The sequence below is a fragment of the Trichomycterus rosablanca genome, chromosome 1 (assembly GCF_030014385.1).
Source record: "Trichomycterus rosablanca isolate fTriRos1 chromosome 1, fTriRos1.hap1, whole genome shotgun sequence".
Taxonomy (NCBI): domain Eukaryota; kingdom Metazoa; phylum Chordata; class Actinopteri; order Siluriformes; family Trichomycteridae; genus Trichomycterus; species Trichomycterus rosablanca.
In genome coordinates, this window is record NC_085988.1 from 69,265,048 (window position 1) to 69,553,405 (window position 288,358).

At 39.0% G+C, this 288,358-nt stretch overlaps 7 protein-coding genes across 7 annotated transcripts in view; 3 read left to right on the forward strand and 4 right to left on the reverse strand.

Annotated features, from left to right (window-relative positions):
• The first annotated feature begins 324 nt into the window (after positions 1-324).
• tmem178bb (transmembrane protein 178Bb) lies at positions 325-128,326 on the forward strand. Its single transcript, XM_062995849.1, has 5 exons — positions 325-511; positions 1,206-1,816; positions 52,076-52,189; positions 120,568-120,705; positions 128,023-128,326. Exons 2-5 carry the CDS (start codon positions 1,435-1,437, stop codon positions 128,271-128,273), a joined length of 885 nt encoding a protein of 294 aa, XP_062851919.1. The 5' UTR covers positions 325-511; positions 1,206-1,434; the 3' UTR covers positions 128,274-128,326.
• A 16,345-nt stretch (positions 128,327-144,671) lies between these two features.
• Positions 144,672-192,156, reverse strand: cnot4b (CCR4-NOT transcription complex, subunit 4b). The gene is made up of 13 exons (XM_062995861.1): positions 192,009-192,156; positions 177,365-177,601; positions 175,067-175,264; positions 173,929-174,015; positions 173,658-173,759; positions 172,102-172,227; positions 171,892-172,016; positions 169,888-170,082; positions 168,040-168,097; positions 167,659-167,920; positions 164,813-165,361; positions 152,896-153,126; positions 144,672-147,158 (listed from the first exon to the last, which is right to left on the reverse strand). The coding sequence occupies exons 2-13, from the start codon at positions 177,536-177,538 to the stop codon at positions 146,833-146,835; spliced, it is 2,433 nt and encodes an 810-aa protein (XP_062851931.1). The 5' UTR covers positions 177,539-177,601; positions 192,009-192,156; the 3' UTR covers positions 144,672-146,832.
• Positions 192,157-198,373: 6,217 nt separating this feature from the next.
• LOC134324267 (toll-like receptor 1) lies at positions 198,374-200,842 on the reverse strand. The gene has a single exon (XM_063005994.1). It carries the CDS (start codon positions 200,840-200,842, stop codon positions 198,374-198,376), a length of 2,469 nt encoding a protein of 822 aa, XP_062862064.1.
• An 11,352-nt stretch (positions 200,843-212,194) lies between these two features.
• Positions 212,195-230,662, forward strand: mkrn1 (makorin, ring finger protein, 1). Its single transcript, XM_063006007.1, has 8 exons — positions 212,195-212,277; positions 217,652-217,780; positions 224,003-224,220; positions 224,935-225,155; positions 225,381-225,595; positions 227,374-227,484; positions 228,205-228,361; positions 230,324-230,662. The coding sequence occupies exons 1-8, from the start codon at positions 212,195-212,197 to the stop codon at positions 230,534-230,536; spliced, it is 1,347 nt and encodes a 448-aa protein (XP_062862077.1). The 3' UTR covers positions 230,537-230,662.
• A 3,499-nt stretch (positions 230,663-234,161) lies between these two features.
• On the forward strand, positions 234,162-235,337 carry tmem121b (transmembrane protein 121B). The gene has a single exon (XM_063008908.1). It carries the CDS (start codon positions 234,162-234,164, stop codon positions 235,335-235,337), a length of 1,176 nt encoding a protein of 391 aa, XP_062864978.1.
• Positions 235,338-244,659: 9,322 nt separating this feature from the next.
• Positions 244,660-254,008, reverse strand: il17ra1a (interleukin 17 receptor A1a). The gene is made up of 11 exons (XM_063008974.1): positions 253,907-254,008; positions 250,830-250,854; positions 250,577-250,723; positions 250,128-250,252; positions 249,906-250,032; positions 248,899-248,946; positions 248,615-248,763; positions 247,887-247,961; positions 247,715-247,787; positions 247,498-247,614; positions 244,660-246,748 (listed from the first exon to the last, which is right to left on the reverse strand). Exons 1-11 carry the CDS (start codon positions 254,006-254,008, stop codon positions 245,307-245,309), a joined length of 2,430 nt encoding a protein of 809 aa, XP_062865044.1. The 3' UTR covers positions 244,660-245,306.
• Positions 254,009-283,869: 29,861 nt separating this feature from the next.
• rergla (RERG/RAS-like a) overlaps positions 283,870-288,358 on the reverse strand; it is a 10,107-nt gene continuing 5,618 nt past the window's right edge. Inside the window, exons 4-5 of the mRNA XM_063006022.1 lie at positions 287,252-287,400; positions 283,870-284,268 (exon numbers count right to left, since the gene is read on the reverse strand). Of these exons, the coding sequence (XP_062862092.1) occupies positions 283,983-284,268; positions 287,252-287,400 (435 nt within the window). The 3' untranslated portion in view covers positions 283,870-283,982. The remainder of the gene's footprint in view (positions 284,269-287,251; positions 287,401-288,358) is intronic.

Below are 288,358 nucleotides of genomic sequence, written 5' to 3' on the forward strand. Positions count from 1 at the left end.
TAAGTAAAAAATAATTAAAGTAATAGTACTTTTACTTGAGTACAATATTTTAGTACTCTTTCCACCTCTGGATAATCCTACAGGGGGTTCAAAAAGTTCCCCCATATGACGTCACAAAGCTGTAGCCGGGGGCTGTTAGAGCTGCACTGCTCCTTTAAGAAGGTGCTTTAATAATCAATGAGCGGCTCCTGTTAGCAGCATGACATCACCGCTGTATGAGCAGCCTGGAGTCTGGAGACACAAACGCGAATAGACAGCGCTGATCCCATCTATATTCACTCAATCTGCAACATCAACACCATTCTTCTAATCAGTGTATCGGTCTTTCTTCAGGGTGAGAGGAGCAAATGAACTGGTGCCTATAGTGGAAGTACATTTCAGCTTTAACTGAACTGACATGTTCTGCCTTTATGTTTGGTGATGGTTGCATCGGCGTCAGCAGCAAAGCGAGCAGGATTTACCTCCATGGCCTGGATTTAGGACCGCTGCTGAGCATCATCACCACCCCACGGTGAGTAGATCAGTAAAAACAAACGATCCACAAGAATGAATGCTTTGTGTGGACAGCAGATTTCTCTTGGACTAAAGGTTCCTTTACAGAGGATATTCAGACTCGAAAGATGCCGGATGTTTTGTGAATACAGATGTTAGATGGATTTCAGTCATTACAATGTTTTATTAAAAATCATGATGTCTGGCATTAATGGGACTTAATTATTGATCAGGTCTGTCCTTGCAGACAGCACGAAAACAAATCATTGATGTCTGCTGATTATGTTTACAATTAGAGTCCATATTGACACAGTGATTTGTAATGTAAAACCTGACATAAAATGTCCAGAAGGATACAATAATATGTAATAGGTGATTGTACGACTATGATGCTATAAATTACAGTTGGGGCTATATTATATATACATAAAATTATTATACAAAAACATTATACATATACATAACTCTGTTATACTAAAAATAAGGATATAGTATGGAACATGTATTCTCATTTTGAGCAGAATATATAGATCTATTATACAAAAATGTATATTTATTTCAGTCAAGCTTTATAATTATTATTATAAGCATTTATTATGAAACTTCTCATTTACGTTTATTTGCTTTATTTTCCTATTTTGCTTATAGGTTGTATAGTGTAGCCTAGATAATTCGTATACCAGGCTTACAATGGTGATGTTTTTTCCTGAAAGGTACTGGACCCCCGCCCCCACCAGCCCGTAAACGGATGGCAGTTTCAGCTGGGCGACTGTAGGCATCTTTCCATCTTAAACAGATTCCAGGGCACGCAGGAATATTTTTCAGATCTCCAGGAATCAGGTGATGTGTGGAGCTTTCTGAATCGCGGTGTCTCAGGCGGTGATGCGAGTGTGTATCCGGAGCTGTCTGTGGTGCTGAGCACAAGCCGCGATCGGAGAGAGCATGGCGGCCGGGAAGCTGCTGCTCTATGCCGGTCTCTCTCTGTCCCTGTGCGCGCTCGGCATGCTTGCCGTGGCTGTCTGCTCCGATCACTGGTACGAGACGGACGCCCGACGCTACCGGGAGCGCTGCCGAAACTTCTCCAGCCGTCGTAAGGACCCGGGATTCATCTACATCCCCAATAACAGCCTACCCCTGCGCGCCAGCCGCTCCCGACTCGATCGCTGGGAAGGAAAACTGCTGGTAACACGCAATCGGAGGCAGCTTTTCGCCATGAGCGCCACGGACGAGTGCAGCCGCCAGTACAACTCCACCAACATGGGCCTGTGGAGCAAATGCCACAGGCTCGGCTTTGACAAGGACATCGAGGACCTCATCCGAAAAGGTAAGAGCTTGAAAATGTAGTCAGTGATACAATACTGATTGACCAAACACACACAAATACCCTGCACAGTGGCATATGGATATTCTGGGCTGGTAGACTGGGTGTGCACAGGCTTCTCATTCTCATATCTGAATGGGTTTCCTCCAGGTACCCTGTTTTTTTCTTACCTTCGGATGAACACCTCAGGAGGTGGATTGTATTGACAATTGTATTGTATTGATTGTATTGGGCAGTTGTAGCCTAGTGGTTAAGGCGCTGGACTAGTAAGCAGAAGGTTGCTGGTTCAAACCCCACCACTGCCAGGTTGGCACTGTTGGGCCCTTGAGCAAGGCCCTTAACCCTCAACTGCTTAAACTGTATACTGTAAGTCGCTTTGGATAAAAGCGTCTGCTAAACGCCGTAAATGTAAATGTATTGACTGCTGAAATGCCCCTAGGTGTAGTAAATAATGTAATGGATGAGTGAATGATGTCTTGTGATAGATTGGCCCTGTCCTGGTTTATTCCTGCCCTTTGCTCAGTGTTTTTTCAGGTGACACAAGACCCAATGGGATCCTGATCATGAGCAGTTTGTAAAAATAAATAAACGGAATAAATAAAGGATTAAACAATTAAATGAATAAATAAATAATCCTCCAAAATTGCTTTCAATATATGTAAAGAATTTTCTTCTTGTTCCTCAGCCTTTGTCCCATTTTTACGCCGGATGCCCTTCCTGACACAACCCTCCCTATTCATCCGGGCTTGGGACTGGCACTACAATGCACTGGTTTGTGCATCTAGCGGCTAGGTATCTATAGGACAATTCAGTGTTTCCAGTTAGCCTGGTGGCATGTTTTTGGACTGTGGGATGAAACCGGATCACCCGGAGGAAACCCACACGGACACGGGGAGAACATGTAAACTCCGCACAGAAAGGACCCGGACCCCCACCTGGGGATCAAACCCAGGACCTTCTTGCTGTGAGGTGACAGTGCTACCCACTAAGCCACCGTGCCGCCCAATATATGTAAAGAATAATTTTTAATAATACTTTATCCCGATTAGGGTAGTAGTAGGTCTGGTAGCATCCGGAAGAGCTGGTCATAAGGCAGAAATACACTTTGGACAGGGCAGCAGACACGACCACTGTAACGGTTATGTGGGCTAGACGGACTGGAGGGGCGGACACAAACGCGGAGATGTGGAATAGAAACTATATTTAATAATAATAAAGACAAGACAGGGTAAACTGACAGAACAGGACTGAACAGGACTAACGGACAGGCGAAACAAAGACTAAACCGGCTAAACAGACTAAACAGGCTAACGGACAGGCTAAACAGGCTAACGGGGCTAAACAGGCTAACGGACAGGCTAAACAGGCTAAACAGGCTAACGGGGCAAACAAACAGGCTAAACAGGCTAACGGGGCTAAACAGGCTAACGGGGCAAACAAACAGGCTAAACAGACTAAACAGGTTAACGGACAGGCTAAACAGGCTAACGGGGCTAAACAGGCTAACGGACAGGCTAAACAGGCTAACGGGGCTAAACAGGCTAACGGGGCAAACAAACAGGCTAAACAGGCTAACGGGGCTAAACAGGCTAACGGACAGGCTAAACCGACGAAACAGGTCAAACAGAGCAGACAGATCAAACAGAGCAGACAGAGCAGACAGAGCAGACAGAGCAGACAGAGCAAACAGAGCAAACAGAGCAAACAGAGCAAACGGACAGAGTACCAGGAGCAGAGAAAACAGACGCAAACAGAGTTACCATGAAAATAGTCTCCAACCAGCCTTTCCCTGAGCCTCTCCTAAATAGTAGCAGCTGGGGCTAATTAGCCCCAGCTAACCAATCAGGAGAGGGAGGCTGGCTGGAGACTGGGGAGAGAAGGGCGTGGCACACTGGAGCACAGGATCACCCTGAGGCTCCAAGCGTGACAGTAGGCCCCTCCCCGAAGGCACGACTCCTGGCGTGCCCAAATACAAAAACAAAAAAGGAGGTCCTGGACCTTGAGGGGCAAATTCGAAGTCATTCAATATGCCTTGCGGTAGGCATGATAGGAGACCAGAAGCGCTGTCGGGGAGCGCCGACGAGAGTTCAAAAGCACCGTCGGGGGGCGCCAACGTGGGAACAGAAGCACCATCGGGGGGCGCCAACACGGAAACAGAAGCGCCATCTGGGGGCGTCATCTCGGAAACAGGAGCGCCATCTGGGAGTGCCGACGAGGAAACAGGAACGCCGTCGGTGGGTGCCGATGAGGAAACAGAAGCACCTTCGAAGGACACCAACTCTGGAACAGGAGCGCCATCAGGGGGCACCAACTCAGGAACAGAAGTGCCGTCGGAGGACACCAACTCGGGAACAGAAGTGCCGTCGGAGGACACCAACTCGGGAACAGAAGTGCCGTCGGAGGACACCAACTCGGGAACAGAAGTGCCGTCGGAGGACACCAACTCGGGAACAGAAGTGCCGTCGGAGGACACCAACTCGGGAACAGAAGTGCCGTCGGAGGACACCAACTCAGGAACAGAAGTGCCGTCGGAGGACACCAACTCAGGAACAGAAGTGCCGTCGGAGGACACCAACTCAGGAACAGGAGCGCCATCAGGGGGCACCAACTCAGGAACAGAAGTGCCGTCGGAGGACACCAACTCAGGAACAGAAGTGCGGTCGGAGGACACCAACTCAGGAACAGAAGTGCCGTCGGAGGACACCAACTCAGGAACAGAAGTGCCGTCGGAGGACACCAACTCAGGAACAGAAGTGCCGTCGGAGGACACCAACTCAGGAACAGGAGCGCCATCGGGATGCGCCAACTCAGGAACAGAAGCGCCATCGGGATGCGCCAACTCAGGAACAGGAGCGCCATCGGGATGCGCCAACTCGGGAACAGGAGCGTCGCCGAGGGACGCCAATTCGGGAACAGAAATCAACTGCGGTGAGCCTGGCGAAGAGGCTTCGGGAGTCAGCTGCGGTGAGCCTGGCGAAGAGGCTTCGGGAGTCAGCTGCGGTGAGCCTGGCGAAGAGGCTTCGGGAGTCAGCTGCGGTGAGCCTGGCGAAGAGGCTTCGGGAGTCAGCTGCGGTGAGCCTGGCAAAGAGGCTTCGGGAGTCAGCTGCGGTGAGCCTGGCGAAGAGGCTTCGGGAGTCAGCTGCGGTGAGCCTGGCGAAGAGGCTTCGGGAGTCAGCTGCGGTGAGCCTGGCGAAGAGGCTTCGGGAGCCAGCTGCGAGGACCCTTGAGAAGAAGCATCCGGAGTCAGCTGCGTGGACCCTTGAGAAGAGGCGTCCGAAGTCAGCTGCGTGGACCCTTGAGAAGAGGCGTCCGGAGTCAGCTGCGTGGACCCTTGAGAAGAGGCGTCCGGAGTCAGCTGCGTGGACCCTTGAGAAGAGGCGTCCGGAGTCAGCTGCGTGGACCCTTGAGAAGAGGCGTCCGGAGTCAGCTGCATGGACCCTTGAGAAGAGGCGTCCGGAGTCAGCTGCAAAAACACTGGAGAAACGTCATTAATCAGCTGCACAAATCCTTGAGAATCTACTTGATTCAGCTGTGAGGACCCTGGAGAGGCGTCCGGAATCAGCTGCAAAAACCCTTGAGAAACTTCTTGAAACAGCTGTGAGAACCCTGGAGAGGTGTCCAAAGTCACTTGCGAAAACACTGGAGAAACGTCATTAATCAGCTGCACAAATCCTTGAGAATCTCCTTGATTCAGCTGTGAGAACCCTGGGGAGGTATCCAAAGTCACTTGCGAAAACACTGGAGAAACATCATTCAGCTGCGAGGACCCTGGAGAGGCGTCCGAAGTCACTTGGGAAAACACTGGAGAAACATTCAGCTGCGTGGACCCTGGAGAGGCGTCCGAAGTTAGCTGCGAAAACACTGGAGAAACGTCATTCAGCTGCGAGGACCCTGGAGAAGAGGCGTCCGGAGTCAGCTGCGAGGACCCTGGCGAAGAGGCGTCCGGAGTCAGCTGCGAGGACCCTGGTGAAGAGGCGTCCGGAGTCAGCTGCGAGGACCCTGGCGAAGAGGCGTCCGGAGTCAGCTGCGAGGACCCTTGAGAAGCGTCCGAAGTCACTTGAGAAAACACTGGAGAAACGTCATTCAGCTGCGAGGACCCTGGAGAGGCGTCCGAAATCAGCTGCGAAAACACTGGAGAAACGTCATACAGCTGCGAGGACCCTGGAGAGGCGTCCAAAGTCAGCTGCGAAAACACTAGAGAGGCGTCCAAAGTCAGCTGCTTGGACCCTGGATATGCGTCAGAAGCCAGCTGTTTGGACCCTGGAGAAACTGGACTCCGCTGCGAAAACACTGGAGAGGCGTCCGAAATCAGCTGCTTGGACCCTGGATATGCGTCAGAAGCCAGCTGTTTGGACCCTGGAGAAACTGGACTCAACTGCGAAAACACTGGAGAGGCGTCCGAAATCAGCTGCTTGGACCCTGGATATGCGTCAGAAGCCAGTTGTTTGGACCCTGGAGAAACTGGACTCAGCTGCGAAAACACTGGAGAGGCGTCCGAAATCAGCTGCTTGGACCCTGGATATGCGTCAGAAGTCAGCTGTTTGGACCCTGGAGAAACTGGACTCAGCTGCGAAAACACTGGAGAGGCGTCCGAAATCAGCTGCTTGGACCCTGGATATGCGTCAGAAGTCAGCTGTTTGGACCCTGGAGACACTGGAGTCAGCTGCGAAAACACTGGAGAGGCGTCCGGAATCAGCTGCTTGGACCCTGGATATGCGTCAGAAGTCAGCTGTTTGGACCCTGGAGACACTGGAACCCGGACCACATTAGCAGTGGGCGCTTTGCTGCATGAACATTTGGTTCTTATGAGGCCCTCGAAATCCTTCACCGAGTTCAGCTCAACTCCCCTGTCAGACCAAAGCTGCTTAGCCCACTCACGAGCAGCACCCCTCAGCCGAGACATCATAAATCGAACCTTGTCGATTTCAGTTGGCTGGGGGTCCAGAAGGTTCTGCAGGTAGAGCTGGCTCTGTAGAAGGAAGCCTTCAACCCTATGGTTGCTTCCATCATAAGGAGCCGGCCTACTAAGCGGGAAGACTTGAGGAAACCTCATAGAGCCAAAGTCTGGGAAAGTATAAACCAGTAACATCTCGCTGTGTCCTATAAGGGAGACTATTCTGTAACGGTTATGTGGGCTAGACGGACTGGAGGGGCGGACACAAACGCGGAGATGTGGAATAGAAACTATATTTAATAATAATAAAGACAAGACAGGGTAAACTGACAGAACAGGACTGAACAGGACTAACGGACAGGCGAAACAAAGACTAAACCGGCTAAACAGACTAAACAGGCTAACGGACAGGCTAAACAGGCTAACGGGGCTAAACAGGCTAACGGACAGGCTAAACAGGCTAACGGGGCTAAACAGGCTAACGGGGCAAACAAACAGGCTAAACAGGCTAACGGGGCTAAACAGGCTAACGGGGCAAACAAACAGGCTAAACAGACTAAACAGGTTAACGGACAGGCTAAACAGGCTAACGGGGCTAAACAGGCTAACGGACAGGCTAAACAGGCTAACGGGGCTAAACAGGCTAACGGGGCAAACAAACAGGCTAAACAGGCTAACGGGGCTAAACAGGCTAACGGACAGGCTAAACCGACGAAACAGGTCAAACAGAGCAGACAGATCAGACAGATCAAACAGAGCAGACAGAGCAGACAGAGCAAACAGAGCAAACAGAGCAAACAGAGCAAACAGAGCAAACGGACAGAGTACCAGGAGCAGAGAAAACAGACGCAAACAGAGTTACCATGAAAATAGTCTCCAACCAGCCTTTCCCTGAGCCTCTCCTAAATAGTAGCAGCTGGGGCTAATTAGCCCCAGCTAACCAATCAGGAGAGGGAGGCTGGCTGGAGACTGGGGAGAGAAGGGCGTGGCACACTGGAGCACAGGATCACCCTGAGGCTCCAAGCGTGACAACCACACTTACTTAAGCACTCACTAAGTCACTTCATCACACATAGAGGTCTACCTTCTGCATGTTTTAGGGTGAGGGAAGTAACTAAGGTAAAGCGCTCACAATCAGGTGAGAAACTAACCCATGTCCTCAGTACTCATGTTACTGTGCAGCACTCAGTCTACCAGCTGTGCCATCGTGCCACTCTTTCAAAAAACAAAGCAATTTATTTGCATGAACATTAAGGCTTTTCAAGAAGCATGGTAGATGGTGTTAAATTACTGAATAATGTGCCACTGGATACATGCCTGATACTGCACATCAATATTCATTGCACATTAGTAAATATTGGTATTTACAGTATATATTAAGTATTAACAATTAAAACCATACAATTTCCCATAATTGTCTGGGTCAACATTTAAAAGTAACAGAAGCTTGGGTAGATTGTTTCATGCATTGTCTTCAGATACATCATTAATGATATTTATTGTAGTATAAGGAGTAATGTAAGTACATGATTAATTCACATATTTTTTGTGCTGTTTATCTGATTAATGCATAATCTCAAATATGTGAACTACATATTTAAATAAGTTCTTTTCTAGTGACCATTGGTAACGACACATTTGTTGATATATGGGCATTCATCCACTAAAACACAGTGTACAGCAAAACATGAACTGCCAAGTCATCGTTTAGTGTTAGATGTTCATATGATTTTTATGGTCAAATCTTTAAAAAAACAAAGCAAACTTCAAACATCAAAGAAAGATTAATGTATGTAATACAGAGAAACTGGAAGTGCAGCATGAATCCTTGACAATCCAATCTAACATACAGTATACTACCTAAATAACTAAAAGACAATTTTGTAACTAGCCCTACTTTATATACTTTATATAAGTATACTTTACTTTGATACTTTGAGACAGGATACATTTCAAGCAACTTAGGGTTTAGGGCTTTGTTTATCCCAACAGTGGCAGCTTGGGGCGGTAGGGCTTAAACCCTTGACCTTCTGAACATTAGTACAGTACCTTAAATGCTAAACCACCATTCCCTATATTTTATGAACAAACAGAAGCCCAGCTGAAACCCAGCCCATGCCACAAATTAAAATAACATTATGAAACGTTCTATATTACCCACAAAAGTTTTATATGTATGTTTTTATCCAGCCAACACTTCTGTTAATAAAACTTTATGAGACATTATGCTTTATACATATTTATTTATTACAATTTATTTAAAAAATGTATTAAAATCCTTCATTGATGTCCCACACAAGTTCATGTAAACCTCTCTACATCATCAGTTAATTAGTATGCTGAGCCAGCATGGGCAGTTGTCATACAACAGAAAACACTGGCAAGGTCAGGCCTTCCAGCTCTTTCTGCGGAGGTGAATGTTTGGATCTGCAGGTGGCAGCATGAATAGCCTTTGTACAACATACACTTACAAGCAAATATGTACGTATGTGGACCATTATGTAACTGTAATGAGGAGATGTCTTTGTTAGTTGTGAATATTACAAGCCTGTGTGTAGCACAAGCTGTCTATGTTTTGTCTGATCAGCAAATGCTCATCTTCCCACATTGAGCCACTGCCAGTTACACACTTTCTTTGGCAGTCTGATTCACAAAAAACACTTCCAAACCACAAACTGTCTCTTGTAGTCATCTGTGGTCATTGTGCTTTTAAAGACGTATCGACTGCAAAGTGCATAATAAGGTATAATAAGACATGTAATATTCAGAGTATTGTAAAATGATCTGATGTCACGTTTGTCACAGCCTGCTTAAAAGCGCCTGAAAATTTGATATCAGTGGGTGAGTGAGTACATTTACAGCTGAATTCTATTCCCTATTGTTATCTGGACAAAACAGCATATCTTTGCATGAAATCTGCTGACTTTACTCAACCTGTCATCCCCCACTCCCAGAGGAAATTCATTTTGTTTCTACAAAACATTTTATATACCCATGAGAGAGAGAGAGAGAGAGAAAGAGCAAGGGGGTTGGGCGGACGGTAGTGTAATAGATGAACCAGAGCTATAGAAGAGCAGAGAGAGAGAGAGCTGATGAAGGTCAAAGGCTTGGTGTTAAAGAATGGTGGTTTAAAATAGGGTACTTGAGTGTAAAATGTAAAACCTATTTAGTCACTACACGTTATATACATGTATTCAGTTTAAATCTAAAAACCATTTGAAAAAGTTGGTACTTGTATTTAAAAGCATAAACAAATACTGTTAAAATTATATATATCTAATACTAATTTGTTACTACAATGTAAATGTTACTAAAAGCAACAGTAGACAGTATGTTAATTCTCAGTTTGCACAAATTTCCTTACAACTGCCATGTTTTATTGCACAAACAGATATTATAGTGGCAAAATAGAACTGAAGTGCATGGATAAGATGGGTAATATCAACAATATTTTATATTATTATCAAGAAATATTTTGGATAATGTTTTGCTTCATAATTATTAATTCATAATGCAGTTTGATTAGTACTTACTGTTCCTCGCTCCCTGAATGACTCATCAGTGCCAATTGAAACACTAAGTTAAAATACAATGCATGAATTAAGTAAATATACCTAAAAGTAATAACATTGCCAGAATCAATGTTGGGTCAGACAAAAAAAATTGGTGTCGTGTTTATAATTTATTAAGTGTAAGTGTACGTTTACAATGGATGCCTTTTATGAGCAAAAAAAAATGCTATCCAGGGTACAATTTGGGAATGGAAACAGAAAAGAAAGAATGAATGAAAGTGACTCATGCAATACAGACAGTGTGAACATATAAACCCTGTGTAGTATGTCCATTGTGAACATACCTTAGAAATAAATTATTGTACATGTACATATAATACATAAAACTAGTGAGTTGTTACTTTAGGTGTACAAGCTGAAGATGAATTTATTGACAAGGATGTGTGGGAGCATTACAGAAGTGTGGAAGTAGAAGATGTTGACAGACAAATAATGGAGGAATGATGAATGAACAGGTCCTGAAAAAATTTAAAAAATCAGGAACAGATCTGGAGGGAAATCCAGCCTCTTACACTGTCCACCATCTGTTCCCCAGTTCTCTGCAGGAAGCCCATCACAAAATGATAAAGACGTTCAGACTTTAGAGCTCAATCAATTAGAGTAGAGCTAAAGTAGAGGTAGGCAACCCCCTACCTAAACCACACAGCCTGTCCTCTAAACTAATGAGAGACTGAAAGACAAGGAAGGAGAGGTAGCTAGATGAGATGAGGATGGGATTACCCTCCAGCTCCATAGGGATCTCCCTATCTAATGGCTGTCTAAATTGGACACTGAGGGAGGTGGATGCTCTGTCCTCTTGGCTCATGAAGGAAACTCTAATGGGAGCTAGATGATGACACTAATCAAATTGTAATGTCATGGGAAGCTACCTGCATCTCTAGTGCAATAATTCTGTAATGAAATACAAACATTATATATTTTTAGTAGCTTACATACATCCAGTTGATTTTTGTCCACTAAATATATTCGATTACAGCTTGTTACTTAAAAAATAGATCTTATCATCCGTGTTTCACCTTACTGTAAAATTTAATAGTGACTAAAAATTGCCATCAAATAGAGCAAAACATTGGACAATAATAATTTGCCAATGTAAAGAGCTGCTCAATGTTCTATTGTTCTTACTTTTGCTACTGTGGTCAAAATATCTGGTAAACATGATAACAATGAATTATCAAACCATGTGTGTTAAGACCTAGAAAACAGCGACAACAAAGGGCTGGTTTGTTTACATTGCTCTTGTTTATCCTGTTATAGACATGCCATCTCGATGCCTTCACTCAACCTTAATGCTTACTGCTTATTAATAAAAACATGGCAAGTGTCTTTTGATACTATGGCTGTAGACGAGGAATGACCTGCAACTGTATTTTACTCTGTAACCACTAGAGACATGATTCAACCCCAGGCGCCTGTATAAATAATGCTTTTATACTGATATGTTAAACAGAGCAAAATAAATCAAAGCAATGTAGTCATTCACATGCAAAGATTTCGAAAAAGAGTTGTAGACCAGCTAGTTGAGGTAAAAAGCATCAGATAGGATCAAGGACAAACTATGGCCAGGGAAGAAGCAACTGGTCCCACTGGAGCATCAGTTTATTATGCTAACCCACCCCTCTTTAGATCCAAATTTTAGTGTCACCGATGACACCGGCCTGGTTAAGCTCTTAAGAGACTTAATTAAACAAATCTGATGAAGGAAACACTGAATACATAAGCAATGTCTCGCTTTTTCTGTTTGTTTTTTTTGTTTATAAATGTATAGTTTTGGCACTCATACGTATGTGAGACATGTGCCAAAGCATAAAAGTGACACTTTTAAAACAGTACACTGTGTAACCTGACATGGCAGAGACAGAATGAATAATGCAGTGCAAAGCTGTATTGATCCATGTTCCAGAGATCTGTGGGGCATTGGATGTCCTTTTTTACTGTTAGGAGAGTGGCGACAGTGTTTTTTAATATCACATCTTGTGTTTGCTTATTCAAATTACATGTTTTTGACACCTTTTGGCCAGCCAAAAGTCTGCATTTACATATATGAAATCAGAGGGTTCTATTTTTAATGACAATATGCTTTAAAATCAACAAACTTCCATGAAAATACAACTGATCATTTTGACTGAGACTACAGAATAATGACACTTGTCACTTACACTTGTAACATGGCAGCTGCTGAATGAGTTTGGCAGTGAGCCACGTTAAGGTTGTGTTCTTCTGCATTGCCATTTTTGGCCCAGGGCACAGAGGTGCAGATGAATGATTTTTTTTGGTTCCTTTGAATAGATAGTCATCTGTGCCTTGATAGCGTTAATTCACTTCTGGTCGGAGTTTTTCTATATATCACAGTTTCTTTCTTACAGATTTCTCAGTTCTTCTGTCTGGTGAACCTGCAATTTCTCTAAAGTTGTGATGCTGAACTTGTTCCGGTCCAGTCTTCCAGCACACTTATTATTTTTATTTTCTTTGTTTATGCATTTTCCCCCTTTTTTCTCCCGACTTTCAGCATGTCCAAATGCCCGATTGCGTCATGCCTCTTCTCCACTAATGCCAGCTTTAGCTCGGATTAAGGAGAACGAAGCAAACCCATGCCCCCTCTGACATGTGGGCAGCAGCCGTATGCATTTTTGTCCCTTACACTAGACGAGATTAGCTGCGGATCAGCTCTGTGTACGGACAGACACACCCTGATCAACGCACTCTTTCCTCGCCCCTGTGCAGGCGCCATCAACCAGCCAGCAGAGGTCATAGTTGCATCAGTTATGAGAGAGTCCCTATCCAGCTTAATGCCCCACACCTATATGAACAACAGGTCAATCGTTGTTCATGTGGCTGCTCAGCCCAGCCGGCAGGCAGAGCTGAGACTCGATACAATGTATTCGAGATCCCAGCTCTGGTGTGCTAGCATGTGTTTTTACCGCTGCTGAGTGGCTCAGCACACTTATTTTTATTTGAGAATTCACATGGTGTCTCAGCATTTTTGGGACTCATGATGGGACCCAGAAAAAGATGTCCCTTTTTTAAAGCAGACTCCACTTCTAATCCACGTTGGTGGGGTTGGGGTGCATTACCAGTCCAGTCTGGTTCAAAAGAACACAAAAATAAGCAGAGCTGTCCCCAACCAATAATGTGCTCTGGTGCAACTCCTCCATCAGCTTTGGCTTCTAGCACCCCATTAAAAAGCTACTGTATCTCTCCATGTCATATTTATAATTCTACACAAACTCTGCCAGCCCCTGATATTATTTTATGTGTTAATTAAAACAGGATCATTAAAGTCTCTAAAAACACACAGAGAGGAAATGTAATGACTCTTAAAATGATTTTAATCACCCCCTTTTGTATACTTTGAGTATATGTAGGACCTGATATTATTTCTTAAATAACTATGGCGAGTTTAACTGCATTTACAGAGCTGGTAAAACCAGCATGAGTTTACATAGATGTGCATAGATGTTATTGATTAGCCAATTGTAACTGTAACTCTATTCTAGTCTGTTCCTACCTCATACTCAAACTTTTGATCAGGGCATGCCCATCTCCCTCTTCTATAGCTAAATATATACAAACCAAACTCCCAGACTCTTAAATATGATAATAATTGATTCCTTGTGCCAGCCAGAGAAGGATGGACTTCCCCTACTGAGTGGCAAGGTTTTTTTCTTTTTTTTTCTCTTCTTACTGTTGTCTTTGGCTTAGTGATGGATATATTGTTAAAAGTACTATTCCATTCTATTTTTCTATTCTGTTTTATTTAAGATTAACTAATCTAAATAGCTAATTTTAGAGTAATGGATGAAGATTTTACACTACTTGGTGTATATGTAAAAATGCCACTGTTTTGTGAAGAGCCTGCTGAGCCATAAAAGTGAAACACTGTGCACACTGTGTTACCTGACATTGCAGAGACACAATGATGTAAAACTCACCAATTATTCGAGGAGGACTGAGTGGAGGCACTGACTGCAGTAAATGCTTAAACATGCATGACACATGTGCACTCATGGAACATTGGGATTTACACAGCTTATTTTCACAATTAGAAGAACAAGTGACGGGAAACGTAACTGATCCCCAGAGATAAATAATATTTTAGTTATTTTTTACTAACATTTTTGCTTTTCTAATCAGGCTGCTTTTTTCTTGTTACTTCAATTTTAGCAAAACTAATATATTCAAAATCCCATCAGTGGACAGTGCACCATAGTCTATTTGTGACCTGATACCAAAAGCATCAAAAGCATGTTAGTTTTATTTAGGGCATGACCATCATACCAGATTAGCAAGCATTTTAAATTAGCTATGAGAAGGTACACTACTGACTACCACATACACCAAAGATACACAATCAACTGACAATGAAACTAATTTGCAGTAATTTAAAGTTATGAAGGCCAAGTGTCTATAGTTTACTAAGCTATTGTATGACAGTCTAGACCACTTAGCTATAAAAATACAGTGTAAACATCCAATAAGCTATTGGAAAACAGTCTATGGTCCTCTAAGCTATTGTAAGGAGGTCTATACGTCCACTAAGCTATTGTAGGACAGTCTATATATTCACAAAGCCATTGTTAAAGTCTATAGTCCATTGTAAGACTATAAGTTTATATGTGCACAAGGCTGAAAGGCAGTCCATGCATCTGATAAGCTGCTGTATGACAGTCCATAAATCCACTAGGCTATTATAAGACAGTCTATACATCCACTAGGCTATTGTAAGACAGTCCATATGTCCTCCATAAGTTATTATGAGAAAGTAATACTGTAAAGAATATAAAGGAAAAAAGCATGCCTTAGGTTATGAAACTATTGATATTTAATGTTATTTTTTGCATTATAGTAAACTCTGCCAATATGTGGAAATTATAAACTAAAACTACATTTAGAAAATTAACAAAATGTGGTATTTGATCTGTGAGGTTAAAGCTTTTGTATTGGACTCTACAATAAAGTACTGATATTAACATGATATACATTCTAAAACATTGTGAAAATGTTTTTTTATTTTTTCTTAAACTTCATATAGTGGTTTCAAATAATTCAATCATCATAACAACTGACAGCAGGCACCCGATCTGGCATGGACTTTACTAAATCAGTGGAAAATATGATAATACATTTTGTCCCAGCCTGATATCACAATATTCCAGAGAGCATTCTATAATGTACTAAGTGCTTGGCTTTGAGGTTTGACATTTGTAATGAAAAAAAAATGCAAACTGTAATATTCTACCATAGCACATAATTTCAAATAATAATAACAACAACCATTCCTGGGTAAATATAAGTACTGCTACATTTAAAATGATATGGATAATAAACTTCTAGACAGGTCAGCATTTCTTAGAGTGTCTGGCGAATATATCTATCATGTTACTCACTTTTAGGTGTAGAACAATGAGACTGAAATAAAGGCAATGTTTAGCATCTCTAAAACAATTATTATCTTATCTTGTCATCTGGTAATCATCTGGTGTCCCAAAGATTAATAGTTTTTATGTTCATGTCCTAAAATAATATGACACAGTTCAGTATCTTTTTCAAGATTAAAAATAAAATTCCATTTAAATTAAAAAGTTTACAAATCTTAGAGACTACTGACAAACCAACAAACAATACAGCAGATGCCCACTAGTGCCACATAACCAGATAGAAACTTTGATACTTTACCCTCTCCCTTGTGCACTTCCTGCAGTTTTGAACAGGCCTCAATGAACCTAATTGAACTCTTGGCTGGGATTTCAAACCAGCACTGATCACTAATGTATGACCTCCAGGTGGATTTTTCTCTCCCTGCCCTCTTCCTGCAGTCCTCTCTCTGCTCTCATTTAATCAATGGTTCATCAGAAGGGCTGGCCTTCACCAGGGCTAAGCATACTGGGAGATACCACCAATCAGCATCCTATTCAGAACAGGGAAAAGATGAGACACTTGTTCATGGCTGTGTAGAAGGAAAGCCAGGCCAGTTTAATGAGACTCACGTCCTCTCCAGCTGCCCAGCTGAATGGGGGCCTTTCAGTCAGCCTACAAAGCAAGAATTATACCCGACCGAGGAGTCATACAGCTGCTAGAGCTTTTTAGTCCAAAGAGTTTATGGTGGAGTAAAGGATAACCTAGTCTTTTCCAGTTAACTTTATTGCTTTGACAGATAGAGGTAGGCTTTGAGTCATTGAATCAGAGCTTAATGCTGGGGAAAGGAAGATGGTCAAATGCAAGTTCAGTTTTAGTAAATACAATCTACATTTTCAGAAAAGTTCAAAAAAAGTTCTGGGACAATCTAAAAATCATCCTTATAAACCAAAAAAAAAAATTATACAAAATAATACAAATAAAATAAAAAAAAATGTAATCAATAAAAAACGAATAAAAATACAAATAAATTCAATGATGACTGTTGCACCATTTGCTAATGACAGTCTGCATGGTTCTTTTGTTTTTGGCATGGAGAACTTGATGTCCTTTTTTCCCAAAAACAAGCTGAATCGTGGACTCATCTGACCACATGTTTTTAATGTCTTCTGTATTAGATGAGCTTGTGACCTCAGCATTTCTGCATATAATTTGTGTATGCAAAGAATTTTAGATAGAATTTTTTGACTGTCTAAGGTGACAATGATTTTCCAACATACTGTCAAGCCCATGTGACTATATTTAGGCCAGGTATTTTTCAGGATTCTCTGAATTATATACATTTTGTGGCCTGTCTGTCTGCTAGTCTACCACCCATCCACCCATTCATCCATCCATCCATCCATCCATCCCAGGGCTCTAGCTAGAGCAGCATCAATGAAGCTCCCTGCTGCTCCCAAATTTACTAAGGCTCTTTGCTGAGCTCCTTTAACAAGATTTGCCTATTTAAAACATCCCTGAGATCTGGGGGGCAGGTTTCTGGTCCATCATATGTCTGCCTTTCTCGGATGGACCCACTCTTTTACCCAAAACCACACCTTATGTGCTACACTATTGGAACTACTCTATTGGTAATGCACTAATGCTCTATTGGTAATGCACATTCAGTATGTTAGAGTGCAGTTTGACACCCTTTCCTCTCACTGCCATTTCTTTGAGTTTGGTTCTGCTCTAGTAAGAATCCATTCCCACTCCAGGAAGCCAAAACCTCTAACATATTTTTGGTAACTGATCTTCTTAGACTCTCTGTATAGTTTAATGCCAGGTATTGCATGCTCATTCATTCAAAGTGATTCACATCTAGGGCCAACTTACATTAGCCAGTTCACAGATTTTTGGACAGGGGGAGAAAACTGGACTAATTGGAGAAAACCTATGGAACACAGAGAGCACTCCCAGATCTTAGAGCTTTGGAGCACTAACAGCATTTGCTGCGCTAACATGCCATATGACTAATGCAGTTCTAACTGATCAAGCCTGACCACTAATAGTAAAGCATACGTGTTTAAAAATAACAAATGGATGTTGATGTTTGTTTCTTCTCTTTAGTGGAGTAATCAGAGCAAGGCTTTAGTAGGAAGTTGAACAACATCATCTGGAATGGAAAGAGAATGTGGATTATTTCCACCTGCCTCTGTTGGCATGGCAACATGGGGACACTGTTTGACAGATGTTATTTCCGCTCTCAGAAGCAGACATTTATTTTCCACCTTAAGCCTTTTAATTGCTCTGGTATGTACAAAGCTTGAGAGAGCCAGAAATTGAATGTATTGTGCTTTTCTGTGAGTACCTAATGCTACCTATCAGCGTTACATGATGTATTGCAGTCATGCTTTTTAGGGCTAAATAAGCAAGCAGAAGTGATACAGTCATACAGGTGTCAGATAAAGTGTTAACATGACCAAATAAGTTTTTACTGACACTAATATACCACTTATAAAGAGTAGTGCGGGAAGATAAGACAGTGTGAGAGTGAGATAGAGAGAGGTTAAAAGACATAGAGGCAGACTGGCGCTTTATCCTGATGGGAATCTAAAATGACATAGTGTTAACTGAGCTGAGAAAAGACCTTTATAAGTGCTAAGTGGTATGGCTTTGTTTCTTACTGGACTCGCATTATGTGGGCATAAGCACACACCAACATAAAGCCTTATTTCACTAGGCTAAAATGAAAATTGCTGCAAGTCATTGTCTGTAAACACTGGATATTCTTTGTGTTAGACTTTTGGTGCAAACTTGGTGCTGGATTTTCACTTTTAGACAACCAGTGTTATGCATTCCTACGCATATGAATGCCTATTGGGCCATTGAAAAATATTTTTATCACAGTGGAATAATCATGCAGCAGTTGATATGCAAATTCATTCCAAAAGGTGTTCAGTGGGGTTGGAATCAGGGCTGTGCAGGCTACTGGAGGCTATCAAACTCTCTGTACCTCACCCAGGGTCTTCCCCAGACTACTGCCACAAAGTTGGAAGCATATCATTTATTTATTTAAGTAGATCTGCTAAAACAACTTAATCATTTTTACAGGGGTGTCAAAATATTTATGTGCATATAGTGTATTTTTTTTACTTTAGTCCCTGACAGTGATGATAATAAAAGAGATAATGGACCGGCAGACTGTGCATTATTCTGTCACTTTATACTAAAGAACAACTGGAAACAAAGTACCCCATATTATATCTTGGTTACAGTATATTATTGAGAAAACATAAACAGGAAATGCTGTGCTAGCTCTTTCCGTTGTTAAATTTATCATTATGTCCCATTTGCTCTTGTTTCAAAGACGGCAATTTGTCATTCACTGTCACTTATTGCGCAATGGCTATTTTTTGGCGTCAGTATGTAATTTAATCGGTGACCCAAAATATAAGAGTCCTCTTTTGTGGGGAAAGATTCAGTTGAGAAAGAACACCACCATTAGCCTCTATGTCTGACAGAACATGGCTGTGCTTGAAGGCTGAATATTCATGTGCCATCAAATTATGGATGATGAAATGCTCCATAACTCCAGCATTGCTTTAGGCAGAGGTATCCAAACTTTACTTAAAGAAGCTGCACAAGCTGTGTTAAATGTATGTTATTATTACACACTGGATCATTGAAAAGTGGAAAAAATGTTATGTCTGCACAAAGTTTGGACAGAGGCATGTTTACAACAATGATTTCTGTTAATTACATGTTTAAATCATTTGGTAACCGAGGATACTAATTGTTGCAATTAGTTTTGGGGAAAAATGGGAAATTTTGCCCAGTTTTACTTGAAATATTGCCTTGGTATTTCACCATAGTTAAAATCAGCTATGCACAGACCAAGCAGGGGGTTTAATGTTTTCATGTCAAAAATTACATAGAACAAACCGGGTGAAAAAAAAAACGTTTTCATATTGACTCTGTCCTGAATATTATATGATTCATTAGCTCTTAGGAGCATGGTTTATGATAAAAACTATATTTAAAAAGCAACCAGAGTGGCATTATTGTAAATTCAAACTATCAGGTGATGGAGGCCTTGATTTCCCTCATGCAGAGAAAAGAGATGAAATTCATTTTTACTCAAATGAATTGCCACAGGCACTCACTGATGGGCAGGAGAACAGAATGATTAGATCTGACAAAGAGCTCTATCTTTTTTTACTTTTTAAATTTACTTCAATCAAATCAAAATCTTGTGCAAGTTATTCTTTACAGTATTGCACAAATATTCTAAATCAGGTAAAGTCACGACTCTTACATAGTAAAATGTAAACACATTTAAAACATTATGTATAACATTATGCAGTTTAAAAGAGGGCAATTACTTTTTAGCAACAATATGTTGTATGTAGATGATGATGTGTATGTACACTCAGAGAGCTATTTATTAGGTACACCCATCTGGTCTGTACATTTACTGGTTATTTTGTAAGCCACACCTACCATACAGATGAACTCTGGTGGTTATACAGTTACCGAATAGCCCATTGTAGCCCATCTGTTGCTCTGTACACTTCATATATTGTGTCCAGAAAATAATCCCCATTAACTAATAGCCATCTTCCCAAATCCAACCATTCTTAATATCTAATTCCTGAGCAGCAATTACAAGATCAAATGATTACTAACTTTCTATTTTTATACAATGTCATTTTAAACTCTGCTTTGCAAGCACCAAATTAAAATCATTTAGGAATCTCTCAAGTGAGAAAATAAAACAATAAACACATTGGGTTAAGGACAAAGGAGGGAGGAAAATCTAAGAGAGATGAAATAAATCAAAACAAGGGAGATTGGTAAGGCAGTTCAGTGGAGAACAAATTAGATGTTTTGTGATGGAGAAGCATTCTATTTCTGTCTTCTCTCACTGTATGATAATGAGGGTATGGCAGATACAATCTGTCTAGATGTATCTTCTCTCCATCAGCAGGAAGCCCTCTAAATAATTGTCTTTTCCAGGCTATCTAAACCTCGGCTATTGCTCTCTGTCCTCAAACTGCTTCACTTCTCCTTTTCCAATTATTTACCCATGTGATATACCACCTGATATATTCCATCAGGTCTAGCTTAATGCTACCGTTTCTTTTTTTTTTTTTTTGGTTTCCTTCCTCCCGTCTACACAGCACCATACAACAAAGACGTGCAAAAAGACATTAAATGACCAAGCATTAATCAAAAAGCAGAGCGTGTACAAGTAAAACGTAATCAATAAAATAGACCCTTTGTCTGTGCCATAAACACAGCATACTACTGTGTGTTTTTACAGCATAAAAAAAAAAAAAAAAAAAAAAACATTGGCAGCATACTAAATAGACATACTGTTTAGTAGAATATTATACAATTTGGGACACAGCCAGAATGATTGTGAGCACTGTATGTTTGGTGCCACAACCACAGAAAGTGTATGAGCAATAATTAGTCATGTTTACACTAATTTCTTTAACTATTTCACTTTAGCAGGAAAAAACAAATATAATTCATTTACACTGTTGACATTTGTTTATTTATTTAGCAACCTAATGTGTGAAAGGACATGGATTAGTAATGAATAAGTACATAAAATGTAAAAATCTAATTTTAAAGAGAAAAGAACAAATAGTCCGTCATATTAAAGACAAACATGCCTACAGAATATAGTAATATTCATTTATTTACTTCAGATCCTACCAGGAAACCTTTGGTAGAAGGCAGACATTTATTTTAAACAGGGTGCTGGTCAATAGCAGGGTATCCCTTACACTCCCTTTTTACTCAATCACCCATATCTAGGGGCAATTTAGAGAAGCCAATCCACTTTTGGAAACTGAAAAAAAACCCTGTAGTACCTGAAGGAAATCTATCTAAACACCAAAATAACCTGTGGAAGTCCTTACAGATACATTTACATTTACATTTTTAACATTTAGCAGACGCCGTTATCCAAAGCGACTTACAGTACAGTCACAGTATACAGTCTGAGCAATTGAGGGTTAAGGGCCTTGCTCAAGGGCCCAACAGCAGCAACCTGGCAGTGGTGGGGCTTGAACCAGCGATCTTCTGATTACTAGTCCAGTACCCTAACCACTAGGCTAATAAGAGTTATGCAAATCGTGTACTTGTCAGGTTTTGGCATTCCATGTCTTATGTGACATAAATATAGTGTTATAAGAATTGCATGTTCCCCAAGTGGCCAAAGTATGTGAGCTTGTTGGACAACCCAATTCAAAACTATGGACATTAATATGGATTTTCCAGTGTTTCAGTTTATCCCAAAGGTGTTCATAAGGTTGAGGTCAGGGCTCTGTGCAGGCTACTGGAATACCTCCACACCAAACCCTTCAAGCCATGGCTTGGTAAAAGGACACAAGTATGCTTTAAAAGGAGAGAAAGGGAGCTTTCAGAAACTATTACCACTAAATTAGATTTTTTACACTTAGCAATAGGTGTGGCTGAAACACCTGGAGAGCCATATACCCTTTGCTATAGTACTTCTGTTTTAAAACGTCTTATAGGCTAGCCTGTTACTCTCAAGTTTAAGTCTCGGCTGTGCCACCTACCTGGCCGAGTGCTCAACAGACATGATTGGTTGTGTATGAGAAGAGACAGTGGTGGATGGGGATTCACCTCCGTGCTGCTCTACAGCAATTCCTGCTGTCTGGTTGTGATGAATGAGCAGCAGAAGAATGAGTAGGAAGAAGTGTAGTCCTTCATGCATGTTAAGACTGTTTGAATTCACAGCTGGCAGGTCTAAAGATGCAGTCGACGGCTTCAGTCAGTGAGTGCTGAGAGCCACACTACAGGGGGTTTTTCCATTTTGATCCTAGATTCTGTAAAGTTGCTTTGAGAAAATGTCTATTGTAAAATGCACTATACAAATGTATTTTTTACATTTTAACACTGAGATCCTGAAGTTTGATCTGGGTCGATCCTTGTCAGTCACTGTAAGGAGTCTGGCAGTGTTTTGTCTGGACTTGAATCTGGTGTGCGGGTGAGTGACTGGGTGAGTTTGTGGTGCCCTGTGATGAATTAGCCCACTGTGACCCTAAACAGAATGATGTGGTTATTAAAGATGAATGCATGAACCTTAAAGCAAAGTGTTCTCATTACGCTTCTTTTGCATTAAACTACTTGAGTTTGCATCCAATCTACAATATTTGATTGACACAGGCCAACATTGTCCAAGCTAAAGCACTCTAATATGACCAGCCAGTGTTTAGCTAATTCAGTCTGATTGCTTGTTATGATTCAATCAAGTGTGCTTTCTAAAAGCCATCCAAAAACCCCAGAGGCTAAAACAACAACTTTTTGCTTTCCCAGAGAAATACTTTTTGTTTTTTAAATGAAACTAAATGCTACTGCCAAGACCATAATTATTACCAATCAGAAACTGTCTATCCAATCTAGCCGACATTAACAACAGCTCATTCGGAGTCCTGCAACGTTTTATAATTTGCAGAGGGAAAATCAAAGCTATAAAATTTCGGTCAGCATTGCAGTGCTATAATTTCGCTCAACAAGGATACCCATAATACACCTGCTAATGGCACATTACAAAAGCAAATACGTGACAGTTATATACCATATGGAAGCACATCGGAGACACAATTATCTGCAAGTTTGTGACAAAAGGACCAAGCTGGGTTCCCGATCAAGCCAGGTCATTGATTTCCTCTCAGCTTCTTTCCCCAAGGCTAGTAAGGGTTCTGTGTAATTGGTATTGGTATCCAATGTTCACATTCATCAGTCTGCGTGTCTTAAACCTGCACTCTGAATTAATACACATGCCCTGTGAATAGTAATAAAAAATGACCTAACAGCGAAACTGAAGAGTTTATTTGATCAAGATCTATGGCAAACTTAGTACTGTGCCTTAAGTGTTTTATTGTAAGATCACTTTGACAGAATCCTATTGCACTTACAACTAATAATGTCCTAATGGAATTTTTATTACATTTTTGATCAGATTCTAATATCAGAGCTCTCTGTATTTTCAGCCTATACTGATACTAACATCTTCACCATGTATGGTCAATATGTGAGTTTGAAACAGAAAATGGCCTTTCCCAAACTGTTGCCATATAACAAGTCTAAAAAACAAGATCAATAAATTAGGCTAAACAACATCTAGGCTGTACCAAGGACCATAAAAGCCACAGCTCTCAACATAAGCATTAAAAACAGGGGTTACTTATACACAAGACAATCATTGAAGCACAAGGAACAGCTGGGGCTCATAGACATGAGGGCAAATAAGGAGACAGGGGCGGAGACGGAAGAGGCATGGAGCATAAACAGAAGAGTTAGTCCATGTGCTCCCGGGGATCGACCCAATTTGGGTCATGGGTCATTGAAGACCACACACTGCTGGAAAATACGGTGTGTTAGATGTGTTGTACTTGTATAACTGTATCAGGTGAAGAACATTTTGGTGCCAGACAAGACAATTTGTTAGAAACTGATCTCACATGGGTGCTCTGGGGCAGCAAACATCCTATCTAAACAAAAATCATAGTGGATACCTAACCATCAATTTGTTGAGCTTCCTAATTCAAAACAAAGCATTAATAATAAGTTGACCTAAACCTGTAACTGCAAGTGATTAATAGGATTGAGGTCAGAGATTCTGGGCAGGAGTTTCTCCAGACCAAAATTATTAAATAGAATAGAATATAATTATTGTCATTGCACAGTGCACAACGAAATTTTTGAGCATCTCCCTGACGGTACATGTATGTACACACACACACACACACACACATATATATATATATATATATATATATATATATATATATATATATATATAGATATATATATATATATATATAGATATATATATATATATATACACATGTATTTACAAATAAACATATACACATATAGATACAAAAATACACATGTGGGTTTTAAAGAACTTTAAAGAAAGGAAGAAGAGAGTTATTGCACAGTCCCTATAAACTGCACATTATTTACTAGGATGCAAAGTTTTGAGAGTTTAGTGTTTTTATGGCGGAGGGGTAAAAGCTTTTCAGGTGTCTGGAAGTGCGTGCCCTGATACTCCTATAGCGCCTACCAGAGGGCAACAAGGAGAACAGGTTGTGACAAGGGTGAAGTGAGTCCTTAATGATGTTTGTGGTCCGGCGCAGGCATCGGGTTCTGTAAATGTTCTCTAGTGAAGGCAGCTGAGTGTTGATGGTTCTCTGTGCTGATTTGACGATTCTTAATGGACCCTGTTTTGTACACAAGGGCAAAGTCATTCTGAAACAGAAAGGGACCTTCCCCAAACTGTTGCCACAAACATAAAAGCACCATTTTATATAATTGTTTTATATCCATGTTAGCAATTGGTGTGGCTAAAACATTTAAACTCAATAATTAGGAGAGGTGTCTTCATACTTTAGGCCATACAGGATAGTTTTAGTTATGCAAATACTTTTAGTCGTCATGTTGGCATGCTTCATATGAGTTCTTTGTTCAAATGGTTAATCTGCAGAATAAAACAGTAATAAATATGAGTAATCAGAACACAGTTTTAGAGTCCACAACTACTACTGTAAGGAGTTTGGCATGTTATTTTAGTGTTTGTGTGGGTTTCCTCTAAGTACTCTAGTTTCCCTCCACCTGCCAAAAATGTAGTGATGGAATTGGCTGCACTAATTATCATGAAATCTGTTCATGTATTTTACCCAACAGCTCAGATTTCTTTATGATTTAAAATGTCATCAAAATAATGAAATAAATCCAGGGATTAAGTATTTAGGTCAGTATCAGCTGATACAAATAATCAGTATTAGATTGAAAAAAGGTTTTTTTTATGTCAACAAACGACATAAATCACTTTAAAAAAGAACATTCAGCAAATTTAGAAGAATACAAACATATTATCATTTTTATGAACATTTCAAAATATCTATTATTATTATTATTATTATTATATAATGTGAATAATTATATTAAAATTATATTATGTGAAGGACCTAATCGGCCAGGCTTTTTAACTACTTATTTACTCACAACAAGTAGGTCCTGGAATTTATCCCCCCAGCTGGGAGTCCAGGGCCCTTTCTATGCGGAGTTTGTTCTTACTCTCTCTGCGTGGGTTTCCTCTGGGTGCTCTGGTTTCATTCCACAAGTCCAAAGACATGCAGTCAGGCCAAGTGGAGCTACTAAAAATTGCCCTTGAGTTTGTGTGTGTGTGTGTGTGTGTGTGTGTGTGTATGTCGACCTGTTTGGGGCGTTCCCTGCCTTTGACCAATACAGTGGCTGCATCTGAAATCACATACTTCCATACTGAACAGTATGCGAAAGCAGTATGCGAGAGCGGTTAGTATGTCAGAATCCGTAGTATTCATTGAACAGTAGCCGGATGACCTACTGCCTGGGCAGCAGTTTTTGAGTATGCAAACGATGCACACTTACAGTCCGATAATCTATCCCATAATTTAACTGGAGCTGCAAAGGTGTTCGTAGCGAAGAAGAAAGATGGCAGAAAGCCGAATAAGACGAACATCAAAAATATTATGATTAAGTACAATCCTGAATAACCCCATTATGAGTAGCTTTGTGGAGAATGACAAAATAAATTTTGTCCGATTTTAAAATTGTTATAACTGTGGCGATGTGACGTCATGCATCACGTGACATTGGTAAGATGGTGGACGTAGTATGTACGAGGTTGCATGCATACTGCACACTTGCGTACTGAAAGAGCGTACTGCTTTACCGGCCGAGCAGTGCGCACCGCCTCGAATCTAGTACGTACTGTTTAAGTATGCGATTTCGGACGCAGCCAGTTAGAACATGTTTTTGCTAATAGTTTGCTGGATGCTGTCTATAGATGCTGTAAATTATCACACCTGCTAGTTGTCTTAATTGATCTAGATCCAATCACTATATCTTTTTAACACAGAAATTTTAAGGATCTGCACACTTACTGCTGGGCTTTTCGTCTTGTATGTTCATTAAAGGTAGATTATTTAAAGCCTTCTCTTATCTTTAACGGTTGTGTGTCCAGGTCCAGAATTCATTAAGTTAAGCCTTGTGGGATAAAACTGGCCTGATATATCACCACAAACACTGTGGAATAAAAGTCTGGAGACAGCAGCAAGTTCTGGCTTGTACTCATTTGTTATTTGGGCCGGCTGTAGAATAAAAGTGTTAGCTGAGCTACAGAGGAGGTAGTTTTTTTTAAATTTTTTTGGCAAAAGTATTTATACAGATACAATTACTAGATTATACTACAACACATAATGTTATACCAGTTCCAAGTTACTTAGTTTAAATATGTAAAATTTAATTTGGTGGTGGAGAGTTTTTATGTAAGGAAAATGTAAGCACAAAAACCAGAAGTTTGTAATCCACTAGAATTTTCTGCATTAACTACTAATAAACTGTCCTCTGACAAATATATTTATTCATTTGTTGGCAGAACTACAGAACTTAAAATTTTTATAATGATTTGGAAAATCAGTCAAGCCAGTATAGCCAGTTTGTCTCGGGCATGTCTACGGATAGGCTGAGTTGGGCATAGCCCACCCAGAGTTAAAAACTGTTCATCCAAAGGAATCGTCTTCTCGGCCAATAAAAACTCAAAATAATCTCTATTATAGATATATTTTAAGCATCCATCATTTTTAGTCATTTTGTCATTGATCATCAGAAATGCACTGCACGTAGGCGCTCAGGTGGCACAGCGGTAAAATACGCTATCACTCCAAAGCTGGGATTTCGAATACGTTGCATCGAATCTCAGCTCTGCCATTCAGCTGGGCTGGGCGCCTACACAAACAACGATTGGCTGTTGTTCACAGTGTGGGAAAAGCCGGACTGGGTTCATCATCTGGTGCAATTACGACATCTGCTGGCTGATTGATGGCGACCGCACAGGGTTGAGGAATAATGCTGATCAGGGTGTGTCTCTTTGTGCACAAAGTTGGTCCACACATGAACTCGCCTCGTGCAGGTGAAAAGATGCAGTTGGTACTGCACACATGTCGGAGGGGGCGTGTGTCAGTTGCGAAGCTCCTCAGTCAGCAGTGGAGGGTTGTATCAGTAGAGGTGAAGTGTAACGCAATCCGGGTAATTGGATACGACTAGATTAGGGGAGAAAATTGGGGAGAAAAATGCACTGCATTCCTATTCGCTGTTTTGAATTTGTGGGTGTGCTTTATTAGTGCTCCTGCATTACATTATCATCAAACCACGACACTTCTTAAGACGTGGCACTAACTTGGTTAAAAGTGAACTACTAAACCTGTTTGTAGCTAGCTGCTCTCAGCTATCCAAATAAAACTGTTCATACCTTTAATTTTTGCTTATTTTTTTCTATGGTTATTATAAAGTTAATAGTCTTGTATAGTTTTACAGTTGAGGTTGCACGGTTGCACGTTTGCAGGCTGTGAGTTTTTTTAGTTACCAGCTCACTTAGAAACTGGTTTAGTGATTGGACAAAGAACTAGCCAGCTCTAGGCTAGCTGGGGCTGATTTGTTGCTAGTCACTGGAGTTGGCTTGTTGGAAAGGTATAAAATAAGTTTACAGAAGGCTCACAGGATTAGTTGTTTTTAGTTAGCTAGGTAAATCTTCCAGCGTGGATAGATAGCTCATTAAAAAGACACCCTCAATCCCAGGACATGATGTCTCCACTGTCAAGCCTAGCACATCTGCTAACAAAGAGCAGAGTGTTACTGCCTCTGTGTCTGGGACAGCAAATGTCTGTTCTCAACAAAAATCATCACAAAAAATCTGGATCAGGCTAACCGCAGACTAGTCCTGTAATTAATTTATGTATGCTGGAAACTGCCATCCTAGCTCTCAACAGACATTACTGCATTTGTACTGTTGTAGCATCCCCATTGCCATCATATGTTTTATGTGGTGATCAAATCTTTTAATTACCATCATCTTAGAGCTTAATGCAGCACCCAGGAAGTAACCTGTGTGATTTAATTGCACTCAGTAGGACAACAGAACGTTTTCCTCTGTCTCTATTCTAGCTTACTCACCTTTGTCTTTGTTTATCTTCACTGATGTTTACCCTTGTTGGCTACCAGTTGCATTCTAGGCGTTCTACAGTATATTCCAACACACACACAAAAATTACAAATTAATACAAAGAAAAAGAGGCGCAGGTGGTGTAGCAGTAAAACACGCTAGGACACCAGAGCTGACATCTCAAACTTGTCGGCTTGAATCTCAGCTCTGCCATTCAGCAGACTGGGTGCCTACACTTTTGAACAATTGGCTTGTTGTTCAAAGGGGGGTGCCAGATAACTAATGCAATAACGAACTCTGCTGGGTGATTGATGGCGCTTGCACAGAGACGAGGAATAATGAGGAACAGAGTGTGTCTCTCCGTACACTAAGCTGATCCACATATGAACTCGCCTCGTGCAGGTGAAAAAATGCAGTCGGCTACTGCACACGTGTTGGAGGGGGCGTGTGTTAGTCACAGCTCTCCTCAGTCAAAGTGGAGGTCAGCATCATTAGAGTGTAAGTGTAATGCAATTGGGTACCTGGATATGACTAGATTGGGAGGAAAATGAATAAAAAGAAAAATACTTTAAAATTTGTATTGCATCTGATTAATCATATAAGATATAGACATTGTTCTATTCTAGGCAGCACTATCCAGATTCATTATACAGGCACTGCTGCCTAACCCTGAGCTTTCTCTTCTACTGTAGCCTACTTAAGATCCAAACCATTTCCTTTCTACTTCTTCTTCTTCATAAATTCTAAAACTAAATTTTACAGAATTTATTATTTATGTTTTCTGTTTATGGTAAAGGACATGGTAAAACTGGATGGTGTAATTGTATTCCCTTTGCCCCCATCCTAAAACTGAACTATGCACTTATTTACATTGCCTATTTAGAAAAAGCAACATTTTTATTGTTGCCCACACAAATCATTTAAATGCCCACCCAAAGATGACATTCTAGTAAGGCATCTGGTTTGCCTACTATCATGGTTTATTTAATCAGATTACATTAATTAAATAAGGTCTTTAATTAAATAATCTTGGTAATTCACAAACTGGGGGGCACAAACTTACCTGCAACTGTACATATAAAGCACACAACACATGTAATATTTTGTACTATGAGCATAAGGTGCCTTACAACTACAATGACATCTAGAGGACCCGTGACTCTCTATAATTAGATGCTAATTCTGGTTCTGGTTTACAAATAGGCTGACAGTCCTGTAGTAACCTCACCCATCTGTGAGGTGATGCAAAGTAAAGAAGCCATCTTGCCAGACTGCAGTCAAAAGATGGCACTCACTACGGCGTCCGCCTACTTAGTGTCTGTATTTACGGCTGTTTGCTATTCTGGCCCACGAGTCCTTCTTTTTAGGGAGCGAGAACAAAAACGGAGCACAGGTAATTTACCAGAGACTTTTGGTCACCGTCAGAATAACAACACTCTGAGCCAGGTGCTGAGTGAAAAAAACAGCACAGCACAAGGGAGAAAATAACCTTACACATCACATCAGCCACCAAAAGAATTCATTTATAAAAATGGAGCATCTGAAATGATAGCTTTTGATTTTTTTCTAAGCTGCTCTATTTTCCAGCACTTTTTTTGCAGGATCCCATTACTCTTATCGCAACCTTTTTTACTCTGAGTTAAGTGGCCCTCCATTCTTATGCTTGCTTGCATTATGAACCATGTAATAAAACAAGAAAAAAAATCTACAAAATGGACACTAAATATAAGGAAAGCCTGTAGAGTACATTACATTCCCTAAAAAATATGCTTGTTTGTCTGCAAAAATGCAAATACTACCAAGTATTTTATAAAATCTTAGAAACTTTTACTTCAGTTCAGTCATGGTGGAGAAGATCAGAGCCTTTCCCAAATGTTTTTTTAAATGATGCTTTTATTACTTGTAATCAATAAGTGTAGCTGAAAACACATTTATTAGGACGTGTCCACACCATCAAGCTATGTGATTGTCTTACTATCGTTTTATACTACAACTACTACAGTGGTTGTATTATGCTGCAAGTGAACATGCTTTATTAAAGAGTATAAATAAATTATTGAAGAAGGTTGGATACTTCAATATTTTGGACAGAATTTTAGCAGAATAATGACAATATTCAGTGTTTCTGGCCTGGTCGGATAACCAACATACATAATTGGCCATGGCCAGGCCATGCAGGAAAGGTCGGATAGGGTCTCTTCTCAGGGTCTTGTTAAAAAGCCAGCAGAAGTAGTGGAGTAACACAGAGGTGTGACTCTAAATATAAATTATAACTCTTTGTAAGAATCAACCCCTGGCCAGCTACTTTACACGTATCAGATGGAGCAGGTGCTTGTGGTTCTATTCTGCCAGCATGGAGGTGGTGCGAGTGGCAAAAAAATTGCGATAGGGAATTTAAAATGACTTAATAGACAGAAAAGGGGGAAATTTAACAAATAAAAATCTTTTTGGACTTTTAAATTTAAATTTTGGTTCAATCAACACCATACATTTTCTTCTACAAGTAGTTTCTTGTAGCTACAAGTAAACTTTTTGCTTTCACCATTTGTTAGGCTGAAGCCTGAAACTAACTCAGAAAACAGAGTTCAGCCAGGGAAATAAGAGGGATGCCCTGGTGTAACACAGTTTTAATAATGCATGTGTCTGCTGCTTGCTTCGACCCCTTGGCTATGTAGTATCCAAAGCAAGCATGTTTCCTTTTTCAGTGGCTTAAAGATATTGATTTCATTGACTGAAGCAATAATAAATACTAGACTCATGAACAATAAATATGCTTTTGCTGTAGTATGTTTCCAAATCCAGTGTACTGTAAACAATACCATTTATTTCACTAAGCCCTTTATACTTGTCATGGTTGTGATGGGATGGGTGCCACCTTGATGCGAGACAAAAAAAAAAACACCTTGAAAAGGGTGCCAATCCTTTGCAGGGCCTCACACCCTTATTTATTTACTTACTCTTTAGAAACAATTTAGAACAAATGTAGAGCAGCAAATCATTGGTTTGTGTGATTTAAGGAGGTAAAAGAAAACCGAATTACCTGTAGGAAGCCCACAAAGACATGTAGAAAGACCAGAGGCTAGGATCAAATAAGGTCCCCAGGACTTGTTGCTGTGTGGCTCCCACTTTACCAGCTGCACCATTTACATTACATTTACATTTTCGTCATTTAGCAGACGCTCTTATCCAGAGCGACTTACAGAAGTGCTTCCATAGCAAACATTTCATTACTCTAGTTTAAGTAAACAACAGTCCAAGAACACACATCTGCTAAAACCCTGATAGAATCAATAGTTTTTTTTTTTGTTTTTTTTTTAAAGAAATGAAAGAGTGTTAGTAAGTAAGTACAAGTCAGCTTAAGCGCTTAGTGAAAAGGTGGGTTTTTAATCGTTTTTTTGAAGACAACGAGAGACTCAGATGTTCGGACAGACAAGGGAAGCTCGTTCCACCACTTGGTTGCCAGTACAGAGAAGAGTCTTGATGCTTGTCTTCCTCTAGTCCTGGGTGGAGGATCAAGTCGAGCGAGACTAGTGGCTCAGAAGTAGCGCGGTACAGAGCGGGGTTTGATTAGACCACGCAGGTAGCTTGGGGCTGGTCCATTTTTGGCTTTGTAGGCGAGCATCAGTATTTTAAACTGAATGCGTGCAGCTACAGGAAGCCAGTGAAGAGAACGCAGCAGTGGGGTGATGTGGCGGTGTTTAGGCTGGTTAAAAAACAGGCAAGCAGCTGCATTTTGAATGAGCTGCAAGGGTTTGCTAGTGGACGTGAGAGCACCTGCCAGGAGGGAGTTGCAGTAGTCCAGCCGTGAGATTACAAGTGACTGGACCAGAATCTGGGTAGCTTCCATGGAGAGAAATGGCCGAATCTTCCTGATGTTGTAGAGGAGGAACCGGCACAATCTTGTCATGTTGGCTACACATGGAGAGAAGGTCAACTGGTTATCCAGAATGACACCAAGGCTTCTTACATTGTCAGATGGTCTGATCTGGGAGTCATCAAGAGAGATGACTAGGTCCTGGGTTGAAGATTGATCTCCAGGAACGAGTAGTAGCTCTGTCTTGCTGGGATTGAGTTTTAGATGATGAGCTTTAGATGATGAGCACCACAATTGTACTAGAGTATATAGAAACATTGATTACATTTTTAACTGTTTCAAGCATTTTTGGCTCTTAATCTCTTTAAGTTGAGAAGGTCATTAATGTTCTGTCTGTGTGCATCATTCATTTATTTATGTATTCATTTATTCATCAGTTCATTAATCCTGGTAGGTCTGGAGCATATACAGTAAACACTGGGTGCAAGGCAGTGATGCTCTCTGAGTAAGATGTTCCTCTATTATCTAATTTGACCTAATTTAGCCCTTTAAAACAGCCTAAATGTGTCTTTGTCCTGCTGTAACACCCAATTGCATCCAGGATTTAACCTCCTGGCTGAAAGTTTAATGTGGTGCTAAAGGATTTGAAGGTAATTTTCCTCCATTATTAAATCTACTTTCTTCAATGCACCAGATCCATTTGCAGCAAACATCCCTGGAGCATAATAACATTACCACCATCACCATATCTGACAGTAGGCACAGTCATACTTGGTTTATATCTTTCACATGTTCTTTTTCGATACATACTTTGGGTCATTGTGGTGAGATAATTAAATTTTAATTTCATTAAACAATAAAACTTTCTTTTTTAATGATCTTCTATGTTCATGTGATTAGCAGAAATGTCCATAACAATCTTGGAAACTAAGGTTGATTTAAAATGGCATCAAGTAATGCTCCTGATTTGTAGAACATTATAATCTACATACTGGAATCTTTATTTAGTGGATAATTAAGAGACCATGACACAAAACTAAATTACATTAAGTTTTTAACCATAGAATGCATTATCTTAGGTAATGTACATCTTTTGTTCACAACAAGTTTTGGAACATTTATTCAGAAATCCCATAATAAGTTATATTTTAATGAAGTAGGTTCTAGTCATTTACCAACAGAAAACAAGACATTTGCAAAAATTGCAAACGTTGATCTCCCTGAATTAGCTGTATATTTGGTGTTATATATCTCTTTCTTTTCTATTTGCACCCCAAATCAGAAAAAGTTAGGACAGTATGGAAAATGCAAATAAAAAATATTGCAGACAGCATAAACCCAAAATATTTTATGTTCTGTCTGGTCAACTTTATTTCATTTGTTAATATACAGTACATCCATTCGTGCACTGCACTGACAGGACAAAATGTTAGCCACAAAGTCCAAGGAACTGTCTGTGGGTCTATGTGATTAAATATTGGCAAGGCATAGATCCGGGCAAGGATATACAACAATAACTGAGATGCTCCCAGGAGAAAGCTTGGCACAGACTTTGAGCTTCTTAAGTATTTTGTCAGGGAGGTACGAAAGAAGACAAGTCATTCTAAAGAGCTCCAAAAGTCCTGTGCAGAGATAGAAGAACCTGTTGGATGGAACCTGTTTTGGCAGAGTGGGAGTTCAGAAGCCACTTTTGAATAAACATTTTTATGACAGCCTGCATGGAGTTTGTAAAACAGCCAGCAGAAGTCTGGCAACATAGGGAAACATTTTCTAGTCTGATGAGATGACTTGGGTTAGAATAAGAATTACAAACAGATTTTTAATAATCATGTACATTAAAGACAAAAAAAAAACATGGTGCTTATTGTTAATCAACATACTATGCTGCCATTTAAATCTGCAGCAGTGTACACCGACTAGGCATAACATTATGACCACTGACAGGTGAAGTGAATAACACTGATTATCTCTTCATTATGGCACCTGTTAGTGGGTGGGATATATTAGGCAGCAAGTGAACATTTTATCCTTAAAGATGATGTGTTAGAAGCAGGAAAAATGGACAAGCGTAAGGATTGAGCGAGTTTGACAAGGGCCAAATTGTGATGGCTAGACAACCGGGTCAGAGCATCTCCAAAACTGCAGCTCTTGTGGGGTGTTCCCGGTCTGCAGTGGTCAGTATCTAGCAAAAGTGGTCCAAGGAAGGATACAGCGGTAAACTGTAGCTGTAGCTCAAATTGCTAAAGAAGTTGATGCTGGTTCTGATAGAAAGGTGTCAGAATACACAGTGCGTCGCAGTTTATTGCGTAAGGGGCAGCAAAAGGAGGACCAACACAATATTAGGAAGGTGGTCATAATGTTATGCCTGATCGGTGTATGTAATTGTGATATAGGCGCTTTAATGTCAGTTTGGCCACCCTCTGTACAAGCAACTGAATTAAATTTAGTAGGCTGTTGCTTAATCTTACTTAAACACATTCTCAGTAAATCAGTGTATGTAGATATTATATGTATAACCAAAATTCTGGGACCACCTTTCTACAGCAAGAACTTTCTTATTTTTAATTTAATTTAGGTTCACTCTGGGTTGACATGTCTTAGAGTTAGTGTAAAAGTGCCAGTATGTGTGAATGTTGTGAGTTGTCTCTTTGTGGCTGTAAAAATGATTATTTGAGGGTCTCCTCTTCCCAGTGACTTTACTTTATTAGAAGACCGAATTCATAAAACGACATCCTTTAGTGGTTTACAGTAGGTTTATAGTAGTAAAAACATTTGTCTCATTTGTCTTGTAACAACATTTATTATATGGTTAGAAATATTTGGACATTGAGATATAATCTTGTTGCCAGAACAGCTTTCTACAGTATTTGGAGTGTGTGTGGAAATTCATGTTTATTTAGATAAAGATAATTTGTGAGAATGGCTCTGTGCAGACCACTGTCATTACTTCACACCAAACACATCAAACCATATGTTTATGGACTTGTTTATGGACGAGTGGGATGTCCAACAAGCTTATGGTCAGGTGTCCCATACATACTTTTGGCCATAAAGTGTATAATTATTCTAAACCTATACAGAGAAGAACATCTGCATGCCTTTCAAATCTTTCTCTGTCTGTGAGGGAATTTCTGCATGAGGAAGCACTGATGTCGGAGTGGATGTGTGGTCTGCTGTGGGAGATGGCCCATATTGTTTGGAATACATTAGTGCACTGGAAAGAAAACATAGCTGTAACTGCAGAGCTATGGGGCAAACACACCATGTCATGACAACTCGGTCTGACAGAGCCTGAGCTCAGTGCCACTTTTGCTTCCAGCCTCTCAATCCACTCATGCGTGAGACATACAAACAGTATGACCTACATCTCAATAGGCCATCAGAGAATAATGTTCTGTTCAGCACGGTGACCACCGCACAGTATTCTAAATCCAGATTATCAAGCTGTCATTATGAGCGTTACATTGATTTTGGCTTTTGTGGGGACGGTTGGCAAAATGATGCCAGACATTTATTGTGAAGTGCAGTCCAAATCAATGGTATCAGTATTGGTTGTGGTAGTTTGATTACACAATATAATCTCAGTTTTAAGAGACACAGTTTCTACAGACGCAGTCATTCAACAAAATTATGTGGACACCTTATTTTTTTGACATGTTTATCTTAACCACACATACTGCTATTTTTTTCTGTTTTATTTATGCATTTTCTCCCAATTTAGCGTAGTCAATTTGTCTTCCGCTGCTGTGGATCCCTGATTGCAGTCGAGGTGGGTATATTGCTGCTCACGCCTCCTGCGACTCGCGCGCAGCCCTTAGCAGAACCCTTTTCATCTATGCACTCTGCACAGATGCCTCTCTATCTGCCAATCAGGGTCCTTACACAGTGTTTGAAGACCCCACCCACATAGTCCAGACATCCCGCCCTAGCAGAACCGTGCCTGTTGCAGGCACTGCCAGTTATGTTCGCTAGATGGCACCAAGCCCACCGGTGGCAACGCTGAGTTTCGAACCCAGGAGTTCAGAATCTCGACACTGGTGTGCTAAAGGAATATCCTGCTGCACCACCTGTGTGCCACATATTGCTATTTTGTGTGTAAAATAACTAGACTATAGACTAATCAGAAACTTCAGTGATTGAATTCCCATGTTCTTACTTACTCTTGGCATTGTGGTGTATATTGTTTCAACTCTACTTAATAATAACTTTTAACAAATTGCCTTCTGGGATAAGTCTGAATTTGGCTTCAAATAAAACAATACTTTCTCATTTTGTATGCAGAGCATTATCTGAAGGTGGGAGATAATTTATAAGGGTTATATCAAAAATGTATTTCAGGACTGTCGCATTGCCCCCACATTGCCTATAGCCCTTCCTTTTTTAAATATATTTGATGGCGGGTAATCTGCTGAATTCATGCATCTCTCATGCTTTGACTCTAAGTCCCATAATTTTTACCAACTACATCCTCAAAAACAGCCATAGCCTGAGGCTGAGAGCTTTAGTGCAGCAGCAAATTCTCCAAATAAGTGCTAAAATGGAAAAGAGATTTGAAGTCTTTTTCTCCATCCTTTTAACAGGCAGCATGAGTAGATATTATAATGAATAAAAGCCTCTGGCTCATAAGAAACCAATCTTCCCTGGCATGCATTTTTATTTATCTGTATAAGACACATATGACTTGCTATGTGTTGAAAAAACTTTTACCATCTTTTTTAAAACCTACTGCAATTAGTCAAAGGATAACTGTTAACCAACAACCTTATAATAATCCATTAAAATATTAAACACACCTTAGTTAACCAAGAAAAAACAGTAAAGGAAATAATATAAACAAAATAACTTGCAAACACATGGTGGCGCAGCGGGATATTTCACTAGCACATCAGTGTCGAGATTCTGAACAGATCTCGGCTCTGCTACCGGTTGGCTGGGCGCCATCTGGCAGGCACAATTGGTGTGCCTGCAGCAGACACAAATTGGCCACTGTGTCTGCTAGGTGAGGAAATGACCGGACCAAGTGGGTGGGGTCTTCAAACGCTGTGCAAGGACGCTGGTTAGCAGAAGCACGGGCTTAAAAGAAGGGGTCCACTAGGACTGCGCACACGTCAGAGGGCATGTGAGCAGCAAATATACCCTCCTCAAACTGACTATGCTAAATTGGGAGAAAAAGGGAGAAAATGCATAAATAAATAGAAAAAAAACCCTAACAAATAAACAGTTTTAAGAAACACAGTTTCTACAGACACAGTAATTGAATTATGTGGACACCTTATTTTTTAGCATGTTTATCTTAACCACACATACTGCAATTTTTTTCTGTTTTATTAATGCATTTCCTCCCAATTTAGTGTAGTCAATTTGTCGTCCGCTGCTGTGGTTAACCAACAAGCTTATAATGATCTATTAACATATTAAACACACCTCAGTTAAGCAAATAATATAAACAAAATAACCTGAAATCACACGGTGGTGCAGCGAAATATTCCACTAGCACATCAGCGCCGAGATTCTGAACACCCTGGTTCGAATCTCGGCTCCGCTACCGGTCGGCTGGGCACCATCTAGCGTGCCAGCCACCGTGTCTGCTAGGTGGGGAAATGACCAGACCAAGTGGGTGGGGTCTTCAAACGCCGTGCAAGGACCAAGGCAGGCCAAGGCACTAGTGAAGAAGCACGGATTTAAAAGAAAGGGTCCACTAGGACTGTGCACGCATCGGAGGGCATGTGAGCAGCAAATATACCCTCCTCAAACGCAATCAGGGATCCACAGCAGCGGAAGACAAATTGACTATGCTAAATTGGGAGAAAAAGGGAGAAAATGCATAAATAAATAGAAAAAAAAAACCCTAACAAATAAACAGTCAAACATGGTGCTTGAGAAGAACCGTGATAGAGCACTAAAGAGAAGTGCCATAAATGTTGGTGTTTGGCATAGAAAAACGCCAAAGCCGGTTTTCAGTAAACACAAGGTATCCTCAGAAATTTGAAAGGCAAAGAGACAGACTTAAGAATCACCAATAAAGCACTTGGGCCTCAAAAGATAAGTGGTCCACCAGCACATGTTTCAACCCAGACACTCACCAGAAGAAAAAAACAGACTGGAACAGTGTTTAATACTATTCTGTTTTAGACCATTTGCTTCATTTGCATGCTGGGACAAGATTTTTACAATGTGTTTTTCTGTCTGTAATGTGACATCTAATTTTGTATTGTATCATATTATATGTTTTTATTAATGGCCCTGGAACTATCCAGACACATACTATTTTAATTAAGACCGTACATTTCAGACTTTTGGCTTTACACTAAAGAAAAAGGTTCCAAGGTTCCAGAGCACAGCAGAAGAAAGATGAATCATAATGGCCACCAACTGATTCTGATGAGTGAATGAAATGTCTTTTTAATTGATATCTTTTTTCAAAAATTGGCTCCCTGCCTAAATCTGAAAAATGCAGCAGGAGGATAAAGACCACATGCCAGCAGTTACATTCATCATCGTTCTCATGACGGGCAGAAAAGCAATTTAGAACGCACAGCATATCAAACCTTAATTTCTCCACCACCAGCCTGAACTGTTGGTATAAGGCAGAGTCCATGAGTCCATGGATTTCTGCTGTTTACACAAAAAGTGAACCCTGAGACCTGCATGCCACAGCAGAAATAAAAATTGACCAGACCTGCATGCATTTTCTTTAGTTTTCCACTGTTGAATTTCAGTAAGCCTGTATCCACTGTATTTTTGAGCTATTGTGATCTTTTGCATTTGCATCTTTTGATTTCTCAGTGTGGTTAATACAGTTATGAAAAGTTTTATGTTATTTAAATTTTGAATGACAATTTACATTTTACCTCTTTTATCAAGACATGTCCATCCAGTGATAGCCTAGTGGGTAGGGCTTTGAGTTAATAGCCCAAGCTCTGCCTTGCAGCCACTGTTGGGCCCTTGAGCAAGGCCTTTAACCCTCTCTGCTCCAGGGGCGCCGTACAATGCTGAGCCTGTGCTCTGACCCCAACTTCCAAACAAGCTGGGATATGCAAAGAAAGAATTTCATTGTACTATACACCTGTATATGTATATGACAAATAAAGGCATTTATTCCATCCACATAACTGCCTGTTACTTTTTTGCATCATTCTGTGTAGACTAGAGGCTTAAACCAGGCCTATCAAGTTCACTGAAAGTATTTTTTCCCAATTTTAAAGTTTAATGAGAAAATTAACTGAAGTCCTTGCCCTGTGTTATTTTATGCACTGCACTGCACTGCTGCCACATGACTGGCCGACTGGTAGTTTCTTTGGCACAGATTTAGTACAATCTACACTACATGGCCAAAAGTATATGGACACCATTCCTAGGTCTTATATTTTGGGTTTTTGAGCCATAATTATTGCTATTAAATGTACATAAAATAAATTATATGCTTGCACATTTGTGGCAACCCATAAAAGGCTTTACCTGAGGAAGGACCATTCTTATTTCAGCAAGACTGTGTCTCTTTGCCAGAAAGCCAAGTCCATTAATTCACGGTTTGGTTGGTGACAAAGAAATTCATCTGACATACAAGACAATTTTAGATATTAACACAGAATCTAAGATTCTTTTTTAGTCTTTTTTTGTTAGTCTTTTAATTTCTCTATCTGTATGATGTATAATAAGCATGGCAAAGTATTTTTAAGCGATTTACCTGTGTGTCAGATATTTGGGTTGCACAAAGCTGTGATAATGTAGATAGACAGACACACCAGCTTAGCTGAGCGTCCATGTTATGGCTGTTGTGGCGTGTCTCCTCACCCAATGAACTAGCGCACCTCAGTACATTAATCTTGAGCTGGGGCCACAGACAAACTAGGTCACAAAATAATGAGGGCACAGTGAGAACTGCATTACAGCATACATCTGCCAGCTATGTGAGCCAAATTTTCCCCATGGCTTGAAAATAAACAAGGCAAGAGGGTCTTTTGTTTTAAAAGAATGATGATGTTAGGTAGAACTACAGCAAATAGAGAGTAATTTCATTTTTAAAATAGAATCAGCAAGTTAAAGAGTATTTGTACTAAATCAGTGTGTACAATGGGTCGTACAAGGCACTATGTAACAAAATGAGTTCAGTTGCAAGATTCTTTTGAATTTGCATCAGTTATTTATAAAATTTGGTCTGATCTTCATCCAAGTCATAAAAATAGAAAAACAAATTCTGCCTACACTTATAACACAAAAACTCTTTTACAAACCAGCCCTGTTATTTAAATGTTACCACCTTCCTCAGCAACATAATAATTTTCTGTAGCTGCTGATTAGACCTGCACACCAGTGAGGATGAAATTGTTGTAAGTCTAGTGTTTCTTTTAGTAACAGCCTTTTCCAACATGTCACAGCATCTCAATAAAGATAGGGTCTGGACAGTAATCTAGTTATTTAGAAGAAACTATTCTATCTATTTATTTGTGTGTTTTGTCTTGTTGCATCCACCTTCATTAAAGTTTATATTCATTACAAAGCTTTTATTCATTAATGGTCAAAAACAAGGATGCAGATTAATCAAGCACTTTAGCCTAAAGGCTTTAGCAGAAGCAGCTTGTGCTCTAGTACAGGCAGTGACAGTGATCTATGACACACATATGGGTACTGATGACAAAATAAAGTGGCTCCAAGCGCACTCTCAACTCCTGCACTTGAAATGACTTTCATCATCTTTATCACAAGTACTCCTATCATGGCGCCTAAGTGGCACAGTGGACTAATGTGCTTGACAGCTGAAAATTGACTGTGCCTGTGGAGGGGTTGTTCAAATGGGCTGCCAGTGTACTATTGTGGTCTCTTCTGTCTGCCACTTGCTCTAGCAGTGGGATATTTGTGGAGTTGATAGCTTGGTTCTTCATGCGGCCAGCGTCTGTGCATGTCAGAACAGGTGTCTGATAGTTTTAGTTTTTTTCTTGACCAGCGCGGGGGTGGTACAAGCACTAAGAGAACTGCAACATTAATAGTCTGATTGGCTGAAATCAAACTAACAATAGTTTAAATTGGTGAACTGTAAAAAGAAGTACTACCATTATAAAAATAAAAAACTTTTAAAAGATTGTCAATTGAAGAAAATCTATTATACTGAAACAATAGAGGCTTACCAGAGACCAACCTTCACAAATAATTGTTTCATAATAATAATTTGGCCATTGACCCAGTGTTTTTTTAATATTTTTATTGTAATGTTCCATTCATAGTTGTTCAGGCTAAAATGCTTTTATTTTGCTTAACTTCCTAACTTTTATTTTAATCATTTATGTGAACCATTTTTGTATGATTCATACAATACTACAGTAGTACATCACTAACATAAAACAATTCTGATTCTTTCTTATTGGTTGTCAGACAGGGCAGCTGCATTTCTGTCGCTGACCACATGATCTCAATGTGAAATTCACATTCAGTTTAATTACATGATTCTATTATATCCAAAGACTAAAATAAACTTGTAATTTTACTAATTTGACAGATTCGAAAGTAATCTACAATGAAAAAAAAATATGATGACTTACTTAAATGGTGTATGTTTTTAGTATATGTAAGCTTTAGCTTATGTAAATATATCTACTTAACTCTAGCCGCTGGCTGGTTTATACTCCTTTCCCTCTTTAAAAGTTTAATTTCTCTACATTTGGTTGGTATAGACACTTGATTGACTTATTGTCGGAAAGGTCCTGCAGAGTTTGTTGATTCTCTGCTCAAACACTGACTGAACAAATCAGATATTTAGTTAAAAGGTTCCCAGGTGTGACAGAGCAAACAGTGCTGGACTTCAGCTCATGTTGTGCACTCCTGGCTGGACACCAACAACCATATAAAACACATACAGATGATGAAGGAAGAAATAAAAACACATATTATGCTTTGAATGTTTTTTCTTTTTTTTTTCAATTTTACAAATATCTCTGTAAAATTTACTTTCCAGAAGTTGTAATAATGAAGCTTAAACAGCTGTGCAATGTATGTATTCACAGTGATTTATAAAAAAACACATACTCAAACACAAAAAAGGTAAATCCACTACTCTATACAATGTGCAGTGATCAATGTGAATGCTGCAGGCAAAAAACCTAAACACTAAAGCTAGTGACCAGTGACAATAACATGAACTTTGCTAAAGATAAGGTGTGCTAATGCTAACATATGCTTAAGGCTAAATTAATTGCTACTAAAAGACTAACTGCTGAAGATAAAAAAGGCACATTCCAACTGCTACACTAACCATTACATTAAGAAACAAAGAAAACAACTATACTGCTGTTTTTGATATAACAACCTATAAAACTTTGAAAATTACTAGGGTCTCAGTACAAGGAAATAGCAAAGTCACACACTATAGGCTGCAAATAATTACTATTTTTATAGTTAGTATTTATAGTTTTACTGTTCAATAATGTTAGTCTAAGAGTAAAATGTAGGAATATGACTTTAAAAAATCTAGGATAATGATACCTTCTCCATTTTTTCAAGAAAATTGTGTTTTTGCATTTAAAAAAATAGGTTTTGCGACTTGTTGATTCTATTAAATATTATTTAACACACAAAAGAACAAATAAATTACTTAATATTTTCACTGAACAACTTGCTTGAATTTTGGAAATAAATAATAAATAAGATTTATATTTGATGCCTGTAACACACTTAAAAGGTTGTTATGGGGCAAAATAATATTAAGAAATGTATAGAAAAAATTTATATTTAAGTTACAAACATTCCTACCTCATGGACACTTAGTGTCAAAGTTTATGAGAACATTGTTAATTAATTAAAAAAGAATTTTTTTTTTTTTAGTGCGAGATTGCAAATAATTTGTCTTTCACCATCCACCATATATAATATTGTGGAAAGATTCAGCACATCTAGAGAAATCTCAATCTGTGTAGGGCTAGAATAGAAACCACTGTTAAGTGTGCATGAAGCGCTAAAACGCATCACACTACTGCGATAAAAAGCCTTCTGATGTTTCTAGCAAAAGGTGATGTTACATAGTCAGCTTTTTTTAAATGATGCAGGCTTTAGATTCCACATTTGTATTTATGAAATACAGTTAAGCAGTTGAGCAATTAAGCATTGGAAATCTTTGTACTTTTGTCAGTTAAATAAATATTGAAGAGAATGACTAAATTCCAAATTCTTCTTTGTACTGTCCAAACATCTGAGTCTCTTGCTGTCTTTAAAAAACGACTAAAAACCCACCTTTTTACTAAGCACTTAAGCTGACTTGTACTTGTTTACTAACATTCTTCTCACTTTGGTTCTAACAGGTTTCAGCAGATTTGTGTTCTTCGACTGTTGTTTACTAAAACTTGAGAAATGAAATGTTTACTATGGAAGCACTTCTGTAAGTCGCTCTGGATAAGAGCGTCTGCTAAATGCAGAAAATGTAATGTAAATGTATTGCATTTTCAACTTTTCCAGTAAATGAAGTTTGTACTTTATATAGATCCTCAATTTAGCTTTAAATGCACCGGCATTTATCTAGCATCTACCTGAATACAGAATACATACTGACTCCTGTTGTAAGCCTAGCATGAGCTTTCTGATTGATTGTAATATTAATGGGAAGTATCATACAAACGACTACATCTGATTAGTCCTGTTTCCTCCTTTGTATCTCTGCTTTGTGAATAAGCAGGAATACTGAAACCAGTGCAGCATTCACATTTGTGCATGCAGTCAACTTGGTAGAAACAACAACAGTTGTACAACAACAAGCAGTCATTACAAAGAAGTAGGACAACAGTAAAAAGACAGAGATTTATTAATTTTATTACCACATATTAATGTTTGTCTACCACATATTCATCTTTGTAGACATCTTTGTCCAATCCTCCCCCTTCCAACACCTTATGTGTAAGTTAAAAAGTTCAACCATCAATTTTATATGAACATGAGTTAAATCTAGTCAGATTTGTAATGAACAATATCTTGTGCCCTTGTATTTAAGTCCATAGTTTTCATTCATCCTCATTTTAAGAAACATGAGGCATATGTAAAAATTTATGAGGCATATATAAAAATTCATCATTTAATTTATCATTTAATGATTTTGTCAATCTTCTAACGATTTTGAGAAAGAACCTCTGACATAGAATGTGTAACTGGCTGAGCTTGTATAAATATTTGAAGAGAACACTGAGCTGCTGAGAACTGTTTTCATTGGGGTTGTTTCCAAATGAAAAGGTGAATCAAGGTTCTTTTATAAATATTTAAACAAGAATAATGGTGCTTTCTACATTTATCTACCTAAACAGAATTTAGAGCAGAGAGAGAGCTGTGGTTTCTGTTTAAACTGGTGTTGTGTGCATTTATGTTTATTATATAATAATAGTTAGTTATTTAAACACCACATTCAAATAGAAAGTTTAGTTGTATCAGTCTTACTCAGATGTATAAAATCAAGCATACCATACATAAAATCTATATACAGTGGAACCTTGAAATTCAACTTCAATTGGTTCTGGGAGTAGCGTTGAGTTTTAAGGTATTTTTTCCCATAAGGATGTATGGGAAACCTGTTAATGCGTTCCATGGCCCTGTAGAACTGCATTTATTTTAGGCTAATGTAAAATAATAACAAAGGGTTGTTTTTGACATGTATACACTAAAAATAACACAAATATAATATAAAAACACTGAAATACAATTGAAAATAAATAACTGTTGCAAAAAACTTAACGTGACTTATTGTACTAAAACAACGAGCGAGGAATTGCATTAGTGGAAAAAACTTATGAGCAGTAATAATTAGTGTTTCTATGTCATTCAAGTTAAGCATTTTAGACTCTCTCAAAAAAAGCTGATTCTTACAATTTCTCAGAATCCTGAGCTATAACACAAGTTTATAAAGTGAAACAGAAGAAAAATCCAGATAAACACAGATACATGTGAAGCTTTCAGAGTGGATATGCGCACTTTGATGCTGTCTTAGTGCACCGCTCAAGCAAAGTGCTGAACAAAGCGACTGTTCATTGTTCATTTAAATTTAAATAAATCTTTATTTATTTTTTTTTTTTTTTAAAGGTAAACACGTTGAGTTTAAGGGGGATGTTGAGTTTAAGGGTACAAATTTCTTGACGAAGGGTGTTGAGTTTTAATGATTTTGAGTGTAGTGGACATTGAGTTACAAGGTAGCACTGTACACACATAACATAAATGACTATAAGATGAATGAATCAAGCTCAATAGATCAGGTATCTTTCCAATGAGTACATTTTTGCCATGATAGAAGCTTCAAACTGTCCAATTTATCAGAAGCTTCATATAATGGATTTCCCTGGCCAAGGACCCACATACAGGCCTAAAATCACAATGTTTAATTGCAAGGGATGACTGAAACTGTCAAGACCCATGAACTAAATGGAGTGTCCACATCTTGGCCATGTAACCTTGTAACAAAATACTTTAATAGTGTTGCCTTTTTTATTTGTTAGAGGATTATGATTAGCTTAGTCCTAGATCTACGATCATTTCAATGTGCGAGATGTGTGTAACAGAAAATAGACACTTATTTAAACTGGAGAAAAGCAAATAAGTAACCGTGGATGATCCAAAGAAAATGTAAACTGATATTTCAAGGTTAATTGATTTTCAGATTGTGTCTTTGAGATATGTCATAGAATCCAGTATTAATAAGGAAAGCGTGGTTAATTATTTTTGTATTTGGTTGAGCAGTCCCATTAGCTGTGATGAATGCTTGTGTGAAAAATTATGAGTGTAGATAAAAAGATTCTTGATAAGAGATAAGCATAGATTTAACGCAATCTTTAGAATCAAGGTTAAAAGAATCTCAGAAGTACATTTTTTACAACTGTACTTTTCTTCCCGCCCCAAGTACATTTGAAAAATCATTAAAGGCTTGTTATAAGGTTTATCTAAATAGTTTAAGAAATAAATCCAACATGGAGGATGTGTAATCCAAGTAATCCAACAATATAAATTCTTATAAAAAATGAGATGGAGCCCAGTAAAAAGTAACTATAAAAGTAGCATGGCAGCCACTCCACCAGCTGACACAACCCGCATCCAGCATGTATCCATCTGTAGGGCCTGGTCATAAGAGTTAAAGGAACCAAAACTATGAGCCATCCGGGCCTCTGTGCACACCTACTAGATATTAATGGCATAATTGACATGGTACTGTAATCCATTCCATCCAGCAGAGCTATGTAGCAGGTGGTCCTGTTATGGTACTGTAAAGCCAAATTCTTCAAAGTATTTTAGAGTATAAAGAGTAACAGTTCCAGAGGCTTTTTAACCTGAGGTCAGGGTTTTTAATATAAACAAACCTCACAATATGATTATCACATTTCCTCCAGCTGTATAACTCAGAAGAGGGTGCGGATTACAGTATCATGCCCACCTACCAGGTCACCTCCCAGGTCATTATGAACCGGCAGGGAGCATGGAGGAGCAGATGCCTGACAGTAACAGTTGATAATAATTCTTTGTATAGATAAAACAGCAATAACATAAAGATAACTGTAATTTCTGTTTAAAACTCAGCTCTGCCATCTGGCTTGGCTGGGTGGCTACATAAACAATGATTGGCTTGTTGTTCATAAGGTGGGAAAAGCCGAATAGGGACTCCTCATTACTGAGCAAATTACGACCTCTGCTGGCTGATTGATGGAGTCAAGGAATAATGTGATCAAGGTGTGGCTCTCCATACACAAAGCTGATCCGCATATGAACTCGCCTCGTGCAGGTGAAAAGATGCAGTTGGCTACTGCAAATGTGTCGGAGGGGTTATTGTATTTGTCAGTCTCGCTCTCCTCAATCAGGGCGGGGGTCAGCTCCAGTGGAGAGGAAGCATAATGCAATTATGCAATTCAAAAAAAGAGATAACTGTGATTTTGGGGTGCCATGACTGTACAATGTTTGGAATAGAACCACTGAAGTAAACACTGCCAATCATAATATAAATTAAGATAATTGTACTGCAATTTAATGACAAACACTGCTTTCTAAATTGGTGTGATCATTATTTCTGGTAAATTGCAGTTCTCATAAGCTCTCACTGGCACTGAACAGCACAAAATGGTAACGATAACCACTCAGCACTACAGTGAGAAAACTCACTAATGGACTCATAGCAGCACGACAAATTGCAGATGAGTGAGGAGTGCTAGGTGCAAATTATTATAGCATGATGGAAAAAATAAAGTACTACATTCTGAGAGCAGCTATGCTGCACACATTCTAAACCACTGCTTATTAAAAAAATAAATAATAAAACAACATTTTCTCTCATGTGGTTCCATAATGACCTAATAGCCTCTTAATGAGCCTTGTTAAAGATTCCATTTGGAAGAAAGTCGACCAACACTTATAAGAGCCTGAAATAAACCCAGTCAGCAATTCAGACTCATGTGCGCTGTTCTGACTTCAACCGGGGGTTTTCAACCTTCACTGTCCGATACAAAATCTATTTGGCTATTCTCCAGCTCAGGCAGCCATTAGAAAATCCATACCATGGTGAAGAAGTGGTCTTGGTTTATGCTACTTATTTACAATTGTAGGGCACAAAAAGAAAGTAAGTGTAGTTTTTTTGAACTACATTTCACAGCATTCCCAGAGTCTCATTAGATTTACTTGCTACACTTGGGGCAATGCTTTGGGCTAAGTCCTCTGACTCCCTGATGCATTTCCCATCTCTCATGGTAATACCTTTGCTCCATCATAAGCTTTTTTTTACTGTCACTTTCCCCAAACTATAAACATTTTTCATCTTATGTCAGTTCGTCAGGTGTCTAGGTGAAGGCAATACTGTTTGTCATACTTTTATTTCTGTGAGTTGTATTGTGATTACTTTTTTAGAAGCTTTTGTTGTGAAATAACAGTTTGTGTGATGTATAATGGATTACATCTTTTCAAACTATCACATCAGTATTCAGATCCACAATTTGATCTAGGACTTCAAACTGCAATAATACAAGAAGGCGCTAATATACACAATTATCTGTGATTATCTAGATAAATCTGACCGAAATGTTATTAAATGTTATTAAAATAAAAACAATCCTGCGCTCAGGTGGTGCAGTGGTAAAACACACTAGCACACCAGAGCTGACATTTCGAACTTGTCAATTCAAAACTCAGCTCTGCCATCCGGCTGTAGTGATGGGAATTCTGGCTCTTTTTAGAGAGCCGGTTCTTTTGGCTCGGCTCACTGAAAAGAGCCGGCTCTTTCGGCTCCCAAGTGGCTCCTTAGATTTTTTTTTTTCTTAAATTAATTTATTACCAAATTACATGTAAAATGTATTACTAATGTAAAAACATTGTATCAAATGTTTATTATTTAAATTGTTTTATTTATGTACTCAACATGGAAGAGCGCTACAACAATAAATTATAAAATACAAAAACAAAGACCCATCTCAATTAAACAAAAAGGTCTGATTGTGTATATTATTTGTACATTTGCATCTAGAGTAAAAGAACACATCAACAAAGCATCACTCAACAAAGTATAAATGAAAATGTGCAAAAAAAAAAAAAAAAAAAAAGCAGCATCCAGGTATTTGTAAGTCTTTAGCGAAGATCCTGTTTCTCCTTCTGTTTTCATCTGCCCTGTTTTTTTGAAAAGATTCTCTTTGAGGGGACAGATGTTGCTACATTACACAGTCTATGTGCCATCACATGTATAAGATGTGGGTAGACTGAATACACCAGTTCAGTGGGTCTGTAAAAGGGGCTTCTCGTGTCCAAACTTTACTGTTTCCTCTCACTCATGTTCCTCACCTTTCCAGCGTGTAATGTCTGCGTATGTAAAGCGCAATGTCAAACTTCATCAAGTTTTCTCTCTCTCTCTCTCTCTCTCTCTCTCTCCTGTTCGTGTGCACACCGCTACGCATCTTGACCAATCATGTGCGGCTTTAACAGAAAAAAAACCCGGAAAAAAAAAACGAATCGGCTCCCGATCAGGAGCCGTATCCCGTCGTTCACTTTAAAGAGCCGACTCTTAGAGCCGGATCGTTCGCGACCGACCCATCACTATCCGGCTGGGCTAAGCGCCTACATGAATAATGATTGGCTGTTGTTCATACAGGGTGGGAGCTGGATAGGGACTCCTTATAACTGAGGCAATTATGACCTTTGCTAGATGATTGATGGTGCCTGCACAGAGGGATAATGCGTTGATCAGGGTGTGGCTCTCTGTACACAAAGCGGATCCGCATATGTACTCGTCTCGTGCTGGTGAAAAACTGCACACGTGTTGGAGGGGGTGTGTGGCAGTCTTGCTCTCCTCAATCAGGGTGGGGATCGCCATCAGCAGAGAGGAAGCGTAATGCAATTGGGTAACTGGATACGCTAAAAGTCAGGAGAAAAAGGGGAGAAAACACACGTTCATTATTTGCTGCTTCTATAGTCAAATCAGAAGTGTGTTGGTTTTTAGGAGTGATAACCACTGGAAAAACATGTAATGGAAACTATTAGGCAAATCATTTGCCATGAAAGAAAGAAATTGTATATCAGCTGGGTTACATGAGAAGTTTGCTAAGCTTCCAACAGCAGAATCCATATCCCAAAGATCAAACAGCAAAGCATATGCCTGATGTTATGAACATATTAATTGATATAATTTGTAAAATCATCGTATGCTGCAGCCAAACACACAATGTACAGAACATGGTCTATATGCTTGTTGAATATCTCATTCCATAATAATGGTCATTAATACAAACTTGTCAGTCTCTACTTTTTTTCTGAAAGCTTTTCAGTAGATTTTTTTATATATATATAAATATATATATAGGCACATGAGTATTAGTCAGCTCTGGCACTAATGTTGGGTGATAAAGTATGTTCCACAGCCAGCATTAATCCCAAAGGCTGTTGGTCGGTTAAGGTCGGACGGAACTCCAGCTTTCTTTGTATACACTCCTTTATCCAAAGCCTATTTTATGCATTAGGGCATTGTCATGTTAAAACCAGTAAAAATGTTCTCAGCCAAATTGTTTTCACAAAACTGGAAGCACAATTTTTTAGAACTTTATTTTATCCTGTAGCAAAAAGAACTCTTTCCGGAGCTACACCATAACGTCAAAAATACCATTAATCCGCAACCAAATGTCATTTCAATATACGTAGTGTATCCAGGAGTGGCTGTAAAATACACATAATGCCATGTTTCTATATTTTTAAAAAAATGTTATTAAAGGTCGCTCAGGTGGCGCAGCAGTAAAATACGCTAGCACACCAGAGCTGGGATTTCGAATACATCGTATCGAATCTCAGCTCTGCCATCCGGCTGGGCTTGGCGGCTACATAAACAACGATTGGCTGTTGTTTACTGGGTGGGACAAGCCAGATCAGGGTTCCTCATAACTGGTGCAATTACGACCTCTGCTGGCTGATTGATGGCTCCTGCTCAGAGGGAATAATGCTGATCAGGGTGTGGCTCTCCGTGTACACCTTGTGCAGGTGAAAAGATGCAGTCGGTACTGCAGATGTGTCGGAGGGGGCATGTGTCAGTAGCGAAGCTCCTCAGTCAGCAAAGGATGGTTGTATCAGTAGAGGTGAAACGTAATGCAATCAGGATAATTGATTAGGGGAGAAAATTGGGGGAAAATTGGAGAAAAAGAGAGAAAAAAATGTTATTAAAAATAAAAATACATTATTTGAGGGTAATTAAATAGAAATATAAAGAACTTCATTTAAATAACTTTTGTATATCTTTACTAAATCATGACTTATTGAGCCAATAGGTTTAGGAAACACATGTGAAAATACAAACGACAACTGGAATTTGAAAATGTAAATGTTTTTATTAAACATCTTATCATAGCAAAAGTACATACAGAGTAAATTAGTTTTGGCAGTCCTAGTCAGATATCTCAGGTGGTATGCTGTTCCTTCGAGCACACAGATTAGTGTAGGAGTGTGAGCTGTTGTTTGATATAAGATTTTACATAATGAATGAACAAGAATGAACAAAACATGTTACTTTACAGTGTTTATGTAGCCATAAATCATGGTCTAAAGTAAAATCACCTCAGCATAAAACAGCACTGGGATTATCTGTCTTTTTTATTCAAATGCATTTACATGATTCACAATACAATAGTTGCTTATGTTTAGAATTCCAAGGCTAAAATTTTGTTTGACGTAAGATACAGGCAGTTAAAACCAGCCTAAGGATGATAATTATAATAATCAGACATGCAATCTACTTACTTTGTTCCACGGAGAGGAGAAAAATGAAAGAGACACACTGCCTTTTGATTCTGTCTCCTGGGACGTTATAGTAAAGTGCAGATATTCAGGTTAAGGGAGCAGAAAGAAATGTGATGTTAGAAAGAGTTACTTTCTTATTTAGATCTTTTCAAAACACGCTATGACACTGGCAAAAGAGTGTGTCAAAACAGATGTTTAAAAAATGGCTTCATGTCATATTCACAGTGAAAGTCAGTTTCAGTGATATACTACTGAGTTTTGACAGATGGAGCTGAATCTATTAATTTTGCATAGCTCTAAATATTTGTACAGTATGTGCTGACATTATAATATCCCAGGCAAAATAACTTACACTAAAGTAACCTTGATATTATGTGAGTTTAATCTGTAAAACTATGGCTGTCGTGTTTTCTAGGTGTCATCGCAAGATGCTCCTACATCAAGTACCACTACTCCTCAGGCACAATACCCAAGAACCTGTCCTACAACATCACCAAGACCATCCGGCAAGATGAGTGGCACTCTTTGCGTAAGTAATATGTCTTCTCTTTATACCTAGCTTCACTGGCTACTGGCAGCTATGTGTTAATGTTTAAGATATGAGAGTATAAGAGTGGTTATATTAGCAATAACATTTAAACCAGTGGGCCAGTGATAGCTTAGTGGTTAAGGTACTGGACTAGTAAGCAGAAGGTTGCCGGTTCAAGCCCCGCCACCACAAGTTGCCACTGTTGGGTCCCTGAGCAAGGCCCTTAACCCATAATTGCTCATCGTGTTCCGCTCATTGTGTAAGTCGCTTTGGATAAAAGCGTCTGCTAAATGCTGAAAATGTAAATGTAAACCTGGCATGCTAATTCATGATTATGTGATTATAATTATATGATTAGCATGTTAGTCTGGTTTTTGCAGTTAGAGAAAAAGATCAGAAAAGTCACGATAACCAGACTACATCTCTGTTTTTAACTGCATGTTTAATTTGCGCTTGTAATGATCTGCTTGCTACCTACCTTGGTTAAAACCTACATTATAAATGCTGTACTGCATTCTAAACTAGTTCTGTTCAAACTGTTTACGTGCACCTTACTGTTCTGCATTACTGGCACATTCACAATGCTTTTTTTCTTTTTGTTTATTAAAAAAACGCATAAAGACTTGTTGATTTAAAAGTCAGTGAAGTGTTTTATATTTTCATTGGTCTCTCTACGCTTACTTGATTAGTGGTTAATTGCCAACTAATAATAGTAGGATATCAGTTACAAGAAATTGGCAAAATTTGTATCACAGTCTAAAAGGTTATGAAATCTTTTATGGTTTCATGAACTTTTCACTCTTATAAAACCAGTTGTACAAGGCTTTGTTAAGGTGCTCTGGCTTTGAAACTCACCCTGTTCTTCAATGGTCAGGACCACCACAGAGCAGGTATTATTTAGGTGGTGGATGATTCTCAGCACTGCAGTGACAATGACATGGTGGTGGTGTGTTAGTGTGTGTTGTGCTGGTATGAGTGGATCAGACACAGCAGTGCTGCTGGAGTTTTTAAATACCGTGTCCACTCACTGTCCACTCTATTAGACACTCCTACCTAGTTGGCCCACCTTGTAGATGTAAAGTCAGAGATGATCGCTCATCTATTGCTGCTGTTTGAGTTGGTCATCTTCTAGACCTTCATCAGTGGGAACAGGACGCTGCCCACGGGGCGCTGTTGGTTGGATATTTTTGGTTGGTGGACTATTCTCAGTCCAGCAGTGACAGTGAGGTGTTTAAAAACTCCATCAGTGCTGCTGTGTCTTATACCAGCACAACACACACTAACACACCACCATCATGTCAGTGTCACTGCAGTGCTGAGAATGATCCACCACCCAAATAATACCTACTCTGTGGTGGTCCTGTGAGAGTCCTGACCATTGAAGAACAGCATGAAAGGGAGCTAACAAAGCATGCAGAGAAACAGATGGACTACAGGCAGTAATTGTAGAACTACTGAGTGCTTCTATATGGTAAGTTGAGCTGATAAAATGGACAATGAGTGTAAAAACAAGGAGGTGGTTATAAATAATTATAAATAATCTCAGGCTAAGTCCCAATACACATACTACTGTACTTGATCCATTATAATGTGTAGTTTGACCGTAATTTTTACAAACATGACTGTTCCCATATAGACTGTTTATTTCTCAAAGACTCAAATGATACTGGACAATAAAGCTTAACCTGTATGTTTAGTGTTAAGTAATACCAACCTTATACTATAATACTAACATTCTCCAACTATACAATAGTTTATTTTATCTTTAGTCTACTTAGTTAGTTCATAAAATCCACCCAAAATATAAATGACAAGCTACAAAAACAAGTCAAACATGCCTGATAGTGAGCTCCCAGTGGAGGAGCCAACAGAACCAAAACACAGTCATGGCAATTTGTGTGTTTTTTTTTTTAATAGGACACAAGTCCCAAATACGCCGTAGTAACCTTATTTATGCTAAGCACTTTGGTTGGATCAAAAATGATGTGAAGAAGCCTCTTACATATTTCATTAATTAAACATAGCCTAGAGTGCATATCCACTGGAGCATACTAGAAATGGATAAAACAGAAATGAGCTATTTCTAAAAGAAATAAGTTTAAGTTTATACGCTTGGACCATGACTCGTGTAAAAAACACTTGTAAACTTACAGCCATAAGCAAAAAAATTTGCAAGCTGCAAGATTATATGTCACATAAAAACAAATTACCTGAAAAGAAAAAAAAATCATACTGTTATGATCTTTAATACAAAATATTAACCAAAAACCCTTTAACTATTCAGTCTGAAGAGGACAGGCTTTGTGTAATGTGAATGATCCAAAGATATTCTGTATGGACGAATGGTCTCAAATCCCTTGGCATGTGTTCTCCAGTCTCATTAAGCATAATTAAGGAGGAACACAAACCGACATCTGCACAAAGTGCTAAATGAAAGGGTGCCAGCGTTTATAAGATTTATATATATATTTTAATCACAGTATGTCTAATAAAGCTAATCTTTTTGTTTTGAAACAAGATCAGAAGGATAAGTAAAACACAATGTAAGTTCTCCAGGGGTGCCCATGGTTTTAAACGGGATTGTAATATCTTGTATGGTTTTGTCATTATGTAAAATTTTTTATCACAAGGGCTACACCAAGGAGATAAAATCATCCAGCACCCAAAAATATCTGTTTTGTGGTATTCTTGTTTTGGTCCTTTTACATTCAAGGGTGGGTGGCTGCCAAGTGTGTGATTTAAGACGATAAGAGTTTGCTTTACTGTCTCCACTATGAATGTGGTTACTGTATTTGCACTCACTAATTGTACACACACGAATGATGCACTGAATACATGAAAACTTTACCTATTTGAGTGCTTTTATAATTTTTGTGGGTTTTCTGAAAACCTGACAATATCTGATAGGTCAAAAATATACCTACAGCAGGTTAGATTATTGTTTATAGATGTAAAACGTTTAATAATGACATTTACCTTTGTGGCGTGGTCTCATAATTTCTTGTTAGTAATTATATTTGCCTATATGACTTTTCTTTGTTCATAAAAATAGGGCTAGTTTGACTGGATTCATTAAAACATGTCTTGGAACAATGATGTCCTAGTCAGGGTCTGAACATTAAACATGAAAAAATATGTGAATTCAAATGTATATAGTAGGTGTACCTTGAAAACTGTGTAGGTACAAATTGGAACTACATCATAATGAACAGTATACAAAAAAATCCACTTCAAGCTTTTCTTCAGGCTATTAGTCACGGTAAACCAAGAACCATCATTTGCAACAGAAATAGCCAGCATGGGACGTCATTTAAAAGATTTGCATGTAAAACTAGAAGCACATGTAAATAGTCCAGTCCATAAACCTACTGAAGACTGCAGGGCAGCATGCATCATGGCCTCAAACTGTCAGACCGTCACACTTCAGTGAGCCACGAAGATCAACTCCTGTCAGGTGACGGGATGAGCCTTTTTTAACCCACGAACCTTTAGATGCTCTCTTTTGGATGAAGAGTCACTGATTTTGGTAAACCAAAAAACAGAGGCAAAATGACAAAATGAATCAGAAAAAGAAGAAAGAAAAAATTATGGGATTGAGGAAAAAATAAAGAAAAGATAGTGAGACAAATATACAGAAAGAAAAATGCTTCCAATGATAAATGTGTGTGTTCTGTGGTGGGAAACAATTCTTATAGCCTTCATTTTTCACTCGACATAGTCTGATTTAATGAGGCTTTCATGTGTATGCCAGTTCCATGAGGAACAGGGTTTGGTGATCTCAGCACATACACTTTTATTTATTCCAATTAGAAGTAACCCATGAGAAATACAGTGCAGTCAAGTACAAGGTATACTGAGGTAAAACTTGAAACACTGGGGGTGATTATAAGCAGCCACTTTTTGCATGTTCTAGGGAGGTGAACACAGTAAAAGCATGCAAAACATCCAAAAGCAAGGATACAATTCTGGACCTCAGAAACATGTTGTAAAAGCTTTTCCCAAAATGTTGCCACAAAGCTGGAAACCTATTTCTTATTTTTATATAATAATAAAGTGACTTGTTTATCTAAGGGGACAGCAAAATACCCCCACGGTCCTCCCACATCCTTCCAAATAGCCAGCAGACCTCCACTTTTAGTGGTCAAGCATTCAAATCTGGACTATTTTCTTGGTGTATGCCATACTTGCATTGACCAACTTGAGAAATATTCAGAAGGATGACTCTGACCATCATTTTTTTTTACTTCTTTTTAGACCAGTAATGTTGTTTGCACTGCTGAATGTTCATACAACGACAACAAACTGTACTTATTGGCAAAAACTTAAAAATAGATGCTGTTTTTTTCTTTAAAAGCATACAGAAGTTTGGATACTCCCAGTAAAACATCATTTTTTATTGATTTTTGTCCTCTAGAGGGAACAAAAGTCTGCACATGTATTGTCATTATCTAAATGAATGATTTATTTCAATTGCTTCCATTAGGGGACACTAAAGCGGATCAGAACTTATGTCAGCTTCCCTTCTTGACCCAACCATCCTATTCATCTAGTCTTGGCACTGGCACTAAAAGTACACTGATATGTGCCCCCAATAACTGGGTTCATGTTAGGGCATTCACTTTACTTGTATTTGTGAGCACAACCCAGGATTTACATCCATGTCCAGACTTCTTTATTAGACTGGTATTGCAGATCATTTACATTTCATTTACTTTTTCGGCATTTGGCAGATGCTTTTATCCAAAGCGGCTTACAGTTGTGACAGTATACAGTCTAAGAAATTGAGGGTTTAGGGCCTTGCTCAATGGCCCAACAGTGACAACCTGGCAGTGGTGAGACTTGAACCAGCAACCTTCTGATTACTGGTCCAGTACCTTAACCGCTAGGCTACAGCTGTCCCTGAAGCTGTCATAATGCACACTGTGAAGAAATATGAATGAAAGAAAACTAATACACAACAACCACGTTTTACTTCTGGAATGCTGCTATGCTGTTTGCAATATACTGCCCCCGAGAGCATTCACTTGATTAGATCAAATGAAATTGGGTGTCTGATTAAAGGTTCTCGATCTAGATAATAAAAACATTCACTGCCATCCTCAAAGTGAAGGTCACTTTCAAAGTAAGGCTAGCAGTAAGCTGAGAAGTTTAATGTCTTTATTACCAGTCATTTTGCCAAGCCATTTCTCATCCACGCAGACAGTACTGCGGTGATAGACGAGCTGCCATATGACAGCAGAACCAAAAAGGGAAGAAATAAAAATAGAGAGGCTAAATAATGAAAACAAAAAAATTTATGTTTTCTGAAAATGCCAAATCAATGACCCAGACGGTGAAAAGTTCAGAAAGGCCTGGTAAAACGAAATCAAGCTGAAAATCACTTCATGTTAGGAATAAGACAAAATGATGTGGGAAGTAAACAGAGAAATCCTTACAAAGACTGAAAAAGTTTTGCTGAGACTATTTTTCCTGACCCACATGTGTGGGAGACTGTGGTTCAGTATCCCCTAAGAACACTGAACTATACGGAAAGAAGCATTTTGTGCAAGATTCAGGAAATAGATACATCACCATCAATGTTACAGTGAGGCATATCAGGCAGTCTGATTGAAGTTGGAGTATTAGTGCGTGCTTGTTTTTTGTATGGTCGGATAGACGGGCAGTCAGAAGTGTCAGTTACGTCTTTACAGTTAAGCCAGATATAGCCTAGATATACACCGACCAGGCATAACATTATGACCTCTGACAGGTGAAGTGAATAACACTGATTATCTCTTCATCACGGCACCTGTTAGTGGGTGGGATATATTAGGCAGCAAGTGAACATTTTACCCTCAAAGTTGATGTGTTAGAAGCAGGAAAAATGGAAGAGCCAAACTGTGATGGCTAGACAACTTTGTCAGAGCATCTCCAAAACTGCAGCTCTTGTGGGGTGTTCCTGGTCTGCAGTGGTCAGTATCTATCAAAAGTGGTCCAAGGAAGGAACAGTGGTAAACCGGCGACAGCGTCATGGGCAGCCAAGGTCCATTGATGCACGTGGGGAGCATAGGCTGGCCCGTGTGGTCCGATCCAACAGCTATGAGCTACTGTAGCTTAAATTGCTGAAGAAGTTAATGCTGGTTCTGATAGAAAGGTGTTAGAATACACAATGCATCACAGTTTGTTGTGTATGGGGTTGCATAGCAGCAGACAAGTCAAGGTGCCCCGCCAAAAGCGTCAACAATGGGCACGTGAGCATTGGAACTGGAACACAGAGCAATGGAAGAAGGTGGCCTGGTATGATGAATCATGTTTTCTTTTACATCACGTGGATGGCCGGGTGCGTGTGCGTCACTTACCTGGGGAACACATGGACCCAGGATGCACTATGGGAAGAAGCAGTGTGATGCTTTGGGCAATGTTCTGCTGGGAAACCTTGGCCCTGCCATCCATGTGGATGTTACTTTGACACGTACCCCCTACCTAAGCACTGTTGCAGACCATGTACACCCTTTCATGGAAACGGTATTCCCTGATGGCTGTGGCCTCTTTCAGCAGGATAATGCAAAAATTGATCAGGAATGGTTTAAGGAGCTCAACAATGAGTTTAAGGTGCTGACTTGGCCTTCAAATTCCCCAGATTTCAATCCAATCAACCATCTGTGGGATGTGCTGGACAAACAAGTCCGATCCATGGAGGCCCCACCTCACAACTTAAAGGAGTTAAAGGATCTGCTGCTAACATCTTGGTGCCAGATACCACAGCACACCTTCAGGGGTCTAGTGGAGTCCATGCCTCGATGGGTCAGGGCTGTTTTGGCAGCAAAAGGGGGACCAACACAATATTGGGAAGGTGGTCATAATGTTATGCCTCATTGGTGTATATACAAGTTGAGTGTATCAATAAGTTAGATGAATCATGCCTCTTTATTAAATAGCCATGAATCTGAAGGTTGATGCCTAGAATTAGTTATTAATAATGCAGATAATGACATAAGTTAATCGATCAGCAGACCGACAGACAGACAGACAGACAGACAGACAGACAAACAAACAGATGGACATTTTTACTGGGAACATTGGTGTGGCCTATACATAGACATATACTTTCAAATACTTACTAAGCCCCAGCAGGCTGCCACTTCCTGTTCTGATTGATTGTCTGGCCAGATGCCAGATTGTCTGGCTGAAAGCTCATAAGGACATACTAATGCAGTACCCAGCCACAAAACAAATCACACCTCTGAGTGAATATTGCTGACTTGACAACATTATTTTTGAACCAATTTAGACCTGCTGATGTCATTTTCTGGTTGACAGGTGTTCCTTTAAAAGACCAGCTTAGCTCTTCAAAAAGTGTGTACATTTAAATGAAAGCATAATACATTTAAATGGCTTCTTGATTGGCAGTAGCCAAGCTTTAAAGCATGTTACTTGTACATAGAACTTAATTGTACCAGTCAATCAAGCCCTTGAATGTAAGTTTGGCAGAAATTAAGTTACAAATAATGCTACTTTTAATGAGTTAAAACAAAAGTAGAAGGTTAGACGGTTCTCTATCTTCATACGTACACATGGCTACATCTTTTGTTTCCACAAAGCGAGTGAATATTTATTTGAACATATGTAATGCTATGGATTTTCTCTTTTTTGTTTCTGAGGAAGAAGGACTTGCTCTGTAAATACGGCTGCTAAGCATTTCACGACGTAAAAAAAAAATCAGGCACGATGTTTAAATGTGTCAAACTACACTAATTGTTTCTCTGGAAGCTGACATCCCCACATCTAAGCATTTTAACCTCATAGGGCGGATTGCTCAAGAAACCCTTAAACCAATTATAATTAAACCAGTATTTACTTACAGTTTTGGCAATCATATTTTCTAGCTAGAAGGCACAGAGGCACAGTAAAAAAATGCCAGTGGGGGAAATTGTACCCTTGAAATGACCCTTAGGTGGTTTTGCTGTTATGAAGACTTGAAGGCTCTCTGAGTACATTCTGAGACTTACTTGAGCAGATTAAACTCTTAAAAATGCTGTTTTAGTACCCAGGTAGACAGTATGGCTGTGCTTAGCAGTGCAGAGCAATAAATACCCACCAGCATCTTTAAAAAGCAATTCACCACCTATTCAGCCAGTTAGTTAAAGATGCTGAGGGCATGCTAACTCTGTCTCCAGCCTTGCAAAAAAATAATTCTGTTGTCACATGCACATATCGACCAATCTCAGTCCGAAAGATTTGTAAGTCCTTTAAAGTTACCATTGGCCTCTTGATAACTTCCCTGAACAACATCCTTAGAAGGACAATCTGATCTAGTCAATTTATTACTGGTGCATACAATTTCCACTTAATAATCCCCTAAACTGAACTGTGCTCAAGAGGGATAACTGGAAACTTTCTTTTTAATGTGTCTTATGCTTGTCCACATTTAGCATTTCAAATGTACCTTAGCATGTTTATTATGGTTACTGTAAGGCGCTGATTACTTATCCAAACCAGCTATTTTAGAAATAAAATGTAAATAATTATTCATAATATTTCTAGTGTTTTTACTTTGATGTTTTATGTAAAATCCAGTTGGATTTAGTCAGATTTACAAGTGTGAATTGGAAGAAGTTTAAATCTCTTAATTAGAAAATTATTTAAATAATTTCAGATGATTGTTCAGATCCTGCCTCCATCATTTATTTATTTATTTATTTGCTCCCTCTTTTCCAAGATACATTATATGGCCAAAACTTATGTACACCAAACCTTGGCATTTGTAACTTTTTGGCTAAGTGGGTAGCACTGTCGCCTCACAGCAAAAATGGCCTGGGTTTGATCCCCAGGTGGGCCGATCAGGGTCCTTTCTGTGTGGAGTTTGCATGTTCTCCCCGTGTCTGTGTGGGTTTCCTCCGGCTGCTCTGGTTTCCTCCCACAGTCCAAAGACATGCAAGTGAGGTGAATTGGAGACACTAAATTGCCCATGACTGTGTTTGATATAAACTTGTGAACTGATGAACTTTGTGTAATGAGTAAATGTAAATGAGTAACTGACATTTCTGTCATGAATGTAACCAAAGAGTGTAAAACATGACGTGAAAATCATAATAAAACAAACAAAAAACAAACATTGTTGGCATGAAGAACTAGATGTCCATTTATTTTTTGCAAAAACAAGCTGAAACATTGTACATTGCATTTCTGATGCGGTGGTAAACTGTGTTAAGTGACAATGATTTTTAGAAGTACTCCTAATACTGTAGTATTCTAATAGCTCATGTGACTACATCTATTACAGTAGCTACACATTTTCTAATGCAAACTGGGGGCTCAGATGTCAACAATGATAAGGCACAACCTATTTTGCTTGCAAAGACTGAGTCTTTAGTAGATCCTCCTTTTTTACCAATAATGATACCCTAACCTGTTTCAAATTCACATTCTCATTGTGGAATGCTGCAAGACTTATTATTTGCCTGTCCCAACTTTGTTGCAAGCATTCTTTTTTTTCACCTTCATCAGCCAAAACATTAAACATAATGTATTTGTGCTTTTGTTAGTTAAATCTCAGATTTTATTTTTGTTTTTACTGCATTTAAACATCCCAGCTTTACAAAATATCACATTATAAAGAGGAAATGAAAATTGTAAGCACCATAATAAAATAATGTTGAGCACCTGGTTTTGTAAAACTGTTCTAAATTTGTTGGCTGTTATGAGACAATGAAAAGCAATCGTTGGTCTGCTCATACCATTATAAATCCCTTACTGTCCTTAACAGCTGGCAGCAGTACATGTACTGTTCCTGTTGTTTTGTCCACTCGCTGTAGATTTATTTAAATTATGTCTACTGTTCTACATCTTTTGCACAATTTTTTAATGAAGCCTCTGATCTCATTCGCAGTATATGCCAGCTTGAAATAACCGATCGAGGTTATTACTGCGGAGCTTATGGTACTTATGGCTAGCTCACATAACATTTCAAAACACAGTGAGAATATATGCTTCAGTGCACAGTGTTTTAAAATGTATTTTCCACATTATAAAGTTTTCAAACTGTTGGCAGGACTTTACTGCTACCGCATGCCCCAGTGGGTTGGGTTATAAACAATCCACTTGCAATTTGTGTCTTGGCCTTGAGCTTGCTTTTCATTTTTAGCTGCACAGTTTCATCGCAGCTCATAGAGTGTATTAGGTGCCAAGATTTGGGAGTACATTCAGGAGGAGTGGGCAGTGCTAGTGGTTATATTTAGACCAACAAATGTAATGTAATGAGTTATGTAACATTTGGTCTTCTAAATTTTGAATTATTTATAGATATAAGCACAAACCAAATCTTATTTACTACAGCTATGATCAACTTGGAAATTAAATGAATAGGTAAACAATAATAAACAGAAATGAAAAAGAGGAGTAAAAATTGGTTGTCTAAAACGTGAAACAAGGCTAATGAACCAGGTTTAAATAAGATGCAATTGTTTTTTGACCCTACACAATGTAACAATAATTGTTTAAGAGAGAAGGTTGGACATTTGAAAAAGCATTAAAGGATTACCAATTTATAAAATGTACAATACAATGCTGCATGCAATACAATCACCTGAATTTAGCTAGATGCTAATTTAGCATGACAATTGTTTTCTGTGGTCAGATAACACAAAAAGCCTGTCGACAGCAGTTACTTGGACTCACTTGGGTGTGTTTCTTTTGAAAAAGTTATACAGGAAAGAACCTAAAACCTACCACTAATTATGCAGAAAAACCTTTTGTTAGAGGCTTTGTTTTCTTCAAAGTCATTTACACTTGTTAGGATACATGGCATCATGGACATAGTAAAATACCACGAGATTTGAAATGAAAATATATATTTCTTTTAAATCTTAATAGTGTTTTTAAAGCGTTCCATTCATGACAGGACAGTTAGTTACTGGTTACACAAGATTCATCAGTATAAGTTTAACATCAAACACAGTCATGGACAATTTTGTATCTCCAATTCACCTCACTTACATGTTCTTTTTTTATTATTGTGGGAGGAAACTGGAGCTCCCGGAGAAATCCCACACAGACACAGGGAGAACACGCAAACTTCACACAGAAAGCACAAGCTGGTAATCGAACTCAGCACCTTCTTGCTGTGAGGCGCTTGCATGCTACTCTATATAAATTGTGTATTTTGTTCAGAATAAAATGGCATAATGATGGTCAGTGGAAACCAAAATTAACGCATTAGGGCCTGGATTTAAAATCACATCAAAGCAGTTAAAATTGATTCAATTTTTTTGCTTCCTAGACAGATTAAATCCCTGCAGTTGTTTTTACTTGGTTTTATACTGTGATGATTAGAATAGAATAGGATAGAACAGAATAGAATAGGATAGAATAGAATAGAACACCTTTATTTGTCATATATACACGTGTATAGTACAATGAAATTATTTTTTCACATATGCCAGCTTGTTTGGAATCTGGGGTCAGAGCACAGGGTCAGCCATTGTACAGAGCAGAAAGGGTTAAGGGCCTTGCTCAAGGGCCTTGCTAAAGATGTATGTAAAATATATTCTACCACAAAAGTAAATCAATCCAGCACAAACAAGTAAACACTATTACTAAATTCCTACAGGGGAGAAGTTTTAACTTGTGGTTAATGACCATGACCTTGCTAAAGCTTGTGTTATACAGTGAACAGGACTGTAGTCTAGAAAACCCACAGATAAATTCCACCATTATTATTTAACACCCGAGTAGTTTAATCCACAACCCAAACAAACCCAAATCTCCAAGTTTAATAAACAACCTAACTCTTTAAATTGTACGTTTTAGAAATTGACTTACTTTCTGATTCAGTTCTCTTGCTTGTGTTTTGAAGCACTAATGAAGTGATTTGCATCCAATGCAAATCCTAGTGTTCAAGACTCAGTAGCACTTGAGAGACACAATCAGAAAAAGTTGGGACAGTATGGAAAATGCAAATAAAATACAAATGCAGTGTTCCTTACATTTACATTTTTAATTGCAGTTTGAACCCAAGATATTTCATGTTTTGTCTGCTCAACTTCATTTCATTTGTTAATATTCCTCCATTCCTGCATTTCAGGCATGCAACACATTCCAAAAAAAAGTTGGGACATAGGCATTTTAGGGCTAGTAATGAGGTGAAAAACAGGTGATGTCAACAGGTGATTGTAATCATGGTTTGGTACAAAAACAGCATCCAGGAAAGGCTGAGTCTTTGATGAGCAAAGATGATCAGAGGATCTCCAGTTTGTCAACAAATATATGAGAAAATGATTGAAATGTTTAAAAACAATGTACCTCAAAGAAAGATTGGAATGGATTTGCATATTTCTCCCTCTACAGTGCATAATATCATTAAATGATTCAAGGAATTGGGAGGAATTTTAGTGCGTAAAGGCCAAGGGTGCAAGCTTAAGCTGAACACTCGTGATCTTCGATCCCTTAGACACCACTGCATCAAGAACCGCCACTCAACAATAGCTGATATAACCACAAGGGCAAGAGATTACTTTGGCAAACCTTTGTCAAGCACTACAATACAGAGTTACATGCACAAATGCCACTTAAAACTTTACTGTGCAAAAATGAAGCCTTATGTTAACCATGTCCAGAAGCGGCGTCGACTTCTCTGGGCTCAGAGGCATCTAGGATGGACCATCACACAGTGGAAACGTGTATTGTGTATTGTCAGATGAATCAGCATTCCAGGTCTTTTTCTGAAAAAATGGACACCGTGTGCTCCGGACCAAAGATGAAAAGGACCATCCAGACTGTTATCAGCAACAAGTCCAAAAGCCAGGGTCTGTCATGGTATGGGGCTGTGTCAGTGCCCTTGGCAAAGGTCATTTATACTTCTGTGATGGTAGCATTAATGTAGAAAAGTACATTGAGATCTTAGAGCAACATATGCTGCCTTCAAGACGTCATCTTTTCCAGGGACGTCCATGCATTTTTCCACAAGACAATGCAAAACCACATGCTGCACACATTACAAAGGCGTGGCTGCGGAAAAAGAGGGCACGGGTACTGGACTGGCCTGCCTGCAGTCCTGACCTGTCCCCAATATAGAATGTGTGGAGAATTTTGAAACAGAATTTTGGAATGTGTTGCAGGCCTGAAATGCAGGAATAGATGTTTATTAATAAATGTGTTTAATAAAAGTGTTTTTTATTATTTGCATTTTCCATGCTGGTTGTATTATTAAACAAACTACATATAAGGGTAATGTAACAGTAAGGTACATATATCAAGACCAGTGTTACAATAAACAAACATAATATTTACACAACTTCTTTTTTTATCAACAAATAACCATAATTGCACAAATAAATAAAGTTAATAATAGTTCCCTAACCTTAAGAGTCTGCACTGCACTGCATTTTTAATAAAGCTTGTAACTGTTTCATTGCTGTTGTTTTGTGGCCCTAATACTATCCCATTACTCAGCATTGTAATTGAGTACAGCCATCTGTAATGACAACAGTGCAGGCTGTAATTTAGTCTCCTTACCCCAGATCGTGATACTCGGAGGAAATAGCATGTTGTGATTAATTAACTGTCAGCAGTATAATCAGCTGCTCTTAAGGTGTGATAAAGCAATTTATTCAACACTGAAGCAGATCCCATTATTAACATATTCTGCTCCTAAATACCAGTTCAGAGGTGCAAAAGCCCTCTTCATATTTGCAGCCCTCCTTAAAATCATTCTTTTTTGCCACATTCCAGCTATCGCGCTGTCCTTCTGGCTGATTTAATTTTCCTTAACAAGACTTTTTCACAAGCCCTTTGCATTAGATGTTAATGAAAATAGAAAGTGGGTTCAGAGCACATCTGGGAGCAGCTGTGGCTGACAGTTTAACTGTTGAAAAAGGAATGAGAAAAGGGGGAGTAAAGGGAAATCTTTCAGCAATGCTCTGGCATTTTGACATTTCTGACTGTGATATTTTCCAGTGTTTTTTGTGTTATGTATTCTGTATGATACCGCTGACCTTTTCGAAGACTGACTCATGCCTATCATTGGGGAATCTTCTTCATATTTTAACAGGCTAACAAGGCTTTCAGACGTGTGGATATGTACAGAAGTCACTGTCCCAAAAAGAAAGATTTTCAGTGTGATAAATGTCCCAAACCTTATACTACCATACTTAAAAGTATGCCATATTTGTACATCATCAGTGATGTCATAACTAAATTGACATGCTACTTACTTAGTATGTAGTATGCAGTATGGGATGGTACATATGGTTTAAGAAGTATTACCAGTGTTTACCTGTACACCACTAATTTAAACCTGTGTCTGTACAAAGTAATCTTAAACAGGTGCCTGTAATATTATGCCAATATAAACAAATATATGTACATTATCAGAGCAAACATGTGCACTAAATTGCCAGCATAAACAAATGTTCGACAATGCCACCAGCATAAACTGATGTGTGTACCACATTACTAAAATATGTAGTTGTCTGTACTATATTGTCAGCATAAACACATTTTCTTTCTATTCCAACAATCTAAACAGGTAAGCCTCCGGTCATTAACATGTTTTACTGTGATATATGTAAACACACTTTTGTGCTACACTACCTGCACCAAAAACAGATATGGAACCTAAGAAACAGCAGGAATAAGTGTCTGTAATACACTAGCAGCATAACAAGTAACTCTAATATGCCATCCAAAATGTATTAGCTTAATACTGCCAATACTAATTCATTTGAATTCCTCATCCTATTTCAATCATTTACATCACTTTTTGGAGAAAACCACTGTGGATTAACTAAGGGCACGAGATTTAAAAGATTTGTATTGGATGGCTCTTCAGGGCACTGCTGCAAAGCATAGACATTAGTACTAAGCTGTCTAAATCCAACTTCCAACATTTTTATCATTTCAAGTCAATTTATTTATATAGCACTTTTTACAATGGACATTTTCAGCAAATTTACAGACTCCAGGACCAACAAACCAAAACCCCCTGTTGAGCAAGCCGAGGGCGACAGTGGCAGGGAAAAACTTCTTCTCACTTCTTCTCACTTAAACCCTGTAAAAGTGCCTGCAATGCTGTGTCCCAGACCACATACTACAGTACTACAGAGTATACTCAGTCATTACTATTTTGTTGAAATGTTCGTCTGCTTGTTGCATGCAATACACACATGTACCAGAGGGATCACTGACCACAAATGATGCATCCAGTCACATTTAACTGGATGCGTTCAGCTAAGGCACCAACCAAGAAAAATTAGAAATATTTATTTTCCTATTGTATAAATATTGTGTATATTTTTATATAAATTAACTGTTCTTACTGAAAGTACTGAAACTAAACTGTGTGAACAAAATGTTTTTCACAATTTGTCCTCTTATCTAAGATGGTACATAGTAATGACAGTATATATAATAATATAATAATATATAATATATATATATATATATATATATATATATATATTTTTTTTTTTTTTTTTTTTTTTTTTTTTTTTCTTTCATATATTTCCAAAAGCTAAAGGAGAGATTATTATAACATCAATGCATAAAAGAGGGTGAGAATTAAGTAGCAGATTTTATCACCTCCATCCTCATAAATAAGGGACAGAGGGTTTGTTACTATTGGCTGCCACATCCTGAGAGACTACTGTGGATTAGCCAAATTGCTTGACTTTGGCCCTTGGCTTTATGAGTTTATTAAGCACTTGAGTGTGGCATCCTAATGACAAATGTTTTAATGACTCATCCACTTATTTTTTCTCAGTAAGGAATAAGTGAAGCGTCTGGCACTTCTCAAGCTACATGGCTTAGCCTTAAATTAACGTGTTTAAAGGTCAACAGGCAATTACAAAAATCTATTAATTGGACTTAGATATGCTTTTAAATCCAGAATAATTAGTTATCTGATGGTAGGCTTTCCAAGAAAATCTTTAAATGTAGCTTTCCTTTTGTGAAAAATCTTTAACTGGGCTTTAGGAAGAGTCGTGGTTGATGGTACAGAAAGTCTCTAAAATGCTTTAGTATCATTTTCATTTATATTTCAGCAGGTAGAAGCAAAATCAATGGACTTGAACTGTGTGTGAGTTGATGTGTATTGCCAAGGGTAAGAATTTTCAGTCTTTATGACTTATTAATGAAAATCAGTAAGTCATTTTTCATTCAGATTCATTGTTCAAGAGGCAGTGCTATATAGATGCAATCAATGCACGGCCCAATGTGGAGATGGCTTTGCTGTCTTTGTTTTGTTTAAACCATATTGCTCTAAATTTTTTTATTGTTAAATTATTGTTGTTTACTGTTGTTACAAGGGTGCACAGAAGTATTCCTGAACACATGGTAGTATTTATTAAGGACCCATGTCAGTTTTAAATGTTTTCTGCAGAATCAAAGGTAATGTGCATTCAGTATTGGTTTTCAGCCCTGCACATTATGCACACAGATTTCTTCAGATTCATTGAATATTCTAATGATGCTATGAACTGTAGATGGTAAAATCCCTAAATTCCTTACATTTGTACATAGAGAAATGTTCCTAGTGTACTCTTTGCTCACACAGTTTGCTGCAAAGTGGCGAGCTTCGATCCATCCTTGCTTGTAAACAACTAAGTCTTTCATTATTGCTTTTTATATGCAATCATCATCTGTTTTAGATGTTGTGGTTTTTTAGATCACAGTATTTATGGTCTTGATTTGCCTCTGGCTAATCTTTTTTGGAATGTGCTGCAGGCATCAAATGAATAAGTAGCATATATTTACAAAAATATGTGGATGCAGTAAAGCAGTAAATATATTTTTGTGCTGGTTTTAACTAAATACCTGTAAAGAAGTTACACATTCATTCATTCATTGTTTGTTTTACCACCACTTTATTCTATTCAGGGTCGTGGTGGGTACAATTCACTGGGCGGAGATAGGAAACACCCTGGACAAGTTGCCAGTCCACCATTGGGCAAAATTTACACATTTATGCTCTTTTCCCATACTGTCCCAAAAGATTTGGGTTTGTACTAGTGTATACTTAAAAGCAACCACTGTAGATTTAAAATTTATATATAGATTATACTTTTGTTAATCCTCTGGATTTATTTACATGGATAATTGCTTTTCTCATCAACTTTGGCTTTTACTTTGTCCCAGTACTCTCTTTTCTCCAAGATTGTGTAGGGTGTATAATCGAAAATCCTAGAACAATCTCTTCACAGAGTACATCTAATACAGTGACTCACTTACAAAGCTCCAGACTATAGAAAGGACTAAGAGCCAGGCTCTAAAAAGCTCAGCACAGCTTTCTCTACATGTGTGTCATATTTTTATCCAGCTGTGTATTAAACTATTTATAGTAGCAAAATCCTACACCAGAGCAACATTAGCTAAACATTGTATTTATTCCATTGTGAAAGCATTAGACACACAAATTTTATACACTCACTATATCTGCCATTTTATTAAGAACGCCACATTAAAACCCATTTTAAACAGAATACATTTTTGTAGCTTTATTTTTTCAGTGTTGGAAACAGTCTGTTAATAATTGGGTTAAATGACATGATTGCATCAAGCTACATTTCATAATGCAGAACACCAGTTTTACCGCCTCCTGATAAAGATGCTCTTTTAGATTTCGATCTGGTGACTGGAAAGCCTGTTAAAATTCACTGAACGTATTGTCATGTTCATAGAACCAGTTTGGAATGGGTTGTGCTTTGTGACATGGCACATTATCATGCTGAAAGTATTTTCAGATGGTTAATTGTGGCCATAAAGCAATTAGCAACAATATTTAGATGGACAAGTTGCATGTTAACAATGCTTTACTGCTATTATGGGGCCTGATGTGTGACCACCAGCAGCAGCTTGAACTATGGACACAATGTTGCTCATGAACTGTTGTTTACTCCAAATTCTGACCATACCATTAACAAGTTGCTGCAGAAATCAACTGTAGCTTCAGATTTCATGTTCTTGGTTGGTAGTAGTGAAATGTGATGTGATCGTTTGCTGTTACTGCCGACAACATGCACTTTGGAATTATGCCTTGTGCATTCTGAGATGCTTTTGATATTATTAAACTACCTTGTCTGATACCAACAGTCAAAATAAACAATGACTGAAGCTTTAATGATTTTATGCATTGTGGTCCTGCCACATGACTGCCTGACTAGATACAGATAATGAACATATGTACAGGTGTTCCTCATAAAGTGGTTGGTGAGTGTAGGTGCACTGCATCCTATTTGTTGCTAAGCATACCTGTGGAAAGGCACCATCATAACAATACCACAAGCCAGATATTTTCAGAATTAAAGACCATATTCAGCACAGCAGTAACAATGGCATGGTAGTATATGCTGTGCTGGTATGAGGTGTAAATATTTTACCAATTTAAAAAAGCTAATGGTGGTTTTACTTTTTAGAAGAAATGCAACCGCTGCCCTGCTTCATCTCTTTATGACTTTTTGTCTTCACTTTCGGAAAAAAGCAGCATGAAAAGACCCATTTTTACAGCAGATCATTTTTTACCCTGCACCGGTAGTATGTGTAGATACTGCAGGGTTTCTAAAGCGCTCCTCTCAGACACATGACCTGCTTTAATCACATTGCTTTGTGGTCCATGGTCTAAATTTGAAATGGTTATCAAGAAGAATTCACACTCAGAAATTTCATTTACAAATCATCTGTGTGTGTGTGGGTGTCATTTGAATAATTACCCGTAACATGGCCACTATTGACATGCCTACTTAAATTAGTACTGTTTCTGTTCATCCCAGTATATGAGCGCTTTAGTATACTTTTGGCCATACAGTGTATGTCTGGATTTATATACCACTTCTGTTTTCCTACTGCTGTATTTGGTGCTCTTATTATGTCTCATGTTTTGCACCATGATACCGGAGGCGTGAGAGCTTATCATCTTATCATATAACAAAAATGGGATGAAATTTAGTGAGAAACTATTACACATGGGATGACAGTTGTGATGTTTTGAACAGATTGGAAGTAATTAGAATTTTAATAAGATCTAAAAGATCTAATGTTAAGGTTGTCAATATATTAAAACCTGCCATAAATTAAAAACTGCTGGAACATCGGTGGGACTGTCCACAGTCAAGCTTTCATTGCCATGACCTTACAGACTGCCATGCAAGACGTTTCTGCTCCAAAGGCAGCACCATAAGTTTGACTAAATGGGAAAGAACAAGGAACAGCAGCTTCATCTTGCACTGAATCACACATATCTGTACACAACACTAGCTTCTAACTGATAGCAAATAACTAATATCCAACCCTCCAGAGAGATTTCCCTTCATCATATGGTAAAATGTTAAATTTTCATCTACTTTTTTAATAAGCACAGTCACACTAGCCATATGTCTATGGGTGCAGAGATATACCAGCTAATCATCAATATCAACATGTTAGAAAACCATGCTCTATGTATATGTATTTGAACGAGCAGATTTTGTCATGTTTTTTAAAAGCCCATAATAAAACTATGACAGAACCTAAACAAAATTTCTGTGCTACAATTATAATCTCCCTAGCTAAAATATGCTAACACACCAGTAGGTTGTCGATGTTGAGTAGAGCACTAAAAAAGCACAGCTCTATTTACAGTAATACTATTTATGTTAATAAAAGTTCACAACATGTTAATGTAGCACATTAAGAGCATCCAGAGCCCAAACATTATTGCTAATGAAGCCCTCAGTACTGTAAGAAATTAGAAAAGCACTGATGTAAAAAAAAAAAAAAACACTGCTAAACTAACAAACTACTAAACTAATACAACATATTATTGGTTTTATTAACACTCAATGAACTAAACATTTCTGTTAGCTGCACTGCTGCCTTTTCCAGGGCAGATTTCTTTTTTTCTAATGTGTAGCAGTAATCTGGTTAGGCACGTTGCAAAGCCTGTCCAGTGATGGTCAAATCCCAACCTAATTTAAACTTTAAATAAGAGAAGGAGGTTTTACACCGAGCTGCTGCCACATAGAATTTCACAGCACAGATTCATGAGTTGGTAATTCTCTTCTATTTACTGTCATTAGATCAAACCTTTTCTTGCAGATCCGTCCCATGACTGAAAGGTTTAATGCTTGTGATAGACACCTACCAGAGCTACACTTAATCTGACATGCTTATTAAAATTAAAAAATGATTAGAACTGAAGCTGCATAATGCTATGCACTCTGTGTATGCAATCTGTGCACGCATATGCTTTATGAATTAAAAAATGCCTAAATTATTTTGTTTAAAATAATTACCCCATACACAGAAAAGCATTCAATAATGTAGCTGTCTGTTTAAAGCGAGTTTTCTAAGTGTATTAAGATAATATACACAAATACACATTAAGCCCGTCACATTAGAAACTTGTTACCTTCACAACTCATTTTTATTTTTAAGCTTATCAGTTGTTTATTTACAACATAACATGGTAACTGTCCAGTGGTAGTTATGGCCCCCGTGGTGGCTGCAGTTGCTTGTGGCAAATGACTGATTAATTACAAACTAATCAGAGCAATTTTGCTGTGTCCCAATTTTATGACGGTCTTATATGATTATCCTTTCAAATAATCCTGTGGTATGTGTAATCCAAGCTTAAACCTTTTAATCTATTATTTAGGTCCAGTTAAGGCAACTCCAATTCCAGTGATAACTATACACACAATGTTTAGCCTATAGTTGTGGTGATTTAGTTGGCTTGCATGTAGCCCTATATAAAATATTTAATCTTTAAATTCTGACACACATTAACCTGTTTAATATACTTTTTAATATACAAACCATGGTGATCCATGACTTTACCATCTCTGTACTTGTTTGCAGCAAAATGTAACACTGTAACTAACAAGAGTAAACTGTAACCAGAGCATAAGCAGCGTCTATCTGATATCTACTATAAATAAGTTACATGTATTTATAAAACAATTTCTGGTCTTGAGAATTGGTTGGGCTTTGATTTATGAACATAATCAAAAAGGTTGGGCTGTTTAGTTATAGGTAAATGTTCAAGGTCAGTGATCCTAGACAAAACTTTGTCTTAAATGTGTAGCCCATACCAGCCACTATGGTCACAGAGTACATTGCAATTATTCTTATAACAGCATAACACAAAATAGATTTGGTTAAACAATTAATTATGGTTCTAAATCGTTGAAATGTAAGAATGACAACAAACATAATTAATGGCGATATTCAACCCACATATTGCCATCATACCACCTAACTGACAAAAAGGATACAAATAACATTGATATTTAATTAGTTTTATTCTATGTGAAAATGGTTTTCTAGGATGTGCAGCGGTTATTGTAAACAGATGAATATCTTTTATTACGTAAAACCAAGTGGCAAAACAGCGGTAAAACACGCGAGCACACCAGAGCTGGGATTTCGAATACATCGTATCGAATCTCATCTCTGCCATCCGACTGGGCTGGGCGGCTGCATGAACAACAATTGGCTGTTGTTCATAGGGTAAGATAAGCCAAATAGGGACTCCTCATAACTGAGCAAATTACAACCTCTGCTAGCTGGTTGATGCCGTCTGCACAGAGTCAAGGAATAATGCGTTGATCAGGGTGTGGCTCTCCGTGCACAAAGCTAATCGGCATATGAATTCGCCTCGTGCAGGTGAAAAGATGCAGTCGGAGGGGGCGTGTGACAGTCTCGCTCTTCTCAATCGGGGTGGGGGTTAGCTCTAGTGGAGAGGAAGCATAACGCAGTTAGGTAAAAATTGGACGCACTAAAATCGGGAGAAAATGCATTAAAAAAACAAGTGGCAATGCAAGGTCAGCGTGCATTCTGAATTAATTAGTTACTTAAAAAAAACCCACAAGTGTTAGGTTTGTGTATTTGTGTTCCTAGCTCAGTTTACTTTGCCCTACAATGCAGAACTGTTAATCACTGTGAAGTTTACAGAATTTTATGCAAATAAAAGCTCTGTTCAACCAAATGCATTGCAAACCTAATAGAAAAGCACAGTAATGTTTACCTTAACATAAAGACATTTCGAGACTATCATACCATTTCCCCAGTGCAGAAAAGAAAAGACAGTGCTGCAAGCTCCACATTTGTGGAATCTGTGCAGTTAGAAGCTGGAGAGCAGTATAAAGGACACTGAAGCCAAAAAGACCATTGATTTAAAAAACCTCTTTGAGCCCTTACCATGTTCAGCCTGTATTAGATTTGATCAGATTACTGCATGTGATTTGGGGGGATGGTAAGGGGAAAATGTATTTTTGTTCTCAAAACCTTAGCATCTGCTCATATTTTCCACTAAAGACAAGTAGGTCACCGAGTTCTCCTCAAAACCTTATTTAGATAGTGGAGATAAGCATTTACTCTGCTGTGATATAATATCAAGAGGTTCATATGCAAATGACTTCAGGGGGCTAAACATACTTTCAAGGCTATGAGACCTAGATTACATTTTCAAACATTAAAAATATTCACTGTGTACCTAAGGAAGGCCTGTACATCTCATTAATGTAATTATCTAATCGGCCAATTATGTGGCAGCAAAGAAATGCATAAAATTGTAACATCAAACATTAAAGTACACTTTGACCTTATTGTGGTTGTTGGTGCCACACAGGATTGTTTGAGTTTATCTGAAACTCCAGATCTCTTAGAATTTTCATGCACAAAAAGTATTTAGAGACATATATTACACAGAATACAGCAGAAAAATCCAGTAAGCGGCAATTCTGTGGCCAGACTCAAGGGTATTCAGAGACTTGTTCTAAAGCCACTCCAGTTTGGTTTGGTTTACTTGTATGTTAAAAGGTGAATTGTCAAGCCAGTCTGGGTTAATGCACATTTTGGGGGATGTTTTCTGCAAAAATGTTCCTGTATTTGTCCTACCAGTCTTTATGTCCCTGCTGTTGAGAAGCACCCCATAGCATGAGGCTGCCACCACCATACTTTCCCATAGGAATGCTATTATCCAAGTTAAGTGCAGTAATAATATGCAATAATTTCTATTCAAAATCAAATCCATAACACAATGAAATGTGAAAAAAAGTCTAGTTAAAAATACATCTAGTTAATTACCAACAGCTTGCAATACTGGATATAAAGACATCTTGTGCTGAAGCTCTGATGCTTTTGTGTTTACTGAATACTGTGGTAGAAGGACATGTTTCAAATCTGTGTTAAATGGCGGTAAACTCTAACAGGTCAAGTGTCTGTTAAACTGGTTTTCTTCCACATGGCTTACATGCGGATGCACTTTAGCACTGACCACTCATATTAAAACAGCCTGAGTCACCAAAATATTTTATTTTTTCCTCTAGATTTTACACACAATCACTAAAAGCTGAAAGAAATAGTCAATTGATTAGAGCTGGGGTCTGTTTAATTAAGGCCTCTGAAGATGTAAGATTCTGTCAAATAGTCTAAATGTTCTAAATGAGTCTAAAAAAAGTCTAAATGACTACATGAGTCAAATAGTGTAAATGACTGATGACAGGTCTTGTGGGATTATAGTATGATTAATTTGGGTACATGATAGATAGAACAGTCTAACACTAGCATGTGTTTTGAAATGAAACACATCTGTGTGGTACAGATCGGGTACCTCTGGGGAGTTACATCAACATTTACATCTGTGCGTCAGGATTAGCGAGACATACCAACAAAAAACAAAAGACAAATAGGATGGATGTAATATTTATTTATTTATTAGGATTTTAACGTCATGTTTTACACTCTTCGGTTACATTCATGACAGGACAGGTAGTTACTGGTTACACAAGTCATGTGTCCATTACACAGTCATGGACAATTTAGTGTCTCCAATTCACCTCACTTGCATGTCTTTGGACTGTGGAAGGAAACCGGAGCTCCCTGAGGAAGCCCACGCAGAAACAGGGAGAACATGCAAACTTCACACAGAAAGGACCAGGACCACCCCACCTGGGGATCGAACCCAGCCCCAATGGATGTAATAGTGTGCTTAATATTAATAACAATAATAATAGATAGATAGATAGATAGATAGATAGATAGATAGATAGATAGATAGATAGATAGATAGATAGATAGATACTTTATTTATCCTGAAGAAAATTATTGATAATAATAATAATAATAATAGATAGATAGATAGATAGATAGATAGATAGATAGATAGATAGATAGATAGATAGATAGATAGATACTTTATTTATCCTGAAGAAAATTATTGATAATAATAATAATAGATAGATAGATAGATAGATAGATAGATAGATAGATAGATAGATAGATAGATAGATAGATAGATAGACAGACAGACAGACAGACAGACAGACAGACAGACAGACAGACAGATACCTTATTTATCCTGAAGAAAATTATTGTTAATAATAGTAATAATAATAGTTTAGCTGGACAATATATTGGTCCAAATTGGACCAATATCCTAAACTCTTTTTTAGTCCTAAACTCTTTTTAACACCTTTTTAATTTTAAAAGCACTGTAAAACTCATGTTATTCCATTTAAAATATATTTTTACTGAGCACTTTTGGGGGGTGGGGGGTGTTAACCCTTTGATGCACAAGCTAAGCAAACCCCTTCTAATGCACAACATGGGTGGAAAATGACCCATATTCATCCATTCAAGAATATTTTCATATGCACATTATTCAGTTATTCATGTATTTGCTGTCTTAGCTAATAAAAGCTATCTATACTAGAATATGTAAACAGCTAGCAAGCAAATAGTATTGGACATATTCAAGATACAAGAGCCTAATCTTTGGTTGTCTTTCAAAAGATCAGTAAATATGTTTTTGACTACAAACACTTACAAATGTCAGTAGTTTCTGTCAAATTCCATAGTAAATACATAAGGGTCATTTTTGACCCATGTTGTGCATTAGAAGGGTAGTGATACAAAAATGATTTTTATTAAAAAAGTAAAAAATATAAAACTACAATAAGGATTTGTGATGATCAAAAACAAGTTCATGGAAGCTTGAATGACAAAATTAATTTATTGCAAAGATATAGAAAATAAAAACTCAGTTGGGTCACTTTTGACCCAGGTTGTGCATCAAAGAGTTAAGGAAGGTTTTATTATTTTATTAATCATAGCATTTTAAGCCTGTTAGAATTAAAATTAAAATTGCGAGTCTCCACATACAATTAAATCTACACTCAATCACTTATAACGTGAGAGTGAAAACAAAGGAAAAACATGTTTTTAGACTTTTCAAAATTTATTACAGCAATTACATCTGCAATTTGCAGCAATTACATCTGCAAGCCTTTGCACAACTGGATTTGGGCGATTTATCTGATTCTTTCTGACAAATTCTCTAAAGCTCCATCAGATTGATGGGTCAGAATCTGTGAACTGCCATCTTCAGGTCTAAGATGTTTGATTTAAGTTAAATTTAAGGTTCAAGTCTGTGCTGTGGCTAAGCCACTCAAGGTCATTTAAAGACTTGCCATTACAGATTGTTTTAGCTTTATGCTTTGGGGGATTGTTGTGTTGAAAGGTGGACTGTCACCCTAGTCTGAGTTTGCATTAGCTCTAAAGGTTAATTACTTTCAGGATGTTCCTGTATTTTGCTACATTAATTTGTCTATCAGTTCTTATCAGTCTGTCCATCCCTGCCAGCAGAAATTAAGCTTATGTCAGAGTAGTAACAACACCACTGGCAGTATACTATACCCTACTAATTATTACATTGTGTTCAGTCTAATGTGTTTAGGTGGCAGATTAATATTCTGTGACATTTGTAAGCATTTGTGCACAAGGTGTTTGTTATGATGTTAATGTAAAATTTTTAGGGCTGTCGAAGTTAACGCGATAATAACGCATTAACGCAATCTCAATTTAACGCGATTAAAAAAAAATAGTGCCGTTAACGCAAATTCTAGTTCATGTTGAGACTTGACTGGTAGAACCAACGTTTTAATGTCGGACTTGCCACCGTTGTTCATTTGCGGTTTGTTAAAATAATATAACTGAGCGTCGTAGGGATGCACTTGCATAATAAAGAAATAAATACACGGTATATTCACAAGTTGTCGGGAGCAAAACACTTTATTAACTTAATCTGTTACGGCACTGAATACCGGAGTCAAGCACGCTAGTCCATGAACTATGGAAGCCCCAAAAGGGTCAAAACACACTCACTTCGTGTAGAAACGTCCACTTTTCACATTTCACTTAAAAAACCTTGTTTTCTATAACATTTACACAGATTTTATTTAATGCGATTAATCGCGATTAACTATATGAAATTCTGAGATTAATCGCGATTAAAATTTTTAATCGTTTGACAGCCCTAAAAATTTTACATTTCTGATCTGATCTGAGGTCCCTAGCTAGCGTATGGGTGGGGGCGGTCCCGTAACCAATACGCTGCTGTGGGTCCCGTAGGATTTTGAGTCTGCTCGATGATGTTTCTCCAAGCTTTACGGTCCATGGCAAGTGTTTAGCTTGGCTGAGAGTGAGCCAAAGGTTTGTTAAATCTAATTTAATTTGTTTGGACCATGTTTTCTTGGATTCTTCACTGGAAGGGTCGTTTCCTCCATAGGAGTTGGTATGAAAGTCGGTTCACATCCATACTGCACACATGTCCAAACCATCTCAGCCGCTGCTTCTGTATCTCATCCTCAACGGTTGGTTGTTGAGAAAATCTGGCTCGGATGGTGCCATTTTTAATAAGGTCACAACTGTGTTTCCGAGGATGTGTCTCAGGCATAGCATTTAAAAAGCCTCGAGTTTGTGCAAGTCTGTTTTGAGCAGGGTCCACGTTTCTGATCCATAAAGAAGAGCTTGGTCTTTGTAGATATACTTTTCCTCTTCCATAAGCACCAGTTGAGTGAGGCAAACACTGTGGCAGTCTGTCCAATTCGGGCATGGGTCTCCTTTAAGGATGCCACCTTCTTTTCCTGAACCAGTGACCCGAAATATTTGAACTCCTGGACTTGTTTAATTTGAGTGCCATTTAGGTAAATGGAGGCAAATTAGGTAAATTGTCAGTTCAAAAAGAAAAGAAGAATATTTCTTAATGTAAGATTGCAAATAATGCAGGTATTTTACCATCTACAATGCATGATATTCTGAAAAGCATTAAAAAAAATCTGAAAGATTCTTAACTCAGTCTGTGTAGGTAAAGACTGTTGAATAATTGTGACCTTCAAGCACTTTAAGAAGGCACCGCATGAGAAGCTGTCATGCTGATGTGATAAATGTAGCCACATGGGTACTTTGAAAAAGGATTGTTACTTAACTGCCTCAACAAATGCAATCTGAAACTCTATTACACAAAGAAAAAGCTATTCATCAACTCTGTGCTGAAATACGGCAGTTCTCTGTGCCCAAGCTTATCTTAAATGGTCCAAATGAGAGTGGAAACATGCTGTCCAGCAGAGGGGAACTGTCATGGCCCTTTACATCCACAGAGAGCCTAAGAAATTTGAAACATAATATTTTAAAAGTGAGCAATTTAGTATTGTTTACTTATAATTTAAGCATTTAAACTAATGCAATTCTAAGCAAATCAATCTCTCATACCTGACTATTTAATTTGTGTTGAAATGTGAAGGGTTAAATTAAAGAAGCCCCCCATCTTCCTATCAGTATTTTGTGGTCAGGCAATAGTTAATTTATATGAGTAAAATTGACCAATCATATCTTTCCTCTAAATGTATGGGCTTTGTTATTGCTAACTTTATGACAAGTTCCTCCTGCTGTGCCAGCTAATGTTATTCTGGCGGCTGCCGACTGTCTTTGTGTAATGTGAAGGTTTATTTGTGAAAAGGCTATTACTGCAGAATTACTGGTCATTTTTCTGTGTCATTTTTCTGTGTCTGTCGCTAATAGCTGCCTGGCTGTGTGCACACTATTATGATGTGAAGGCTTATTATAACATTTTGTTGGTTTTGTGTGGTAGGAGGACGTGACTGTAATTGTCTCCATATTCCTCTGAAGTGCACACAGAGCTTGTTTGGTGATGCAATTATTTGTTAGGAGGTTTGGATTTTGCTTAAGAATTAGCTATTTTAATTAGGTGATAATCCTCTCTGTGCTGTTTCTAAGGCTAGATTATTTTTAGGGGAGGGGAGTATTTTGAAGAGAACACAGTAAACTAGGCTATTTCTTTTACAGACGAGGGAAGAGGGGGTCAGCAGCATAAAAGATTCAAGAGTCACGGTTCAATACTGCATTCTAGCTTCTTGTGAAAAACAGATATCTAGTTCTTCTTGCAAAAAGGATCATCCAGACTGTTATCAGCAAAAGGTACAAAAGACGGCATCTGTCATGGTGACATGCATATGTGTGAAAGTGCCATTGCCTCTGAGGAACATATAGTTTTGAGAGATTTTTAGAGAGATTTAAAAGAGGCATATGCTGACATCAAGGCGACGCCTGCTACAACAGCGTGGCTTCACAGGCACATGCATGTGCGTGACTGTCCTCTCCTACTGAAAATGGTGCATCCATAAATAGAATAATTAAATAAAATTGTTGAGCTACTGTAGTTTTATCAAGTAAGAATAGACAAAACAAAATCTTCATATTCTACAGTTTTACATTTGTATTGTAAACACTCTTTAATACAGAGATATTGTATTGATTTAAGACTAGACAAGACAAGAGGGGTGGACACACATGCAGAGATGTTTGCAAGGAGTTTAATAATAACCAAAAGACACGACAGGGATTACACAAGATAGGTTGGAACAAGACAAGACACACACAAACACACAACCTATGCTAACTGCTAAGCTAACTACTAAACTAAACACACATAAAAAAGCTAAATGCTAAACTAAATGCTAATCTAAACAGGAACAATGCTAAGTGCTAAGCTAAATGATAATCTAAACATACAATGAACCTAACTAAAGCTAAACATGAATCCTAAACTAAACAAGAACTAGACTAAGACAAACAGAACATGGAGAGCAGAGCTAACAGGAACAAACAGGGCAAGGGCAAGGGCAAGGGCAAACTGACAAACAAACCAAACCAACAGCCCAGATTCAATTCAAAATAGTCTCCCAAGACCAAATGGAAACTGCCTCCTTAAATGCCCCAAGCTAATTAGCTCAGACGAGGTGCAGCTGGGCACAATCAGCTGGGGACCAATCACGATGAGGGACCGTTGGCTTGCCACTGAAAACAAACTTTCCTCTAAGATGTGCTCCTGGAGAGGTGGGCGTGGTAGGTGCACATAGAGGCTGAAATTGTGACAGATAAAGAAGACAAATATTTTTTCTAAAGACTAGTGGTCACGAATATTTAATATTCACGTGTCTTTGTGAGTTATCATATTTCTTTTAATTTTGTTATACTGAAATACTGAACACCAGCGCCGAGATCCTGAACTCCTTGGTTCGAACCTCGGCGTTGCCAACGGTCGGCTGGGCCTCATCTAGCGGGTATAATTGGCAGTGCCTGCAGCAGACACATTTCTGCTAGGGCAGGATGACCGGACTATGTGGGTGGGGTCTTCAAACACTGTGTAAGGACCCTGATTAGCAGATAGAGAGGCACCTGTGCATAGTGCATAGGTGAAAAAGGGTTCGGAGGAGGGATGATCAGCAATATACCCACCTCGACTGCAATCAGCAGCGGAAGACAAATTGACTACGATAAAATGGGAGAAAATGCATAAATAATTTTTTTTTTTTATGTTGACAAACTGCAAATATGATTGTTCTTGCCACATAAAGACTCATTTACTAAATTATGACCAATTATGACTCTAACCAAAATAAAATAATCAGTAAAAATGAATAAAAGAATTGCTAGTTGAACTTCTATTATAGCAAGGAAGAGATAAGGACAGCTACAACTTGCATATTAACGTTTGCAAATTGGAGAATTCACTGCTTAAGCTCTGACCTGTTGTGCATCTGTAAAATATACACAATTACAACCAGAACTGTTTATGATATAACTTAACTTCTCAAATAAAGAAAAACAAACACACACACACACACACACACAAAAGCTAAGGACAACATTGGAAAGTTAGATTCTCTTAACTATTTGCACTATGTTTATATAGTATATGTTTATATAGGGCCTTGCTCAAGAGCCCAACAGTGACATCAACTGCCCCACAACTGCCCTAGTAGATTGTAGATAGTAAATAAGTGTAGAGCAGATTATAACAGAAATACATAAACTAAACACACAAGCAATACAACTTTTAAAGTTTGCCCTACTGAGTTTCTTATCACAAAAGACTTCCCGCACTACAAAAAACTGAAAATCTCTCCCGCACAAAATGCAAACCAAAAATGAAAACATTAGTGCGTGTTCTGATAGAAGCTGTTGAAGGATAAGAAGCACAGCAGGAAGTCTCAGATAAGAGCCGCTTCCCTGGTGCGAGACTGAACAAAGTTGTTCGGCGTGAACCTTAAGTGGCCAGTACCAGAGGAAGCTCTGTGAACAGCCTTACAGATTCATCATTCTCCTCTCCCTGATATAAACAGCCTTTGCATACGTCCTCGCTCTGTCAAAGCTTGTGGCCGTTGTTTGGAGAAGAGGCGAGCGTCAGCAGCTTCATCCTTATCTGTTTGGCACATGCGGCTGAAGGACATTTTTTTACTGCTCAAGGTTGTCTCGATCTCACTCTTGCTTTAGAGAACTCACAGTGAAATACAACCTGGTTTGTTCAGTACACTGATGCATTTTTAAAGTGAACTCCTAATTGAATTAATGATGACTAGTTTAGCATGTTTTTGATTTCTACGAAGATAACAATTAAAAATACCAAAACATCAAAAATACCATAATGTTTTGGAAACACTACATGTCATTCTGCTACCCAATACCAGCAGGAAGCCAGTTCCAGATTTCTCAATCCACATACTAGTGCATTACATTGTACTAAATAGTATGTCAAATTACATTCTGTAATTTGACAGACTGCGATCAGGGGTGGGGGGCTGCAGCAGCAGGAGTAATGCTGCAATCAGAGGAAATTGGATATGACTGAATTTGGGAAAAAAGGGAAAAATCCTTTCATTGTCTGTTTTAGAACTGCTTTGTCATATTCAGAGTCACCATGGATACTATTCACCAGGCAAAAGGCTGGAAACACCCCAGACTTGACCACCAGTCCATTACAAGGTAAACACACACACATTTACACCTAGGGCAATTTTTGTAGCTCCAGTTAACCTGACTGCATGTCTTTGGACTTGTGGGAGGAAACCCATGCAGACACTGGGAGAACATGCAAACACCACACTGAGAGGACCCAGACCAATCCACCTAGGAATCAAACTTAGGAACTTCTTGCTGTGAGGTGACAGTGCTACCCACTGTGCTACCATGCCACCCTATTGCTTCATGTACTCTTTAATGGTGCAGTCAAACTAGCCCTTTTTTTATAAAGCACAGATGTTATCAACTATAGTTATCAACTATAGTTATACTATAGTTATCAACTACAGTATAACTATAGTTATACTGTACTCTTTAATGGTGCAGTCAAACTAGCCCTTTTTTTTATAAAGCACAGATGTTATCAACTATAGTTAATAATCACTGTAAAGGATCTAGGAGGTTATGACTTTATGTAACTTTTTTACACAACCAAACCAATCATCTTAATTGTTGTATGTATTAATTTGGTCCTGCATACTTCCAGAAAACCCACTATATATACTTTCCAGAAAAAAAAAACACTATATAGCCAAAAGTATGTGGACATTCAACCATGAACATCCCATCCCAAAACCATGGGCATTAATTTGGGCAGTTGTAGCCAAGCAGTTAATGTATTGGACTAGTAATCAGAAGTTTGGTGGTTCAACCCCCACCACTGCCAGGCTGCCACCGTTGGGCCCTTGAGCAAGGCCCTTATCCTTCAATTGACACACGCGAGACAGATTTATCAGCTCCACTTACCATATAGAAGCACTTTGTAGTTCTACAATTACTGACTGTAGTCCATCTGTTTCTCTGCATGCTTTGTTAGCCCCCTTTCGTACTGTTCTTCAGTGGTCTGGACCCCCACAGGACTACCACAGAGAAGGTATTATTTGAGTGGTGGGTCATTCTCAGCACTGCAGTGACACTGACATGGTGGTGGTGTGTTAGTGTGTGTTGTGCTGGTATGAGTGGATCAGACACAGCAGTGCTGATGGAGTTTTTAAACACCTCACTGTCACTGCTGGACTGACAATAGTCCACCAACCAGTGGGCAGCGTCCTGTGACCACTGATGAAGGTCTAGAAGATGACCAACACAGACGGCAACAAAAGATAAGCGATCGTCTCTGACTTTACATCCACAAGGTGGACCAACTAGGTAGGAGTGTCTAATAGAGTGGACAGTGAGTGGACACAGTATTTAAAAACTCCATCAGCGCTGCTGTGTCTGATCCACTCATACCAGCACAACACACACTAACACACCACCACCACCATGTCATTGTCACTGCAGTGCCTAGAATAATCAACCACCTAAATAATATCCTGCTCTGTAGTAATCCAGTGGGTTGGTTGAAACATTTGAACTTAATAACTACAAGAATTGTCCATATACTTTTAGCCCTACAGTGTACGTCTGTTAAAGGTGAATGTAAACATTAACTGAATGCTAAATTATGAACATCTTAAATAATGACTCTTATTAAAAAAAAGAAACCATGAAAATGATCTTAGTAAAGAAGAGAATAAAGCAACAGAGGTAATCACATACAGAGACAGAAGTGCAGAATGGCTGTAAGCAGTGAGCTTTCACACCAGCTCGGCTAGTGATAAATTGCTTGCGCTAATGTCTGTTGTGACATGTGCCAAGTAGATTGCCTCTACCCTCTGCATGTACCCCACAGTGCCTTCCTGAATTAAAAATGAACTGCACTGTCATTCTGTGAATGTACTGTTCTTCTGAACTGAGAGCCGTTAAATGTAGATTAGCCTTTACACAAAACCAGTACTGACCTCAAATGATGTGGCCATTTAAAGTACATTTTATGCCCTGTCTCAGGCCGATTTGAAATATGTATAGTGACTCACCAAGAAAACTTTTTAGTTTAGGAACAGAACTAATATTTAAAACATTTCTACCCTTTAATGATCGGGCCAATGCTAAGAAAACATGCTGGACAGGGCACCAATTCATTGCCCCTTCATTTGTCCTTTTTTAGAGTTGGCCTTAAGTCTGAATTGGGCATCGGGACATGAAGGGCCTTAATAGGGACACAAGAAAGAACCAAAGAGTCATTCTTCAATAGTCCTGTTAAGTAATAAAGGATATAACAGAATTTGACTTCAGAAGAAGAATTCTCTGGTTTGGAAGCTAATAGAGACATATCCAAACAGACTCGCAGAAATAATTGTTGCCAGAGGGGCATCTACAAAGTTTTGAAGAGTCTTAATATTGTATGAAAATTGGATTTTTAATTCATTTTTTGAAAATCACTTCATTACAAAGGTGCCCAAGTGGTGCGGCGGGATATTCCATTAGTACACCATCGCTGAGATTCTGAACACCCCGGTTCGAGTCTCGGCTTTGCTACCGGTTGACTGGGTGCCATCTAGCGGACACAATTGGCAGTGGCGGCAGTGTCTGCTGGGTTTGGGGAAATAACCAGAATAAGTGGGTGGGGTCTTCAAACACTGTGCAGGGACCCTGGTTAGCAGATAGAGGCGTGTGTGCAGAAGCACGGGCTTTGCACAGGGGTAAAGAAGGGCACGTGAGCATCAAATATACCCTCCTTGAACACAATCAGGGATCCACAGCAGCGGAAGACAAACTGACTACACCAAAATCGGGAGAAAAAGGGAGAAAATGAATTTAAACGAGAATGAACTAAAAAGAAAAAAATTCACTTCATTACTATGACTGATTAAGTAGAGATTGATGACTAGAAATGGCCATTACATCTATTCACAGTCAAATCTATGACACAATATAGTCAAGGGAACTTAATACTCTTTATATCCACTGTTTATCTGCCATGTTTAGCACTCATGATTCCTTAATTGCCCACTAGGAGGGTGGAAAAGGCAATTAGAGACCATCTCAGCCACAGATGAGGAACATCATGATTATGTCCTGCAGAAATTAGAACACATTTACTGTCGTGTTCTTTAACCAGATACTTAAAGCATACACAAATGTTATCACCTTTGCGGTTACAGAACATTTATAACAGCGTTCATACCCAGAGGGTTTTTGTTGTTGTTGTTTCTCTAAGGGCTCTGTAAGTGCTGTTGTTATTTTGCTCTTGTGTTGTTGCTTGGAGCAATTCTGTTATCTTTATAGAGCAAGTGCTTAAATTCAAGCAGATTAAAGATCGAAATGAGAGAGAGAGAAAATTCTGTTGTAGTTTTCCTTAAGCACAAACCTCAAAGGTTGGAAAGTGCCATGATAGAGTTGTTGATATGTTAAAATAATTATAATTGGGCAAATATATTCAGATCATCACATATAAATAATAAATATCAGTAGTTGCAAAGCTGTTTAGCTTTGAGACATCGACTTTAGGAAATAATGACAATGTAGCATTGTGGTTTATTTTGACCTATTTCTTATGGCCAATTTTCACCTATACGTCTCTTCTAATATGTCTCTATATATTGCGATGTACACCGACCAGGCATACCATTATGACCACTGACAGGTAAAGTGAATAACACTGATTATCTCTTCATCACAGCACCTGTTAGTGGGTGGGATATATTAGGCAGCAAGTGAACATTTTATCCTCAAAGTTGATGTGTTAGAAGCAGGAAAAATGTAAGGATTTGAGCGAATTTTACAAGGGCCAAATTGCGATGGCTAGACGACTGGGTCAGAGCATCTCCAAAACTGCTGCTCTTGTGGGTTGTTCCCGGTCTGCAGTGGTCAGTATCTATTAATAGTGGTCCAAGGAAGGAACAGCGGTAAACCGGCGAAGTGGGGAGCGAAGGCTGGCCCGTGTGGCTACTGTAGCTCTAATTGCTAAAGAAGTTAATGCTGGTTCTGATAGAAAGGTGTCAGAATACACATATTAGTTGCAAGGCTGTTTTGTTATGCCTGATCATTTTATATATTTTTTTTAATGATGTGTAATGCGCTAGTACCATAGCAGCCCCATATCATGATGCTCTCACTACCATACTAAGGTTCTTTCTCATTTCAAGCCTGCTTCTGTCTTAAATTGTTAGAGAATCATTTCAATTTAGAAAGAATAAAATGTAAACAACTGAGGGTTAAGGATTTTGCTCAAGAACTAAACTTGCTTTCTTTAATTTTAACCCAATCTTCTGACCAATAGCTAAGAGGTTTGACCACTGACCCTCCATGGTCCCTACATTACATCTGATATGAGCATTTACTCCTCCTAGTTCCTCTCAGGCATTTGTCTCTCCTTTAGCTAGTGATGACATTATTTTATGTTCCATTGTGTATATATAGACTGTCCGAAATACATCCTGGTCAGTGATGGCAGCAGGACACACTCGACGAAAACAATAGGACAAAAACAGCTCCAAAAGTTAGGGCATAATAACTGTCTCACTCTATACTCCATCCTCCCAGTCTAGTCCAATTAGTCTAGGGTTGTTGGCAAAGAATGTAATATAAGGTAGGATTTCTACAGCCATGGTTAAATGGTCGTTTTAAGTCTAGGGACAGTTGAATAATTTTAGAGGCAGGTTGAGCCAGATTAGTAGTAGAGAAAGAGAACAATAATTAAATTTAGTGAGGAATAGCTCCTGGGAATGGGTCACCCTTTTAATCAAAAGTCTTGACTGTGACAGAGCCTTAGCAGAGCCTAGAAAGTCCCTTTAGTTTGAAAGAAGTGCTTAGTAACATGCTGTGACCTATTTACGTTGGCAGTATCCTCATTTATCATTATCTGTCACAATTAAAGCAAGAATATATCCATTTCATCAGGTGTCAGTAAACCAAGGAAGCCTTGTTGAAGCAAGCAGTGGTTTACTGAGCTTTTCTCTAGCAAAGGAGAACCATGCCACCCTGTAGATGGGTGGAAAAACACAAACACTCGCTACCTTGTACACATGTAAGCTATGATCCAGGATGTTGTAAAGTTTTCTCCGTGTTTCTCCTTCATTGTCCTGCTTTGTAGAGTCTGTTGAGCCTGTTTGTAGCACCACAGCTGCTACCAAGCATCACAGGAGGTAATGATTTGACACACTGGCATAGCTGTTCAAATACACGACTGAAACAAGCTTCCAGTGTTCCATCACTTCATTACACAGTGTGTGTTCGCTTTATGCCATAACCCCTAATGGCAGAATCCACTGTTCTGGGAATGCCATTTTTATTTCTTGCACTTTATTGATTTTCCTGTATTCAACTATGATTCAAAGGCTTGCACATGCTGTCAGATGGTTCTTAAGGGCTAATGTGTTAACGTCTGTTGCTTTCTACTCAGGGCTTTTTGAATGTCCCTTGTATTGTATTGCAGCTCGTATAATGTAGGGGAGCAGAGATGATAGGAATTTTAGTTTCTTAATCCATCCAAACAGATGATTTGATTTTTAGGTTCATACCTATTTTTCCTTGTCTGGGTCTAGACTACACTGCCAGCCACTGTTGCTGAAAAGCATTCCGGTTTGTTTGTTTATTAGGATTTTAATGTCATGTTTTACACTTTGGTTACATTCATGACAGGAACGGCAGTTACTCATTACACAAGATTAATCAGTTCACACAAGGTTATATCGAACACAGTCATGGACAATTTAGTGTCTCCAATTCACCTCACTTGCATGTCTTTGGACTGTGGGTGGAAACCAGAGCACCCGGAGGAAACCCACGCGGACACGGGGAGAACATGCAAACTCCACACAGAAAGGACCCGGACCGCCCTACCTGGGGATCGAACCCAGGACCTTCTTGCTGTGAGGCGACAGTGCTACCCACTTAGCCACCGTGCCACCCCAAGCATTCCTGTAATGCCACTATACTTAACATTGGACATGGTTTTAACTGGTGGATGGACATGGTTTTACCTAGTTTTACCAGGACATTGTTCACTTGGCATATGCTTAAATCTTGGACATCACCTCCAGTCACAGCCACTGGCTTTTATAACTCTGAGTGACATTTAGGGTCTGTCTAAAAACCTAGTGAGCTCACTACATAGGCAGCATTTTACGTCATCCTATGCACTCTCCCGAAGAAGGCTGCCTGAATTCTTAGATACCTTAAAATGCTGCCTACTAAGATGCCTTATTTCAAAGCTATAAACTGACTGAATGACGAGGGAGCATCTGATGCTTCCTTAGCGGTGAAAGCAATCCCAGCATTCAGTGCGGCACAACTGTTCTCACAAAAAATAGAAATATGGCGGCCAAATGCGGAGCAACGATGGAGCTCTTTTCAAATGTAAATTAATTGTCATTGATTTGTAATTTGTATGAAGGTGTACAAGTGTAATTTATTGCAAATCCGGGTGTGTCAGTGACAATTTAAACGTACTGGTTGGTTTAGCTTGTCTCATGCTGGTTAGTCCTTGTCTAGTTTTGGTGTGGCTGTTCTTATGCTTGCTGATTGGTCTGCTGCTGAATAGAACTTGTCTGGTGTTGGTAAGTTTGGTTTGGTTGTTGTACATTGCTGGTCTGGTGCTGGTAAAACATGTCTGGTGCCTGTTAGACTAGTTAATCAGTTTAGTTCTTGCTTAGTGCTAAGATGTTTAAGATTCATTTGGTGCCGGCTTGTATTGGTCTGGTGCTGACCACTGCTGGTCTGAAGCTGGTAAAGGACTGGGGCTGTTATTAGTCTTGCAGTGACATTGACAAGCGTAAACAAGCTTTGTTTGTCTTCATTCAAAAGCAAGCACAGAGGCAGAAAATCAAACAAATTAACATTTAAAATCAGACACCTTTTACCATGGTTACTATGACTCTTGGCACATTGCTGCACATTTCTCCTTTCTTAAGCCTATACTCCCTTAATGTGAGGGCAGTAATTAGCACATTCTCTTCCCATCTCATCTTGTTCATGTTTTTCTTCGTATTTTCTCTCGCCCTTAGCTTAGTCCACCTCTCAGTATGCAAATCCTTTGCTATGCATGAGCACTCCAGCACCAAGCCAGCTCACAGTAACACGTAAACTCGAAGTTCCCGCAATCCCACGCCTGTCGTGATGCCACAGCATCATCCACCACTGCCAAATGCCACTGGAGAATGACAACAATCATTGGCATTAAGGTGGACGGGCACTGACTTGGCATGGCCTTGCCTTGAGGCACTGTGAAAAAAAAATTCCACAGTGCAGGAGATTTACTGTGTGTGTCCCCTACCTCGCAGTTTGAGCCAGCTTGGAGGATTAGAATAAACAATGTCAAGCGGCTGTCACTGCTATTCGTGACCATCTTGACTGATTTGTCCCTTGCTGTCTCGCTTATATGACAGCAGATAAAGGGCAAATGAAGTGATTGACATCTAGCAGTGTTTAGGAATTTTCATAGATGCTGCTTCATAGGAAAGCTCAACCAAATGACATGGAAATTGAGCAGCAGGTCTATATTTATCACTGTGTTCTTTGCCAGATTTCATGCCTAACAAAATGTAGTTGTTGTTTTCATCACCAATAAGAAAAGGAAATGGGAAAGCATTTCACACAGAAGCACTGAACCATGTATCATTCACTGTCTTTGCTAAAAAGCTATGGTCCTTGTCCCAAAATACTTTTTCTGACAATCTGGTTGTCAGCTAATGCAAATAAACCCATCAATGATGTAATGTGTATCGGCTGCTGCATATTTCGATTGACAGACTTTTAGCACCAACACTCGCCCATTATATCACTCCTACCATTATCAGCACTGATTCAGCCATTCATGGCTCAATAAACCTCTTAACCCTGACATTTGATTTGAATTGTTATTAATTCCTTCATGCACTTTGCCCCATTATAAAGCAGTTGATATACAGAGACTCTGATTAGCACTAAATATTTCTTCAGTGTATACATTTTGTACATTTTTGTATCTGCGTAATATTTTGATGAGTCATTAAGGCAGATGCTGTGCAAGTTGTTGATGCATAATGAGTTTTTAATGTTTGTGGGAGTTAATCCATGGGGCAGGGTTTGGATGGTTGGGTGTACCCAGTTAGCTCTTGCAGTCAAACAGGGAAAAATCAATTATGTTTGATAAAAACATTTCTTACTGTCAAAATTAGCAGCAGTTTCTGACAAAACGTTTTCACTAAGATTTCAGTCTCCACATTCTTCCTTGTTTATAGTCAAACTGGTGTCAATTTTGACCAGACTACCAGTCACTGTTGCTAAGAAGCATTTACATAACATTATGCTAAAGCCAATAAACGTAACACTGAACGTAACATTGAGTTTTACCTGCCTGAACTGTCATGTTAGAGTCTCTTTGTTAATCATGAGTTCTGAGTGGCCTAAAAGCTGCTTTTAAATAGACAATATTATAAGAAAATACTGGAAAGCGTGCTTATCCATCATAGGGACTCACACATACAAATGTGGGCAATTTAAAGTAACTAATATTTTGCATTTTTGGGGGGTGGAAGAAAAACGAAGAACTTGGAGAAAAGCAGTCATGTGACCAGAGGCAAAGATTAAATCAGTGTTCATAACACTCATGTTTCTGTGCATCATCCACTCTACCAGCTGCACCACTGTACCATCTGTGATTAAAAAAACCCTCTTTTAAATTTTGAAATCGGAAACCATTAGCATTTCTGTTTGCTTGGTCTGTATTTGTGTTGATCAAGCATTCAAACAAAACTGATCTCTGGACAAACACAGTTAAACCAGTTACATTTGAATTTATTCCTAATATAGGGTGTGAGTGTCAGAGATTATTTTTGAATTTTATGTGTCCGACTCATAATTATTGACTGTCCTCCAGACATCCTCCAGTAACTGGTTGGCTGGTTTTACTGCCAAGTCATCCAACATAATGGTTTTGAATAATAATGTTCCTCAGCACATACATTGTCACCTTTATTCCTCAGTATTTTAATTAATCCAGTCCAACTGGTCAAAGGAAATACCTACTAATTCACTTTGTTGGGTCAGGATGCAAGTAAGCTCATCCTATACTTACTTATGTACAGATTTTTGCGATGGGTCTGATTAATTGGGCAAAAGGTAGGAAATGCTCCAAACAGTTCGCCAGTCCATCACAGGGTAGACACACACACACACACACAAACACACTCACGGCAATATAAGAAGCTCCAATTTGCCCTACTGCATGTCTTTGGGGTGAAAACCGGCTCACCCAGAGGAACCTACACTGACACAGGGAGAACATGCAAACTGCACACAGAAAGAACCCTAATGGCCCGGCCAGGAAATCGTGCCAAGGCACTTCTTGCTGTGAGGTGACAGCGCTACCCACTGTCACACATAATAATAATAATAATAAAAGAAAAACATGCTGATTTTACAGCAGTGGATGCTTAAAAGTACTGATATGGTAGGGATCTGTAACTGAAAAGATATGGATTACAGTGTATTGTCCTACAGACCTTCTGTGGTCATTCAATATGACCTTTGCATTTGTAAGATTAGACATTAAATGAATCAAAGCCTGGCACACACAGCAGTTAATCGACCTGTACTTCTTGTACATTCATTCGACCTGGGTGTGTGGTAAAATGTCTGTCTTTTTCTTAAAACAGATATTGACATGCGCACTATATGGCCTAAAGTATGAGGACACCTAACAACAAACATTTTATTTCAAAATTATGTTTAATAAGGAGTGCACCCCCTTTCTGTGAATATTACAGCTCTAACTAATCTGGAAAGGCCTTTTACAAGATTTTGGAAGGTGTCAGTAGGAATTTGTGCTTATTTAGTCAAAAAGAAATTTGTGAAGTCAGGCAGAAGATGTTAGATATGTAGGCCTGGCTCACAAGAAACCTTACAATACATCCTGAAAAATTCAGTGGGGTTGAAGGTGATTCCTCTATACCAATCAAGCCATGTCTTTAAAACAAAACCAGATCAACTTAATAGATCTGATCTAAAGGATCTCACTTTGTGTTATATACAGATTTTTTGTAATAATCGAATCTTTAAGTGTTTACTGGAACTAAAGTTAGGAAGCAGAGTTTATTCTGTCTTTGTCTTTACATAAAGTCCCCATCAAGTTGGCAATTACCTAAAGGGTGCATGTCAATTAATAATTCATCATTAAGTCCTTTTGTTAGAACATCAATTTCTTTCAAATAAATTTTGCTGCTCAGATCTTCTACTCCAGTGTCATTTGCTGAATATGAGAAGGAGTCGGCTCTTCATCTTAGGTATGCATACGGGAAGAGACTCTTTAAACACAGACAGTCAGAGTGAATCTTCCAGTTTATTATGTGCAAGAAGCAAGCTTATATAGTGGATTTCATGCATGAGAAATGTGAGCCTATGCCTAAACCTAGTTAAATTTTTATGATTAAATAGCCCAAAGCTAAGTTAATGGTCATTGAGCTGTTATTGGAAAAAAAAACTTAAAACTTGTTTATACAGGTGCTGTGGTTAACTATTACTGGGATGTGATGTGGGATTCGGTTGAGCATAGCGGTCAATTCGTTTTTGTATATATTTCACTATAAAATGAAACAAAATCTAAAATATGAAACTTACCAGACTTTAGCTAAGCAAGCCTTGAATGACAGTTATTAACCTTGTTTCTAAGGTAGATTCTGAATTCACACTAACCCTGACTAAAATACAGTGCTTACTAAAAAGAAATAACTAAATGGATACAGATTTCCTTACTTTATTATTATTTATTTATTTGCTCATTGTTTGTTTCATCTCCACTTTATCCTGGTTTGGATTGCGTTCGGTTAATTCATTGGGCAAAAGGTAGGAAACACTTCGGACAGGTCGCCAGTCCTTTAATCATTAGAAAATAATTAGTTTCTGTATATAATTTACAGGACTAAATAAGTGGATAAATTAAATAGATGAATAAATAAATATAATTTTTTCCTAAATTAACGACAACGTTTTTTACTTACTGTAACATTTATAGGTGGGATGGTGGCTCGGTGGGCAGCACTGTCACCTCGCAGCAAGAAGGTCCTGGGTTCGATCCCCAGGAGGGGCGGTCCGGGTCCTTTCAGTGTGACGTTTGCATGTTCTCCGTGAGCTCCGGTTTTCTCCCACAGTCCAAAAACATGCAGTCAGGGTGTTACTGTGTGCCTGCGCCCATTGAAAAGCTGGGATAGGCTCCAGCAACCCCCCCCCCCCCCCCTCCCCCTGCGACCCTGATTGGATAAGCGGTTAAGAAAGTGAGTGAGTGAGCATCACATTTATTCATGTTTTCCTGGATCTTAGATGCTGCTTCAATGGCCGTACACATTATGAGTGGCAGTTCTGTAGGATAAAAATGCCTTGTTTATAAGAAAAACCTGGAAAGGATGTCTGGATTGGTTTGAGCTGATAGGAAAACTATGTATCCCCTTTTTTGACAACCCTGTTAAGCTCCACTCCTATTATAAACCCAATATAAAGAAAGCAGCTTGTTGTGGCTTTATGCACAACACAGTTTTATTAGTAATTAATAAACAGTAATTAAAAATAGCGATTATTATAAAGTTCACAAGACATTCTGTTGGACGACATTCTCGTATGGGATTTGGTGCATTGAGCCACGTCAAGCTTTTGTCATAAAGCCTCTAGAATTTGTAACTTGTTTACTCAATACCACTGCTTGTTTACAACCTGTTCCCTTGTTTGATGGACACACTTTCTAGGGGGCATATCACAGCTTTAAGGACTGTTTTTAGCTTTTTTCTCCATCCAAAGTTTAGACTGTTCATAGAGGAAAGCGTGTTTTATTCACTATTGTAATAGGTTTGCTAATAAAGTGGCCAGTCTGTGAATAATGGTTGAGGAATTTGCAGTATATCTTTTGTGGAACAATTTCCTAGCAGGATTTTATCACTTGCTGTATCCTGATTACATGAGGCAGCAATATCTCAATGCAAGACAGTGAACGATGGATGCAATCAGTGCGCTCCATGCCTGCAATCATTACAATTTAGACTAATTAAATGGGTGGCAGAAATATTTGTGCCGCTGCCTAATTGTCTTTCCTACAATCTGACTACGAGACAAGAACATGACAAGATGCTGCACTGCTAAACTCGGTATCTGATAAAACATACACACAGGAGTAAGCCCATCACTTCCTCTCACCATCCCGATGCTGGTGATTGACAGCATGTCACCATAGCGACTGTCCAAAATGCCAGCTGTGCTGTCACTCGCACTACTCTCAGTGGTTTTGTCACCAAGCTTTTGATTGACAGCCTCTTTCCACACCCTAACCTTCATCACCCTTTAGACACAATGTTTTCTCTGTACCACCAAGATGTGGACAGTGCCACACTGTACTCTCTGATTGGCATATCCCTTAGGACAGAAAATCATATCAGCATCATCAACATCAAAGCTGTCAACCATGCATCACAGCTGCTTCAGTGCTTTGAACAAGTGTTTAGCGCCCAACTGTTTATACATATTTGGACACTATGACATCCCAAAAACATGCCAGAAGGTTGATTGGCTAATGTAAATTGCCCCCCTATGGGGAAAATAAATGAATGATTGTGGGAGTGTGTTTTGTTCTGCATGGATTGGCCAGAGGGTATTCCTGCCTTTTGCACAATATTTCCAAGAGCCAGTGGGTTTCCTTGTTGCTTTGAGACAATGTTCATTGTAAAAAGCGCTATATAAATAAATTTGACTTGACTTTCCTGTCCAGGGTGAAGCAGTTGGGGATAATAAATGATAAAGCCTAAAATATGTATTTAACTAGGAAGTAGTAAAAAAAAATTATTTATTGAAAAACCATGAATGTAAAATGACCCACACACACACAAGGTCAGGCGCTGATGTTGAATGAAAAAGTCTTTGGAGTTCCTCTACATCAAACTCATCAAACCATGTCTTTATAGATCTCACTTTGTGTGACCACAACCATGGACATTTATTCCTCTCAACCCTTTTGCAGCTATTAAAGCCTTTCTGTGCAATGCCCAGGTCTGGAGCCAACCCCAACCGGCCCGCATGAGGTCAGTGGCAATTACAAATCAGACGTAAATAAATGTACATCACACATACCATATAACAGGATTGTTTTTATTTTGACGGGAGCGCTATGTCTTTACATTTCCGCAAGTTTGGATTTACATGTGTGTGAGACGAGTGTATCCAGCTTCACTGTAGAGTGTCGGCGAACAGAACTGAGCGTGACTGACAGAGATGATAGAGTTTTAAACAAGACATGAACTTCAAAAGTCAGTTCTAAAGCTGTTCAAGAATCACAATTTAAATCTAGGGTTTATATCGCCGTTAGGGGAGTAAACACAGAGAAATACAAGAACTTGAACGACGCAGAGCATCACATCTGCAGCTTCACTACTTTTTATAAAGTTTTACACCTCCAGGACTAGAGTAGTTAAGATCAGCTTTGTGATCTCTAAATAGCAATAGCACTTTGTTTATGCACATTTTGTTCACATTTGTTTTCAATAAAGTTGATAAAATAGTGTAATAATGTTGATGCTTTTAATTTTCTGATTTTAACATCTACCCTTAACAGTAACAGCTTATCAGAACTGTAAAATTTAGGCAATAAAAAGAAATCTTATTAATATTGAGCAGAATGAAGTTCACCCTATTGGTCCGGCCCTCCACAACAGTAACATTTTCTTATGTGGCCCCTTGGAAAATTTAATTGCCCACCCCTGCTATAGTCAAAAGAGAATTCATAAGGTCAGGCATTGGTGTTAGACAGGAAGGTATAATGAGGTAGAGTTCAGGGCCCAGTGCAGGCCAGACAGCAAACTTCTCAAATCAATTCTTTATAGACATATGTACAGGGGCACAGTCATGCCAGGACAGGAATGGTTCAAATTGTTGCCACAAAGTTGGAAGCGTATAATTTGTTTTACATACAGTGGTACCTCAATTTGGAGTGGCGTCGACTTTTAAAGGCATTGAGTCTCAAGGTATTTTTCCCATAAGGATGTATGGGAAACCTGTTAAGGCTCCCATGGAATCTGCATATGTTTAAGGCTAATGCAAAATAATGGGGTTGTTTTTGACACTTTTACACTGAAAATAAAACAAATAATAATAAAAAACACTGAAATAAAATTGAAAACAGTTAAAAATCAATATAAAAATACAATAAAACCTACTCTTTAGCTTTACTTCTTTATTGTTTCCTTACTCTTCTTAATCATGGAGACGCTTGATCTTGGAATAGCTTTTGCGCTGACTGCTGTCGTTATTTCCTATGGAGTGTGGCAGAGCACAAAATTTTATGTGACTTATTGTGTTAAAACAGCTATACCACAAGTTTTAAAGTGAAATAGTGAGGAAAATCCAGTTAAACACAGATACATGCGGGTGCTTTCAAAGTAAATTTGACAGTTATTCCATACAAATGCAGATTTGTCCCATGTACGCACTTTGATGACATCTTACTGCATCGCTAAGCCAAGTGCTGAACGAAGTGGCTGTTTATTGTTTATTTGAAATTAAATAAATAAACATGTCAAGTTTAAGGGAAATGTGAAGTTTAAGGGTACAGATTTCACACGAATTGCGTCAAGTTTCAAAGAATTAGATTTTAGGGGATGTCGAATTACAAGGTACCACTGTTATTGATTGTATACACCTGTAAGCAATGAGTTTAACTGAAACACCTGAACTATAAATACTTTGGAGGGGTATTTACTTACTTCTGACTCACCAACTCAGTAATTATCTATAAATAGGTCCCAAAGTTGATTTAGATGCAGCTTGACTGTAATTGAAAACAGCTGATCCACAAATTTCTTGCACAGGTGCAGTCTATTAAAAGTGCACAGCATAATGTGATAAAGCTAAGTTAACTATTATGAGAATACTATTAAAATCTCAACTTTTACCTTTTCAAGTTGCTAAAAGGCACAAAATACAGTGTTTTATGGATTAATTGGGGAAAAACCTTACTATATTTGACACCTGCTATCTAAAACTATTACGTTTTTTAATGTACTATACAATCTAAGGTGTTAAATTAATGGTTGTTCTTTGCAACAGCTGTTACACCCTCTGATTTTCTTTGGAGGCAGAGCTCGATTTGTAAGCAGGGATAACTCTAAGCAATGTCATGGCCCTTCACTTGTAAACTGTCACATAAATGCTCCGTCGGGAAATGCAGCATGTGGGACAGTGCTCTCTTTGCTACCTTCTCCCCTGCTGAGTGTAATTTGATTTGGGCCTGTGACTGTTCTCTTACTGGCGGCGCTTGACATGGGGTAATGAAATTAATCTGTCTGTGACAAGCGAAGCAGATAGAAACTAACATACCAGTACAGAAAGTCAGCATTTTTTTTTGCGCAAAGAGCAAAGCTACACGAAGCACAACCACTGAATTTGCCGAGTCATTATAAATCAACGTACAGCCAATTTTTAGGTACATATACTTCGTATCTAATCGTAATGGACCTTTAATCTTTTGCACCGACCACATACACTTGGTGCAGGTTGTTGGTATGTAATTACTTTCTGTTAATATTCACAATGTAAGCTGACCTTTACTGCATTTGGGTGGCACGGTGGCTCGGTGGGTAGCACTGTCGCCTCACAGCAAGAAGGTCCTGGGTTTGATTCCCAGGTGAAGTGGTCCGGGTCCTTTCTGTGTGGAGTTTGTATGTTCTTCCCGTTCCCACGTGGGTTTCCTCCAGGAGCTTCGGTTTCCTCCCACAGTCCTGTAAGTGAGGTGAATTGGAGACAAAATTGTTAATGACAATTTTTGTATTATTTAAGTTGTGGTCCATTCTCAGCATAGCAGTGTCACTGATATGGTAGTAACATTGTAGTGTATGCTGGTATTAGCAAGTATTAGCATTGCTAGAACTCCAAATTATCTCTATATCACTTTTCAGTTGAGAGCAGTGTTAAGCACTGGTCCTTAACCTATCCTTAACTAGTTTTCTAGGTGAATAAACAAGACTAATGCTGGACGTTTATTTCTGAATTTGAGGCTAGGCTACCTGACACAGTGCACCCACCCCTTGCATAAGTGTTTACAAAATACACATTAGAAGTAGATTAATAACTGTACAACACAACATTACAACATATGGAACTTACATTTAAGAATGCTCCTCCATCTGGCCCTTGAAAACTGGCTTTTAAACGGGTCCCTTGCAGTGCCTGAGTGTTACAAATCCAACTCCAGCACAATCTGTTCTTCTGTTTCTTTGTGCAGTTAGTACTTCCCGACAGTTTGCTCTTTGTTTTTATGGACAATTGTTTGTACAGATGTTCTTCGTGCTTAAAGTTGATTAAAATGGCCTTCCACTGAAGCAGAAAGTGTTTACTGGCTGTGCCCTCTGGAAACCAGAACAAAGGAGCGTCAGCAAAACGCCAGAAGCCGACAGGTTGTTAAGTCCGACCTTGAGCGAGACATATCAGCCAGATATATGGGACTAACAAACAGAAGTAACAGATAGTCAGAGGACCACAAGTTTAGTCTTAAATACACATATAAAAGTCAACCTCATGTGATTAAGCGCAGACTGCACTTTTCATGAGTATGCGCCTGCAGCAGGCTATGGGCACAGCAGGTTGGCACGTTTGACTGCTAAACATACAGCAACTTTAATGTCATATTCTGAGCCAGTAGTTAACAAATATTTATAAAATAACCCACAATAAACACAGGACAAATAAGTCTTGAAGAAATCAATACAATCCAAGCACTGTCATGCCATTAACAGGATGGCCAAAAGTAGGCAGACATTCTACACATTATTAATTTCAGCTGTTTAAGCCACAACCATTGCTAACAGCTGTATAACTATTTATTATATAAAGTAAATTATATGTTTTGAGTTCATGGCAACAAATTTGGAGAAGGCCCTGTCTTCTCCCAACATGCCTGTGCCCCTGTGCATAAGGCATGTACATAAAAGGTTTATAAAGGACAAGTTTGTGGAGAGTAAATTGGGTGGCATGCACAGAACCCTGACCTCAATCTTATACACCTTTTCATCCAACATCCTGACCTCACCAATGTGTCTAAATGGGGATGCTGGTGTAATTGAATAAGAAGAGGTGAGGGACTAAATGTGTCCACATTCTTTTTGCTTTACACTGACTAGGCATAACATTATGACCACTGAAATGTGAAGTGAATAACACTGATTATCTCTTCATCACGGCACCTGTTAGTGGGTGGGATACATTAGGCAGCAAGTGAACGTTTTATCCTCAAAGTTGACGTGTTAGAAGCAGAAAAAAATGTGCGTGAGGATTTGAGCGAGTTTGACAAGAGCCAAATTGTGATTGCTAGACGACTGGGTCAGAGCATCTCCAAAACTACAGCTCTTGTGGGGTGTTCCAGGTCTGCAGTGGTCAGTATCTAGTGTGGTCCAAGGAAGGATACAGCGGTAAACTGCCGACAGGGTCGTGGGCGGCAAAGGCTCATTGATGCACGTGGGAAGCGAAGGCTGGCCCAACAGACGAGCTACTGTGGCTCAGACTGCTGAAGAAGTTAATGCTGGTTCTGATAGAAAGGTGCCAGAATACACAGTACATCGCTGTTGCAGGGCTGTTTTGGCAGAAAAAGGGGGACGAACACAATATTAGGAAGGTGGTCATAATGTTATGCCTGATCGGTGTATAGTGTACATGTACAGTACAGACATTTAGTTTTAACTTTAAGTTTAGAATCAGTTTACTCATTATGGATTGCTGTTATGCATTATGCATTATGGAAGTCTTCTTTGTGCTGTGAGGCATACATATATAGAAGCAAAGACGTCACATATGAGTATTTGAAGTTTCTTTATTATATATCGGTGTGCAGCAGCACAAAAAAAATCAAGTCATTTTATGTAAACGCACAATTTTCTCTGTAAGAGCCTTTTATTTACAAAGACAACTTTGAGAGCATATCATTAAAAGAAGACGCTGGTGCGGGCTTAAACAATGCAGACTAACAAGGACCCTGAAACTGCATTTGGCCTCCCAGCAGCCGATATGTAAATAAATGAATGTGACTTTTATCCACATGAAGCTGCAACTTACTGATTTAATTGTGTAGAATTGAACAGAACTGTCAACTTTAATGAAACCGTTTGAAATAATATAACAAAAGCTCTCAAAATATAACTGTGCAGAGCATTTTCTCTCTATAAAGCATCTCATCTCGTCTTATCATCATCTTAATGCCAGTACTCTACACTGTATCATGTGGGAAATGTCAAACATAAAGGAGGCTTGTATTTTCCTTTTCTGCTTCTGTTGATTGTAAACAATGATACCACACAGTCAGACAGACACACAATAATGTTGTTGAATGGGCATTTGGCAGGTGGACCAGCCCTTGTGGCTGCACAAAACCTGCTGGTGTCTTACCTGTCTTGGGAAATGAAAAAGAAAGAAAAGATCAGGTTTTATCAAATACATTTTCACATCAGACAACAGCACAGCTCTGAAATGTCTGACCTGTATGAGATGACTGTGGGTGGATGACTAGAAGGCTAGCCACAGTTGCTATCTCTCACTTTTTTTATGTTTTTCTTTATAAAGGTGGTATACTGGTATGCGTTTTGCATTTTATGTTGCTATTTTTTTAACAACATGCTCTGTTTTTTCATGTAAATAGTGGTCACTTCATTCTGCTTTACTGTTAGTCCCTGTCCACTAAAAATATGCAGGTGATTAAGTGTGGGTTAATGTCTAGTCCAGAACAATTTTAGTATTTTGTCATTGCATAATAGCTGGTTATCATGATGCAGCACCAAAAAAAGAAACATCTAACCATACTTTAACAAAACCGTAGACATTAATATGGAGCTGCATCCCCATCCCCACTTTGGAAGTAATAATATTGTCTCCTCTCTTCTAGGAAAGCTTTCCACAAAATTCATGGATGTTGGTTGATAAGGTCTGACTCACAATTAATGTTTCGATTTATCCCAAAAAATTTTCAGTAATGTTTAGGTCAGAGATCAATGCAAGCCACTGGAGTTAATCCACACCAAACCTATTAAACCGTGTCTTTAGGGACCTGGTTTGTGCGACAGTAATGCTGAAATAAAAATGGGCTTTTTTCTGTAGTCACAGCTGTTACAAGTTGAAAGCACATCATTTATTTTATATAATTCATTTTATTAATCTGTTAGCAATGTGTGTAGTGGAAACAATTGAACTCAATTAATAGGAGGTGTGTCCACATACTTTTGGCCCTATAGAGTAAATTAAGCTTCATGTGACCAAATGGAGGGCGGCACGGTGGCTCGCCTCACAGCAAGAAGGTCCTGGGTTCGATCCCCAGGCGGGGCAATCTGCGTCCTTTCTGTGCAGAGTTTGCATGTTCTCCCTGTGTCTGTGTGGGCTTCCTCCGGGAGCTCCGGTTTCCTCCCACAGGAGACACTGAATTGCCCTATAGGTGAATGGGTGTGTGTATGTGTGTGTGTATGTGTGTCTGCTTTGCGATGGACTGGCGCCCCGTCCAGGGTGTTACTGTGTGCCTTGTGCCCACTGAAAAGCTGGGATAGGCTCCAGCACCCCCGTGACCCTAATATGGATAAGCGGTTAAGAAAGTGAGTGAGTGACCAAATGGAGCTCCTCAAAGGAGGGAAGGGGGTGTTAAATGGTACACTGTACCCAGATAGATGTTTAGATGAACTTAAAACTGTAAACTAGAGAAAGGAACCTTCATGTTGGCATAGTAAGTCCCTAACCGTAAGTAAGTAAGAGAGTGTACATTGTAGTGCAGTGGCCTGGCAACCTTCCTGCTTAAGGTGCCTTGCAATCAATGTTTTTGGGTGGTGCCAGACCCACCACAACCCTGATCATGATAAAATGGTTATTATAGATGAAAACATGAATGAAGTTAAAACAACTGTTTGTTTACTAGGATTTATGGTCATGTTACATTTTGGTTACATTCATGACAGGACATTTACCTGTCATGAACATTTACCCATGATTCATCAGTATCAGTTCAAGTCCAATGTCAAACAATGTCACAACTGTCGTTCTCCAGTTCACCTCACTTGCATGTCTTTGGACTGTGGGAGAAAACCAGAGCTCCCTGAGGAAACCCACACAGACACCGGAAGATACTTCAGACAAAAATAACCTTTACTACTCCACTTGGAAATTAAATCTAGTACCATCTCACTATGAGAAAATAGTGCTACCCATTGAGCCATGTATTTAAAAACAAGGCAAGGAACTAAATAAAAGCTAAACCATTGCTTAATAAAAAGCTTTATGCTAACAGCTCTGTAATAACCAATGAGTGGTTTGTGACGTTATAGTAACTGATCAGTCTAAAGAAAGCAGTCAGATCCAGAGTAGATTAACATACAAGTAAAGGAACACGATTTTGGAAATAGTTGTTGTTCTTGCATGACATGTTTCAGGTTGACTGTGCGTGATCCAAACAGGAAACAGTAGGGTGGACAGATTCAGGTGTAGCTACTGAAAATATCCAGCCTCGGGGATCAGGTAATGACAGGAAGAACAGAATCTCACTCTTTCATGCTGTCACTCACTCCGTATTCAGACAGAATCTAATTGCCGGATCCTTCTGCACATGTAATTACACACCTACCCTTCGAGCACAGAAGAGCTGCAACTGTCAACACTTTAATTCAGCCTTTTTAGAAAAGCCAATATAATAGACAGACACACTGATGGATAGCTGGAGCTTTCAGCAGCACAAAAATAGCAGTTATGACACATGTAAACATGTTATACACCTGTATGTCAGGTTGGTCATAAGACTTGATGTCATGTATTAGGTCTTATGCACACGTCTGGACACTATGGGGAGTGCTATGTATTTATTTTTTGCTTTGTTTGTTTTATAAGTGAAAATAAGTTTTACATTCCTTACATTTATGGCATTTAGCTGTCACTTTTTATCCAAAGCAACTTACCATTGTGACTGATGCAATGCAAGCAATTGAGGGTTAAGGGCCTTGCTCAAATGCTCAGCATTGGACACTGCCATGTTTACCTCTTTTACAGGAACCAAAATGTTTTCCAAATAAGAAAACAATAAATAAATAAGAAACACAAATTTGCAGCCGCTCAGATGGCACAGCGGTAAAACACGCTAGCTCACCAGAGCTGACATTTCAAACTCGTCGGTTCAAAACTCAGCTCTGCCATCCCAGACGGCTACATTAACAACTATTGGCTTGTTGTTCTTACAGTGTGGGAGCCAGAGCAGGGACCTCATAACTGATGCAATTACGACCTCCGCTGGCTGATTGATGCCTGCACAGAGTCAAGGAATAATGCGTCGATCAGGGTGTGGCTCGCCGTACACAAAACTGATCCGCATATGAACTCGCCTCGTGCAGGTGAAAAGATGCAGTCAGCTACTGCACACGTGTCGGAGGGGCCATGTTTCAGTCTTTCTCTCCTCAATCAGCAGTGGAGATCAACATCAGTAGAGAGGAAGCATAATGTAATCTGGTAATTGGATACGACTAGATTGGGAGGAAATTAGGAAAAATTTCAGGCAGGCAGGCAGGCAAAGCCCGTGGCGGCCCCCTAGCGGTGACGCTACATTGCCCCCTCCCCAATGGTCAACCGACCCGGTGACCAACTCACCAGCGTTCACTGGGTGGCTCCTCGGCCGGACTCGATCAGTGGGCAGAGCACAAGAAGACGAACACGTCCTCTCAGCTGCCAGCAACACATACCCCAGCAGCAGTACCTGGGCTAGCGCAATCGGACAGACCGAGGAGCTTGTCAATGATCTGAAGGGAGCTGGGAGCAGAGAAATGCTGGATATGACCCCCACCGGGCATTTCTTTGCCTCCAAACACGGCGAGTGGAGTTGATGCCAAAGAGCTCAATTTTGGTCTCATCTGACCATATCACATTCTCCCAAGCTTTCTCTGAATCATTCAGGTGTTCCTTGGCAAACTTCAGACAGGCCTGTACATGAGCCTTCTTGAGCAAAGGGACTTTGCGGGCACTGCAGGATCTCAATCCATTACGGCAAAGTGTGTTACTAATGGTTTTCTTGGTGACTGTGCTCTCAGCTCCCTTGAGATCATTGATAAGCTCCTCCCGTGTAATTCTGGACTGACCTCACCTTTCTCAGAATCATTCTGACCCCACCAGGTGAGATCTTGCATGGAGCTCCAGAGTGAGGGTGATTGACTGTGATCTTGTATTTCTTCCATTTTCGAATTATCGCACCAACAGTGGTCTCTTTCTCACCAAGCTTCTTGCTGATGGTCTTGTAGCCCATTCCAGCCTTGTGCAGGTCTACAATCTTGTCCCTGACGTCCTTTGATAGCTCTTTGGTCTTGCCCATGGTGGTCGAGAGATTTGAACGGAAGAAACGGATTCTGTGACAGGAGTCTTTTATACAAGGACAGAACTAATTTGTGTGCCTCATGGGCACATAACTGGTCTGTGGGGGTCAGAATTCTTGCTGGTTGGTAGGGGATCAAATACTTATTTCCCTTAATTAAATACAAATTAATTTATAACTTTTATTTAATGTTTTTTTTCTGGATTTTTTGTTGATATTCTGTCTCTCTCTGTTAAAATAAACTTTCCATAAAAATTATAGACTGTTCAAGTCTTTGTAAGGGGGTAAACTTACAAAATCAGCAGGGGATCAAATACTTATTTCCCCCACTGTATATGTATATAAAATAGAATATGAATAGAGATTGTGTATCAGATATAAAATATGTTGGACATAGGTATGGATGAGAATAGTGGTGGTAACATACAGATAATAATAGTAGCAATGTATGTAGATAAAATTATAAAATTATAACCGATATATATACATACAGGTATGAAAACAAGAATGTAAGTACGGATAAAGTGGCAATACAAATGTATGTTTGAGTTGTTGATTCAGTTTAACGACCCCGTCGTTGTGTGGTGTTAAACAGTCTGACTGCTTGGGGTACAAAAGACTTTCTCAGCCTGTCTGTAGAGCAGGACAGAGACAGCAGTCTATCACTGAATACACTCCTCTGTCTGGTGATGGTGCTGTTCAGAGGGTGCTGTGTATTGTCCATGATTGATAAGAGTTTTTTTAGAGTTCTTTCCTTAGCCACCTGCATGAAAGTGTCAAGCTCTGTGCCAATCACAGAGCCAGCTTTCCCTACCAGCCTGTCCAGTTGTGTGGCATCGCTCTTCTTCATGCTGCCTCCCCAACACACCACAGCATAGAAAAGAACACTGGAGACGACAGACTGATAGAACATCAGCAGGAGTTTTTTACATATTTTGAAGGACCCAAGCCTTCTCAAAAAGTAGAGACGGCTCTGTCCTTTCTTGTAAATAGTGGCTGTGTTATCTGTCCAGTCCAGTTTATCATTGAGTTGTAGTCCCAGGTATTTGTAGGTCCTGACCACCTCAACGTCAGCCCCCTCAATTGTGATAGGTCGAATATGGGGCTTGTGCCTCCGGAAGTCCACCACTATCTCTTTAGTTTTGGAGGTGTTCAGCTGTAGATGGTTTGACGTGCACCATGACACAAAGTTATCCACCAGGCACCTGTACTCTTCCTCCTGCCCCCGCGCCACAATAGACCCCACAATTGCAGTGTCGTCTGAGAACTTCTGCATGTGGCATGACTCAGAGTTGTATTTAAAGTCGGAGGTGTACAGGGTAAACAAGACAGGGGAAAGTACAGTCCCTTGTGGTGCCCCAGTGCTACTGACTACTATATCTGAAAAGCAGTCCTTTAGCCTGACACACTGTGGTCTCTCTGTGAGGTAGTCCACGATCCAGGTCACCAGGAAGCGCTTCAGTAACACACTAAGTTGTGATGTTAAGCATTTATCTATATGCAAGTGCTTCAGTAACACACTCTAAGTTGTGATGTTAAGCATTTATCTTTATGCAAACACTTCAGCAAAACACTCAAGCACTTCAGTAAAACATTAACAGAAAACTGTCAAAACATCCCACATTATGATGTCTGAATTATGCTGTACAGCATAATTATTTTGATCTGTTGAGCTTATGACATCTGACATGACAAGTTTATATCAGTGTCATTACAGAGGGTTTAAGTAAGTTGAAATATCAAAAGCAAAAAAAAATGCTATTTGGAAGAGGAAAAAAAAGTGCAAATGCTTTTGAACAGTCTGTGGCATTTATAAAATGCTGAACTGGCTCAGTTTACCTCAAATTTGGATTAAGATCTAAGTGAGTTTGAAGGATTATTAAGACACAGATGGCGGAAGCTTTAGTAACAATAGTCTCACAGGCCCAGCCATTTTTCAAAAAGATTTGATGTTGAAGGAAACATGCAATGGCTTAAAAGTTCTGTAGGTGGGAACAAACTTTTAATTGGACTGCACCAAATTTTCTGAGGCAATTTGTGGTTCCTGAAGGTGATGCTCGAAGTAATCACACACTACTATACAAAATAGTATGCCTAACAAGTGCACTATAAATAGTATAGTTACACACCATAGAAAACAGTATACAGTTTAGTTTTTTGCTAACACTCGAAGTGCCGCACCAGTTTCACTTGCTTATCCCTAAAAGCGCTGATCATCTGCCATTTGACCGTTGTGACTACCTACTACAAGAGCTGTGTTGAATTTGCCTACTTATAGTGCACAGCCGAATCTCTAGACAAGGATGCTGGTCATACCCATGAATATAAGCCTGGATAAAAAAAATCATCATATAGCATTTTCATTTTAAGCATTTAGCAGACATGACTTCAATCCAAGCAGTGGAGGGTTAAGGGACTTGCTTAAGTACCCACCTGGCAGTGGTGGAGCATGAATCATCGACCTTTTGATTACTAATCCAGTACCTTAACAACTGAGCTACCACATGGCAGTTAAGTGTCAAGTCGTGTGTACCAAGTGCAGGGAACAATACAGTAAAAAATAAAAATGAGTTTTTTGTAAAGCATTAAATAAAGCAGGCTTGACAGTAAAATCTTTCCATCATATATTTATAAATGTTTGTTTGTTTATTAGGATCGTCATGTTTTACACTCTTTGGTCACATTCATGACAGGAACGGCAGTTACTCATTACACAAGATTAATCAGTTCACACAAGGTTATATCGAACACAGCCATGGACAATTTAGTGTCTTCAATTCACCTCACTTACATGTCTTTGAACTGTGGGAGGAAACCGGAGCACCTGGAGGAAACTCACGCAGACATGGGGAGAACATGCAAACTCCACACAGAAAGGACCCAGATCGCCCCACCTGGGGATCGAACCCAGGACCTTCTTGCTGTGAGGCGACAGTGCTACCCACACCGTGCTGTATAGTATAGTATCCAATGCATTTTAGGATGTGATGCAACTTTTTAATGAGAACAGTGGGATTGTAACGGTATGTGGGCTAGACGGACAGGAGGGGCAGACACACATGCAGAGATGTAAACAAAACCAAGGATTTATTAATAATTAAAGACAAGACAGAGAAACACAAGACCTAAACAAAGCTAAACAAATTTCAAAGACCAAAAAGGCTAACAGGCTAAACTAAACACAAAGGAACTAAACTAAATGCTAACTAATCTAAACATACAAAGACTAAGCTAAACAGTAACTAAACAGGACAGAACAGAGACTAACAGAACTAAAGCTAATTAACAAAAGGCTAACACAGAGAGCTAACAAACAAAGGGCTAAGGCTAATACAGGGAGCTAATGAACAAAGGGCTAAATAAACTAAACAGACAGGAACATGAACTAACTAGACAGGAACATTTGACAAATAAGACATGAACAGAACAAACAAACCAGATGGGACAGAACAGAGCAAGGCAGAATAGTTCAGACAGAACTTCAGGTATCAGAGGCACAAACCAAACCGAGGCACAATTAGAAGCTAATTAGCCCCAGCTAACCAATCAAGAGAGGGGAGCTGGCTGGAGACTGAGTGTGCTCATGGAGAGGAGGGCGTGGCACACAGGAGCTTCAGAGCACACTGACGGCCTTTCCCAAACCGTTCCCTCCTCACTAACACTCCACTACAGAGTGACACTCCATATGAAGTCACACTCTGTGCTGTGAAGGGAACTTCTAATTAAGGGGAGGGTCTAAATTCAGGAGTCAACTCTGGGACGCCCTCTTTGCTTTTGAGCGGAAGAAGGAAGCTGCCGTCACCATGGCTAGAGATAGACGCTTTGCTCGCCTTGCTGTCATGTCTTGCGCTCCGTTATCATTTCAGCATCTCCAAGCGGGAATACAAGCTCAGGAGACGCAAGCACCTGCTATTTTATAACTAGTATAAATGTATAGTTATGTTTTAATTCTCCAAAAAATGGTGTTAAATATGATAATAATGTTAGTGATAGTATTGTTGGGGTAAAATAATTTTGCCATTTATAAAGTTTAAGTTCACCGATCACAGATTTTATTACTTTCTTTAAAAAGACTGAAGAAGACTGTGCCTAAATTTGCCCTAACACTTATGAGGAAACCTAATATCATATTTTACTGAAAATGATGTTGGAACCTATATTTGTAAGGTGTTTCCTCTATTCACCTTTTCTAGCTGCACTTCTGTGGAGTGTGGTGGTTGAGTGTGCTCTGGTGTACACTCGCTGCTGGAGGGTTGTATAGTGCACTCCCCCTCTGTCGTAATTACTTTGGGACAGCCCTTAATGTGGCGAGCACTCCACGTGAACGCGCAAACGGAGGCGGAGTGGAGAGGCGGAGTGGGTAGGAAGCGGATTGGGATTGGGGGTGAGGCTCCAAGCGTGACAGGGATAATGGTCTAAGGATGCTTCATTGAATATCAGAAAAGATTTAAGCAGGTTTCAACATTTGAACATACAGGACATGCTGTGACATAATATCAGTAGTCTTAGTAGTCAAGTTAATCTAGTTTGCATTGAAAACTGCCTAAATTAGTTCTTAAAATTAGATTTTTCTTTTGACTTTTGATTTTCTTTTATTTTTTGGTATATTTATGCATGTTTTACCAAGTAGTTTTTAGTTTGCATTTGCCTAAAACTGGAAAAAGGAGCCAACATGCATCTCTGGGTATGGTCAGTTCAAAACGTCCTACAGGAAATACATGAATTAATATCTGTGATGTACCGGTGCTGGCATGGGGATTTTATTCAGGTAAACAGTGGCACAATTCCAGTGTTGTAGCTGTTACAGAAACCCATTTTGGACATGTGTTTTGTCCACAGGTTGTGTGGTAGCTTTCTAGTGGTTTTTGTCAGCATTCTTGTAACTATCACAGAAACCGATCCTGGACTTGAACTTTCCATGACAGTATCATTACTATTTCAATACTTTTCTGCAATACTACAAGGGATCTTTCTGCACTTGTATATTTTGGTTGGAAACAGTGAGGGTGGGAGGAGTAGTAACTGCTCGTGTCTGAGAGAGAGCTTATAGTCTGGATTTAGCGCCATCTGATTTTCACCTTTTTGGACCACTCAAAGAAGCTTTAAGGGAAAGATGATTTTCATGTGATGATGATGTGAAAGCAGCGGTGTATCAGTGGCTATACACTCAACCAAAAATATTCTTTGGTGATGGCATTAAAAAGTTGGAGTTTTAAAAAATGCAAATACTTTTTGAAGAATACTTATATACTGCATATAATATGCATAAAAATAAATGCCTTTTTCTGACAAATGTCCACATCAAAATCTCTTTATACCATCTTCATTAAAATATTGCAGCACAGAATGCTCTTTTAAAGAATCAGACAATGCAGTAAGCTCTTTTGTGGCTCTTTTTATTAAGGAAGCTCTTTAAGAGAAATTGGAATTACTACTGGAACCAGGAAAACCAACTTTAAGTGCAAGAATCAAGCAAACATTACCAATCATGCAAAAAGTACTCAACACAAGTAACCCAACTATTTACACCTGGTAGATTATCCCTCGTAGCATCAACTATTTACATATGAGAAGGCCAATGTCCAATCAGTGCCTGGTGGACATGACCCCAGTACCCACCTGTGTTACATTATTTTGGAAGAATGGTGTTTATTCCTCCAGTAGTGAGCTTGTGTGCCATAATGGAAAGATTACGCTGCAAGTAACAGCAGTTCTTGAGTTCCAGGGGTCAAATCCCAGACTGAGCACACAAATACAAAAGGTGCATGACATTACATGAACCTAGCCATTGGGGAACACAAATCAGTACCCTTAGTGTTAGTCCCAAGACTGTATAAATACAAGGGTTGCTTCAGGAAGGGCTTCCGGCGTAAAACACTGTGCCAAATCGTTTGTACAGACAAATAATCCACTATGGTAACCCCTAATGGAAGCAGCTGAAAGGAATCATTCATTCACTGGTTGTTCATTCATCCAGTGCATTTTCAGAAAATCTATACAAAGTCACATTAAAGCTTTTCTGGTACCTTATGGAACTCGGTTCTTGATTTTTCCTTTAATTTGTCACCGGGTTGCAAATTAAGTGGAGAAGAAGACTATGGAAAGTCAATTTGGCTCATGTCCAAAGTCATTACTGACTGAGGCATTTTCTCTTTCTGCTTCATTCACTATCCTTCTACGCTGTTCATCAGAAAAGATGCTGACGCCGCTCTGGTTTGGTTACAGAATGTACCTTCCATTAACAGCTTTATGTGATGTAATGTTCCCATAACCTCTGTGCAGACTTCCCTCCTCCATGTGTTCTCAGCTGATATGTAATTCTTCAGGATTATGTGCCCAGTCGCTGAAAGTACCATTAAATCTCACCTAGCAGGTGAGCCAGCAGTCACTTACGAAATTGGCAGGCCATAATCCTGCACTTCTGCTAGAGCAAACCTATCACAACCCCCCAGTGCTGCAGCCAAGTCTCTACTAATGGTGTGTGAAATACTACTTCAACCTGGATAAGTGCTCCAAACAGCAGCGCCTGTCAATGAACTAGCAGCTACAGAACTGCTGCAGTGGGCTTTGTTTTTAATCACTGCCAATCTTAAAGTGAATTCACAGCATTTATATTTAAATTGTGTCGTGTGCGCTCTTAAAGGAACAAATAAGCAGGTATTTAAACTACAGGTCTGTAAATAAACTATATGGTCTGAAGTATGTGGAAACTTGAGCAGTAGCTTGTCTTGATCCATGTCTTCGTCCATTTTTTTCAATTCTGTCTTTTCAGTTTTGATTAAATGTAGGTCTTGACTTGTGTCTGTATGTTTTTATTGTGCTGCTGCCACATGACTGGCCAATTAGATAATAATACAACCACAATATAGTATTATTATTATTATTAGGGTGGCACAGTGACTCACAGCAAGAAGATCCTGGGTTCAATTCCCAGGTAGAGTGGTCCAGGTCCTTTCTGTATAGAGTTTGCATGTTCTTCCCGTGTCCAAAGACATGCAGTCAGGTTAATTGAAGATACTAAGGTCCTTCTAGGTATGAATGTGTGTGTGTGTGTGTGTGTGAATGTGTGTGTGTGTGTCCTGTGATGGACTGGTGACCTGTCCAGGGAGTTTCCTGCCTTTTTCCCATTGAATCGTACCCACCTTGACCCTGAATAGAATTAAGTGGTGGGTGGTAAAACACTCACTTACTTACTCACTCACTCACTCACTTTCTTAACCGCTTATCCATTTAGGGTCCGTTGGGGTGCTGGAGCCTATCCCAGCTTTTCAATAGGCGCAAGGCACACAGTAACAACCTGGACGGGGCACCAGTCCAATGCAGGGCAGACACACATATACACACACATACACACACCTATTCCCCTATAGGGCAATTCAGTGTCTCCAATTAACCTGACTGCATGTTTGTGGACTGTGGGGGGAAACCAGAGCTCCCGGAAAAAACCCACGCAGACACAGGGAGAACATGCAAACTCCGCACAGAAAGGACCCGGACCGCCCCGCCTGGGGATCGAAACCAGGACCTTCTTGCTATAGGTGACAGTGCTACCCACCGAGCCACCATGCCGCCCTTGGGTGGTAAAACAGAAAATTGATTTTTATTATTATTTTTTTGGAATGGGATGTCCAACAATCTCACTGTCAAGGTCCCTATACATACAGTATATAGCTATATAACGTCTCATATATCTTAGGGTATATTACAAGGCTTAGAAGGTAAATTGTATATGTTAAGTGTTATACATTTACATTTTCGGCATTTAGCAGACGCTCTTATCCAGAGCGACTAACAGAAGTGCTTCCATAGTAAACATTTCATTACTCTAGTTCAAGTAAACAACAGTCCAAGAACACAAATCTGCTGAAACCCTGTTAGAACCTGTTTTTTTTTTTTTTTTTTTTTTTAAGAATTGAAAAAGAGTGTTAGTAAGTAAGTACATGTCAGCTTAAGTGCTTAGTAAAGAGGTGGGTTTTTAATCGTTTTTTAAAGACAGCGAGAGACTCAGATGTTCGGACAGACAAGGGAAGTTCGTTCCACCACTTGGGTGCCAGAAAAGCCTTGATGCTTGTCTTCCTCTAGTCCTGGGTGGAGGATCAAGTCGAGCGAGACTAGTGGCTCGGAGGTTGTGCGGTACAGCGTGGGGTTTGATTAGACCACGAAGGTAGCTTGGGGCTGGTTTATTTTTGGCTTTGTAGGCGAGCATCAGTGTTTTAAACTGAATGCGTGCAGCTACAGGAAGCCAGTGAAGAGAACGCAGCAGTGGGGTGATGTGGCAGTGTTTAGGCTGGTTAAAAACCAGGCGAGCAGCTGCATTTTGAATGAGCTGCAAGGGTTTAGTAGTGGACGTGGGAGCACCTGCCAGGAGGGAGTTGCAGTAGTCTAGCTGTGAGATTACAATTGACTGGACCAGAATCTGGGTAGCTTCCATGGAGAGAAATGGTCGAATCTTCCTGATGTTGATCTTGTTATGTTGGCTATATGAGAAGAGAAGGTCAGCTGGTTATCCAGGACGACACCAAGGCCTCTTACCTTATCAGATGGTCTGATCTGGGAGTCATCAAGAGAGATGACTAGGTCCTGGGTTGGAGATTGATCTCTTTACTCTTCAGGAATGAGTAACAGCTCTGTCTTGCTGGGATTGAGTTTTAGATGATGAGCTGACATCCATTGTGAGATATCTCGCAGACATGCTGAGATACGAGCTGAGACTTGTGTGTCTGAAGGAGGATATGAAAAATTAACCTTGCATACTCTGCCAATCAAGTAATCTGCCAATCAAGTAATGTAGACTTCTATTCATTATCCTTGAAGCTCTAATGCAAAACTAAAGAAGCAAATGTCAGACTTGAAACATGACTGGTCTAATTGACTAAGAAGCTGTTAAACTCTGTGGGAACAGCAGAGGAATTCATTTAACATTTTGCATTGATTATAGTCAATGATCTTAGATTTAACACAAACGCTTAAAAATATTATTCTCTTTGAGCATTTACATTTATGACATTTAGCAGATGCTTGTAACCAAAATGACTTTCAATTGCAGTTGAGACAACCAACCAATTGAGGGTTGAGGGCCTTGCTTAGAGGTAACTTGGTGATGGTAGGGCTTGAACCAGGGACCTGAATCTGAACTACTGAGCTACCACTGCCCATGCACTGAGCCACTGAGTAGTACAATTCATAAGCATGTTTGAATTATGTCCCCCCCCCCCCAGCTTTAGAATATAGAATATTTTACTTTTCTCATTACACTCATTAACTCATATTACTCATTAAATCATACTTTTAAACCAAAATTCTTAATTCAGAGGTCTAATTAAATCTCAAACCCCAAGCACCAGACCTGGTCAGAATTAATGCCATTTTCCTCCTTCCAGCTATCTGGTCCTATCCCTCAGCTTTCATCCACTAACATCAGATCTTCTCCCCCTTTAGAACTTTGTGACCTTTTCACAGTCAGCTGCTGGCTCAGGCCTTACAGGCCACCCATACTGAGAGAAGTGAAGTGTGAGATTAAAAAGAGTACATAAACACTGAAATTCTATGACCTGGCCTCGAGCTAAGAGAGTTGATCCTAATAAATACACAGCATGTGTCTTCATTTCTCTCTACACCCTCACACCCACACTTACAGAAAAACACTATGCAAGAGATGTAAGGGAATTTCCTCCTGCTGAGAGCTGAAGAGCTGTTTCTCCTCCAGCAAAACAAGACTAATGCTGTTTTCTATTTGCTTTTATTTTTAATCACGTTTAACCATATCTGTAATGCAGGATATCACAAAAATAATGCTAGATTTTCTTCGTAATGTATATGGCAAAACCACACACATACACCGATCAGCCATAACATTAAAACCACCTCCTTGTTTCTACACTCACTGTTCATTTTATCAGCTCCACTTACCATATAGAAGCACTTAGTAGTTCTACAATTACTGACTGTAGTCCATCTATTTCTTTACATACTTTTTTTAGCCTGTTCTTCAATGGTCAGGACCCCCACAGGACCACCATAGAGCAGGTATTATTTGGGTGGTGGATCATTCTCAGCACTGCAGTGACAATGACATGGTGGTGGTGTGTCAGTGTGTGTTGTGCTGGTATGAGTGGATCAGACACAGCAACGCTGCTGGAGTTTTTAAACACCGTGTCCAATCACTGTCCACTCTATTAGACACTCCTACCTAGTTGGTCCACCTTGTAGATGTAAAGTCAGAGACGATCGCTCATCTATTGCTGCTGTTTGAGTTGGTCATCTTCTAGACCTTCATCAGTGGTCACAGGACGCTGCCCACGGGGCGCTGTTGGCTGGATATATTTTTGGTTGGTGGACTACTCTCAGTCCAGCAGGGACAGTGAGGTGTTTAAAAACTCCAGCAGCGCTGCTGTGTCTGAGCCACTCATACCAGCACAACACACACTAACACACCACCACCATGTCAGTGTCACTGCAGTGCTGAGAATGATCCACCACCCAAATAATACCTACTCTGTAGTGGTCCTGTGGGGGTCCTGACCATTGAAGAACAGCATGAAAGGGGGCTAACTAAGCATGCAGAGAAATAGATGGACTACAGTCAGTAATTGTAGAACTACAAAGTGCTTCTATATGGTAAGTGGAGCTGATAAAATGGACAGTGCATGTAGAAATAAGGAGGTGGTTTTAATGTTATGACTGATCGGTGTATATTACATGGCTGAAAGTATATAAATACCAATTACATGGACCCCCATTTTTAAAATATATTGTTTTATATACCTGTTAGTTTGAACTCAATAATTAAGAGAGGTGTCCACATACTACATGAATGCCACATTCGTAACATATCCTATGCTGAGAGGAGATTTATATGGATAGCCAGATGTTAAACAATGAACCACCATGAAACAGGTCTGCCATGCATTAGAAGCTGCTGGAACATAATTACAGTGCAAGCTTCACATCACTATGGCCACAGAGGCTTAAGTGCACGAAAAAGACTATAAGTGGAAAATAAGTATTTGGTCACCCACAAACAAGCAAGATTTCTGGCTTTCACAGACCTGTAACTTCTTCTTTAAGAAGCTCTTCTGTCCTCCACTCGTTACCTGTATTAATGGCACCTGTTTGACCTTGTTATCTGTATAAAAGACACCTGTCCACAGCCTCAAACAGTCAGACTCCAAACTCAACCATGGCCAAGACAAAAGAGCTGTCGAAGGACACCAGTAAGAAAATTGTAGACCTGCACCAGGCTGGGAAGAGTGAATCTACAATAGGCAAGCAGGTTGGTGTGAATAAATCAACTGTGGGAGCAATTGTAAGAAAATGGAAGACATACAAGACCATTGATAATCTCCCTCTATCTGGGGCCCCACGCAAGATCTCATCCCGTGGGGTCAAAATGATCATGAGAACGGTGAGCAAAAATCCCAGAACTACACGGAGGGACCTGATGAATGATCTGCAGAGAGCTGGGACCAAAGTAAAAAGGCTACCATCAGTAACACACTATGCCGAGAGGGACTCAAATCCTGCAGTGCCAGGCGTATCCCCCTGCTTAGGCCAGTACATGTCCAGGCCCGTCTGAAGTTTGCCAGAGAGCATATGGATGATCCAGAAGAGGATTGGGAGAATATCATGTGGTCAGATGAAACCAAAATGGAACTTTTTGGTAAAAACTCAACTCGTCGTGTTTGGAGGAAGAAGAATGCTGAGTTGCATCCCAAGAACACCATACCTACTGTGAAGCATGGGGGTGGAAACATCATGCTTTGGGGCTGTTTTTCTGCAAAGGGGACAGGACGACTGATCCGTGTTAAGGGAAGAATGAACGGGGCCATGTATCGTGAGATTTTAAGCCAAAACCTCCTTCCATCAGTGAGAGCATTGAAGATGGAACGTGGCTGGGTCTTTCAGCATGACAATGATCCCAAACACACCGCTCGGGCAACGAAGGAGTGGCTCCGTAAAAAGCATTTCAAGGTTCTGGAGTGGCCTAGCCAGTCTCCAGACCTCAACCCCATAGAAAATTTGTGGAGGGAGTTGAAAGTCCGTGTTGCCCAGCGACAGCCCCAAAACATCACTGCTCTAGAGGAGATCTGCATGGAGGAATGGGCCAAAATACCAGCTACAGTGTCTGCAAACCTGGTGAAGTCTTACAGGAAACGTTTGACCTCTGTCATTGCCAACAAAGGTTATGTTACAAAGTATTGAGTTGAACTTTTGTTATTGACCAAATACTTATTTTCCACCATAATTTACAAATAAATTCTTAAAAAATCCTACAATGTGATTTCCTGGATTTTTTTTCTCATTTTGTCTCTCATAGTTGAAGTGTACCTATGATGAAAATTACAGACCTCTCTCATCTTTCTAAGTAGGAGAACTTGCACAATCAGTGGCTGACTAAATACTTTTTGGCCCCACTGTATTTTTGTTAGTTCATTGGTTTTATTTGATAATTACATTTCTCTCAGCATAAGGAGACAGTTTGGGTTTTCTTCCTGACCACAGAGAAGACAGTTTCATGGACTTTGTACTCAAGGACAATAGTGGTATAACATTGCTCAGATCCTGAATGAGTTTGGCAGTGAGCCATGTTTGGAGTCGTGTCCTTCCGCATTGCAATTTTGGCTAGCAGAGGGGGCACAGAGGCGCACATGATTGATGTGTCAGTTTCTTTTACCTCACAGTCAAATATGACAGTTTCTCTTTCACACATTTTCCAGTTTCTCTGTCTGGAAAACTTGCTTTTCAGGAACTAACAAAGCTTGTGATTGGTTAACGCAAAGTATCTGGGCAGAATAAACATGTCTGATATCAGCACTTTTCCACATGATGAAGAAGAGTCAGTCTTAAAAATTAATGAATCTAAAACCTGCTTTTCAGTCTGGTCTGGTTGTCCGCTGGCATGTGAGGCCAGCACACTCTGTGTCACAGCATTTTCAGGCCAACAGCGTGACGTCCCTGTTTCCATAACAGACCTTGTTCATAAATGTATGTGCAGGCTGTGCCATTTGGTGGGGTTGGAGTGCCTCTCATTCATTGTTAGTGGCTTTTTAGCCACAGTGTTGTTCTACCTTGGTCAAGCTTTTTGCACTTGGTTTCATTTTTATTCTTGCTAATGCAGGGCTTCATCTCACACTACACCTGCTAGGCATGACCTACCCTGTTACAAGTGGGATTTAAATTTGCTTCAAAATGGCTTCATGTAAGATTTTTGGGTTAAAATGTTAAATTCTATTATCCAATTTCTGAGATCTGTACAAAGCTTTGTGTTTTTTCCAATTGTTATGCTCACAGAACAGTCTAATTGGTGCCTTTAACCCAGGTTTTTTTATATGGGCACAGGGAAGGCATAAGCAGAAGTAAATTACAGTTTTTCTCAGTCGCTTTGGTGCATTTCTCACATCACTATTAACATTTGCACAACAGTACGTGCATTTCTCAAAACAATTAGTACAAACTGCAAAACCTAGTTGATAACCTGCAAAAGCGTGTCACTTGCTCAAAATGGAAAGTTCATTCCTCAAAAGCAAGTATTCATGTCAATGAAAGTGTCAGTGTCATCAAAATAAAAAGTCCTGACACCATTGTTTATGAACAAGATAGTCAAATGGCTTTGTCATGTTTTCATTATGACAGTTCACTCTGTAAGTGTTTTCCAATGCAAAAAAGTCAGATCATGGTGACACTACCTGAAAATGCTCAAGACAGCACTGTACACTATTAGCACACCCATTTGAAATCTACAGTTAAGTTACACATTACTGTATTTAGTGAGGTAAATGAGTACAAGACACTCAATACGTATATTTCACATTTTTACTGTATATGCTCTTTGCAATTCTAATTTGTTCACAGCATTGTGCTATAGCAAAGTACAAACTTATTTACAACAAACATAAGAAACACCCTTTGGGTAGAGCTGTGCACAACTGTAAACAATATTGCAGTACATATTGGAACTGAATTGGAACATACAACATACACAGTACTGTAAATCATTCTTGCACATCCAGACGTTCCTGTCTGTCTGGCCACATATTTTCATCGACATCACAGCGAATATCATCCCTGGCAATGCAGCAAGGAAAGTATCTCCTCAAATAGTGAATCCACCCTCTGCAGGACTCTGCTGTGATGTCATCACATGCTGCATCCATGGCCACTAGCAGGGCCATTTGGGTATGTGGATGCCATATACCTTCCACCTCCAGGCAGAGAAAAACTCCTCTATTGGATTAAGGAATGGGGAGTAGGGAGGGAGATATTCCACCAGCATCCTTTCATGTGCTGCAAACCACTGTCTGACCAAATCTGAGTGGTGAAAACGCACATTATCCCATATTACAACATACTTGTTCAGATGGTCTCCATTTAGACCCCTCTCATTGTCAGGGATTATGTCCCTGTAAAGAGTGTCTAAAAAAGTCAGCAAATGTTTTGGTAAGATTTGCTTGACTGATTTTGACAACTAGTTCAACATTTTTGTATGTAATGATTTAAGCAATGAAATGAGGACTATTAGTTTCATAGGGAATGACTATTCAGCATTCATAAGTATAGTTCATTTTGACTGACATGACATAAGCAAATGATAATGTTATAAAACAGCAGAGAATTGTATGGAAGCAATTGATGCATGTCCAAAAGCATTTGTAATTTGTTGGAAGGAATGATAAACTGCTACTATGATGTGCACAAATGACTAAATCTTGTGGAGGCTGAACTAACAGTTATGAGAATTTTAATTCTGATCAGAGAAATGCACCAAAGCAATTGAGAAAAACTGTAATTCAGAAATTAGGAGATCAAACTTAAATCGTGAAAAATAATTATAGATAGATAGATAGATAGATAGATAGATAGATAGATAGATAGATAGACAGACAGACAGACAGACAGACAGACAGACAGACAGACAGATATGCACTAATTATTCAGTGGAATATATATACTTTTGACATATGCAAAATCCAGTTCTTACCAAAATAATATAGCACTGACTTCTTGCAGCAAACTGGAAGGAAACTGAAGGCTGAAATAGACGCTGGTCTGTAGTGCACTGCTAAATATTAATAAATTCTGATTCACAGTGGATCTGACCTGCTGTTTGTATTTTTGCGTGTTCATACAGACCTACGCAGGATGACAGCAGGATTCATGGGCATGGCTGTGGCCATCATACTGTTCGGCTGGATCATCGGCATGCTTGGCTGCTGCTGGGACCGCGGCCTCATGCAGTATGTGGCAGGTCTGCTCTTCCTAATGGGCGGTAAGTTAAGTAGAACTCACACACACACAGATAAAGACATTGTGTTTGTCTTATCCTGTACCACAATATTACATTTCATGAATCAAGTCTCAATGTGTGTTTCTCTTTAAAGCTGCATTGGGTGGAATTTTATTTAATATTTTATTTTTAATATTACAAATTAGGTAAATTAGGTAATTCTGCAAAGATATGGCAGATGAGCCACTAAAACACTACAATCTTCACATACTGTTCTTGCAGAGACAATATGTGAACTCTAACGTTCCAAATTAAATAAAACAAAAGTAAATCATATAGCTGCTTTCCAAGCAAACAGAGAAACATGTCATAAATAAAGATAATTAAATGGGAGACCAGCCAAATTGGCTGCATTTCCCTAAAAAAAGTAATGCCACAGTCATTTTAAAATCCAGGGAATGATCATTTAAGAAAATGGACTTTGAAAACAAACCTTTATTTAAAAGGTACCTTTATCATTTTTATTTTAAATCAAATTTTATGTCAGTAAGGATATGTAGATTAGATTCCGTATACCAAGTCCACACTACATGACTTTCCAAGTTGTTCAGATGGCTGTACAGCTCACACTTGATGATCTCTTGCAATCGGGAGTCTAGCGGTGATGGGGGTTTCACACTACATGATTTACCATCAGGAGGAATCGCAGGCAAGTCTATCCGGTCTCCCAAACTACAGTTTTGTCACAAAAACACACAAAGTTTTTTATGCACTGATGTGCAGCGTAAAAGCAAGTAGGAAAAATAAATGAATCCGAGTGGATTGGGCAATGCGACCAGCATGGATTGTTTGTTCTATAGTGAGTTGGAGGTTAAGAAATATTTTTTGCAATGCAGCGTGGGTATGATGGTTTGGCGTGGACAGTAAGATCACAAATACTGTGATGTATTCTGATAGAAACTATATTATGCCCCTGTCCCACATTTTTACACTCCTCCCCCCGGGGTTAACCCTCACCCTGTATCTGCCGTTCTCATTGGTTGTAGTTCGACATAGCACTCGCTGTCACTCGCAACACCTTTCACACTACACGATTTTGAGTCTGCGACTGGTCCAGATATTTAACATGATAGATATTTTTCTCGAGTCACTCGGATCAAGTTGTTGAACAGTTCACACATAGCGACTGAGAGCCAAGTTTCGATCACCAAGCGAATGCCGAGTTGCTACCGAGCCGGCAAATCAGTCAGGCGACCAGTCAGCGAGCGAAAATCAGGTCAAAAATTGTGTAGTGTGAACTAGGCATTACACTTATTTTAAGTCATTTATGTTAACAAAACATGACACACACTACATTACTACTCGTAATCCTCTAATTTTTTATGTTTATTATTATTAATAATTAATAATACTACTACTACTACTACTACTACTACTAATAATAATAATAATAGGCACTCTGGTGGTGGTGCAGACTATTACCCTAGCCCACCACTGCTGACCAAAATAAATCGGTGGATAAAATTGAAATAATAATAATTTATTAAATGAGGCACCATTCCTATGGACAAAACCTTGATTGTAGTTACATCAAGTACATTTTATATAGTAATAATTAAGCCTAATACCTGAAGGAAATTGTGAATTTTCTTACAGAAATTGATATTGATATTGATATTGATTAATATTACATAAAAAAAAAAAAGAGCTTTATGCCTGCAATGATGAAGGTTCTGTCCAAATACAGTTCTTTGGGAATTTAATCATTTTCCCGTTACCTATTTAAGCATTTTAGTTACATGTATGTAGGGCAGTGGTAGCTTTCTGGTTAAGATCATGGACTAGCAATTAGAGGATCACTGGTTCAAGCACCACCTCTGCCAAGTTGCTTTAGTCAAATTCAAATGCATTGTATTCGGTTACAATTGTAAATCACTTTGAAAATAAACATCTGCTAAATGCTGTAAATGTAAATTACAGATTAGACAGACATGACTAGGGTACGCAAGAACAATCGCATAAACATTTCAGTCATTTTCTTTGAAGTTCATTGTGTTCAAGAAAGCACTTATGTTCAGACGTACGTATAAAGGGCCCACCCTAGTGTTTTACTTTTTTTTTTCATGTTTTCTTTTTCTTCACTAAACCCATTATTTCAGCAGCAGGATGCAGTCTGTTAGGTATATTTTATATGTTTAAATTAAAAGTCAGAAAACAGAACACCTTAGGTTACACAAGCACCTTTTATAGTGACGGAATATAAAGCTTAGCTTAAATACGCTGTCCTATAGATGATTATATGACTTCAATGATGGGTAATGAGACCTGGTTTATAGCTGCTGCCCCTTCAATCCATCCCAAATGTGTTGAATAGAGCTAAGATTAGACTTTAGTTCAGGTAGCAGGTATTCTGTTACGTATGGCTGTGTAGTCTGCCTATAAATAGTTTTTTAATAATAGTTTAACCTGCATCTTGGGATTAATTTACTCTTACTACACATCTTAGGTTTTAAGACTAACTCTTCTTCACCCTGTGGAAAAGTCCTATTTATACACTCTGACAGTACATTTACATTTTCAGCATTGGCTTTTATCCAAAGCGACTGAATACAGTTTGAGCAAATGAGGGCTACAGTGACAACCTGGCAGTAGTGAGGCTTGAACCTGCAACCCTCTGATTACTAGACCAGTACCTTAACCACTGAGCTACCACTGACAGTATTGCATAATTGCATGTGAGTCAGTGATAAATGAAATAATCACATAATTCTAGGTTGGAATCCAGGTTTATTCTGCCCAGATACTTTGCACTGACCAATCACAAGCTTTGTTAGTGTAGTTGTTCTGCAACTGGTAGTTTTACTGCAATTACAATATGTGTTGTTTGGCACAGCTAACCAGATGTTGTCCCCGTAAGATGTCTGCCGATGGCTTCTATTATAGAAGTTAATTTTGGTGAACATGCCAGTTTGCCTCTCGTCACATCACACTGCCTCTACTGCATGATACATACAGCTCCAGCACTGTGGGAAACAGAGCGAAGGTGCAATTTAAATTGCTGCCATTAATGCGGAGCCTGCTCCTGAATAATAAGAAGGCAATTAAAAAGCCAATTAAGATGCCAAGTCATAAAAGCAGAAGGTTGCGCTAAGGGTCAGATTACGGAGGGCTGAGTCCCAGCTGAGTGCCTGCTTGGTCACACCAAACGAGCACAAAATGAGTCCACAATTAAAGCTGAGACAATGGCATCATTTGTGAAGCTGATAATAGAGCCACAAAGCTGGAGTGTATCCTTGTGTCAACCAACAAAGCCTGTTTGGTCTCAAGAAACCTTACTTAATTATACCCCAAATCAGAAAAAGTTGGGACAGTATAGAAAATGTAAATAAAATAAAAATGCAGTGTTCCTTACATTTACTTTGACTTTTATTTGATTGCAGACAGTTTAAACCCAAGATATTTCATGTTTTGTCTGCTCAACTTCATTTCATTTGTCTGCAACACATTCCAAACAAAGTTGGGATGGGGGCTATTTAGGGCTAGTAATGAGGTGAAAAACTAAATAATGATGTGATTCCAAACAGGTGATGTCTTTGATGAGCAAAGATGATCAGAGGATCTCCAGTTTATCAACAAATGTGTGAGAAAAATATTGAAATGTTTAAAAACAATGTACCTCAAAGAAAGATTGGAAGGGATTTGCATATTTCTCCCTCTACAGTGCATAATGTCATTTAACGATTCAAGGAATCAAGAGGAATTTCAGTGAGTAAAGGCTTAAGCTGAATGCCTGTGATCTTTGATCCCTCAGACACCACTCAGCAATAGCTGATATAACCACATGGGTGAGGGATTACTTTGGCAAACCTTTGTCAAGCACTACAATACAGAGTTACATGCACAAATGCCACTTAAAATTTTACTGTGCACAAAAAGAAACCTTATGTCCAGAAGCGGCGTCGACTTCTCTGGGCTCGGAGGCATCTAGGATGGACCATCACAAAGTGGAAACGTGTATTGTAGTCAGATGAATCAGCATTCCAGGTCTTTTTTGAAAAAATGGACGCCATGTGCTCTGGACCAAAGACGAAAAGGACCACCCAGACTGTTATCAGCAACAAGTCCAAAAGTCAGGGTCTGTCATGGTATGGGGCTGTGTCAGTGCCCTTGGCAAATGTAATTTACACTTCTGTGATGGCAGCATTAATGCAGAAAAGTACATTGAGATCTTAGAGCAACATAAGCTGCCTTCAAGACGTCGTCTTTTCCAGGGACGTCCATGCATTTTTCAACATGACAATGCAAAACCACATGCTGCACACATTACAAAAGCATTGCACATCTTAATATTTTTTTCTTTCCAACATATGAGCTGGTTGCTAAAGCTTTTAAAGGTATTTTAAGTGTACTGCTAAACCATAAAGTAATGCAGAATATAAGTGTGTACTACACATCCAAGGGTCATCTTGTTTATAATTAGATATACTGGATATTCAAGGGTCATATTACCGGAAGACAACGAACAACAAATATATACTCAAACACAGTAAGAGGCAACAGGCCACACACAGGAAATATGTAGAGGATTAGAAAACTTGGAAAGCTAGGAAAACACCAAACAAGAGAGAAAACAACAGGAAACATCTGCACAAAACAACATGAAGCAAATTAATGACTGTGACAAAAACGGTGAACGATCATGGCAAAACTCTAAACTCATGTACAAACTAGACAGTACAGAAACAACCACTAAACTAAACCAAAAAAGAGTAACACTAAACCAAACGTAGCACACACACACACACACACACACGTACATGTAGCACATGGCTATGGGAATGTACATATAGCATGTGAATAAAGTCTTAAAAACTGGAGCAGAATGTTACTGGTGGGCAAGAAAATTGAAGGCACTTATATAGTCTTTGAAGATTAAGTGGACTGGAAAGTAGAGCTTGTTTGCATGGGCGACTGAACAGGACTTGTGGTCCGGCAGCGAGTTTAGGAAATAACTGAGCATCCGAAGAGCCAGTATGCAGGAGGGATGCCCTCTGTGGTGCCAAGAGGTGCCACACTGCCCTTGTGCAAGCAAGGAGGTGCTGTAATGGTCTCACGAAAGCAAGGGAGGCACAGTTGGGCTATATCAAAAGCCAGATGGTGAAGATGATACCTTTGTTATCATCTTGAGACAAAGGTTATACTTGGCAGGAAATTTGTTGGGGCATTTCCAGTCACAGTCCAGTGCAAGGGTCATTTCACAGGTGGAAAATAGTAGCATAAAAAGCAACCAAGAAGGAAAATCTTGAAAAAATAGGAAACACCAAATAATGAAAAATAAAAAAATACAACTTTAAAATGATAGGAAAATATCATTCAAATGGCAAGAAAATAGATACTTAAACACAATCTACTTCAACAAGGACACTGACATACTGTAGGTACAGATAAACACAACTCTAACAAAACTTTGTACATGTGTAAAAGCAGGTCAAGATCAAGGTCAAGAACCAAGGGCAGAAACTAAAACCATGATACAGAAGTAAAGCAAAGAAAAAATTACATTTATTTATTTTTCTTACTGGTCAGGGTCACAGTCTATCTGGCACTTATTGGTAGTGCCCTACTAAATTCACTGGAAAATGTGCCTTTCATTAAATTACACTCATAAACTGAATGATAGAATAATGGAAGCTACAATACACAACACAGCCTACCTTAATGGTTGAATGTAAACCTAAAACATCCAGCAATGGTGCAAGGCTCCATCTAAAATACGAAAATACTCATTCGTGCCCAGGTGGCACAGCTGTATATTCCGCTAGCACACCACTCCGAGATTCTGAACTCATCGGTTCGGACATAATTGGCAGTGCCTGCAGGGAGGGATGACCAGACTATGTGGGTGGGGACTTCAAATGCTGTGTAAGGATGTGTAAGGATGATGCTGTGTGACCCTGATTAGCAGATAGAGAGGCGCCTGTGCAGAATGCATGGGTAAAAAAGGGTTCCGTTAAGGGCTGCACGCGGGTCATCTGAGGAGTGAGCAGCAATGTACCCACCTCGACTGCAATCAAGAATCCCCTAGCAGTGGAAGACAAATTGACTATGCTAAATTGGGAGAAAATGCATAAAAAGAAATAGGGGAAAAAACTAAACCTAAATACAAACCTTACACTTTAAATTACACAGCAGATTGCATATTACATGGAAAACACCTCATTTTATGGTCCGTGACACAATTTCCCCAGCTGTGAATCAGGTAGGGCCTTACTTATTGATAATCATTTTATGGTAATTTAGAGTGTAGTGTTTAATACTCAATCCAATCCAAGGTGACAAACACCCACACATTCATTCACTAACACAGTGAGGGGCAATTTAGAGTGACCAATTCACCTTCTGCCTGTTTTAAGCGGGGGGAGGAAAGGTGATGGATTACCAGATTAAAACCCACACAGACATCTTCGAAATCAGTGACCAGTAGAAAGCATCTCAAACCCAGGTCCTCAGGAACCATGTTGCTATGTGGTACCCACACTAATACAGTAAACTGTATAGCTTTGTCATCCAGTAATCCACAACAAGAGTGAAGAGTGAAGTGCAGGTTTATTACACAGAACTCGGAGTTCAAAACAGGCAAGATCAACACCAAACAGTATTCCCAAAAACCATCACTCTCATTACAAAAACACTGTTCAAAACTCAGAAACCATAAACCATTGCAAGGAATTTTAACCTGATCAGAGAAACAAGAACACAACCGCTCAGAATTGCAGGGCAAAAGCTCTGTGTTTGCTCACTTTTTGTAAGTCAAATAATGTTATAACAAATGTATCTACAAACACACAAAATGCCAAATAGTTCAATGATTGATGCTAAAGTGGTTGTAAATGTCTACAAAGATAGCAAATTTAATAGTAACAGCTTATTCGAGAACTGAATTATTTCTTGCAGGTCAATTCAGCTTACTAGTTTAGCTGAATTTATCAGCTGGCCTCCCAGATTATTCTCAATTTTTACTATGTAAATTAAGGTTACAAATAACAGACTTTTCAAATAACATACCAGTAACATATTTACTTATGCTAACAGCTGACAAGTTCACAACATTAATGATCACATTAACCCTACATAGTAAATGTATTCAACTTGATCTTGGAAAAATATCACAGATTCATTCTGAGTGGAATCACCACAGTTTTTACAGAACATCATGTTTTCCCTGTAACAATTGTTATTACTGAGAATTGCCATGTTTGCAGTTGTGGAGTACATGACTACATTGTTATAAGTATTTTCTGTCTTCCAAAAACAAGAATAAATCAAATAACATTATTTATCTTTCTGTTCTCTTTTCAGGCACCTTTTGCATAATCTCGCTGTGCACCTGTGTAGCAGGGATTAATTTCGAGCTCTCACGCTACCCACGCTACCTGTACAGTCTCCCTGACGACATCAGTCATGGGTACGGCTGGTCCATGTTCTGTGCCTGGGGTGGTCTGGGACTGTCACTCATTGCTGGCTTCTTCTGTACACTGGCTCCCTCCGTTCAGCCTATCCCACGCTCCACCTGCCCTAAATCCCGGCAAGAAAATGGCACTGTTTGTTAAGCACCATAGAGCAGGGGGCCAAAAAGCCATCATTTCATGCAGCTAAACAGAAAATATATGGACAATATATAAAAAAAGACTGATTATGAATCCAATGTGTTCATTAGTCATTCCACTAACCAGGACATAGAAGCCATTTTTGTGTGACTGCAAATGAGTATCCTGATTTCTCAAAACAAGATGAAAAATTAAATAAAACCTCTACCAATAGGTTAACATGTTGGTGAATTTGACTAGATGCTGAAGTGGAGGTAAACAAAAAACGTACCATTTAAGATTTTTTTTCTTTGCCCGTGAGAACTCTCTTCATGCAAGAGCAAGTTAAAATGATGAATAATGGAGACTTGGACATCAATATGCCACAGAACAGAAGCATGAGATGTGTAAGAAGAGATCCTTGATGTTTCCTGTTGCCTCCGTTTTGCTAAATTGGTGCTTTGGGGTTAAAAAAGCTCCTTCTAAATATATATATATACCTATATGTGTTTTTGTTTGTGTTTGAGAAGCACCTGGAATGGACAGAATTGGAAACAGTGCCAACGTTCTGTAACAGAATGAACATGTGAGCTAAAACACTAAACACTGGGATGAGAATCACAAAACAGTTTCAAACTGGTTCCATTTAGGTAAAGCACCAGGAGTGGATATCGGACTCGACCCCAAACCCTTCAGACTGCCAACGAGAAATCGGTACTTTATACCTGAGCTGGCATTTCTAAGGAGGACATTGTGAGGAATGAGGCATATTTGTTGGTGCCAGTGTCTCTTAATAGCTGTATAGCAAATTGTAAAGAATACTCCAAGAAGAAAGCATTCTCATGGGGACAAATTATGGACCATCTCAGATTCATTTGTTCATCCTTGAACAGGATGACATTTTTAACAAACCTATCGGTGTGCTTTTGTTTCCTAAAACTAGCATCTTAAAAGAGAGAGTGTGTGTGTGTACATGTGTGTGTTTTACATTTTACTCTCATAGAAAAAACTGTGTAAAAGGATGTTTGTGTTTGAAATTAAGAAAAATCTACTGTCAAAAATGCCACAGTCTAAAACAAGACCTGCCTTGGGGTAACGATGGCATGTTCTTTAATAATAATAAAAAACAACTAAAGAAAAGATGCCATATGTTGTTTTAGAGAGGTAAGCACAAAGTCATAGCACTTGGCACAGATAGAAAGACAACAAAACAGCACAGTGTCTGTATCTGTCTGTAAGGTGGCACTTATTTCATCTAAATTACTCATTTTTTGTCTAGCCGATGAAGCCCCTGTTTGGTTCTAATTGCGTTCTTATTTACTTATTGTGAAGCTTGAATCTAACTTGGCTCCCTAACGAACTCAAATTGACTTCAGTTTTTTCTTTCCCATAATCTAGCCAATCAGATAAGAAATGTATGGTATCTGTTTGTTTGTTTATTAGGATTTTAACGTCATGTTTTAAACTTTGGTTACATTCATGACAGGAATGATAGTTACTCATTACACAAGATTCATCAGTTCACAAGGTTATATTAATCACAGTCATGGACAATTTAGTGTCTCCAGTTCACCTCACTTGCATGTTTTTAGACTGTGGGAGGAAACCGGAGCACCCGGAGTAAACCCACACAGACACGGGGAGAACATGTAAACTCCACACAGAAACTTCTTGCTGTGAGGCAACAGTGCTACCCACTTAGCCACCTTGCCGCCCGTATGGTATCTGAAGTTTGCTTTTTTGCATGGTAACTACAACATTTTGCTACAGTTGAAGTCAAACGTTTACATACACTTGTAAGGGACATTGAGAGGAACAAGTATTTAATCAACTTTATTTTTTAACTTAATATACTTCCAGCATGATACAGGTACATGATACCTTTCTATTACTCTTAAGCATAATGAACAAAATGATTCAATTATTACTTATAACAAATTAAAAATTGAATGAATTTAATAATCTGCATGTAAGAAAAAGTTGGTGATACAGCAAGCCATTATCCACAGGCTGGCACGACACACAATATTATGCAAAGTGCTCTTAGAGTAATGATTACTAAGCTATAATTAAATGCTAGACATAATTTGCAAAGTTATATTTCCAAGTTGTAGGATGACCTAAAAGCAACAGGAACAACCAATACACAGTGAACAATAAGCAATGAACTACACTACATTTATTTCTTACCCCTTTATCATCTGCTAATAAAAAAGCACAGAGATGCATTTATAAAGTTTGCACACAAACATTAAATGCAGTTGTAGGGCAGTTGTAGCCTAGTGGTTAAGGTACTGGACTAGTAATTAGTAGGTTGCTGGTTCAAGACCTATCACTGACAGGTTGCCACTGTTAAGCCCTTGAGCAAGCCCCTCAACCCTCAGTTGCTTAGACTGTATACTGTCCCAACTGTAAGTCGCTTTGGATAAAACGTCTTCTAAATGCAAAAAGTGTAAACGAAAATGTAAATTAAATCAAACGAGTACGAGTCAGATGAAACAAAAACTAATTCCCTGACAATAATTCAGATCATCACATATGGAAAAGGAATAGACGCTCATATGATCTCAAAAGCACCACACCCACAGTAACATACAGAAATAATTAGAAGGTTGCCGGTTCAAGACCCATCACTGCCAGGTTGCCACTGTTGGGCCCTTGAGCAAGACCCTTAACCCTCAATTGCTTAAATGTATACTGTCACAACTGTAAGTTGTGTGAATATCCCCAAACCTACAGCCAAAATAACCCAAGACTGGCTTCTATAAAAAGAAGGTAAAGAAGATTAAAAATGTATGAAGAATGTTGAAATTGTGGTTCTATCAAAGAAACCTACATTTGGCCTTGGGGAATTTAAGATGGTTTGCGAGAAGCACTGGGCAAAATTGAACTACAATGCGGGAAGGAAGTAATTATTTGTTACCTAGACACCTCAAAGCTGTATTTGGAAACAATTACCTGAAATAAAAGTACTAAAGCTATGTCAGTTTATCATGGATACTGTATATGCACTGGAAGTATATTCAAGTAAAACAAAAGTGGGTGAATTCTTGTTTCTTCTTAATGTATGTTTTAGAAGTCGTGACGTTTAAATGATTTCTGCAAATTATTTCTTATTGTGTAGCTGATTAATTGGTACACATTGTGTCTCTTAGGCTGTATAAAAATCTCAACAATTGTTTTAATTTATATTGCTTGTGTATCATTTTAAGTACAACAAAATCTGGTGAGTAAAACTATACAAACCTTATACAGTGGTACCTTGAAACTCAACATCAATTGGTTTTGGTAGTGGCATTGAGTTTAAAAGACGTTGAGTTTTAAGGTATTTTTTTCCCCATAAGGATGTTTGGGAAACCTGTTAATGCGTTCCATGGTCCCATGGAACTGCACTTATTTTAGACTAATGTAAAATAATGGGGTTGTTTTTGACACTTACACACTTAAAATAACACACATATAATAATAAAACACTGAAATACAATTGAAAACAGTTAAAAATAAATAACTGTTGCACAAAGCTTTACGTGACTTATTGTACTAAAACGAGTGAGGAATTTAATTAGTGGAGAGAACTTATGAGCAGTAATAATTAAGACAGGTTTAGTGTTTCTATGTCGTTCTTTTAATACATTGTCACATTAAGCTTTTTTTTTTTTTTTTACGATAAGCATTTTAGACTCTCTAAAAAAAGCTGATTCTCACAATTTCTCAGCACCCCGAGCTATAACACAAGTTTAAACATGAAACAGAAGGAAAATCCAGTTACACACAGAAATGTGGGGCTTTCAAAGTGAATTTGACAGTTATTTCACACAAATGCAGATTCGTCTCATATTCGCACTTTGATGACGTCTTACTGCACCGCTCAAGCGAAGAGCTGAACAAAGCAGCTGTTCAGTGTTAATTTAAAATTAAATAAATCATTTTTTTTAAAGGTGAACATGTTGAGTTTAAAGGAAATGTTGAGTTTAAGGGTACACATTTTTCGACGAAGGGCGTTGAGATTCAAAGATTTTGAGTTTAAGGGACGTTGAGTTACAAGGTACCACTGTATTTGGTTATATGACCTGAAGGTCTTTACACTTTAATCCACTTTTAATAGCCAATAAGCTTTCTGGTTTTATTTTTAACTACTACTTGCCAGAATCATTCAGGTTTAACCAAATGTATTGGTTTTCTGGCTTTTTTTACTGTTCATAACAGTCCACGTATTATGGACAGGATTAACGACTTCGAAAATGAATCAGAGAGACACTCGCCAATCCAGGGCATCTTGTTGCACATGTGCACTAAATAGGACTCTTCTCTGAGAATGTTCAACTGTCCTGTCAAGTGGTATGTGGTATTTTAAGAATATAAACTACATTAGCCTAAAAACCTCAGTGCACAAAAGAAGTTTAATTTAAAATAAGTCAATTATGTGCAGTCAATTGTGTGCAGATTAATTCTTTTAAAAGCACAAGCTTAATGAAATCTCTAAACCCTGGATGCCACTGAGGTATTTAAATTTAAATCATGATGCCCACGCTCATATTACTGGATTCCTTGTCTCCTCACCCCCTTTTATAATTTGAAGTTTGATACTTGGGGCAAAGCAATGACCCAGCTGGTAAAGTGAGTGTTGCTCAAAAACACAGGTTCTAAAGACCTGGGTTTACTTTTTGCTTGCTGTTACTATCTGTGAAGAGGTTCTTTCCACCTTCCAAAAATATGCAAATGTTGGACTAAGTTCTTTTTGCCCTGTAATGAATTGATGCTATGTGTAATCTGTGCTCCTGCCCTGCTCCCAGTGCTTCCATGTGGCCACAAACATACTGCAACCCTGACTAGGATTAAGCGATTTGTAAAAATGAATGACTAAGCAAAAAATGACACATAGCCTGCTTGTGCTGTTTTTTTATCCCCATTTCCAAAATCTAGTTCGAAATCTGGGCAATTTTACAAGTCAATGAGGGGTGCCATGTTCTCTCAGCGAGGCCTTGGCATCAGTGAAATGTACAGTACTAATACAGCTGTGCACTCCTGGGTGGCTTTATCCAATTGCACTCTGTGGTCTGGAGTTTTCACCTTTAGTCACAAACTGATAACATGTACGCAATTGGCCATGAAATTACATTGACCTGAGCTGAACCACTTCAAGGTCTGCAGTTTCTCCAGTAGTGGGTTCATGCCGTATAGGGCCGTACATGTTCCTGATTAGTACATATTGTAACAGAATAGATCTATAATGTAATCAGCTCTTAAAGACTTGCATAAGAACATCTGGCCTTATATAAGCTAGCGTTCTGTGACACACATAGGAGGGAAATATTCGGGCTATTTCAGTCTGCAAGGATTATGCAATCCTGCACAAAGATAAATGGGGTCACTTCCAGTTCTTACAGGTATAAAGCATATCATCTCTTTCCTATCATTTATTACCCACAGGCAGAAGGCCAGCACAGCACCTCTGTATTTTTATAGCAAATAAACCAACACTAAAACAGCCCACATCAGCCCGACTCAGCACACATCGTTCAGTAAATTAAACAACACAAGGTTAGAGAAAACAACCTTAAATCCCCAAGAGTATGGCAAGCGCTTTAGCCGTAAATGTCACTGAGAAAATGAGGCACTACTATATTTGAAATGTAACATATTTTTTTTACATTTTTAAATTTAAATTCTAGAAATTCATTCATTTGCTGTCTATTTTATGGTCGCTTTTTCCTATTCAGGGTTGCGGTGGGTCCAATTCATTGGGTGAAAGGTAGGAAACACCCTGGACAGGTCTAAATTCTAGATATCAATCTTGTAATTTACATTTACATTTGCGGCATTTCCATTACCTAAACCACTGAGCCACCACTGTCCTAACTTATTGATGCAAAGCATGAGTGTGAATGATCCCAGGGCACAGCCATACTAACCACCAGATTAATGATGCTTTGCCTAGTCATAATGCCAGGGTTGGCCAGATAATGCAACAGGTAGTGTGGCTGCCATACAGCTCCAAGTTCTGGAAACCTGGATTAGATCCTTAGCTCTGGTGAAAGGTTTGGTGTGGTCTATCTGTGTCTGTGGGCTTTACTGTAAAAAAAATCCAAAGGAGTAAGCAGACTGGCTAGTTTAAATTGCGCCTAAGTGTAAGTCATATATTAATTCATTCATTTTTACTAAACATTTCATGCATGTTGCAGGTTTCATTTGGCCACACAACCCCCACGGTCCTGGGTTTCCTCCAGGTGCCTTAGTTTCTAAACTTTTCCCCTATTTTATTGCCCTTAGGTGTGCATGAATTAATTATTCCTTTGGACTGCTTCGTTAGGGGTCACCACAGATGTACCGACACTAAAAGTGCACTGACATATGGCTAGTTTCAAGTAATGCCATGCACCTTCTGTATTTTTGAGCCCAGCCTGGGAATTGAACCCATGGAACTCGGGCACTGCTGTTACCCACAGCGTGGCTCTTACCTTTATGCCACATTAGCTCAGGCATAGGTGGGAATGAATGAGTAAATATTTCTGTGAGTGTACTCCCACCCTGTGTCCAGTGTCTTTTAAGCTTCAGACCCATGGCCCTAGTGGAAGCAGGACAAAGCAGTCACAGATTGACAAATTCAGTTTATCAGAGGTTATATAAACTATACAGCTGTACTGATTAAAATGTGTTGCGTTGGAAATATTTTTGCTAGTATTAGTTTTGACTTGTATTGGTGATTATTTAAAAATGGTTCTTTAATATTATTTAAATCGGACTTTTTGCACCATTGGATGTTATACTGATTGATTTAATTCCAGATGATTTGATGATCAGGCCAAAACTGAAAACAGAACCCCAGAGCCAACCACAGTCAATACAACCCAGTTATTATAAGGTTTTCTTATGATTATTATTTTACTACACCCATGCTGCTAATTAATTAAATAGATAAAACCTACATTCAGAATGAAGAGCACAGTGCTGTGAAAAGGTAACCCACCTCCGTCTGATTGCCTTTGATACTGTATATTTGTCACACTGCATGATTTTACATCATTAGATAAACAAATTACACCAAGAGAGCTTTGTAGATGTGTCTATAACATGATAGTAGAAACAAATGAACAAACAAGTCTTATGATATGTTTGCATGAATGAGCTTATTTTAGCAATTTTGTTCTCGATATATTTTTATATGTAGGAAGTGCACTTGCAGATTAACCAGTGCATCTTAACTTGGTTGCACCACCTTCTCAGCAGGTGCTTTCTGTATTATTTCTGTAGAAATTCCTGCAGAATAACCATTCTTACCAATATCCTTTATTTTGAGATAATAGTTTCCACTGTGAGTCCTAAAACCTCAAATGGTTTTGTAACATTTTTATTTAGAATAAAACAACCCCAAATCAGAAAAAGTTGGGACAGCATGGAAAATGCAAATAATAAAAAAAGAGTTTCTTACATTTACTTTGACTTTTATTTGATTGCAGACAGGATGAACCTGAGATATTTCATGTTTTATCTGCTCAACTTCATTTCATTTATTAATAAACATCCATTCCTGCATTTCAGGCCTGCAACACATCCCAAAACAAGTTGGGATAGTAAAGCATTTACCACTTTGTAATGTTGCCATTCCTTTTCACCACACTTAAAAGACGTTTTTGGCACCGAGGATACCAAGTGATTTAGTGTTTCAGCTTTTATTTTGTCCCATTCTTCCTGCAAACACGTCTTACATTTACATTTACATTTCCAGCATTTAGCAGACGCTTTTATCCAAAGCGACTTACACAGTGAGCAATTGAGGGTTAAGGGCCTTGCTCAAGGACCCAACAGTGGCAACTTGGTGGTGGCGGGGCTTGAACCGGCAACCTTCTGTTTACTAGTCCAGTACCTTAACCACTGAGCTATCACTGGCCCTTACGTCTTAAGATGTGCAACAGTTTGGGGTCGTTGTTGTTGCATTTTTCTTTCAAAATTCTTCACACATTCTCTATTGGGGACAGGTCAGAACTGCAGGCAGGCCAGTCCAGTACCCGTACCCTCTTTTTTTCCACAGCCATGCCTTTGTAATGTGTGCAGTATGTGGTTTTGCATTGTCTTGTCGAAGAAGTGTAAATGACCTTTGCCAAGGGCACTGACACAGCCCCATACCATACCCCTGGCTTTTGGACTTGTTGCTGTTAACAGTCTGGATGGTCCTTTTCGCCTTTTCATCTTTTTTCCAAGAAAGAACTGGAGTGCTGATTCATCTGACCACAATACACATTTTCACTGTGTGATGGTCCATCCTAGATGCCACAGATCCTAGAGAAGTCGACGTCGCTTCTGGACATGGTGCATGTATCTCCGTATTGTAGTGCTTGACAAAGGTTTGCCAAAGTAATCCCTTGCAGGCCTGAAATGCAGGAATGAGGGTATATTAACAAATGAAATGAAGTTGAGCAGACGAAACATGAAATATCTCAGGTTCAAACTGTCTGCAATCAAATAAAAGTCAAAGTAAATGTAAGGAACACTGCATTTTTTATGTTATTTGCATTTCCATACTGTCCCAACTTTTTCTGATTTGGGGCTGTAAATGTTAACAATAACTTTTTAGCTAGCGCTCGGTGGTGCAGTGGTCTATTATGCTAGACCTCCACCACAGATCTGGGATCAAATCTCAGCATAGAATCACTGGGATGTCTTTACTTATATTGTGGCTTAGTGTATCTGTAGGAACTTTAATGTGATTATTTTGCTTTGATTGTCAGGTTTAAGAAATATTTATATTTGACAAGGTTAATTAAGAACTGAATTTGATTTAACTGTCTAAACACTTTTACTAATTGAATTTGGTACCAATAGACCAGATACTTCTTTACAGGAAGCTGGGGTTAGTTATGTTTGATGACTTTGTTCCTTAATTAAATAAATTAATGTCCTACAAATGATTTAAATGTATTCTGTTGATACTTGAGTTTTCTCTGTGTAATGATTTGTTTAATGATCTGAAATAATTTAGTGTAACTAAAGCGCAATAACCAAGGCAATCAGAATGGGGGCCATTATGTTTTTATCACTATAAGAATGGCATAAAAATAGTGATAATGTCATGAAATCAATGTATTAAATTGAACTATAAAGTCTTTGTTTACATAAAAACAGCCAAACCTAAGCATTTAATAATTTTCTTTAAAGAACATGTGAAGTATATTCATCATTTGATTGTTTTGAGTGTGACATTTTGAATGAGTGAGAGTTTTTATTTTCCAGATGTTGTAAAATAGTAGCAGAATCAGAAACTTTAACGTTCATTTTTTTTCACAGTGACAAAAAGACTTTTTCCATCAGTAATGTGTCTTGCATAAATCAAAAAAATGTACAAAAATGTTAGAAAAAATCCTGGATATGTTAAAACTGTGGAATGTAAAACCATGAAATAAAATCGCATTGGTGTGTTTACTTGTATGGCACATTATGTTTACAGAGTGGACAGTCCACATGTTGGAATCTCAAGTGGAATCTAAAGTGCAAAATCCAAAACCCTCAGTAAAGGAGGAGTTGGATTTCCTCGGCTTCTATAACAGCCTTTACTCCTTTGGGAAGTCTCACCATTAGATTTTCATACTACTTTCAAAATCGACCTCTGTTCTGCCACATTAGTCAAGTCAGGCACCAACAGTGCACAGTAAGGTCAAACATAGTCACTGTCTCACTGTCAATGTGCACATCAGTCAAACTTTTCTGCACCAGATTCAGCAAATAATATCTGTACGGACAGATTATTTTGTGCACAGAGGAAAAGTTGGAAGCTTATAATTTTCTAAATCATCACTATGCATTTGCACAAATACAATTCTGGCATCTGCAGAACCCAGATTGGTCTGTCCGACTGCCCATGGTGAAACAAAATTAATTACTTAAGGGAATGGTTCCATTGCTCAAGAGACCAATAATAGTGTGCTTTATTGCCTTTTCAGCCAAATCCTGGCTCCCTACCCATTCTTTAAGCCTCTGATGTTACTTTCAAAGGCAGTTTGAAACTAAATACTCATTGTTTTTTACACAGCAGATTCATTCTGAGCTTTAATATTTCCACTTTACATAAACAGCACTTGGCATATGGGTGCCGCAGCACTCTGTTTTGCTAGCCCACCATCACTGGGATAGTGATGTAAGTCTCAGCAGTACTACCAGTTGGCCGGGCATTTATACATACTGGCCTGCAGCAGCTTTAACCAGGATAAGGTGGTTAATGAAAATAAAATGAAAAAAGAGCCAAAGTGTAGCAGTACTATATGATCAAAAGTATGTGGACTACCAAAACTGAGCTTGTTGGACATTCTGTTTCAAAAACGTGTAATATGAAGTAACCATCACAGTATTCACTCTACTTGAAAGGCTTTTCACAAGTTTTAGGAGTGTGTGTCTGTGGGAATTTGCACCCTTTTAGTCAAAATAGCATTTGGAAAGTAAGGCACTGGTGTTAAATGAGAAGGTGAGGCTCACTAGTAATGCTCAAGTGTATCCTAAATGTATCTAATAGGGTTGGGGTAAAGGTTCTGTGCTAGTTCCCTTTAGACAACCTTGTCTAACAATGTCTTTATGCATAGGACCACAGTCATGATGGAACAGAAAAAAGCCTTCCCTAAACTGTTGCTTTGATGTTGGACGTGTACACTTTATTTAATAGAACTGATTATGTACAGATGTTAACAATGTTAATAATTAAATGGGGTGTTCAGGCTTTTTCGGTCGCAAGTACATGGGAGTAGAATAAGGAAACTAATTGACTCATTGAAACAGATGAAAAATCTCATGTTTAAGACTCAAGGCTAATAAATTTCTCATGAATACATTTGAAATTGGTGCATGACTGTGAAAAGCCGCCGCTGATTATCAAAGGAAAGCTCTTGATTTGTGCTCCAGAAGTTCAAGGTAATAAAGGGCCATTTTCTGCAAGCACTCAGCCCGCATCTCATTACCTATTTCTTCTCCTCATACCAGCTTTTTGGCGTTAGAACACGTCGTTAATTTAAACCTACTGACTGACCATTATCTGACTGACCGTCTTGAATCAGTCAGTAATAATGTATTAAATGGCGCTTATGTCACTAGTGAGTGCATTTACATTTACATGCACACTGATAAATAATCTATAGCCGTGTTTTCCAGGAGCGCATCTAAGGAAACACGGCTGAGTCGCACCAGGCTGCATAACAAAAGTTCTTACTGGGGCACTAAAAGGTAAATGTAAAAAGTAAATACTGTGTGATTTAGGAGGCGGTTTCAGTTACGCAGCTTGAAGCTGCATAATATCATGATGTGTTTTACCATAAACACATAAAAAAAGTCTGGTGCATAAGTCCCAAAAGCTTTAGGAAATTGTACAACCTCAAAATCAGCAAAAGTTGGGACAGTATGGAAAATGCAAATTAAAATAAAAGAAATGTTGACTTTGACTTTTATTTAATTGCAGACGTATGAATCCACGATATTTCATGTTTTGTCTGGTCAGCTTTATAGTAGCAGAATCAGAAAAAATTTTATGGGACAGTGACAAAGGGACTTTTTCCATCAGTAATGTGTCTTGCGCCACTGGTAAAGCATGCTAGCACTCGTCGGTTCAAAACTCAGCTCTCTCGATTGGCTGTTGTTCATACAGGGTGGGAGCTGGATGGGACCTCATAACTGATGTGATTACTACCTCTGCTGGCTGGTTGATGGCACCTGCACAGAGTTGAGGGGTAATGCGTACCTGGATTTTGTGGATTTGTGTACCTGGATTATTGAGCATGCATCAACAGTTTAAAAGACGTTGAGTTTTAAGGTATTTTTTCCCATAAGGATGTTTGGGAAGCCTGTTAATGCATTCCATGGTCCCGTGGAACTGCATATTATTTAGGCTGATGTAAAATAATGATGTTATACATTTATACACTAAAAATAACACAAAAATAATATAAAAAACACTGAAATACAATTAAAAAACAGCTCTTTACCTTTACTTCTTTCCTTATGCTTCTAAATTAGTGGAATGAACAAATAAGCAGTTATAATTAAGAGAGGTTTAGAGTTCCCATGTCATTTTTTTTAAACATTAAGTTAGACTTTCTCGGAAAAGCTGATTCTTACAATGTCTTAGCGCCCCGAGCTATAACACAAGTTTAAAAGTGAAACGGGAGAAAAATCCAGGTAAACACAGATACATGTGAATGCTTTTAGAGTAAATTTGACGGTTATTCCACACGAATGCAGATTCGTCTAATGTTTGCATGACGTTTTACCGCACCACTCAAGCCGAGCACTAAGCAAAGCAGCAGTCGCACACATGATGAGCTTAAGGGTACAAATTTCTCGATGAATTGTGTTGAGTTTCAAAGATTTTGAGTTTAGGGGACGTTGAGTTACAAGGTACCACTGTATTTATGAAGGGCTGAGTCTTTGAGGAGCAAACCTAGGCAGAAGATCTCCAGTTTGTCATCACCTGTTTGAAATCACATCATTATTTAGTTTTTTCTGTTATCTCATCACTAGCCACAAATTACCCACGTCCCAACTTGGAACAAGGAATGTGTTGCAGGCCTGAAATGCAGGAATGGATGTATATTAACAAATGACTTGAAATATCTTGGTTCATTCTGTCTGCAATAAAATAAAAGTCACAGTAAATGTAAGAAACACTGACTTTTTTTATTTGCACTTTCCATACTGTCCCAACTTTTTCTGATCTGGGGTTGTATATGAGGCACTGATGCACGAGGCATTTATAAAGGTGTAAAGAGCACACCACCTAAACCCCCTAAAACAATATACAGATCTGGAAAGATCTAAGTTTAAAAGAAGTCAAATAAGTCTTTAAACAACCATTTTTGCTGCCAAATGACAGCGAGTGATAGTAAGAGATCTATAATGTTAGAGGCAGAAAACTGGTGGAAATGATCATGTTCAGTGATTCTTTCGTATGGTCACATAACAGATAACACATTACTGGTAAACATTACAAGGAACACCTCATTCTTCACTAATGATTTCCCCTATGATAATTATGCCCCTCAACATCCTGCCAAATGATTTAAGAATTTTCCAAAAAATGCTTGAACGTCTTACTCAGGACATTCTTATTTTTCTCACACAGTTCAGTTTTTTAGTAGCAGAATCAATCACCATAGATACATGGTCCTATAGTGAAGATTTGGGTTTTTTTTGGTCTTCATTATATCAGAAAAAGCAAATTTATGTCCCTTATCTTCCATCTCACAACCTGTCCTGTAATGTCTTTTGATCCCTACTCATTAAGCTTAATACCTCAGTAATTTTAGTTGAGAGCAGTGGCTGGGAATTGTGGAAAAAGCCCTTAGTGCTAACACCTAATCCACTCTTGGCACACTGGAACTGCTGCCTGCTTACTCAGATTATGTTAATTGCCCTGCAGTAAGAGTATCTGAAGCGTATAGTTCTGAGGATCATAGTGATGTGCATGGGAGTGAATGTTTAAACTTTTGCTACAGTTTTATCACCCACGGCAGCCTTTAGCATAGACAAGATTACAAGAGCATACCTACAAACAAATAATGATGTGCAGGTACTCAAGGGTGAAGTACAGACCATTAACAGCAAGTAGAATCTGTGTTTTTCAATTTACCAAGGTGTTCAGTGACATGCACAATGCCCAGATCTCATCAGCAACCGAAGTTCCTCCATTAAACTTATCAAACCATGTCTTTATGGATGTTGGTTTGGGGCACAGTTATGCAGGAACAGGAAATAGCTTTCTTCAAAATACTGCCAGAAATTGAAGCAATATTATTGATTTTATATAATTAATTTTATTTGTTAAAAGTTGGTCTGGTTAAAACATGTAAACTTGATAATTAGAAGGGTGTTTTGGCCATATAATGTAGCTAGTTCCCAAACAGTTGTTGATTAAACATGTTAGGCAATTTGACTGACAACATAGTAGAGACATCATCCAGGTTTTTATTGGGTCGATGTCAGTGGTCTATATGTTTTATTTATTTATTGCCTTTAAAGAGCCTGGAATACCACAGGAGGTTGAGTTTCACCTGAGTCCATATTCATCTGACACACTTTGGAATTTCATATTTTGTAAGCCCACCCAGACTGTGGAAATGTGCAACAATAAAAATCTTCATTAAGAGTTCTCGTTATATGGCTTTTGTAGGTTTTATTGTAAACTGTAGAGCTTTGGGCTATCAGCTGAAAGGTTGAATCCCAGCTCTGTCATGCAGCCACTGCTGGGCCCTTGAGCAAGGTCCTTAACCCTCTCTGCTCCAGGGGCTCCATACAATGGCTGACCCTGCACTCTGACCCCAGCTTCCAAATAAGCTGGGACAAGCAAAGAATGAATTACGTTGTACTGTACGTCTGTATATGTATATATGACAAATAAAAGTATTCTATTCTAAAAAAAACTTTGCCATGGATTGGTAGGACTCAATTACCAATTATTAGAGTACCAATTATCATAAACGTGAAGGGGCTTTCTAAAATGTTCAGGATTGAAATTACTAATTAACTTTCTTGTCTGTGGTTTGTTTGTTTATTAGGATTTTAACATCATGTTTTACACTTTGGTTACATTCATGACAGGAACAGTAGTTACTCATTACACAAGATTCTTCAGTTCACAAGGTTATATTAAACACAGACATGGACAATTTAGTATCTCCAATTCACCTCACTTGCATGTCTTTGGACTGTGGGAGGAAACCGGAGCACCCGGAGGAAACCCACACAGACACGGGGAGAACATGCAAACTCCACACAGAAAGGACCCGGACCGCCCCACCTGGGGATTGAACCCAGGACCTTGCTGTGAGGCAACAGTGCTACCCACTTAGCCACCGTGCTGCCCTCTTGTCTGTGGTAAAAAAAAAAAAAAAAAAAAAAAAAGGATTGCATGTACAATCCCAATAATATCAACCCAGAAGTGGAGTATGGATATTAAAGCATCATCATATAGGGCTGTTTCTTTGGGAATGGTACCAGGCATTACCAGTCATTAAAAAAACATAGAGTGGCGCACTGGGACATATAATACAATTATTTTATCATATCTGCCTTATCTTGTGATCAGTGACTCTAAATATACAGACAAAATAACTTGTTTTCTTACACTGACCAGTCAAACTACTGACTTAAATCTCATGAAAAATTTAAAAAAGAATGTCACATTACTGAGGTTATCAGAAAAAAGCTTAAAAGCTTGTAAAATCTGAGAACAATTTCAAAGATGAATGAGCCAAAATTGGGGGATGGGTTGGCATCCAATGTCGTGCCCTGTGATTGATTGGCAACCAGTCCAGGGTATTTCTGCAGGCAGTGTTTCCAATTGGAACCACATATCTCCTATATCATGAAAATGAAATAAGGAAGGAAAATATGTATGAGGATTCCAAGAAAAAAAGGTTCCACACTTCTATATTTTGGTTGAAATTAGTGCGGGTGGGAGGAGTAGTAATGGGTCGTGTCCGAGAGACTGAGAGAGAGCTTATAGTCTGGATTTAGTGCCATCTGATTTCCACCTTTTTGGACCACTCAAAGAAGCTTTAAGGGAAATTAGATTTTCATGTGATGATAATGTAAAAGCAGTGGTGCATTAGTGGCTACACCAAAAACATTTTCTGCTGATGGCATTAACAAAAGTCGGTTGGTACGACGCTGGGAAAAATGCATCAGAAGGTGACTATGTAGACAATTGATGTAATTTGTTTTGAAATTCTTAATAGAGTTTAAAAAAGTGCGGAAACTTTTACAGATGTATAGATAGACAGAAATGGATATCCTTACAATTATGAAAGATACACACTCATTCCCACCTGGGGGTAATTTAAAATAGTCAAATCACATATGAGGCAGCGGGATATTCCGCTAGCACACCAGCGCCGAGATTCTGAACTCCTCGGTTCGAAACTCGGCGTTGCCACCGGTCGGCATAATTGACAGTGCCTGCAGCAGACACGGTTCTGCTAGGGCGGGATGACCGGACTATGTGGGTGGGGTCTTCAAACGGTGTGTAAGGGCCCTAATTGGCAGATAAAGAGGCGCCAGTGCAGAGTGCATAAACAAAAAAAGGGTTCTGCGAAGGGCTGCGCGAGGGTCAGAGGAGGCGTGAGCAGCAATATACACACCTCGACTGCAATCAGGGATCCCCCAGCAGCGGAAAACAAATTGACTACTCTGAATTGGGAGAAAATGTATAAATAAAGTAGGGGGAAAAAAATCATTCCAGAAACCAGAGTGGCCAGAAAATAGATGCAGGTAAAACATGCCAAAGGCACATCTGTGATCAAACCTAGCTGGCTGGAGTCATGCTGCATAATCACTGCATATCAGTCTACAGTACATCAAGTAAAAGGTAAGCACACAATACACAAGGTACAATGCTTGTAAGAAAACAAGCACAAACTCACTGTTATGGTTGAAAAAATGACTTCAAAAGACTTTTTCATTTATTAAAGATTGTTTTATTCTTCCAGACCTGCACAGTACAATTCCTTCAGCTCTTCATTTTAAATGTTCTGTGTTTTTTTTTCTTCTCATAGTTGAACCGTATTGGTTCATTTCAAGATTTAATTTTTAATCACTGCTCTTGAATACTGTCAAATACTGAACAGTTGGCAGGAACCTACACAAGTGATACAGGATTAAGACCATTAAAAGAAAATTAAAGGAGACGAGGAAGGGGGGGTTTAAAAAGCCTTTGGTCTGCCTTGACAGAACTGTCGTTGCCCATCTGTGCTTCTATCCCAGCTTTCACCATAAGTGCGAGAAAAAAACAAACTAATTACTCTAATAAGCTAAATTTGTTTGTGCTCATTATTAAAGGATCATCTTATTAACTGAATATAATTAGTTTGCTCACCTTATTGCAACCCGATATGATTTAGACATTTACAAGTGCAAACAACAGTGTTTTCTCAACTAAAGCAAAGGACACATTTGTACCAGTGGGTTTCAAAACAAGCTTACTATCCAACCTTCCATCCATTTGCAGACCATATTGCTTCCACCTTCTATTCATCTCATCCAGTAATGCACACTCCCCTTTGGATGTTCTTTTTGTGTAAAAGTAGCTACAAAAACACCACACAGTGGCGCTTCATCTCTTACCCTTTATTTTAATGGGTTCAGTCCCCCTGAAAAGGCCTTTGGCTTCATTTGCAATGCACTGTCCTCTGATACAGAGGTTAAGTGCAGTGTTGCAGCCGAAAAGCTTCCTGTCCCTCCCAGCACTCATGGTGAGAGGGTCTTGAGCAAGGCTCTGAAAGGCAACACTCGGTCAATGGAAGTATGATGACACATCCTGTGCAGTTCTTGAAGGCATGATGCAAAAGCCATACCCGGAGAGTTAAGGCTGCCTCTAGACTGAAGTCAAAAATTTAAGGCTAAATGTAGACAGAAAAAACACTGGTTTCTTTTAGCTGAACAACTAATCGTTCAGCATCATGCATGAATATGATATGGATAGTAGAGAGTAAAGCAGGCTCATGATTAAAATAAAAGAGCACTTGATGTTGACCTTGCTTAGTTTTGTATTACGTAATAGTTCTGTATTTGAAGAGTAGAAAGCACTAAGCCAAACCAAGCAGCTATGAGCTGAAATATAAATGTTACAGTGTGAGGGCAAAAAACATGGGTAAAGTAACTTATCTTTGGCTAAGACGATGTGATTGGTCGACTTTGCTTTGGGATTGACTTCACAAGTACTTCTATAGGGCAGTGGCCAGTGGTTAGGGTACTGGACAAGTAATCAGAAGGCTGCTGGTTCAAGCCCCACCATTTGCGGCATTTACATTACCACCACCACCAATTTGCCACTGTTGGGCCCCTAAGCAAGGCCCTTAACCCTCAATTGCTCAAAAACTGTAGTCAGTCATAATTGTTATTGGCTTTGGATAAAGTGTCTGCTAAAGGCTGCAAATGTTTACATGTATCTTTAAACAAGGTTGTACCTTATCTGAATTGGTCTTTTCAACATTTTTACTTGCTGAACATTTTCTGTTCCACTCCATTAGCCATCACACGGATGAAAGTTTGTCATGAAAAATACTGGCCATCTGGCCATCACCTCACCTGGTTTACTTATTAAATCATAGTGATTTTTTACTGCTAGTGAGAAGCAACCTTTTTTTCTGTGCAGGCAAAAATACACTATAGTATCGCCTGAAAGGTAAACACTCTTCGTTGTTTCAATGGAATCCTGTCTGATACACAAATCCACTCACTCATGATTTTTGCATGATTTTTCATTTAACTTTCCTCGTTATATGAATTTTTCACCCTAATACTACTACAAAATGTGACATTACTTCATTCCCCAATTAACAATGCAGTGTTAAAAGAACCTCCTTATTTTGGATGATGGGATAGAGCACCTGGGAAACAAGACTAAACCAAGAAAATGTGAAACCAAGAAAATGTGAAACCAAGGGGTGGGGTGGGGTGGGGGTGGGGTGTCAAAATGGCCAGAAGAAGGAAGAAAAATCATATAATTTTATCATCACTTTGTTAATAGGTTTGTATTTCATGGTTTTTCTTTAAATCTTGTTGTGCATTTGGTTTTTTTCTGGAGTAAAGGAAAAAGGCATCAATGTCCCAGGCCCTAGTGGCGGTCCAGGCCAGCACTCTGCAGCAGGTCTGTGGGGGGCTGAGCTGAGGCTCTGAATGCTGTTTGAAAGCCTGGCGGGGGAGAGTGGAACTGACTGGGAGCGCTAGTGGAGGCTGGGGGTAGGTAGGGTGCCCAGCTGGCTCTGTGAAGGGACATCTGGGCACTGAAGGGTGTGTTGTGTGGGGGCTGAGGGGGCACTGTGGATCCTAATGGTACATCCATCTCTGTGAGGGTCTGCAGGGACTTAAGCCAGTGAGGAGGACTTTCGTCTTGAAGAGAGTCCAGACAGTTGGCTGAGGATCCTGGGACACCTGTAACACCTGTAACACAGAGAGGGACAAAAAAATTTATATTACATAAACTTTTTTTTCCATTTGATTAGTTGTTTAGGTAACCACCTTCTAGAAAAGGTGATGGAGGCTTGAAGATAGGTGGAAAAAAATTTTAATAGTGAACTTCAATCCATGAATCCTGTAGGTGAAGCTCAACATTATGACAACATTCAAATGCTGTACTAAATAGTATGGCTAATGCATTCACTTTAAATGATATAGTTCCACACTATGTAGCCCCAGAACACTTTGGTCAAGAGTGAGGTTGTGTAGTGCAGGGTTTTTCACAACCTAGGTCACACCCACACAGACAAAAATAATAATAATTTAATAAACTTGTACGCGAGCGTTAAAAAATGCATGTCAATAATAAGCGAGTGATCAAAGTTGTTTCTGCGCTGATGTGCAGCCTAAAAGCAACGAGGAAAAAGAAATGAAACCGAGTTGATTTGGCTACGCAACCAGCAGGGATTGTCTGTTCTGTAGTGAGTTGGAAGTTAACAAATATTTTTTGCAATTAACCGTTGGTTTATGGTTTGTCGAGAACGATAAGGTCAGAAATACTGTAAAATGTGTGTGTGCCAATGTATTCTGATAAACTATACTACACCCCGTCCTACGTTTTACAACTCCTCCCTTGCCAGTCGCCCGACTGATATCCAGATATTGAGCTTGCTAGATATCTCTCGGCAAATGCCGAGTTGCCTCCAAGCTGGCAAATCTAGTGATGACCAGTCGGCGAACGAAAATCAGGGCAAAAATCATGTAGTGTGAACTAGGCATTAGACATCAAGTGTAATTAAGAAAATGGGGCAGTGTTAGCTTAGTGGTTAAGGTACAGGACTAGTAATAAGACAGTGACTGGTTTCAAGCCCCACTACTGCCACTTGCCACGTGGACTTTTAAGCAATGGTTTGGACTGCATTTGGTCATGAGTGTAGGTTGCTTTAAATAAAGGGATTTAGAAAGAAATTAGGTAAGTAACTAGTGACCATTGAAAAAAGTACATTTCATGTTTCCTTTTAGTCACAACTCTCATATAGTCCATTATCTCAGGTCTACTTAGGCAGGCAATGCAGGCAGCCACAGACAGCTCTCAGATATATGAAGTAGCAATAAGGGATTCATTTCCATAGAAACCGGATGTTACTCTATACTTTGCTGTTTAGTATAGGGCTGTTAAAATGGTTCAGGCTCAAAGGTTTAGCTGCAAGTCATTAATTTCAAAACTCTTGTAGATGATGGATGCTGCAAGGCAGCTGCCACCAACACTCAAACAACAAACGTGACTTCCATACTAATCAATCATTTCCCAGAGAGTTATCGTTATAGTCACAAACGGCATAACACTGCAGCATAAATCACTGTATTCCACTTTGTTCTAATGCACAAAGTATTACAATACTATCTCTATAAGAGACAAAAGGCGCTCCAGAGGCGAGGTTTTTAATGGATTTTTAACAGGAAAAGCTACAAAGTTGTCCGAAAAGATTGGTAAAGCTTCTGTAATATGAAATGCTGCAGTTTCAGTTTATTTCAGTTTTAGTTCATTTGGCTATATTCATACAGTTCATGTAGTAAGAGAAAATAATATGTCCACCTACACGACCTACAAGATGCCTTTACATCTCTGACATTTTAGATTATAAAATAATTTCCCAAAAAGGTCTACATGCATTATTTATGTTTCTAACAAGGAAAATGTATTCAGTCATTTCTTGGTTGAAAACACAAATGACTCTTTTTAAAAGGTCAGCCAAAACCTTCTATTACATGAGAGAAGAAGTCTGAAAATTCCAAGAACAAAGAGATTTTGATCTAAAAAGCAAGACTGATTTCTCTCATCTTGGAAAACATGATTTTAGTTACAAACCCTATTTCCAGAAAAGTTAGGACATTTTGTTAAATGACATAAAAACAAGAATCTGTGATTTGTTAATTCTCTTAAACCCTTTTAATTGCCAAAAGTACAAAAACAAGGCGCCCAGGTGGCGCAGCGGGGAATTTCGCTTGCACACCAGCACCGAGTTTCTGAACTCCTCGGTTCGAAACTCGGTGTTGCCACCGGTCGGCTGGGCAGAACCTAACGGGCATAATTGGCAGTGCCTGCAGCAGATACAAACTGGCCACCTTATCTGCAGGGTGGGGGCCGGACTATGTGTGGGTGGGTGGGTCTTCATATGCCGTGTAAGGACCCTGATTGGCGGAAGAGACGCCTGTGCAGAATGCAGGGGCGAGAAGAGGAGGGCTGTGCACATGCCGGAAGAGGCGTGTACAAGCGACGTGCTCTCCTTGGATGCAATCTGGTATCTCTCAGCAGTGAAAGACAAAACTGAGTGTGCTAAATCGGGAGGAAATGGGGAGAAAATGCATACAAAATAAAAAAAATTTGTACAAAAACAAGATATTTTTAATATTTTAGTGACCAGCTTAATTATAATTTTAAATATTTAAATTTTCGGCATTTAGCAGACGCTTTTATCCAAAGTGACTTACAATTATGACTATACACGATTTTTGAACAATTAAAGGTTAAGGGCCTTGCACAGGGACCCAACAGTGGAAACTTGGTGGTGGCAAGACTTGAACTGGCAACCTTCTGATTACTATTCCAGTACCTTAACCACTAGGCTACCACTGTCCATAATATAATGCCTCCTGCTCTAACTTTTGTCGCATGCATGCCATTAATTGCACTTTTTAATTACTAGGGAACTCACTTTTAATCACTTTTGTGGATTTTTTTTTCCATACCTTGACATATAATGCCTTTTACACCTTTCGCTAATTACAGTCTGGATGGTCCTTTTCATATTTGAGACAAAGAACTCAACATCTTGCTTTGAGAAACATTCTTTTTGAACTGATTGTACCAAACTTCATGAGATAATTATTTTTGTTTATGGTGAGCTATGACCCATTTTTGCTTAAACAGACAGCCTTTTTGTTGGATCCTTCTTGTATACAAAATCCAGATACACCCCACCCGCTACCACTGATTATGATGGAATCTTTCAGGGGGTAACTTTTTACTTGTTTTGGCCCTGTCCAAACTTTATTTAAATGTGATGCAGGCATTAAATTCTACATTTGTTTACATTTACAAAATACATTCAAGCTGGTCAGTGAGAACATTGGAAATCATTTTTTTTTTTTTTTTAAGAGTTAAAGGTTTAGGAGAGTAGAAGTACCCAGTATAAATAGGGTAAGTATACAGGTCCTTCTCAAAAAATTAGCATATTGTGATAAAGTTCATTATTTTCCATAATGTAATGATAAAAATTAAACTTTCATATATTTTAGATTCATTGCACACCAACTGAAATATTTCAGGTCTTTTATTGTTTTAATACTGATGATTTTGGCATACAGCTCATGAAAACCCAAAATTCCTATCTCAAAAAATTAGCATATTTCATCCGACCAATAAAAGAAAAGTGTTTTTAATACAAAAAAAGTCAACCTTCAAATAATTATGTTCAGTTATGCACTCAATACTTGGTCGGGAATCCTTTTGCAGAAATGACTGCTTCAATGCGGCGTGGCATGGAGGCAATCAGCCTGTGGCACTGCTGAGGTGTTATGGAGGCCCAGGATGCTTCGATAGCGGCCTTAAGCTCATCCAGAGTGTTGGGTCTTGTGTCTCTCAACTTTCTCTTCACAATATCCCACAGATTCTCTATGGGGTTCAGGTCAGGAGAGTTGGCAGGCCAATTGAGCACAGTAATACCATGGTCAGTAAACCATTCACCAGTGGTTTTGGCACTGTGAGCAGGTGCCAGGTCGTGCTGAAAAATGAAATCTTCATCTCCATAAAGCTTTTCAGCAGATGGAAGCATGAAGTGCTCCAAAATCTCCTGATAGCTAGCTGCATTGACCCTGCCCTTGATAAAACACAGTGGACCAACACCAGCAGCTGACATGGCACCCCAGACCATCACTGACTGTGGGTACTTGACACTGGACTTCAGGCATTTTGGCATTTCCTTCTCCCCAGTCTTCCTCCAGACTCTGGCACCTTGATTTCCGAAAACAGTACTTTGGACCACTGAGCAACAGTCCAGTGCTGCTTCTCTGTAGCCCAGGTCAGGCGCTTCTGCCGCTGTTTCTGGTTCAAAAGTGGCTTGACCTGGGGAATGCGGAACCTGTAGCCCATTTCCTGCACACGCCTGTGCACGGTGGCTCTGGATGTTTCTACTCCAGACTCAGTCCACTGCTTCCGCAGGTCCCCCAAGGTCTGGAATCGGCCCTTCTCCACAATCTTCCTCAGGGTCCGGTCACCTCTTCTCGTTGTGCAGCGTTTTCTGCCACACTTTTTCCTTCCCACAGACTTCCCACTGAGGTGCCTTGATACAGCACTCTGGGAACAGCCTATTCGTTCAGAAATTTCTTTCTGTGTCTTACCCTCTTGCTTGAGGGTGTCAATGATGGCCTTCTGGACAGCAGTCAGGTCGGCAGTCTTACCCATGATTGCAGTTTTGAGTAATGAACCAGGCTGGGAGTTTTTAAAAGCCTCAGGAATCTTTTGCAGGTGTTTAGAGTTAATTCCTTGATTCAGATGATTAGGTTAATAGCTCGTTTAGAGAACCTTTTCATGATATGCTAATTTTTTGAGATAGGAATTTTGGGTTTTCATGAGCTGTATGCCAAAATCATCAGTATTAAAACAATAAAAGACCTGAAATATTTCAGTTGGTGTGCAATGAATCTAAAATATATGAAAGTTTAATTTTTATCATTACATTATGGAAAATAATGAACTTTATCACAATATGCTAATTTTTTGAAAAGGACCTGTATATGTTCCTTATAAGTAAGGTCCTACCTAATTCACGGCCATGAAAATCGCTAACGCTACGGTTTTACATTTTTCATTTGCGTAGCATTCAAGTGCCTTACAATTACTGGTTAACTGGCACTCTGAGGTGGTCAGAGCAATCCTACAGCAATTTAGTTAGCAATCGGTTAGTCAAAATATCCAAGATGTCAAAGTCTAAAGAAGCTAAAAACACTACTCGGGTAACTTGTTTGTTTATTAGGATTTTACGTCATGTTTTACACTTTGGTAACATTCATGATAGGAGCGATAGTTCACAAGGTTATATCAAACACAGTCATGGACAATTTAGTGTCTCCAATTCACCTCATTTGCATGTCTTTGGACTGTGGGAGGAAACCGGAGCTCCCAGAGGAAACCCATGCGGACACGGGGAGATCATGCAAACTCCACACAGAAAGGACCTGGACCACCCCACCTGGGGATCGAACACAGGACCTTCTTGCTGTGAGCCGACAGTGCTACCCGCTTAGCCACCGTGCCGCCCACTACTCGAGTAACTAGGTTTACAAAATTCCCAACTAATTCTGTGTCAAAACATAGACGAGAATTTTCATCTTTGAGACAGTTGCTGAATGTTCTAGGTTTACATTCAACCGTTAAGGTAGGCTGTGCTGTGTATTGTAGCTTCCATTTATACTATCATTTAATTTATGAGTGTAATTAAATGACTACTGTGAAATGTGGCACTTTTTTGGAAAAATCCATCATATCCGTAATTTTTTTTAAAATAGGTCCATGAAATTAAGCAAGTTTTCCCATGAATTGAGTAAGACCCTACTTATAAGTGTATGTAAACTTTAGACTTTAAACAGTAGTAGCAAAAAACATGTTTAAACTTATAATTACATTTTACTTTTTACAGTTGTAAGCAAGAATCTTTCATACCTGTGATAATGGCCGGGTCCATCCAGCTGGCCGTGCCGTCCCAGCTCAGACTGTGTGTAATACCCCCTGTGTGATTTACGCTGGACGAAGAGGATGAGGAGGAGGAGGATGAAGAGGAGGAAGATGAGGAGTTAGGCAACCCACCGAAATTGATGTTAATGTTGGGTAAAAGAGCTCGCAGACCATCTTGCCATTCTTTGACATTTATACCTTCTACTGAACTGCTGTTTTCTGCATGGAAGGAAAGAAAGAAGGAAAGTAGTAGTGCAAAATCATTAGGAGCAGGGTTTCATTCTCGGTTGAATATAAGTTATACAAGACATATACAGAGGATATCGCTGGTTATGTATAAAAATGTATAAAATTACAATATTGAAACGAGAAATAGCTTTAATAATACATAAGCAACAATGATAACCTGGCAGTGGTGGGGCTTGAACCAGCTTGAAATCGTCCTAGTCCTTTTGGAATTGATCTACAATAAATTACTGTTGATAATTTAATAATTCATTTACTGATGTACATGGTGTTCTGTCAATACTCGTTTTTAACCTTGATTAAATATAATCTCTGTGATTGAGACGTCATGAAATATTCAACCATGAAATTGAGCTTCTAAAAGTAGATAGCTTTGGAAGCATTCTGTCACTTGACTTTAAATAAATTGCTTTTTCCCCCCAATTTCTTTTCCATATCTGACCACGATTTTATCCTGGTCAGGGTTGAAGTGTGTCCGTTTTCTCCAGAATCACTGTTGCCATCCATATTTTGGGTGGTTGTCCTAATGTTTCAGCAGTGGACAAAACAGTATTTTGTCTAATTTAGGGGTTAAGGGTCTTGCTCAAGGGACTAACAGTGACAACCTGGCAGTGGTGGGGCTTGAACCAGTGATCTTTTGATTACTGGTCCAGTACTCTAACCACTAGGCTACAACTGCCACTATGTAGGAAATAAAAACGCCATATTTGTATATATGTATTTCACCCTGAATTCGAGCATATGCAGTGTAAAGAAAGATATATGGAATCTGACATAAGTGTAAAAACATTTTAGCTGTATATGTTAAACATACCCAGATTAGCTAAAACATTAGGACAATAACCCAAAAATGTGCACGGCAACGATGATTCTGGAGAAAATGGGCACACCTCAACCCTGACCAGGATAAAACAAAGTATGGAAAGAAAAGTCAAGTAACAGAATGCTTAAGAGGCTTTCTACTTCTTTTAAAAGCTCAATATCATAGTTGAATATTTCATGATGTCTCAATCACAGATTACAAAGATTATATTCAAGGTTCAAGGTTAAAACCAAGGTTAAAACCAAGTATTGACAGAACACCATGTACATCAGTAAATGAATCAGTAATGAATATGAACCACACATTTTCAACAGTATTTTATTGTAGATCAATTCCAGAAAGACTAGGATGTGTACCTGCAGTTTTAAATGGGCTATATATCAAGAACGGGTTGTGTCACATCAGGCAGTTGTAGTTGTGTAATGCATTAATCAGTAACCCTGAACTAAAAGGCAGCAGCTCCATCATATCGATAAGGATAAAAATGAATCTGTGGAGCAAGCCAGGATTGACAAATGGTAGCAATGCTGGTGCATGTGGCTGAATTTAAACATTAAAAAGAGTCATAAAAGCAAATTAGAACTTCCCCTTAGTGCTGTAATTTCCTTTGACACATAGTTTGTAGAAACAGCAATCATGTGTTAAAACACATTCAAAGTCCAGTAAGAAATACAAACATGTTACAAACTATTACAGAAAGTGATACTGATAATACTTAACAGCTTTTTCCATTTTCTGGCAGTCATTAACAGTAGTAATTCTCTTCATCCTTCATTCTTTTTTCCAATTTCCCTCCCATTTAAGTCATGTCCAATTACCGGATTGAATTTTGCTTCACTCTCTACTGCTGCTAACCTCCACTCCTGCATATTTACACCAAGCTCAGTCCCACAGATGGAGTTACGCACTGATGCCCTTTATCCCTCGCCTCTAACGCAGACACCATCGATCAGCCAGAAGAGATCATTTTTTCATCAGTTACAAAGAAACCCCTGCAGCATCCAACCCAACAGACAAGCCAATCATTGCCGGTGTAGGTGCCCAGCCTGTTGGCCGCAGAGCTGAGATTCGAACTCACAAGTACGAGACTTCAGCTCTGTTGTGCTAGTGTTTTTACCGCTGCGCCACCTAACCACCCATTGTTTTCATCTTTTTTGTGTATGTGTACCATCTATTACGAAACTGAGTAGTTAGCTGGTGGTTGAGTTCAAGTGCATGTTTATGTGTGTGTCGTTTGCTTGTGTCATTTTGTGCTTTCATGCTAAAATTACGAAATGCAACATTGTGTGTAATGAATGTACTATTACTACTCATCATCATTTTCCTGTTTTACCACCGCTTTTCCTAGACAGGGTCAACAGCGAGTCCGGAGAAACCAGACCTACCACGACTATTACTACTAATAAAAATCTGCACTATAACAAATTTTAAGCTGATTAGGAATGAAAATACCACAGAAGGAAAATAACTAAAGGTTAAAGAAAATCAGAAACACACTGGGCTGTTTAATTTTTTTGGCACAAAATCAGAGTTTAAGCAATCAGGACTTGAACTGGGTGTCTAAGTGTCACAAGTAATTAAAAATTCATATTTTAAAGCACAGACTAAAAAGATCAGATAGAGTGCCAACTTCATGTTTTGGGGTTTTGAGAACTTATTTATTCTTATTTACTTATTTATTTATTGTGTTACTCGTTACACAAGATTCATCAGTTCACAAGGATATATATCGAACACAATCGTGGGCAATTTAGTATCTCCAATTCACCTCACTTGCATGTCTTTGGACTGTGGGAGGAAACCGGAGCACCCGAAGGAAACCCACGCAGACACGGGGAGAACATGCAAACTCCACACAGAAAGGACCTGGACCACCCCACCTGGGGATGGAACCCAGGACCTTCTTGCTGTGAGGCAACAGTGATACCCCACTTAGCCACCGTGCCACCCTAAAATGAGAACTTATGGCATTTGACACAGCATAAAATTATATTGACATCAATAAACCATCACTAAATACTGAGTACACACAATATTCTGAATCAAATCCCTCACTATGTAAACACATATACATGGTAACAAGTCATGGATGTGGATGAGATAAGAGCTGATCTTACAGTATATTTTAAACTAAGAAGCAGAACGTTCCTTTGTGCCTATAAACTCCAGCACTGAGCTTTAAAGCTTTCCTTAACAACTTAGAACCTGCCAACACCAGCTTCTGTGTTGCTGTAAATGTCTTGTGCCTTCCTGATTTGTACAATTTACAGCACACTGGCTTCAATAAACTAAACTGGTGCTGGCTTTGAAGGAAAACAAACATACTGTGTGTAATTTGATTTCTTCTTCATCAGTTTACACATTGTGGTGAGTTGCCAAGCCTTGTACGCATACTGTTACTAACTATGTAAGAACTAGAGACTTATTTATGGAGCTGTACATTGTGAAATCATCAGCTGTAAGCACTTCAGAAAATATGAATGCTGCTGTTACTACCAAGGCTGAAACAACCAGTTATTAGGTTTAGGAGATTATTAACATTTCACTTGGGTGATATAGGTTTTAAATAAATCTTTATTTTAATAAATGGAATAAATGAATGAATGAAAGCTGGATTTGGTGTTAACCTGTGTTGTCTATCTTTTATTATAATTAATTTTAAGATGAAACTTCAAAATCAAAAGAGGGGCAAATACATTACATACTGTAAATGCAAACAAACCTTGCATAGCCCTACCACAAAAATAAATAAATAAATTTCTTTTTTTTCCTATTTATTTATGCATTTTCTCCCATTTTTCTCCCGTAGTCAATTTGTCTTCCGCTGCTGGGAATCCCTGATTGCATCCGAGGAGAGTATGTTGCTACTCACGCCTCCTCCGACACGTGCACAGTCCTAGAGGACCTCTTGTTTCTGCCCATGCATTCTGCACCGACGCCTCTATCTGCTAATCAGGGTCCTTGCACAGCGTTAAAAGACCCCACCCACATAGTCTGGCCATCCCACCATAGCAGACGCGATGGCCAATTAGTGTCTGCTGCAGGCACTGCCAATTATGCCCACTAGATGATGCCCAGCCGACCGGCAGCAACACAGAGTTTCGAACCGAGGAGTTCAGAATCTCGGCACTGGTGTGCTAGTGGAATACCGCTGCGCCACCTGGACACCCAATACATTTCTAACATGGCTCAAGCAGATCTATAGTGATTAAGTGATTAATAAAGGAAACAGAGCACTTTTGTAAGTTGCTGTATATAGACGCCTCTGCTAAATGCTGTTGATGTTATTAAACACCCACACCAACCTTATTTTAGCAGGAAAGCCCCCTTAGTGTAGGTTTCCTTAATTCTAAGATGATGGCTCTCACTGTGTTTTGGTTTAGTCCTAGTCTATGAAAAAGCTAAAAGATTTTAGTAACCCGCCCCAAATTACATAAGGTATTACATAAGGTATTGTTTTATTTGTGATGTTTTCTTTTATGATCTCAGTCAGACAGAAAGGACAGCACAGTTCAAGCAACGCTGAATGAATATTTATGTTGTTTTGTTGTCGGTCTGCTGTGCAGAACACCTAAGAAAAAGAAAATCTATTCTACAGTCACATGCAGGACGGGGCTTAACAGAAACACTAAATCTATTCCCTGTACAAGATGAGAAACTGGTGTCACATTTGAGATTTGATTCACATCACAGGGTGTGTCTGTGAATTCATGTTAGGACATGAACAAACTCTAACTGTAAATTCTACCCAGTGAGAAAACATTTAACAACTGGACATACACTGATCAACCATAACATTAAAACCACCTCCTTGTCTCTACACGCACTGTCTATTTTATCAGCTCCACTTACCATATAGAAGCAATTTGTAGTTCTACAATTACTGACTGTAGTCCATCGGTTTCTCCACATACTTTTTTTTTTAGCCTGCTTTCACCTTGTTCTACAATGGTCAGGACCCCCACAGGACCACCACAGAGCAGGTATTATTTAGGTGGTGGATCATTCTCAGCACTGCAGTGACACTGACATGGTGGTGGTGTGTTAGTGTGTGTTGTGCTGGTGTGAGTGGATCAGACACAGCAGCACTGCTGGAGTTTTTAAATACTGTGTTCACTTACTGTCCACTCTATTAGACTCTCCTACCTAGTTGGTCCACTTTGTAGACGTAAAATCAGAGAAGATCGCTCATCTATTGCTGTTGTTTGAGTTGGTCATCTGCTACACCTTAACTCGCTAAGGAATATGGTATTCCAAGATCTCCGCGATTAAGAAGCTTAATGAAACAATATAGAAGTTAAAATGCGCCCTAACTGAACTCGCTAAGGAATACGGTATTCTAGGATCTTCGCGATTAATAAGTTTGATAAAACAATACAGACGTGCAACATTGCGCTAGTGCTGCTGTGGTACCATCAAAGCTTGGCACAGTGTACAAACCACCTTTTTGTTTTGTGCCAGTTGTAAGTATTGCCAAACTTTTGATGATTTGGGTCTTGGAAAACTTTGAGCTTTTCTTTGAAAGCTCTCTACAGTGGGCTTCTGACTGCTGCAGACGGCATTTTTTAAGACTGCGCTTAATGCCACCAACCAGTGACTGGTTTTAATGTTATGGTTGATCAATGTATATAAGCTCTCAGCGCTTTGATTACATGGACTGCAGGATAATTAGGTTTAGAACAGTTTAACTGCTGACTAGTTAATGAAAGATCTCAAGTGAGCTCTGAATTAGATGCAAATGGTAATTATAATTAGGGATACACTGACTGAATTTACCCCTTTTTACCCCTTTTTGATACTGATGACCTTTCCTATAGCTCATACTGGAGTTACTTAAGATTTTACATACTTCCAAAGGGTGTTGAGGATATTCACAGGCACACTGTTAGATGGACATGGCTTTGAGCCAAACTAATTATAAAGTCCACCTTCCCTCAAACTAATCAGTCGTCCAGCCAAGACAAGCCATTTTCACAGTGCGCACTGCAAACGCTGACAACATCCATAAATAACAGCAAGCCATCTACTGATCACTATCTGAACTGACTGATCGTGCTTAATTCTTGACAGGGATGAGCTAAGCTCTGATGCTAACTCTCTGCAAATGCGATTAAAGCAGTCTAAAGTGTATGTAATAGCATCAACACTCATGTTCACAATAAAGAGAAATGCCAATTGCCTGGTCTAGAATAAAACACAGCTTTGTTAGCACAGAGACGAGGTAAAGTGATAGCTTCCAACTAGAGATGGGAAGATCGATCGGCTACGAATCGGTATCGGCCGATTTTTTATCAAAATATGCTATCGGCGGGCCGCTCAGGTGGCGCAGCGGTAAAAGACACGCGCTGCAACCAGAGCTGGATTTCGAAGGAGCGTCGTTTCGAATCCAGCTCTGCCTTCACGGTCGAGGCTGGGCGGCTATGGACAACGATTGGCCTGTTGTCCGGGTGAGGGGCGGGACTTGAGACCGTAGGGGATGCTCTCTCAGGAACGGGGCGGTCGTGCCCTCTGCTGGCTGGTTGGTGGCGCCTGTATGGAGACGGGAGGGGGTGTGGCGGAGTGTGTGATCCTCCGTGCACAGTACTCTGCCACGCTACACTCGTCAAGTGTGGGTGATAAGACGGTCGACTGGCTGTGCACGTTTCTCAACCAGCCCCAACCAGGAGCAGCAATCCGCACTAATGAGAGAATGATAGATGGGATGAAAAATTGGACGTGCTAAATTTATTAAAAAAAAAAAAAAAAAAAAAAAAAAAAAAAAAATATATATATATATATATATATATATATACAGTATATATATATATACTATCGGCGATCAGCCGATATTTCCTAAAAGTAGCCGATCCGATCGTGTGATATATAAAGATCACGTTAAGTTAACAGCTCAGTGGATTGATCCAGACTTTGAGCTACGAAGCACCAACCATCACATCACCATTCATCAACCATCGTACAGAAACCATCGTGAAAGCTCTTCATGACCTAAAATAACATCATTAACGTTGTGCATCATACATACGATGTAATTTTGCTGATTGTAATATTTACTTTAAAAAGATAATTCAACCCGGTCACATCTGAGTCGATTCTATCAGCACGTTATATAAACTCCTGGTTCACTTTGGTAAATCGTAAGCGGTTCTTGCTTGTGATGTAGATGAGAACAGAAAACGTTAGAGCCAATCCGAGGCAAAAGTTTATTCATTACCAAATTCGTTAGCTCAGGATCATCTGCTGAACTTTTAGGATCAGAAAACTTTTAGCTCCTTAGACGGAACGAGTCTGACTCGGTTACAGATCTGTGGTAATAGCAGTTTAATTAAGCTTTTTAATTAAGCTTTTTAATGTAAGAGTCACACAAAATGTTCTGTAGTAGCTGGTGTTTGTTTAAAACCACAACATTTAATTAATAACAGTAAACACAGAGAGATAACTGAGAAGAGAAACTTACGCTTCACATAAAAACGAATCAACTCATGAATCAATGAATCACTTATAGCGATACTGTGAACAAAGCATCTCTTCTAAAGGCACAAACACACACACGAGCGCGCTGCTCCGGTTTATCTTCACTGTGAGGCTCTTTTTAAGTTTATTTATTTTATTTACTGCTAAACCTCCAACCCCCCCCCTGATCGGAATCGGCTATCGCCCGATGTCCCTGAAAGGAGATCGGAGATCGGAATCGGTGCCAAAAACCCCGATCGGTACATCTCTACTTCCAACATCAATGAAATAAAACATCAGTGTAGAATAAATGTGCCTAGTCTCATTTTAGATTTGTTTTAATATTTGCTTTCAATACTGCTTTCGAAATGTCATATTAGGCCATGCCTTATTACAATTCTGGGCATAACTGCAAACACAAAAATGCACATTGGCACTGTTTAGAAAGTTCTGTGTTGCACACTGTAGCATAGGATGGTGCACATTTGTGCTCTTATGAATGAGCCATTAAGAAGCCTGGAGAACAGAAGACAGGATGTTCTGGAGAAACCTTATCCATATGATTGCCATGAGTCGGAATTGACGGCACTTAATAATAATTTTACTCTTTCCAGTAGCAAGTGGTCGGTATAGTTGTCAAGTACTTGACTAAATTACCCTTGTATGAATACCATAGTCAAGTATGTTCAGACCACTGGGGGAAGGGGGGGTAGCTGGGTACATTTAGATCAAAGTATAACATTAAAAAGACATTTCCAATCCATGTGCAAACTTCAGGTGGAAATTGTTTAAGCTTGCTCTGTAATTGTTATTTAGATTTTAACATCATGTTTTATATTCTTTGGTTACGTTCATGACAGACACAGTTGTTACTCGTTACACAAGATTCATCAATTCAACACAGTCATGGACAATTTTGTATCTCCGGTTTACCTCACTTGCATGTTTTTGGACTGTGGGAGGAAACCGGAGCACCCAGAGGAAACCCACGCAGACACGGGGAGAACATGCAAAAATAATAAAAAATCTTTTCCAAGCGCTTGGGTGGTGCAGAGGCTGGTATGCTAGTCCACCGAATATCGAATAGCTGGGTGTCTACGCAGACATAGAACTAAACATAATAATAATAATTACGAGACATGCAGACATTATATTAAATCTGCCTGACAACATCAGTGCGTTTTTGTATTTAAAAAATAGTAAATGGCAATTTCCAGGCTCCAAGCACAAATTAGCCCAATGAAGCCCAATACGTGAGTATGGGTATGGTCTGTGTGCTTCGTTTTATCAGAGATAAAGAAATCTTAACAAAAACAATAAGATTCCAGAACATTTAGTCCACACGTATGGAGTCAGACTCCATACAGATGTTTAATTGGATTTTTAACGTCATGTTTTACACACAAGATTAATCAGTTCACAAGATTATATCAAACACAGTCATGGACAATTTTGTATCTCCAGTTCACCTCACTTGCATGTTTTTGGACTGTGCGAGGAAACTGGAGCACCCGGAGTAAACCCACTCAGACACGGGGAGAACATGCAAACTCCACACAGAAAGAACCCAGACCACCCCCCCACCAGGGGATCGAACCCAGGACCTTCTTGCTGTGAGGCGACAGTGCTACCCACTTAGCCACCGTGCTGCCCAGGTAAAATAATACAAAATCTTTTCCAAGTGCTTGGGTGGTGCAGAGGTCTGTAGTGCTAGCCCACCACCGCTGAGATCAGAGTATGATTCACGGCTGTGCTATCGAATAGCACCTGTTTATGAGGCCTCAGCTGCTGGGAATGAATTTAAATAGGCTTTTTAACCAAGCACATTAGTCGAATTATGACTTCCTTGTCGGTAAACCGAGTGATCTCTGACATCATTACTGAGCCTCGCTGTTTGTAAAAATATTTGCTAAATGAACTAAACTTTACTTTTAATGAATTATGAAGGAAGAAGACTGTTAATGACAAACGTGCCAGAAAAATGCTTTTATTTCCTAAAGTTCTAACTTATTCTGACAGTCCTATTACTAAAGAACTTAATATGAAACTCTTCACTTCTTCCACTCTTTTAGAAAACACTTACAATCATGAGAAATACTCAAAGAAATAAAAAAACTACCATTTACCAGAACGTTCTAGAAATATCTAAAGGTTGTATATAACAGTGCCATACTGCCTCCTACTGGATCTGTGTTGTGCATTACAACCTGACACCAAACATTACCATTTCTGAAATTAAAAACAAAACAAAGTTTAACTACACACTGCATGTACACAATGTGATCATATGTATGTGGACTCCTGACCATGAGTCTATTGGAGATCCCCTTGCAAAACCACGCCCTTGGCCACTATACAAGCAACCATAAAAGCCTATACATTTCTGGGAAGGAGTGTGAATTTGGGCCTATTAATAGAGTAATATAAAGAGTAATATTTAGTAGGTATTTAAGGTCATGTTTCACACACGTTGATTACATTCATGACAAGACAGGTAATTACTGTTTACACAAGATTCATCAGTTCAAGTCTAATGTCAAACACAGTCATGGACAATTTTGTATCTCCAATTCACCTCACTTGCATGTCTTGGACTGTGGGAGGAAACTGGAGCTTCCAGAGGAAACCCATGCAGACACCAGGACCGCTCCACCTGGGAATCAAACTCAGGACCTTCTTGCTGTGAGACAACATTGCTATTTACCCAGCCGCCCATTAAGAGTAAAAAAGTAAGAGTACTAAAATAATAAAGTAACGTTTGTTTGTTTATTAAGATTTTAACGTCATGTTTTACACTTTGGTTACATTCATGACAGGAACGGTTGTTACTCATTACACAAGATTCATCAGTTCACAAGGTTTTATCGAACACGGTCTTGGACAATTTAGCATCTTCAATTTATCTTACTTGCATATCTTTGAACTGTGGGAGGAAACCGGAGCTCCCGGAGGAAACCCATGCAGACATGGGGAGAACATGCAAACTCCACTAATAAAGGACCCAGACTGCTCCACCTGGGAATCAAACTCAGGACCTCCTTGCTGTGAGGCGACAGCGCTACCAACTTAGCCACCGTGCCGCCCAATAAAGTAATGTTAAAGTATTTGTAATGTATGAATCCCTGGAAGACTTGGCTTACAGTAGATGTTCCAATTGATCATGAAGTTGTTAAGTAGAGTTAGGAACAAAAATCTGTTCAGGACACTGAAGTTCAACCACACCAAACTTATTAAGCATTTATGAAAATTGGTTTGGCACAGCCATTCTAGAACAGAAAAGGGCCTTCCCTAAACTCTTGCAACCCAGGGTAGAAGCATTAAATTTTATAATATTTTTATCTAATTTATAAAAATAAAATTATTTTATCTAATTTATTTTTATACACTTGTTAGCTCGACTCACTAATTGAAAAAGATGCCCAGATCCTTTCAACCAAACAGTGTTCTTGTTTGTACATTTGTATTGAGGGCAGTTTCTCCAAATCTAGCTGTTTCTAATTCTCACTTGTAACTTCCACCCTGAAAGAGAAGCACTTTACTTACTAGTGATAGTAAAGCCCATCATGCTCCCCTCCAACACACCTTTTCACCAGATAGAGGTAAAGTCGCACAGAGAGCCATAAAGCGTACAAATAGACTCACCGCTGTGAGCCAACCCATTGTGCAGGCGCCTCCAACAAAGCCAGCAGAGGCTGCATTTGCAGCAGCAATGTCAAACCCCATGACAACGACAAACCTCATCAACCTCCCTCTGTGAGCTCAGGCAACTGTGCCTGTTGAACGCCTGGCTAGCTTGATAGCATGGCTAAGATTCCATCTAGAGAACTGGAGATATTTGCTGTGGTGGGCGGGCGTGCTAGACTGCTGCGTTATGAACTGATTTTACAGCACTTTAGATAGCAATTTTAATTTAAAAAGTGCATTTTAATAATGATAAAATTTTGATGTATTCACATACGTTTCATGGTTTTTAAAAATAATTGTATGACAATCGCTTTTGTCATCACAAAGACCAGTGCCAGAAGCAACCATGTGATCATTTCTTTAACGAATCAATGAGGAACGCCCTCTGGGCAACAATGACACCAATGTATACTGACGTATTGCATTTAAAATAAAAAGAATGAAAAGGTCAGCAGTAAACTTGGTGAAAGTTCAATCACAGTGTACTTCAAGCACAGTGGCAAGCTGTAAAAACCAAGCACCAAAGCAGTAAACGTGCATGACACTCATGGTAGCACAGCGGACAAGGCAAGCACTGCCTGTCTCCATAGGAAACAATGGCACAGTCAGCACAAATGCTGTTTTGCTGTGTATGATGTCAATGCAGCCTTACACATTTACATCAATGACACCTGCAATAGAATCAACCACTGATAAACTCACCTGTGATGGGGATTCCTCCCAGACCTGTACTATGTTGCAGCTGCTGCTGTTGAGGTGGCAGACTTAAGTCCAAGAAACTGCTGTGTTGTGTGACGCTGTGGTTCAAGTGTGAGAGGTTGCTGCGCGCTGACATTGCCAGCCAACTGTGACGTGATGCCTGTGTGTGCCCAGAGAAGCTGAATGAGGCATAACCCGGTCGCTGAGAATGCTGAGGATGCTGAGGATGTTGGGAGAAGGCGCACAGGGTCAGCCCACAGTTCGGGGGAATGTGTATAGATGAGACAGGATGCAGCTGAGGAGCCTTGGCAATGGGAGCACTGTGGTGCGAGTTGGGTATGTGAGGTGGGAAACCTGGCGCAGGGGGCACATGATTTGGAAATGAGGTTGAGGTTTTGTCCTGCAACGACAGCTCGTTCTCCATAAGGTCGGCCAATGCCTTGCTTGTGATGTCAAAGGGGTCAAAGCCAAGGTCATCTTCCTGCTGTTTGGTGGAGGAGCCGAAGCCGAAGGCTGCCTGCCAGTCTGTGGAGGATGAGACTGGTATGGTATCTGCCAAATGAAAACAGAATGCAATTAATAACGTACTTAAATATTCTCACAGAAAAGTAGCTCTCTTTAGGCATCCCTAAGACAAGCTGATCTATCCACTAACAGATTTAAACAAATTTTAGTTACATATACGTATGAAAGACTTGCTTTGACATGTTTCTTTTTAAAAGCCACTAGTGATGGTCATTTTCACATTGCGGAAATCCAAAGAGAATCAGCAAAAAAAGCATAGAATTTTTTATGTAACCCATGTTTCATGATTAAGTGGGTTTTTTACGGCATGGCTGCTTGTAGACTATTTCCATGGCAGCAACTGTTTGAATAGAACAGGATACTGTTTATTACTTAATAGTTGCATCTGTTGTCTGGTGGTTTGTTTATTTGTTTATTAGGATTTTAACGTCATGTTTTACACTTTGGTTACATTCATGACAGGAATGGTAGTTACTCATTACACAAGGTTCATCAGTACACAAGGTTATATCGAACAAAGTCTTGGACAATTTAGTGTCACCAATTCACCTCACTTGCACGTCTTTGGACTGTGGGAGGAAACCGGAGCACCCGGAGGAAACCCACGTGGACATGGGGAGAACATGCAAACTCCACACAGAAAGGACCCGGACCACCCCACCTGGGGATTGAACCCAGGACCTTCTTGCTGTGCGGCGACAGTGCTACCCACTTAGCCACCGTGCCACCCTTGTCTGGTGGTAATCAGATGTGCGTTTCAGTTTTATTAGTGATATGAATTTAAGCAGTGAATCTGCTTTAGTGGGTTGAATATTTACTGTATGGTGCCTGCTCTTGTGGCTGTAGGCAGTGCACTCTATTAACACATGTTTGTTTGTGAGTGGGCTTTGGCGTGATTCGCATTGTGGGGGACCTTTGCCACTTATCAGGAATGTGCGCGTTATACTTGTAGGTGAGATTCGGATTCTAGCGTACATGAGCTGATCCCATCAGTGTTAAAAAAAGTTGTCATTCTGCTACACATTCTGTTTGTTAATGATGTGTGTGTTCCATTTAACTAGCCATCTATTTTTATGTAGAAGGTTAATGTGGACTTGGTGTCTGTTGGTGGGGTGTTAAAATTGTTCCACTTGTTCTGGTTCCAAATAGATGAAAGGGGGAAAGATAAGTCTGCAATGTTATTTTCTGCTATTAAAATGATAAAATAAATAAGTAGATACATATACTCAAAATAACATGACCTTTGTCATGAATAAACTGCGTGTTTTTGATCTCTTAGCTACATTTGGAATTTTTTTGGTAAAATATTAGTGTGTAAGAGAAAACTTGCACAAATAAAAATAAATACATGTATTGTTGCCGAGAAAGATCGTTTGACAACACAGATTTTACACTGATTCACCTGTTAATTAGCAGTTGCTTGTTTCACCCTTTTCATTTTCAGAAATTGAATGCAGGTGTAACTAATAAAGTGCAAGTTAAGTGCATCACCCTAGGGTGCATCTGAAATTGCATACTTAAACTGCTCAGTCGGTACGCAAGTGTGCAGTATGCACGCAACCTCGTACGTACTACGTCCGCCATCTAACCAACGTCACGTGATGCATGCCGTCTCATCGCCACAGTTATAACAAATTAAAAAGAGGACTAATTTAATTCTGTCGTCCTTCACAAAGCTACTCATAACATTATTCAGGGTTGTACTTAATCATACCATACTCTGATTCTCCGCTTTCTGGCATCTTTCCTTCCGCTCTGAAAGCCTTTGCAGCTCCAGTTGAATTATGGGATAGATTATCGGACCGCAAGTGTGCTGTGTTTCCATACTCAAAAATGGCTGCCCATGCAGTAGGTCATCCGGGTACTACATATTCAGACACACTACCCGCTCTCGCACACTTCTTTCGTGTACAGTTTAGTACGGCAGTATGCGATTTCAGACACAGCCACAGACTAATCATTGGCCCTCATGTTAATGCAACACTGCTGGTGTGAATCAGCGTTAGATTTTAAACCTTTTAACTATTATTAAAAGTACATGAACCACTAGAAATGAGATTTACCCTTCTATATAGTTAGCTAAGCTGCAGTACTGTAAACACAGATCTTTTAATACCCATAAGTTTACTGGTAGCTTGCATGTAGATGATTTAAAGCATAACATACTAGCTAACATCCTTCTGATTTTTGGGATATGAAACATCTGTACTTAACACTGTTAATGAGTCCATTAACAAAGGTGTGGAAATAAACACAACTTGTGTTTGTGTGTCTCTAATGAGAAATCAAGAAGAGCCGTATGATTTGAAATGTGTCTTGCTGACCTGAAGTGAATAAGCTCTGTGGTTCAGGAGCTGTGGGCCAGTCTGTAGTGCTCTGTGTGGAGCTGGGAAAACCTGGTGCGCTGCTGTTGCTGGGGAGGGGGTTTGGATGTCTGAAGTTGCTGTTGTCAGAAAAAAGTGAATGCGACTCAGCGGCCGTTCCATCAAAGGGCAACCGTGACTTTATACCAGGCACGTTGATTGGCACCACAAGACACGGCTTGGTCAGGCCTGGAGGGGGCGACGGTGAGTCACTGCAAGGAATCTGAGGGATGAGATGGTGCGAGTCAAACAGTGAGAGGCAGAAAAAAAAATTAGGAGAGGAGAAAAGCAATCAGAACGAACATGAGGATTCATTAATTGGTCGATTGTTATGAAAATTACCTGCGGCAATGTTTCTCCGTTCTCTATACTGACGACTTCTGGAGATTGATCACTGGGACTGCATAAGAAAAAGAGATGTTTAGTCCTGGAAAGCTTGGGAACTGGCTAAATGTAATTAACTGTCTGAAATTAATCAACCCCTACTGTAAATAATGTTTATTAGCAAATTTACAAACTGCTGTTTGCAATAAACCAATCAAATAAAAACATTTTAAATAGCTCAGCACGGGGCGCCCAGGTGGCGCAGCTGGATATTCCGCTAGCACACCAGCACCGAGTTTCTGAACTCCTCGGTTAGAAACTCGGTGTTGCCACCGGTCGGCTGGGCGCCATCTGGCAGGCATAATTAGCAGTGCCTGCAGCAGATACTAATTGGCCACCGTATCTGCAAGGTGGGGGCCGGACTATGTGTGGGTGGGTGGGTCTCATACGCTGTGTAAGGACCCTGATTGGCGGAAGAGACGCCTGTGCAGAATGCAGGGGCGAGAAGAGGAGGGCTGTACACAAGTCGGAAGAGGCGTGTACAGCGACGTGCTCTCCTTGGATGCAATCTGGTATCTCTCAGCAGCTAAATCGGGAGGAAAATGGGGAGAAAATGCATAAAAATAAACAAATAAATAAAAATCTCAGCACAATAATGCTATGTAGTCCTTCAGTGGTAAGTATGTGGTAGGTAAATATGCTGTGCAAGTTGAAACCTCAGTGCCTGATGCCATCAAATCTTGCTGCAGGTCATTTGCAGTCACTTGAGAGTTTTTGACCACCTGCCTTCTCAGGAATCTGGTGGCAGCCGGCATCTTCTTTCTGCCACATCCTTCTCAGAAGTCTTAGTGCAGCCGGTGGTTTTTTTTTTTAACTTTGAACTTGCAAAATGTGCTTTTCACTGTATCTCTAGGATTTATTTATTGATTAGGATTTTAACGTCATGTTTTTACATTCATGACAGGACAGGTAGTTTACTGGTTACACACAATTCATCAGTTCAAGTATTTTAATGTCAAACACAGTCATGGACAATTTTATATCTCACTTACACGTCTTTGGACTGTGGGAGGAAACCGGAGCTCCCGGAGCCCTCCACCTGGGAACTGAACCCTGGACGTTCTTGCTGTGAGGTGACAGTGCTACCCACTGAGCAACCGTGCCACACCTGTATCTCTAGGAACATTCAGTGCCTTTGCCATCTTTTTGTATTTTTTTCCTTGTTTGTGCAAGGCAATCATCTCTTAACATTTTGAACAACTCTCCTGACTTAAACATATTTTAAACATGCTATAGTATTTAATGTGTTTCGTTCAAATAACACCTGCTGCAATTAATTGAGCCCTTTAGTCAAACCTGATATACAAGTATGTGTTCTTATGAGGGATTCGTGAGGGGGTTGAATAATTCTGAGACTGCAGTAGTCATTAGAAGTGACATTTTGTGTTGGATTTGGAGAAAACTTGTTGTGTTGAGCTGTTTAAATAGTTCCCCTTTGATTGGTTCATTGCAAACAACTAAAAATGTGTAAATTTTGCTGTAAATAAACCTAATTTGCAATAAGGGTTGAATCATTTTCTTTACAACTGTACATGCAGTGCTTTTTGTCTGGCAATGTGATATCTATTGTAATGAAAATGTAAAAGTAGCCTGCTGAAGAATAGATGGTGCAATACTAGGGTAAGAAAAAATGCAATAGTGTGCAATAAATCAATGACCCAAAACAGCCAAACCTTCAGGCTAGACAAGAGAGATTTACACTTCCCAGCCATGAACATGAAGTCAAAATATGTGACACATAATTTTTTACTTTTTTAAATTTATTAGAAAACGCTGACTGCACTGTGTGATTATTGGTGATTGTACCTGGTAGGTTCACAGATTAAGGAGAAAGAAGTGAGGGCTGGGAGGGATCCTAGGCCCAGTTCAGAATCTGGTCCATCTGGAGTCAGGTGTTCACAGTCTGAGCCTCCATCTATAGGCGGGCTCTTGGAGAGATCTGAAACCCCATTGGGTGTCTTTCCTGTGGGCTGTAACGATGGCCATGCATCTTTGTTGATACTATTTGAAAAAAAAGGAGAATCAAACAGAAAAAGAGGATGAGCAAGAGGAGGAAAATGGGTGGAAAGAATGCTTTCTAGGTACCAGTGATTTCACATGTTGAGGGGATGAAGAGATGTAATGAACTTGAAGGTGCAAAACTTTTATCAAAATCTGATGAATTAAAAATACATCAAGAAGACTTCCAACACATGAACCCAAAGTGTAAAAACTCACACCCATAGTCTGTACGTAAAACGGACACAATTAAGTTTTTCAGCCACACCCAGTGCTAATAAAATAGCAATTATCTGAAAAACATAATATGCTTTCAGCCTTTTCCAGCATAACTATGCCTATATGCAAGTGGGCTTTATATAGACATGGTTTCATAAGTTCGTGGTGAATAAACTCCAGTAAACTGCCCAGAGCCCCAACCTCAACCCCATGAACCACATTTGGAATGAATTCGATCATCAATTGTGAGTCAAGACTTCTCATCAAATTAGTGCGTGCATGAATCCTCAGCTAACTGCATGGGCATAAATGATCTTCTGTTTGATCTTCAGGATATTTAATGGCTTGTTCATTGTACCTTTAATTGTGTCCATTCGTCTCGTTGCTGACTGTTCTCTTCTTCTTTTACCTTTAAACCTTCCAAGAATAACAAGCAAGCCTTTCAAGCAAGTCTTTTTCAATGAACCGTTTCTTCTCATAATGGGTTCAAAATAAGGCAGCTAAAAACTGCAATTCTGTATTGTGATAGTGGAATGAAGCCTATTTCACTCTAGATGCAGGAATAATAGTAACAGTAACATACAAAAATATATATAAAAAAATAAGATCATCAACGATGTATTTATTCATTTAAAACAGTGCAACCTAATGTATTTATTCATGTCTGTGCCTCTCCAAACCTCATCAACCTTCCAGCAAACCCCTCAGTCATCTTCAGCAATACTAAAACGTCAAAAACTGTCTGAAACACTGTAGGTGTTCAAATAATATCAAAGCGTGACTGTCGGTTTCTACAGATACACACACAGAGAAGGTGGAAAGCATCTTACATCAAAGTAAATACAGCGATTATAGCAACACACCCGCACCCACACCCTTTTTACTCCACAAAACATCTGAAGAATTTCTGTGATTTCTGGTACCAGAAAATCTGCAGCATGCCCTGTACTTTGTAAGGTGGATCGTCCTACATGGCATCCAGATGCCCTTTCTAGTGCAGGTAAACACGGCACACAAGCCTGGCCATGTAGATGCTCTAGGAAAAAGACAGGATTCATCTGACCAGTCGACCTTCTCCCACCGTCCAGTTCAGATGCCTGCAAGCCAACAGTAGACGCTTTTGACGGTGGATAGGAGTTACCATGGGGACTGGCCTGTGACTATGCAGCACTATACACAGAAGGTTTCAATGCACTGTGTTGAAATATTCAGCTCATCACCAATATTAAAATAAATAGCAATTTGAACCACAGTAGCCCTTCTGTTTGTCTGTTCCAGATACCGTAACCTTCGTGTCCTCTGGCATCAATGAATGTCAGCCACCCAACAACCTGTCAGCAGTTTGTAGCTTGTTGCATTGTCTGAGGGTACTCACCATGCTGCCTGTGAGCACCCCTTGCGGTTTCAGAGATATTTCAACCCAGCCGTCTGGCCTTAACAATTTGGCCCTTATTAAAGCTATCAGATCTTTAAGCCTGATGTGTACTAGGAGAAACAACTTTTAACATATCCCGGACTACAACATGAACAATTAACAAATAAAGGGTATAGCCATGAACATGCTTCTATTTCACTCTAAAAGCAGTTACAAACCTCTGTACAGGGCCTGATTTGCTCTTTGTCTTCTCCCCTGGTCCAGTGGAGGTCTGCAAAAAGCTGGGGTTTTGTTTGTAGAGCTCTTGTAAAAGTTTCTGTTCATATTCTTGATGCTTTCCAGCCTGCAATGAATAAACACAATTCACTTTAAATCAGTCTCTGACTTTCCACTTCTGAGATATCTGGATCAATATAAGCACACTTTACCTGCATTTCTTCTTTTGTGAAACTAGCTGCCTCATCACCTAGCTCATGTAGATACATGCAGTCTGGTTTGGGACACTGCATGCTTTTTAAAAAGTAACTGCAGTACTTTGTTGTACCTAAAGATGCCTGTAGGGAAAAAAATGATGTAAGTTGCTTTGAACTAACAAAATGAAACCTTTAAGTAGTTCATTAACTATTTTTTTATTTTTTATTATAACACAAACTGAAGTGCCAGAAAAAACTGGTAATACATCCTTACATGTCCTACACATCCTACATGTCCTACACAATCCCACAAGTCCTACACAATCCTACATGCCACACTGCTCTCATAAGTTTGAGATTTTGCCAGAATTCTTGTAGTCACACCCTTAAAAATCCAAACTTTGTTTAATGGTTGGAGCTCATGAGGTGGGTCATAGGATTTCAGAAGTACAAGCAATGTTAAAATTTGCTTAAACTGTGCTAACCATGATAAGCTATTCCATCGATGTCTATTGCTTTATATAAACACTGGCAGACACAACCAATGACTTGCATAAGTGGGGTTGCTATGTATTTTGCATAGGCTTGTCTGTACCTGATTGTCTGGCACTTTAGTTCATGCATGTGTGTATGTATATTATCTATCTATCTATATATCTAAATATCTATATATCTAAATATAAATATACATATATGAGCAACCCATCAGATGCGTGTTTACCTAAGGCCACACTAACTATGAAAAATGTTGATAACCATATAACTTTTCAGTTAAATTGTTAAATAAAACATTGGATTGTATTTTAAAACTATGCAATAAAGAAGCATATTTTTTTGTTCTCCACTGTATGTAGTATACTATTATTGTATTTCAAACATAGACAACAAGAGCAGACCTGACATCTTACCTGACATGGTACAATGTATTTTAATTTAAAAACTGAAAAACAAGCATGTGATAATGTTCTGCACTATGAGCAAATAAAGCCACTTTATACACTTATGAATAACAGACGTCCTGCTTGGGAGCAGATCATACTTTGCATGTGACTATACCTGTGTGCGCACACAGTCTCAATGGGAGCAACATGTGTACCATTTGCACTTCTGGAGGATTAACAAAGGTATTAACACGACCAGGGTTTCCCGCTGTCTTTCTTTTTTTTTCAAGCTGACACCTTATCAGCTTGAACAGGTGTGTATGGGAACACAACAGTAACATCATTACCAGTCACATACATATTGGGCAGTAGTTGCTCAGAAGTTAAAATACTGGACTAGTGATTAGAAGGCTGCCAATTCAAGCCCCACAGCTGCCAGGCTGCCAGTGTTGGACCCTTGAACAGGGCCATTAACCAACAAATGCATAGACTGTTAAGTTCCAAATAAAAAGTGCTTTAGAGAAAAATAAAAATGTAATAATAATTCAGACAAAATCTATTTAGTATTTACTATGAGGTCTGGGACATGGACCATAAAACCAAAAGTATTTGGAATTTTATTTCGTAGGTGTGAATTTTTCATGCCCATCCTAATTAAACATTTGATATGATAGTTTTTGACTGTATTACCTTCAGTGTTCGGCCATCTACTACTACATTGTTGACACACTGTATAGCTCTGAGGGCGTCTTCTGACCGAATATAAGTAACATAGGCACTAGCACTAGGACCCTGAAGAAGAAAGAAAACAAGGCACATTGGGAAAAGTAGGGCAAGACAAATGCACCACAAGCTTTTTGATAAAAAAGATGAAATTGGCACCTCAGTAAAAGACAAATGTAAAGCTCATTAGGAGCTACATATTATAACATCAAGGGCTACAATAAACAACAAATATTACCTGTGAGCCAGCATATGAGGTGCTATTGTTGATGACCACTTTATGGATCTTGCCAAACTTCCCAAAATATTCTGGCCTCTTCAGGACCTAAAAACAGCATAAAATCATTTAAGGCTACTAAATGAAGTTCCTTGGCAAGAAAACAACATTTTCTTATACTCAGCATGAGCGCACAAACAGATTTTTTTCACTACCAGAAGGCAGTAAAAGTGTCAATCTAAATACTGAATAGAATAACAAGCTGAATCTAGACCTAGACTTTGAGTAATTTTTTTAAACCTCACAAAGCTTGGACATGTTTGGATAGAGTTCATTTAAATGCAAATGTTGACAAAACGTACTGCTTCTGTCAAAAGCAATTTCAAATTCAATCTATACAAACCATTCTGAATTAAAATATAGAACACCACTTTAACCCATTGAACCCCAGAACACTGTTTTCTTTCCAGAACACCCTCAGCTACCTGTAAAAAGTCTTATTTTCTGTTTAATAAACACTGCAATATCACAGTCGGTATGAATTACATTTGTGCCATGGTAAACTGATGAACCAAAACAATGCTGGCAAAACAGCTCTGACCAACCAAAACACGGCCTCCACAAGGACTCCTAGTTTATCTGGTTACCAGTGAGTCTTTCAATTTCTTCACATTATGTGGTGGATCGTCCTACAGTGCATCCTGGTACCATCTCTTCCACAAGTAAACAATGCACACGTCTGGCCATCCACATGACCTGTCAAAGCCGCTCAGATCGTTAAACTTTCCCATTTTTCCTGCTTCCAGCACATCAACTTCTAAAGCCGACTGTTCAATTGCTGGCTAATACACCTTAAAGATGCCATTGTAAAGAATTATTTAAGAAGTTATTCTCTTCACCTGTCAGTGGTTTGTGGCAGGTTGGTGTATATCACAATAAATGTTAATATTAATTTTATAGATTCGACAACTGTAGGGAAGCACAACTGTTCAATTCCAAAAATATTCACATTTATTACAGTAAATTCAGCAAACTGGAAAAGGTTTTACCCCCTGAGGAAGTTAGTGCTAAAATATGTTCTCCTTGATATGAGTTCATATTGTCAACCTTTTAATCTCTGTACACAATAAGTTCTCTTTTTGAGTTTATGTAAAATCACCTCAGGGTCGGCCAGTCTCTGAGATAATCCAACCACAAACACCAGGTTCCTCTGGACAACACGAACGCTGGCCAGGTGCTTGCGGTTCTCTGTGATCTTCTGCTTGCGTTCATTCTGCTTCTGCTTCTTCTCATTCTTTATCTTCTGGAGCTCCTCTTGAGACAGGGGCTTATACACTGCTGGGTCCTCCGGGTAGGGCTGCAGCAAAGGAATCACAGTGTTATACCCAGTACACGGAGAGCCAGCAAACGGAGAACTCCAGGAGGAATTGACACTAACATTGACTACGGCTGTCTGTAGGGACCTTATATGCTACACTGGTTTCAGCTAAAGCAATGTCTCATATTGATCAGAGAGAAATGAGGCAAAGTGCTGATAAAAAGAAAAGTAAGATTGTTGACACTAGCTTATTCTGGAAATCTGCAAAGAACTGCAATAATGAAATCACTGCAATTCTAGGTCAATGGAGTGAAAAAGATCTCATCAAATCTTGCTGGGGTGCTGAACACCACAGCCCCTGTGGGGCTTTTCCTGAATATAAAATGCTTAACTATAAATATCTACGTAGAGGTCCCTGAGCGAAAAAGACATTAGAACTTAAATACGGCTCCAGAAAAATCTGTGCTTTGTAGTGTAGCAGTGACAAGCTTTCCCACAGGTATCCCCCATCTCAGTAAATCAACCATTTGAATGCCAGAAGCTCCCACACAAATGACACACGGCTATAATCACACATTTATACACACATCAGCTTAGTCAATTTTCTGTCTGTGCTTACAAAGTGAATGGCATAACAGCTGGTACGTCCCAAATCAAATTTAATCATAGTAAAGAGCATGTCAAAATAATAAGTATGCCACTGGAAGGAAACTACAATATACAAGTTTAGTGCAGCTGGCTGATAAAGATGCACCAACAAGAGTCATTTGTTAGCTTATGGCTCATCACCGGGAGTGGGCAGTAACGTCAAAAAGTTAACAATATAACAACAGCCGCTCAGGTGGCGCAGCTGTAAAAACACATGCTGCAACCAGGCTGGGATCTCGAATACATCGTATCGAATCTCGGCTCTGCCTTGCCGGCTGAAGGCTGAGTGGCCACATGAACAACGATTGGCCGGTTGTTCAGGTGGGCGGGACTAAGCCAGATATGGGTCTCTCTGTCAGACTGGCTGATTAGAGGCACCTGCGCAGAGATGAGGAAGGAGTGCTCATAGGGTGTGTCTCTCCGTACACAACGCTAGGTGGCACAACACTCGTCAATGTGTGGGTGATGAGATGCATGCGGCTTGCTGCCCACGTGTCAGAGGGGGAGTGGGTTAGCTTCGATCTCCTCGGTCAGAGCAGGGATCGGCATAAAAGGGGGAGAAGAATAAATATATAAATAAATAAACAATATAACAAGACAATCTGAATAATACATTTTGAGATTGCAGAAGAATTTTAATTTGTTTAGGTAAATAATCCTTAATGACAATTAATTGTAAGTGATAATCATTGGTGGATCACTAACAAAAAGTAATTGCATTTGTGTGCCAGGGTTTGACCATTGACATTCTCATGATCAAAATGCTGGGTGTGCTGCAGCTTTCTGAAAAACTCTGTAGTGTATGCGACTAACCTAAAACTCGAAGTGTATGCGACTGTTGCTTTGTTCGCATTGACACTGCGTTTTACTTCAAATAAATTAGCTTAAAAAAAATTCTGAAATAGTTCAATATTTGATAATGCTTTGCTATCATTGCAAACTGAAAGCGAACGATAAACAGCAGCACCGCGACCCAGATCAACCACACAGCAGCATAAAATCATAACTGCTGCTTACCTGAGCTTCTCTTCTTCAAATTAAAACCAAATCTATAACTGTGTTTTGTTCCATTAGTGATATAATTCACTTGATATTGGCCATCTTGTATGTTTACAAAACATTTCCAGAATGTGTAAATCCATATCCAACTGTGTTTGGAAACTGTTGGTGATGAAATATAATATTATAATTAATATATATAATATTCATGTAATATATGCAGTTCCACGGGACCATGGAACACATTGACAGGTTTCCCATACATCCTTATGGGAAAAATAACTTGAAACTCGACGCACTTTAAACACACCACTGCCAGAATCAATTGATGTTGAGTTTTAAGGTACCACTGTATATAAAAACTGCTCCTATAATGAAAGTCTCTGAACCAGCTCAGCTTTTAATTGCTGCCAGTTTGCATTTATTAAAACACCTCGTTTAAAAAGTGGTTTGGGCTTCAAACCTGGACAACGAGTGCAGATAGAGCTCTACCTTTCTGCAAGCGGGACAGAGGCCGTTCTCATCAGTGCGGATGCGGTGCCAGCAGAAGCGACAGATCTGGTAGCCACAGGTGCAGGGAAAGAAGTTGACGTCATCAATCTCCAAGGGCTCCATGCAGAGAGGGCACTCCATGGGGTCCTCCTTCACCTCAGGGCTACGAGACATCCTATGACACAATATGGCAAGAGGTGGCGTCTTTACACTGCACCGGACGAACTGGGTTCAAGACTGGAGAGGGACAGACAGAGGAAGAATTTAAAGATTATGCATTCTTAGGGTGTCTATAGGTATTCGCTTTAAAGGAATTATCGGAATACTGTTTATAACAAAATTAAACAAAATTGAATTTGTGAAAACGAATATTTAGAAGTACATGTACATCTTTGTGCCATACCCAGTGATAACAGGTGTATAAAATCTTTATGCTTCCAAATTTGTGGCATCAGAGGAAACAAGGCCCTTGTCTGATCCAGAATAAAAGAACCGATGTTTACTCAGTAAGATTCACTGGAAATACTGCACTGAAGTCTGATCTCAACCCCACTAAACTCCTTAGGGATAAATTGGACACTATCTTACAAAATAGAGATGGGACGATCGATCGGCTATGAATCGGTATCGGCCGATTTTTAATCAAAATATGCTATCGGCGATATTTCCTAAAAGTAGCCGATCCGATCGTGTGATATATAAAGATCACGTTAAGTTAACAGCTCAGTGGATTGATCCAGACTTTGAGCTACGAAGCACCAACCATCACATCACCATTCATCAACAATCGTACAGAAACCATCGTGAAAGCTCTTACGATGTAATTTTGCTGATTGTAATATTTACTTTAAAAAGATAATTCAACCCGGTCACATCTGAGTCGATTCTATCAGCACGTTATATAAACTCCTGGTTCACTTTGGTAAATCGTAAGCGGTTCTTACTTGTGATGTAGATGAGAACAGAAGACGTTACAGAGCCAATCCGAGGCAAAAGTTTATTCATTACCAAATTCGTTAGTTCAGGATCATCTGCTAAACTTTAGGAAAACTTTTAGCTCCTTAGACGGAACGAGTCTGACTCGGTTACAGATCTGTGGTAATAGCAGTTTAATTCAGCTTTTTAATGTAAGAGAGTCACACAAAATGTTCTGTAGTAGCTGGTGTTTATTTAAAACCACGACATTTAATTAATAACAGTAAACACAAAGAGATAACCGAGAAGAGAAACTTACGCTTCACATAAAAACGAATCAACTCATGAATCAATGAATCACTTATAGCGATACTGTGAACAAAGCGTATCTTCTGAGGCTCTTTTTAAGTTTATTTACTGCTAATCCCCCCCCCCCCCGAGCGGAATCGGCTATCGGCCGATGTCCCTGAAAGGAGATCGGAGATCGGAATCAGTGCCAAAAACCCCGATCGGTCCATCTCTATTACAAAACATTTATATTTCTATTTTTCGTACATTATTCACACATTAATTATTAATTCATTATTAAATATTTACAATCATGCATTTTCAAATACAGCTGAGTCACGTTCACAACAACCCACACAAACGTGTACATATATATTCTATTTCCTAAGTAAAGTACACTGTATTTCCTTGTACAATGATAATAAAGGTAAATCCATAAAGTCTAGTTAAGCTAAGACTGCAAAAAAAAAAAAAGAACATTTGAAACGCTTTCACATCTGTTGCAACTTTTTCATGTTCTAAATGAGGTCTACGAGACACTTTAACACACTCACACCTAACATGTCATGGTCAAAGTTTGGCCACTTTATTTGGCTTTTACTTCCTGTAACGGGTGGTTAACAGTTTATTGGGTAGCTGCATAGCTTGCACACAGTAAAACTTCACCTTAAAGGGTAAGAGCAGAGAAATAAAGAAATAAAGAGCAGAGCGATATTGTAAGTTGTAGTAAAACAATACGAACACCATTATGTCAGTAAGCAATACAATAATACAAGTAATCCTTCGAAAATGATTGGAGAGAAAGAAATTGACAGCATGCTTTAATGCCAAACATAAGAATGTGATAAGCAAATTCAGTGATTACAGTGATTATGTGCCGTCAAGTCTGACTTCTGGTGACTCTATGGATTATTATGTTCCTCTCTAGTGTGGGTCTTCAGGTTTTTTCTTCTAACTCTATCAGTTCATCTTGTTGCTGGCCGTCCTCTTCCTCTTGTACCTCCAACTCTTCTAATCATAACTGTCTTTTTCAATGAACTGGTTCTTCTTATCAAGTGTCCAGTCTAAGAGAGCTACAGTTTGGTTCTCTGGGGTTTAACTAAGAGGTAAAGTTGGATTTGGACGAGAATCCATTCATTGGTCATCTTTGCTGTTCAATGCACTCTTAGAAGACAAGAGTCAAGAGCATTACATTTAATGATTTTTCCAATTCCTTTATTCTTGTTCTGCATAATGCAAGTCTGTGTTTTATTTCCTGACCACTGGATCCTTTACGAATTGATCCAAGTAAGCAAAAGCAGTCCACCACTTTAAGACCTTCTCTATCAGTGGTAGGAAAAGCACACTCAGGCTGCGTTCACATGATACACGGCAAAACTGTGGTAACATGGGAAAACTTTCCTGTGGCTTGACACGCCACTTACCTTGCCCCTGCGCTACTCTGAGCATCTCGCATCGCACAGATTCACTGCTTTGATGCTCAGAGTTTAATCTTATTTTGACCCAGTTTTCCACTGACCTTTGTAAAATGTCATCAACAAGACAAATTGTTTATATGACAGACAGAAGCAATGCACACACTAGTGGGAATAAACTGATTCTGACTTTTACAAAACCCTGAAATGCTTAGTTTAAATTTAGAACAGAACAATGACATTGTGAGAAAGAATACGGCATGGCGAAAGTGGGCAACAGCGGCAAGGTTAGTCACCACCTCACTTCACAGTAAAAAGAGGTTTTGCTCTAATTATATGAAAATAGTCTTACAGCGAAAAGGCTTCCCCTCATTATTTTGATCAGAGAGCTCAAGAACCAACAAAGTTTTAGCAACCACTTTTACGTTACTCAGTAAAAAGTAAACCACCCAATTATTAAAGACCACAACAAGAACATACAGTCAACACAGGGCTTTTCTCTCAGATTCTATTGGGATTTAGAGGTGAGAACCATCTGACTCAGGCTTGCCAGACTGCTGATAAATGGGCAGCCTGACTGGTCACTAAATGTGCCACTAAGGGCAGAGGACTGCTGACTTTTTATATTGCCTCACCGTTGCCCTTTGTAAACTCTAAACAAAACAAGGTGCAGTAGTACAGTGTAAAGGAAACACCAAAAGGGTTTGGGAAGTTGGGACAGAAAAATGTCTGCTAAAAATACCCTGGTGACAGCACGCTGGCCTCTAAAGAAGATGCCAGCACCTCTGGTTTTCTTTAAAAGGGAAGCAGAGACAGGGAACTGGGCAGGACTCTAGCAGCTCCTCCCCTCACCCTGCTGCTCTACATGTAGGGTCATTAAAGCTTTTCCAGCCAACAAAGTTCAAAAGCTTTCAAGCAGTAATCGAGCAGGGCATGCCTGGATAGAATTAGAAACCGTGCTCAGGGTTAGGGGTTACCCTATTTAAATGCCCTAAGTACACACTGAGAATATCCATGTTGGAAAAAAGATGAATGAATAAATGTGTGCGCTAAAAAAAGATACACTATATGGTACACAACTGACCATGAGCTTGCTGGACAAACCTATTAACATAAATATGGACTTGAGCCACCCTTAGAAGCCATATCAGCCTTATGTTAAGGCTTATGTTTAGTGAAGATTAGCTTTTCCATGTGTCATGGTGTCATTAGTCAACAATGACTTTGCAGTCTGCATGTATTGGAAAATATATGTAAGTCTTACTCTATTTTTCCCTATATTTTTCGACTCGTGTTAAACCTAAAAGTGATGATTTCCTACGAAAATTGGTCTGCCTTGAGAGTCTGTCAATACTGAAATATAATAAAATATGAGCAGGCAGTTCAGAAACAAGACATTTTGTTTCTAGTATTTAAACACACATGTTTTATGATACAGTCAATGAAACATAAAACCAACACATCTGTATTAGTCCTGGAGTCAATTACACAGCCTTAAATTTAAATGAACATTTCAAATTAAATAAATGAGTGATCATTGTTTATTATTATTCAGGGTTTGGTGTAAAATGCCCTCCTGAGAAGGCTTAGTTTCAGGGAAAACACTTTCCCACAGATACAGTTCCTGAAGCTTGTGTTTTATGTAAAGAGGAAGCACATTTTCCTGTAATCTAAAATGCATGAATGAGGAAACGTTCCACTAGGGTGCTTATTTCTTCAGGAACTAAATACAGATTAAAAGTACGGACCGGCTTAATATAACCTTTAGTGCCTATTGATGACTACTGTCAGCTTAACCAATGTTTAGTGTGGTGGGTTTGGCATAACGGTAAGAGTCACAATGCTGGTAGCAGGACTGCCTACATTCCAGGAGTTCGACTACTAGACTGGCTCTTAGAAATACAGAAGGCCCATGCTGTTACGTAAAACCAGCCATTGTGGAGATACAATCTCCAAACTCTCTCTAACAAGCTAAATGTGCCACCAAGGGCAGAGGACTGCTGACTGTTGATATTACCTCATCGATGCACCGTTCTACACTCTAATCAAAACAAGGTCCAGTAGTACAGTGTAAAGGAAACATCATAAATACATTAAGCCGGTTTCAAGTTAAAGTATCGAACACACAATTGCACATCTTTTTTGCATTTCCTTGTATTTTGTATAATGTATACATGCACATTGTACATTTGTATTAGCTGTTCTTTTTTCTTTTGTTCTTGTTCAGCTACCGGAGACCAATAATTTCTTTCAGGACAAATAAAGTCTATCCATCCATCCATCCATCTATCTATCTAAATAGTAATGGTTGGGCCAGTTTTTACACCTGGTGTAAGGCATGAGGCATGGCGCACACAAACAAAATCTTCAGAAATTACAAAGAAAGCCCGCTCTCTGCTGTGGAATATTTAGATCGTTCCCATAGACCAGTGCTTTGCAAGCATTTTTATTACCTGGGCTAAAAAGCTGATCAAAAGCAAGTCTCATAAGCCACATACAGTGTATCACAAAAGTGAGTACACCCCTCACATTTCTGCAGATATTTAAGTATATCTTTTCATGGGACAACACTGACAAAATGACACTTTGACACAATGAAAAGTAGTCTGTGTGCAGCTTATATAACAGTGTAAATTTATTCTTCCCTCAAAATAACTCAATATACAGCCATTAATGTCTAAACCACCGGCAACAAAAGTGAGTACACCCCTTAGTGAAAGTTCCTGAAGTGTCAATATTTTGTGTGGCCACCATTATTTCCCAGAACTGCCTTAACTCTCCTGGGCATGGAGTTTACCAGAGCTTCACAGGTTGCCACTGGAATGCTTTTCCACTCCTCCTTGACGACATCACGGAGCTGGCGGATATTCGAGACTTTGCGCTCCTCCACCTTCCGCTTGAGGATGCCCCAAAGATGTTCTATTGGGTTTAGGTCTGGAGACATGCTTGGCCAGTCCATCACCTTTACCCTCAGCCTCTTCAATAAAGCAGTGGTCGTCTTAGAGGTGTGTTTGGGGTCATTATCATGCTGGAACACTGCCCTGCGACCCAGTTTCCGGAGGGAGGGGATCATGCTCTGCTCAGTATTTCACAGTACATATTGGAGTTCATGTGTCCCTCAATGAAATGTAACTCCCCAACACCTGCTGCACTCATGCAGCCCCAGACCATGGCATTCCCACCACCATGCTTGACTGTAAGCATGACACACTTATCTTTGTACTCCTCACCTGATTGCCGCCACACATGCTTGAGACCATCTGAACCAAACAAATTAATCTTGGTCTCATCAGACCATAGGACATGGTTCCAGTAATCCATGTCCTTTGTTGACATGTCTTCAGAAAACTGTTTGTGGGCTTTCTTGTGTAGAGACTTCAGAAGAGGCTTCCTTCTGGGGTGACAACCATGCAGACCAATTTGATGTAGTGTGCGGCGTATGGTCTGAGCACTGACAGGCTGACCCCCCACCTTTTCAATCTCTGCAGCAATGCTGACAGCACTCCTGCGCCTATCTTTCAAAGACAGCAGTTGGATGTGACGCTGAGCACGTGCACTCAGCTTCTTTGGACGACCAACGCGAGGTCTGTTCTGAGTGGACCCTGCTCTTTTAAAACGCTGGATGATCTTGGCCACTGTGCTGCAGCTCAGTTTCAGGGTGTTGGCAATCTTCTTGTAGCCTTGGCCATCTTCATGTAGCGCAACAATTCGTCTTTTAAGATCCTCAGAGAGTTCTTTGCCATGAGGTGCCATGTTGGAACTTTGAGTGACCAGTATGAGAGAGTGTGAGAGCTGTACTACTAAATTGAACACACCTGCTCCCTATGCACACCTGAGACCTAGTAACACTAACGAGTCACATGACATTTTAAAGGGAAAATGACAAGCAGTGCTCAATTTGGACATTTAGGGGTGTAGTCTCTTAGGGGTGTACTCACTTTTGTTGCCAGTGGTTTAGACATTAATGGCTGTATATTGAGTTATTTTGAGGGAAGAATAAATTTACACTGTTATATAAGCTGCACACAGACTACTTTTCATTGTGTCAGTGTCATTTTGTCAGTGTTGTCCCATGAAAAGATATACTTAAATATCTGCAGAAATGTGAGGGGTGTACTCACTTTTGTGATACACTGTATATACATCAGAATAGATTTATAACAGGCCTACAGTAAGAGACACAGGGCGAACTGTAATCTCCAGCCAGATCATGTTTCAGTAAGTCTTTACAAAAGTTAACTATGAAAAGCACTAAAAACTAGTGCAGTTATGCACACAGACTAAAACCTGCCGTGGTTTAACACCAAACAAGTTTAATCCTCAACCTGAGCAAAACAACTTTTTAAAAAACCTACATTTATAAATGAAAGGTTTTAAAAATTAGACTCCATTTTCCTCAGTGCTCTAAAAGCTGTTTTAATGGTTTAAAACTGGTTTATTTCTAATAATAAGCCTAGTGCTAAAAACCCTAAGCCCTCTAAATGCACAAGGTCTCAATTGTGAACAGCAGAGACAGAGCTCTGTTATTAACATTTACCCCCGCTACAGAGACTCCTTCCAAAGACTCAACTGAACACCTTAACACTTGAGAAAGATAATATCAATATAGATTTTCTCCACACTGCCAGCACCTTTTAATCACTAACAATACCCTGAGCTCTCTCAAAGACATGAATTTGGCTTCACACTAACAGATCAGATCAATCACACACTTAGGCCAAAATCTCACTTTCTCCAGACTTATCTTGTTGGACAGAAAGTATGGTCTAGTTCAGGAACACTGCCAAAGACCTAAATGTGAAGATGAACACAGGCTGACAGTTGGAAACTAGACTGTAGTTATAGAAATGCTAGAATTAATTGTTCAACACCTACTTCTGATGACCACATAAAGGAAAATAGATTACATTGCTGAAATAACAAGCTGTTCGACTGGTGTAAATGCAAATCTTTAATAACAATCCAACAGTTTGGACATCTAGATAGGTTAGTGTTTTTTGGCTGCTCCCATATTTAGTCACCACAGTGGATTTGGTCCATATACAAGACTTTTAAAGACGGGCGATAATAAAGTCTGAAAGAAACTTGGCATGCCACTTATAGCTCATTGTTTCAATGAAATACTAGGGTGTGTTTCTACTGCCCAAGTTGTAAAGCAGACCTGCCAGCATCACGAGTGGTCAAAAGTGCTTGATGCCATCAATTTTAATCTGAATTTAGTTTTGATGGATCACATGGATTGACGAATGGCAATGCATCAAAAATCACGCTGAATCGTCCATTAAAACAGTTTAGGAAGCTTGAACTTTTCACAGGCCACACCATGATGTAATGGTGTGTCAGCAGCTTAGACACTTAAATTTAGGAAAGGAAATGTAAGGGAAGCTAAAAACATCAATCAGTTTTCACTCAAAACTGCCAGACTCAGCTCTTAAAATCTATTTTCCCTCTACACAACATCTGAGACCAAAATAATATCAAGTTCAAGTATAAACCTCTATAGTTTATATTAGAGATGGGACGATCGATCGACTTTAAATCGATATCGGCCGATTTTCAATCAAAATATGCTATCGACGATCGGACGATATTTCCCAAATGTAGCCGATCCGATCACTTGATATATAAAGATCATGTTAAGTTAACAGCTCAGTGGATTGATCCAGATTTTGCGCTACAAAACACGAACCATCACATCACCATTCATCAACCATCATACAGAAACCATCATGAAAGCTCTTCACGACCTAAAATAACATCATTAACGTTGTGCATCATACATACGATGCAATTTTGCTGACTGAAATATTTACTTTAAAAAGATAATACAACCCGGTCACATCTGAGCCGATTCTATCAGCACGTTATATAAACTCCTGGTTCACTTTGGTAAATCGTAAGCGGTTCTTGCTTTTGATGTAAATGAGAACAGAAACGTTACAGAGCCAATCAGAGGCAAAAGTTTATTCATTACCAAATTCGTTAGTTCAGGATCATCTGCTAAACTTTTAGGGTAATCAGAACTTTTAGCTCAACAGACGGAACGAGTCTGACTCGGTGACCGCTCTGTGGTAATAGCGGTTTAATTAAGCTTTTTAATGAAGCTTTTTAAAGTAAGAAAGTCACACAAAATGTTCTGTAGTAGTTGGTGTTTATTTAAAACCACAGCATTTATTAATAACAGTAAAAACGGAGAGAGACACTTACGCGTCACATTCGACTCCTGAATCAGAATCATTTAAAGCGACACTGTGAACAAAGCGTTTTTTTAAAGAAACACACACACGCTGTTGCTTTCGGTTTATCTTCACTGTGAGGCTCTTTTTAAGGTTTTTTCAGACTAAACTGGATAACATTAAACCTGTGTGTGTGTGTGTGTGGTCAGTTAGACTCATAAGATATGTCTCCTGTGGGTGAAAAAAATAATTGTTTGGTTACTTTATTATTTACTGCTGATTTTGCGCTAAAAATTGCATGTCAACCCCCCCCCCCCCCCCCCCCCCCGATCGAAATCGACTATCGGCCGATTGCCCTGAAAGGAGATTGGAGATCGCAATCGATGCCAAAAAACCCGATCGGTCTATCTCTAGTTTATATAGTTTCCTCTATAGTTTGATAGTTATGCATTTATTCCACGTCATACTGTACTAAATACAAGAACAACAGCTACACAACCATTAGTGGTGCTGTTTATAAAAATATTTAGTATGCAGTTATCTGGTTTCTTGCAAGTGATGCGGGAAAAAAATAAACCTAGCCCCTTTGCATGCAAGGCCAGGTGTACTGATGAGACCTGAACATGACCAACACCTAAGCACCTATTCTCACCATAATGATACGATCTTTTAGTGATAATGCAAAAGCATAATGCAGTCTTTTACCAATAATACTGTGTAATAACAGCTCATCTCGGTTCTACGTTGAACAATTTTCAAAAAATGCAATCAGCGGATTCCTATAGCGAGTATACTAATGCAAAGCAGAATCTGTGATTGCAGAGGTAAGCTTAAAACATAAACATGCCGCTCCGGTGGCGCAGCGGTAAAGTACGCTAGCTCACCAGAGTTGGGGTTTCGAATACATTGTATCGAATCTCAGCTCTGCCTTTCCGACTGGGCTGGGTGGCAGTATGAACAACGATTGGCTGTTGTTCAGGGTTAGAGGGTAAGAAAGTCGGACCATAGGTCCTCACAACTGGTGCAACTGCGGCCCCTGCTGGCTGACTGATGGCGCCTGCACAGGGCTGAGGAATAATGCTGATGTACACAGTGCCCGTCAAGTGTATGAACTCGACTCTTGCAGTTGAAAAATGCACTATCTGTACTGACTGTGCGTACCAGAGGGGGTGCATGTCAGTTGAGAGGTGTCCTTAGTCAGCCGTGACGGGTCGAGGACGCATTCAGGGTAATTGGACACAACTAGACTGGGGGATAATATATATATATATATATATACACAATGAACAAGAAACCAAAGAATTAAGAAAGACTCAGGCAAAAAAGAAACTTGATGGTACTTAATAATCTTTGAATGTTTATATATATACAGGGGTTGGACAAAATAACTGAAACACCTGGTTTTAGACCACAATCATTTATTAGTATGGTGTAGGGCCTCCTTTTGCGGCCAATACAGCGTCAATTCGTCTTGGAAATGACATATACAAGTCCTGCACAGTGGTCAGAGGGATTTTAAGCCATTCTTCTTGCAGGATAGTGGCCAGGTCACTACATGATGCTGGTGGAGGAAAACGTTTCCTGACTCGCTTCTCCAAAACACCCCAAAGTGGCTCAATAATATTTAGATCTGGTGACTGTGCAGGCCATGGGAGATGTTCAACTTCACTTTCATGTTCATCAAACCAATCTTTCACCAGTCTTGCTGTGTGTATTGGTGCATTGTTATCCTGATACACGGCACCGCCATTGGATGCACATGGTCCTCCAGAATGGTTCGGTAGTCCTTGGCAGTGACGCGCCCATCTAGCACAAGTATTGGGCCAAGGGAATGCCATGATATGGCAGCCCAAACCATCACTGATCCACCCCCATGCTTCACTCTGGGCATGCAACAGTCTGGGTGGTACGCTTCTTTGGGGCTTCTCCACACCGTAACTCTCCCGGATGTGGGGAAAACAGTAAAGGTGGACTCATCAGAGAACAATACATGTTTCACATTGTCCACAGCCCAAGATTTGCGCTCCTTGCACCATTGAAACCGACGTTTGGCATTGGCACGAGTGACCAAAGGTTTGGCTATAGCAGCCCGGCCGTGTATATTGACCCTGTGGAGCTCCCGACGGACAGTTCTGGTGGAAACAGGAGAGTTGAGGTGCACATTTAATTCTGCCGTGATTTGGGCAGCCGTGGTTTTATGTTTTTTGGATACAATCCGGGTTAGCACCCGAACATCCCTTTCAGACAGCTTCCTCTTGCGTCCACAGTTAATCCTGTTGGATGTGGTTTGTCCTTCTTGGTGGTATGCTGACATTACCCTGGATACCGTGGCTCTTGATACATCACAAAGACTTGCTGTCTTGGTCACAGATGCACCAGCAAGACGTGCACCAACAATTTGTCCTCTTTTGAACTCTGGTATGTCACCCATAATGTTGTGTGCATTGCAATATTTTGAGCAAAACTGTGCTCTTACCTATGGAGGTAAATATGTAGCAAAAGTTTTGCACCTGTGAAAACGAAATCTGTAAAATTTGTACCTGTAAAAAAAAATCTGTAACTGTGAAAAAGATTTGTACCTGTAAAAAATAAATTTGTAACTGTAAAAAAAATCTGTAAAATTTTTCTCTGTAAAAATAAAATCTGTAACTGTGAAAAAGATTTGTACCTGTAAAAAATAAATCTGTAACTGTAAAAAAGATTTGTACCTGTAAAAAATAAATTTGTACTTTTATTTTCGATGTGAGAATAAAAACATTGCAGCACAGTTTCAAATCTGCCCGCCACGAGTTTTGCAACAAATATCTCAGTCAGCGTGTTGCAAAACTGATCTGTAACTACTACTGAGGAGATAGACGTAATTACCGACCAATCAAAAGAGCTGGTTTTTAGCGCAGCAGAAGCGTGTCAATCACAAAGTTTCAGTGTAGTTGGATCAGAACATCATAACTCACGTTATAACGTCCTTATTAGTGTTGCTGTGGGTATTATGGTGGATGTTTGCTGCGTGTTGTCTGCTAGTTAATGTGTTAATGCGTTTAACCCTGCTAGTTTTATACTGGACATATTGGACACTCGGCCTGACATTCGAGTTTCTTTCATCTCGTTCTCGGCTAATAAACATTCAAAAACGAATAAACCTGCACGAACTGACTCTGCAGTAAGCAAAGCACAAACTACAATCTAATATGTTTTTAAAAGTCTTTCTGTTTATTTTTATTTAACGCTATTTCGTGATTGTGAGCTTTATCTGCCTTGAAAAGCCAAGGGAGCCTCTCAAAAGTGCATAAAACCAGGTTATAGTTCTGTATTACCTAGTGACATGTACCATTCACCACAACTGTATTAAGTCCTACAGTACTGGTACAGTCAAATACATATCGTGTAAAAGAAATCTAAACGTACATTTTAATGTAATAAGCAATGTAGTGACATGCACCACCTACTACCCCTAAATTACAGAAAAAAAGCTCTACAGTGTGGGTATAGTAATGAAGAATAAAATATAAACGTAGAAATATAACATAGAAACGTAAATTTGTATACAAAAAAGGTTGTAGTAGTTACCATGTCACTTGCACTACTCACTATTTTACATAATAGTCTTACAGCAGTGATAAATCATACAAAGTCCTACAGCATGAGTATAATAATAAAGAATGAAATATAGAAAATTTTAATTGCAATTTACATTGCTTATTACATTAAAATGTACATTTAGATTTCTTTTACACGATATGTATTTGACTGTACCAGTACTGTAGGACTTAATACAGTTGTGGTGAATGGTACATGTCACTAGGTAATACAGAACTATAACCTGGTTTTACGCACTTTTGAGAGGCTCCCTTGGCTTTTCAAGGCAGATAAAGCTCACAATCACGAAATAGCGTTAAATAAAAATAAACAGAAAGACTTTTAAAAACATATTAGATTGTAGTTTGTGCTTTGTTTACTGCAGAGTCAGTTCGTGCAGGTTTATTCGTTTTTGAATGTTTATTAGCCGAGAACGAGATGAAAGAAACTCGAATGTCAGGCCGAGTGTCCAATATGTCCAGTATAAAACTAGCAGGGTTAAACGCATTAACACATTAACTAGCAGACAACACGCAGCAAACATCCACCATAATATCCACAGCAACACTAATAAGGACGTTATAACGTGAGTTATGATGTTCTGATCCAACTACACTGAAACTTTGTGATTGACACGCTTCTGCTGCGCTAAAAACCAGCTCTTTTGATTGGTCGGTAATTACGTCTATCTCCTCAGTAGTCCCGCCCCCTGCACCCCTAAGCCCCGCCCCTGCAGCTACAGGTACAGATCAGTTTTGCAACACGCTGACTGAGATATTTGTTGCAAAACTCGTGGCGGGCAGATTTGAAACTGTGCTGCAATGTTTTTATTCTCACATCGAAAATAAAAGTACAAATTTATTTTTTACAGGTACAAATCTTTTTCACAGTTACAGATTTTATTTTTACAGATAAAAAATTTTACAGATTTTTTTTACAGTTACAAATTTATTTTTTACAGGTACAAATCTTTTTCACAGTTACAGATTTTTTTTTACAGGTACACATTTTACAGATTTCGTTTTCACAGGTGCAAAACTTTTGCTACATATTTACCTCCATACTTACCCTGCTAATTGAACCTTCACACTCTGCTCTTACTGGTGCAATGTGCAATTAATGAAGATTGGCCACCAGACTGGTCCAATTTAGCCATGAAACCTCCCACACTAAAATGACAGGTGTTTCAGTTATTTTGTCCAACCCCTGTATGTATATATATATATATATATATATATATATGTATATATACATGTTCCTTGAGTTTGATTTCCATTGAACTTATTTTTAAATATAAACACACATAGACAGTGATACCCATTAGCCACTTTGACAGCTAGCTATACACAGCTAATCCAAAACACCTTCCTATTACCCCACCTAAATCACACAATCAACACAGGTAAACAACTTCTAATATACAGCGATGAAAAACACCTTCAATATCATGAGCGCAGTTTTAAGAACTTAATAACGTGTCTACAGTGATCGTAGAGCGATATCGAAGAGTGGTTAGCTGAACAGGCTATGGGTGGAGGTAGCTGCTAACCTAGCATGCTAGCTGTCTAGAGACTGGAAAAGTTGTGAACAACTGGCATATACAAGCAGTAAAAAGAACACACTTCATATTTAAATTGTAAACAGAACAAAACTGGTATTTTGTGTCTAAAAAGAATGCAATTACGAACGTATTAAACGGTCTGAAAAGTGTTGTAGAGTTAGCAAGGCTAGGTCCCAAACCGCATACTCATACACTAAATAGTATGTCAAATGATACAGCAAGTGCATCGTTACTATTCTAGCATACTATTTAGTAAAGTACTGTGCTGTTTGGGACACAGCCTTAGCGCGGTACATAGCTAACTAGTTTGTTGACGATAAATCGAATTGAATATTTAAAAGAATTAAAAACAGAACACGCACTTGTACTTACAGGTTGTATAAAAATGTCAGGTTATAAATATAAAGCAGAATTACATTAAACTGACAAGACAGCAGCGGAGGCGGCAAACAAGCTAACAAGTTTTGTTTACATGCTAGCTGATGTTAGCAGCGGCCTTTGATGTTCAGGATTTATACAAATCTCTATAAAACATTTGTTTACTAAACACACACAACTAAAGAATACGATAATTAATAAGGTGTGTGTTTAGTTTGCTTCTCGACACACTCACAGAGAAGTGCGGAGTAAAACGGGTGTGATTGTTCAGTAGTTAGTGCCGCTTTATGGCGAGTATAGAGTGTGCTAGCTTATACAGCTTCTGAAATACTCACCCTGTCTAAATCTGTTCTTCTCAAGATTTATTCACAGCAGCTAGCAACGTAAACTAAAATGAACTCCAGAGTTTTAGGAAACTGGGAGCTGGAATAGTTTAGGGGATTGCTTTAGCGCTCGGAGCTTAACAAAAACACTGAAAGCCTCTATAACCATGTACAGCGGCTGCACCTTCAAGCCTCCATCTTACTCAAACACAGAGGAGGGAGCAACAGGGTGCGGGGGATGAGGTAATGCTTAAGGCGCATGCGTTAACATTAAGCGTTTATGGGTAATGTAGTGAATACAGAGGTTCAACGTGGGCATGGTTTACACCAAGCATCTTCTCTGACATGTTACCTAAAATCTCACACAGTTGAAGTTAAAATGTTACACGTAAAAGGTCCAGTCTTATGCAGAAGGTTGATCTCCCTCTCTGGTTAAATATTATGTTCTGTTGGTTTTCTAAGTGAAAATAAGTCAGCTTGGTGATATAATTTTTCAGTACACGTTTTATTTAATTTCTAGGTGCTCCACAACTTTTGCACACGTCAACTTTTATGTCCTATGTTTTTTAATATGATATATATATACGCATATATATATATATATATAACGCGTTAAAATTTTAATCGCGATTAAAAAAATTAATCAAGATTAAATTTTTTAATCTAACTATTTTTATTTGGCTGTTTGTGCCACATACATGTGTGTCTCTGTGGTAATTAACTGTATTTCAGATTAATTAGGATGTAAAGCGCATGAACTGTCCGATGATAAACTACTTTTAGCGGTTTTCACTTTTTTTACGTGTTGAAAAGATTAATGAAATCACGCAAGCTTTGTAACGAGTATTTCCATTGGCTGCTAGAGCTGTCCATCAAAACCGTGTAGCTCCGCCTCCTCCCCTTCGGTAAAAAGTGAAACTCTGTGTGATGTTTCATCTCTACAGTTTATTCAGGTTATTCAATCACATGGTTATAAACATGATTTATATTTGTGATGTTTGTAGTTGTTTAAAACACATTCGTTCTTTAATTTTGTTCTTTAATCTCAATTAAAATTTTTAATCGTGTGACAGCCCTAATATATATATATATATATATATATATATATATATATATATATATATATATATATATATATATATATTAGGGCTGTCGAAGTTAACGCGATAATAACGCATTAACGCAATCTCAATTTAACGCGATTAAGATAAATAGTGCCATTAACGCAAATTCTAGTTCATGTTGAGACTTGACTGGTAAAACAAACGTTTTAATGTCGGACATGTCACCGTTTTTCATTTGCGGTTTGTTAACAAAATGTAAAAGAGCGTCGTAGCATCTGCACTTGCATAATAAAGAAATAAATACACGCTATATTCACAAGTTGTCGGGAGCAGAACACTTTATTAACTTATTCTGTTACGGTAAAGAATACCGGACAGCTGAGTCAAGCACGTTGTCCATGAACTATGGAAGCCCCAAAGGGTCAAAACACACTCACTTCGTGTAGAAACGTCCATCAAACCATTGGATAGTATTACTACCTAGTATGTGAGTGAATAAAACTCCCTTACAGTTTTCTCTTGTCCCAGCAGTTTTTAACATAAGTACATTTAGCATAAAATGTGTTCACCATTTTAATTGTAACATTTCACTTAAAAATCCTTGTTTTCTATAACATTTACACAGATTTTTTTAATGCGATTAATCGCGATTAACTATATGAAATTCTGAGATTAATCGCGATTAAAAATTGTAATCGTTTGACAGCCCTAATATATATATATATATATATATATCAGTGGCGATATTCTCTAAGACTGCAAGGGAAGCTCAGCTTCCCCTAAAATGTCCAAAATTAAATGGTCAAATATGTACAGTTGTGTTAACATTTCATTGACTACAAATGCGTTAGAACACGTATATCTCGAAGACAAGTTCGTTCAGAATCAGCTAATTATCACAAATCGACTCGATTTTCTTAACCTAACTCATATATTCCCGTAGCGTCAATGCATTTGCCCGCAGAAGCTGAGCGTCTCTTCACTTCTATGGGACTGCGTTGAGGTTTTTTTTTTATGCTCCGAAACTCGCCGGTCATTGGATAAATGCTTCAATTTTGTCCCGCCCCTGGACGCTGAGCGTCTCTGGGGGTGAATGGAGCTGTGGGCGGGTGTGGACGCTGAGCTTCTGCAAGATGATTGGAGGATCAGTGGAAAGGCTGAATCGTGTATTTATTTAAAGTATCCTCCTGGCCACCCAAGAAGGATGGGCCCTGCTGAGTCTGGTTCCTCTCAAGGTTTCTTCCTGTAATTTTCAGGGAGTTTTTCCTTGCCACAGTCGCCCTCGGCTTGCTCAACAGGGGTTTTTTGTATCTGTTGGTCCTGGATTTTGTAAAGTTGCTTTGAGACAATGTCTATTGTAAAAAGCGCTATATAAATAAAGTTGACTTGACTTGACTTGACTTGAATCCCGTTTTGATTGACAGCTAGTTTGAGCGCTACACCGTCACTTCTCAAACTCAAACTCAAAAGAAGCTTTATTGGCATGACAAATAGGGACATTCGTATTGCCAAAGCAATACACTTCATTAGTCACTTAATCACTGGGAGCTTCAGTCCCATCGCGGATTTTGCGAGTGAAGTCGAAAGACAAACTGCAACCCATTTCAGGCCATTTTCTTGTAAAAGGAACAGAGGGCAGAATTTATGTGTAAATAAATTGACAAATTTTATGATGTAAGCCGACAATGAGCTTCCCCTCTTTGAAAGACCAGCAGCCGCCACTGATATATATATATACAGTATATATATATAAAGGTCACCACATGGATTTAACTAAGCAAATAGGTAAGAGCCTCCCATTGGGTAATTACTGCATGGGTGATTATGTTTCAGCTGGCAACAAGTTATTTAACCCTAACTGATGTAGTGAGTAGCTTCTCATTTGTTAAACAACCATGTCGAAAGACACATCCTGTGGTCGTGGAAAATGTTAATCTGTTTCAGAAGGGTCAAATTATTGGCACGCATCAAGCAGAGAAAACATCTAAGGAGATTGCTGAAACTACTAAAATCAGGTTAAGAACTGTCCAACGCATTATTAAAAAGTGGAAGGACAGTGGGGAAACATCATCTTCAAGGAAAGAAAAAAAAAATCTTGAATGATCATGATCGGCGATCACTTAAACATTTGGTAAAATCAAATGGTAGAAAAACTACAGTAGAACTCAGGGATATGTTTAATAGTGAAAGTAAGAGCATTTCCACATGCACAATGCGAAGGGAACTCAAGGGATTGGCTTGAAATGGCTTCAATTTGCTAGGGAGCATAAAGATTGGACTCTGGAGCAATAGAAGAAGGTCATGTGGTCTGATGAGTCCAGATTTACCCTGTTTCAGAGTGATGGGCACATCAGGGTAAGAAGAGAGGTGGCTGAAGTGCCACCACAGAGTCCAGACCTGAACCTCATTGAGAATCTTTGGGATGTGCTGGAGAAGACTTTGCGCAGTGGTCCAAATCTCCCATCATCAATACAAGATCTTGGGGAAAAATGAATGCAACTCTGGACAGAAATAAATGTTGTGACATTGCAGAAGCTTGTGGAAACGTTGCCACAATCAAATCTAAGGGCGGTCCAACAAAATATTAGAGTGTGTGACCTTTTTTTTGGCCAGGCAGTGCATATATACCCAAACACTGCCACATCACCCCATTGCTGCGTTCTCTTCACTGGTTTCTTGTAGCTGCACACATTCAGTTTAAAACACTGATGCTCGCCTACAAAGCCAAAAATGGACCAGCCCCAAGCTACCTTCGAGGTCTAATCAAACCCCATGCTGTACCGCGCAACCTCCGATCCACTAGTCTCGCTTGACTTGATCCTCCACCCAGAACTCGAGGAAGACAAGCATCAAGGCTCTTCTCTGTACTTGCACCCAAATGGTGGAATGAACTTCCTCTGTCTGTCCGAACTTCCTCTGTCTGTCTGTCTGTCTGTCTCTTGCTGTCTTTAAAAAACAATTAAAAACTTACCTCTTTACTAAGCACTTAAGCTGACTTGTACTTACTTACTTACTTACTGACACATTCATTTCTTTTTCATAAAAAAAAAAAAAAAACACTTTGGTTCTAACAGGTTTTAGCAGATGTGTGTTCTTGGACTGTTGTTTACTTAAACTAGAGTAATGAAATGTTTACTATGGAAGCACTTCTGTAAGTCGCTCTGGATACGTGGTCTGCTAAATGCCGAAAATGTAAAATGTAATGTAAATATTTTTTTTAATGCATTAAAATTTTAATGCACATACAAAATAACAAAAACGTATTACATACAAACAAATACATCAGAACTCAAATCCAAACACTGATATGAAAACGCATGTAGACTTTTGACTTTAACTGCAGCTTCCATAAACACACATGTCTATCACTTTGTGCACAAGTCATGGCCAAAAACATTTAAAATTAATTAATGATTCTTTAAGAATTAATAAGTGATTCTTTAAATCTCACTAAAGTAATGTTATTTAGCTTCCAGAACAACAATCTCTTCTGGGTATTTTTTTTAGAAAAACAATTTATTGTGCATTCCAGTCAAACATAAATGTCATTTGACGAAAAAAAGCCAACCCAATATTTTTACATTGCAATATACACACAAGCGGCACGGTGGCTCAGTGGGTAGCACTGTCGCCTTAAAGCAAGAAGGTCCTGGGTTTGATCCCCAGGTGGGGTGGTCTGGGTCCTTTCTGTGTGGAGTTTGCATGTTCTTCCCCTGTCTGCGTGGGTTTACTCTGGGAGCTCCGGTTTCCTCCCACAGTCCAAGACATGCAAGTGAGGTGAATTGGAGACACTAAAATGTCCATGACTGTGTTCGATGTAACCTCGTGAACTGATTAACCTTGTGTGTAATGAGTAACTACTGTTCCTGTCATGAATGTAACCAAAGTGTAAAACATGACGTTAAAATCCTAATAAACAAACAAACAATATACACACAACTGTCCTTAAGTAGTCTACAACTTTAAATGTTTTATAAAGTCTGGTGTGGTAACCAGTATTGATTATCTTTTCTTGACCAGTGATCAGTGACCAGTGATCACATTATATTTACCAGCATTATAACCAAACAGTGTATTAACACCCAGTTATCAAGCAAAATATCAACGATACAAACTTTAAACTGTGAGAACAGTAATAAAATATTACAGCATGTCAGGGGTTGTTGGTGCTTCAGGTTTGTAACAGTAGGTGGAGACAGAGTCAAACAATGTGATGGTTTATTTACATAGCTGACACTTTTATCCAAAAAATCACGGAATTGTGACCACAACCAATTAAGGGTTAAGGGTCTTGTTGAAGGCCCAACAGTGGCAAATCTTATGGGACAGTGGTAGCCTAGTGGGTAGAGCTTTGGGCTATCAATCGGAAGATTGGTGGTTCAAATCCAGGCTCTGCTATGCAGCCACTGTTGGGTCCTTGAGCAAGGCCCTTAACCCTGTCTGCCATCAGGGGTGCCGTACGATGGCTGGGATATGCGAAAAAAGAATTTCATTGTAATGTACATCTGTAAATGTATAGATGACAAATAAAGTATATCTTCTATCTTCTTAAGAATAAAGCTTAAGAATAAAGCTACCATCCACCACTATGCTAAGTATTTATAGTAAATAAGATTTTTTTGTCGTTAAAGCAGCGTTTGTTTACTGGAAAATTCACACAACTCTTTTGAGACTTTGAAAAAAATTAAAATAGAAACGTTTTCCTTAATAGTCTCAGACTTCGGGCCTTCATTATATGTACTCTGAATTCCATGAAGTCAGCCTTCTCTTTTTTTCTATTTTATTTATGCATTTTCTCCCCAATTTAGCGTAGTCAATTTGTCTTCCACTGCTGGGGGATCCCCAGTTGCAGTCGAGGTGGGTAAATTGCTGGAACTCTTTTTCACCTATGCACTCTCTATCTGCCAGTCAGGGTCCTTACATAGTCCGGTCATCCCGCCCTAGCAGAGTCGTGTCTGCTGCAGGCACTGCCAATTATGCCCGCTAGAGTTCAGAATCTCGGTGCTAGCCTTTTTTTTTATTATTATTATTTTTGCTCATACACAACATCATAAGGTGGCTGAATGGGCCAGGGGTGGGGTACTGCACAAGTCCCCCAAGTATTAGTAAGCTTGTTGATGCAGCATTTGCTGTTGTTATATTGATTTACCAAAGAAAGAGGAGATGCCATCCCTGTCATCTAGAGCTAATTATGCTTCCTTTAACTCCCAGACGGAGTTAAGCAGCACAGAGTCTGAAATGTTTTGCAGCTACGAATAATACAAAAAAATACTTTAGTGAATTCATGGTTTCCAGTGCCAATTTGTAGAATCCTTACTCTTGTGCATCCAATAAAGTACAATTTTCGGCTATGTCTAATGCCATCTCTTTCAGAATCACATTTCTGTCTGCAGTGCGTAGGAGAGACCTAAGATTAGACCAAAAAAACTTCTGCTTGTGATTATCCTTTGGCCACTCTAGGTATGTTTGTTGCTTTAGCAAGCTTCTAAGCTTTAAGAACTTCTTGGGCAGGGAGTCATTTGGAATGGGCTCCAACAGGATAAAAACCAGCGAGTCATCCTTTACACTGATAGCTCTGTGCTGAGCAAAGAAAAGCTCATAGGTACACCAGTCACTCTGTACAAAGTTATTTGACAGGACAAAAATGGTTTTGTAGCTGCTTTCAACACACTGAATAATATTGTCCACAATCCACTGACCAGGTACGAAATCTCGCTCATGGATGCAGATCGACAACCCTTCGCTCTCTAAAGTTGGAACTAGCTGAGAGCTCACCCAATCTGAGTCATTTTGGCTGTAGGAAATAAAAGCATGGTAATTAAACGTGTTGCTCATCAGTTTGGCTGCCCGCTTGCAACTCCGCCTTTTGACCCTTAGCCATACCCAGAGCATTTTAGTGTACCAAATGCCATCACAGGCATAGAAAGTTATGCCAAATGCACCTATGATGACAATGATTACTGGCAAAGCAACTGCTGCTTGGAGTCCTGGTCGGCAGGAAAACTTTGCCGGCTTGTACATCTTTAAGTACTTTCCAGCTTGTGATGGCGGAGAACTGCAGGTGTAATCTGTTGGCCAGTCAGGAAGAAGAACTTTATTCAGTGTGGTCACAAACCAAAAGGAGTCACAATCACAGACAAATGGATTATTCCCTGCTTTCAAAGTCTCCAGGCCAGACAGGCCGTCTAGCTCATCCTGGCTGATGGAGGTGATTGCATTCTGATCAACGTAGAGGGTTTGCAATGCAGGTAAATGAAGATCATAGGGTATGAAATGTATGCTGTTAAAGCTTAAATACAGATGTGTTAGTTTCGGGAACTGTAAAAGAACATCTTGAGTGACAGCACTGATGCCAGTTTTTGAAAGGTCAATCTTTTGGAAATGACGAGACAGGTATTGAAACACAGAATTGCCCAGGTTGTTGTGGCTAAGATTCAGTTCAGTAAGATGAGAAGGCCAGTAGCATGGCTCCCCAATTTGGATAGAATTGAAGCTTAAGTCCAGGGAAGTCAAGACCTTCATTTCATGGGTCTTCTTGGAAATATACGCCAGGTTATAAAAACGGTTTTTGCTTAGCGAAAGCTGTGTCAAAGTAGGAAACACGCCTTCATATGAGCATTTAAACCACCAGAAGCCAGTATCATCCAAAAGGTTGTTTGACAGGTCCAAAATTTGCAATGATGGAATAACTGAAATTAGATTGCATGGAAGAATGTTCATCCCACTGCCAGAGAACTTCATATAAGTAAGTTGAGAAATCAAGTCCATGCTCATGTTGACTTTGGGGTATTGGTATTGATAGTGGTTCACGCCATCAAAAACAACTGCTCGTATATTGGATGTATGTTTCTGACTGGGAAACTGAAACCCATAGGGAGTATCTTCATTGTATGTTATATTAAAGAATGCAATTTCCTCAACTGATGATTCCCAGATATTTAGCATTAGTTTGATCATGACTGAGCTGTTTATCCAAGTGTCCACAATGCTTAAATTAGTTAAGACCCGTAGTTGCTTAAGGCTCTCAAATGGATCACCTGAGATGGCACACTGATTTGGAAAGAGCTTGATGAGTCTGATTTTCTTTGTATCAGTTTGGTCAAGGTCTATCATCATGCTGTTGAAAATATTAAATTCAGTGCAAAATGTTACTCTCAGAGTCACCTCTTGTAATGATTTAAGTTGAGCAAAGGAACCATTTTCATAATTCTGTAACTCAGAACCAGCTCCAAAACTGAATTGTCTTAAATGTGTATTTTGAAGAGGTGCCAAATCATTAGCACTAACTGAATCTGCTTTTGTACTACCTATTGCAAATACAGTCAGATATGTAAAGTTACTGAAAAAGGCTGGAAGTTTATAGCTGGTATACTGATTTCCAGTGAGGTCAAGGATCCTCAATTGTGGCAAAGGCAAGTATGGTATATTGATGAGAGGGTTGTTGGAGATGTTCAGGACCTTGAGTTGTCTGTTATTAGAAAAGGCATCAGATGAGATGAACTGAAGACCACAGTGGCTGATTTTAAAGAAACACAACTTGGTTAGCCTGTACAGGTCCCCATGGATGAGACTGGAAATATTGTTTTGAGACACGTCCAAGTTTTCAGTGTCAACAGGTAAGTCTGTCGGTATCCTGGTCAAGTTGCGGTTGGACAGGTTCTTCGAATTTTCTTTCAATGATGAACAAAGTTGAATGTTTTTGTCCTCATTTTTCAGAGCAGTGGATCCAACCAGAAGAAATAACAGAAATGGAACAGCAATGGTCCATACAGTTGTTGGCATTCTGTAAAAAAGGATATACAAATTATATTCTTTTATTAAATAGTTAAGTACCAGTTTACACTAAAGGTTGTTGTTTGTTGTTTTTCAGTTACCCAGTTAATGTGACATTCAAAGTTTGCCAGGGCAGAAGTGGCTCATTGATTAAGCTAGAATGATAATCAGAAGGGGGCGGCACGGTGGCTCAGTGGGTAGCACTGTCGCCTCACAGCAAGAAGGTCCTAGGTTTGATCCCCAGGCGGGGCGCTCCAGGTCCTTTCTGTGCGGAGTTTGCATGTTCTCCCCGTGTCTGCGTGTGTTTCCTCCGGGTCCAAAAACATGCAGTCAAGGTTAATTGGAGACACTGAACTGCCCTAGGTGAATATGTGTGTGTGTATGTGTGTCTGCCCTGTGATGGACTGGCGCCCCGTCCAGGATGTTACTGTGTGCCTTGCACCAATTGAAAAGCTGGGATAGGCTCCAGCACTTGGATAAGTGGTTAGAAAAGTGAGTGAGTGAGTCAGTGAGTGATAATCAGAAGGTCCAACACTGCCATACCTGTCACTGTTAGAATAGGACCCTCAACCCCTAGCAATTTGATTGTAGCCTGTGTCAGTTCTTATTCACTTTAAATAAAAGCATCTGCTAAACACCTCAGTGCAGCTTTAATGTATTTTATCACTAGCATTTAAGGTAAAAGAAACGTTAATGCTTCCTGTTTTCAAAATAATCATAGCATATTCATTTTTACTGACTGTAAGAAAAATTTTATATTATAACACTGTAAAACCATCGTCATATACAATAGTAGGCATGTACCATCTTGTCTGTCTTGATTTTTAAACAAACATAAAGCAATTAATAATAACACATTCAGACAAAGGCTGAAAAGGGCATTAATAAACCATGCATCAGTTTATTTTTTTTCTTTTATCAATTTTACTAATCAGTATATTAAGTATTTAGCAATAAATCACTGAATATTGAATATTTTTAAGTCAGTTTATATAGTCAATAATTGTTATTATACTGTACAATATTATCACTGGGAGCTGGGATTTCAAATACATCGTATCGAATCTCAGCTCTGCCATCCGACTGGGCTGGGTGGCCACATCAGCAATGATTGGCTGTTGTTCATAGGGTTGGTCAGCCGGACCAAAGTTCCTCATAACTGGTGCAATTACGACCTCTGCTGGCTGATTGATGGCGCCTGCACAGAGTTGAGGAATATTGCTGATCAGGGTGTGGCTCTCCATGCACAAGGCTGAACCGCATATGAACTCGCCTCGTGCAGGTGAAAAGATGCAGTCGGTACTGATCACGTGTCGGAGGGGGCGTGTGTTAGTAGCAAAGCTCCTCAGTCAGCAGTGGAGGGTTGTATCGGTAGAGGTGAAGCGTAATGCAATCAGGGTAATTGGATACGACTAGATTAGGGGAGAAAATTGGATGGAAAATTCGGAGAAAAAGAGGAAAAAAAACAAGTTTATATTAAATGGGAGCTAGCTGGTAATTGTAGTGTAAAGCTGCCATATATGAATAACAGTATGCTAAATAAATGTGTTTTGTTTTGCTTCATTACAATTTTAAAGGTTTCACATTTAGAGCACATTTAGAACTGTGAGGTTGTTGGGGGTTTGTTTTAACATTAAGAAAATAAATGAATCCAGCGCCGAGATTCTGAACACCCCGGTCGGCTGCGCACCACCTAGCAGGCACGATTGGCAGTGCCTGCAGCAGACACAAATTGGCCGCCGTGTCTGCTGGGTGGGGTATGACCAGACTAAGTGGGTGGGGTCTTCAAAAACCTTGTTCAACGGATAGTCGCCTGTGCTTCAGGGGGCACGTGAGCAGCAATATACCCTGCTCGAACGCAATCAGGGATCCACAGCAGCGGAACACAAATTGACTACGCTAAATCAGGAGAAAAATGCATTAATAAAATTGAAAAAAATAAGAAAATAAAAGAATCAAGAAGCTTGTAAATTTTTACCAGTTACTCTATCAGTTAACCCTATCACCTAAATATTTTAATAAAACTTCTTGAAAAGCATGTTTATTCTGCACCATTTAACAGCAAACCTTAAATAATCATGCTTATTACATGGAAAAAACTCAGTGGACAGACTCAGTGAAAACTCGTGTGAAATTGTCATCTTGTGATCTTAAGATTTTAAGATCTTATTATTCACATTCAAAGCTCTACATGGTCTAGCACCCTCTTACATCTCTGATTTACTCCAAGTCTACAATCCCAACCGCACTCTTAGGTCTTCCTCAGCCTTCCAGCTTTCTATTCCTTCTGTCCGCCTGTCGACTATGGGCGCGAGGGCTTTTAGCCACTCTGCTTATTCTCTCTGGAACACCCTCCCAATCCATATCCATACTGTCGATTGTTTTTCTACTTTTAAATCCCAACTTAAAACTCATCTCTTCAAGCTACACTACTACTAATCTTTCGAACTTGATTGGTACTACTACCCCAATATTTGTTTAACAGTGATTACATTTCACTGTTTAGAGATTGTATTGATTTTACTGTATTCATCTTTATTGATTTTTCTATTAGATTTTAATGGTTTATTGATGTCTGTTACTTTCTTGCTTTTGTAATGTGAGTGTTTTGAAAGGCGCCATAAAAAAAATTGATTATTATTATTATTAGGTAGAAAATGCTACACAATCAATGGACAGTAATGGTCATCCACTGCCTGATTTATCAATCACCGACTCAGAGAACCTCATCACTCAGACATAAACATGACATATTTATATGTAACTGCCAGAATTATGCAAAACCTAAAAGTATTATTGATTAGTGGTTATTAAAAATGTTAAGAGATGACTTGGGAGAATGCTGAATGTAGACCAGATGTTTAATATAGTGCATGATGAAGGCTGCACCATAAATGATGTGACTACAAGATTAGACCACTAGTTATTGACATGACTAGTTCTTGGCTTAGTTACTATGACTAATGCACAGGTACTAATCAGTGACTTAATAAACAAAAACGGTCAATTTCCTGTATTAAATAACAAGCAGTAGATAGTTGGTGAGTATAAAACTATTAGATAATAAGAGTGTAATTCCAGTGTAATTAATAGTTGTCTAATATATTGTCATAATGTATCATAATATATCAATCATATATATGAAATATGTTATTAAAAGTCTAACAAATTAGTAATATGCAAAACCAGAAGGTTTATATAATAAACTACATGTATAGATCAATTTACTAACTGAGTAAAGTATGTTTTTATATTAAAAACATCTAAAATTTTAATTTAATCTTTGACATTTAATTAATACTTACTTGATCTTTGTTAAGCCCAACAGATAAAGATGAAATGTTGTGTTGGTGTCCTCTCACATGTCCTTATTGTTAATGCAATTTCCTTTTATATGAGTGGGTGTAAAGGTTTATAAAGCAGTAAATAATAAAATCGGGAAGTAAGTACTTGTCAGTTATACACACGTGATTGTCTTCAGTTAAACTAATCCAACAAATCTGCAGTATAGATGAGGAATTTTTTGTTAATAAGAGTCACATTTTTAGAATAAGCTACATAAATGAAATGTATGACAGTAAATAGTTATTTTTTGAAAAAGGTTTTTCTTTAGGCCAAAATCCCAGAATGCAGCTTTCAGTTTCATTCTGAATGGTGGTGGTCAGTATTGTAGAAATCAGAAACAAATATCCCACAAAATTTGTTCAACTACATTAGTTTTATTACTGATTTATTCGTTCATCTTTAGTAGTGTGTAATTCTGATCAGGGTCTAAGTGTTCAAAGTCTACCTAAAACTGACAGAGTTTCAAAGTCTACCTATTCCATTCCATTCCATCCCAGGGCCTCATATGCTTACCCATTTGCCTACTCATTCACATGTAGGGACACGTTGTGTCAGACAATCTACATACTGCATTTATTTGGAAGATGGAAGGAAACCAGAGTACTGTAGGTAAAGGGGAAAAAAACACATAAACATGGATAAAACAAGCCAACTTCTTGCAGACAGAGAACAAAGGTGAGGTTTAAAGTCATAACTTCAGGCTCTGACACTGTGTGGTTGCTGTGTGGTTGCCACACTACTTGCTGCATCATTTTACTGATGCATTGGTAATTTAAGATAAATGATGTCACAATAAAGACTCAAACAAACAATAATGTTAATGTTGTGATTGATGGTGAAAATTATGTTTCACATTCATATGTTTTATAAGTTGTGCATAAATTGTGTGACTATTGTAAGATTTCATTTCTAGACCTGTTTACTAATTTTAGATAAAAAGCATCTCACTGCACTTACATTGCCAGTCTTTTTTGAATGCTTGTTTCAAAAGTATAAAATGAAATGAAGAAGCTGATTTGTATTCACATTAATAAAGTTTTTTTATTTTGTTTAATTATTTCTGATTGGATAGTGGGGTGGCACAATGGTGTAGTGATCAGAGCTGTATCATTAGGGTCTGAGTTTGATTCATTCTGTGTAGATGGTGAAATCCTTTAATTCCATATGCAATCATGTATTGAGTAGAATTGTTCTTAAATTTCTGGACTATTTGCTCATTTCGTTTTTACAAACCTCAACCCATTTTGTTCGTAATCAACAAACATTACTTTCATTAATGTCCATTTACAGTTTTTCTCAGTCGATTTGGTTCATTTCTCAAATCAGAATTGAAATTCTCAAAACTGTTCATTCAATCTCCACATCTCCTTGTCACTTGTGCAGATCATAATAGCTTTTCTCATTGTGTTTCACATTTTGCAAATGCTTTTGTACATTCATGCAAATGGTCATGTACAATTGTCTGCTGTTTTTTGCATTATCAATTGCTTATGTCATGTTTATCAAAATGTGTTCTACTGATTGTCTGTTGAATTGTCTTACCCTCCAAAACATTTAGGCTTTGGGTCATTGCCTAGGTCATTACATGCAAAAGTGCTGAACATGTTGTCATAATCTCTCAGGCATAATTTGTACATTTCTATGAAACTTTTTTGGTAAATTTTGGTAATTTATTATAAATTGATTAAATTGTTCTCAGGTGAATCTTGGCTTTCAGTTAAGAAGGGGAATTTGTGAAGGTTTAGATCAACCAATGGTCAAACAGCTCTCAACCATAGGTCAGAGGTACATCTCATGAACCTTCAATTGACAAACATATATAGACACAAAACATTGCAATGTCACAAAGTCTCACAATGAAAAGACAAGGCCGTGTACAGGGTGAACAGCCAATGAGGGGACAAAACAGAGGAAGAGGTAGGAGAGTCCATGCCACTCTAACACCATCAGGCAATGGTTTGCCATTCATTATAGAATGCTGATGGAATTCCTCCCACCCTACTCCCCATTCCTGAACCCAATTGAGGAGTTCTTCTCAGCCTGGAGATGGAAGGTGTACGATCACCAGCCGCACACCCAGATGAACCTGCTGACTGCCATGGATGCGGCTTGTGAGGATATCACAGCAGATGCCTGCAGAGGCTGGATTAGGCACTCCAGGAGATTCTTTCCACGCTGCATTGCAAGGGAAGATATCCAGTGTGACGTGGATGAAAACATGTGGCCCAACAGAGAGGAGCGTCAGGATGTATAGAAAAGAAAGCACTATAATTCCTTAAGTTGTTGTCTCAGGTTGTTTTAAATGTTTAGAGTAAGTTTCTAATTTTGTAGTTTTTTCTTTGTGTTATAGAGTGCTGCCAAACAGTTGTCTGTCTTTCCTGAATTTCTATCTGATTTTTTTGTCAACAAATTGCAGTGCGAACAATACAGTAAAAGAATATTACTGTATACATTTTATTCCAGTCCAATTTCTTGCTGTCAGTCTCCCACATACAGTCATGTGTAACTTTGTGTTCTGTGTAAGTTTGTATTTTGTGTGTAACACATACTGTTTCAATTGATATGCCACAGAATGTGCAGCGTTCTTGTAATCAAAAGCTTAGCTAGTTTCCATCAGAATATACTTACAGTGTACACTGTTGCACTGACAACATGAGTAAGTATTTTGACTGTCTTGTTCATAGGCAATGACACACAGACTAGACATTCTGATGGCACTGACAAGTTGATTGACATAAATATTTGCTTTTGAGGCAAAAACAAAGAATTGTGAGCGAGGTACGTGCTTTTGCAGGTATTTCATTGAGTTTTGCTGTTTGCACTAACTGTTTTGAGAAATGCACTTGTTGTGATGCCAATGTAAATCATGATGTGAGAAATGTACCAAATCGACTGAGAAAAACTGTAATACCCAGTCATGATCGCATAAAGTTTCCAAAACTTTATTAATTCCACAATCTTCCACTTTCTAAATTGCCCCGTTCTGATGTTTTCAAAATGTGTTTCAGGTATCAATTTAGGCAGACAGACACTGATAGATGGATGGATAGATAGACAGACGGATAGACAGATAGATACATAGATAGATAGACAGATAGATACATAGAAAGATAGATAGATAGATAGATAGATAGATAGATAGATAGATAGATAGATAGATAGATAGACAGACGGACGGACGGACGGACAGACAGACAGAAAGACAGATAGATAGACAGACACTGATAGATGGATGGATGGATAGATAGATAGATAGATAGATAGATAGATAGATAGATAGATAGATAGATGGATAGATGGATAGATGGATAGATAGATAGATAGATAGATAGATAGATAGATAGATAGATAGATAGACACTGATAGATGGATGGATAGATAGATAGATAGATAGATAGATAGATAGATAGATAGATAGATAGATATATAGATAGATAGATAGATAGATAGATAGATAGATAGACAGACACTGATGGATGGATAGATAGATAGATAGATAGATAGATAGATAGATAGATAGATAGATAGATAGATAGACAGACAGACACTGATAGATGGATGGATGGATAGATAGATAGACAGACGGATAGATAGATAGATAGACAGACAGACACTGATGGATGGATAGATAGACAGACACTGATGGATGGATAGATAGATAGATAGATAGATAGATAGATAGATAGATAGATAGATAGATAGATAGATAGATAGATAGATAGATAGACAGACACTGATAGATGGATGGATGGATAGATAGACAGACAGACGGATAGATAGATAGATAGACAGACAGACACTGATGGATGGATAGATAGACGGACAGACAGACAGACAGACAGACAGACGGACAGACAGATAGATAGATAGATAGATAGATAGATAGATAGATAGATTGATAGATAGATAGATAGATAGATAGATAGATAGATAGATAGATAGATAGATAGATAGATAGATAGATAGATACCTTCCAATGTAGCTAATTAATCAGGCAAAGAAAAGTGAGTAAAAATTGCAGTTGTTGCTGCCAGTTATTCGGTTTAGGGGGCAATTACTTTTTCACATGGGTGATACAGCATTTTGAATAAATCTTTATCTTTAATAAATAAAATTATCATTTAAAAGTTGCCTTTTGTGTCTTAAAATAAAATATTAAACATTTAAATGTGACAAATGAGCAAAAATAGAAAGAAATTCGGTAAGGGCAAATACTTTTTTCACAGCACTGTAAATCATAGGACATCGTGGTTGTTATTGGTTTGGTATGCCATAAAAGGTTTTAAAACTATGACAGACTAACTATGACTATAAATGTGTTTAGTCACTATACCACCGAATTACAGCATGGATTTTGGGGAAATTGTTTTTACACTTGTGTAATGTCAGCATGAAGTTCTGCAAAATGCTTGAGGCAAATAAAACTCACAAATTGCATTAATTCATGTTTAAAATTTAAGTATCTAACATTGTGGATCTTGAGATTACCCAGTTAATAACTCATAAATGTAAATAACCAAGAACGTGTAAAAAAGTGCAGACACAGACCTACTAGAATGTACATAATGAATAACGATAAAAGTACTTGAGGTGACAAACTTTCACTTCATCTTTTAAAATAAGCTCTAGTGCAAAACGAAAGATAAAAATAAAAACATGTTTTTGTGAATTACCACATTAGGGGAAATTTTACTTTTGCTTTAGGTGGCACAATTTAGCTTTTTACTTGCTGTTAAGATCACTGTCCTGTTGTAAAATTCATTTACCACTTAGTTTCCATAAAGCTGTCCTTACATGGTCACATTGTGATACATTTTCCATTGTTCCAAATTCCTCACTTTAAAGAAAATGACGTATAAGATGGTTTAATGAGTCCTACAGCATTAGAAAGTATTTTCCAACCCATTTTAGACTGATATGTTTCAACACCTTAACAATTCTGGAATTTTCTTAAGCAGTTATTCCTTAAATTGTTGTTTCTCTAGAAATGTTAAACTGGTTGCTTGATGTTGAGAGAAAGGTTCAGTATACAGTAATTTTGATTTGTATTCATGAGGGCTGTCTGAAATCAAGTCTGTCTGTGAGCTGTTAAATATGCACCCAGGTGGGGCAACAACCTTTTCACAAGGGTGATGTGTGTTAATTAGATTTGTTTTGTTTTGTTTTACAAAATGTGAGATGTTTTCACTCAGGTTTTCTTTGTGTGATATGATGCTTGGTTTAACGATCTAAAATTATTCACTGTGGCATTTATACAGTATGAAAAGACATCGAAGTGTGAGCAATTAGTTTTTCACAAGACTGTAGCTTAGATAAATTGGCCCCAGAGTTTTAACAAAAGACACAGGAGAGCTGATGTTTCCTAGATGGCAAGTAGGTAATAATGAAATAGGTAAATAACATGTTTACATACAGAAGAAATGTTTTGTGAACCTTGCAGATACACTTGTATTTCTGCATAAATTACTGTAGCCACCCAGAACTAGAGGAAGACAAGCATCAAGCCTCTTGTCTGTACTTGCACCCAAGTGGTGGAACGAGCTTCCCTTGTCTGTCGAACATCTGAATCTCTCGCTTCAAAAATGATTAAAAACCCACCTCTTTACTAAGCACTTAAGTTGACATGTACTTACCTACAAATGCTCTTATTCATTTCTTACAAAGCAGGTTTATATTCTTGGACTTAAGAGCTTCTGCTAAATGCTGAAAATGTAAATGAGCAAATGTTCATCAAGTCATAATAAAGAACATTTGGTTCAGTTATCACTCACAAACATTGTTACCCTTTTTTATTATACAAATTTAGGCTAAAATGTTAAGGTTTGTAACTAATGATTAACTTTGAGGTGTAAGTTCTGAAAGTGCACTGTCCTGTAAAACTGCACACTATCACATGTAAGCACTCCTGACAACTGGGGCACCAAATAAATGCTGATCTTTAACTCAGGCACCAATATAAATGTAGTATCCTCACATACCACCAGTGAGTGCAGGGTAAATTTTAAATTATTATTATTTTTATTATCTCAAAATTAGATATATTTTATTACAGTTACATGAAGTAAATATGAAATAGTAATAATTAAGCCTAATATCTATAGAACTTCTTTTTGACAATACAGAAATACACAACAGTAAAAAGCTGAAAAAAACATACATTATAACAGAATATCAGCAGAGCAAAAAAATCAACATGTTTTTTACTTGTAATCTTCTAGAACTTCATAAAATATGTGATGCCCTGTGAAAAGGTTCTCAAGATCTTTGCAGGAAAAAATGACAGATTCTTAACTGTACTGACAATGTGGATTATCCATGCTTTTAGGGTTTGTTCCCACCTCGCAGCCAATGTGCCCAGGTGTTGCTGGACCCCGCACCAGGATAAAGCAGTTAGTGGAAAAATCAATCAGTGAATAAATGAAAGACCAACCATCTCTTTATGCCCAACACACATTGAGTGTTTGATTACCAAAAAACATTTTTGTCTTATATGACCAAACAACACGGTTCTACACTATAAACATGCTACAATATTTTGCATAAATCTAACTGTGATTATTGGAGATTTTTGCCTCTCTAATCATGATCACTTAAGACAATTTACACATAGATCCTCTGTCAGGCTAAATCATTACAGCTGCATTTCTGTATTAAAACTAAATCATTGCCCTTAAAGTACAACCCCAAATCAGAAGAAGTTGGGACAGCATTTCATTGCAGACAGGATGAACCTGAGATATTTCATGTTTTGTCTGGTCAACTTCATTTCATTTATTAATAAACCTTCATTCCTGCATTTCAGGCCTGCAACACATTCCAAAAAAAGTTAGAGTAAAGCATTTACCACTTTGTAATGTTGCCATTCCTTTTCAACACATTTAAAAGACATTTTGGTACAGAGGACACAAGCGATTTAGTGTTTCAGGTTTAATTTTGTCCCATTCTTCCTGCAAACACGTCTTAAGATGTGCAACAGTACGGGGGCGTTGTTGTCACATTTTTTGTTTCCAAATTCTCCACACATTCTCTATTGGGGACAGGTCAGGACTGCAGGCAGGCCAGTCCAGTACCTGTACCCTCTTCTTCTGCAGCCATGCCTTTGTAATGTGTGCAGCATGTAGTTTTGCATTGTCTTCTTGAAAAAGGCATGGACGTCGCTGGAAAAGATGACGTCTTGAAGGCAGCATACGTTGCTCTAAGATCTCAATGTACTTTTCTGCATTAATGCTGCCATCACAGAAGTGTAAATGACCTTTGCCAAGGGCACTGACACTGCCCCATACCATGACAGACCCTGGCTTCTGGACTTGTTGCTGATAACAGACTGGATGGTCCTTTTTGCACATGGTGTCCATTTTTTCCAAAAAAAAAAAAGACCTGGAATGCTGATTCATCTGACCACAATACACGTTTCCATTGTGTGATGGTCCATCCTATATGCCTCAGAGCCCAGAGAAGTCGACACCACTTCTGGACATGGTTAACAAAAGGCTTCTTTTTTGCATTTTCCATACTGTCCCAACTTTTTCTGATTTGGGGTTGTACATACAGTGATTTTCTCATTTGTATAAAGCCACTATTCTATTTTCCAATATGAAAATAATAAGAATGTATATACGAAATGTATATTTCAAATATATTTTTTTAGATCTGGTAGCAGATGGCAAAAAAATATGGTGACAGTCCATTGCAGGACAGTACTCCCACCTTCATTCACTTACTCTCTCAGTTAATGTAGCCAATCACCTTCTGGAACTTCAGAAGGGGGAAGGGGACTGGAGTACCTGGAATAAAACCCACCTCGAACTCCTCTCAGACAGTAACGAGGATCGAACCCCATTGCTGTCTTGCACCGCTCTGAAAAGTGATTTACCCAGGATTGTCCGAAAGTTGCACTTGCGCCCCCTGTGGAAATCCGAAAAAGCGGCGCCTCAGTCGGCTTTCCGAAAATACCCGAGTCCGGAGTTCGGCACTGCCGGAAGATCCGGGTGCTGCTGATCTTCAACATAAACAGCAATGGCGGAGGCAGCAGCGGCGGCAGCGTCTACGGCGGCTCCGGTAACAACAACTGGAGGCTGGACCAAACACGTTACCTGCAGGTTAGTTTCGATCTTTAAATTGTTAATTATGTGTGTTTTATAATGCTGGGATATTTGGGGTTGTTTGTGGTGTATTCGTTGCTAAGAAAGACCGACAGCCTTGTTTGCTCTGTGCATCAGTCGCTGTGTTTACTGTTGTGATACTCGATAGGGTTTCCAGGTAAACACAGCTTTATACAGTCTGACTGGATTATAGACCCTGTGCATCAGGCTTTTACTGGCATATAATTGCACTATACTGAGTGCACTTTCACTGTCCATTTCATTAGCATTTGTAGTGTCGGAGAAGTATATGTTATTGTCTTTAAAGCGACCGGTGAGGGACAATTCAAATTAAACCAAATCACCTCGGGATTTTGTGCATCCAGCTAAACAGCCAAGCATTCACATAAGCAGTGGTTTAGCAAGGCGCCATTGTTTAGAGCTGAGCGCCCATCCAGCATGAACAATGGTTTCAGCAACATTTACTCACATATATCAGATTCCTTCACTGGATCACATAAATATTAACCCACATAATTTACATTATTCACCATGATGGTGTTTATGGCAGCCAGAGTGCAACTGTAACATTACCACACAGTACACTATTTTCCTTTTTACTTTGCCCAAAATAAATATTTCCATTTAAGGGGCTTCATTTTCAAAAGCCTGTAACTAATAATGATGCTTCCATTAATGATTCCTAAAATATCCCTTAATCAATACTCTTTCAAAAAATAAAGACATACACTTTGGTGGTGGTGTTGTCATTACATGATAACATGATAACATGATAACGTGTTCATTTTCTGATTTTAAGTAGAATGCAGTGCAATGCCAGTTGTATTTTGTAGTATACAATTAAGGACACTTGATTCATTTGGTATGCTGTAAAGTAACACATTGGATTATTTCAGGCAACACGCTCATTTGTACCATTCTTTCTGTAGTCTGGTCTTCTATTGGGCATGTATGGTAATGTTTATTCATAAAAGCAGTCATTAGTTTTAAATCACTATACATTCAGAGCTTACTGAGAAGCCTCAGGTTTCTTGGTTTCAGTGATGTAACTGAACCATGTAAGCAGATTTATTTGTCTGGCAGAGTTACATTATAACTAACCTAGTACAACATGGTAGATGAGTTACAATTGTGAGACCTTTTGCATTACAATACAACTTTGGTAGACAACATTGGTGTTGTGTGTCTGTCTACCATCAAATTCAAGGAATACAACTTATTTCCAATGTTTATATTTCCAACGTTTATATTATAGACTTCTGTAAGACTATAAATGGGTGTATTTTTGTAATGAGTTATTTTAGTTTGTTATAATTATTACATTCCAGAGTGGTTATGTTTATTCAGACACTTTGCTTTAAAACACTAATTAATCTTTTTATTAGAGCTGTCCTGTTGTAAGCCGTTGATCTGTGAGCCATAAGGATTTTACATGGCCGTGGTGTAGTGTTATTTTAGAAATCACTGATGCTGATTTACAAAACACATTTTTGTGCATTGGCTTTAGTAAAAGTAAAAGCGAAATCAAAAGCAGCTGAGTGAAAAAATGAAAAATACTTAACATCCTTTAGATAGAACAAATATTAATGTAGCATTATGATAATCTAAATGCACTGAATTAAACTGAATTAAATAGGGATGTCTCACAGATCGGGATCGGGGCCGATCAAGGCATTTTTAACTGATCAAAAATCGGCTTTACTAATGCCGATCATAACCCGGTCTTTTGTTTTACGTCAGCATGTCCGCTGTGTGGAAATACTTTACATTGGAAAGTGAAACGAGTCCAACAGCGGTGTAATGTCTGTAATGCGATCGTTTCACGAGGCGGTAGGAGCAGAGCTGCGTTCATTACTGTAGAATTTTACTGTTTATATGGTGTGTGAGTCGAGGATCACTCCGGTTTACAAAACAATAACTTTTAATCCGAGTATGAAAACTTCAGGACCATAACATACAGCTTTTACGAGTTTACGTGTTACAAGACTGAACGACATCTCAGTATCAAGCTCTCTGATTGGCTTAGTTATGTAAACGAGCGTCGTAGTGATGCACTCGCTTAATAAAGAAATAAATACACGGTATATTCAAAAATTGTCGGGAGCAAAACACTTTATTAACTTCTTCTGTTCCGAATAGCGGACAGCCAGAGCCGAGCACGCTATCCCATGCACTATGGAAGCCCCAAAGGGTCAAAACACACTCACTTTGCGTAGACCCGTCCATCAAACCATTGTCACAATACAAGCACTTTAAGAACTGGCTTTCCTTCATAACAAAAGAGTGACTTTCCATTTTATTTTGGTATTCAGGTTTTACTGTAATGCTGTGAAGTAACATATTTGTTTTTTTATATTCAAGTTAAGCTGCTACACCACTTGTGAGTGGAGATTTTTGTTCATTTTTAGTGTATCACTGCATTAAACAGAATTATGTTCTTTGAATATAAAGTTCAAAGTGAAACCGTAATTATCTCACTTCATTTTTACTACAATGCTGCACTAGGTTTGTTTACTTTTATTTTGTAAAAGAACATTAAGCAATAGCTTGGATGCAGGCAATTTTTTTCCTACAGCACTGCAGAGCTATTCAGTTGTTAAACATATACATTGGATTAATTTGAATAACTGTAATGTACTTGAAGTGTGCACTGTGTGAACAGTATTATCTAGTTCTTATCTAGACAATATCTAGAAAATACAAGTATCGGTTTGAGAATCGGTATCGGATCGGGATCAAAATTAAAGATCGGGATCGGGAACAAAAAAACGTGATCGGGACATCCCTAGAATTAAACATTCAACAGTAATTGTGCATTGAAACGTAAAGTTTGTTCCATGGATAGGATTTATTTTTTAATGAACAAAGCCTGAGACTGGACTCCATTATGGACTAAATGAAAGTAGGTTTTAAAGGCAACAGAAACATAGTTCACTTTCACTATCATTTTCACTTGCATTTCAGCTTAAGATGGGTATAGTGTATGTAAACAAGCCAGTAGTACAATGTGATATGGAATCAATAACCTGAATAAAATGAAATCTTGTTGTATTAAGTAAAATTTAATTGATATTTTGAGTAAAAGTCCATATTTACTCTTTTACCCAGGTTACCCAGGCACCTCCATCAATGTACAGCATAATTACACTGATCAACCATAACATTAACACCACCTCAGTGTTTCTACACTCCCTGTCTATTTTATCAGCTCCACTTACCATTTCACTTTGTAGTTCTACAATTACTGACTGTAGTCAATCTGTTTCACTGCATGCTTTGTTAGCCCCCTTACATGCTGTTCTTCAATGGTCAGGACCCTTCCAAGACCACTACAGAGCAGGTATTTTTTGGGTGGTGGGTTGTTCTCAGCACTGCAGTGACACTGACATGGTGGTGGTGTGTTAGTGTGTGTTGTGCTGGTATGAGTGGATCAGACACAGCAATGCTGATGGAGTTTTTAAACACCTCACTGTCCCTGCTGGACTGAGAATAGTCCACCAACCAAATATATATACAGCCAACAGCGCCCTGTGGGCAGTGTCCTGTGACCACTGATGAAGATCTCAAAGATGACCAACTCAAACAGCAGCAATAGATGAGCGATCGTCTCTGACTTTACATCTACAAGGTGGACCAACTAGGTAGGAGTGTCTAATAGCAAGACTAGCTCTAATTTGATTTTTTTTTCACAGTAGCAGCAAAGTAAGCAATCAATTGCTGCTGGATCATGTGCAGGCAACAACATAAACTAACATGCCTGGGTTATGTTAAAAAAATATCAGCTGTGTCTCAGGGCACCATCCACAATCTTTTTCACAAACTGTTTACATGTTTTAAAAACTGGCCCCAAACAATGGAAAAGCTTAATGACTTTAATCTTATGGAAAACAGCACATGATTCCAATGCACTATTATTTACTATTACTTGGGAACCAGCTGCTACAATTGCTGTAATTTTCTGTATTTTTCTGTATTTTCTGTATGTCATGATAAAAATGTTTTAGCTTTATACACTCTGTAATACTAAAGAAATAATAACAGCAACCTAACCAAAAACATGTTCTATTGTTCAAATACCCAGACTGTGTTACAGCATTTTGCAAAACGGCAATGTATTTACCCTTTCTTACTCAGTTTATACATTCAGTTTAATAAGCAGTTGTTTTTTTTCAGTGGTTAAATAAGTTCATAAAATATTTAGCATTATTATCTTTGTAATTGCATATACACAGTTGACTGCAAGCCGTGAGCTGTATTGTTTGATATCTGATCAGTTTCAGTAGCCTGCAAAAATAAAGCAAAGAATATTTGAACTCTTTCAAACGAATATTTATGTAAAATACTAGTCTTAAAGATAGACAACCTTCCTTACCAGAAATACAATGTCTTGTTGTTAAAGGGAATTACAGGGAATTGACCAATCCCACTTTACCTAATCTTCTTAAGATTCCTAGTCAAATGAGTTTTATATGGCAATTCATCTTTTGATTTGTTTGGAACCCTTTTACCACTTTTGTTGTATGAGATTTTGATAAATTTTTAAACCAGATCGGCGAACGTAAGAATTGTGCTGCCATGTTTAGGACTAATCAGTTTAGCAACTGCATTATATGACTATGTAGTTTCTTCTATATAATCAGATAAACAAGGCTAAAACTTTTTGTTTTGCACCAAATTAGTGAACTCTGCTTATCAAAGCACAGTTGGTCACAGCCACATCACAAAATCTGTATTAAATATGAGATTAACGCAAAGTGGAATCCAGTCTATTGGTGCTGTCTGGCATATACTCTTTAACATCAGTAGGTTTTCAAAAAATACTGATATGTGCTTTTCAGTTTAATTTGTTTCAGAAATGAAATGTGTGCCAGTGGTTTAAGATTTTTGGCAGCCACTAAAAGTGAAAGTCACCATTACACGAGTGGCACAGGGGTAAATCATGTCAGACGTGTCCTAGGACAGGAGGGGGATGGACGAAACATCCTAGACTTGCACTTGGAGGTGCACTTGTTAGTGTGCTTTCAGTAGGAGGGTTGCCTCAGGAAGGGCAAAAAAAAATGCCAGTTTGAGTATACTGACCAGAATGATTCTTTGTGGCAAACACTTAATACATGGTAGCAGCAAAAATAATAAGGTAAATAAAAAAAATGGGTTGAGAGAACTTGTCCTGATTTTTTTTAAAGAGCATCCCACTGCTGTCTAATTTACTAATTTGCCTAATAGTAGTCTCAGTGGTTAAAAGTTACTGTTCTCACTCAGTCTATAGGAATACAAACATGCCTGAACACTCTTAGTACTCTGGCAAATATGATTAATTGTTAATTGCTTTAAGCAGCTCCATTATTGATTTTTAGGCCTTTTTTATTTGAAGGTATTTCATGCATGGTGTTTGCAAAGAAGGTGACAACTGCCGATACTCGCATGACCGCAGCACCAACACACCAGCCATGATCTGCAAGTTCTTTCAGAAAGGTTGCTGTGCATTTGGAGACCGTTGCAGGTAAGACGCGATTATATTTGCGTATATTGTTTGATTTTATTGATCTTTACTGTCGCCTGTGTTTAGCCTTTGTCTGCATTCTTAATTTTTACAAAGCAGAATCAATGGTGTCAGAATCAATAAAATAATTGAACATTGTGCCCTGTCCAGGGTATTTCTGCCTTGAGTCAATTGTTTGTTTTCCAGTGAAACCATACCTGCACGACCCTGACCAGGATAAATTAATTAATTAATTTAAGCATTATATTATTGGCAAGCTTATTTACACATAGCTGCTTAATTACATTTAATATAAATAATCAACACAATTAAAAATATGAACTTCACCAAAGACCTTAAAATAAATATTTTTGTAATGCTTTTGTAATTTTTTTTTTTAATACATGGACAATTTCATGGCTGCTGCTATGGAAGCAAAGAGTGTAAATCCCACTTGCTGTCTAATCACAAAATGCATACACAGAATTCACCAAAGGTTTTACAAATAGGTGACTAAACTAATCCCACAATGTTAATGGTTATGTGCAGTCTTGTTTATGTTTAATCCTGTAGTCTGTTTAATTAGACCAACTCAGATCCTTCTCACTGGCATTATTACATTACTGGAAAGCCTTGTCTTGAAGTACATCTCTGAAGTGGATGTATCAAATTAATATTAGCACTTCTGCAAATGCCGACCAGGAACACTGCACATGCACTGTGTAACATGATATTTGATTCATTTAGGGCTGTTGAGGATGAAGAGATAAAGTCTTGATTAATAGTGTCGGAGACGCGGATATCACACAGCCTTGAGCGGCATAGATAGTCACTGTAGTGCTGATATCTGACACCGGTGAGATTCTACACTCTGCGCATGCGCTGGTATGCAAAAGCATGCTAATGTGAGGTGACCAGTTGAAGTTGTTCAGATCTTGTATATCTGGGGAAAATGACTGGATTGTATTTAAATAACTGGATCATCAACAAAACATCTATTATGCTTTACCAGATATTTGCTGGTAATCTGCATGTGACAATTAACTAAGAATTTACTAAACTAAGAATGAGTGGGCACAAAAGTCTAATGTTTTAATGATATGGCTGTTTTGCCGTATGTTCCAATATTAATGTGGGACTCTTCTGACCATATATTAATGAATGCTCCTGGAAATAGCTTTGAGATACTGACTGCATCTTTTCAATCATATTTATTAGTTTTTCCTGGATTTTACCCCCTTAATTTATCTATTTAATTCCTGATTGTGAATCCGCTGCCACTTGGGCAAACCCCAATCGGACCGAGGAGAGCCTGATCAACCATACACCCCCTCCAAACTGCATCTGTTTTATATCATCTGACAGTTTCCCCCAGAGAGCCACGCTATGCTTCATGTGACCCCCCACATTAGTTACATTGTGCTGTTTTTTTTTTTATCGATAAAGCACTTGTTACCACTGAAATCCTATTGTAGGAAGTACCATTAGAACAAATCTAGACTTCCTTCTCCACTTTTTGCACCACATTATTCTGGCCATTGTTGTGGTGGGCCTGGTTATACCAGGAAACACTGGGCATCAATCCAACCCAAGGCTTTGACCACCCTTCTTTGGCATAGGAATCATGTCTGCGTAGATTCCTGGCTGGTTGACGGCACCACTGAGGTTTTAACAGTTAACCGGATCTCAGTGGTGGTGGGCCAGCAGCATAGACCTCTGCACCACCTGAATGGCCAATAAAAACATCCTACATAATTAATATATGGTTACCAAGTATATGCCATGGATGTAGTTATAGATGTTGGTATGACTCAAAAGAAATCACTACTTTGACACACTTTTTATATGTTATTGTGTTGCTATAAGCTTGCTGGTTAACTGTTAAACATTGACAAAGTGGTCTGTTATTAAAAGGTATTGGCAGCATGTACTCTACACCTGTCATCCTGCCGGGAACAGTTTGCATTTTTTGATTTAAAAAATAACAATGTGATCTGTCAGCCGCGTTTGGTAATAACCGATGCTTAACAATTCCAGATGTTTATTGCCAAAACATTAAAAGCCTCATGTATAAATAAAAACGACTTAACATATTTCCACCAAACAATATGAAAATGGTTGCGTGAACACATGGATTTATTATTCTGATTCAGAAACTCTTCAGTGTGACAATGAGCATGCCAGACAGCGTCGGCTGCGTTCGCCTCTTATCCGTCTGCGGTCAAGTGCATTCCCATAGTAACTGCTTTTGCAAGGGAATGCCTTTGTGTCCAGCAGCCTGCTTAGTGACAGCGTCACACATCGTCAACCCATTCTTTTGCTCACTCTTCCTCCCCCTCCGTTTCAGCTCACAAAGCCTACATTTGGCTCTGTGGATGTCTACCAATCCTGACAACAAAGCCCTGTCACACATGTCTAGATGTAGGCATTCCTCTGCCTGCCTTTAGAAATGCAGACACACTTCTCTCCACATATTGAGATCAGTTTTGGAGAGAGTCCTGCAGCCTTCGGTGTGGGTTTATAGAAACAGCGTCTTTTATTGCCTTACTTCATTATGGCTGTATTGCCCCCTTTGTCTCGTTTTTATGCTGTCTGGCTGTGCCCCCCCTTACCTTTTCTTTACTCTTTCAACCCTTGGAGGCTAGACAGAGCATACTGCAGTCTGCATTGCAATTACATAACCCTATTTGTTAACATGTTCACTCTGTCTCTCTCTCTGCACCCTTCCCACCCTCTCAGTGGTGCTGCTGGGTTCACAGGGTTCATCTGCACCATTCTGTAGTAGCTTTTCCAAGCCACGTCCTTGATTTTTGCTTTCCTCTTACATCATCAGATGGTGTCTTAAGTTGTTCAAGGGAAATGTTTTGCTGCAAGGGGAATGAACAAGTAACTCTGGTGGTTTTAGTCTTACCAGCTTGTCTCAGCTTTAACATAGCAACTTTTTCAATGTTAAATAACAGCTATAAAAATAATAAAACATAATATCAGTAATAAAACTAGTATTGACTTAATTGGATTGCACTGTCTTTATTAGAACAGTTAGGACTGAGCTCTGCTAGAGCTGATTAGGGTGGGAACAAACTAACCTTAAAATCTCTGAGCCATTCTGATGGGCCTTGATTAGTGCTCAGTTGGTGCATCTGCCAAGTACACTAGCCCACTACATGTGGTGACATTTGGTGTTCTGATTTCAGTCAGTCAGTCATCTACACAGAAACGATTGGCTGTGTCTGAGGCGGGGGTTAGCTGAGCCGCCTAGCCATTGGGAAGTTCACTTGTAGGGTTGCTTCCAAGTTCCATTCCAGTCAACCCAGAAGTTCCCTGTACAGTGGACTTCAAAGGGAATTCTGACGATTTAAGTGAGATTTCAAGCCATGTGGAGCAAAAAAAAAAAGTTTGAATGGCACTCCCGACCCATAAAGGACCAGTGAGTTTAATGGTTTATTGCTTCGCAAGAAGTTGACGGTAAAGGGCACCCGTCAGTTATCGCATGTCTTGCATGTTAAGACAGCTGGATTAATGGATTATGTTGGATTAATGTTCCATTAATTATTGCTGAACACTACTAACAATGTGAAAGTAACCATTGAATGTCCAGCAACACTGCAAATTCCAACAAAAAATTTTGCTCGGTAACTTTTACATAGCTCATGATAGTCCATACAACACAAGGTAAAATAAAAATAAAATCACATTTATTCTCGTACATACACAATGTGATACATGGCTGTGTTTCTTTAGTTTGCTAGTTACTTTAGAAAGCAAAGAAACTGTCAAAGATTGCTGTCATTGTGACGCTCTGACGTTTACGTGTTGACCTTGCAGGGCATTCCTAATGGCCAGATTTAACTGAACTAACTAGCCAAGATCACATGATTAGTGTGTAGAAAGTACAAAGGTATTGCTTAGGGACCCTGTGGAATGGACTCCAACTTCAGTGACTGCCCCAAGCCAGGATAAATTGAGTCGTGTTGTGTCAGGAGGGTCATCTAGGGTAGAACTGTGCTGTCTGGTATGCGGACCAGATCTGCTGAAGCGACCCCTGATATAAATATATGTGAGCAGCCGAAGGGGGAAAAATCAAATCTTAAGACTGGAGCTAAAATTAACAGCACTGATTAAATAATCATTTGATCAGTGCATGAACAGTTGTGTCATTGCATACTAGTCAGCATATGGGTGCCGTTTGGGTTGCTTTCCTGTGCTTACAAACACTGTCCATCTGCCATAGACATTTAAATTTACGACACGTCCACAACCGCATAAGAACCCAAATGATAGGTGAATCTTCCACTGTAGCTACATACATACAGTATATCGCAATACCAGGGTACCCTAATACAATGCCATTACTAATTAATGAAACAACACTTCTTTCACAAGCATAACAGTTTTTACAGATTAAAATCTTTGGCTCCCCCCTTACTTCCTTCATCTAGTTGTTTTCAAGTCTGATTGCAGCTGGTTGCACCAACCCCTCTCTGTAGACTAGCATGCGCCCCGTCTGACACGTGAGCAGTCACCGACCACTTCTTTTTATCTGCTAAAGTCTCACAGAGAACCATACATGTATGGTATAGCAATGAAGAAACCCAGCCTCTCTCTCTCTCTTTTGGCCAGGTCAATAGCACAGCTTTTTAAAAAAGTTCAGCTACAATTATTATTCTTTAATAAATATACTACCTCCTGTTATCTAGACAGCAATTTTTTTTATTATTGATCTAACTGGGCTTTCATCTAAATGATTGTACAACAGTGCAATTAAAACTTTTGATTAACAGTCCAGACTTAAACCTAAAACAGGAAAATAGGTTTGAAACTGAGTTTTCATATAGGCGGCCAAACCAAAACTACCGCTCTCTCCTCAGTTGCTCCGTGTGATTACCAGAGCTCAGAAAAACAAAATATTGCTTTTGCCAGGCTCTGTAAAGCAATTTTAATGTTTTTTTCTTGCTACTATAATGTGGTTAAGTTAGGCGATATAATCTGTTTTCATTGGTCTTTGCAACCAGAGTAGCAAATAAAGTCTGCTGGAAGGGTTGTTTTAATGTTGGTTTGTTAAGAGTGTATATAGTGAAGTTGAAGTTTAGTGTGTTTAAAAAAATGTATTTGTCCCCCGTTTTCTTTCTTTTTTTAAACATTAAATCCTTTAACATTTGTTTACAACTTCATGTTAGACAAGAAGACCAATTAACACAACAGTTTTAAGTTGATTCTTTTTTCAAGGTAGTTTTTGTAACCCCTTTTTCACCTATTTGAAATAAGTAATTGTTTCTTGTGTCGCCTTTAGCAGACATAATGTCAACCAAAAGCTTAGGCAAGAGGAGGCTAGGGGGTGTGATGTGCATGTTAAATGGCATAACTTTTTACATTTCAAATACGGGTAGCACTGTCGCCTCACAGCAAGAAGGTCATGGGTTCGATCCCCAGGTGGGGCGGCCCAGGTCCTTTCTGTGTGGAGTTTGCATGTTCTCCCCATGTTTGCATGGGTTTCCTCTGGGAGCTCCGGTTTCCTCCCACAGTCCAAAGACATGCAAGTGAGGTGAATTGGAGATACTAAATTGTCCATGACTGTGTCTGATATAACCTTGTGTGAACTGATGAATCTTGTGTAATGAGGGACTACTGTTCCTGTCATGAATGTAACCAGAGTGTAACAACATGATGCTAAAATCCTAATAAACAAACAAACAAACATTTCAAATACTACTGCACTATACTACCACTACATGTGATGGAACTGAAAACCATTAGCTGGATTATGTATTTTATGGTTAGCTTTATTTTTAATTAAAAGTACATGAAATGTATTGCAGATATTGCCAAAATTACTTGCTAGTTTTATATCTAAAATCTATGGAAAGGAGTTGTTGTTGATGTTACTACACACCATTGTCAACCTATTAAATAGTCAAGTCTTGATTTTTTTTTCTTGTATTTGCTTTTATTTGGTAGAGTAAAACTTGTTTCATTGTCGTCATGATACAATTTTTCTTGAATTACCAATATGATGTAACCTCATTTGCTGTTTTGAAATATCCACATTGTGTATGTGCGTGCCAGCGCCTGTTGTTTTTTTTAAAGTAAACAGTTCATCCACTTCCTTCCCTGCTTTAGGCAACATATTACTGTAAATATGTTTTTTAAGCATGTTTCTATAATGCCAACATTCAAACGTATTTTATTTTAGTCCCTAGCAAAGGATAAGCCTGTCTGAAACTAACAGTTACCATTTTTCTAAAGGTATGAACACATCAAACCAGCCAAGCAAGAGGAACTTCCTGGCCCTACGCCTTCTGCCCCGCTGCCTGCTGCCCTTCTCACTCTTGCTGATACACCCGAATCTGTGCCCAGTGGGTCAGGTGGCCCGACTGATGCCCAGGAAAGGGCCCAGCCCTCTGTAGCAGTTGACTGGGTCAATGCTGCGGAGTTTGTGCCAGGTCAGCCGTATTGCGGGAGAGGTGAGTGGCACTGAAACCTGTTTGATTAAGTTCCAGGGCAGGATGGACTGTAGTGGGTTTTAGAAAGTGAACAGTTTGGGCTAGAACTGTTGCGCTTGCTTTCTTAAGTGTTTAGTGACATCAGTTAGATATCAGCACATCCACAGTCTGAATTCTGTGCTGCTTGATCTGTTGCTCTGCTCTCAGTTCGAAGTAAGCATCAGTTGTTGGAAATTTATTTAAATGACATTTTAACCGACTGCATTACTGACTTCTTTGTCATTTATGAGTGAACTGGTCTATCCGTAATATTTCTTTAATAAGCACATTTAGTGCTTCTGATTTATAGGTTTATAGGTTTTTCATAGGTTTTATATAGTTTAGGTAGTAAATAGTAGTTACATTTGATTCTAAAAGTTCAAATGTTGACTCTTCCAATTTGAAATTTATTTTGACTGGACATAAATGCCATTTTTATTAATTGTTCTGCTTTGTCACACATTAAATCTATTCACCAAATGTATTTAAAGCCTTTAAATGTGTTTAAAGTTGTTGCAAATTGATACAGCTGCAGCATTGGTGTAAACTACTATCTTCATAGTGTTACAGGTTAAAAGACACCCCCCCCCCCCCCGCAAATAGAATCATTTGAATTGTCTAATTGTAAACGGCTTTTTCCCCCCAAATTTGATACCTGTTGCTTAACCTGTTATATCCTTTTTTTCTTTTTCTTAGCTGACCCTGTGCTTGTGGATAGTCCTGGACCACTCATTGAGGATGAGTTTGAGAAGGAACAAGGTGACAAAGAGCTAAAGAAGCAGCTGTGCCCTTATGCAGCTGTGGGCGAGTGTCGCTATGGCCTCAACTGTGCCTATTTGCATGGAGACGTGTGCGATATGTGCGGCTTGCAGGTGCTCCATCCGTCCGACACTGCTCAGCGCTCTCAGCACATCAAAGTAAGTGGAGCTTCAGACGTATGCGTGACTCATCAAGGATGCATTTTAGTCTTTTCACCATAACGCTGTGTCTTTCAGTAAACATGTGACTAGCTGTATTCATAATGAGCAACCTTAAACTGTAGTTACTGTGCTGTGCAATTCTCCTGGTCTTTTAAGTAAGTAAATAAATAAGAATGAGCTGTCTGATTGAGAAGGTCCTGTGTTTATTTTTGTGATCTGCAGGCGTGCATCGAGGCACATGAGAAAGACATGGAGATCTCATTTGCTATCCAGCGCAGTAAGGACATGATGTGTGGCGTGTGCATGGAGGTAGTGTTTGAAAAGACCAATCCTAGCGAGCGCCGCTTTGGCATTCTCTCCAACTGTAACCACTGCTACTGTCTCAAATGCATCCGCAAGTGGAGGAGCGCCAAGCAATTTGAGAGCAAAATCATAAAGTGAGTAAAATCTGGCCCTCAGAATTTGTGTTCTAGGTTGAGCCATGTATTCAAGTTAACTCTTGTGTTCTGTTGACACTGACTTTATTGCCTTGCTGTGTGGGTACAATAATACATTTTTATTATTTAACCAAATAAATAAGAGAGAAGAAAGTGGGAGTTCAGGTAAAACTAAAAACATGAAAATCTATTGCCTTTAATCATGTATTCAAGCTATGACGTGTATGTAAAAATATCGTTTATTTGCAGATTCTATAAAAAGTCATGATGTATCAAGCTGATTAAAAAATGCTAAGGTGTTTTGTGAGCTGTTAACGAGGCTCTTGGCGCTCAGGGACCCCAAACAGACCATAAGGGTTAACCTGTATCAATTTTTATTATTCTTTTTAAACCAAAGTTGTAATGCTTTGAAATTGTGAGGTCTATTTTAAGTCAAGCAAATCTCATTTTCATCAAACTGCATGAAAAAACTCCCCACATCAATTATATACTACAATGTTAAACACAACCGAGACTTCTTAAAAAGGCAAGACTAGACAATTATAACCAGGTGCCCAATTGGTCATGCTGCCTTCACCCACTGACACCTCCTGGTTATGTTATGGTTATGTGCTACAACCCTTACAATTAAACATATTTTGTTAAAATGTCTTAGAATTGGCCGCTCAGGTGGCGCAGCGGTAAAGTACGCTAGCTCACCAGAGTTGGGTTTCTAGATACATCGTATCGAAACTCAGCTCTGCCTTTCTGACTAGGCTGGGCGGCGGTATGAACAACGTTTGGCTGTTGTTCAGGGGCTTAGGGGTAGAGTCGGAGCATAGGTCCTCATAACTGGTACAACTGCGTTGCCGTTGACTGACGGCGCCTGCACAGGCCTGAAGGAATAACATTGAGGGGGGTGTGACCCTCCGTGCGCAGTGTCTCTCGGCTCGTGCAGGTGAAAAATGCAGGCTGTACTGATTGCGTGCCGGAGGGGGCGCAAGTCAGTTGAGTGGCGTCCTCAGTCAGCGGCAAGGGGTCGAATCAGTATAGAGGACACAATCAGGGTAATTGGACATGACTAGAATAGGGATAAAAAAAAATGTCCTACAATTTCAGCCATCAGAGATGACTTTTATAGGGTTGAGAACATAAAAAGAATTGTTCGAGAAGATTCCTCCAATTAAAATTCTGAAATTTTTAGACAGACTTAATATAAAACAAATGATCTGAACAAATAATGATGTACAGTTTCAATATCTGTCTATGCCATAAATATAGCCAGTATGTTGCTGATATGGCAATAAACCCAAACAAACAAACTTCATTTTCATCAAAATTGAATCCTGTTTAGTTGTAGTTATTCAGCCTAGGCATTAGGAGGTGCACTTGTCAGTGTGCTTTCAGTTTCAGTTCCAAACCTGGATAAAATATAGAGGGTTGCAGCTGGTGTAAAAGCTCTGCCAGATCAGATATGCAGACCCCTAGCCCCTAAATATGGGAGCTGCTGAATGAGAAAAAATAAATTCACAGACTGTGCTGCATTTAGGGTTTAAAATCACAATTCTTAGAGCATTAATATGATCATGATTAAGTGACTAATGTTAGTTGTATATTTTGCCGAACAACCATAAATTAACTGTCTACAAGAGCAGACACTGCATAAGAGTTCACGTGTCAAATCATTATGCCCCAAATAATGGGATCACAACTCCTTGCTTATTCATCTGTTTACCAAGTTAATGTTTAAATGTGAGGTATTTAGATTCTGATTCAGATTTTTTATTTATCTTTGCCAGGTCGTGCCCAGAGTGTCGGATCACTTCCAACTTTGTCATACCAAGTGAATACTGGGTGGAGGACAAAGAGGAAAAGCAGAAGCTCATCCAGAAGTACAAGGATGGCATGGGGTACAGTGTTCTCTCAGCTTGTTAATTGTTGAAACTTATATTTTACCAAAACACTTTTAAAATCATAAATAGATTTAAGCATTCACACAGACAAGCACACACACACACACACACACACACACCTATGCAAAAAATGAGCATCCATTAAGCTTTTCGTTTGCTTAAAAACAAATCATTTGCAAGAGCCAACCCAAGAGATAAAGCGACTTCTGAATATTTGATTGATTTCAAATCTCCAGGTCTCAGAAGACCCTGTGCTGCATCAGCATCAGAGCAATTGTTATTCAGTCCTGTCTTCTGCTCTGCTGAACCATTTTCAAACACACTTTCCATATTCTGTCTGATGTTTTTCACAGACAGAAATGGCTTCTACCATCATCCAGACAATGAAACAGCATAAATCAACCTTCTAGTCAATTAGTCTTTTTGAAATGTAAAAATTCCATTATCACAACTTTTGGATACAGGGTGACAATAAATAAATTCTTCAACATTTTACTGGAGCAAAGCTTAGGTAGTAAATGGTGGTGCTGGGCAACTCTTGCCATTTATTCAATTTATTTACTGACCTTGTAATAAGAACTAAACATAACACCAGTCATGCCATAAATGACACAATCAAGTGTAAAAAGTGGTGTCGAACCCAAATAAAATAAATGAAATAATTTTACTGACCTTAAACTATAAAGAGCTTATTCTTTTTTCCTTACTATTCTGCAGGACTAAGCCCTGTCGGTATTTTGATGAGGGCCGTGGAACCTGCCCATTCGGAGCCAACTGCTTCTACAAGCATGCTTTTCCTGATGGCCGCCTGGAGGAGGCTCAGCCTCAGTCCCAAACCCAGCGAAGGCAGAATGGTTCCAACGGTAGAAACAGGGTAAGAGTTTGGCTTTCCTTGTACCAATAAAAAAACAGTATTGTGATTCTTTGTGTAAGGTGCACATGTGGCACAGAGGTAAAATAAACAAGTAGTAAAATACAATATCTGCTGTCGGGCATCTGCACAGACATGATTAGCAAACAGCCACTGGTAGGTCCAATTCACAGTGCGCTCTTAGTTCCTAGTCCCAAGCCTGGTTTATTAAGAGGATTGCGTCATGAAGGGCATCTGGCATAAAACTGACCAGTCAGATATGCAAACCAGATTAATGGTGACCTATAATGCAGGAGCAAAATTAATCAATTAACATGAAGTAGGTCAGTGACTTTTTACCACTAGGTAGGGACGTAACACCCACCTTTTCCTTGCAGCAAACAGGTCCTGGGTTTGATTCTCAGGTGAAGCAGTCTGGGTCCTTTCTGTGTGAAATATGCATGTTCTCTCCGTGTCCGAAAAAAATTGAGCTCCCGGAGGAAACCCAAACAAAGACATGCAAGTGAGGTGAATTGGTGAAACAAAATTGTCTGTGACCGTGTTTGACATAAAAAAAAACTTTAACTGATGAATCTTGTGTAACCAGTACCTACCAGTACTGTCATGAATGTAACCAAAGTGTGTAAAACATAAAATTCTAATAAAATAAATAAATAACCACTATGTGGCTCTAAAGAGCTGTCAGGCAATATTGTCCTGTGCAAACATTTGAGCATTTTATAAAAGAAGTTAATTTATTCTCTACAGGATATAAATAGCAAGTAAACAATAATTGTGTGTTAGTGTTGTCATACTCAAGTTTGTTCCCTAAAGAGGATTTTAACTTTCACCAAAGACATGGAATTTAACAGTGTATAGAAGCATAATAAAGCTTTAGCCCTTTCATGACCTTATTAATTTCATCACAGTTTCTAGTGAAGCCTTTTATAACTTTTTTTTTTTTAAACCCACCGTATACTCTTGAATTTACAGTGCATATAAAAAATTCTACACACTCTTGTTAAAATGCCAAGTTTTGTGATGTAAAAAATGAGACCAATATGAAAACTTTTCACTTCTAATGGAACCTATAATGTGTACATCACAAAAACCTGGCATTGTAGCAGTGTTCTGTATACTTTTTATATCCACTGTAGGCATCGCCACAGTGGATCATTCTGGTCTGCATACATGATTTGGCACAGTTATTATCTTGGATGCCCTGCCTGATGCAACCATCCTTATTTTATTCTTGCTTGGGAATGGGAGAGCACACTGACAAATGTACCTGCCAATCCCTGATCACTTAAGCATGAATAATAAATTAAAAAATATTTAATCGAGCATTTGTTACTAATTGATCCTCTTTATTCTCAGCAGGCTAGTTGATAAGTGTAGCTCAGACTGATATTACAAGATGCCGCATCAGACACTCCAAGCTGACACAAACATCTTCTTACAGGGGAATATGCACCAACTTGCCAACTATGCAAAGCTACACTAACAATCAAACACATATTGACGGACTGCTCAACACTAAACACAGACAGACTGAAATTCTTTAATGAAAGCAATATACAAAACCTGTTTAATTTACATTTTCTGCATTTAGCAGATGCTCTTATCCAGAGCGACTTACAGAAGTGCTTCCATAGCAAACATTTCATTTCTCAAGTTTTAGTAAACAGTCAAAGAACACATCTGCTGAAACCTGTTAGAACCAAAGTGGGTTTTTTTTTTTTTTTTTTTTTAAATGGTTTAAGACATCACCAGGGAAAATACTAAACTTTTTGTCACACTTAAATCTAAAACATCTTTTATAATTTGACTAAAACGACATCGACTTAGGATACAACCTATGTACTGCCGTATAAATAGCCTAAATGTGCTGATGCGGTGTTAAACACAAGCAAACAAACCAAAAAAAGCTTATTTTTATGCATCTTTATTTCTCGTACACATTTTTGACATTGGTCTGTTTTGCAGAGCACTCGGCGCACCCCCCTGTGGGATCTGTTCGACGAGCGTGAGAGCAGTGACTCTTTGGACAACGATGACGAGGAGATGGTAACGTTTGAGCTGAGCGAGATGCTCCTGATGCTACTGGCTGCAGGAACCGACGACGACGTCACCGACTCCGAAGACGAGTGGGACTTGTTTCATGAGGAGCTGGATGATTACTACGAGCTTTACCTATAGCGGCTCTGCATCACTCCCTCTCTTCTTTCATCCCTTACTAATCTTTCACAATAAATTACTCCCCATCCCTCGTAGTAGAAACTAGACTGAAGTGTCTCGTGTGAGTGATGGGCAGTAGCATATTACCCCCTGTGTTGTGGCAGTGCCTTTCAGCAGGCCATCGAAACCATTATTTCAGTTCAAATTGAAATGAAATGTGTGTATAAATCAGACAAGAGGAAAAAGGTTAAAAAAAGAGGTCTGTGCACTCGTGCTAAAACTTTTTTTTCTTCGAATAACCTTCTCAGCTCTGTGTCTGTGTTCACGTTATGTACTGATGAAAAAAGAAGAAAAAAAAAAAAACAAAGACACTAAGTTATACAGAAATCTGGAATGTTATTGCTTATAAATCTTAATGGTTTTATCTGAAGTAAAGGTTTGACTTCTCTACCCAGGTATAGTCCTGATATTGGGACTCTGAGCATACAGCAGCTTTATAAGACGTCACTGTAACTGGTGGTGGTGGCTGTGATGCTTTTCTGGATTACTCCTCATGCACTGACTCTGGGGTGGTGGAGGTGAGCTTCCTTGATGTCAAAATGCACACACGCACTCTTAATGTTCATAAAGACGACTCACGTCACTGCACATCCTCACTTCCCCGCTCTCCTTTTTTCGCTCTCTAATTTTGTCTAATTGGCCTAGTCGGGTCAGTTTTTAACCTATCTGAACTGTACAGGTTCGTTAACACCTGTGGTATGAAATTAATGAGTCTTTCCTAAAAAAAACTGAGTGTAGCGATAGCCTTTGTGAAATTGGACTCCCGCAAGCAGACTTAAATGCATTCAAATATGAAGTCGTTAAATCACTTTAACTGTCCAGTAATTGTACATTTCTGTTTCGCTTCAGTATTGCATATTAAGCTCGGCTGTAAGTAGCCAATCCACAAACACCCAGTTGTTATTTGGTTCTTGTTGAACTTGGTTAAATACATATGTTTATACTGATATGTGCTTGTTTTCTATGGTCCAGAACCATCCAACATAACTTGAAAATTAAAGTTTATTATCAAAGTATCAACATCTTGTCTTTTTTTACTTTCCTGTTATTTGAGATGCATTAAAGTGAAGCACTCGCAATTATTATTTTATAATATTAAAACATGCTGTGTAATGTCAGAGCTTTACACAGCTCCTCCTTGACTCCTACATAAACTATTTAAAAAAGGCATATAAACACTTGCCAGGACCAGTGACATCCCCATGTTTGTATCAAGCTGGGTAAAAACAAGCAGTTTTTGCTCAATGTTAATTTTAGAGAGTAGAGTTGAGTCAGAAACAGTTTTTTCTGTCCCTGTTTTCATACTAAATGGGCAAAAGTATCTGACAGTATCTGAGTTATGACATTGCAGTAGTTTGGCATGGGTTGGCATTACAGGTTGACATTACAGGTGCTTTTTAAAATTGTGCCACGGTTGGCACAGTGGGTGTCACTGTCACCTTACAGCAAAAATGACCTTGCTTAGAATATATGTTGTGAAATCATCTTGTGATAACATTTTTAATTTATGTAACATTTTAAACTAAGGCAGCGGTAAAGTACGCTAGCGCACCAGAGTTGGGGTTTCGAATACATCGTATCGAATCTCAGCTCTGCCTTTCCGACTGGGCTGGGCGGCTGTATGAACAACGATTGGCTGTTGTTCAGGGTTAGAGGGTGAAAAAGTCGTATCATAGGTCCTCATAACTGGTGCGACTGCGGCCCCTGCTGGCTGACTGATGGTGCCTGCGGAATAATGCTGATAGGGGTGTGGCCCTCCGTACACAGTGCCCGTCAAGTGTATGAACTGGAGTCGTGCAGGTGAAAAATGCAGTCTGTACTGACTGTGCGTACCAGGGGGGGCGCAAGTCAGTTGAGAGGCGTCCTCAGTCAGCGGTGAAGAGTCGAATCAGTATAAAGGACACAATCAGGGTAATTGGACACGACTAGACTGGGGGATAAAAATTGGGGAAAAAAGGGGGAAAAATGTGAAAAAAAATATGTTATGTAACATTTTAAATTAAGGCCTATAGATTGGTGAAATTGGTGGAGTGGGTCTTACAGCAACATGGGCCCTTAGGACCTGGGTTCGATTATGGCCTCTAACCTTTGTCTGTTTGGGATTTAGTATGTTCTCCCCGTTAACAAGTTTGTTTTCCCACGGATTATTTACTGTAAATGGGGCAGAGAGAGCGTGTTGACCTGTGATAGACTGGTGCCCTGCCCAAGGTGTATACCTGCCCTGTGTCAAGTAAACCCACCGTGACCCTGACTTGGATAAAGTGGAAAGTGAAAATTAATTATCAAAAAAAAAAAAAAAAACATTAAAGAGGAAAACATACAACCCCAAATCAGAAAAAGTTGGGACAGTATGGCAAAAGGAAAAAAAATAAAAATGCAGTGTTCCTTACATTTACTTTGACTTTAATTTGATTGCAGACAGTTTAAACTTAAGATAGTTCATGTTTTGTCTGCTCAGCTTCATTTTATTTCATTTGTTAATATACCTCCATTCCTGCATTTCAGGCCTGCAACACATTCCAAAAAAGTTAGGACGGGGGCAATTTAGGGCTAGTAATGAGGTGAGAAAACTAAATAATAATGGGATTCCAAACAGGTGATGTCAACAGGTGAATGAAATCATGGTTTAATACAAGTGTGGTGAAAGGGAATAGCAACATCACAAAGTGGTAAATGCTTTACTGTCCCAGCTTTTTTGGAATGTGTTGTGGGCCTGAAATGCAGGAATGGGTGTTTATTAATAAATGAAATGAAGTTGAGCAGATAAAACATGAAATATCTCAGGATCATACTGTTTGCAATGAAATAAAAGCCAAAGTAAATGTAAGAAACTCTGTGTTTTCATTATTTGTACTTTCCGTGCTGTCCCAACTTTTTCTGATTTGGGGTTGTATATAATGTAAAGATCAAACAGGCTGCACTTATAGCCTTTTAAGTTCGGATTCGGATAGTGTTTATCATTGGCATTTGTCTGTTTTTAGATCAACATGTATATTTGTGCCACTTTTATAGTATTAATGAATTCAGACACTTATTATAAAATGGATAGTTCCGGTCCTAAAATCTGATTGGCTGAGCCGCGTTCGAAGCCGTTGTAAGATCCCCGATAAACGCACACCTATGACCACCTCACATCATTCCATATTAATACGCCACTGAATAGAAAAAATTAAGGTTACGTTCCCCCTCATGTTGCCTAGCAACACTGTTAATCGAACTACCTTGCGTCGCGGAAGAATGCTTTATTGTAAGTTTATACACAATAAATACATTTATGAATTAAACATTGTTGTATTTATTGTATTTTATGTTGACCGCCGTTTTATAAAAGTAATAAGCCACTCGAGACCGTGCGTTACTGCTATGATTTTAGCACGGGAAAGAAGTTTTAGGCACTCCGCTTCGCTAAAATCACATTAACGCACGGCCTCTCGTGGCTTATTGCTTTATTTTATTCCACAATAAAAGCGCACTCAGTCCATTCCGATGCGCTCCGTAACGGGATTTGCGCAGCCGCCCCTGTGCGCATCAGGCACTGCGCAGGCAGAAGAGAAGCGACTGAGGAGGTAAAGCAGGTGCTGGTAGGATGATCTCGGATATTCGAAAAGCAAACTCCGTTCCCAGCTGTGTTCGAGCCGAAGCGGCGATTTACCCCGATTCCCCCGTGTCTTCAGCCCCCGAACACGGACAGCTCCTTATCCGCAGCGGCGCGTCCACGAGAGCCACGAGCACGAGCGCGGAGCGAGACAGCACGGGGACGGTAAGCGGCGCGGTTCCTGCCATGACCTCGGGCTGTGATTTCCCTCCATCCGCTCCTCCCTTCGTCCCGCGTTCCACCAAAAACATCTTCTACAAGGTTCTGTGTTTCATCCTGCTCCTTGTTCAAGGGGGCATCCTTGACTTCTACCTCATTGCTTTCACAGACCTGTACTGGTGTTCGTGGATAGCCACAGATCTGGTGGTGGTCTCCGGCTGGGCCATCTTCTTTGTCCGAAACGCCCGGAGCAAGCGTGAACGGGCGTGTGGCTTTCGCCAAAAGAGTTCGCTCTTCGGCTGCCACTTGGGTGAGTTTGCCTTTGCACACCTTGCCTGGCTGGTCTATGTGATAGCGTACGCCCCCAAGGTGGCGCTTGTGCTCCAGACGTCGATCCTGGAACTGCTGGCCCGTGAGGTGCCCTTCGGTGCTACCGGTTTTAAGGCGACGTCCTTGCTCAGTGCACCTTTGCTCTTCTGCCTGATCAACTCCCTTGTGGAGGATTCCCATGGTTCCCCGAGGTACCACTCGCACAGCTGCTTTGTGAGCACGTGTGTGGACGTCCTGGATAGCTTCACGCTCGTCGAGCTGCTCCTCATAAAGAATGAGATCCCGAACACGTACCTGAAGTACTCGGTGATGGCGGCGTACTTCGTGGCCCTGACTGTCCCGGTGTTATGGCTCTACGAGCTCTCCACAGCTTCACGCATGCACTGCCGCTGGATGTGTTCCCGGTTCCTCGGCAGCGTACTCCTCGACGCACCCTTACTAGCCGTCAGATGCTTGATGGTGTTTCTTTACGACATGCCCGTGTCACTGTTCATGTTTAAGAATGTCTTTTTCTTGGCATGCAAGTGCCTGGAGTTGGTGGAGCAGTGTGCTAGCATGAGGAGCGTCCGGAAACTCACCCGCGGAGGAGACCCTGCGCGGTTTTCCCACGCCGCCTCGGAGAACGACATGTGCCCACACGGCTACGTTAACACCCTGGCTGTCAACTCTCAATCTTAGATATTGCCACAGGAAGCAAAGTGGGGTCCGTGTAGGACCAGTTTACTCTAAAAAAATAACCATGCAATCAGCCTTAACCATGTCAGATGGCAGACCAATATCTCCACTGGTGCTAAGACCAAACAACTCAACTTGCTAGCTAAGAACAGCAATTGTTCATATTTGCACCCGGTTTAGTATCTAACTGCAGCCATGCAGACCAAGAGTATCAATCCACTAGCTGTATGATTTAACTAAGCTAACATTAGTACGCTTACACATGCGCTACTGAAAGACCAAATTATATATCAACAAGCAATGTTAGCTACCTCACAAACACTTCAGCATGCTAGCTGATTGGTGTTTTAATATAAACCACCTAACATGGCCAAGACTAGCTGTAAGATCAGCAAACTTAGCTTTTAAACTTAGCTAACAATAGCTTTTTTGTTACTTATCTGGTAGCTTTAGCTAGCTAGCCAACATTAACTGTTATCTAAATTAATGAAACAAAACAGCTAACAGTATATCATTAAAAACATGTATTTCTTTTATTACATACAATTAATCTTTTTATTCTTCCCCTTATTAATTATTCTTTCCCTCTATGTTTATTTAACATAAAAAGAAACATTATTTTTTAAGGAAGCTAACAGTCATTTCTGGATGTCGTTTATGGAACCTGTTTTATTTCTGCAGCCACAGAAACCAGATTTTCCCTAAACACCAAAAATATATTTAAAATAGTTTTCTATTCTTCTAAAAAGAGAAATATACGTCTCTGACCCCCATTCCTTATAATTTCTTGACCTTTTTCACATACGGCTTGGTCTGCAGGGCTTCAGCTTGATGTCTCATACAGTAAGCTGTATAGGCAAATGTCTGTGGATTTGTTGGTGGTGTCGGAGTCACTTTGTGGTTGTTTTTTATTGCCTGTTGTGCTCAGATGTGCAAATTTGAGATAAGCACAGAGTAAATTAATGTGGAAATCAGTTTATGGGTAGATTAAATCAGATTTTTTCTATTTATTTATGCATTTTCTCCCAATGTAGCGTAGTCAATTTGTCTTCCACTGCTGGGGGATCCCTGATTTGCAGTCGAGGTGGGTATATTGCTGCTCACGCCTCCTCCGACCAGCGTGCAGCCCTTAGCGGAACCCTTTTTCACCAATGCACTCTGCACAGGCACCTCTCTATCTGCTAATCATGGACCTTACACGGCGTTTGAAGACCGGTCCGGTCATCCCGCCCTAGCAGAAACTTGTCTGCTACAGACACTGCCAATTATGCCCGCTAGATGGCGCCCAGCCGACCGGTGGCAACCTGTTTCGAACCAAGGAGTTTGAAATATCGGAATGTCCCGCTATCGGAATATCCCGCTGCGCCACCTGGGCGCCGATTAAATCAGTTTTGAGTAGTGTACTGTTGGTTACAGCTAAGTGCAAAAATGGCATTTTCTTGTTTTTTTAAATCGAATGAAGAACATTTTCTGATCTGAATCTGAAACTGATTTAATCGGCGCCCAGGCGCCCATTCATTTTACATTTTCAAAAATGCTATCCCATAATGGGTGAAACCTGCGATAAGACAACAACCCAAAACACAGGGCAAATTTTTCCTTGAAAAAACCAGTGATGTCACTGTGTCTGTATCAAATAAAATAAGAAGTCCATATTGCCATGGCTGCATTTTCACTGATAAACAATGCATAGTTTTTGCAAACAGATTTTTTAGAGTTAAGCTCTACCTTTTTGCATTGACACAGTGACATGATTGGTCTGGTTGTCTCACAATGGACGCAAATCCATTGTGAGGCCTCTGCCTTCCCCGCTTCTTGCCCCTCAGACATAGCCAATTGTCTGTATGTCAAGTCAGTAGTACTGATAGGGATTCGAATCCTGGATTCCAGTGGTAGTGGGCTATTGCAGCTTACTGCTGCGCTACACAAGCACCAAACAAACAATATATTTGCAATATATATTTAAATCCATGTTGTATTTTTGTTGGTTGGTTAGAAGCACAGTAGTGTTAAGGTTACTAGCTTCTAATGAACAGGGTCATAATAAGAAAATTCAAGTACCCCTTTGCATGGTTCATACAGACACAGTGACATGATTGGTCTGGTTGTCTCTAGCTTTTGTCTCATTCATGTTTTAGTGGAAAATAATGCAGTTTTAAAGAATTCAACAGTGTGTAGTAACTGTATATTTGTGCACTGTCAGATCCTTGAAAAAAATACATTATTTTACACTAATGTTGAAACTTTCAAAGAAGTTTTAACATGAACCTTTGATGTTACAGATGTGAGTTTAAGAAGACAGTATGACATTGAATAGAATAGTAATGCTTGGCAAATTTGCAAGAATAACTTTTTATCCTTAAAATGATACCCACTTAAAGTTCCCACTGAAACAGCACTATTAGGAACAAACAAGTTAAAACCTTAAAATAGAAAGTATTATCAACCTGAAGAAATTGATAGAAAATGTTTTTCGAAACTAAAATTGTTAGCTGGTCAGTAAAGCTGGCTGTCTTGTTATTGCTACCATTTGTAAGCTATTATTATTGCAATGTACAAGATCAGACTAAAAATGAGACCCTTTGAATGCAGGCACACAATTGTTGGGCAGTTGTAGCCTAGTGGTTAAGGTACTGGACTAGTAATAAGAAGATCACTGGTTCAAACTCCACCACTGCCAGGTTTCCACTGTTGGGCCCTTAACACTTAATTAACCCTCAGTTGCTTAGACTATATACTGTAAGTCGCTTTGGATAAAGGTGCCTGCTAAATGCTAAAAATGTAAATCTTAATATTTCTTGATAGAATTTGGCTAAGCCATTCATATTTTTCCTCTCAGAGCATTGCTGCTAAATTCAGCTAACAATGAGACACTCTTGAAAAAAGTAATAATATTGAACAACTTCCAATTCACACAATAATACTGGAGTCTCAAAATCTTGCACAGGGACCCACAAAAACAAAGGCCAGCCGTTTAAAACCTATATTGGGATTACACTTAACTCATGTTCCCTAGAATCCACCTTTTGTAAACTTGGGAGTGTGTTCCCTTATGGCTGTTTGTAATTTGTGGTGGTTTTTAATTTGCACTCGTTTTGTGAAGCACTTTAATGAATGAATGGATGGGGAGTTTATTAATGGTATAAATTAAACACCACAGATGTGCTGTTAGAAAGCATAATCACCCATTGTCGACATCACAACTATAACTGTTACTGAGTGTGTTTACTGAATAATTTCATTACTGCTGTCAGATTTTGGTAAGAATTTTACTCACTGGGTTTACATGCAGTGAAGTATGACTTTTAGTTTATCCAGTAGCAATGTAGTAGCATTTAAACAACTCAAAAGGACTGTTGTATTTAAACTATTATACTGACTAAGTAGTGCTGGTAACCTACTTCCTACAATATAAACCATTTATTATCATCATTATCAACTCAAACTCAAAGGAAGCTTTATTGGCATGACAAATAAGGACTTTCGTATTGCCAAAGCTGTAATAATTATCTGTGTACAGCTACTCTGAAATCATTGGGTGCAATGCAGCAACACACCCCAGACAGGGCGCAAATCCATTGCGGGCCTTCTGCCTTTCCCCTTCTTGCCCCTCAGACATAGCCAACCATGTCTGTATGACAAGTCAGTAGTACTGACATGAATTCAAATTCTGGATCCCAATGGTAGTGGGCTATTGCAGCTTACTGCTGCGCTACACGAGCACTATATAAACCATATATTTCTATTATATATATAAATCCCTCTTGTATTTTTGTATTGGTGATTGATGAGAAGCACAGTGGAGTTAAGGTTATTAGCTTCTAATAAACAGGGTCATTAAAGTTAACAAAAATGTAAGAAAATCTAAGTAAAAATGTTTTTTGGGGCGCTCAGGTGCGCAGTGTTGACATTTCGAGCTTGCGAGTTCGAATCTTAGCTGTGTTATCGGCTGATTAAGCACCTGTATGGTTTGCACCTAGATTGGCACGTCAGAGGGAAGGAGAACCAGAGAGATTTCTCATAACTGCTGAAATTACGACCTCTGCTGGCATTGACATTACATGGTGAATTAATGAATGAGAAGTGTTGCATCCCATCATAGACACAATAGTGATGACAAGTTTACTTTATGCATACACTTTAGTACTGTAGTATGTGATTTGGGATCATATTACCCAAGCTTGGGTATACTGCTAAAGTCAAAAGTTGACATACTCTTGTAAGAGACATGCATGTCATAACTGCCTTGATTTCTATTAGTGAATATGAATTTTTTTTTATAATTTTGTTGTGGGTTTATGACAGGATTTAAAAATATGTTAAACACACACATTAATATTTGTTTATACTGTATTTATGCTGTATATAGTGTTTATACTGTATTCCACTGTATTCAGCTAATGTAATAGGCAAGCTTCTAACAACTCTGTTTTGATAAGCATTTTGCAAAACCTGTTTACTGGCACATCCTGAACTATTTCATCCCGTCCAAATATTCTTGATAGGTCTAAGGTGGGGACTTTTAAAAGACCATTCCAAAACCATGTTCACTATGTGTTTTGGTTTATTCTGATTGATCACCCAGTTACATTATAGATTATTTTAAATGTTCTTCTCTTTTTATGCAATGCAAGTTCTCTGGTTGGAAAACAGTCCCCAGAACATACTACTACCACCACCACAGTAGCTAGAATGTTGATGGGTTTTAACTTCTCATATTTTCTCTTTTGAACATATTTCTGGTTATTAAGGCCAAGTAACTTTTATATACCTTTGTTTTATCTCTACAGAATTTTCCAAAAATCGTTCTTTGTTCATGTAATAAACAACAAACTTCAAGCTTTAAGGTTGATTTTGAAATATATTCTTCCGTCTTGCATGGCAGCTACTGAGCCCATGACTCTGTAATGCTTGCTTGACTGTGCACAGTGACATTTGTGTTGCTGTAGCTTCAAATGTGTTCCATACCTGTTACTGATGGTTATATATATACCTCTCATTATAAGGTTATAGTTTGGGATGAACTAATGGGTGCAGTCCAACTATCGCCATTTATGTGTGTTGGTGTGGGTGTGTGTATATTAAAAAGCACTTAAGTACTTAAGAAGGTAACAATAGAATCATTCACACTTCACACAGGTGCTAAACTTCAGTATTATTGGCAAATGTTGGTGAGTTCTATACAATAAGTGATTTATTGTACAGTATATACTAAAATGTTTAACATTTTACTGGATGTGAATAAACAATTTACACTAAAGTAAAGTAATGTGAAGTTTACGTGGTTAACCTGTCAGGCACTTGTGAACATTTGTACATGCACTTTTGTTTAAGCTATTGTGGACTTGGTGCATTTAAGATTATGAATCTAATGTTTACTTTATTTAAATGACAGTGGGTGGTTTTGGTAAAGCTGATACTTGTAAATGAAATATTGCATAAAGATGTATGATACAGTCTTGATAGCCAATAGTAATATTAGTAACATTTTTTTCACATACTATAGTTGCTACACTTTATTTTATTTTTTAAGAATGCTAAAAAAATTTAGCCTGTTGTAAGACCCTGCACTCCCATTGGTACTCTCTAACCAGAACTAGCCTGCCTTTTTACACAACCACGAAATTATTCACAATAACTTTCAACTAATGTGGAGAGGTTAGGCTGTATAACAAATTCATGTTTGTGTGCAGCAAGCAAATGTGTATGTAAAGGAAATTTACTGTTGCATTTGTGACTTTTGGTGGCATGGTGGCGCCAGTCACTATGTGTTAGGTTTGTGGGTTTCCCTCCAATACTAGTAACTAGGTGGACTAGACTGGCTGTTTGAAGTCTTTCTTAGGTTTAGGTGATTGAATAGGTGAGTGAGAAATGCTCTGCGATAGACCATCACAGTGTCCAGGCTGTATCCCCACTTTACACCCAGTTTTTCCAGGCTCTGGACCCACCCTATTCTGATCAGACTAAAGTTATTACTGTTAGCTAATTTAAGATCTTTGTCTCTTAATACATCTTTAGTCCCCACTACCGCCAAGTTGCCACTGTTGGCCCCCTGAGAAAGGCCCTTAACCTTAAATTGCTGGCCTGGTAATTTGGTCATCGGCCACATGTCATAAATGTAGATTAATAGACATTGATTTGAAAAATCACATCAACATGAAACCCTCAGTACTGGTTCCAGAACTAACTGAATTTAAAAAAGAAGACAATGTTTTTTTGGGGGGCAGCATGGTGGTGCAGTAAAATGATTCCTCAAAACTTAGGTTTGATCTTTGCTTATGGTCACTCTGAGGCTTTTTACATTATATTCACTTGGTTTGTTTAAGTGGTGTTTAGGTGTTCTTAACCCCAGTGTTTTCAGGAGGCACCAGGCCCAGTGCATCCCAGACCAGGGTTAACCAGTTTTTAAACAATTGTTATTAACATTATATGGTGATGGTATATCCTTGATACCTTAAAGTCTCATAGTTTAGTCTTGGTCAGTTTCCACACATCAAATGTCTCCCTCATCACACAGCGGCTATCAGTCAGAAAGGGTGAGGGCCAGCACATGCTTCCCCTGAAGCCATGTCACTGCTGTTATGTAATGTACATTTCTGTGCAAATTAGCTTACAAACACTAGATTGACGAGTATCAATTTAAAATGATGGGGAGAGAAATACACTCTCTGCAGCTCCAGGTGTAGAGCAGGTTATACTATCTTGAGTTTCTAGTTACAAGTAACTTCAGGGTTGTTGGGTTCAGAATTTGTGATTCCTGTAATAGAAGGTGAAAGCTTTGTTGGACAAGAGCCCAAAGTTTTACTTAATTGTGAAAAGGGGCTATTGTGTAACCCAAAACCTTCAGTACTCTGTTCCTGAACTAACATAAACCCACAAAAAGCTTAAAAACATAAAGAAGAAATGTGTAAAATAAATAGTGTGATTTAAAATTAAAATGTAATTCTGGTTTTGACAAAAAGTTCAGTGAACATTCATGAGAGTTAAAGCAGTTTAATAATGGGTCAGTGATGGAAAACAGGAAATGAGTGTAGGCTTAAGAACAGAAGCACAAGCAAATCTAGTTTGAATGGAAAACCCCCTTTATTACGTAATTGAGTGCTTAACAAACCTGTACTGTATACATTCAGCTAGATTAAAGTTTCCTACATTTGTGTGTCAAGGTTCACTGCAAAAATGCAACTTTACTTCATTATTATCTAAATTTTAATTAAAGCACATGCAGGCCACAAGTGCATTATCAAAAACTGGATTTTTTTTTTGTGCCTCACAGTTTATTGTGCATTAGTTTGAATATAGTCCACCACATTTTGAAGAAACTCAACAACAAGGGCTGTTCATTTACCAATTTATTTATATTTTATAAGACATGATTTTCTGGAATTGTTTTTATTAATTATTATTACACCACCATATGACCAAAAGTATCTAATCACCTAAAAATGAGCTTGTTGGACCACCAGTTTTAAAACCATAGGAAGAAATTTGGAGTTGTGCCCCTTTCTGGAAAAGGCTTTCCATTAGTGAAGTGTGTCTGTGAGATTTTGTGCCCTTTCAGTTAACAGTGCATTTGTGAGATCAGGCACTGATGTTGGATAAGAAGGCCTGGCTAAAATTAATTAATGCTAATGGTGGAACATGTACATGTTTTTTGCAAACTAAACATGTGCTTAATAATTTGGGTGAGCAGTGATTTTCTTTATTGTTTATTTTTATTTAAAACTGGAGGTTTTTGCAGATCTTTTGCTGTTACCACATTTCATAAGTAAATAACACAAACATTCTAATAATTCCAAAGCGTTTACTATTTTTTCAAGTGTCTTGTTAATCTTCAGTCTTAAAAGGCTCCTTGGATCTTTCTGTTTCAGTTGTCTAGTCATTCCAGTAAAAAGCACACAATAAACAACCAAAGATTGTCGTTCTTTTTGCAGTTTATAGGCACACGACTGTAGTATTCGATTCTAAGCCCTATGCGATGGAGATCTTAATTGTCTACTCAGTTTACACTAAACATCAAGAACAACAAATCATCTCCTTACAGACTTTTTACACAAAAATGTAATGTTGTTTTATAGTAAAATGCATGAATTATGAAAGAAATCACCTTGCCCACAATCCTGTACATTTAACCTGTTGCTGTTGAAAAAAATAACAACCAAAAGTTAAAGTTGGTGTGCAATATTACTTGTATGATTGTAAAAATGGTAATACTAGTTTATAGATGTTTATATGTCCCTAAATGTGCTCTTAACAATGACGATGTTTCAGTGATATATGTACCAAGAACAGAGTTTGTATTGTTACACATGTCCGTGAACCACATTTTACAGTCGTCTGATAATGGTCTGTTTCTGATTGTAAGAATCCAATAAATTTAACTGATGACATCATGGTGTTGGAGTTGTTTATAGACATGATGTTGCTGATGATCATAACTGACTGTTACTTTGTGTAAAATGACTGATATAATACACATGCTGAACTATACGACGGCGTATTAGGGCCACTGTAAAACATTATATTTTTTTAAGTCAAAATTATTTCGAGAATAAAGTTGTATGAGTTTTGATTTCAAGACTTAAGTCGAAATGATTTCGAGATTAAAGTCGAAATATCCTTGTGCAACCTCCTTGTGTTAAAATGAGAGACGTTCATGATTTAGTAAAGTAATACTTTCACAAACAAAGAAATCCCCAATCTCCTGGCACATCAGTACCAGTTTGTTATTAGTGTAAGGATGCTGAAACGGCTTTGCAATAAACTGTGTTTATTTAGAAGAACGTGTGCCACTGGTGCACTCGGCATCTGCGTTGTCGCCAGTAATTCAACCGAGCCTTATGGACTCGTACGATAAATTAAAGCTGTTTGGCATTGCTATAAATAGTTGCATTGACTGATTTAGTCATCATGTCATGTGGATGGAAGCGTACAATACAAAAAAAAGTAATAATCGCGGGTTACTGGATAACCACAGTAACATTGGAGGCGGCCCTCAGCGCTCGCATGCCGATCCAGGTACTGACACCTGTGCTTCTCTGAACTTACAAGCCAACGACGGCTGCACACTCTTTGGTATACTATTTGGTATAATATTTCGACTTTATTCATAATCATTTCAACTTTATTCTCGAAATTGAAACTTAAACATATTTTTTTTTACAGTGGCCCTAATCTGCCATCGTAGAACTACGCAGTAATGCAATCAGAATTTTTTACTGGCAAATCTAAAATGAAGGGCAACCTTGGTACTAATAATTTAAGAAGGTTATAAAACACGCTTTTTGTGGTTAATAGGCTTAATCCCACACTAACAACAAGACAAAAGTACATTTTGAAATTTTTAAACAAATATATATACAAAACTATATATTACAATTTTTGCCATGCCTGGGAATTCTTACAAACTAAATATAACTGAATAATGTAACCATTCCATTTTCTTCTGTTTTAATGCTCTAATTAATACTAAAACTAAAAAATAACAAATGTGGTAATGTTGAAAAATATGTCATTTTATGTTATATTTATGTTTTACCAATGCTTTGCTCTGGTCAGGGTTGCAGTGGGTCCTAGTATCCTGCAATCACTATGCACAATGCAGCAACACACTCTAGACAAGACATCAATCAATTGTGTGGCTTTGGCTTCTCTCAGACATAGCCATTCATGTCTATATGTAGACGCCTGACCAGCCAATAGCACAGCTGTGTATTCGAACCCTGAATTCCAGAGGTAGTGGCCCGAGCTGAATGTATCGTTGTGCCTCCCGTGCGCTTACTATAAAACAGTCTTTATACCTCAAACATAGATAAAGCTAGTTTGGAAAGATGCTCTGTTTACTTTACAAAATACTTCAGAAGGCATACCAATGTGCTCAAATACAAGGGTCAAAAGTTGTGTTCCTGTTGGAACACAATTTCCTGTTGGAACACAAAACTGTGTCCTAGATAAGCCAACAGTCCACGGATACCTTTAACTTTCAATTGTCTCTGTCCCAAAGCCAGACGAGATGGGGCTATTAATGAATAGAACCTCTTGTAATTTGGCCAAAGCTGCAAGAGAGGATGGAGGAGGCTCCTCCCTAGAGTCTCTAGAACTATATCCCTGATCTGACCATCTAGACGGTCTCTTCCCTGAGACATCTTCTTCCACCTCACTCTCATCGATCTCTACCGGCTGGGATGGCTGCGTATCCCAAGACAAGTAGTTGTAATCGTCCAGTGAGGGTGGAGGGACGGCCATGGCAAAGGATGCCAGCGAGACCTGCAGGTTTTGCAGTTGCACGAGGCCTTCTTCAACATCATCAGCAGAGCAGCCATCAGCTGGCGATCGGCTGTTCATGTGCAATCCGTTCCTGCTGGGTGATAACGATTCCTGTAGTGCAGGTTCAGCCATGAGCCAGGGTTGACTCTCAATGCCAGGAGGCTGCGCACCAACCGTGTAGATACCAGAAGGTGGTTCTATGTCAGGACAAAGGGAATACACTTGGTTGTGTGCTGGATGGATACCCAAAACAGATGGCTCCTCAAAAAGCTGTTCTAATTCTGAGTTTAGATAAGGTATTTCAGTGGTCCGCACACTCTGGGCCTGATCCATATCATGCATCTCCACCTCACACTCATAGACAGAGGGTCCGCCGTTGAGCACAGGGTCACACTGAAGAATTGACGGGGTACACTGGTCGAACAAAGGAGTGACTTCTGATTCCACCACTGCATCTTCACTCTCCAGGCACTCCTTTTCAAACCAGTCTGGATTCTCTAACTGATAGGCCTGGAAGGTCTCGATAGCATCCCTCAAGGCTTTACCTGAGGGGCAGTTAAAATACTCATCGATGCCAATTCCCTCAATAGTGTGCACTCTCCCCTGCTGATATTTTTCCTGATCCAGGACTCGAAAGAAGAGCTCTTCAAAGTGCTTCATGAGCTTGTACTTGACTGCCACATCAAACATCGATGGCACATCATATTCGGCACTTACGTCCTCAAAATAAGCCACCAGGTACTTGCCATGAGAGGCAGGCCGCTGCATGTCGGGTGTGATGAGTTGCAGGGCGGGGGTCAGCATGTCTCCCATGGTTGAGCAGACGTCCTCGCGCAGGTGGACCCGAGGCCCCCCACAGATGGCACCCCACTTGGCTTGCATTCCTTGTGAGCACAGGACCATCACCTTGCCGGAGGACTGCTCTATGCGACGCATCTGAAATTCGATCCATGGCAGGCGGCCCATGGCTCCGATAGAAGCAGTGTCCAGTAGGTCCAGGTAAACCTCTGTGCCACATTTAGCCCTCAAAAAGGCACAGAGTTTAAGCACTATTTCTGTGTATTTGGGGTGGTCCCTTGAGTAGATAATCAACACTGGTTGCTTAGTAGTTATAGGAGTTGGGGGAGGGGGGAGTGGTGTAGGCTTTATTTCTGAAATTGTAAACATAAAAATATATATGTTATACAATTCATACAAATATATATGTTATCATTTTGGTCAATGCTTGGCCATTTTGTTCACAGAGAGCATTTCTAAATAGTAACCAGAAGATACAACTGACCATTATTATTGATTGGAGGCTATTTGGTAGAACGTGCTTTTCTGCTATTTTTTTTTTTTTTTTTTTACAAAAGCAAGTAAAATGAACAGGCATTGCTCTTATAGAAAATAAATACTAAAGATAACACAATTTACACGTCTTTTATAGGTCTGGTGACAACTTTTAGATGTATCTGTAGAAGCTGATTTTAATCATTGTACTATGCGAATCAAGAAATTAGCACCAATGTGTCAGGAAGGTTTGTTTGTATAAAGTAATAATTGAGTAATGTATTGTAACGCAATGTTTATTTGTAACTATTTATTTATTAGGATTTAACATCATGTTTTACACACTTTGGTTACATTCACATTCACCTCACTTGCATGTCTTTGGACTGTGGGAGGTAACTGGAGTTACCGGAGGAAACCCAAACAGACAAGGGGAGAAAATGCAAACTCCACACAGAGAGGACCTGGACCTCCTCACCTGGGGATCGAACCCAGAACCTTCTTGCTGTGAGGCGACTGTGCTGCCCGTTTATTTTTAATGAAGCAATTAAAATGTCTGCCATGTAGTCTGATCTAAGCTCATGTAAAATGTGTGACTCAAAGAACAAAAATATTTGCCATTACTTACCCTTTCTACACTTCCTGCAGCATAAACCAACAGCCAAAATGAGACAAAGACCACAGAGTACAATAAACAGCACCACAAAAATCGTCCAAGTCTTATCGGTGGGTGGTGGATGTTTATCTGTTTAAGAAAGTCAACACAATACTTATGTAAAAAACAAAGTACTGTTTATGTTATATGTATTTTATCTAAAAAATTAAATAAATTAAACATTTAATACCTGGATTACATATGTTAAATGTTCTCTCCTTTCGCAAGCAGTCATTTCCACACTTCATAAAGAAGGGCTGGATCTAAAATTGCATTAAGCCATTTAGAAATAATGTGTATACAGTTTATACATTTTATACAATGTGATAATGTGCATCATAGTTGAAGGTATAAAGTCTTACTTGAGCAACAAAATTGCAGCATGTGGGTGGCCAAGCGTCCAGGTCAAAGGTAACATTTAGGGAAGAGCTGTTGTTCTGTGCAAAAGAAAAGATAGACAAATAATATGATCCAATATCCAATATGATACTGAAGAAGCACTGTAAGTAGATTAGAACATTTGCTAAATGCTGTAAATGAAATTGTAAGAAGCAAAAAAGGAAATTAGCACAGATGTACTACTTCACCAAAACAACTGCAAGATATCTTGGACCAATGTAAATATTTAGTACTTAATATTCAAAATCTCAAAGTTTTACTTATAATCAGACATTAACACAACTACCAGCTGGCTGATCACAGGCCTGTAGAATTTACTGCTTAAGCTTGGAGCTTATGGACACTCAAATGTTTTGATGAATTCAGTGTGAAGGGACCAGGTATTTTACTTATTGAGATATAATTATAATTTTCACTTTGATGATGAGGGCTATAATTTGTACACACAGCTGGACAAAATTAGACTTAATTTATTTTCATTTTCATTGTATAATGTGACAAAAGGCAAGGATTCCGATATGATGTGATCATTATTTTAGGCATTGTGTACCTCTAATTTAACCTGCAGCCTTCACAACTGTGATGGTAAATACATGAACACATACATGAAGAAATTCAACAGTTCTTTTTATGCAATAGCACAATAACAACAATACAATACTGTAATGTGCATGTGTTTAAAGTGTCAAACCTTATTAATATCCACAGCTTTTCGTCTATTATTGCACCTCACAATGACATTATAGGTTCCTGAATTTTCTTCAGTCTTGAAAGTAACATCGAGTGTCCTGTTATCTGGCCCTGACTTCACCATGGTAATGTTGGGCTGCCAGAATTCTCCTGTGCAATACAGAGATACAGTAGTCATTACATTTAAATGCAGTGGTGCATGAAAGCAGTGTGTGATAAAATAATTAGTGCACACAAATGATTTTCCTCTGAGTAAATAAAATCCTGTGCCAGGTGTTTACTCACCTCTTTCAATACAGATGCGAGTCTGTTGCATAGAAGGGTGTGTACAACCTGTAGTTGTAGATACAATTTTATAAAAGCATATAAAAGCATTCTGTATTAGTAATGAGCACAGGTGCTGATATATAGAAGTCCAACTCATATCATATGAGTGCCTATAATTTTGGAAATGCTTTAAAAATAGCATTTGCTTCCAGAATGTAATGGTATTTTTGGAATCTATTTTTTCATCTACCTGTGCAGTGTTTCCTGTGGCACTGGCTGCCACAAAGTCATAATAGAAAATATTCAATCCACCATGCTTAACAGCAAGCATTTAATTAAATGCTGGGTTTTTTTTATACTTTTGGTGATCAGTACACATCACTTGTTTCCAGAACGGCTTTGGCTTATTTGTGTGCTCTTTTGCACAGATGTTAACTTTTGTGATAAGGTCACAGATAAGGGTTTTTCATCTTTGTGGGTCATGTTTGTGCAAGCAGCCTCTCACAAAAGACCACTAATGTCTTAGTTTCAGCTTCATGCAGGCTCTGCTACAATATGGGGCTTTTGCTTTGCCTTTCAAGCCAGAAGTTTCATAGCTCCCTTTAAATTTTAAACAATCAAACAAGTTCAAAAACATATGGCTCATCTGTGCACCACAACAAACAGATGACTGCAAACAGGACTGCAAACTTATTTAAATGTTGGCAGTTCGATTGTGACGTATGTAAAATTACAATTAAAGACATTTTTTTCACAATAAACAAGAATTATATTCAAAAATGAATACTCTAATAAACTTTTTGTTTTCATTTTAAATTTGGCAACTAGTCAGCATTGTTGCACATGAAAATAAAACTGAAATACATTCAGTAAGGACATTTAAATAATTTAAAGTATAATGCTCACTGATATTGTAAACACAAATGCATTTAAAGTGAATCCTGTTTCAATTACGCTGTAAAGGCAAACATTTCACAGACTGATTTAGTACTTTCTCAAATAAATGTTATAAAAGATTTACTTACGTGGCACAGTAACAGTTTTTGACAAGTTGTAACCAGTCTGGTCTATGTTTGGCTTGGGAAGGTTGGCAACAGACACCAAATATTCCATCTCTGGCTCAACAACCACTTTGTCCAGTGAAAATGACCACTGCAGTTAAAACACCCAAGCACATTTTTAAGATATTAACTTTTTTTAAAAATAAAGATAATCCTAAAGTGTGGTTGATGTGTTTTATGTCTTACCAGTTCACCATTTGCATTTATCATAGACTGAAACTTCTGGAGAAAAATGTAATGGACGCACAAGTGTCCACCACTGGCTACCTCCATCACCTGAAGTTCAGTTCCATTCAAAAAGGAAATGCTCCCTAAAAGAAATGCATCCATTGCATGTATATTCATCATTAAAATAAGCATATTTTATTTCAATATTAAATATTTAGTAATTGGTATGGTAGTATGACTTGTGATTATATTTCTTTGTCAAAACAGTTTTATAAAATAATTGTGGATTTTCTAAAAATCTTTTGAGTTAAATCTATACAAACAGCAACTTAAGATTACTGATTGTGTAGAATAAATTCAGTAAGTGTTCAGACCCCTTTAACTTTGTTATGTATTTGATTTTAAATGGATATAATTGCCATTTTACACATATAATCACATCAAATAAAAAGTACTGATATACAAACCATCATCTCTTGCTTTCCACTGTGCCATAATTACTGGCACCCAGTCTCCATTCTTGTCCATCTTGACATCTACATGCACCTTCAGATCCACTGGGCCACTGGGAGTGAACTGATTTGGTTTCAGCCATCCTTTATATATACAATTATCTAAAAAAACATTAAACAAAACATATAACTATACTCACATATCAGTGCTTATGCTGTGTGTAGTTATTTAGTGTCTGTAACTCCGTATTGATATAAAAATACCTACTTATAGTGGCTTTACAAGACAGATCCTGAAACACAATAAAAACATTTATTTTAATGACATAAGGTATGGACTGTTCTCAACCTTTTTCAATTTAAAGATCACCAATTAATTACTACTAAAGACACACAAGCTGAATGCAATTTCATTCCTACCAATTAAAACAATGCTGTACTGAAAGGAACTGTTGAACATAAATAATTGTGCGTTATTCTTAATGTTTCTTTTTAAAATGTTTACAAAACATACATACTTTCTTTTACATTGCATTGCACATGGCTGTCTAATAAGTTCAGGCAAACTAGTCCTATGTACTGTAAAAAGTCAGCTTTAGTTAAAAACAATAGATTCAGATTATTTTCAGACCACTTGGCCTTTTGCACACATTATTATGTTGTGGACTTGATTTTGAAAGGAAATACTTGCCATTTCTACCCATCAATATACACTAATCACAAATTACAGAAACACCTAGGTTTTTCACTGGTTAATTTAAAAAAATAATTAAAAAATAAAGAATCTAAATACTTTTGTAAATAAAAGTTTTCAGTTTTATTTATTTTTTAATTATTTTTTTTAATTAACCAGTGAAAAACCTAGGTGTTTCTGTTTTCCTTTGTAGACGCCCTCTTGGCAGCCATTACAGCTGCAAGTTTTATCCATTCTTTATGGCAAATTCTCTCAAGCTCTGTCAGATTTGATGTTACGCTTCTGTGAACTGCCGTCCTCAGGTCTCTCCACTGCTGTTTAAAGTGTTTAGGCTTTGACTTGGCCATTCAGGGGCATTATTAAACTTGCCTGAAGTCATTCCAGTGTTGTTTTGGCAGTATGATTTAGGTCATTGTCATGTTGAGAGGTAAACTGTCAGCCCAGTTTAAGTTTGCGTGTACACCCCTATAGCATGACACTGTCACCACCATGTTTCACCATAGGGATGGTATTAACCAGACATTGTACCTGCTGTTCCAATTTCCACAGTGGCTTCAGTAATGCCACTCTGACATAAAGACCTGATTGATGAAGTGCTACAGAGATAGTTTCATTTCATTTCATTTTCATTTCTGCATTTAGCAGACGCTCTTATCCAGAGCGACTTACAGAAGAGCTTCCATAGTGAACATTTCATTTCTCAAGTTTAAGTATACAACAGTCGAAGAACACAAATCTGCTAAAACCTGTTAGAACCAAAGTGTATTTTTTTTTTTTTTTGGAAATGGAAAAAAAATGTTAGTAAATAAGTACAAGTCAGCTTAAGTGCTTAGTAAAAAGGTGGGTTTTTAATCGTTTTTTAAAGACAGCAAGAGACTCAGATGTTCGGACAGTTCGGTTGTCTGTCCAACAGTGATCACATCCATTGAGTGACTATTGGGTTCTTTCTTACCTCCCTGACAAAGGCTCCTACTTTCCATTTAAAATGTATTAAGGCCACTATGGTCCTTGTAACCATCAAAGCCTTACATTTAGTAGAGATCAACAGGTGTTTTTTTGTCCTGACAATGTAGTGTAAATTTTGGGCCTCATAGACTATGTACAATCAATTCAAATTGCAAGTGGACTACAGTTAAGTCCTAGACACATCTAAAGACTAGACTTGACCACAATTTGGAGTGCCAAAGCAAAGGGTCTGAATACGTTTATTAAAACAATTTCAGCTTTTGATATTTAATACATTTTTCAAAAACTCTAAAAACTTTACTTTGTCATTGTGGGTGACCAACTGTAAATTGATGGGTAAAATGGCAATTATATACATTTAAATCAACATAAACACAAAAAAGCCAAGGGGTCTGAATACTTTTTAAAATCCACTGTATAATCACTATTGAGGAATAAGTTACATTATAAAACTTCAAACATCACCAAATTAATATTCTATTCTATTTCAGAAAACTCTTGTCTCTTGTCTTTGAACTGTGGGAGGTAAAAAGAAGCTCCCGGAGAAACCCACGCAGTCATGGGGAGAACGTACAAAGTCCACACAGGAAGACCCCAGAACACTTTACCTGGGAATCGAAACCAAGACCTTCTTGCTGTGAGACCACAGTGCTACCCACTGAGCCATCGTGCCACCCAATGAGGATATTTCTAAAGTTTCACCCCTACACTAACCAAAATTAAACAAAAAGTCAAATAATGATTAGACACAAAAACAATGAACACGAAAGTAACCCCACTTTACACTTTTGGTTTAATTTCTTTAAGTTAAGTTTATGAAAAGAATTTACTGTAAAATAAACAGTCTCACTTGTTTTGACTTAGCTATTTATCATTTTTAGAGAATGTTATATAAAATAATGTCGAAAGTGCTTAATAGTACACATCAAGGAATTTTGGCTGTGATTGTTAGAGATAAACGTCAGCAGCTTATTGTTTTTACTCTAGTAGCCGGGCGGCATGGTGGCTAAGTGGGTAGCACTGTCGCCTCACAGCAAGAAGGTCCTGGGTTCGATTCCCAGGTGAGGTGGTCCGGGTGCTTTCTGTGTGGAGTTTGCATGTTCTCTCCGTGTCTGCGTGGGTTTCCTCTGCGAGCTCCGGTTTCCTCCCACAGTCCAAAGACATGCAAGTGAGGTGAATTGAACAATACAAAGTTGTCCATGACTGTGTTTGATATAAAACTTGTGAACTGATGAACCTTGTGTAATGAGTAACTACCATGTAAAACATGACATTAAAATCCTAATAAACAAACTCTAGTAGCCAATATTTTAATAAGCAAGTCATTTAACAAGTAGGCCAGCCATGTTGTTGTTTGTAAGATGTAAAGAGGGGCTCTTTGGGGCATTTCTTAATCGCTATTTAGAATTTTGAAGAGGAATGCAGACAAACTAGCATGGCTTAAGATACATTTATATTGTAAACAGTTTTGTTTTATTGTGTTCACCAGTATTAATATAAACTGGAAAAACACACTTACACTTACCCCTTAATTTCAAAAACTAACTTTAACGTTTACATTTTCTTTAAAAAACGTTTTACAATGCCAACAAAAAGTAAGAATAGTATCAACATAACCGCTTCTAATACATTATCTGTGAAACTTGCTAAAGTGTAACATGCTAATAAAACGTCAGGCTTCTCACCTTCTGAGTGCAGTTCAGAGAGGAGCTATTAGCGATGTGTAGAGCTGATGCCCGGGTTATACAGAGCGAAAACAAAGCCGCTGTTAAACACAGCAAAGCCATACTGCTCTCATGGTAAATTTTAATTCCTAAACACTAATGCTGTGTGTTGTTTTTTAGCTTTAGTTTCGGGCTGCTTGAGAGTCGGAGCAGTGGAATATGGCGAGGTGTTTTGGTAGGCGAGATAAAATACCGAAAACTTCCTGGACTTTATGTAAATGTGAGTCAGTGAAGTCGGTTACACCTGCCTTACTGGAAAGACCTTCCTACACTTTCTTAGAAGTGCTCAAAACGGAAGTATTTTTACCTGCTAAGCTCTTTTCTCACACATGCTTTTATTAAGACGACATTTTTTTGCGTTTTTCGCGTAAACATTGGTCGTTTTGTTAAATAAATTCAGTAGTTGCTTGTGTTGTTTCGGTTGTAACCGTGTATACGCTTGTAACTGTGTATTTACATTTAGGCCCTTCACATAGCGTTGCACCTCCCAAATACCTTTATGATCCCTACACAGGCGCCCTACATGGGTTCCAAAAACAATTCTATAGGCAACCTGAATTCAGATTTACCTGAGGCCATTTACAGCACTGGGGCAAAAAGGCAAAAAACAATTCTATAGGCAGCCTGAATTCAAGATTTACCTGAGGCCATTTACAGCACTGGGGCAAAAACAATTCTATAGGCAACCTGAATTCAGATTTACCTGAGGCCATTTACAGCACTGGGGCAAAAACAATTCTATAGGCAACCTGATTTATTTGAGGCCATTTACAGCAGTGGGGCAAAAACAATTCTATAAGCAACCTGAATTCAGATTTACCTGAGGCCATTTATAGCACTGGGGCAAAAACAATTCTATAGGCAACCTGATTTATTTGAGGCCATTTACAGCAGTGGGGCAAAAACAATTCTATAAGCAACCTGAATTCAGATTTACCTGAGGCCATTTACAGCACTGGGGCAAAAAAACAATTCTATAGGCAACCTGAATTCAGATTTACCTGAGGCCATTTACAGCACTTGGGCAAAAAAAACCCCAATTCTATAGGCAACCTGAATTCAGATTTACCTGAGGCTATTTACAGCACTAGGGCAAAAAAACAATTCTATGAGCTACCTGAATTTAGATTTACCTGAGGCCACTTACAGCTCTGGGGCAAAAAAACAATTCTATAGGCAACCTGAGATTTACCTGAGGCCATTTACAGCAGTGGGGCAAAAAACAATTCTATAGGCAACCTGAATTCAGATTTACCTGAGGGCATTTACAGCACTGGGGCAAAAAACAATTCTATAGGCAACCTGATTTACCTGAGGGCATTTACAGCACTGGGGCAAAAAACAATTCTATAGGCAACCTGATTTACCTGAGGCCATTTACAGCACTGGGGCAAAAACAATTCTATAAGCAACCTGATTTATTTGAGGCCATTTACAGCAGTGGGGCAAAAACAATTCTATAAGCAACCTGAATTTAGATTTACCTGAGGCCATTTACAGCTCTGGGGCAAAAAAACTATTCTATAGGCAACCTGAATTCAGATTTACATGAGGCCATTTACAGCACTGGGGCAAGAATGGAGGAGTTTGTACCATACAGCAACTGGGGTTATAGAGAACTAGCTAATCATAAAAATATATGATCAATTTAATGACTTAAGTACTGCAGCCATACACATTGCTAGAATATGTATAAAATATATGTATAAAATATGTGTAAAATCCTATAAAGTATAATTTTTTTAAAATTTTTATAACAAAGTTATATAAGCTGTTTTAAGAGTGTTTTCTTTGTTGAAACTAAATTTGAGATAGGCCTGTTCCTGTTCCAGCATGACTGCCCTGGTGCACATAACCATGTACATAAAGACATTTAACGAGTTTGGTGTGGAGGAACTACACAGAACCTGGACCTCAACCCGAATGAACACATTTGGAAAAACGTTGGGGAGCGCACTATGTAATAATGCCCATGGTTTTAAAATGGGATGTCCAACAAACTTTTGATAATTAGGTGTCCACATGCATTTGTCCATATAGTGTACGAGAGTAAATGTGTGTCCAGGGTGAATTTGTGCCTCATGTTAATTTTTTTTATCTGGTGATGCTCGACCTACTGCCATCCTGACCAGTGTTAACCTAAATCTTTTATTGTTGTTGTTGTTTAAAAAAAAAAATGATAATAAAGTATAGCACTTTATGTTCAAATGATAAGACGTAACACCACGTCCAAATGAACATCAAATATAACTGCAAAACTAAGAGTAACATTATTTTTACTCACTCACTCTCTATCTTAACCACCTATTCAATCCGGGTCACGGGGGGTGCTGGAGCCTATCCCAGCTTTTCAACACCCTGGACGGGGCACCAGTCCATCACAGGGCAGACACACATACACACACCAATAGGGCAATTCAGTGTCTCCAATTAACCTGACTGCGGACCCGGACCGCCCCACCTGGGGATCGAACCCAGGACCTTTTTGCTGTGAGGCAGCAGTGCTACCCAATTAGCCACTGTGCCACCCCACGTTATTTTAAGTTTACTTAATTATTTTAAGTAAAAAGGTACACATGTACTCACTCATTCAAGTCTTCAGGGCCTTTATTACATTACCAGCATTGTCAAGAAAAGCGTTTTGGGGACAACCCTTTTGTGTTCCAGCATGGCTGTTCCACTTTGCACAAAGTGAGGTCCAAAAAGACATGATTTGAAGAGTTTGGTGTGGAGAAACTCCAGCTCATTAAGCATCTTTGATATGAATTGGAATATGGATTAGTCATCCATTGTCAGGGCCTTTAAGCTTACAAATGCTTTTTTGACTGTATTGCCAGACATTCTAGGGTTCTATAGCTGGAAGAGACCTAAATCAATTCTTGTAGGATGTGCATCATTTAATATTTAACGCTTCTTATTACAGTAATGTTCTGAAAGAAAGTTTACTTCAACCAAAAGAACGGCAACATGGCAGTGAGTTATATGTTTAAGAACCACAAGATGGCACTATTCTCCTTTCATTGTTCTCTCTCGATTTCGATGCAATTTGCTTGGTTATGGCTCTTGTCCAAAGACTAAATTCACTGTGATTACTAGCTGTGTAAGTTTATGTCGACATTTTTGGGGAACATGAAAGGAATGGGGCAGTTGACAAGTATCTTTCATTAAAATTAAAATAATGATGCTTGCTAAAAAGGCCAAAAATAGACACAGATTTTCTGTTCAACCTATATATTTCTGTTCTTACAGGGTCTTTGTAACATGGAATTTGTACTTGACGTTTCCCTTGAACTTGTTGTTTGTGCGACTGGCGCTTTGTTCAGCGCTTGGCTTGAGCGGTGCGGTAAAACGTCATCAAAGTGCGAATATGAGACAAATCTGCATTTGTGTTGAATAACCGTCACATTCACTCTGAAAACATCCGCATGTACCGCATGTACCGCATGCACCTGTGTCTGTTTAGCTTAAGGTATTAAAGAATGACATAGGAAGACTAAACCTCTCTTAATTATTGCTCATAAGTTTTACATTTTTACATTTACGGCATTTAGCAGACGCCTTTATCCAAAGCGACTTACATTATAGTTACAGTGTACAGTCTGAGCAACTGAGGGTTAAGGGCCTTGCTCAAGGACCCAACAGCAGCAACCTGGCAGTGGTGGGGCTTGAACCGGCAACCTTCTGGTTACTAGTCCAGTACCTTAACCACTAGGCTACGGCTTGCCACTAATGAATTAACTCGCTCATAGTTTTAGTACAATAATTCACGTTAGGCTTTGTGCACAACCACACTCCATAGGAAAGCTATTTTGCCACTTCTCATGTAAATGGAATTATTTAAAATGCTAAACAAAGAAAAACATAAATTAACAGCTTACATGAAGCTATTTGATATGTAAAATATAGTTTTCTGTATTTATTTGTTTCAGTGTCTTGGTTTGTCCATTGGTTTGTCTTCTCATAGGATGTATACAGGACAGGTGTAATTAGTTAATATGCCTGAACAAATGTACTGTTTGACATACAGAGACAGAGAAAATCCATAAAACATATAAGGTATATAGTTGGTTTTGAGATAAACAACCTTGGGTAAGCAGCAGTGTTAAGATTATATGTAAGATTTGGGTAAGTGAGTATATTAAGGCGATCAAATCTGTGATCAAATGTATGTTGATCTGGACTGAAATGTATGTAAACTGGACTAACTAGCCCTATCAAATTGTTGCCACAAAGAAGCAAAGAATTGATTTTCTATGACTGATAACTGTGGGTGTCATAGAACCTCATACAAATTTTATTAAGGGTCTAGTAATGGTCCACTATCATTGCATTCTCTTATAATTTATTTTCTAATTTTGTAAAGGAAAAATATGTAGACTACTGATTATGATTCTGTAATTAATGCAGGATCCAGCTGATTCCAAAAGATTCATTTTAACTGAAAAAAATCTTAAAAATATTATTTATACAGATTTTTAACTGCTTCATACATTATCATGCATTAGGTCATTATGTCCATTATGTGTCATGAAAGAATTGCATAATAAACGTACGTAGTACAAACACTCCATAAGGGTGCAGTAATTGTTAAGGGTCATTAAAGTGTCCTTAACACTACTGATCAAATACACAGTACATTCAAAAGAGCTTATGAGATCAAAGCCACCACATCAGCCCAATATAAGAGACAACCCCCAGAGACCAGCTGTGTGATCACCATCAGGGCTACCCACAGCTAGTGCAGGTGTTCGCATTCTATTTTTCAGACATTAAAAGAATTAAGCAGTGCTGAAGTATAGCGTCTTTAGTTTAAAGAGAATTGTTTTTACATCACTTAAACAGAGTGTGAAGAAACGGGCAGAGAAATTTAAACTTACTTTCTGATTACATATTCATGTTTGCACACCCACCTTATGGTGTATTGTGACCAAGAAAAAAAATAAACAGCTTAGTATGCAAAGTGCATTTTGGTATGTAGTATAATGCCTTCTAATTGGTGGATTTGCCTATTTTAACCACACACACACACACACAAATCTTGTCACATTTTGGAAAATGCAACTAAGACAAGAGTATGTGATTTATTAGGTTTTTCTTATTTAACTAATGGATCTGGACTGCAGGCAGGCCAGTCACACACACTGTGTCTACAAAGCTACACTTTTGTCTGGCATTGGTTTGCTGAAATAATTACAGACTTGGAAAAAGATGTCGCCTTTGTGGCAGTATATGTTTCCCATTGTTACCCATGCTGTGGGCACTGATGTACTATATACTATGATTACTGTTGGCTTTTGCACCTGTTACTGATGAGAGTCTAGATGGTCCTTTTTGCCTTTTGTCATGAAGAATTATATGTCCATATTTCCCGAAAACAAGCAGAAATGTCATTGGAGTCTTTGGACCATTGCGCGTTTCCACAGTCAGTCAATCTGAGATGATCTCGAGCCCAGAACACTCGGTGGCATTTTTGCATATAATTAATATATAGTTTCCTCTTTGCATATTAGACTTTAGGTTGCATTTCTGATTGCAGTGGTGGACTGTGGTATGTGAGAAGCAAGCTTCTGAAGGCTTGAAGGTCATGGCACACTTAACAGTGGTTTCCGACCCTGCCCTACAAAGAGATTTCTCTGGATTCACTGACTCTTGACAATATTATGTATAATATGGTTAAAAACCTAAATGATTTGCAATCCTGCATTAAAAATCTTTTTTAAACTTTAAATTTAAAATTCTCTCACAGAGTTTCCCCCAAAGTGGTAAGCCCAGGTCAGCTTGGTGAATCCTCTAATTATATCCAATCATGAAACCCATATCTGTTACCACTTGACCTTCTTATTAAATATTAAACTTCATATTAATGCCCATGGTTTTAGAATGGGATACCCAATAAGCTTATTTTTGGGGGGTTTCACATACTCGATACAGTTAAGTTGTGGTGTAGCAAGTTAGTTTGTCAAATTTCTGATTTACCATATAGGAGCACTTTGTAGTTCTACAATTACTGACTGTAGTCCAACTGTTCCATCTGTGGAGTGTTAGTGTGTGTTGTGCTGGTATGAGTGGATCAGACACAGCAGCACTGATGGAGTTTTTAAACACCTCACTGTCACTGCTGGACTGAGAATAGTCCATCAATCAAAAATATATCCAGCCAAAAGCCCCCGTGGGCAGCGTCCTGTGACCACTGATGAAGGTCTAGAAGATGACCAACTCAAACAGGAGCAATAGATGAGCGATCGTCTCTGACTTTACTTCTACAAGGTAGACACACGAGGTAGAAGTGTCTAGTAGAGTGGACAGTGAGTGGACACGGTATTTAAAAACTCCAGCAGTGCTGCTGTGTCTGATCCACTCATACTAGCACAACACACACTAACACATCACCACCATGTCAGTGTCACTGCAGTGCTGAGAATGATCCACCACCCAAATAACCCCTGTTCTGTGGTGGTCCTGTTGGGGTCCTGACCATTGAAGAACAAGGTGAAAGCAGGCAAAAAAAAAGTATGTACAGAAATAGATGGACTACAGTCAGTAATTGTAGAACTACAAAGTGCTCCTATATGATATGTGGAGCTGATGGACAGTGAGTGTAGAAACAAGGAGGTGGTTTAATGTTATGGCTGATCAGTGTATAGTGTAGTGCATAAGAATCCTGCATCCTTGGTTGGGGCTCTTTATATAATGAGTTTCAAGAAGCCTCTGAAAGTAATGTAAGTGCAGACGTTCTCTTCAGAAGCTACATATGTTTTTCGTGGCTATTCAATTCCATAGCCTGTATGCACAAAGGAACAGAAAGTACTGGCCTTGATGGTGTAAAGACCACTTTCACTGTTTGCTGGAATGCAGAACATTTCACAATATGGCAGTTGTAGCCTAGCGGTTAAGGTACTGGACTAGTAATCATAAGGCTGCTTATGATTCAAGCCCCACCACTGCCAGGTTGCCACTGTTGGGCCTATGAGCAAGGCCCTTAACCCTTAATTGCTTAGACTGTATACTGTCATAGTTCTGTAAGTGCTTTGGATAAGAGCGTCTGCTAAATGCTGAAAATGTAAATGTAATGGATAGTTTACATTCATCATGATTTGGTGAATGCCAAAATAATTCTTTCTACTTGGATGTATAGTGTTAAATGTAAAGTTTTTATTGAGGGGAATAATGTGCTCTGTTTCTTGTTCAGTGTTTTGGAGTATTCTTCATTATTTTAGTAAGCAGAAGTCATAATTCCATAGAAAACAGTGACAGTGCCTCCAGCCACTCACTGTTTCAGCATGACGGCACAAAACAAGGTCCAAAAATGGTTTGGTCTGTAAGTTATTGACTGGCTAGCATAGACTCCAAGACTTAACCCCATTTAATCCAAACTCTGAATTGAAAATGCTCACTGTGAGTCAGGCTTTAATGCCCAACGTTAGTGTTCAGTGTCACTAAAGCTGTTGTGTCTGAATGGAAGTAAATCACAGAAGTTAAAAAGAAATGTTCAGCAAGCACATATGGAGCTGATCACAATTTTAGCCATATCGTTTATTTCAGGTGACAACTATTTTACAAACGAAATGCCGTATGTTATCACAGATGAAAACATGTGAGATCATGGCTGTAGAATGTACTGTCAAACACTGAACTTGTTAATTCACTGAAGCAAACCATATAAAGTATTCAGACTGTGTTTAATGACATAGTAAAGGCTGGTGGAGGATGAAAGTATAATCAGTGTAACACGGTCCAACAAAATAAGACGAATAATAAATGGCCTGATTACAGATGACTAGTCTTCACTGATTGGCTTTTTTCTTCTGTGCCAACACATATCCGAGTGTTTGGTCTACATGCCAGTGAGACGTAGACCTTTCAGCTAAGAAATGTCAAATACATTACATTTTATACAAAGTATTACACTTTTATCAGCCTCTCAGTGAGTACTGAATCTTTTTTGTATAATAGAACTGAGCACTTTGCCAAGCATGAATCAGATTAAGCACAACAATTTTAGCAACAGATTCCAAAACAGACATATGTTTTGTTGGAAGCATGGTTCAATTTGGATGTTCAAATACTTATATAAAATGTCCCTATGAGCTATTTGTTTTATTCTGTCCTACCTAATCTAACTCCTACGTAAATCATGCACATGTAAACATGCACATCATTTAAACCTAGACTTTATTGTTTGAATAGCCTTATGGCGCACAAGCATTATTCAAAGCTGTTTAAAGTATTTATTCATGGTAATTTGTATGAAAAATGGCATTCGGTAGGCAACCTATAATAATAAAGTAATAGCTAGGTACTATGGGGTAAATGGTATGCTTTATAATTATTCACATCTTATAAACAAACCCCATTTTCAGAAAGGTTGGGACACTTTCTAAAAATGCAGTAAAAACTAAAATCTGTAATTTGTTAATTCACTTGAACCTTTTTTTCACAAACAAATGGACAAAAAAAGATTTTCAATGTTTTCAATAACAAACTAAGATTAGAAATTTTTTAAAATGCATTTTTTCCCTTTTTTACCCAATTTTTAGTGCATCCAATTTTTACCCAATTTCGTTATGCTTCCTCTCTACTGGTGCTGACCCCCGCCCCTGGTTGAGGAGAGCGAACTGACACACACCCCTCCTACACATGCGCAGTAGCTGACTGCATAGGATTAGAAACTGATGCCTCCAACACACTCAAAAAGCTTACCACTGGTCACATCACATTTTCTTTTAAATATACTTTTTAATCGTTTGGGAATAGAAGACACTAATTGTTGCAAGTGGAATTTTTGCACATTCTTGCTGTAAAAAATCAGGTTACCAGCCGGTGCACACAACAACATTATTTTTTCAGGCTGTACTGTATATGGATGGTCTTTTATTTTTATATTTTTGTTTATGCATTTTCTCCCCTTTTTCTCCCGACTTTAGTGCATCCAATTACCCAATTGCATAATGCTTCCTCTCTACTGATGCTGATCTCTGCCCCGATTGAGGAGAGTGACACTGACACACGCCCCCTCCGACATGTGTGCAGTAGCCGACTCTTTTCACCTGCACGAGTTCATATGCAGATCAGCTTTGTGTACAAAGAGCCACACCCTGATCAACGCATTATTCCTCGACTCTGTGCAGGTGCCATCAGTTAGCCTGCAGAGGTCATAATTTCCTCAGTTATGAGGAGTTCCCTATCCGGCTCGCACCCTGTATGAACAACGGCCAATCGTTGTTTATGTAGGCATCCAGCCCAGCCAGATGGCAGAGCTGAGTTTCGAACCGATGAGTTCGAAATGTCAGCTCTGGTCTGGTAGCGTGTTTTACCGCTGCGCCACCTGAGAGCAGGATGGTCTTTTATAAAAACTTTTTTTGACACTGACATTCTTAGTACGCGAAGTTTGTTTGCCTTCATATTGTAAAAGTAATCTGCAGTCAACTGTGATTTCTTATACTGTTTAGCAATACAGTCTTATACAGTACAGCATGTCTGCTATCTATATGAAATATGATAGAAAAAAAATTGTGTTGCCCATTGGTTTAAAATTTTATAATTTGTTGGTTTTCATTACAAACAGGTCTTCATTTGTATACCTGTCATTACTGTGTAGATGCCAGAGACATATTATTTTACACCAAACACAATAGAGTTTTTAGTGGAGAAGTGCAACACCTAAACCCAAACAGGTGGGAGAGTGAGTTTAAATAATCTGACTCCCCCAGAAAGGACTTCTCAGTAGTGCCAGATGTGCACTTAAGCTTGCTGAGGTAAAATAATGCATTTTTCTGGGAAGCCCAAAGCACAGGACAAAGTGCCAAGATAACAACTACACTATCAATGATGATAAACTAGCTTTATGTATATTTTGAATTTACACTACATGGCCAAAAGTGGCCACCCATTTTAATTAGTGAGTTTGGGTTGCTAAGTGGTATGTACATAATTAATCATATAAAATAAATAGTATCTGGTGTAATTACCTCATATATGGACCTTGCCTTCAGGCTTGGTTGCAGTGATGGGTCCTGGAGCCATTTAATAAATGGACAGGAGTGTAAGATCAATGGCAGTCACTGTACTGTCTGGTGGTGTAGAATTAGCTTAGCTTTTCAAAACAAGCTTTCTTTAATCTAGCCAGTATAATTCCATATCCTTACAACATGGCCATGAGCTAAATAGGGACTGCAGGCTTCCTGGATTCCTCTGCAGGTATCTGAAATGGCTCTTTATGGTAAAATAACTTAGCAAACACAGATAGCCTCTGGGTAGAATCACTACTCTTAAGAATAAAAAAATGCCAGTTGATGTGATTTGAGCATTTCTTAAGTGTTAAGGTTTTTGAGGCACATTCCCTTGGATGGACACTCAAGATCAGCTGGCTTGGAAGCATCCAGGGGTATGGTACTAGAAAAAGGTGGAGCTAAAATCAGTGATCAGAGACTAGTGGACTGATCTTGTACATATGCTGATCTAATGCCCCCACATAGAGAGCAGATTAGAGTCATGAAGCTTATTCTGGAAATATTTAAATAAACGTAGAAACGTACACTGGAATAAAGACCAATACATCGCAGATGAAGTAAAGTACGTTTCAAAGGCCTTTTTAAATATTGTAATCGACCTAACTGTCCACACTTTTTGAAATCTATCTTGATATGTACTGTTGATGATGTATTACAGAATTCCAGGACACATGCAGGTCAGTCATTTACAGTAAAAATTACAGGTCTCTGTTGTAGACTATAAGTACAGTAAATCTGCAGGAAGTGTCTCCGGGTGGGTCTCTAGATTTTAATCAGTGAATTACAGGGTTGAGTTTATATAACTTTCACTCTATGGTCATACTGCCCAGCAGGAATCTTTGGTGGGGAATTTGCACACATTCTCTGACATGTCCTGGTTAAAGTTTAAACCCAAATGCTATATGGTCACAAAATAATTTCTAAAGCAGACACCCATGGTATCAGTAATTTACATTGTCAACTGTTGTTGCAATTTTAGTCGGGAAGAATTTTTAACTGTCACCACAGATATTTAATGTGGTTAGGATTGAGACCTTTAGTGGACATTAAAAATGATTAATCAAATTCAGTGTTGCTTTTACCTTTTTGGGCAGTTTCTGTTTTGATGTCTGATTTTTTTCATTTGACAGTCTCAAGGGCTGAAAGCCTTTCACCTACACAATGCTACCAACATCTCATTTTACAGTAGGTATGGTGGAATCTGCCTATATATATTCACAGCACACATACAGCTTAGAATTTAGACAAAGAAGCTTGAGTTTAGTCAGATCACAATATGATTTTCTGCCACTGTGTTGAGTGTTTTTTTTTTTCCAGTAATGGCATTTCTGTACAACCCTTTAAGGACGTAGTTGAATTCTTGCCTATTCTACAAAGATATTCTGACATAGTATGGACACAATTATTGGTACCTTTTAACATTTAAAAAAATTGCATTGTGGTAAATTAGACTGTTTTGATTTCTCAGTTATCTAAACTTACAACCATCTCTAACTAGCTTGGTTGTCCTGTGACTATAGTAGCCAACATTATAAAGATTAGCAACACTATTAAGATTAAACAGACAGATTGTGTAAATAGTTGAGAAACAAAAACCAAGAAAAATACATTCAAGTGGATTTTCCAGCTAAAGATTGAACAATTTTAATTTGCATCATTCTTAAGTGTCTAATGAAAATATGCTGGCACAAAAAGACCAGATTGGACAGAAAAAATGAAGCTTAAAAAAAACCCAACAACATCATGATCATGTCTAACGTGTGAAACATGGGGGGGGGCTCAGTCATGTTTTAGGGATGTTTTGCTGTCTCAGGCACTGGAGGCCTTGAATCTGTGCAGGGTATAATGAAGTCAGAAGACTTTTCACATAGCTGTGCCTCAGCCTGTGTTACAGGTAATGGTTCTTCCAGCCGCATAATGACTTCAATATGTCAACCTTCTAAAGTGGCGTGCAAAAGGTTTTTATCTTAATCCTATTGACCATTTATGGAAAGAGCTAAAACGTGCAGTTGGAAGACAGCATCCCTCATCCTTGAGGGAGCTGGAACGGTTTACTAGAAGAGTGGGCCAAACAACCAGCAGAGAAGTGCAGAAATATTATCTGGATTTACAAAATATGCATGATTGCAGTCATTGCATGTAAAGGTTGTGCTACAAAATATTAGGTGTACCAATAGTTTTGTATGTCTCCTTTTTGTTTTGTTTTATTATTTAAAATATGTTGTCATAAATTAAATTTGAGTCTTCTGTTTTATTTCATGTGAAATCAAGAATAATTGATATATAATTATTCAATTATAATTAAATACACCTATCAGTTTCAACTTACTTTAGAAAAAAGTAATTAAAATATTACCAATTTGACCCCTAACTACACCTCAAATAGCATTTAGTCCTTCCTATGGTATGGTGCCTTGTTAAAATGAGAAGGCTTGTGTGAATCAGGGATGCAGACAGCTTTACTGCCTGGAGTTTTAACTTCTGTCAAGAGTCTCCCATGGCAGAAAGGTCAGAAAGCAGAGTCAAACTAAAGCTACCACCTATATTGGGCAGCAGTAATGTAGTGTTACATTAGTGTCAGAAGTGGTATACATTAGTGGTATAATGAATGGGGGTGAAAATCTGTGCAAACTGGCACTCCACCGTGACTGGCCTGCTCTCTGCTTGGATGATTGAGAAGGACTGTCCAGTCCACGAGACCAGCCGAGTGACACCCACAACCAATGTCTCCGTGGACCACAACAGCTCTAGTGAACTCAAACATCTAAACTGTCAAATTCCCAGCCACCAAGCAGGTACAGACACTTTGGAAGATGCTTTGCCCGGCAGCAAGGACACTGCCTGAAACATTGTTGGTTGAATGAGGCAATGTTACGATGGTTGGTATGGGGTTTATGCCCACTGGACATTTTGATTGGTGGAATTATAACCATGTATATAGTTGAAATTCATCATGAGTAATCTATCCTTTTCATGCTGACTATTGATTTTAGAGAGCCTCAATGAGATGTTATATGTAAACTATGCTTGTACCTGCTTGTATTGTGGTTGGTGTCAATGTGCAAGTGGCAGCATCTGTCCTCTAAAGGATCCTATTTTAAATAAAAAGCCACAAAAGAGCTCATTTCCATCTTGTGTTTTTTGCTGATAGATAGTCAGCACTACAACAGGATGATGCCAGAGGCAGATGATCACAAATGACATCAATTCAGCTGTGGAAAAATGCAATCATAAACCACTTCAGTACTCTACCAAGTAAACCAAATGTATGGAACAACTGAATGACTGTCGGTATAGTGCCGTAAGATGGGACCCTCAGGTTGGAAGGTTCTCAACATGTTACTGAGGAAAAACTGAGAATTCCTCTTGTTCGGATCATGCAAGGTCAAAGCCTTTTCGGAACCTAGTTGCCAAGGTTGACAAGCGAAAATTTAAAGCTACAAAATCACAGTCCTAACTTGGAATGTTCAAGTATGAAACACGGCAGGCTGGAAGTAATGGTTAAATTGGTTGAATCTATGCATGACTTAAAATTATAAATATTTACAATTAGAGCTCTTTCTGTCTGTTGTTTGCATTTTGCATGATTATTTTCTTCAGAATAGAGGTTGAATACTGTCTTGATAACTATGAGTAGACTATAATTTGTGTGCAATGTCTTTTCTAAAGCCCAGTGAATAATAGATCCCCACAAGGTTTTTTAAGGGTAAACTGTGTCTTTTGGACAAGAGTTGGCAGGACAGAATGAATCAGATAGCACAGCTTGCACTTAAGTCCACGTTGGCTTTTTCGGCACACGCGTGTACACCTCCACATTCACGCTGTTATATAACCGTGCCTGGTATGATTATTGCTTCCATTTATTAAGATAATATACCCAAATTGCGACTAGAATAACAATGAAGGATTTGATTGGCATAATCGCTACTGGCTCAAGCTGTGTATGAATGAAAGGATTTGGTTTCTGCAATAAACACGAAGAATCTGAATAATCTTAATTGAATTAATCTATAGAAAGAAATGTACACTGCGTGTATGTATGAATGTAAACACCTGAACGTTGCATCCATATTAATATTGAGTTTATTTCCTTTTCTGCTATAGAGCCTTCACCCTTTGGTAAATGCTTCCCACTAGATTTCAGAACATGACATCAGGATTTACTGCCATTCAGCCAGAACTCATTTTTTATGATGTCAGTGCATTCTGTAGGAATTAGTGGCCATTTACTGCCAAATATTTGTTGATGAAGAATGCATGCCTTTAAGGTTGGTTTTAATAACCTGTTTGCGGTGTGTTATGATAGCCAAATCCACTCATTAAAAAGGGCATCCATTTACAAACCCCATTTCCATATAAGTTTGGATTTTTTTTTAGTAAAATGCAATAAAACAACGGTCTGTGATTAGTTAATTGTCTTAAACAAAGGAAAGATTTCCAATGTTTTGACTAACCAACTTTATAGTATTTTTAAAATAACAAACAACAAATTTAGAATTGAATGCTTGCAACTCACAAGTTGGAACGTGGCAAAATAAGAGTGAAAAGTTTATTGAATCTTCAGATTACACTGTTTTGAAGCAAAAGCATGTGACTTACTGTAAGGTAAGGGTATCATGATTGGTATTAAAGAAGGATCCACTTAGGATCCACAAAGGCTCAGTCTTTGCAAGCAAAAGTGCGTCATAACTCACCACTTTGTGAGAGAATTCTCAGTTCAAAAAGAAGATTTCTCAAAACAAAGTCTTTTACCATGTACCATAAAATATTGTCAAAAGAGAAATATTATGCAAAGAGAAAGTCAGGCGGCACGGTGGCTAAGTGGGTAGCACTGTTGCCTCACAGCAAGAAGGTCCTGGGTTTGATCTCCAGGTGGGCCGGTCCAGGTCCTTTCTGTGTGGAGTTTGCATGTTCTCCCCGTGTCTGCGTGGGTTTACTCCCACAATCCAAAGACATACAAGAGAGGTGAATTGGAGATACAAAATTGTCCATGACTGTGTTTGATATAATCTTGTGAACTGATAAACCTTGTGTAATGAGTAACTATCGTTTCCTGTCATAAATGTAACCAAAGTGTAAAACATGATGTTAAAATCCTAATAAACAAACAAACAAACAAAGTCTCTTTACCTCCCACGGCCATTATTCCCCTGTCAGCAACCTTCCAGGACTCTACAATACAGATTTTCCACAATCCCCATTCTAATGTCTTAGATTCCTGACTCTTTAGTAGCTTAAAAGTACATTCCACTCATAGCAGCACTGAGCTGTTGCTGGACTGGAATAGCAGCGTTAAACAGAGCGAAACGAGAGCCACAGCTTCTTATCTCAGCATAAATACCTGCACTCTATCCAGTATTTTCTGCACCAGTTGAGACGCTCTAGGCTATCTGTACCATCTCTGTGCTCGGTTCCCGTCAGTGAGGTGGTTGCAGTGCCAGGTGCTAGGTTCTGCTGTTACATTCATGTGCCCTGAAACAACAGGTGACTCGACTCCCTGGGAGCGCTGCTGTAGGTAGCTTTTGTGTTTGTGAACACTAGACAGCTCAGGTTGTGTTTAGAAGGAACAATTTGCAAGAGCTTTTTTTAAATTTTGGGGTGGGTCATGCCTTACTATTGGAAAAAACTAGATAAAGACCTGCACCTGCAAGAACTAAAAATGTATCCAAGTGCAAGATGCTTAACCAAGGTAGAGCAATACTGTGCATAAAAAGGCATAAACAAAAAAGTGATGGCCAAAATAACAGAAACACACAAAAACGGAGAAAGTGGATAGAACAGAGATAGTGCAGAACTGAGAACTTGTTACTATATGGCAACAACTTGGATGAGTCAATCATTGTCTGTGTAGGCGCCCAGTCTGTCAGTAGCAGAGCTGAGATTTGAATTCACGAGTTTGAGATACCAGTTCTGGTGTGCTAGCGTGTTTTACTGCCTCACCACCTGAGCGCTAGCACAACACATATGAACTCTATGAAATGGAATGCCTCTTACTCAAGTAAAACAAACCCTGAAGCTAGAAGACATCACACAGGAAAGGAGGAGACCCTGATCATTTCAGATATGGTCCTATTTGTCTGAGTTCGTATTTACAGTTATCACTTTAACCTCATTCACAAGACTAACATGGTCCAGACACACAAACCACCACTATTTCCTGCAGATCAGGGAATCCATTAGTGTGCTGATACCGGATGTTGATTCACACTTTAAACACGTCATTTCCTTAACTTGCAAAGCAAAAATTCCAACCCAGATCTGGGCTTATCTCTGCACAGTGCAGAGCTCAGATGACGTCAACTCTTAGGTTCTATCTGTAATCCCTGGTGGTGTAATTATTCGTATTTACTACCCCAGTAAACCACTGAAATCATGTTTTAAAATCACTGGCTCAGTGCACCCAAAGCGTAAGTCTTCTGATGTATTTGGCAAGTGTTAAAGTGTTAAGTAAATTAATTATCACAAAGTTAAGGGATTTATAAGCTCTTTTCCCAACAGTTCTTATTTCTCCTGCATTAAGGCACAGCTTCCATTTTTCTTGTTGATATTTTCTTATTTAATAATAGTGTAACACTCCAACATGTAAAAATGATAAAGTTTTTTAAAGTCAAAAGTTAACATTGACTTGTAATGGACATACATTAAAAACAAGTCCTAAGATTGTAAGAGTTTCTTTAACATTTAATTTGACTAAATGATAAAACACATACTCTCATCCAAAACCTAAATCAAATGTGACTTTATTGTGATTTTTAATGATGAATATATGCTTGGTCAAAAATATACTTATAGCAAATTACATTATTAATTTAATAGTTTCAGTAATCAGCATTGAATGCCTCTGATGAATTATTTGTACCACTGGATGTGAAAATACATGGAAAAGTTACTTTGCCAAGTTTGAAATACAACTAGAGGCTGATGCACAATAATGAAGCCCCTACTAAAGATTCTGCACCTGAAAACTCCTACGTTTGTTACTGACCACTTGAATGTACGTTTATATAGTGATGTAAAGCTTGTTTGACTCTAACATCTGTGTTTTAGGGGGTTTTAATTTATGTCAAACATTCTTTTTGTGACGTTTTGATCAAATCTTACCACATATACATATAGGGTGGTTGTAGCCTAGTGGTTAAGGTACTGGACTGGAAATTAAAAGGTTGCTAGTTCAAGCCCCACCACTGCCAGGTTGCCACTGTTGGGCCCTTGAGCAAGGTCCTTAACCCTCAATTGCTTAGACCGTATACTGTCACAGTGTACTGTAAGTCACTTTGGATAAAGGCGTCTGCTAAATGCTGAAAATGTAAAAATACATATTGTAGGATCTGTACAAAGATTTTCAGACTTCCTCATTGTTATAACTGTGCAAGTTAAACTTTCTGAAATAATAAGAAATGTATGTTACTGTATGTATTGTTTTGGCCAGGCAGAACCAACACAGTAAACTTTAAAAAGTATACAAAAATTGTAAAAGGTTTTTAGTAAGTATTACACTAAAACAGTGATATGGAATCTTAGCTGCACTTGTGTAGTGGATTGTTAAGAGTTATGAAAGAAGGCAATTTATTTATCATGTATTTATTTCCAGAGAACAGTGGTGTCTCAGTGGCTGAGCCTCTGAACCACTAATTAACATGTTTGGAGTTCAAATTCTGGCTCTGTCAAGCTGCTACTGGAAAGCCTGGTATGACATTTAGAGAAGTGTTTAGGACTTTGTTGTTTATATTTCATTTCCATTGGTGCCGGTTATTATTTTAATGAATGTTGATCTTTCATTCAAAGCTTACACTTTCCATTCTGCTATCTGTGTCCATGTTGATTATTTGTTGTCATATTTAGTTTTTAAGTACTAATGTAAAAACATGTATTGCTGCAGGAAACCTGCAGGTCCAAATGTAACATTTACCAAAGTGTCGCTGATTTGGAGAATTGTGGACAGAAGCTCATGGTCAAATAGTTAGCCTTACAGCCTTAAATAGCCTTACAACCTCTGCAAGTGACAGGCACACAGGAGCAAATGGGAATTGAAAATGACTACATTGATAAGACTTTTGCTAAAGTATAAAATGCAGGATAAATATGCTGATATGCCATAGTACATTTAGTGTAATACACTGCAGTGTTCCTTTTGTCCAATTTTGGTGCTGTAGAGTAATCCAGGATAAACAGCTGCCCTGTATATGTGACCTGTGTGAAATGTGTAGTACACAAATTTTTCTAAAAGGTGCTTGTTTTTAATGATTGGTGTTAGTGTACTTGACTTTTCCCTTTGAGATTAAGTGATCTATCTAGTGTGTCGGCCATAAACACCAAGTCTGAGAAACACCAACAAAGGTAGCACTAGATGCAGCCCTAGTTGCCCATTGGCCTAATGTGACCCTGCTTCCAACAACTAAGCTTTAAAAAGTAATTTGGCCAGTGATAGCTCAGTGGTTAAGGTACTGGACTAGTAAACAGAAGGTTGCCGGTTCAAGCCCCGCCACCACCAAGTTGCCACTGTTGGGTCCTTGAGCAAGGCCCTTAACCCTTAATTGCTCATCGTGTTCCGCTTATTGTGTAAGTCGCTTTGGATAAAAGCGTCTGCTAAATGCTGAAAATGTAAATGTAATTTTAGAGAAATGAGTTCTCTGAAATGAGTCTTAGCCCTAAATAACCAGTTCCATATGTTAACCACTTAGGTTCATGCCTTCAGCATTAACTTTACATAGTACAATGCATCATTTGTCCAATTTCTAACAATAGACAGCTTTGTAAACCTGTAATGAGCCTAAAGAAACAGCAGAAAGAACTTATGAGGGCTACAAAGCTAAAATGAGGAAGCAATTTGTGTTGTCAATTGTTAATGCATCTATTGCCTCTTTTTGCCTCATAGCTTAAATCTTTACTGTAGTATGACTGTTCCTGCAGTAACAATGATATGTACGGTATTTTAGTGTTTTAATGATATTTAAATTTGATAACTGTTTGGGCAGTTGTAGCCTAATGGTTAAGGTACTGGATTAGTAATCAGAAGGTTGCCAGTTCAAGCCCCACCACTGCCAGCTTGCCATTGTTGGGGGCTTGAGCAACCCTCAATTGCTTAGAATGTAACCTGTCACAACTTAAAGTAGCTTTAGATAAAAGTGTCTGCTAAATGTCAAAAATGTAAATGTATTAATTAATAGATAATCAGGATTAAGATTGGACAGAACTGATTTCTTATTGCTCTGGACACTTGAAAAGCCTGAAAAGTCATTATAACAAATGCTTAAGCTGGTAGATTGTTCTGAGAAGCTACTTAGGGAGTGTCTATGCTGGCTACTGGTGTCTAACTGGCAAAATGTGGACAAAATGGCCTTAACTACAGCTCTAACTGCAGCTATATGAGGACAAATTATTTAAGCAAATAGAAAGCAACAGATCTATGACTAAAAATAATCAGCCATATACACCGATCAACCATAACATTAAAACCACCTCCTTGTTTCTACACTCACTGTCAATTTTATTAGCTCCACTTACCATATAGAAGCACTTTGTAGTTCTACAATTACTGACTGTAGTCCATCTGCTTCTCTAAATACTTTTTTAGCCTGCTTTCACCCTGTTCTTCAATGGTCAGGACCCCCACAGGTATTATTTAGGTGGTGGGTCATTCTCAGCACTGCAGTGACACTGACATGGTGGTGGTGTGTTAGTGTGTGTTGTGCTGGTATGAGTGGATAAGACAGCAGCGCTGCTGGAATTTTTAAACACCTCACTGTCACTGCTGGACTGAGAATAGTCCACCAACCAAAAACCTATCCAGCCAACAGCGCCCCGTGGGCAGCGTCCTGTGACCACTGATGAAGATCTCAAAGATGACCAACTCAAACAGCAGCAATAGATGAGCGATCGTCTCTGACTTTACATCTACAAGGTGGACCAACTAGGTAGCAGTGTCTAATAGAGTGGACAGTGAGTGGACACGGTATTTAAAAACTCCAGCAGTGCTGCTGTGTCTGATCCACTCATACCAGCACAACACACACTAACACACCACCACCACGTTATTGTCACTGCAGTGCTGAGAATGATCCACCACCCAAATAATACCTGCTCTGTAGTGGTCCTGGGAGAGTCCTGACCATTGAGGAACAGCATGAATGGGGGCTAACAAAGCATGTAGAGAAACAGATGGACTACAGTCAGTAATTGTAGAACTACAAAGTGCTTCTATATGGTAAGTGGAGCTGATAAAATGGACAGTGAGTGTAGAAACAAGGAGGTGGTTTTAATGTTATGGCTGATCTGTGTAAGTTAGTTACAGTATATAATGCAAATTATCTAAAACATTTCAGGCCTTGTTTCTCCACCACATTTATGAATCAACTCTAGAGTATTACTGTCTATTGGTCTTCTTGGCACATTACACATTCTTTCCATCTATGTTATGGAGTAGAAGTTTTATCTTATTTGCTAAGAAGGTAACCAGAGCTAACCCTGCTGCATGGACCCTGTGGTATTTCTTTTAGTTTTTAAGTCTGGAACAGGCTCCCCCAGGTATTGGCCTACTTTTTCTCTTTGCATAGCTGGTCTCAGATGTCCTCATTAATGGCTGAGAAATGAGAAGCGCACCATTGCCTTTTTGATTTGCATCTCCACTGCATGCACTTAATGAGAATTATTAGTTCCATGTATCAGCACAACGATCAAGATGAATCACTTGCATTAAAGCAGACTGCTCCTCTGACCTAATATGTAAAAACACACATTCTTTTCTAATCTGAAGATTCTGTGCTGTGATCATGCAGTCCCATTAAATTGTGAGGACAGGCTGTTCTTGACGTTCCTTTTTGTAGTTGTTCAGAAGTCAGCACTTTTTGAGCACAGTTCTATGCTACGGTAACAGGGCTGGCCCATGGGTCTGTAGGGCCCTCAGCAAGATTTTGTAAATGCACCTCTCCTTCAATCTTAAATTTAATACAGTGTTTTCTTTCTAAATCATGTAATCAGTATAATTTAATTTTTTTGTTAAGAATACATAAATGATTCTCTTTGGCAGCTCCCATTAGGAGTCACTACAGTTTTTTATGATGGATGCCTTTCCTGATGCAACCCTCCTATTTAGCCAGGCTTGGGACCTGCACTAAGGGTGCACTGATATGTATCCTGATATGTGGCTAGGTTCATGTAATGCCATGCGCCTTCTGTATTCTGAGCCCAAACCCGAAGTCAAACCCACAGAACTCATCGACTGCTGTTACCAGCAGTACGACTCTCTCACACACGCTCTTTTGTTGAAAAGAGTTTCTTAGTTCCTTAGTATTTGGCAGGGTGGCTCAGTGGCTTAGTGGGTATCACTATTGTCTCATAGCAAGACGGTCCTGGGTTTAATACCGTGGTGGAGCAGTCTGGGTCCTTTCGTGTGGAGTTTGCATGTTCTTCCTGTGTCTGTGTGAGTTTTCCTCTGGGAGCTCCAGGTACCTCCCATAGTGCAAAGACATGTAGTCAGGTGTTATTAAATTTTCCCTTAGATGTGTGTGTGTGTGTTAAGTGTGAATGTGTCTTGCGCCCTATGAGCTGGAATAGGCTTCAGCACCCCCGGGACCCTGAATAGCAAGTGAGCAAGTGAAAATTTGGCATGTCAGTTTCTTTGAACAAAAGTCTTATCTCATCATTTTTAATTTAGGCACATATACAGATGACACAGTTCAGTCACTGGAAACACACTAGCCTCCCACTGCTGAGATCTCATTTCCTCAAGGTTGAAGCTGAGCTATGCTATTGGTCGGCCTTGCACCTACATAGACATGATTGGCTATGTCTGAGGGTTAGAGGACCAAAGGGATTCCTCTACTTGTGTGGCCTCTACTGGCTGGTAGATGGTACCTGCACATATGGGGAATAATGGACATCAGTGAAAAACTTATCTCACGCAATACTGATCCCTGTGTGAGCCCACCTCTTGCAGGTGAAAAGAAGTGGCTAGCTTTTACACACATCAGAGGGGGCGTGTGTTAGGTACAGCCCTTTTCGGTCAAGGTAGGGGTCAGCAGCAGTAGAGGAGCGATACAGCTGTTTAATTCAATACTAGATTGGGTGAACTAGATTGGGTGAAAAGGGGAAAAATGCATAAACAGAATAATAATAATCCAAATTTATTTACTATAATTGATTTAATTCACCCAATATATATATGATTATATAATGTATGTTTTGTTTATTGCCACAGAAGCAACATTGGCGGAATTAACATACATGCCCAAGTTTATGTATTACTTTTCTCTCAATATCAACTTTTTGAGCATGTTTGCATCATGAGTAAATTTTTTCCTACCAGCATGAATAAATACACACATATCCGCAAATATCTGCATATCACACATGCCCCCCACACACACGCACCCAGGACCACTTTTCAGTGCCTTTACACCTCCCCAGCACATTAGCTGCTATTTTCAACACCCTCTAAGTGGGAGCTAAACAGAAAAGAGTAATATAAACTACAATATTATTCATACTTTCACATGTCCAAATTTGGACCAGTTCTTCAGGAAAGATGACGACCAGCACAGCCGGCCTTGTTTTCATCCCACGCCTGTGATACATTATTCACTGTAAAGCATAAAAAAAAAGCATCAAAAGTGCACCACTTTTCCTAATCCACATGATTAACAATGCAACGGTGAACTTCACTGATAGCACTTTAATATGGTTACTTTATTCAAACTATATTTCACATCATGTGAAGCCAAATACTAAAAATGACATGTTTTGACAGAATGAGATCATTTTACGTGTCATTTTCATGGTGCTCGGACAAGAAAGCCTCTTTATATAGATTTACTTGACTTGATGCTTTATTTCCAAAAAGTATGTGGACAGCCCTCCTAATTAATTCAGACCCGTGTCTGACCCTTGAGTGGCACTAAATTGTGGTTAGGTGCATCCGTTTGCTTTAATTATTCTTTAAATGTATCTAGACCTCAACTGGAGTAAACCTGGTGCAATTTATATTGATGGGAAGTAGATTGGAAATGCACACACAGGTCTATCTAAAAGGACTCACAATTTACCCTGCATTAACAGAACAAAAAAAATCCCTAAATACAGAAGTGTCTGCAATCTGTAAGGCGAGGATATATGTATATACTGATGAGGCATAACATTATGACCACCTTCCTAATATTGTGTTAGCCCCCCTTTTGCTGCCAAAACAGCCCTTGCTCGTCGAGGCTTGGACTCCACTAGACCCCTGAAAGTGAGCTGTGGTATCTGGCACCAAGATGTTAGCAGCAGATCCTTTAACTCCTGTAAGTTGTGAGGTGGGGCCTCCATGGATCGGACTTGTTTCTTCAGCACATCCCAAAGATGCTCGATTGGATTGAGATCTGGGAAATTTGTGAGGCCAAGTCAACACCTCAAACTCGTTGTTGTGCTCCTCAAACCATTCCTGAACCATTTTACTTTGTAGCAGGGTGCACAGCCATCAGGGAATACCTTTTTCATGAAAGGGTGTACATGGTCTGCAACAATGCTTAGGTAGGTGGTACGTGTCAAAGTAACATCCAAATGGATGGCAGGACCCAAGGTTTCCCAGCAGAACATTGTCCAAAGCATCACACTGCCTCTGCCTGCTTGCTTCTTCCCATAGTGCATCCTGGTGCCATGTGTTCCCCATGTAAGCGACGCACAGAAAAGAAAACATGATTCATCAGACCAGGCCACCTTCTTCCATTGCTCCGTGGTCCAGTTTTGATGCTCACGTGCCCATTGTTGCCGCTTTTGGCGGTGTACAGAGGTCAGCATGGGCACCATGACTGGTCTGCGGCTATGCAGCCCCATACGCAACAAACTGCGATGTACTGTGTATTTTGACACCTTTTTATCAGAACCAGCATTAACTTCTTCAGCGATTTCAGCTACAGTAGCTCATCTGTTGGATCGGACCACACAGGCCAGCCTTCACTCCCCACGTGCATCAATGAGCCTTGGCTGCCCATGACCCTGTATGTATATATATATATATATATATATATATATATATATATACAGTGTATCACAAAAGTGAGTACACCCCTCACATTTCTGCAAATATTTCATTATATCTTTTCATGGGACAACACTATAGACATGAAACTTGGATATAACTTAAGAGTAGTCAGTGTACAGCTTGTATAGCAGTGTAGATTTACTGTCTTCTGAAAATAACTCAACACACAGCCATTAATGTCTAAATAGCTGGCAACATAAGTGAGTACACCCCACAGTGAACATGTCCAAATTGTGCCCAAATGTGTCGTTGTCCCTCCCTGGTGTCATGTGTCAAGGTCCCAGGTGTAAATGGGGAGCAGAGCTGTTAAATTTGGTGTTTTGGGTACAATTCTCTCATACTGGCCACTGGATATTCAACATGGCACCTCATGGCAAAGAACTCTCTGAGGATGTGAGAAATAGAATTGTTGCTCTCCACAAAGATGGCCTGGGCTATAAGAAGATTGCTAACACCCTGAAACTGAGCTACAGCATGGTGGCCAAGGTCATACAACGGTTTTCCAGGACAGGTTCCACTCGGAACAGGCTTCGCCAGGGTCGACCAAAGAAGTTGAGTCCACATGTTCGGCGTCATATCCAGAGGTTGGCTTTAAAAAATAGACACATGAGTGCTGCCAACATTGCTGCAGAGGTTGAAGACGTGGGAGGTCAGCCTGTCAGTGCTCAGACCATACGCCGCACACTGCATCAACTCGGTCTGCATGGTCGTCATCCCAGAAGGAAGCTGACGCACAAGAAAGCCCGCAAACAGTTTGCTGAAGACAAGCAGTCCAAGAACATGGATTACTGGAATGCCCTGTGGTCTGACGAGACCAAGATAAACTTGTTTGGCTCAGATGGTGTCCAGCATGTGTGGCGGCGCCCTGGTGAGAAGTACCAAGACAACTGTATCTTGCCTACAGTCAAGCATGGTGGTGGTAGCATCATGGTCTGGGGCTGCATGAGTGTTGCTGGCACTGGGGAGCTGCAGTTCATTGAGGGAAACATGAATTCCAACATGTACTGTGACATTCTGAAACAGAGCATGATCCCCTCCCTTCGAAAACTGACTCATGGCAGTTTTCCAACAGGATAACGACCCCAAACACAACCTCCAAGATGACAACTGCCTTGCTGAGGAAGCTGAAGGTAAAGGTGATGGACTAAACCCAATTGAGCACCTGTGGCGCATCCTCAAGTGGAAGGTGGAGGAGTTCAAGGTGTCTAACATCCACCAGCTCCGTGATGTCATCATGGAGGAGTGGAAGAGGATTCCAGTAGCAACCTGTGCAGCTCTGGTGAATTCCATGCCCAGGAGGGTTAAGGCAGTGCTGGATAATAATGGTGGTCACACAAAATATTGACACTTTGGGCACAATTTGGACATGTTCACTGTGGGGTGTACTCACTTATGTTGCCAGCCATTTAGACATTAATGGCTGTGTGTTGAGTTATTTTCAGAAGACAGTAAATCTACACTGCTATACAAGCTGTACACTGACTACTCTAAGTTATATCCAAGTTTCATGTCTATAGTGTTGTCCCATGAAAAGATATAATAAAATATTTGCAGAAATGTGAGGGGTGTACTCACTTTTGTGATACACTGTATATACGTGTGTGTGTGTGTACTACTTAAAAGCCTCATACAACTTTTCATACAACATTTATTTTGTATACAGACATGTTTTATCAAGATAAAACACCAAAGTAGCTGTATCAATGTCCTACACTAATTTATTCATTAATCCAAAAAGCCTGGGTGCAAGAGAGGAATATATCCTAAACAATGTTAATTCTTTAGTATGGCAACACACACACACACACACACACACACACACACACACACACACACATATGCATTTAGTTATGTAGTTACATCTTGGGGCAATTTAGAATAGTTCTTTGCTTACTGAACGTTTTTGGGAGTCAAATGGAATCTGAAATGCCACAAGGAAATTCACATGGACCAAACCCAGTTTCCCAGGACCCAACTCTTTGTCCAGCACCCACTTTATCAGCTACATCACAGTGCCCCCATGATTTTTCCATGGGATGTTTTATGGTCAGGTGTTCAGATACTTTTAGCCATACAGTGTACTTTCTGTTTATGGTGTTATATAGTGCCAAAGTAGTGCAGTGAATACCTGTGGTGCAGATGGACCTGGTTCGATCCTTGCCCCAAGTTACTGTGTGCTTAGTTGCATGTTCTCTCCAATTCAGCATGTGCATTCTCCATGCAGTTTGTTTTCTTACCACTTTCTGAGAACATATCAGTAGGTGGCTTGGCTACTGTGAGTTAATCCTATGTGTAGGTCAGTTTCACTAAATTAGTGAATATCTGATGCTTTTCAGGGCATGCAAGCGGCACAACAAAAAAACGTTTCAGGTGATGGCAAGTTCAGTCTTTATTTATACCATTGTCATAATGACAGGAAGTCCACATGAGGAAAGAATTTGAGAGGTAATTTGCTTAAATTGTCCATCCAGAAAGTAAAAAAAAACAATTATAAAAATAAAAAAATGAAAAGGGGCATTCAGGTGGTACAACAGAAATTTATGCTAACTCTCTATCATTGAGATCCAGGATTCAAATCAGTGGTGCTTTTGTCAGATTGTCTACACACAGACGTTTGGCTATGTCTGAGGGGGGATGGGTGAATGGGCAAGGTTTTGTGATGGTTTGGCGTCCTGTCTTGGGGATGTTACAGCATTGCGCCCGGTGATTCAGTAGAAACCAGACCCACTATGACCCTCAGCAGGATTAGGTGGTGGTAAATCATGACAATTAATGAATGAGTTAAATTAAGTTCCAGGGATTTTGCAAAATGAAAAGGGATTTTTTGGACCATAATTCTTGTGAATAATAATAATAACAATAACTGACTTTATCTACAAGTACAGACTTAATTTCCCAGAATTTTTATTCAAGACACAGAACCGCATAAAAGTACTAAGAGTTTAAAGAACACTTTTCATGGGTCAACAGTTCATTCAGTATGTGCTATTTCTTATTCTTACTTCCTGCAGAAGTAAGAGACAGTTGAGACAGATTTAATTAAGGGTCTTGTTAAAACGAGTGGCTTAGTCACCCTGCTCTGCTCAGCTGTGCTTACCTCTTAAATTAGCTTAGAGAGATTTACACACCAAAACATCCCAGCCTTCAAAACCACAGACTGGTCAAAACATGCCCAACAAGAGTTACTGAAGAAAACACAGAAAGCGCAGGGCGGACAGATTAATGTTTTGTTTTTTATTCATTATAGACAGAGAACAACAGTTTGACAGATAGTGTTATACACTGCAAAACACTGTAAATTTCCATAAGCCATGTCAGTTGGTGACAAATCACAGTTTAACACAACAGTTATTTCTGTAATTGTACCAAAATATTAGTACATAATGTAAACCAGAGGTTCTCATCTGTTTTTGGCCAGTGACCCCATTTTAAGAGCTCAAAATGATTGTGACCCAATCACAACCCCACCACTCACCAAGTGGGCATTTTTCTGATGCAGTGCTGTAAATAAGAACATATTTCAACGTCTCTTAGACATTGCAGAAAGTCATATATCATATGAAACATACTATACGTGCTTTTTGTTATGCCTGACCAAGTATTTATATTTAAACCAATATTTAGAGCACATTGTGAGTTGATATGTATGGAACCGTAAGATAGTGTAAACAGTGCACTTTACAAACACACAGGAACCATATAAAGCATGCTACTAGCTGTAGCATTTGACATATATTTGCATGCAGTAGCCCAAAGTCTTAGAATTTGTTTCTCTTGCTGAAACAAAAGCTTGCTACAAATCATTTCTGTTTCTGGCTAGAAAAGAACACAGTGTAAACACAGTGAGAATGTGTAGAATGAATATATACGTATAAGCTCTAGCCTTTAGTTTGAGAGGCTATAATATACAGTGTTATCCAGTAGTGCTGAAAAATGTAGATATGAAATTACTGGCAATTGTGATCTTGACTACATTTCCCAGTACATTTTCAAAGCCTATTTCCACAAAAGTTGGGACACTTTCTAAAAATGCAATAAATCCTAAAACCTGCAATTTGTTAAATCGCTTGAACTTTTATCTAACTGATTAAAAACACAATAAAAAATTTTCAGTGCTTTTACTGACAAACCCAGTTGTATTTTGTAAATATAAATAACAATATAATGTGATGCCTGCAACACACTTAAAAAAGTTGGGGCAGAGGCAAAATAAGACTAAAGTTATACAAATAACACTGTTCTGGAAGGTTCCACAGTTAGCAGTTAACTAATAACAGGTGAGATAATCATGATTGAGTATAAAAGGAGCTTCCACCAAAGGCTGCCTTTGCAAGCAAGGATGGGTCATGATTCAGCAATTTGTGGGACCTGTCAGTCAGTTCAAAGACAATGTTTCTCAGTGCAAAATTGCAAAGAATTTATGTCTTTCATCATCTACAGTTCATACTATCATGAAAACATTCAGGGACTCCAAGGAAATCTGTGTGTGTAAAGGTCAAGGGTAGAAGCTGCAGCTGAACGTGCATGACCATCAAGCCAGTAGTCAGTATTAAATGTTTGAGATGGACATAGCCACATGGGCTGGGGAGTATTTTGAAAAATCATTGACACAACACAATTGCTGCTGCATCAAGAAATGCAACCTGAAACTGTATTACACAAAGGGAAGCCATATATTAATTTTGAGCAGAAACCCTGACAAGTTCTCTGGGCATCTGAGATGGACAAAAAGACAGCGGAAACAGGTTTCAGCTTGTTTTTAAGAAAAATGGACATCGTATTCTATGTACCAAAGATGACATACCATCCAGACTGTTACCAATAAAAAAAATGAATCACCAGTATCTGTGATGTCAAGGGGGTGCATCAGTGCCCACGGCATGGGTGATCTGCATATATTTGAGGGTATACTGGTATTTTGTAGAGATATATGCTGCCTTTAAGATGACGTCTTTCCCCAGGAACCTATTGTATGTTTCAGTCTGCACAGCAGTGTGGCTTTGTAGACACAGAGTGCATGTATTTGACTAGCCTGCCTGCAGTCCAGATCTGGCACTTCATGAAGAGGAGAATCAAGACAATGGCGACCATGGACTGTTGAGCAGAATGGGTCCTGTTTACTGCAAGAATGGGCAAAAATTCAATTTGCAAAACAGCAACAATCAATATTTTCCATTCCCAAACAATCTTTAAAAAGTGAATTAACAAATTACAAATTTCTGTTTTTATTTTTAGAAAGAGTCCCAAGTTAACTTTTCCAAAAATGGGGGTGGTAAGTCTGTTGCATGAATGTATTTTATTATCTAAATCGATGTACAAAATTAATAAATATGACATAGTTTTATAAAATATCTGAAATAATAGCCAGGTTATGTTAGCACAATAGGACTGTTTCTAGTGTCAGTGTTTAGGAATTTTAGTCAACTACATGGCAGAGTCAGTATGGTTCTCAAACTGAAAACACTTTCTCATACATAGTGTGCTGGTATTTTAAGACGCCACTTTTTTATGTAGCGTTGGTTTACTGCTCACCGTTTTTTTGTGGACAGCTAAGAACTTTCTACTGTTCTGACCAACCATGAACATCCAAGAAGTTTAGAAGTTCATTTTGTTTGGTTTTTTCAAGCTCTCCTAAGTAAGCACAAGCCAGGATTTAGGTACTATTTGAATGTGATACAAATATCTGACTTCTCCAGAACAAGTGACGTGATGTTTCTACATAATGTATACATTTTTGTGACAAGATGAATAAATAGTATACTAATAGTATAATAGTATACATATAACCAAATTTCTAAAAACTATTTTTGTAGTTGAGTAAAGAAAAGTCCGAACAAACATGAATAAATAGGATGATTCTGGTTATAGTACATTAATTTCTCCCCATGTAAAAATAATCTCATCCAAATAGAGCTTTAGTGCTTTTTCTTGACCTTTAAGAAAAATGCCAAACCCAAGGCCATCTTTCCATCATTGCACCATCAATGTCCTTGTCACTTTTTTAATGCACTCAGACAGATTTCCGTCTCTTTCCGAACACATTATTGATGAGTTTAGCCATAGACTTGGATCCGCTGGGCCGACGCCGGCGATCTTTGGCTTTGCCTCCCAGGCTGGCATTGCGCACCAACTTGGTAAACATGAGTGCCACCTCCTGGTAGCACTCGGCAGCGGAGATCTCGTAGAATAGGCAGTGACCGTCTGTCGCAAGCCTCTGGCCTTCCTCCTTGTTCACCTCACGCATGTGGCACAGGTCCTGCTTGTTGCCCACCAGGAAAACCACTGACTCAGTGTCTCTACAGGGTTAAAGAAATGTGTAAGATTCAGAATGGGGTACTAGGACAGGAGTTAAAAACATAAACTGTGCAAATCAGTATTTTGAGTCTAGACTTGGACAAACCAACCATTCTGAAAGCTATTTGCATACCACAGCAACCACAGGTGTGTATCTAGTATTTGTATTTCATAAATTGGCAAGCAATATTAAATCTATTTTTAGGACAATGTTTGTATCCATGGTGTGGGCAATCTGAAGTATACAGAACGGTATTTGATGTGAGTTTTTAATACATAAAGAGCTTTAATACACATAGTATCTGTCTGGGATTAAACTTTGGACTAACTCATTAGGTCCAATCATTGCTTTGCATGAATGTATAACAGCCAACACATCTGAGACAATTTAACAGAGCCCGGTTCACCCTAAGATGAAAACACTTTGTTCTTTTATGTTCTGTTATGTTTCCATACAACAGGATGATAATACAACAATACACTGATCAGCCATAACATTAAAACCACCTCCTTGTCTCTACACTCACTCACATTTTATCAGCTCCACTTACCATATAGAAGCACTTTGTAGTTCTACAATTACTGACTGTAGTCCATCTGTTTCTCTATATACTTTTTTTAGCCTGATTTTACTCTGTTCTTCAATGGTCAGGACCACCACAGAGCAGGTATTATTTAGGTGGTGGATCATTCTCAGCACTGCAGTGACAATGACATGGTGGTGGTGTGTTAGTGTGTGTTGTGCTGGTATGAGTGGATCAGACACAGCAGCGCTGCTGGAGTTTTTAAATACCGTGTCCACTCACTGTCCACTCTATTAGACACTCCTACCTAGTTGGTCCACCTTGTAGATGTAAAGTCAGAGACGATCGCTCATCTATTGCTGCTGTTTGAGTTGGTCATCTTCTAGACCTTCATCAGTGGTCACAAAACGCTGCATACGGGGCACTGTTGGCTGGGCTGGATATTTTTAGTTGGTGGACTATTCTCAGTCCAGCAGTGACAGTGAGGTGTTTAAAAACTCTGATCCACTCATCCACCCAGCACAACACACACTAATGCCTAGTTCACACTACACGATTTTTGCCCTGATTTTCGCTCGGCGACTGGTCGGCGCTTGTTTTTCCGGGTCGGGAGCAACTCAGCGTTCGCTCGGCGATCAAAACTCGGCTCTCAGTCGCTAAGTGTGAACTATCCAACAACTCGACCCGACCGGCTCGCCGACCGCTCGGCGACTGGATCGAGTTTTCTAGCACGTCAGATATCTGATCTCAGATGTGCGACTGGGAATGAGTGACATGTCGAACAGCCAATGAGAACGCAGGATACAGCGTGAGGGGAAACGCAAAAGACGAGTGTAAACAGGTGGTACAGGGGCTTAATTAATATACTTTATATCAGAATACACCGGCACACACACGTTTTACAGTATTTCTGACTTGATCGTCCTCTACAAAACATAACACCCACACTGCATTGCAAAATTATTAATTAACCTCCAACTTACTACAGAACAAGCCATATACTGTTCGTGTTGCCAAATCCACTCAGATTCATTTATTTTTCCTCCTTGATTTCATCACGTCAGCGCACAAACTTTGATCTCTCGCTATTTGTTGACGTGCATTTTTGGACGTGGTATCATTAAACCCCTTGTCACTTCTCACGTGTGTTTTAAACTGTAGAAATACAAAGCGCTTCTATATGGTAAGTGAAGCTGATAAAATGGACAATGTGTGTAGAAACAAGGAGGTGGTTTTAATGTTATGGCTGGTTTAAAAGTTCTACTTAACAGAATATAAATAACACCATTACCTTTTTTATCTATCATAAACTTTATGATTTTCTGTTAGAAAAAATGCTTCAACATCTACACAGAATTAAGGACTTGCACTATACAGCCGAAGGTTTCGGGAAACCCTTACCTATTAAACAGGTATTTCAGCCACTCCCATCCATACACTCCTAGGTGTATAAAATTAATTATCAAAAATACATTATTTGATAGCTTGGTGTCAACACAGACATGACTGGCTACGTCTGGAGGGGATTTGTTGGCCGAAGCCCTTTCCAGATTGTTCCTGCCTTGTGGCCAGTGTTTCCTGGTGTAGCTGGACCTGCCGCAACCCAGAGCAGGATGAAGCGGTTGATGAAAACGAATAAAATGACACTGTTGTGGCAACAGTTTGGGCAAGTCTCATCCCTGTTCCAGTATGACTGTGCTCATATGCTCAAAAAGTCTATAAAGACATGTTTTAATAACTTTTGGGATTAATTGGAATGTTGATTGCATGCCAGAGCTTCTCACCCAACATCACTCCCTGTCCAACAAGCTCAGGTCAGGTTTCCCATACTTTTGGCCACATAGTGTTTTTAAGCTTTTCTGGACACCACAGATTCTACTCATTGTTAGTTTTTTGATAGTTGTTACATTCTTTCTTATTAGGACAATTCCCTGTTTACATATTTTAACTGAAATCCATCAACAATCTTTGTGCTCTGGTTTAAAAAACAAACCCAAAGTCAGAATGATTATTTATAATTCAGTCATTTTAAACACTTCTTGTTTTTCACAGGAACATCCAGTTCCTATAAAACGTTCTGAACAATTGACAGATTTAAACATGAGCTGAATAATTGCCAACAGCTAATCATTTAGGATTTGGCAGTTTAGTCGAAGCTTCATTGCCTGAGCTTACAATGAATTCCAGATTTACTGTGCTATTCACAAGACGTGGGTTTATAACGTGGGTGGATTTGCCATTGACAAAAATATATCAGCGACTCAGCTGCCAGTCCTTATGCTAACAAAGTGCCCACTCAGCCCCCACAGCAGCTACATCCATTCTGTTCTTTACATAATCAAAGCATGAGTTGCTTTCCTGGTCAGCTACTAAGCACCCTCCACACACCAAGTACTATGAATGGTGGACAAAAATAGCATCTTCTTTCAGTGCCTACACTGGACCTGGTGAGAACACTTACCGTTTGGATACACCGAGGTTGAGCTCACGGATCAAGTGCACAATGGCTGTGGCGGTGATGAAGGATGAGCGGTCGCTGATGTCATATACCACCACAAATCCATCAGCCCAGTGGATCTGTTCATTCAGAGTAGACTTTCCATCACAGGGCTGTGTAGACAGATAAAGACTAGTGATGAACATAAATAGTCAATCATACTCATGATGTAACCACCTAACAGAAAGTAATAATATGCTAGTTGGAATTAGTAAATAGTTATTTTTACTCATAGACATGAGCCAAGTTTGTTGATCAGAAGTATTAAAAGAACAAACACAAAAAGAGTCTTTTTTTTATTTACACCAGAACTAAATATTAAAATGCTATTCTACTGACCATATCAAGTAAGAACATTATCTCATAATCTCCAGGTGAAGCAATCCACGTCTGGAGTTTGGTGTGGAGTTTCCATATTCTTACAGTGTATGTGTGGGTTTCCTCCGGGTGCTCCGGTTTCCTCCCACAGTCCAAAAACATGCAGTCAGGTTAATTGGAGATTTACATTTTTTTTTTACATTTTCAGCATTTAGCAGACGCTTTTATCCAAAGCAACTTACACAATGAGCAATTGAGGGTTAAGGGCCTTGCTCAAGGACCCAACAGTGGCAACTTGGTGGTGGTGGGGCTTGAACCGGCAACCTTCTGTTTACTAGTCCAGTACCACTGAACTATCACTGGCAAAAGTCCCCGTAGGTATGTGTTTGGGAATGTGTGTTTGGCCTGTTATGGATTGGCGACCTGTCCAGGGTGTTTCCTGCTTTTCTCCCAGTGAACTGAACAAACCGTGACCCTGAACCATATAAAGCAGTGGTAAAACTGACAATGAATGAGTGAATGAATAATTCACACCTATTACGCATAACATTATGACCACCTTCCTAATATTGTGTTGGTCCCGCTTTTGCTGCCCCATACGCAACAAACTGTGATGCACTATGTATTCTGACACCTTTCTATCAGAACCAGCATTAAGTTCTTCAGCAATTTGAGCTACAGTAGCTCGTCTGTTGGATCAGACCACACGGGCCAGCCTTCACTCCCCACATGCATCAGTGAGCCTCGGCCACC

Coding starts and splice junctions, on each gene's coding strand:
- tmem178bb (XM_062995849.1), top strand. CDS start 1,435: ATGGCGGCCGGGAAGCTGCTGCTCTATGCCGGTCTCTCTCTGTCCCTG. Junction 52,190..120,567: donor AGATGAGTGGCACTCTTTGC/GTAAGTAATATG, acceptor GTGTTCATACAG/ACCTACGCAGGATGACAGCA. Junction 120,706..128,022: donor TCTGCTCTTCCTAATGGGCG/GTAAGTTAAGTA, acceptor TTCTCTTTTCAG/GCACCTTTTGCATAATCTCG.
- cnot4b (XM_062995861.1), bottom strand. CDS start 177,538: ATGTCTCGTAGCCCTGAGGTGAAGGAGGACCCCATGGAGTGCCCTCTC. Junction 175,265..177,364: donor TCTGTCCCGCTTGCAGAAAG/GTAGAGCTCTAT, acceptor CCTTTGCTGCAG/CCCTACCCGGAGGACCCAGC. Junction 153,127..164,812: donor GGGAGGAATCCCCATCACAG/GTGAGTTTATCA, acceptor CCTTCCATGCAG/AAAACAGCAGTTCAGTAGAA.
- LOC134324267 (XM_063005994.1), bottom strand. CDS start 200,842: ATGCCAACAACTGTATGGACCATTGCTGTTCCATTTCTGTTATTTCTT.
- mkrn1 (XM_063006007.1), top strand. CDS start 212,195: ATGGCGGAGGCAGCAGCGGCGGCAGCGTCTACGGCGGCTCCGGTAACA. Junction 217,781..224,002: donor GCATTTGGAGACCGTTGCAG/GTAAGACGCGAT, acceptor ATTTTTCTAAAG/GTATGAACACATCAAACCAG. Junction 227,485..228,204: donor AAGTACAAGGATGGCATGGG/GTACAGTGTTCT, acceptor ACTATTCTGCAG/GACTAAGCCCTGTCGGTATT.
- tmem121b (XM_063008908.1), top strand. CDS start 234,162: ATGATCTCGGATATTCGAAAAGCAAACTCCGTTCCCAGCTGTGTTCGA.
- il17ra1a (XM_063008974.1), bottom strand. CDS start 254,008: ATGGCTTTGCTGTGTTTAACAGCGGCTTTGTTTTCGCTCTGTATAACC. Junction 248,764..248,898: donor TCGCATCTGTATTGAAAGAG/GTGAGTAAACAC, acceptor TGTATTGCACAG/GAGAATTCTGGCAGCCCAAC. Junction 247,962..248,614: donor AAGCTGTGGATATTAATAAG/GTTTGACACTTT, acceptor TCTTTTGCACAG/AACAACAGCTCTTCCCTAAA.